Source organism: Enoplosus armatus, chromosome 19 (genome assembly GCF_043641665.1).
Source record: "Enoplosus armatus isolate fEnoArm2 chromosome 19, fEnoArm2.hap1, whole genome shotgun sequence".
Taxonomy (NCBI): Eukaryota; Metazoa; Chordata; class Actinopteri; order Centrarchiformes; family Enoplosidae; genus Enoplosus; species Enoplosus armatus.
The window spans coordinates 12353248-12586779 of record NC_092198.1 but is presented as its reverse complement, the minus strand read 5'-3'; the positions used below and the strand labels follow the sequence as shown (position 1 = coordinate 12586779).

Here is a 233532-nt window from a genome sequence, read left to right as displayed (position 1 = left end):
CTCTTTTACATTCCTACAGCTGGCAGCAGTCCTCGTGCCTCTCTTATACCGTCGCGGTGCCTTTGAGCAAGGCACTTAACTCACACACGGCTGATGAGCGGGCAGTACAGTGGCTGAACAGGACTGCTGTCCACTGGGAGCTGCCCAAGCCGAGCATTAGGTTAGCTGTGAAGGGAGCAGCCAGGCACTTATTATTAACATTTCTCTAACGGTCGTGTTTTCATCACCAGGAGAGGCTCAAAGTACTGTGCTCGCTGTCCATTGAGAGAATCAGGCAGAAACCAGATTTCAGCACCGTGGACAGCGCGCTTTCCAAACACGTTACAAGGACGTCTCCGGGACTGTTGCCTGGGCTCGTCATCCTCTCACAGACACATTGTTCACGATTTGACTCAGCTAGTTTCTAATAAAGCCGAGAAACTACAATCCTTCCACAGCCGACTCCTATTTAAAATCTACATGAGGATGGACACAAGATATCCTGGGCTGTTTGTTTTAAACATACCTACATCCTTCATCTTATCTGTCGTGCAGCATAAGGTAGCCTCAGCTGATAATACTAATACTAATACTACTACTAATAATAATAATGGTAATACACGATAATACTCATGCAGGAAGAAGCATAACATGAATTGTCTGCTCTCAATAGCCTATATTACCATACATCTATCTTTTTCACTGTCCTATTTACATCGTACATATTTTAAACTGCTTTTTCTGTCTATTGCATCAAAACTTACCTGAATCCTTGAGACATGTCGCGTGCCTTCGTCCGTCTTCTGTAGCGCGTGGTCCTCGGCTGTATCAACTTGAGTCTCTCTCTCTCTCTCTCTCTCTCTCTCTCTCCCTCTCTCTCCCTCTCTCTCTCTCTCTCTCTCTCCCTCTCTCCATCTCTCTCTCTCTCTCTCTCCCTCTCTCTCTCTCTCTCCCTCTCTCTCTCCATCTCTCTCTCTCTCTCTCTCCATCCCTCTCTCTCTCTCTCTCCCTCTCTCTCTCTCTCCCCCTCTCTCTCTCTCTCCCCCTCTCTCTCTCTCTCTCTCCCTCTCTCTCTCCATCTCTCTCTCTCTCTCCCTCTCTCTCTCTCTCTCTCTCTCTCCCTCTCTCCCTCTCTCTCTCCCTCTCTCTCTCTCTCTCTCTCTCTCTCTCTCTCCCTCTCTCTCGTGAACGTGAAGATTCCCCGCAACCATCGCCTTTTCTACAGTATTTACATTTTTTGCCTGCACGCCTTTAAATGATGAGAATAAAACCTGCTATGTTTTTATCAGAGCTAAGACGACAGTAAAGAAAAATCGAAATCTGCTACATTATACAAAAAAATCACACCAGTGCAGCATTTAAGCTGCTGAGCAAGAGAGTTTATTACATTGCCACTGGTATTATCTCATGCACCGTATTTCTCTACTTCATATGAGCAGGCTTGTAAATGAGTGGTGGAAAAGTATAGACTACTATCAGAGTAGGGTGTGCCATTATTACAGCTCACTATAACTGAAGGGAGTTTATAGGAAGTGCTAACAACAAAGCAGACAGAACCGTCACAGCTCCTTCATGACTTATATACCTCATATGTTCACTCCTTGAGTTTACTTGAGGCCTCTGGCTTCTGATAGACAACACACAATGATGTGCTTTCAGCACCACGGACAGCAGTCAACAGTTTGCATCGCGCCATCTAGCGACTGGTTGAAGGTCACTGATGACATTTCAGTGATTAGGTCAACGGAGGCCAATCATAGGTCTCAGTTTTGCCGCTCTTTAATCTGCTGAATAGAGCTTTACTCACTACTGTATGCTGAGAGATGAACATTTATGCCATAAGGTCCTGGTGTGCATTATGGTATTCTAAGTAACCTGGTGTAGGCCTGAGGCAAACATGTTTTCATAGGAAAACAAATAAAGGCATGTGTTCTGTTCATATCAGTGATTGTTTCTCTTGCGGTGATCACTGTAAGCCATCACTGAATACAACTTCCGAAACAACTCCGCCCCTCAGCGGTGAAGACAGTGACTGAGTCTTAATGGTTTAACTTCACCCCGCGAGTTATGCCCCGCAAAGATACTACCCACTCCCGGGGGGGGGGGTTGTGTATGCAGTTTACTCGGTAGGGTCCCAGTCGTGACTCACGGTAAAAATCACAAATAAACTTATAAAGGAGCCGCTGTGACACGACCACTGCTGGTGCCCGAGGCTGCGGGAGCGAGCATCGGATATTGAACCTGAATAAAAGTGACATGTTTGGAAGGAGAGACTTCTTGGATGCTGCAGCCACACTTCAGGGCAAAGGGCGACGGCGGTACTCGGTTTATTCGAGGACTGCAGTCTGCGTGGGTTTACCGCGAGGCTTTCCAGTAATAACTTAAGCAGTATTGTTATTGGTCAAGAGAGACCGATCAATTATATAATTACCAATTAAAGAAATGGTATGAAATAGTTATATTGTAATTTTTTATCACATGTATCAGTGTTTCCCCCTTTCACTGATGCCACCGTCGCTGCTTACGGTTGTGAAAAAAATGGACGATCCAAAAGATAAACATGCATCTCTGTTTTACTTCCTGAAAACATAAATCCCATCAGTCAATCTTTTGGCAAGCCTATTATTCATGTTGCTTTGCGCAACTCAGGGGAATCTGGGAAGTTGGCACTTATGCAGCAACATTTGTCCTTTCCATCAAAGTTTGATTGATAGCCTATTAAAAATGCGACAGTTTACAGACAACAACACAAATCTTACATAAATACTTGTTGTCTAAAATGCCACATTAAATCACCTGAAAACAGCTCCATCCACTTCTCCACCCATCCTTCATTCTCTTTACCTATTCATTATCTGTCTGGTTGGTAGTTGACTAGGCATCTGCACAGTGCACGGTCAAAGAAATACTGTGTGTGTGTGTGTGTGTGTGTGTGTGTGTGTGTGTGTGAGAGAGAGAGAGAGAGAGAGAGAGAGAGAGAGAGATCTGGAGTCTGGTCTCGTCATGGCAGACCTTTCGGTGGTCTCTTATTCTTTCAGTCTTTCAGTGCTGGCCATAACAGCAGGACTTTAGAGTCAGATTTCTTATGGTTGCCTTGCTCTGGTGGTGAACCTCAGTTTAACCACGTGAACCACTGAATCACAAACGTGTGCATGACGTCATTCTTGGATTCATAAACTGCATATTGGATTTACAAACGTACAAATTGAAAACAGTCTGAAAATCCAAGCAAATGCTATGATTGCATGCTGTTCTTATGCAAAATCCCCTGAACATAGGTTTTAATACAGCATACAACTTACAATAACTCAGTCTATGTATGTAACCGTTAGAAGCTTATGCATGTACAGTATTAAGCATTTAGAAATTTGAGTTTGGATTGTATACAGTAGTTGAGATATAAATACAACTGCGATTTTTTTTTTCATTTGCTTGCTTAGCTTACTTAGTATAAAGCTTTCTGACTCTTTTTAATAGAATAATTATTTTACATTTAATATCATGTAAATTATGATGGTCCCATTGACTGCATGGGTTTGTTTCAACACCTCATGACAAGCGTCAGCTCCTCCAGCTCCAGGGGTGCTGTTTTGTAGGTGACCCTGACCTCGAAACGTGGCGTCTCCTTCAGTTAACAACAATGAACTGAGGCAGAGTCGAACAATTACCAGCTGGGAGGCCGAAAAAATAATGCGACAGTGACCTCTCCTGTTTGTTACTGCTTACTGCGTGTTATTGAAAAAAGATTGACTGCAGTGATTTGCGAGGGAGGACAAGTGAGTTTTGTGTCTGTTTTATTTATTGAAATGAACTCCCATGCCATTAATATATCATAACTTCCCTGTCACCTTTACAAAATCTGCGTCTATTTGCAAAGGTATTTTGAATGGTCTCATTTAATTTATAGGAAGTATACATGTTACTGATTATAAATATATTGACATAGATACTTGTTGTGTAAAATGCAACATTAAATCACCTGAACACTTAGTTTTCAGCATCGGACAGCTCCATCCACTTCTCCACCCATCCTTCATTCTCTTTACCTATTCATTATCTGTCTGGTTGGTAGTTGACAAGGCATCTGCACAGTGCATGGTCAAAGAAATACTGTGTGTGTGTGTGTGTGTGTGTGTGTGTGTGTGTGTGTGTGTGCGTGCGTGTGCGCGTGTGTGTGTGCGTGCGTGTGTGAGACAGAGAGAGAGAGAGGGAGGACAAGTGAGTTTTGTGTCTGGTTCATTTATTGATAATGGACACATATGCGCTTAAAATAAAATGCCATGCCATTAATATATCATAACTTCCCTGTCACCTTTACAAAATCTGCGTCTATTTGCAAAACTATTTTGAATGGTCTCATTTAATTTATAGGAAGTATACATATTACTGATTCTAAATATATTGACATAAATAGTCAGTAATAAGTAATAAGCATATTGGAAATGGATACAAAAACCACCGATCACTTTTACTTTTTTTTGTTTTACAAATTTGTATGTCTAATTAGCTATCATAATAATAATTCAAACTGTTTGTTTAACATGTGTATTTAAATGAAAGGACACGAAGATTCATTTCAGTGTAAATTATTAATCTTGAGGATAAATTCTTTATTTACACATTTATTGTATTTTCTTTTTTAAACGTTCCTTCTGGATTTAACATTTTAGCTAAATTCTTTAAAATTACAAAGGAACATCTCTCTACACAATTACATTTTTTCCTTTACTGTTCTTGTCGTTTTTTCATGTCCATATGAGTCCATGTGAACACTTATAATGTTAAATGAAATGATGTACACTTTGATCAATAAAGTTTTGACCAGGAAAAAAAGGAGGCTGAGTGAGGAGAATTGTTGCTAGCTATCATTAGCAGTTTCTCTCCACAGAGAAACTACAGTAACAGCTAATTGTATTAATATATAACAACCAAACTTGACATACGTTTTCCTGCCAACACAACGATAAGGTGAGAAGCTACTTGCATGCTAACCCAACATTGCCTCGCTAAGTTAGCTTGTTGTGAACTTCGGAGCTGGCTGGCTAGCTGTTGTTAGCCAACATTAGCCGGGCCAGTGTAAGCTAGCTTGCCATTGTTACAAAAACAAGTTGGTTTAATAGCGAAAGAACAGTTGACAACTAACTGGCTTGCAGTAGGGGGGTTTATACAAACTACTGTAACTACACAGTAGCAAAGATTCTCTTGTTATCGTCGGTTCTTTTGCTACAGTGCTGCTTGTTGTAAGTGAACTAACTGACAGGAACTAGCTAGCTACAGTAACGTTAGTGTCTATTCCTGGGAGGAAGCTGCAAGTTGTTATCGGTGTATGCGCCTTATTTGGAGCATGTGTTAAAGTCAAGTAAGCCAGCCTGATTAACTGCTGGCTCAAAATGAATTTAACCAAAGCTGGCGGGTAGATATTCGGCTCAGTTAACGATTTAGTTATGATAAAATGTATGATTATATGGCTCAGTGACTAGTTAACGTTAGGTGATGTACGGTTATTGATGTCCATGCAAGCCATCATTTATTATCCTAGCCAAAGACTTTGAAGTGGCAGGATAGCTATTCCTTTTCAAATGTACATTTAGGTATATTCATACAGTGTTTAATAAAGTTGTTATGGAAACCGACAGACAGGTGCTGTGTATCATAGATGAGCATCTCACTTGCAGAACATAGTAACTTTCTCAGCAGTCTACGTATGAAATTTATAAAACTAAGAAACAATACTGAGAGGAATACACAAGTACAATACTGTCACCAACTGTGTTTCAATTCCATTCTTAACTTAATTGCACATAGTATGTGCTCTATACTAATATTTATAGTATACTGGTTTTGCAGTTAGTTTATATGAAATCATCATACTTTGCCATTTTATACAACAGGAAATTATAAAATGTGTGCACAATCAGACGCCAAACTTTAACATTAGAATGATCACACTGCCTATTTAAGTCCACAAAGAGAACGCTAAATGTTTTTTTGTTGTTTTTTCAAAGATTTAATACTGAATTGTTTTGTTTTATAAAGTCTTTCTGGCGGTGTCTCATGACTTGTCCCAAATGTAAGAATGGAAAGGTTTTGACCTTCTTGTTATAAAGCTTCCTAATAAGGTACTTGTGTGAGACAGCCTTGTAAGTGCATCACGTGACTGCAGTTAATTTCCACATAGGGTGGAGTGGGGGCACTGTTTCACAGTCATGCATGGCAAGACAGAACACCAGTGCCTCAGACAATTTAGGTTTGCTTAGTCATTCAGCTTGTTTGTTAGTCCCGTTTAATTGACTTTGTTAATGACGTATATGTATATATGAGGAGGCTGTTATGTCTGTATGTCAGTGTTGATTTTTAAATCACTTTTACAACAAATGACAAAAGGTTACATCCATTCTACCATGTAAATATTTAAGTGTTAAATACAAATCACTATGTTAAGGTCTGTGTCACTTGGCCAAGTATGATGCCATTGGTCTTTCACAGCGACATTTGAAATGAAAATATGAAGGTTAGTCTTTTTCTGTTACCCATTAGCATAAATCTGTGCTCTGTTTTTATAAATGCATTGGTTTCTCTGCAACCTAGATTTCTAATTCAGCAATCTATCCTATTTGCACCTCAACAATCGACAATAAATGCTTTCTTGTATTTTGGACTTGATTTACTATTATTGCATTGTTCTTTGTTTGCTTACTTTGCTCAGGAATATGAGGAAGGTAGGTTAAAATCTGTTTCGTGCAACATTTACTACATCAATGCACTTAAAAAAAACATCATGTACACTTTTCTTGGGTACTGTATTGTATAAAGCCCCTTCTACTTATTATTTACCCCCCTCTGCTTACTGTATTTGTGTCTGTATTTAGCTTTCCAGTTTGATTTATGGTGTAGTTTTACAGATTTATTTCCCCCTTAACTCCCTTAGCTCTGTCCTTTTTGCATTTTTATCCGGTCTGCTCTTTGGTTGGACAAGGTCTTAGAAGTTTTGGAGCTTTCTTCCTGTTTGTGCTGAAAATAGATTTGAAGCTTTGGGGCATAGATCTCAGCAAGCACAGTGACATCTGGTGGTTTGCAGTAATTATAGCAGCCACCACACTTACTATTTTTTTATCTATAATAATCTTGGTCAGAAAGGCTGCAGTAGATGCACATATTGTGCAATATGCTGCAATAAAATAATCCTGAAATGCCCCCCCCACACACACACACACACACACACACACACCTGTATTGTTTTGCCTTATTTTATGTTTTGTAAGCTGACATTATTTTCTCTGTCCACTTATTTGGCAGGACAGTGGATTTCGCCCTCAGACACTTTCCACCCTCCAGCTCTGAAAATGGAGGAGGACCATGTTCACTGTATGTCCTGTGTTAACCAGAGATGCATGGTCAGACCTCAGCCAGGCATTTCTTGTGATCTTATCACCTGTCCTCTGGTGTGTGGGGCTGTATTTCACTCCTGCAAAGTTGACGAGCACCACCTGATGTGCCCACTGGTGAGGGTCCCCTGCCTAAACAGTGGCTATGGCTGCCCCACCACCCTGGTGCGCAACCAAATGTATGCACACCTCGAAGTGTGTCCCGCTGGAGTGGTGTGCTGCACCATGGAGTGGAACAGATGGCCCATTAGCTGCCTGGACTATACTTCCTATGAGAGCCTGAGCCGTGGTGTGGATGAGGTGGAGCAGCTGGACATGGCGCTTGCCCTTCAAGACCAGCGTACACTACTAGAGTCCCTCAAGGTGATTGCCATGGCACCTACAGCAGAGAAAGAGCCACTTGTCCCTGTTGGTAAGGAGAACAAGGCAACAGACTCAGCTTTGTTTACATCTGCCCCTGAGGCCTCCACCTTTATTGAGTCACCTTCACAGTCATCATCCTCACATCAGCCACAACCTCCCCCACCAGGCTCGTCTAAGGAGAAAATTGTCAGTGGAATTAATGGTTTGAATGAGGAGCACTTCAGTAAACTCTATGAAGCCACAGTTGAGACTGCAAGAAGCTTAGCTGCTGCTTTAGAATTTGTTAGCAGTACCAACTCTGACAGCAGCACAGAGTGTGTGAACAGAGGAGCTGCAATGGAGAAGAATAGATTGAGCAACAATAGAGACCGTCAGAATGGACTAGAAGACAAAACACCTGTAGCGACTGAAGGTTTGAATAAAAGAGAGATGGAGGAGCAAAGCCTTTGTTCTAGCTGTTTGAGAGGAAATGGAGGTCAGAAAGAAACAGATCTAAGGATTTTAAACACAACGAATGGACCACTGTCAGGAGCAATGGAGGCCAGTCTGGACACAGCCTGTCGTGTTGCGGCGCAAGATGACAGGAATGCTGGGATTTCTCAGGAGCCAGTCACCCCTCCAATGGCATCTCCAGTGCATGTCAGCCAGGGTGTAGCACAGAGGGCTGGTCATGTGGTCCTGGAAGATAGGGGGCTAGTTCTTTTAGAAAACCATGGGCCTGAGCGCAAGTTCCACAGCAACCAGTTTTTTAGGGGCCAATGCTCATTACCGAATGGACGGATAGGTTTCGTCCCAGACAGGTCACTGTATAGATTGCGACCCAAAATGGAGGACAAGGCAGTGGATACCTCGGACCTGGAGCAGGATGACGACCCCATGGGTCTGGGAGAGATTGATCTGATCACAGCAGCCCTGCTCTTCTGTTTGGAGGAGTCCAGAGAGTGTAGAAGGATCTCTGATACAGTCTATGTTGACGGCTACCATGTTGACTTTGGCACACAGACTTTCACTTTCCCTGCAGCAATCTTGGTAACCAACACTAGAGTGGGTGACATGGCCTCTGCGTCTGCCTGTGACCATGCTGCCCCCCAGCTCTCCTACCCCAGCCCTTTCCGCACTCTCCGCCTCGGCCTTGTCCTGGAGGCTCTGGAGGTGGAGGCGGTCCCACACAACCGCTACCTCCCTCCTAACCCCCGCTACCAGCACATGTTCCCCTTCGTCTGTGGTCAGTCATTCCGCCGGGACCACTTTTCTTCCCATTTCACAAATGTCCATGGTGACATTCACGCTGGTCTCAATGGATGGATGGAGCACCGTTGCCCCCTGGCATATTATGGCTGCACATTTTCCCAGCGGAGGTTTTACCCATCCACCCAGGGGGCCAAGGTGGTTCATGACAGGAACCTCAGGTCCTTTGGGGTCCAGCCTTGCCCAAGGGCAAAACTTCCAAGTGACTCCCAGTCTGACCAATTTAGTGGGCTTCCCATTGAGATACTGTGGCACATAGCTGGGTTCCTGGACAGTTTCAGCCTGTGCCAGCTGTCATTGGTGTCACGGATTATGAGGGAGGTGTGTGCCAGTCTCCTCCAGACCAGGGGCATAGTGGAGCTGCAGTGGGAGCGTAGACAGTGCCCTGGTGCTCCTGGCACTGTGTCATGGCAGATCAAGAATAGAGTGAGTAGAAAACCTGTATTATAAACCTACTGGATGTCATTGTTTTTGATGGATTTTTAAAATAACTCTAAATTAATTATCAAAACATTTACAAAGATACATGTACTTTTGTAGGAGACAACATTCCAAGTAGCTGATATGCCACTGTAGCTCTACAGTAAATACTACTAAGTTCAAGGTTTTTAACAACATGGAATGAAAAATAATTATTACAAAGCTCTTTCAAAGATAAAGATTGATTTTGTGGAGTCCTTAAAAAAAACAGTTTTGGGAAATGCCCCTATTCACTTTCTTGCCGAGAGCTACATGAGAAGATTAATACCACTCTCCAGTCTGTTTGGTAGCTGGAGCCAGCTGCCACTTAGCTTAGCCTAGCACAAAGACTGGAAAGCAGGGGGATGCAGCTAGCCTGACTCTGTCCAAAGGTAACAAAATCCACCTACCAGCACATTTTTAAAGCTCTCTAATTAACAAGTTATATCTATATCTTGTTTGTTTGATCCGTACAAAAAACAAACAGTAAAAACAATTTGACTATTTCTTGGCTGGGAGCAGTAACTCTGCTCATTGTCAGGCAACTGGTCCCGTCCAAGACATAGTGTGGCACATAACTACCCAAAAAACAGCAGAAGAAAAAGAGAAAGCAACTAAGTGTATTTCCCAAAGCGTTGAACTGAAGCTTTATTCTAGGATTGTATGGAAATTGCATGTAACAAATCAACAGGAGCCCTACTAACATTTCTGACACGCAGTGCCCTCTTCGTTCCAACATCTTTTTTTTAATTTACTGCTGCAGGTGTGGAGATTCAGCACTGCCTTCAGCCCGGTGTCGTCATGGGGTTTCACTGATCTCCCCAGCATGTCGGATCATCTTAAGAAGTGCCACTACAACATAGTGGAGCACAAGACAGAGCCAGTACCCCTTCCTGCCATGTGTACAGCACGAGATGGACACTCACTGCGTCGCGTCCTGCGTCACGTTAACACCTGACCAAACAAGGCTGACCTCTCGTAGCTGCACGAGAGTCACTGTGGTGTTACGAGGATGTTGCAATTAAAGATTTTCTGTCTTGAAAACATTAACTCTTCCTGTATTACACTAGATTATGAAGAAGCCTTAATGAAATAACACCTTACTTACTCACAGTGAAGGTCTGTTGTTGTGGATGATCTCTATGTGGAGAAAAAAAACATTAAGCATTTAGCTTTGCATGGATTTATGTTGAAAATGCGCCCTTATTCTGGTAAGATAAAGTTTATTTTCTTGAAGATAAATATGCACAATAGATTTATATTATTCTATATGATATAGTGGAATTTAAATGTTTTCACTGTTTTGCCTTTCAGTAGTAGCCATGGGGAAAAAGCTGATTGTTGGTTATATTGCACTATTTCTGTGTGACAGAAGTTATGCCAGCACTTTACACAATATTTGCTAATACCTTCTTTGTTGATATGTGACCCTAAATGATCTAGTCTTTCTGATCCTCATAGAGGGTGTCAACCCAATGCAAGTCTGTTGTCTGGGTTTGTGGGATGTCAGGAGTCAAAACAGATGGATATTAATATGAGGACAGCCCGATAATGCATGTGATTTGCTACCATTTAATAAAGTCTTTACAGCCTTTTATATAATTGTTTGTCTTTAAAGCTCTCCTTAATCATTCAATATAAAATTCCATTGTCGCTATCATCTACTGTATAGGTGCTTGGATAAAAAGAAAATATCTTAACTTTAACTACAAATGTCTGCAGCATTGAACAGGACTGAGTCAAATGTCTTCACAATAGTATTTCCCCAGTTTGTGTAGCCATTCACGTATAAAATACTGTAAAAACTTAAATCACAAGTAATATACATTTGATGACCAGGTAGAAGGATTAACTGTTCATTTCACTCAGCTCAAACAATCAAAAAAAAAGTTGATTTGATTCCAAAATTGCAAAAAAAACAAATAAAAAAACAAGTGATCTTGGACTTTATAGAGTTTCGTGACATTTGACTGTGCTGTCGGCCTCCCAGAAAGCTGTAGCTGCCAGGTAGAGGACAGTATGTTAGCATCTCTGTAGACTGGAAGGTATGATTTGCATGTGCAAATGTATTGATTTGCACATGTATTCTGTTATTTTCAGAGAGGAGGAAGGACTTAACTGAACTTTGGGTTACTCAAGGTAATCCCCAGTTCTTTGATAACAGGGTAAGCTGTTTCACTATGGGAATTGCCTCTATGTCACCAATTACGCTCCAATTGACACAACATCTGCCTGTGACAGGCTGGTCGAAGCTCTCACTCTAGATGTATGTATGTTTTATCATATTATTATCTTACATTTCCACGAATCTTAACACTTATGAATGGCACTTATTCTAAATTGTGAGAATGAAAGCAAAATTACTTACGTAAAATTACATCATTGCTTAGAATTTTGACGCATTTAAGACCAAAGTTTCCTCTTTGATGGACTGATCATCTCCCAGAAAACTCTGAGGTTTCTTGTAATTAGGGAATGACCAACACCTGTGACTGCTGTTAAATTGCTCGGGTGGGGTTGGGATTCCTGCTAAACACTTTTAGTGGTTCAAATTAAAAGATGTGTTCTCTCCATGGAGCTTCATATGTTTACCAAGAATAGAAACGTAATGATGTTTAAGCATGTTTGATGCCATCACAGTTGACAGTTTTGGGGTGGAACAAAGCTATTTACGTAATCAGTGTTGGGTTTTTTGCTTTTATACGTCTCAGTTGTAGCTAACCAGCCATTATGGCGGAGTACACTCTGGAAGTGACCACAGGAAGCATGCTGCATGCAGGCACATTTGATAACTTGTCACCCTATGTCACCCTGATCGGCACTGAGAGGCAATCTGAGCGCACTCGGCTGAGTTTTACTGAAAAGGTAATTTGTGAAAACTACATTAAATGTATTTGTTCATATTTGTTTTTATTTATTATCTAACCTTCATTTTTTAATGTTAGATTATGACATTCATCATTCATTAGTAGCATTTAATTTGACTGCTTGATGGGAATTCAGTACAAAACTTCCATGGGGGAATGTTTTTCTTTGGTTTTGGAAGAAACATATGCCCATGTATTAATACTGAGCCATTTGAGCAATGTTCAAGTTCCTGATTTGCGTAATCCTCTCCATCCACAGGTGGGGTTGTATTCTGTGACTACGCTTTTTTCTTTAGGATGTCTTCTGCTGCTCAAATTGGAGAAAGATCCTTTCCATGAATCCCTGGAAAAGGATTGGTTTTGCTCCAAGATAGTGGTGAGGACACCTGAGGAGGATGAAATTCTTTTCCCCTGTCACAGTTGGCTGTCCAGGGGGGAAGCTGTATTGTTGAGAGGGGGGAGAGGTGAGTGAAGTATTCTCCCACTTGTAAGGAGCATTTATTGTGTCACAGGGGCTATGTGAAGGCTAAAATTATGTGATGTTCCTTTGATCATCTTTATATGAAATATTACTTAATTGATTCTGTTTAGAAATGTATTTTTAAATCAATCCGTGGGCTGTAAACCACACAGCTACAAAAGCTTCTGAAGATCTCCATCCTCGGCTAGCAGAGCAACGGAAAAAAGAATTGATCTACAAGTGAGTGAATTAACAGTTTAACAATGTGCACCTCAATGAGTGTTGACTGGGATTCTTATTCATAACTTTTGGATGTCTTTTATTTCCTGTTTTCCTCCGCAGATGGGATGAGTATGCAGATAGAATGTCATACATTTTAAACATCAATGATCCAAACGCTGTTCCTGCAGAAATCAGCTTCTCATTCTCCAAAGCATTTCAATTTAGATACAATAAAGAAGCAGGGTAAGTGCTACAACCTACCATCATTCTAAAAAACTAATCCTGGACAATCGGACACAAATAACTAGTGCAATAAACAAAAGTGAAATACTTTTTGTTTTATCCAGATCAGCTGAGCTCAAACTGAAAGGTCTGACCAATTCTACTGAGCACTGGGAAAGCTTCGAGGCCATAAAGGGGATCTCCTGGTTCCAAAATTCCCCCTTGTCAGGTAGGATCTTAGTATAGCATGTTTTTACTCCTCTGTGAAACCTCTCTATGAAAATAAATTATGTCCCAGAGTATGTGTCACAGCACTGGCAGGACGATGACTTTTTTGGATACCAGTTTATTAATGGACTCAACCCCTTTATGATCCAACGCTGCTCAAAGCTTCCGTCCAACTTCCCTGTCACGGAGGAAATGAAACCTTTCCTCGCCAACGGAAGCTCTTTGACTGCAGAGATGAAGGTACGAAAGTGCATTCCCTATGATTTTAAACATTGTTTTTCCTTACCACTCACCCTTTGTTTATAATGCCTCACATTAGTAATTTATATTTTACAGAGGGGCAATATATTCATTATTGATTACAAGATTATGGAAGGTCTCCCTACAAGAGTTATTGATGGTCAACCGGTATCTCTGACTGCTGCTCTCTGCCTGCTGTACCTAAATCCAGAGAAGAAACTACTGCCCATAGCAATTCAGGTCTCGTATATGTAGTGAATTTCTCTGACTTCTTCCATTCTTGTTTTTGATCACCTGCTGCAAACTTAAATATGCCTCCTCCCTCAGCTCGGTCAGCAGCCTTCAGAGGAGAACCCGATTTTTCTACCCAGCGACTCGGAGTCTGACTGGCTGCTGGCCAAGTTATCTGTGAAGCATGCAGATTCCCTCTACGCTGTTGTGATCATTCATTTGCACAACACTCATCTACTGGCAGAAGTTTTTACAATGGCGACACTTCGCAACCTCCCAATGATTCACCCCTTGCACAAAGTAGGCTGTTTTTTGGTTGGTTTGTTTTTTCTATATTGGAGTGCAGTGTTGCAGGCAAAATGAGGATTGTGTGTATGATAACTCAACTTTATGTTCTTATTTAGTTCATGACTGTCACCAGTGACCCCTCTCTTTCCCCGCTTCACAGCTGCTGATCCCCCATCATCGACATACCCTCCATATAAACATCCTTGCTCGTGCTCTACTTTATGGTCCTGGTAGAAGTCTTGTACGCGCTCTTTCTGTGGCATACTTTCAGTTGAAAATCTTAACCACATTTGCATGTTTCAAAGATTGTAGTCTCCTTTTTTTTCTAAAATAAACTTACATTTTAATTAAATAACACATTGACATCAAATTCTACTGATTTGAAATGTTTTTACGATTATCATGACCAGTAACATATAGTATTACATGTCATTTGAGTTGCTGTGTATGTAGTTTGGAAATGTTTTATGTAGAGAGAGAGAGACTGGTATTTTACATGACTATTTTATACTGAATGTGTTTTGGAAACCATAAAAAAAATATGCCCGTTTTATTTTTCAGACTTCATTTGGAGTAGACGGAGTAACGAAACTAATGAGGAGGCGGCTCTCCCAAACAACCTACACCTCCCTCTGCCTGCCTGAAAACATTGCAGCTAGAGGACTGGTGCCATCCCAACTTTTATTACAGAGATGATGCACTGAGGCTGTGGGGCATCATCAACAGGTGATCAACCCCACTTGTATGAACTGAGGATTAAATATATGGCACATTATATAAATGAATTGGGGAACAAATGCTAAAACTAGATCGGAGTTAACATTGTGCTTTCATTAGCTATTATAAATCCTAATTCAACATAGAAATATATTCAACATTCTGATATTGGTACCCTTTTATTGTTGTCCTCAGCTTTGTCAAGGCCATGGTGGTATATTATTATCCATCTGACAGTGAAGTGTCTGCAGATTCTGAGCTCCAGGAATGGCTCAATGAGATCTTCTACTATGGATTTCTGGGAAATGGTGACTCAGGTATCTCATATGTGGCTATTAGCTATTGGTCTGTTATATTCTCCTCTTCCAAAATGCTTGCATAAATATTTAGTATGTAAATTGTTCTTGGCTCTAAAATGATCTTAAGTTATGAAGGGAGGGGAAAGACTGAAGAGATATCAAAGGACTCTTTTCACATGTTTGCCCATTTACCACAAATCATGTATATAGCTTTTGGTTTACTCCATTTCAGTATGTTATGAAACTCAACTTGCACAGATTTGAAACTTGCTTAAAATGGGTAATCCATTTCTAAAGTGTTTATCTTGATCAGGGTGGGAGAAGTACACATTGGCTGGGTGGCCATTCTATCACAGGGCTAAGACATTTTGACAAACACATTCACGCCTAATAAGTAAAGGAGGAATGCGTTAAAACATTCAAACAAAGCATCACATTCTGGGAAATTGACAGCAGTAAGTAAAGGATGAAAAAATACAACTGGTCTTTACACTTTCAGATAAAAATTGTACAAAAGGGGGTGAGACGCTTTGAGAATTAGCTCTGTGTTGTAGTAGATTATATTAATAAGAACATTCCTGACAGGAATCCCTTCAAGCTTTCGAACTGTGGAGGAACTTATCAAGTTTGTCACTATGGTGACCTTCACGTCATCAGTTCAGCATGCTGCAGCGCAAGGTGGACAGGTAATGCTAAGAATTAACACCTGTTGTATAATTACTGACAAGAACACATGATCATAGAAGGGGGGGAAAAAATTATGCAATAATTGTAAATTGTCCTCAATGGTAAACTTGCCTTTTACAAAATTATAATACATTTACTTTAAACGGTAGATTAAAATTAAAAAATAGACTTCAAGGAATAGTTTGACATTTTGGGAAGATACACTTATTTGCGTTCTTGCCGAGCATTGGAATAGAACATTGATACCACTCTTGTGTTTGTAAATAAGAAGCTGCAGCCAGTTAGCTCAGCATAGCGTTACGACTAGACACTGCTACCTCTGTCCAAAGGTAACAAAAAGACAATTTATAAATTAAACAAACTGGCTGCTGGCTCCAGCTACCAATGTTGGGCAGTCATGCATTACTTGGTAACATGTTACAGTAACGAGTAGGGTGAGGCATTGCAATTTGAAATTCAATGATTGCATTACAGTTAAACTCCACTGTCTTACCGAGAGTTAAGAGGGTTGATGACAGTTTGGTCTCTGTGCTCAGTGGATAGACGGCGTGTAATTAAGACTCCTACGTTGTCTTAATTACATGTTGTGTGTTCTTGGCTGTCTTGCTAACATTAGCCACTGGTAAGCCTGCAAATAGGCTCAGTTTGAGTTTGACTGTGAACTGTGAAGTCGGGCCTTCCACAGTGTCGAGGACTAAGATTAAGCCAAGTGTTGATGGTCAGTAAATACTTAGAAACTGGAAATATATATAAGCTGACTGCTTGATAAACCACTGTCTTTTTTTTACTATGTCTGCATGTGTTAAATAGAGAAGATGAACTACATGGGTGTGGTGGCTTTGGAGTTTTTGCTGGGTAAAATGTAAGCAGTACTTTTTTTGATCCAATTACACTACGAGATACATCCGTACTTACCATGGTGAGCGTGGTATCAATCTTCTGATCGAACTCTGCAAGGAAAGCAAATAAGAGTAGATATAGTAGAACAGTTTCTCAATGTCTGAGCTATTTCTGTAATTGTACAGCTCAAGGTCAATAGTGCTTGTGTTAATGGCTGCATGTCTTCTGAAGTTTGATTTTCTAGGTTGGATTCCCAATGGGCCACTGTTGCTGCACCAAGCTCCACCAACAACAAAGGGACAATCAAGCATGGAGGCCATCTTGGCGACTCTGCCAAATAAATCACTTACAGGAGTTATGCTGTCAGTTTTGTGGCATGGCAGCAGGAAGTATGATGATTTTGTAAGTCTGACATGTAGTTTTTCCTGTTCTTCCAATCAAAACTGCTGGAGTTGTTACTAGCAGCTCTCCCTTTTGTAGATAGCCCATTCCCCAACATGACATTTTGGTTTTGTCTTTGTCAGGTACCTCTGGGTACTTAGGTGTGTTATGTTTTTTTAATTTACCCCCCGGTCAATAGTAAAATAGCTGTGCAGTAAACAATTCAATTAGACTAGCATGTTTGGATGAGAGGTGTTACATTTCTTAGGCCATATTAACTAAATATCACTTTGTCTCTCACTTGTTGCCATCATGACTTCGATGCCCTCTCCATTAACGATCACACACACTCAGCTGTGGAGTGTACGATGTGTTAACAGTCCAAAATAATGTTTCTTGATTTGCCCAGCATTTATGTAAATGGCAAGAAAAACCACATACAGTTCAATATACTTTTCCTCCTAATGTTTGTATGCAGTGTAGCAAAGGCTGCATTTCAATGGCACTTGACCAAAGTGTATGAGCAGTTTTTTTGAATCCAGGTACACATGCAAAAATATGTTTTGCATTCTTGGAGCTGGACTACAGTTATCGTTTGGACCCAGGGTGTAACTAGAGTACAAGAGCTCAGTCCACCATTGCTGCCTATAGGGCAAAATGGAAGGTTTTTCAAAAGTGGAATAGAAAATCATATACCAGTGGAGTGGATGGTGTTCATTTATTATTTACCAAAATGATTTCTGCAGGGAGTGACGGACAGGACACACTATTCAACTGCTAGCTCCTGTGCGGAGATCAAAGCTCTCTTCAGTTAAGTGTTTCTGGACATTGAGAACAATTCCTTGGCTGAGCAAATATGTTGAGTGATTTGTTTGCTGTACTAGCTCACCCAAGTTGCCTGTTAATTTAAAGGGGTGATAAACTGAACTGATGTTCTTTTAAGTCCAGGATAGTGCAACTTTTCCCCATTCCTTTCGGGGAAGAAACAGAAGAAACTGTGGTGTTTGTGTCAAATGTATGTTTTAACTTGAGCCTTCACTGACGGTAACCACTAGATCTCCACTGAGAGCATTGCACATCTGTTATGGTGGTAGGGCTTGTGGCAAACCCCTCTTCCAACAGACATTGTTCACTGGCTGTGTGAAGGCATTTTGGACAGCTAAAAGGAATAGGATCTTCCTGGAGCAGTTATAATTTACATATCTGAACTCTAATATGCAAAAACTTCTGCATAACTGGATCTGGGCCACTATACACTCCAGCTAGATCATAGTTCTTTAGAGAAAAAACTAATAACTATCTATCAACAACTTCTGAATAGCTGAATCTTTATGTAAACAACTTCCTCTTAAATAAGTTCAACCCGTGAGTATATATTTTTTTCTTGTTTTTAAAATGATTGGACTGTTTAAATCCTGTTTTGTCTATCTTTACTGTATGTTATGCTTTCTTAATAAAGATTAGAATTATTAGAAAATATATCTGTAAACAGGACTAAGAGTCTACAGTCATGTTAACAGCTAGTGAGGCTGTACTTTGAGCTGAATGCTTACTTCAGCATGCAAACATGCTCACACTGTCAGTTTTAACATGCTGATGTTTAGCAGCTATAATGTTTACCATGATCACCATCTTTCTTTAGCATTCTAACATTAGCTAATTAGCACTAAAGACAACGTACAGCTGAGGCTGGAAGGTATGATTTTCATGTGAATTTGGACTTAAGTAAACCTTCTCTAATAGTTTGAATTTTAACAAATCATAACTAAATGACCAGTTATTGTTAAACTAAAAGTGGGAGGAGCATGAGATGTGGAGACATAAAAAAGGAGTTGAGAATAGCTGAGAAAACTGAACAGAAAGAGCCGAATAAAGCCAAAAGGTAGGTGATGCAGGCATTTTACTTGGAAAATATTAACATGTGCCATTGACTTTAGATATTCTTTATTACAATCCACGCAGACTTGCTACTGATTGACCATGGCTGAGTACAAGCTGGAAGTGACAACAGGTAACATGACAAATGCAGGAACGTTTGACAACATACATGTCACCTTATTTGGAACTGGAGGGGAGAGTGGGCGAACTGAGTTGAACAACTTTGGAGTAGGTTTCAAAACTGGGATGGTAAGTTGAATTGATGTTACCATGCAGAGACATATTTGAGTGCAATTACATTTGACTGAGAAAGCCAGTATGTCTGTCTTAGTATTAGTATGTACTGATGAAAGCATCAGCAAAAAGTGGTTATTTGAATCAGTCCTTCCTATTTGTTGATCTAACTTGATGTAATTCATACTTTGGTACTTTGTCACAGACACAAGATTTAATGTACTTGAACTTTTTCCCAGACGGGGATATACACTGTGAGAACCAGTTTGTCTCTGGGGAAACTTCTGCTGGTCAGAGTGGAGAAAGAGCCTTTTTTTGCTTTCCCAGAAGATGAGTGGTACTGCTCCAAAATAGTGGTGACGACTCCAGAAGGAGATGTTGTTCTTTTCCCCTGTTACAGATGGATCTCCAGGGGAAAACTGGTGGAGCTGAGAGGAGGGAGAGGTCTGCTTCAAATTCCCCAACTCATTAGAAAAATATGTCATATTTGTTAGTTATGTCACTTCAAATTTGACTAATGCTATGTTCTTTTTATGTCTCAGCCATGAAGGTTTTTGAGGAGGACCATCCCCTGCTGATTGACCATCGGGAAAAAGAGCTGATACTTAAAAAGAGCTTGTACCAGTAAGTTTTCGTGTGCACAATATGCACCTACAGCTGCAGTTTCTCAGAAACTTATCGAGGCAAATCTTTATTTGATTTTTGCTTCTCCTTTTTTAGATGGCAGATTTCTGATCAAAGGCTACCGCACAGGAGTCCTTTCAAACATGTAACTGAGATCCCAGCTGAAATCTGCTTCTCTACGTCCAAATCAATGGAAATTATTTTGGCAAAAATAATAATGTGAGTCACTGATTCCAAAATAATATATGACTGATTTGTAAGGCTAAAAGCTATTACGAAGCATTAATGTCAGTATATTGTTTAATTTTCTGCATTTACCTTGCCTTTTTTTTTTTTACTCTTATTTCAGCGGTGCTGAGCTCATGTTTAAGGGGCTGGTTGGATCTACTGAACGATGGGAAAGCATTGAACACATGAAAAACATCTTCTGGTTCAAAAAGACAACAATGTCAGGTAGAGTCCTGTTCTTCAACTCACCTCAATACTGTCATTCTTATAGTTTCATAGTAACAGGTGACTATGCATACAAGCATACATGTATGAGTGGCAATAAGTTATCTTAACGAAACCGGAACCCGGCCCTCAGTAAAAAGAAAACACAAATATTTATATGCTACAAGTTGGGTTCAATTCATGAGGGTTGGCTCAGTCTTAATGGAACGTTTTGATATGTTTTCAGTAGTTTTCAGAGTTCTGAGAGACAGCCACAACATGAAAGGTGACTGACAGAAATCGCAGAGCTAAGCACTGTGCCTACTGCATGGACCATGGCTTACTGCTGGCCTCAAAGCTATTGCTATTCTTCCAGAGTACGTTACAGAACACTGGAAGGAAGATGACTTTTATGGATCCCAGTTTCTGAACGCAATGAACCCCAATGTGATCAAGCGTTGCTCAGAGCTTCCCCCAAACCTTCCAGTCACAGAGGACATGGTGAAGCCGTTCCTGGAAGAGGGAAGCTCTCTGCAGAAGGAAATGGAGGTATGAAAGATGAGTGGCTTTAAATGGGAAATTTTCTTTGCTTTGGGAGACCATTTGTACTTTTAAACAGTGTACATGTATCACAGTGGAAAGTCCCTGAATCCCATTGCCTCCATTTATTACAAATCAGTGATACCCCTTGATGACTTAAACACTTGTTTCTTCTGTCTTTCCTTCACATACAGAAAGGCAATATATTCCTTTCTGACCAGAAGAGGATAGATGGAATACCGACTAGAGCCCATAACGGTGAACCTCTGCACGTGACTGCTGGTCTCTGTTTGTTGTACTTGAACCCAGAACACAAACTGATGCCAATTGCAATACAGGTACTGATACAGATACAGCAAGTCAGTGACAGTATTTATACTGTATGAACTTAAGTAAAATCCCTGTTCTAGTCACATAATCATGTTACGTTCCATAGTACATTAGTATGTTTTCTGAAGTCCTGTTTCACTATTTTATATAGAAATTAAATGTGTTTTTATCACATTCCAGTTGCATCAACAACCTTCTGAGCAGAACCCCATCTTTCTGCCCAGTGACCCAGAGACGGACTGGCTGCTAGCCAAGATGTTTATTAAAAATGCAGATTTCATAGATCATCAAGCAGTCCACCACCTCATGAACACTCACTTTCTGACAGAAGTCTACACTGTTGCCACTCTCCGCAGCTTCCCAGTGATTCATCCCCTCTACAAGGTACAATTACACAGCAGAGGTCATAGGTCTATTCCCTTGATCTGAACTGATGATCTGACGTTTGATTGATTGATTTTTCAGGTATTTTTTGGGGCGTTTTGTGTTTTCATTAGAGAGTCAATAGTAGAGAAGAGACAGGAAATGAGGGGAAAGAGAGAGAAGGAATGCATGCAATAAAAGTAGAACTAGAAAGAACTGTCAGCACCTTAAACCTCTAGGCCACCAGGGCACCCCATAACTTAACTTAACGTATCTTAACTTATATTTCATGGTGATCTCAGTATATTATACAGTACAAAACAATTTAACATTGTAACATGGCCATTTTCAAAGAAAGCAAAGAAATTACATTAAATAATATTAGGAACAAGCAATAAAAAACAAGATGGCTGAATCATGAACATGATCATGAACTTTGTATCCATCAGGGTTTACTCTGGCACTTGAAGAGAACCAGTTTTCAGTTGTGTTACAGCTTCCTTTGGTGATCAACACACTGGGTGGTGCTGCCTGTTTGCTGAAATGAGCATCTTACTTATGAAGGTCCCATGTTGTAGAAAGTGAGATTTCCATGTCTTTTTTCATTGTAAAGCAGGTCTAGGTGCTGTATAAATACTGTGAAAGTATCAAAACACTCACTCCACAGAGAACTACATACAGCCTGTGTTCAGAAACTGTGCCTTTAAATGAGTTGTCGGGACTTCCGTCAGGTTGTGATGAACTATACAGACACAGCACACACAACAAGTACAGGGACGCTCATCCACCTGCTCAGTCTGTCTGAGTTATTGGACTGCTCTGCTCAGGACTACTCTTCAAGTTTTTGGAGGTTGTTCAGTTTGTTTAAAACGGCTCATTTCAGACAGAAGGTGAACTGAAGGGCTGCATAAAAAGACTAGTATAAAATAAATAAAGACTTTTTTGAAGTGTGAATAATGCAAAGCTACTCTAGTCGAATCCCAGAATAAAAATAAAGAGCTGAAATGAGCATAATATTGGACCTTTAATATTCTTCCCTTTGTCTGTACAGCTGCTGTTTCCACACTTCCGGTACACTCTCCACATAAACACTACAGGCCGCAAATCTCTATTTGGACCTGATGGGGCTTTTAAAATAGTATGGCTCTTTAACATATTTCTGAATTTTCTAATCATATTGCACCATATGAAATCTGAGTTTCAGCCTTTGATTATTTAACAACTTTTTTTAACTCAAGAAAAATGTCTGATGGTTAATATTTGTGTATTATTGATTATTAGAGTTCACTCGGATACGATGGGATGACAGAGCTCATGAGAAGGGCTCTCTCTGAAATTACCTACAGCTCCTGCTGTCTGCCAGAGAACATCACTGCACGAGGACTGGAGTCCATTCCCAACTTCTACTACAGAGATGACGGCCTGAAGCTGTGGAGCATCATCAGCAGGTTACCTGTTGATGATGCAACTGGATACTGATCTATTTTACAAGCAACAGCTTACAGGCATAATTGTAGAGAGGGGGGAGAGATGTTGGTTCAACAGTCTTGAACCAACAGCTCTCGTTTGAGCACTGTCTTTCCGGGGGTTTGTTTCACATACAAATATAATAATTTGAAATTTAAAATCTAACTGTTTTGTGTTTACCAGCTTTGTGAAGGCAGTAGTGGAGTACTATTATCCCTCAGACGGTGACGTCCGTAAAGACACTGAGCTGCAGGAATGGATCAGTGAGATATTCACACATGGCCTCTTAGGAAACAAAGGCTCAGGTATTTAACCTATGTAGACAGATAGAGAAACTCTATAGTAGCCTGTAGTATATTGAACATTTCCAAGCAGGCAATGAATGCCAATAATTAACTGATAATGATTGTGCTGCCAACAGGGTTTCCGGCAGACTTTAAGACTGTTGAGGAAGTAATCAAGTTCATCACCATGGTGATGTTCACAGTGACGGCTCAACATGCTGCAGTCAATAATGGACAGGTAATAGTAACTTGTTCAAGTTTGTTTTAACACTTCAAATGTCTGGAACAAGAGGCAGATCTGGAATTTGGTGTCTCCATTACAATTTGTCTTTTAAGAATTCCCTTTAGCAGGGCTTTAGATGAACTGGTGCAAAGGTTGCATTTCCTATGTTAACATCCTTTATTCTATAATGTTTAATATTACATTGTTTTTTTATTATTACTATTATTAACTAGTTTTCCATCAAAGTCGGGCCCACAATATATAATAAAATAAAATATAAAGAACTTAAGTGACACATATTGATGCTTCTTTCATAATTTAGTTTGACTACCAATCCTGGATGCCCAACGGCTCGCTCCTGCTGCACAAACCTCCTCCAACCACTAAGGGGCACTCAAGCATGAAGACGATTTTGGAGACCCTCCCAGATGCTGGAGAGACAGTCAACTTTGTAACATTGGTGTGGATACTTTCCAACACATACACTGATGTTGTAAGTTTGGTGTTAATGAACACTTACAGTATGATCATTATGGCCTATCCACTTTTAGAAAATGCTTTTTTGTACCATGAAATGCTGTATCAGTCTAAGTTTCTGTCTTGTTTTTGTCGTTCTGTTAGGTTCTCTTGGGTACATACCCTGAAGAACGGTTCGACGAGGCTCCCCCAAAGCAGATGATTAAGGAATTTCAAGCAGAGTTGTCCTATCTCAGTGAAGCAATTACAAAAAGAAACCTGAAGCTTGAAGTACCCTACACATATCTGAACCCTAATCAGATAGAGAACAGTATAAGTATTTGAGAAAGACTCAGCAAGCCATTCTGCATTAGATGATTGTATCTATGCATTATTCAACACTTGTATGTGTGTGTTATACCTTGAATTCAGTACATAAAATAGGTGAGGTGTTACAGTTAGTGAGGTGTTATATGCTGGGACAAGAGGACTATACTTAGCTGTATCACTACGAGTTATATGGTAACATATGAACCTGCTGTATGTTACTTGACTGATTAACACAGGAAGTAATAGCTTAAACATTACTCAGGCACCTATTTATCAATTAGGCTATAGCCCAAAATAGGCCAAAACATTTGGTGAATCATTACAATTTGTTCTGTGTATTTTTCTGCAACTGCTTTTGTTGTTTCAGACTTGTACAAGTGCACAGCATTCATTTTTACATCATATCTATTCTGAGAGCAGAACTACTGTGTGTTTAACACCAGTCACATAGACTCATATCAGAGATCTGGCTCTGAGAGTTCCTCTTTATGTTTTGATTTCCGGTTCTCTGTATTTCTTCCTTTCCTATTATACATTAAGAGCATGATGACAGAGATGAATTAGATAAAGTGGTATAGTATTCATAAATGTGTGTAATCACAGGGTTTTATTATATTATATTATTATGTATGATGGAAATGCATGAATTTTTCCGTCTTCAATCCTAAAATATCAAGCTAAATGTGGTCTAATGTGTGTAAATACCTCTGTGTCGCCTGTCTCTTACTGGGATTTTTAAAGAGCAATTTAACACTTAATCCACTTATGCGTACAGTCCCTTTATTATGTTATCAGTTGATCCTGGGCCCGCTCATTACGGCAGAAGTCATTTTTATTGTAATAAAAAAATTTAAAAAACATATTATAGATATCCCTAATAGCGTCTTAAATTGAATTTTGACTAGGAGAAACAAAGTTTTAGATAATTTGGAATACAATTTCTACTAGTAAGAATGTCATTGAAAATATCTCTAATTGCCATCCTGACTAATAAGAATATCATTTTGACTAAGAGAAATGCTATCAAGGATATCTAAAATACAAAATACAAATAAATTGTGGATAGTCAATGAACCCTTTTTGTTACTCGTCATTCAATATCCACAATTCATTTATGGATATCTGAAATTGTATTTTTACTGGTCATAATACCAATTATAGATATCCATAATGCCATTTTTACTAGTCTCAATGTATTTTGGATATCTAAAATAACTATGGATATCTGGAATAGTTTTTCATTTTGGATATCTGAGATAAAAATTATGACTAGTAATAAGTGGATAGTAGTTTTTCCTATTAAGAATTCTACTGCAGATATCCAGAATGTTCATTCTGGATATCAAACATGTCATTGTGGATATCTGAAATGTCTTTTCTGACTAGGAAGAATAATATTATAGATATATGCTATATGTTTCCAGTCAAGCTATTGAATGTGAAAACGGCTTGCCATTGGAGGAAACTCTGAAACTTGCATGTGCACTGGGGTGGGATACTCTAGTGCTCCAGGAAATACATTAGTAAAAGTATTAACAGAATTTTAAGTTACACCAGTAGTAGAGCGCACTGTGAGGTGGCTGATTTATTGTCCCCGGTAATTCTGACAGAGTGGGACCTCATTGTTCCTACCTCGTCTTTGCTGCAAACTACACCATCCAAAACACGATCCGAGTATTTTTAGACTACAGCATACAGTCTGTGGGCCACACGGACTGGACGTCAGAGCTAAAATACATAACAACCCAAACCCGATTACTAAACGATTGTGGACATATGATTCAGTCATGGCTGCGACCATGTTATTCAGATTCGGTGTCATTCTCACTCCGGAGTCCGCGGACGTAGAGGTCTTTGTTTTGGGTTCGCGTGCGGAAATGGGCCGCTGGGACCCGAGCGGAGCAGTCCAGATGAAAGCCTCACAGAAGCTCCTGTCACCGCTTGAACCGTGTCTGTGGATCGGCGACGTGCAGCTGGCAGAGCCGTTCAAAGACACTCTGTGGTTCAAGTTCGTCAAAAGAGACCGAGGCTCTTATATCTGGGAAGGTATACGTCAGTACTGTGACCGACGTCACAAAGATTTCATGTAATTCCCATCGAGGATAACGTTTCAGGCGAACTAAGACAATAACTCCGCCATGTTTGGCTCATATTGTGTAATATATCCTTACCGCCACATGATGGCGGTAATGTGACACTGGTCATTTACTAAACGGCTCATGATTTCAGTGCACCTGTGTACTTCAATAGAATTATGTTTTTATCAATGGTAGAAGTACTGAGACTTTCTATTTTCTAAATTCTACATTGTAAAAATATTACATTACAAGTAAAATCTTGCCATCAAAAGTATACATAATAATTTATTAATAACAGTACAACAGTATTATCTGCAAAATGTAGTTAAAATATCAACAGCAAAATGGCCCCTTTCAGTGTTACATTATTATTCACATTATATTACTGGGGATAATTGTTTTTGCCTCAATTACTATTATTGATGCATTAACATGTAAGCAGCATTTTAATGTTGTAGCTGGTTGAGGTGAAGCTTATTTTAACTACTTTATATACTGTTGGGTTGTTTATAACAATGCATAATTTTTTATTAACTGATCATATGATTTCTATTTAATTATAGGCAACCTTTAAAAAGTACAACATTTCCCTCAGAATTTTTGTGGAGTAAAAGTATTAAGTAGCAGAAAGTTGAAACAAATACCTCAAAAGTAAATGTACTTTGTTTCTCTCCACCACTGGTTGTTATTATGAGAGTCCTTTTGTATTTGATGCTTAAACAGTTGTTTTCCTGTTTAATGCAACACAGTATATTTTGTCTCTCAAAGAAAAATACAGGCAAAAAAAAAGCATCTTTATACTAAAATAGTACTCCAAATGTGTCCCAAATCCTCCTAAAATGGGTATTTGGTCACTAACCTGCAGAAAGGTTGTCTTCCTTGTCACCAGGTAGTGGTCCAAGCCACGACAGGTGCTGTTCATATGACGAGAGGAACATGGTGGATGGAGTGTACTGCCATCCGATTGGTCACTGGATAGAGGAAACAGGACACACAGACGAGATGAAACACACCACCAACTTTTATTTTGGTGTGGCTGGTCATCAGGCCATACATTTCTCCAGGTAATGCAGTCGTCTGCATGATGTTGTATGCAAATACTGTGAGTGTCTGCATTGCATGAAGCAAGTACAATATGTCACAGTTTCGGCTAAAACATTTTTAGAAATCATAGCGTGGGTAAGTTAGTTAATTAGTATGCTTTCGAGGTGCCTGTAGGTGGTCTTTTGTTACCCATGGACAGAGCCAGGCTAGCTGCTTACCCCTCTATGTCTTTATGCTAAGCTAACTGTGTACTGATGTTTACTGTAGACATGAGAGTGGTGTAGATCTTCTTAACTAACTCTCGACAAGTAAGCAAATAAAACACATTTTCCTATTCCGTACTATGACTATTCCGTTGAGGGTTTTCCGTTGTGATTTTCAGCCATTTTGACATCATTTCCAATGACAAATAAGACCTGAACCTGCAAACTGTCAAAGTACTCCTCTTGTAGCCTGTCGTAAATACAAAGAGACCCATCACTCTCCTCTACTTCAACGAAATGTGATGCTTGTTGGAAGTTTTCTGCCTTTGTGAAATCCAATGTGGGCACTGTACCATATTTAATAATACTAAAAATTAATGAGGACCCATGGGGCCAATAAATTTCCATGCTGAAGTGTGACTGTTTCTTGAACGATACTGCGGATCGCATCAGTTCCTCTTCTCTTATCTTCCTTACAGTTTTCAAACATAGCCAATCTTCTTCAGTAAGGCTTGTGTATTCATCTATATTCTCAATGCAAGTGTGAACTCTGCTCCGTCCTGATATTACATCTGTCACAGAAAATTCTTCTTCAGTACTTCAGTGTTCTGCAAGTAGGGCAGGGCACACTGCCCTTTCTTGATGGAAGCTGTAAGAGTTTAAAAGTCTTACCTCCCTCTCTTAAAGGGCAGACAAAGCCTCAGTCACCCTCTTAAGCCTGCTCACTCCTTTGTTTTTCAACCTTGCTCTCTCCCATTTAGTTATAGCTGCTGTCTGTCACTTGAGAATGATTGTCCTTTCAAAAAGTAGACCACTACCAGTTGTATTATCACCTCCTCAACCTTGTTGGTGATCTCAGGGGAGAGAGGAGAGGGCATTGGTCAGAATTCACTTTTATTTTATAAGCAGTTCAGGCAGTAAGTGACAGTTACTCTGTCAGTTGAAGCGCTCTTCATTGTCCTCCTTGGCATTGTTTTTTTCACAAGTCTATTAAAAAGAGATAGTGAGTTATTTGTGTTTGCTCATAACAGCTCAATGACGGGTTTGACTAAATTCAGTCATTTTCAGCATTCCAGGCTGAATAGTAGTTGTTTTATTATTTATCACAAATAAATGTAAATAAATCTGTCAAAGAAATTGCTGAAAGGCATTAGTTTGCACCATTACCCTTAACACCCTTAATACGTTTTTCGGTGGGTCAGAATGGTCACTTTGGTTCAGAATGAAATATCTCAACAACTGTTTCATGCAACTCCATCAAATTTTGTTTAAACATTCATAGTGCCCAGAGGACGAATCCAACTGACTTTGGTGATCCTTGATCTTTCCTCTAAAGCCACAATGACAATGACATTTGTGTTTTAGTGAAATTTATCTACAACTATCGGGTGGATTGCCATGAAATTTGGTCAGTCATCCACTGGGTAAAAAAGCAACAGTCCACCACCACGTTTGACTGTTTTATGCCCCGTTACACTACCCTCTGATGTGCCTGCCTCACACACACACTCGTGACATAACCTTTAGGAACACCAAATGTAATTTGCTTAATATCTGGAGTTGATGGTTTGGAGGATGCATGTTCATATTTGACTGAATCTGTATATTGGGCTTAAATTGATGAGCAAACACACACACTTAACATCCAGCACACAGTCGATCAACCTACCCATGCATGCCTTCCTTGTGTAAGGCACATACTCAGTGTCATGGTATACCAGGCACAGCAGAAATTAGCCCGGGACCCCTGAGGCAGTGAGCACATAACTTGCATAAGAATGAGCAGGCTTGGCTGGTGCCATCAGGTTTTAATTTGTGTCCGAAGACCTTACAAGGCTTATGTCAAGGACCTGTGTTCAGTAGGAAGCACTGTGCCCTTGTATCTTGCCTATTAATAGCTTTTTAAATTAGTCTCTCAGACCTTGCATCCGTGTAGCCCAAAGTATCATACACACTCACCTCTGCAGTAACTCATTATATGATTCAAAGAGACTTTAACTCACTGCCAGCAGGTGCCTCGTCTCTCATGCTTATATTCAGAGGAGAAGTGGCCTAAGGGTTATATAGCCATTTTTGTAATGAATTTTTATTACCGTTGGACTGAATAAGTGTGCTATTTCAACATGTTGAAATGTTTGTTTTGTTCATTTTTAAAATCAACTTAGAAGAACTAAACGCTAGAGACAAAAGACTAAAACTAAATGAAAACAATGTGAAACAAGAAAACCATCTCCCAGAGTCTTCCAACATTTCTCAAACTTTCATTTTACTGTAATAGATTGAAATAGTCAAAGGGCTAATCATACAGATAATAAGATAATTGCTTTGACACAACTTGTACAGTTCACTTTTTCAGTTCAGAAGAAAAAACAGGTGTATAATTCTTCAGTGGCAGAAAGAAAGACAGTTGACTCACTGATGACGAAGCCAGTTCGCTGGGATTTGTATGTAAAAAAACAGATTTCGTCTGATAACAGCAAGTCGAGACCAGAGACTTTCACTGCAGTGCCACTCTGGGACATCACAGATTAACAGCGTCCTTCCATCCTTTTACGTGTCACCTCCCCTGGCTGTTGACTTTATGCATGCTAATGAGCACTAAATGGAGTCTGCCTCTGACCATAGAGGTCAGGCAGAAAATTGGAGGGACAAGAGGTCAATAAAACATCGCTGCTATGAGAGAAGAGAGGGAGGAAGGTAGGAGAGAGAAACACAGGGAGATGAGTATGTTTAGCATGTAATCATGACTTAAACATACAAATAAATGATTAATTCCTTCCTGTTTATTGCCCCCCTAGGGTGCTGCCACGCGTTTGGCTGGGCAGCTGCCCTCGACAGGTGGAACATGTGACTATAAAGATGAAGCATGAATTGGGCATTACTGCAGTGATGAACTTCCAGACAGAGTGGGATGTGGTGAACAACTCTAACGGCTGCAGGCGTGACGCTGGGGAAGCCATGACCCCGGAGACCATGATGCATTTGTACAAAGACTGTGGCCTGTTGTATGTGTGGATACCCACACCTGACATGAGCACTGAGGGTAAGGAGAATTTTGTGGACATACAAGAACAAATTCAGTAATAATAATAGTATTTAGTCAAGTTGGAGTGAGAGGACAGCTTCCTCATGGCAGTGCATATACAGTACAGTACAGTCATCCAGCTGAAAAGCTCTAAACGTACTCACTATGCCAACCTTCACAGCGCTTAGAACACTAATTCATTTAGTTTAGTTTCTAAAACTCGACAGGTAGTTTATTCCTGACAGCAGGATATTTTGCTGTTGAATCCGGAAACCTACAGAAGGATTGTCATAAATGTACATTTTAAGTATTTATGAGTCTGCCTTGAGGCAAACAACTGCAGACAGTCCTTTAGGTTATATTTAAGTTTCTTAGGTGATGCAAAGTAGTAAATATTCAAGTAAATCAATACAAGTCACAGTATGTGGAAGAATAAGTCTGGTGATGTCCTATATTTTTCTTATTGTGAACAAATACCCAGGAAAACGCCTAAATAAACGTATACACACGAGTTGTTTATAAAGATTGAATTCAGTAGGAATGAATGGGCTTAGGGCTGAGTGCCACAGTAGGGAAGTATTGAAACAAACTAGCACACTGTTGGTTTTGGTGTTTTCGTGGGATTTATTGAGATAAGAAACACACAGAATATTGCCAGCCTTCTCCTGTAAGTGTGTTATTGTGTTCTTCTGCAGGTCGAACCAGGATGCTTCCACAGGCTGTATTCTTGCTTCATGGTCTCTTGGGAAATGGTCACACGGTCTATGTTCACTGTAACGCTGGAGTCGGCAGGTCGACGGCAGCCGTCTGTGGCCTGCTCATGTACGTCCTCGGCTGGAGCCTGAGGAAGGTGCAGTACTTTGTTGCAGCCAGGAGGCCGGCAGTGTACATAGATGAGGAGGCTTTAGTCCAGGCTCAAGCAGACTTCATCCAGAAGTTTGGACAACTGCAATCATCTACCTCCTACCCAGAGACATGAGAGTTGAGTGTCTTTATACTGAAGTCTCCAAATTTGAAGCAGAAGTTACAGTTATGGAAAGCTTCACTGGACTGGACTTTAAGAAATGATTCCTGACGTTGTGTTAAAAAACACATACTGTATAGTCAGCGTGAAAGGGGTCAGAAGGTGAAATAACCTATAGCACGGGAAATTAACTAAATCTTAAGTACATAAGTGACCCACTTCAGCTGAGTGGCTTTCCAAATCTAGTTGATCTCCAAGTACCTGGAAAGAGTTATTCTGGCTGCCAGCATAGATGTTGCAAGCAATTCATCATCAATAATTAATTGATGTGTTAGCTTTTAACTTTACTCTCCGTCATGTGGCACATACAGTTGTGCACTTGGACAGCTGAGGACACTGTTAGTAGTTTTCATTAAATGTCCACAGGGGTGATAGGAAAGACCTTTTCTTTTAGCCTTTTTTGTAATAATCAATCAATAGAGTTGACATTTTGAGATGGCAACTTTTAGCTGATGTGTTGAACAGCAATGAATGAGAGGAACACGGCAAAACAAACAAATATCAGTATATAATATAGTGACATTTGTTTGTTCCCTCTCCATACTGAGAGGGGTCAAAGATTTAGAGAAATATAGCCAGTGTTTCTCTTTTTGCTGTTTGCTCTCCTCTAACATGCCGTGCTCCTCTGGTTATTCTGCAGTTGATACTGCATGACTGTGTATCAATTTTATTTCAGAAGGGAAAATTATCTTTTTTTCGGAGGGAGGTCTTAATGCTGCATGATAATGGCATTCCTTGCCAAAGCAACAAATCAATTCCTAAAACGAAAATAACAACAATTCCTCTCCCTTTTGGTCAGAGAGGTATTCAGCTCCCAGACATCGAAGAATGCAGCTCCGCCCCATCTCTCTCGGAGAGCCGGATAGCATTTCATCTTTATTTATTTATCTGACAGATGCTATTCCGGCCCATCTCCTAAATAACGAAAACATCCCTGCCAGACCGTTTTAATGCATACATAATAAGACATTATTGGAATACTGTTTGTTGTCAATTTTGAACTCCTGTCTAGACTCCTATTGAAGATATATTGCTTTCTTAAGATGCAGTGTTTTTGTTACCTGTCCCCAATTTAAGAGAGTTAGTGGATTAGAATGGAGGAAAGATTTTTTTCCTCAAGCACAAGTCAAATACCTTCTCATTACTTTTCACTGAGTCTCTTCAGAAAACAGCACCTTATGAGGTTGTCAGTGGGGATGGGTGGGTGGTTTGAACCATGCACATGTGCTAGCAGAAGCAAATCATCGTGGATTTCCAAACATTCTAAAAATATTCACAAAACTGAATATGAAATGAGTGAAATGCTTCTCTTTTTCTGAAGAAGCAGAGTCTGTACTAGTTTAAGGAAAATTAATGAACGTCTGTGTATACGGTACTGTATGTGTGTGGGTTGGGTTTTGTCACCAATGAATGCCAATGTAATTGGTAAACATGTTGAATTTATTCCACTCGGTTATTGTTAGTGATTGACGTTACAAAGTATTTGTAGTCCACATGATTTCCAGAATGTGCCCATCACCTACACCGGTTCCCCCAGATCCTTGTATTCAAACTAGAGTCAGCATTAGAGAGCATTTGCAACTGCTTTCTTTGGTGCAGGAGATTTATTCCATGACGAATCCAGAAATATCCAGAAAGTTTAATCCAGAATGTGCCGAGAGGATACACTGTGTACCTGTGTTACGCCTTGCAATGTCCCTGCAAGCCATCAGCTTGCATTTATTCCCTCTGCTTCTTCTTTTACAGACATTCCTTCTGCGTCACAGACCCATTCTATATATTTGCAGTACACCTCCTCTTTTATCCATATATGGATCCATCAAACGATCCATCTCCTGTAAAATGAAAAAAACAGAAACACATGAAATAGACTGACCTGCTAAACTGAGATTTAAGATACAGCTAAATAGCCATTAAAACAGCTTCAGTGATGTTGTATCGTGTGTATGAATCTTAGATCCTTGCTGGGCTGTTAAGGATACCTACACAGCCAGAGCAGGGCAGGCAGGTGGGTGGAGGGGCTTAATTGGATATTTTAACAAGCAGTATTGATTTTTTCCACACATGCTATGTTGTTTCAAATGCTCTGTGTGAGTGTCTGTTTCAGGTGGTGGATTCAAATCAGTACAAGTTCATGATATCAGCACAGAGACGCCAGCCAAGATGAAAACAAAATACCAGAGCTATTCAAAGGATTTACTGCCAAGCTTCCTAAATAACGTCTACACAATGTCTGAAATGGCAAATCTCGCCAGCTGTGAAGATTGTATCCTGTCGTCGTTAGCAGTGGGAATAATGCCTGTCGGTGTATCAAAGACAGTACCCCGGACAGCCCCTGCCTCCCTGGTGGCCTCAGGATCAGCACTTTGGACAGCGGCCGTGACAAACAGGTGCAGAATGTTATAAAGGATCCACCTGAGCCATACAGACAACCAGGAGGATGCTATAGACCGACTGTCTCATTAACCTGAGTCATGACACTGCTGGAAAATAAAACCACAAGGGTAAAGAGTGGGTCCATGTCATCATAAAAATATGTACTCTCCATCGGCTTCTGCATTAGAAAGGACTATTGTATATGATAACTATACTTGGGTTTACTTCCCTAACTATAAAAGTAGCCTGCTCCATGGACACATTTTATTCTGGTCAGAAGTACATTACTGCCGACTGCTATCAAATTCTGCGTAATTCAACCACATGAGCATGTATTATAGTTACACTACATACCTATTAAAGAGCATAAAGCAAGCTGAGTGGGTGCACCATGGATTTGCAATACGGTCCGGCATCCTTGTGACATTTGCGTATGCAAGCAGGCAACACAAGTCAAACTGAGTGCAGGAGAGTATAGCACTCTCCATTCAAAGACAAATATTTTGTATTCTATGGCTATACTTAAAGCAGCTTTCATTAACAAGCCAGACAGTCCACATCTTGCAAAGCCTCATTAAACGTCCCTCTGCTTTACTTTGCATATCTGTGACATCGATAAGCAGAGGAGACATTGTTTGTTTACTTTCTGTATTAAATATTATCATCAAAACATAGCCAGCCAGTCCATTTCAGCTTTGGAAAGTATTTTGTGTTTTGTCCAATAAGCCTTTGGTCCTCTAAGACACGTGATATTTTCAACACGAACTCTGCCCTTTGACATGTTTACCATTGGTCTTCCATGCAGTTCCATTAGCTTGACCAGTCAGCACTGGGCATTCATTCAGCATAGCGAGGTAAAGCTTTTTCACCTGCACAGAAGTCACCCATACAAAGAGTCACAAATGATTTATATTCATCACATCAGTCTGGGTACCCCTGGTCAATTTACCTAATAGATTCCAAGTCCAGCCATACCATTTGCATGGTCTTGGCTCACTGTGTGCTTCAGAAAAACCCAGCAAAGAAGACACTGCTCTTGACTTTGCTGCAGAACTGACAGCCTGGCAGGTACTGACTGTAGAAGGCAAAGAGATCCAATAGCTCCAGATATACAGGTTTATTCTACCATGTATGTTTCAGTAGCTTGCACCAGCAGCCAGAGGACAAGGGGGAGTTTATCTATGCAGTTCAAAAACATCTAACATAGAGGCATTCTGCGCAACATACACAGGCATGAGTAATGTCAGACAGTTGGAAATAGAGAGGTGCAGTGTAATATCGTTAAATAATAAATCGTGCCGTAAGTTTCAATTTCAATTTCTGTAGAATTAAGCACAAAGTCAAAACTTGTCTTTCTTGTAGGTTTAATTCAGCATCTGCAGATGGACTCACAGTCAAATGAGTGAGCTGAGCGAGTGAGCCCAGAGCACAGCAGAAGTTAGTTTTTATACACATTGTTACTGCAAGGTCAGGGAAAGATAGCGAGTCAATCATTATCTTTTAGCTGGTACAGAACAGCATCTTAAAAGACAGCAGAACGATTAAGGCCATCTTATCTGGCCTGTCCCCCGACATTGAGTAAAGCCGGGCTCAGACTACAGGAATGTGAAATCGGGTTGCATCACGCACATAAGGAGAAACTTCACAATGTTCTTCTCTCTGATCTCAAACATGCACACACTACAGGATATTATTACGATTATCTGGCAGAGGGAGCAATGCAGCATCTTGTACTTTCACGTGATCTCATGGGGAAGTAGATGTAAACAAAGCGGAGACTGATGTAGTGCAACAACTTGCTGTAGTAATGCTTTGCAGTGAGAAAAAACAAAAGCCGAAGGCAAAACGAGTCTGGATGAGAAAATGGTTGAGGAGACGCGGTCAACACCGGTGGTCTATTCTTCAGCGAGAACTGGAGGTGAGATTTTAACTGTCAGTAGTATGCTAACCAATGTTAGTCTCAAGGACACGGCAACCGGGTCCGCTGCTCCGGGACTAACGTTTGCTTGTAACGCTGACGTTTAGCTTCCGTCTCCTTGTAGACTGGCCCCTTTCATTGGCTATAGAGGTCGCGCTCGGGAATAACTGACGTAATCATCCAGATTTTAATGCGTAAATATCAAACATTTTTAAAATGATCGAAGTGGCTCCGATGAGTCTGCGAGCATGTTGGGGGGGGGGGGGTTAAGACTGGATCTGCGAACTCCTCAGAGTACCAAAAGGGTCCCAGACCAGATTTCTCCTCCAAGAGGGGTGAATCTGGGATAAATCGGCCCAAAACTCCTGTAGTCTGAGCCCGGCTTAAGACACTGGCAATTTGTTATATGCAGTAGAGTAAAACACAAGGTTTTTCTGCTTTTTCGCCGTATCAAGTACAAGGCAGGACATGTGAGTTGACAGGTTTCTACAAGTATATGGTCATCTTTATAGTTTATACCTGGGGACTGGAAATTTCCATTACATGTTCCTCCAGATACACCAGAGACAGACTTGATAGACATGAATTCTGTGTAGACACTGACAGCAGCATTTTCCAACAGGGTTTGCTTTCACTTCACCTCCACTGTAGTAGTTCAGAAGAATGGTCTTACAGAGGCCATTTTTCATGGATAAAGAGATACAGTGAGGTTTGTTGGAGTGTCAAGCAACTTCATTTTATCGGTGTAATCCAAGCTGAGCCCATGATGCGGTGACAGCAACTGATCAAAAGGTCTGGTGGAAATGTTATAAATTATGAGAGTCCCTTTGAGCTATAAGAGACCTCAATCAAATGTCTTGCAGTTTTCCATCATAGACTTGCAAGCATTTAGTTAGCTGGGTACTTTCACTTCTGTTGATACATAAAGATTTGAAAGCAGTAATGAAGTGGAGTCAAAGAGAGGGAGCCGTCAAAACATCCACCAGCGCCAGTTGGGGGGATTATCCACGCAGCCAACATCTGCTAAGCTGGTCTATTGGCCAACTGAACTTTAAAGCACTATTTGCAGTCTGAGTCATTCCACAAGCAGCTCGTGGCAGTGCTCTACTGATATTCAATAATATCCAGCCTTTGTCCCTGGGGGGACCATAACAATGACTGGACTGATATATGCAGACTTGATATTTCTCATGCAGACTGTGTGAATACAATCTGAAAATTGTTTATTGCTGTAACACATATACTCTGCACCCTATTCATTTCCAAATCAGTTGGTGGGCTTTTGCCTTTACTCGGGGTGCACTTTATTTCCTTTTTATCAAGAATCTTTTATAAAGGACACTATGCCACCCTTTTCATTATGCATTTCTTTTTTTTACAAATATATTATACCACCAACGTCTTGTTTGAATAGTAAGTGTCACATATTACCTATTCTAATTCATCTGAACTTTTACTTATCAGTGATCTACTTAGCATAGGTATATAGGTGTTTGAGTTTCATGCTACAAAAGCAAACAGCAACATAAAAGAAAAGGACATTACTGTCTTATTTTTTTGTTTGTTTATATTTTTCTTTATTAGTTATTGATTCTACCGTATATGCATATCCTGTGTTTGTCAGACTGTGAAAAGTGGTCTTAACCCAAATGATAATCTAATAATAATCAACTTGACAATTTGTTTCCTTAATGGTCTAGTTTTCAAACAGCTCGAGTAGGCAGTCTCTTCCAGATTTCTCTTAATGCCATTAATTGGTCTGAAAATAAAAAACATTCAGGAGTCAAAAATATTCTCTGTGGATGGAGGTTTGCTGGATAAGCCTTGGCTGATAAATGTAGCCAAGAGTCAACATCGACAAGACTGATCTTGATTCTCATTACATGTGTGTCTGAAGTTATTTAAAGTAATGGCATCAGACTGTTGTTCACTGTTGCTAGACGGCAAAGAGATCTTTTAAATTCAAGACACAATACATGCAATATAGATGATTGTTGGTGGCTGAAATGATTACCTCCATTTATGATACTCAAGCACTGCACTCAATTTAAGCACATTACTGTTCATCACAGAGAAAGGAAGAGTGGTGGGTGAGGGAAAATGAGAAATGGATAAAGTAAGTCATTTGCTTTGACAACCCCCCACCACAGCAGTCACTGTGCAGCTGTACTGACTGGCTTCCTGTAAAATCCATCCTTGCTGTCAATACCTCTGTTGTTCTCTCCACCTTCCACATTGCGACTGGCATTGATTAGTGTCAGCGGGACAGATTGTGATATGAACAAGGGAGGGGGATACAATGCTGTTGTGCCATGGTGAATAACATGTAAAACATGAGTGTGTACGGGTTGTGTGTTGTGCACAATCCCTGACCAAAACACTGATCGATCTTTATGTGTACTCTGTCATGACTTGGTACTACAGTCTACCAAAATCTGCCTATATGGTCTATATGGATAGGATGTCCTTTATCATGCTCAGCACAGACTGACACTTCACAGGTAGATGCTAGGTTCAATGACCTTGGACTTGGGTAATAGAGATATATCCTAAATCAATAAATTCCATCTGTTACCTGGGGCTGTGCTCTGGGTCTGTGTGCACAGTTCTGTCTGGGCTCTGAATTTCATTCTCCTTCTATGTCTCATTTCTCACATAAGAAATTAAGCAAAGATCTTGAGTCACAGAGAGGATGAAGGAAACTTTTGAGGAGCCGCTGAACAACTTATTTTTGGTTAGTTAAGATCACTGTCACTGGAACTGGAAAATTAACTTACTAAACTGTAATTCATGAAATCTATATTTGTTAACAATATTAGTTCCCCACAAAAAGCTAAAGAGGAATTCCCTAAGTCTATTGAATTCTGTTCAAGACGATCAAAGGTTTAATAGCCCTGTTTTTCACTAATGGTAAACACAAAAGGACAAATGGAGCATTATTAAAGGACCATAACAGTGGATTTGTATGTTTTGGCCCATTAACTACAAACTTGCTGCCCATGACAACCAACATGTGGATGGTTTAATACTGTTGATACTGTTGAAAAAGTTAAAAGAAGTAGTGCATTGAAGCACACTCCAAAAATAAGTTGTACGGCAGCTTTTTGAACATTACCCTTTCTTTCTTTGTAATTACCGTCCTCTGGCTGACAATGGAATCGCTCCTGCATGAAAATAAATTATGCTTTGACAATAAGAATCCAAATCAGAATGATTAAATTTGCTTAATGCAGTATATGCACAGGGAGTTGTCATGGTTTTTCTATCTTTATGTACCTCACTCACATCTTCCCTAACGTTTGTCGTTGTATCAACAACTTGGTCAGTGCAATATAACAGTACATACCAACAGTTGGTTGATAAGCTAAAAGGCTTTTGATTAGAATATTAATCAAACTTGGGACCACTGACAATGTTTTGCCTAGATGATTTATGATGCAAGCAGTTTTTTTTTGTGCTGCACTGCAGATTTACAACATAATAAATCTGAGCTTCAGATCGCCTAAAATAGTATCATTAAACCACTGTTGGTGGTCACTGTCAAAACTGTTTGTCACTACGTCTGATTCTGTTCGTATGGTATGGCTTAACAGCGGTTACGTGAAGAAAGAAATGAGATCTCTCCATCTGAAATGTATGTGTGCTGTTTGTGAGTGGCTATACAAACTATTCATATTTGTCATCCTGAACTAAACAGGACTGGACAGGTATACATTACTTTGTGAAAGGAGCTCGTTTGAAGACGTTTTTAGCATGTAATTAAGCCAGCTAGCCTTCAGAGAAAGACGATAGAGATTGTGTGGCCATGCATGATAAGTGGGCCTGCCTCCCTAGTTTCTTTCCCCCTGCCTGAATCAGTGATGCCAGATGCCAAAGCTGACAGCTCAGTTAACATGGTAATCATGAGATCAACGAGCGCTAAATGATCCAATGAAAGGCACGTCCGTCATTTTAGCATGACTCTGCAGGGAAAAGGCTACCATGTAATATGTATCAGTGGTTTACTCTGAATTTTTGAACATTACCCTTTCTTTCTTTATAATTACCGTCCTCTGGCTGACAATGGAATCGCTCCTGCATGAAGATGAATTATGCTTTGACAATAAGAATCCAAATCAGAATGATTAAATTTGCTTCATGCAGTATATGCACAGGGAGTTGTCATGGTTTTTCTATCTTTATGTACCTCACTCACATCTTCCCTAACATTTGTCGTTGTATCAACAACTTGGTCAGTGCAATATAACAGTACATACCAACAGTTGGTACAACAAGGACAACAAGATCATTACCTTTGATTTCAGCCACAACTCTTCATTTTATCTTTAGAATGCAATCGACTTAATCTCTGTGCAGACTTCTTCTGACATCTTATGTGCAAGGAAACTGTAGGCTTTCCCAGATGACAGCTCTCACGAAATCATGCTCCTGAATGTCCTTGTCCAGTTACTGATCCCAGAAGGGGCCGCTAGTCCACTTAGGAAAACAGATCCAGCATGGCTGCCCTGATCCCATCTGATGTACCAGTATGCCTGAGCTGTCCATGATCACAGAGACCCAGCAGGCCACTAAGGGAAGGACAGAGACCTGAAGTGGGTTGACAAGGGACAGAGTGTGACTCTAACCCGCTTCGTCACCCTCACACTATTTGACATGGACTCCCTGCCATAGCAGATAACATTAACCACAGAGCAGGGAACAGCCCAGCACAGATGGACCAGGGTCCAACACACACTGCCACTGACCTCTTTTCACCACTGTGGATATTCATATGTGTTCACATGGAGAAGTTGCTGAAAAAAGTATTAGACCTCTCTAATTATTTAAGGAAGGGCTCTCGACTGACCAGGACTGGGCTGCACCAGATATGTGTAAATTCAAACGTAGCCTAGTAACGTAATTTCGTATCATTTAGTGTTGACTCTGCACCCTAACCCTAATGCGCCCTAGCGTATAGCTAATGCAACGGGATGGAGACCATCAAGATAAACATTTACAAGGTTACATGCAAGTATATTACATATAGCTGGGGTATTCACTGTGCTGAAAGCTGATGATGTGCATCTTATCATTTACATGGTATTGGGGCACTAACCATATCATGAGTCACTCAACACAGTGGAGAGCAAATTTAGATTACCCACCAGCTAATGGACATCTTTGAACCTAATGTGATTATCTCTCTTTAGGCTTAATACCACACTGGCTGACAAGTGGAATAGGGTAATTTCTCTGTCTGTATTTGGCAACAACACCCTCCATTGGAATGCAAAATTGCTTTGCAGAGCTTCTTCTTTCCCAAATCGAAGTCTTTCTGTTATGTTTGTTCAGCAGAGTTGAAAAGAAGAAAAGCTCCAGTGCCGTCGATACATTAAAAGTTCATTCGGTGTGTTTATTGTCTTTGGATGATGAATCCAAACATCATTAATGGGACGGTCCTGTGTGTGTAGGGATGAGCAGACATATGGCTGCCAGTACCCTGGACCGCCGGACTCATAAATCACCAGTGACAACAGATAATGAATGCAGGCCTATCAGAGAAGATTGGTTTGCCCATCTTTATATCAGCTCTGTGAAGTGATGGTAGAATTGATATTTACAAGAAAATGTGTGTTCAACAAGAACTACATGGGCAAGTGTCTAAGTATGAATAAGTTAAGACCAGGAAGAAAAAAATATTTTAACGCAGTATACGACATGTGGCCCCAAACCAACTATGGATTAAAACTTGCTTGTTTAAAATGTTCTCAGAAACTTAATTTTTATATAAATGCAGCTATGAGAGGTTTAGCTTGTACACCACTCAGTGCATTTTGCTCACTCTTATTGAATGTCCTGAATTTCTGCTCTGTCTACCTTGCCTTCATTACTGTTCCTCATCAGCACATCTGGGCCCCACAGTCGGACAGATGGAAAGTAGATGAGGCCTGTCTTTAGGCTAGGGACTAAGCCAGGTGTTCAAAACTTACTTCAGAAATATATTGGTACGATCAAGTCCCCATAGACATTAGTAAAGGCATTTGGTAGAGCCTTAGAGGCTTCTGTGTCTGGTTGGTGAACCTGAATATGATTGCAAAGCCTTGAGGCAATATTCAAAGGCAAATTAGTCTTGCAAAGCAGACTAATATTATACCACAAGTTGTCATATACTGTTAAGACAGCTGACACATTACGGGAGGAATGTTAGTGAAGTTCATATACTAGTTAATGAGGCTCTAGAAGAGTTTACCCTCACTGTCAAATCACTTGCACTAAGACTGGTCTATAATGACTTTGCAAATGAAGCAGTAACAGGAGGAAGTTTGTGCTGTTGGACTTCACCTATCTGTCTTTATCTTCAGAAAGAAAGTTCCATTCCATTCAATGTCAATCTTTCAACCTGAGTATACGATATCTCTTTCTCATTCCTTCTAACACACACACACACACACACACACACACACTCGCATGCAGATGCACACACAAGCACACACAATTTCACTTGAAATCCCTACCTAAATTATCCTGTAACTCTGGGGGGCTGTGAAACTGCCAAGTTGATGGGAGGGCAGAAGGGGATTGTGGGTAATTTCATGTCACATTTCCAGCAGACTGATGTCTCTTTGGACAGATAATAGCCTACAGCTCACAGTGACAGAAAAGGGAAAGTCATAGCGCACCCTGTCTTCAAACGCTCTACTTTTCTCCACATTTCCCAGAAATGGTTCTATGTATTATTTCTGAGGGGTATTTGCAATGTTTCCACATTTATTAATTTGCATAGGCATATGGAAATTGTTTGTTCCTCTGAATATTGGCATTGTTGACTCCCTAGTCTCATTGCCTCCGCTAATAATACTCTGCCATTACCAAGTGAGTAGCATGGATAACTTAGACAACGCACTCATCCTTGCACTTGTTTTGATGGGACAGAATGAATTTTACGTCCGCCCGTCAACCTCTGTTAACTCTTTGTGTCACCTTGAAGAGACAGTGATGGAGAGACATTTTTTCTGTCAACATTGTGTCTTTTTTTTTTTTACTCTTTTTTATGTATTGATGGTATTTGTAACTCAAATATGCATATTTGAGTTACAAAGTGGATTAAATGCTTTCATGCATAGACAATGTTAGCTGACTGACAGTTGGAGCACCACCAAGGCTTGGATGGACATTTGCGGTTGAATCTACAGTACAAAAGTCAAACAACAAATTAAAAAATGTCTGGTTCTTTGACAAAAAAATCAAAAGGTGCAAGCCTGTGTGTATAAAAATGTAAGAGAAGAAGTTAACTCTGACTTCCAATGTGCATTTTGGTAAGATACATTTAATCCATAAGCTATAAACTCTGTTACACTGCTAACAAAAGGCAGAAGCTAAATATTAGGCTTTTAAGAAAACTGCTAATACAATCTCCAATTCAAATCACTTCACTTTCAAATTATGGGTAAATTTTGGATGAATTTCGCAACTGTTGTTTGTGTTTTGTTCTCATCTGCAAAAAAGTTTTTTGAATTCTGTAACCTTTGATTTGCACCTCTGACCGGCTTCTTCTACTTCTTAGCCAAACCTGGACATACAGTAAAACAACAACAACACCAAAGCCAGCACAATGGAAAACAACTCACAGGGCCCAATCAAAGCAAGGAGAAGTTTCAAAGCAGTGGTGGACAGCGGTATGTGCAGTGCAGTGTTAATGTGAAAAGCCAACAGTAACAATCCTGAAAAGTTGGAGCTAATTAAAAATAATGATCTCCGTGGATTATCCCCTCTACAAGCCATCTCAGCTACTGATGTCATGAACCTCATCACAGTTTAACATCCCTTTATTTGAGATGTGTAAAATCTCAGTTCACCACTGAGACCCATTAGCCTGCAGGCAAAAAAAAATCATATTTACCTGCAAATCTGAGGGGGAACACTGAGCACACCATTGTAAAAACAAGGAAATGTGTCCACTAGGCCATCTAAATTTTTCTTAGTGGCTTATTCAACCAATTCCAACTCCTTGTGCATAAACGTAAGCTGCTTAAAAGTGACATTTATTATTGACTATGCCTAATTCCTTCTGTTTCATGAAGGCAGCAGCAGGTGTGTTACATTATTCAGCGCTGGATGAAAGACGAAAGCTGTATGAAATATATGACTACTAGTGTGAGGTACAAAATGAATTCTTTAGAACAGCTGCATAAAAATGTCATACGTAGGAAACAGGGTTGCACCGTCTTTACCTACTTTCTCAACTCCCGTTTTGGCCTTTGGTCTCCGCATAAAACTCATTATTTTTAGTTTCCACCACCCCCCTACACATCCCTCTTCCTATTGTTATTCTCAGTGTCTTTCTCTGTTTTTTTTGTAAATTGTTCAGGTAAAACAGTAGAGTTTGTGATCTAATCTGGGCCCTCTACTGCCTGACAATGAACTTCATTCTCTATTCTACCACACTCACGCACCTTCTCATCCTGCGCCTTTACCCATCCTTTACTCTTACACTACTCTCTTCACCTAGTCTTTTCCCTCATCTGGTATACTTCCAGTTTTTTCTCACACGTTTCATGCTTTCCCATCAGCCACTTCTGTTCTTGTTTTCCTCTATCTTTAGTAGACATTACACCACTGCATTGCCTGGCTGATAACATGTCCTTCTATTTTTTTTTCTGAATAAACAGATGATTTATAATGTCTATTAGTGAGAGGACAGTAAGACTCAAGGAAGAACACAAGACCAGTGGGTGCTTCATTGACTGCCAGGGCTGTCTCATTGTTCTGTGCCTGCTGTTAATTTAGTTTGGCATCTTCACGGAGAGAAAATTGGAAAATGTTTGGGTCTGTGCTTCAGTGGACACAACAAATGGTGCATCCTCACACACAAGCAGATGCAGTCAAACGTGAACTTCACCACCCCTTCCTTCAAACCCCCACCACTATCCGACACACACACCCACACAATGATTGGCGCACAACATTCAAGCAATGTACTCTTTGGCATAAATGTGGCACTGGCATTCACAATCTCATTTTGCCAAGAAAGATGGAAATGTTTTTCACTGGCTCACTGGTGTGGAGGACAAGAAAATGTTTAAAGTGTGCCAAAATTAATAAGGACGAGGTTAAATGTCTTCAAAACAATGGCTTCCACCTACATGGCTATATCCCCATGCCAATGAATCCTTGGGTTCCTCCGGTGCGTGTTGAAATGTGATATCAATACGCAATGGAGTCAGAAAAAATTATTACACAGCAAATAATACTGAGTGAACACCAGATTTATGGGTACATTTTCCTTCTCTCAACAAAAGCCTGGCCTGTGTTTCAGAAACCAACCATCATTTTGATGCTCCTTGACAAGCAAAAACAAATAGACATTATTCATTTTAGGCAGGGTTGTCTTCTCTCAGAAGATTTGTCATGCATCAAGGTTTTTTGGTATACTGTATTTCAAACTTTCGAGGCATAAACAAAACCTCCCCCCAAAGCGCTTGTCTTTCAACAGTTATGCTCACCGTACACTTCCATTTGCACACAACAGAAGAAAACATCCTCAGCCTTATTTTTATGATGTATCCCTCCCTGAAAAAAAACTGCAGGTGTGAATTCTAGACAACTACCAGTGCTGATGAAATCTAACTGGCTACTGAGCATCTATCACTGTGAGGACCCCAGAGCATCATGTTCGGTGGGTCGACTTTAAAAGCCCACAATAAACTCCAGCCCACGAGCTGAGCTGTCAGGACTCTTGGCCCTTGCACTCACTCTCACTAACAGCCATCTCCGTGGTCCACTGTGAAGGGTGACTTTGCTACTACAGCACTCATGCTGCTCTGTCATGTCTGCCTCTCCACTTGCTTGTCACCCACTGCCATGCCAAATATTCCCCCCACTTCAACAGCTGCCCTTCTGTCTTCAGGAAGGAAGATCTTTGGCTGAAAAGAATGAGAGAGAGATAAGGTAGTGGAGAGAGCTGTTTATATATGGGCTTTACGCTCATGTCATGAAGCTATAACTTGTCCTGAGTTACAACTCTGTGTGTGTGTGACTGTCCTTCCTGCATTTGTATTCGTGTGCAAGTCCATGCTGTAAGGACCAGGAGGCAGCACAAGTGACATATTTGCAGGACAATGTCACAATCACAACACTATATGATGCTAAAGTTTCACCACCATGGGCATGTAAACAACAGCTCCAGAGCTACGAGGTCTTATGTAACAATTCTCAACAGCCATGTGCTTCATTTCATAAACAGTCTTGTGTGGCAGTGCTGAAAATATCCTGCAGGCAACATAGTAGGTTGAATGAATTTCCCTAAGTAGTTGTAGTTCTCGTATTCTCAAAGAACAACAGAGAGCTGTTTTAGGCAGTGAGGGTGGTCATTAATCAGAACACATCCTTTTGCGCTTCAAGAAAACCAGAGTGGAATGGATTAAGATGTTGCATGAATCTAAATTAATTCACACAGTGTCTGGACATTTCTGTACTTGCTGGGGGAGGAGGGTTTTCATACAGTATATACGGTGTGTATATAATCCCACTTGCGAGCTGCCCACCACAACCTCAGTCATCAAATACTTATTCTAGAGCCCTTTCCTGTATATATCACAGTATCTGATGGGTACCCCCACCCCCACGTGTTATTGGTATTGCTAGTGTTAGAACAAACTAGGGTGTACATTTCAATAACCTCTTTTGCTTCCTGTTGCATAGAGGATGTTGCTGTGGATCCACCCATTCACTAGTTTTGCCTTTTTTGCTACTCGTGAAAATGTTTCCCTTTACTAAAGAACATAAACATGTTTTTTTGGTTGGTTGTTTTCTTGTTTCACCATAAATAACTGTGGGGTTCTGTTGTGTCTGTACTGAAAGAACAATAGCCCTTTAAGGACTCTATTTTGAGTGCCTACTGGAATTTGAAAGAGGTGATTAATGGTTAACTAATTCTAATTATTTGAGTGTGTGGAGAAACTAATTGCCACAGGAAAACTGCATGCATATTCCAAAGTTTTTGAGAAAAATTGTTACTAGATAAAATTACAACTTTGAGGTTGATCATGTGCTCCAAATATTCCCTCTGCTGGAGCAAGATGGAGGACATGAAAAGACAAAAAAAAAACCTGCAGCCAAAGTTGGCGGAGGAAAAGAGATGCAGATAGATCTGATCTCAGAAGAGGAGGACAAATACCCGACAGTTTTCATCAACACAATACACTTCCAAGAGTGATTAGTAAATGATAATCACTACATAGATGAAACGGAGAATCAACAGCGTTGTACCACGGTGATGAGAGTGAGATTGGTTTTATCCATTTGCGTGGTGCTCGAAAAGAGAGATCCACCCAGGAGTTCACCAGAAAAGTGCCACTGATTGAGTTCTGTAATTTGGGGGCAGAGATGATGTTGGGCTCTGATTGCCAGGAGGCATGGAGACAAAAGAGCGAGGGGAGGAAATGTAGAGATGGAAGAACGAGAAGAGAGGGCTGATTTTGTACAAGTGATTGGGCTGGGTCCTGGGGCTGTCGGCCAATTTCATTTTAAGTGAAGATACTGATGACTGACTGATGAGCAGCAAGTTTCAAAACGAAAAGAAGGGAAATACATTTGGGTAGCAAAGGCTAAGAGTGCGGAAACAATGATAGAAACCATTGAATGCAATGGCAGTGATATTCAAAGTGATTTAAGTGATCTGACAAAGGAGTTATTTACATAATATGTGCTATGAAAAAGACCAGAAATCCTTTCCTGCTACTGCACAACAAAGAAGACGATGGTCATTTTTGGCATGATTGATGCAGCTTTTTTGTGCCACTGTATTGATGTCAAGTCAATTTTATTTATATTTATATATTTCTCAGAGGGCTTTACAATCTGTACAATGTATTTGTTTTTTTTTATATAGTTACACTTCTTGTCCAAGCTCCATGTGACACCAATGTACAAAACCGTCACCTTAAACAGGAGCTCAGAAACAGCAACTTAAGTCTGTTGCACTTTTGATGATGCCAAACAATAAACACATTCAGTGCAGTAACCAGTGTTTTAATATCTGGTCACTATAAGCAAATCCATCTTTGTTTAGTGCTGCAATTTTTCATAACACAGTCAACAAGATTTTTCATTTAACAGTGAAGGAATTTCTTCACAGCATATTCCTATTGAAATTACTTTCTAACAAAGAGGCCTGGCGATAATTCTGGAGAAATGACATGCTGATTTACCAGAAACAGGTGAAACTATCATTTTTTTGTTGTTGTTTTAAGTAAATATGATTTGAAACAAAATAATAAACTCACTCTATGTAATGGGGATGGGGATGTTGGTCCCACACTGCCCACATGCAAACACAGATATGATGCATCGACAGAAAGGGCCTATTTTCTCTTTCACTGACAAACAAGCCAATCCCAGAAAGCTTGATCAGTAACAACTGCTCAGCTTTCATGTTGCTCTTTTTTTTGCCAGTATTTTATTATCCTTTCCATCTGTGTCATTCTGTTTTCAGCTTTGCGAGGGTGTGATGGCTGAGGCTCTTTGTGATTGCATCAGGTTTTAATATCTGTCTGGTGGTTGTTTTCATGGACACAACACAAAGGGTGAGAGAAGGAGGATATTGAATGTGCCGAGAAGGGAAGCATCTGTCCCATTTGCCACCCACATATCAGCACCCAGTTCTCGTAACTAACGCAGCACATTGGACACACACGCTCAAAGAATTCCCCAAATTCCCCTATTGAATGTAAGTGAGCCTTATCTGTGTGTGTGTGTCTGTGAGCAGAAGGGACATTATTTTAGAGTTTAGTAGAGAAATGAGCTGACAGGCACCAGAGCTGATGCTATGTGTATCTGGAAACACAATGGCACAGTAATACTGGTGATACATCACAGTCAGTGTGTGTAGCAGAGCAGCTGGTGATCCGTGGAGTGTTGTAATATCAATGACTTCTCACAGAAACACCCACAATGCTGCATGCCCATATATTAAGGTGGTTGCAGTTGTACAGGACCTGAACTGTATTTATGAGTTGCATGTGCAATTATAACTGCTTTGTTTCCTCACACCATTCAAAGACATTTTGGACATTACCTCAGACTATGAAGTGACTAATCAGTTGATCAGTTAACTTCATGACGTCTGCTTGAGTATTATATTTTTAGAGTGGTTACATCAGAGCAGCAATAGTAAAATATTCTGCTGGATAATGTGTTCATTAGACAAGAACCAAATAAAGTCTTTTAGTATGGACAAAGGGGAATTGGTGTTGGTTTTATCTTAAATCTCAATATTTCAAAATTGCAAAAGATGATATAATATCCAGCTGGAGCAAACACTGTAGAATAAAGTAAAATGTATATTTATATTACTACTACATTACAGTGTTTTGAAATGAAAGTAAGAAAGACTAACTGCCCGCGGGTCCAAACTACTGATATACTATATGAGGAAATAGCTACAGTACAGACTGAGGTTGTTCAGTCCCTCAGTGCAGCCTGAAACCAATTTTCAATACTCCCTCCACGGTCTACCAATTCTATTGTAGCTTGGTCCTGCAGCAGCAGTGGTATTTTAGGTATCTGGGTAGTCTCCAGAGCCAGTAGCAGTGTGTGTGTGTGTGTGTGTGTGTGTGTGTGTACGCAACAAAATGTAAATGTACTACCAAAGAGAGCCATATCACTATTACTTCTTAAGTTCTGCATGTAAACTAAGATCTCCGTTTTGACCCACTTAATATCCCATTCAATTTCACTGTCAGTGCAGATGACTTCAAAAAGTGAACACAGAAAACAGAGGTGGTCCCCTAAACTAAATTCCATTTCAGCTGAATTGCATAATTAAACTAATGATGCAGTAATTAAATAAAAATATACATTGGAACAAGATTCAAAGACGTAATTTCACACTAAATTACAGACAGGAGAGAACAGGGAATTGTTGTTGTTTGGTACTGCATATATACACGCTGTGTAACAAATATATAAAGCTTGAAGCTCATTATTCTGAATGAGATTTTAAAATGGGGGTTGCTTTGGGCAATGCTTGTTATAATAATTTCCCTAAGTGCCTTCAAACCAGGAGAGAAAGCAGAGGAAAAGTAGAAATCCATTTCTATAATCCTTCACCTTTTCCGTTGCTTTGAGGAAGGTCACCGTCATACTGCACACCTTCTGCACAGGTTCAGATAGAGATGGATACAGCTTGTGAGTGTGTGTGTGTTTTTGTTTAAGCAAGAATATAGTCAATTACTCAACTTCTCTTCCTCTCAAGATCACACATTTTCATTCACAGTACACAGACACAAAGACACACGCAAGATGATAAATCATGGCTACTAAACAGGCCGTGGAGAGAGACCCAAAAAAACCCTTATCAGCAGAAAGAAGGACAATCTGCTTATTACTAGAGTGACCACAAACACACACACATAGACAGGCAAGCTGATATATATGCACACAAACCAACAGTCATCAGAGTTGGTGATTTCCACTAAGAAACACATAAATAGGACGGTGAATAGTGTTAGCATAGTCTATTTTGTTAAGGATGCTTCTACTTTTATTTTTTCTCAATAGATCACCTTACCCCCATAGACTCTGAAGCAGCAAAGTCCAAAAGCATATCCAACTAAATATTGTAGAAATAACAGAACAAATAAGGGCTGCGATTATGGCCAAAATGATTATCACGATTATTTTGATCAATATTGAGATCACGATTATTCATTGATTTTAGGGACAAAATATTTTATTGCACTTTCACATTCAAATAAACAGAGCACTGCTTTCACTTCGCTGGTGTGCTACATTCCTGCTAATGTACAAATCTTTGCATCAAAATAAGACATTATTCACAGTGCATCTCCTGGAAACAAAATATAAATAAAACTGTACCAGAACTTTTTACAGTGATGCGCTCTACAGCGTGGATGGATGTCTGAATTCATGCTGGACAAGGTCGGGGACACAGTGAGGTAACGTTAGCGACGTTATTCTTCTTGGCCTTCATGCATTCATCGTACTGCAGTTTGTGTGTTTTGCACTGTTTGCATATAATTTGTTTTTAACATCACTTAATAAAAAACACAGAATATGATCTGTTTTGAGGGACTAGCTCTTCGCCTTCTGCTCCAGACATTTGACTTTCGTTTTGCCCGTCTGCTCTTTTGTTTTATTTTACACTTCTACTTTGGACTGCAGCCGCAACTTCCAGGACATTTTTGCACAGGCTGCCGTTGCAGAGCACGCACACAGTGGCATGACAACACTCCAAAAGCAAAGCCTGTACTTTGGTACAGCGCTAAAACAAAGTGTGGAGGTGGAGATGGGTCTGGCTATGCGAGCTACCACAAAAATGAAACCAAAACATCTCGATCGCTCCATGGTAGCTGGCTGTTAGTTGATTTGACATGCAGTGGAGTTTTCTGTGAGGGGAGCATGCATTCTAAACGTCAATCATGTTCATTTAATTGTGGGAAGCCAAAATTGTAATCGCAATTAATATTCGATTAATTGTGCAGCCCTAAAACAAATAACGTGATTTGGAAAAACAGAGCTGTCTTAGTATGACAGAGATGTCACTAATGTTTCTCCTCCTATTTTTGACAAAGTCACAGTCACAATGTGGATATCATGAATGGCAGGGAGGATGAGGTCAGGCCTTGGTGGGTGAACAATAATTGAGTCTACAAAAAACCTTTAATCTCTGTCAAGTAATATTTGGTAAAATTCTTCAAAAAAGAATTTCACCTCATAATTAACAATTTCACATTTTACGCAGTGTCAGATGGAGATCTTGTGTTGACCAAAAGATAGGTAGCTGCAAAAAAAATGTTAATTTATGCAGCCAACTTTTTTTTACATTTACATTGTATTAAAACATACAACAAAGAAATTTGCTTTGGCACAAAATCCTAATCTTGGGATCCACAACAAATCATCCCCCTGGTGCATCCTATCACACTGCAGCAATGCACATTCCTGATGTCTTTGTGAAGCCCGTTGTTTATCCCCAGGCTCCTTAAATACTCAATCATGTTCTGCAACAACCAGGGTGGGAGAGAAAAAATAGATATGGGAAATCATATTTTATGGTTTCCGGGGAGGAAATCAGTCCCAATTCTGAATATGTTCCACGAATTGATGTTGGGTGGTGCTGAATAATAGATGGCCCTATTGGCAGTAGACACAGCACATCTCTCCTTTTAATAAGAGGACACCAGCTCGTGTTCCACACTGCATGCAAAACAATTACTGTATAACACCACGAATCTGATGCCAAGACACCATTGATTTGTGTACAATTGCGAAGCTTAAGTAATGGCGGATCATCATTACTGTCCAGGCTAATTTATGAAGCCATATTTATCTCATAACATCACTGAGTCAATACAGAGTTTATCATTTTCAGAGATGTACAAAATGAGCCCATGCTATCTGTGCTACCGCTCTCGATTGTAAACTTTAATTAAAACCTAAATCAGCCAGCCTGGGAAACTCTTGTACCAATTCACTTACATGGAGAGATTTTTCAGAAACATCTTATCCAATATTTCACAACTATCAAGCAGAAATCCAAATTGCGTGGAACCCAGTATTCTTGCTGGAGTAATTGCCGACATTGAAGTGGGACGTTTAGTGTCAAGGACACCGGGTTTGAGAGTTGATGCTTTGTTTCCCACTCTGTATTTTGGAGATATTCCTGAGGTTGTATATGTGATATCTACAACCTGAAGATCTTCATGGCTGCAAGTAAAAAAAAAACTATAACCAAATGCGGGCTTTGCTGTTAAATTCTTTTCGCCATCTATCTTTATTTTACACCTGATGAACCTTTGCACATTTTGTACTAAGGTTCAGCATGCTGTTGATGTCACTGCTCTATGGCTAAATTGACACAAGATGAGGTTGAGTAGCACATCAGATTACTTTTAAATCCCTGACTCAGTGGAAAACTGATGCTTATATTAAGGTGGGTATGAAAAATTAAATGGTCAACAAACTAATTTAGTGACTTTAATGCTTAATGACTCACAGTAAATAAAGGAATAGTAAAAGAGCAGGGTTGCACTTAGTGGTAGTGGGAAGCTCAGAATAAGTAAGCAATTTTCTCCAAAAGGTTCTCCAAAACACACAACCATTGCTCCACTCATTATTGGGCATTAGTTTGAAAGAAACGTATGATCATAAAAAAATGATAGGAGAAACTGCTGCCTAATTGGTGCCTACTCTTTAGCATCAGTTGGAAGTGTGGAAGCTGATTTTCTGCAGTTTGGGCCTGAAGGAGGAGAATGGAAAAAAAGACATCTGGGGTACAGTGAGTGCAGGCCAGTGGAGACGGTAATATTAAAAGCAGAGTGAAGGATGCTTTTAATAGTCCCATAGGTGTCTGCATGTCCATGTGCACCGACCCCTCTTTCCACCCATTGAGTAATGAAAGCAGAAGTCAGTGTGTCAGTGTCCTGATAGTGCCCCTCTGTTCCAGGATAGTGGCTCTGCTCTCGCCCTCAGGCCCTGAGCAAGGATCTCTTTATTCTGCTTGGATCCTCTTCTCTTTGCAGCCAGCTGCTGCCCTACTTGGGTTTCTCATTCTGTGCCTATGATTGCCCCCTCTGCTTAAAGCCTGTGCCACTTTCCTCAGAGGGCTAATTGAATCCATTCCATCATGAATAATTGTGCAGGTCAAAGCTGTGTGGAGGCGCACAGTTTGAAAATGGTTCGACTTGCAGGTTTGACTTCAGTTTCAAGCATTTGAGTAAATTGGTTCATTTAGAAATGCTGCATACAGCAGATAGGGTCTCTGTCTGGATATAAATGACATACATTGATTTTTCCTTCTTGCAAAGTATTTCTCACTCTGCTGGTGAATAAGCTGTCTTTTTAGTATTCAGTTTGGTCACCTCATGCAGTAATTGTACCTGTAACATCAGCATGGACCATTTAACATTACTCAAGCAGGCATGCTACTCATTATACTCGGCAGAGGAGAGAATGTTGGAAAAGGCATCACATGAAGAAGCGCATTGTTTTTTATCATAAATACAATCGATAGGAACAGAGAAAGTGTCTAGCTGAAACATGAGCCTTGTTATGAATTCTGCACCAGACAGTAGATTCAGCAGAACATTCTGTAAGAAGCCAAGACGACCCTCATTAAAGCTTTCTTCCCATTATCATTAGCTAGGTGAATATATGTAGCTGGTAATAGATGTGGCTTTGTGCTCGTTAGGCGACCTAGTGTCCATTCGTCAGGATTTAACAGGTAGCCGTGTTCATTAAGAGCAGATAAGCTCCGGAAAGAAGGTTAACCGAGTGCAGAGGTTATCGCCTTCACGCATCTGTATGAGGCATTGAGTGGGTGGCAAATCTGAGACGTGTGTGTGTGTCTTGTTTCTTTTCTGTTTCACTCATTGTTAACATTTGGAACATGTTTATGAGCATTTTCTGAGACATACACAAAGATTTACTGTGACAGGACAAGCGGTGAGTCAGACTTACATTGTAGTACAAAGACCGAGGACAGACAGGGACAGACAGGAAGTGCAGTCATGAAGAAACACAGTCATTCTTTGTCCCTTTAGCCCTTTACTGTCCAACCATGATGCAGTGATAGAGACATAAAGCTTCTCTCTCCTGTATAAACAGCACCTCCAGACACTTTCTGTCCAAAATTTCTCATTTTGTGCTTGTCAGTACCTCCTATAACTGACATTTTCCTCACAGACTTCAACGTGAAAATAAGTTCCAGATGTGACGCAATGGATACGATGTGTCTACGTTTTTCAGTTTGAGGAATGTGTGTGCATTTTGTTGTGGGAGTGGAAAAGGAAAAGGGCATGGTTCAGCAAAATTCAATAGCGATGCTGGTAGTAAATGACCTTTACAATAAAAACATTCCTTTTTTCAGGCCAGAGAGGGATAAGCAATTCATCCAGTCAGCCACAATGAAGCAAACTTAAACTTTAAGTTAAACTTCAAGTCTACTTTTACCCTGCAGGTAAACATGAACTCTGGGCACCGGAAACAATTTCTGTGCAGCCAGGCCTGAACACAACGTGCATGCACGCACACACACATAAACAAAGCTACTCTGAGGGCAAAAATAATGTAAAATCTTGCATATCTTGGGCTGGTAAGCTGTAGGCCTGGTTTATACCATGCCCTGTTCAGGAAATTACCTGGTTGCCTGAGTTAAGTTTTAGATTGGGAATCATGATAGATAAGAAGCGAGGTTTAGTATTTAGGAGGGTGGCGGAGTTCAGAAAACAGAGCAGTTATTTGGAGAGTGGTAAAATGAAATCCTACAGTGTCAAAATCATCAAAACCTTAGAACCTGGTACCTACAATTATTATCGTTCGTAGCAAATAAATAATTTTCAAAATGTAGTAAAAGTGAAAGTAGTCTAAGCTATACGTTCTTAAGTAAAGTCTAAATTCCTCAAAAAAACCCAACATATATACAATGTTACCTTTGGTTGCAAGCAATATCTAAAATGCCACTTGGCTAGGCACAGGTTATCCAGGATGCCAACAAGCAAAACGTGAAATATTTTTTAGAAAGACAAGCAAGAGTCATGCAGGAGCCTCCAGATATATTGGGGTGAGAGAATTAGATACCTTTATTGGCCAAAATAATTGATTTTGTTAACTGAAACATGACTGGGTTTTAAGTTTTTTCTCAGTTTTGCCAGAGAGCAGAACATATTGAATTGAACAAATCAATTAGCACAATTGTACCCACCACCCTGTACACTAAACTAGTAATAAATTGCCTTGATATATTCAGAGAAAATTCAGTGCCAGAAGCCCAGTGGGATAGTGTCTAAAATACTTAGGTTCCAACCCGTGGATGAGAGAAATGGTGGATCGCAAAATAACTGTCACTCTCACATAATTTCTATCACTTGCTTTAGTCTCTAAGCTGATGTTTGATCTACTTTTCCAAAAGTTACTAAGAACAACTTGATAACAACAAAAAAAGCATAGTTTCACAGTTGTTTCAGCCACTTTGGTGAACTGCACCGACCACTTGCTGGCAGTTTGTGTTCCTCTGGCGTCATTTCTAAGGAGACTGTTTCAGCACGATATGGATCAGCGAGTGTGAAAGCACCCCTAAAATGATTCACACCGTGGGTGGAGTGACTTTATTTAGAGATGGAGGGAGAAGAGGACATCTGTGAGGATGAGAGTACTTTATTAGAGCAGAGTTTGGCATTGTAATTTAGTCCTGCTCTTGCCAATGGCTCCAGTTTGCTGTGAAAATGTTTCATTCTATTTGTGAAACCTTTACCAGCCATTATTTCCCTGCCTCGCTTCATCTCAGCACAGACACCAAGTGAAGTGGGGTGGAATGGTTGTGGTTGGCCATCTTTGGGCCATCTTAGAAAACTCATTACATTGTCTAAAAAGTGGCATTAGGAAGCTATTTCTGGCTGTTAATGGGGTGGATGCTGGCTGGCCTTTGCATCCAGCCCACAGAACGGCTGTTAGGGGTTTGAGGAACGCAGTTATTGGTCTGAAGTGAGTACACTAAAGTCGTTGTCATTATTACCTCCACCCTGCCTTCACAGGGAGGTGTTGGACAGAGACAAGAGACCTATCACATCATATTATTAGCTGGCCTGTCATGGCCCAGGGGGAGTTGGATGACTCACATAATAGATGCAATTAAAAATGTGTGTGTGTGTGTGTGTGTGTGTGTGTGTGTGTGTGTTTTCATGTGTGCCACTCGTATAAATTCAATTTCCTCATAATTTCCCTGTCACGACAGCAGGGATTCCAATTACTTATTCATGACATTTAATGGAAGCAATCTATCTATCTCTTAAGTGGGTAAAAAATGGCTGTTGAGGATTCTTACAGGAATTAATAAAACAGATCTGTACAAGCTTTTTATAAACCCATCTTGTTATGTTTACTTAGAGGTCTGATTTCTGATTGATTGAGTTTTATGCTGTGTTGTTTTTTTTTTTTTAAACACTTCAAACTTTTAAGTAGGTAGCAAAGCTTTATGCAATTTGTTTGCGTGTACACAATTCTTGGTGGCTTTTTGTTCCCAATTACCTACAACCAGTTTTTATCACAGGCAGTGGCATTTTCAACGGAAATGACAGGAAAACAACAACTGCAGCTATTTTGGATGCTTAACAGCCTTTTACACTGAATGATCACAAAAAATACAGAAATAGGTTTTTCTTGTTTTAGAGGTTGAAAATGTCACAAGAAGAATGAATGTGCACAGTGCAAATTGCACAGTGCATTACTGAGCTGCAATAAAATGTAGTGCCTTTGTCCCATTAATAGCAACGAATTTGTGCGGTATGGCCTATACCCACTATACTCTGTGAAAGAGCCATATAAACCATTAACAGAATGGTTTGCAGTGATATATATAGGGAGTCTTTGTGGATGTGGGTTGGCAGCAATATCAACTCCTCTTAAAGAGGTTGCTTTTACAGCATTTACCCTCACAAACACATTGTGATCAACATTACAACACTTTTACATTAAAGGTGGCGAGCAACAGAGCAAAAGCAGCAGATAAAGAAATTAAATGGGTATTAAGTAATCACTGACTTTTACCGACCTCTGTCCAAAAACATTAAGGTGTCTAGCACAGCTTATATGGAAGTTTGTTCTGATTGAAATAATTCATGCACATTTTCAATATAAAGAGAGGGGATTAGAGCAGAGATCAAACAAAAAAGGACAAAGAGCTATGCCCAGCCACTGATGGGCTCTACAGGTCTGCATAGGAAATGCACGGAGTCCAGCAGTGATTTGGCAGTCAATAAGGGCACATCTTCGGCCAGCTATCTGCAAAGAGCCAGGCTAAATTAGCTTAAAACCAGAGGTTTCATGACTGCTGTTCAGAGGCACAATTCTAGAAAGGCAACAGGGCAAAAGCCACTCAAAAATGAAAAATCATTAATAGAAAATACCACAAGATACCAAAACTGTAAGCTATAACTCATTGAACAACTCTCCTGTTCAACCCTGATGACATATATAACTTTATTTCCCTAAATGATGTGGCTTAGTGCAATTATTCTTGTACACCCTAAAGCATCTAACACTTTCTGCCTGGTGACACATTGAGACAGTTTATAACAGGGGTATTCAACTAAAATTCAAAGAGGTCCAGTTAGAGAAAATGTCCTCAAGCAAAGGTCCGGAACATCATAATGTCTAACTTGCGTTGTGATTTAGTGTGATATATATTGAAGTAGCCTAGTAGTTGTATCAACCTCTGCATGTCATCAACAACTGACTGTCAAATCAAATGAAGAAAGTACAATTCAAAAACATTTTGACAATATTTGTCACTTAACATTGAACTATACAGATATATAATACTGTAAATATGTATAATGTTCTTCTCTCATTAAGTAAAAGGGCTGCATTTGAAAATGAAATAGAAAAAATAAATAAAATAGCTTTTGAAAAATTGTGCATCTTAAAATAAAGTGCTTAATTTTAGAAAAACAAAATAAAGTGTAGCAGCAGCTTGAGTTTCCCTTTTTCTTTGTTAACTGTTTCACATCTTGACTGAACAGTCTCTCCCCCTGTATCGTTCACTCGTCTTATCATCGCTCACTCGCCTCTCTCGTCTGTCTGTATTCAGAGTCACAGTGTTTAGCGCCTGGAATGCACAGATTTGATTGGCTGAGTAGCATCACGTGGGCTGGCGTAACTCGTACGCAATTGGTCTATGAGTTTCCTGAGCTGCTAAACCAGTGCCATAAAGACTAGAAAAGCTGCGCTGGTTAAAATAAAAGCGCCTCATCAAAATTTTAAATCCCTTAAAGGTGAGTGCACACACATATGCACTCATCTGTTGACATATTACTGTTTTATTTTGTCTGCCATTAGCCATAAATAGAAGTTCACTACTCAAATACAATTATAAATCTCTATAAAGCTCTATAAATCATTGGTATTTAACAAAGCTGTCAAGTTGCCACACACCAGTGAAATCTGCATTTTGCACCTTCAGTTATCACAAAATAGTTGAACCTCCCTTTTGAGTAAAGAACATTTATTTAAATGATGTTGATTAAGGCCACTCTTCTCCTGGCCTACTGTCATTGACACTGCATGCCAACTAAGAGGAAAATATCTAGTAAGTAAATAAAGGATCATTGCAATGATGTCTGCAAAGAAGAATGCAATTTGAATTGATTTTTTTTGTATATGAAATCGGAGCCCAGCATCAACAAAGCCTGAAACTGCTACCTTGCAGATAAATTGTTCATTAAGTTAAAGAGCTGGGGGAATCCAAAAAAAGATACATACAGAAAAGGCAGTAAGTGGCAATGATGTACTTTGGCCCTCTTCCACGGAAGTAAATTGGATTGTGAAGGCAAGCCAGTGCCTTGGGCTCTCTCTCCAATCTACACAGCTGCCACCACCGTCCACACTTGTATTAAGGCTATCAAAAATTGGCGATTTGTTATATCATGGCGATCCAGACAATAGTTGGGAAACACTACCAACTAAAAATCTTGATCTCTTGTTTTCCTATAAAATTGGTGTGAAACAGAATTCCTCCTCAGATAGGAAAGAGAAAAAAGTTCTCTCCAGATAAATGTACCATTATAGTTGCTTCTTATCCTGTCCTTTGTTTAACCATCACATTTATTCAATAGGAAATGCAAAACGGTCAAGTGCTTTTGTCTTGCTCCCTCTTGACTAGTGTGCTTCGGCGTGAGTAAATAAGTGCCTCAGGAAACTGAAACCGGTATGCTACTAAAGCCATCACGTCTGTTCTTCATGCAGAATATTTAACCCTCCTCTGTTTAAGTGGGTTGGCTTGTTCCATATGCATTGAAGAATGAGATAGACAGAGTCTGGTTTCAGGGATAAACAACAGCAGAATACCATCATTTATACAGCCCACTAGGCTCAAGAGATCTCTGTTGCTGTGCAATGTTACAAGGCTAGGACTTAGTGTGGTAGGATCTAATCGTGGTCTGTAACCAAGAGAGCTCCAAGGTACTCTGAAGATGTAGATAAAGAATGTCACCTAGCCATGATTGCTGAGGCAACAGCACACACACATACGCACACACACCACATTCAAAGAAAGAATTGAAACAATGTTCACATCAGCCAACCATGACAGGCCTGACAGGTAATCTTGGGAGAGCAAAGAAAAGGGCATTCAATATGTCTATGCCTTGAGTCTTTGTGTGTGTAAATATGAAGATGAGAAATGGATTTGGTCACGTTGGTGTGTGGAAGACACAAAGGCCTTGCTCAGTGTGGAGACCCGGCAGGGAAGAGAAAGATTTACACATTAAAAATTTGTTTTTAAGGAATCTTATGATGCATGTTTCAATTGCAACAATTCAACTCAATACTCACAATCACATCGGTAATAATACTCATAATACTTTTCATATAAACATTTGTACTGTATGTTCAATTTTAAATGTTTATTTTACTAATCTCTAGCCCGGACTTATGAGGCACCTTTTCAAAACCATCAATAGCAAATTTCATGAAAGCTTTGATCTCTTTCTTGGAAAAAATTAAGAGAAGCAATACTGCAAGCTCAAAGCAAAAAACACTTGGCACCACATGTAAAGACAACATTTTACGGTGTTCTTATGTTTTTATGCATTTTCAGAAATATGCTTGCTCCCAGACAATCAAAATATCAATATCAAATATGCAATGAGAGGGCACTCAATTATACTGTCTCCATTTCTCACATCCAAACATAATGCCAAAATGTGACACATTTGATCAATTTACTCTTCCAAATCAAAAACAAACACTACAAATAATGTTCTTGAGCAGGCAGAGGATGCTGGTGTTAATTCAGCTGAGGCCCATCTTCTACATGATTAAACAGTCACAATGGGATATTATTATGAAGAATAGACCGCAGTGTGCAGTATATTTGCTCCCACACAAACAAGAACACTAATTTACATGGTTAGAAAATTAAGTGAGTGGAAAAACATCACTCTATTATCTTCCATGGCCCTCAGCACTTCATGCACACATGACCAGACACACACATATGCACGTATAACCTTACAATCTAGCATGCATCCACCCACTTATGTGGTGTATACCCACACCCACACTCACAGTGAAAGCAACACTCAACTACAACTAATTAGTTTACAGACATCGTTCTGCTGGAGAGGAATGAGGCATGTGGGGGGAGCAGAGGAGTGTGTAACATCAATTCATCTTTTCCCACTGAAAAAACCCCCAGCAACATAAAGGAGCGGGTCTCCAGCCTCCCAGCACACACCACACACTGGGATTAGACCCATTCTACTCCACAACTTGGCTGGAAAACAAAACAATGCACACTTTAACAACACAGGGGTGTGCAGGTTTTCACCCTGCAGTGTCCACCAACGCTCCACACAATGCACCATGCAAACACACAGCAAAGACAGCACCTGAAGTGTACTTCACTCAGGAGTGGATCAGAGGAAAAAGACAATTTGTCATTTAGTGGTGGCTGGCAAGAGGGAAACTGGAGAGGTACTATGTAAGCAAAAAGAAATATGTGTACTGTATGAATGTGTGTCTACGGTGCCTGTCTGTATTTGTGTTTGGGTTTTTTTCTGTATGTGTTATGCACAACCACAAGAATTTGTATGTGTTTATACATAAAGTTCATTGGTTTTCTCTAAGGCTTTTCCTACTCTCAGTTCTTTATTGTTTTGCAGAAAAATGTAATTTTTTTTCAGTACAGCCCAGAAAATGATCAGTAGAATACCACACAGAATACTAAAAAAGCCTAAATCATTATCTTTACAAAGCCGGTCATTCAACAAAAGCTATCCTTTCCATCCCACAACGTCAGGTGTCACCATGACAACCTGCTCTTACAGACCCTGTCATTGGCCGGATTAGCACAGATCAGTGTTAGCTGCTGGTCTGAGTGAATTCATTTGGGCTTTCTGATACATTCTGTTGTCTTTGGTAAACAGTGGTTTGTACAGTCTCAAACAGAGATAATCCTGTACATTTGGGTGGGGGGTTTAGCCTAAATCAATAATGACCCTACACTGTGAGCACATTATGGCAACCTTAGAGAGCGGTTCCGGTGCGTTTACACAGGTTTTGTTTCGAAATCAAGGGGAAGAGCTTTCAGGGTGCTGAGGTAAATCTGTGGATTATAGTGGAAGAAATGAGGAGGTTACCCAACAGAAGAGCTCACACACTGTCTCACAGATTCAAGCACTCAACCTAATGTATAGTTTTACTTGTCTTCATTCATGAGTATAATTAATTGAGCTATAATTAGGCTTTGAATGTGCCAGTAAAAAAATCCAGCTCCTGCATGCGGTCCAGCTTTTTGTCTGGCATCCAGTGAAACAAAATATTCCTTTCATTTACTCAACACTACAGCCCCGTCAGCAAGTCAGCATGCTCACAAGTCAAGCCAACTAATCAATGAACATGTCAATCAAGACTACTACTCTTGCATGGGCAGAGTAGTAGTCCATATATGGAGGCTTTTTCACATATGATACAGCATCACCAGACTGCTCTCACTCACCCTTTGGCACAAGAAAGATCAAGAAAAATAACATAAAGGAAGACTAGGGAAAATAGAATAATTTCTTGGACCTGATGGCAAGAACACCCACAAATAACACCTAGAGTAGATAACTGCAAATTCAAGAAGTCTTTCACTTTTTATGGTACTCAGTAGTGCCCATATTGGATTGTGTTTGTATTATGTGAGGACAAAGCGAAATGTATAAGCTTAATCTTAGTAGGTTGTTTTTTATTGTGTGATTGTGTGATGCACATTCAAAGCCTTTTTGTAGCTTTTGGCCAGAGCACTTTGATTGGTTTGGTTTTGTGTTTATAGTCGCAGAAATTGAGCATCATTTCAGGAAATGAGTACTGTAAGCAGTTGTGAAGACATTTACGGGACACACATTTACTGTAATAGCTAGAGCACACTATCATGGAAACATTACAATTTCCTTTACTCCACTGAATAAATGTACTAGTTGTTCATTTTCTACCTCAATCGTGGAAAGCAACACGTACTTTATATGTACTTTAGGGATGGCCTTTAACAAATACAATGAGATTGTCTCTTCAGCATTTTGTTCATGCATGGAAGAGCAAAATGAAGGCACGAAAAGAGGAGCGAGTGAGAGCAAGAGAGAGAAGCAGAATGAGAGAGAAAGTGGTGCAATGACAGAAAAGGGGGGAAAGCAAAGCCATCTGCAAGAGAATGAGAGAAATGTGGGAGAGGGATTAACACAATTTCAACTGAAGATATGTGAGTCTGGAAGGTGGTGGAGGGAAGTGAAAAGGGAAGAGAAAAGGAGAGTGATTCGTTAATGCAGGGGATGGATATGGACCATTAGGTGATTGCTGCAATGTTTCCCAATAAGACTCCCAGGGCTGGCTAATTCACCTGCAATCATTTACCCTACAGTACACAGACACAAAGGCCGCATGGCACTCAGTATGCAGAGGAAATAAGACTGTCTCCGCAGAATACATGCAGAAACACATGAGTGCACTCGAGTTGGGCGATGGTTTTTATTCTAATATCGCCCAATCGTGGTTACTCGAGATTGCCAAAAGGCGATCCAATCGCCATGGGGTGGCAGGAGTAGGGGGGGGGGGGGGGGGGGTTACATCACAGCACAGCAGTGAAATGCCAGCATGGATGTAACGTAACGTAACATCTTGTATTTTTTGGATATTATGGGTTTTACCCAGATGCCAAAGGTGAGACATTCTAAGTTTAAGTATGTTTTGGATTTCTAAGAGTAAGTAATAAAGTTACTTGTTATCCAAATTTGATTATTGTGAACTGTTTATGGGTGAATAAACATATTTGTACAGTTAAAATATTGGTTTTTATTAAATACTTTATTCTCTGTTATTATTATTGACATTAGAATTTAATATGGATTAAAGATTTTGAATAATCATCTTGAGCGTGGCTCAGCGTCTGATGGAGCTTTGAAATAATTAAACCTTTAAGCTTTCTGCTGGCAATAAAGTTAAAGTTATAAGAATAAACATATATAAAAGAGTCTGAATATTTTATTTAAAATACTTACATTAAAAATCACATTATTATCTTATCTTTAGTACTACAATTCAGATCATATCCATAACATTAACTACTCTTGCGGAGTGCAGAGCAAAGTTTTGGAGAGCAAGCATATGGAGAACGGAGATGCGGGGTGTCAGATCCATTGAACAGAGACGGCAAACTGGTTTGTAATAAAGGATTTAAAATTCTCAACTCGTCACTTGTGCTGATTAACGGGGCTCAGCGGGCGGACATGCTGCTCCAGCAGGGCACATACTCTAGAGATTCTAGACTGACTGATTGTAAGTTAGTTAGAATCGCCTTAATATTGGCATAGGACAAAATAATCATCGATCATCCCTTCAGTCATTGATATATGATCTGATCGCCAATCGGCACAAGCCCAGTGAGCACACACATAGTGCAGAAATGGCATATTCTCTCAGTCTCTCAGGCTGTCTCAAAGTCATTAACAATTTTTGTTTCCTTCCTGCTGTGTTATTGGTGTTTCTTCCACGCATTGTGGTAGTTAACAATTAACCTTTAATCGACAATGCTTGTCAGAGCTCACACTTAACATGTCCATTAGTTTCATGTCAGCGCACAGCTGATAATAGCAGTCTGCACACTTAATATCTCACATAATCCAAAGTACACAAAGTCTGACCTTCTAGCTATTGAACAGATGATTAACCTTTATGCTCATTTAGCCTCTGGTTCGCTTCATTACTTGATGAAATTTTAATTACAAAGCTGAAATCATGTTCCGAGAGCCCTCCCAAGAAATCCATATCTAAGCTCTCCCTTGAAGACTATCAGCTAATGTGCAAATTGAATCCATCCACACGTTTTGTCTTAGTTTGCTACAAGGAACAAAAAAACTTTAGCTGGAGTTAAAAGGGGGTTTAGGAATTTGTCAATTCACACTTTTGTCTGAAGAATCTCCTGGCCCCAAAAAACATGTCAAGAAAACCTCTTGGCCGTCAGTATTTGTCATTTTTTTATATTCCCACAGCCAAAAGTTGTGCATTGTGACTGTTCAGTCGCAGCAGGAGCCTATATTAAATGGTTCTTTCAACCTCTTTGCTAGATTCAGAGCTTGACAAGGAATTCTCTAAAGCAGATGTTGTTTTCAATAGTTAATGGAAAGACAGAAGACATATATCCCAGAGAAGAACTCATAAAACCCCAGAGCTATAGACTTGTAATGCACCCAAACAATATTCAGACCCACAACTGCACACAGCTAAACAAAGCACTGCATCGCATCAGAGCACATAACATATAAGTCAATGCAACTGCATTCAAGTTTGTATTAATTAAAGTAAAAATACAAACATGCACCCACTCGCAGCCAGGCATACTGTAAATGCATTCACACGGGCACATTGCTGATCATGTGGCAGTAAACAGGTTTTTGTTATATTTAGCTGTGTGCTCCACTTTTGCTCTTTGGCTTGTCCCTCATCAGCAGAGAACCGAGTGTGCAGAGAAGACAAGGCTGGCAGCTGAGCGCACAGGGCTTCTATCGTTCACCTGCGGATTTGGGAACAAAAACAAGGTGTTGTGTCGTGTCATCCCAGGCCTCTTCCCGTGAAAGGATAACCTGCTTTCCAACTGCAATCTGTATCACACACAGAAACCCGATTCCTAGCTAATTCTCGCTAAGTCTACAGCAATGGAAAGGGGCTACGAGGAAACACAGAGAGGGCCTTAAGCCGGATTGGTTTCAGCTTTACTTCTACATATTTTGAGAGGGGGGAAAGGGAAAAGTGGGGCAACACTTTCCCTGGCAACTCTAGTCACCCATGAATAATGGAATACAGACATGTAGAGGGAGCAAGGGGGTGAAATCAGGAAACTGAGATTCCAGCCATGAGATTTTCATTCTGTTTTGAAGGCTGAACCCTTGCTTCAGATTAGAATGAAAAACAAAAAAACATACTTGTAGTAGAGTAAAAGGAAGTGCTAGTTCATTGCCATAACCACACCATAGCACAGAAGTAATAGTGTACAATATTGATTTGCTAAGGTCATGGACTTATACACTGTCCATTCAAACAAAATCAATGTATGTAAAGGCTACTTTGAATCGGAAAATGTACCCTAATCCTAGTCAGCCATCAGTACTTCCAAATCCCAAATTTTGCATAATCTTGCTAAAAGGGACATTATTGTGTTTCAGAGTCCACCTGATGGACAAAACTTTATTAAATACAGCTGAATTCTGCTGATTCTCTACAAGGGAACTACAGTATAGTGAATTGATAAGATGTGATGACGGCCATCAACCTAATCAAGACGTGATATTGGGAAACTTAGAGTGAAAGAGAAAGAGACATATAGAATATGAGAGGAATCTCAAGCGGGACAGCGTGGGCATGAAAAATAATTTTCAGTGGGATGTGAAAAAGCAAATACTATAGTACAATATTGACATGTCACTACTTTGTTAAATATTACATTAGTGTGGTCCCATTATTACAAGTTGCTAAATTAGGTTTCTGATTAAACAGATTAAACCAGCATGATGAATTATTTCCCCTGCCATTATACGGCTCAGGTGCAGCAAGTGTTTTGCGTTCCATCTAAGCTGTATGAATGTAAAGACAATGTGCAGATGGTCCGTCTGATCCCTGTCACTGTGGGCTGGAACCGCTTAAGATAAATTTTGGTGAGTAGCGAAACGTAACAAACATTGTCATCTACGCTATCTTCCTCCCTATCTCACATTTTCCCAGACAAAGGGCATACTTATCCAACATTTTAAAGATTGTGACTGTTAGCTATCACAATAGCTATCTAGAATAATAACAGTGAAGCAGCCGGGCCCTCTCGATAAGTGACACAACTCTATCATAATTATAAACAAGGTCAAACTTCAAATAATGGTGTGACTAACTATCAGTGCATAAATTGAATATAAATGACATGTGTTTTAACAAACGACACTGGCACACCGGTCCAGATGACCGTGATCTAGATGCTAAATGTAAGATGCAAGTTGCAAATTTCACTATGAACAATACAGAAAGCTTGGAAACATCAATCATCAAAGTAGGTTGGAGAAGAGGAAAAAAGAAGAGAGGAAGAACACGAAATACAGAATAGTACACTACACACAAGAAGACAGGATCACTTCTAACCAGCAACAACTGGAAATGCCAATTAGAGAAAATGAAAACAACGAAGGCCGATGATGGATAGCTCCTGTACCCACCAGAAGATAATTGAAAGAATCACTCCTTCAGTTATTATCAAAAACTCTAGCAGAAGACTGTCTTCAGCTCACAAACTGTATTTCGAAGCCAAGACTATGAATCACAAGTGATTCAGTATTCAGTTATTCACAATAGGACTGATTAAGATGGGCTGAATCTGAAGTGGCTGCCACCAGCTGTCAACTTGATTCTCTACTTACCTTCCCTTTCTCTTTGGCTTCGGCTACTTTATTATTTCTGCTTCTACTGTAAGATCATTGCTACTTCCTTTCCTGTTTACTTCAGTTTTGCAGTTTTCTTTCTTTGCTGTAGCCGTCAAGTGAAAAGTTGTATCTCAACCTTGTTTTTAGAAGGACACACAATACATTTTCAAGTTTAGTCAGAGGAGCTCACTGAGAAGCCTTTCAGATGATGTTGAAACAAGAAAAAACAAATTGCAGCTTTGAGGTTTTCAAAAATGCACACACACTGATAGGCACAAACCGACACACACACTCTTTAGTGATGAGTCAAATGAGCATATCAAACCACTCCTACCTACATTATTCACTGACATCTTCTCCCTTGTTTCTCTAGTGGTAGCGTAGTTACCTGTTCCTTTGACACATGACAACTCCCCTTCCTCCCATCAACCTGCCTGCTGGATTTGACAGGCTCTTTAGAGGCCTCTGTGAGTTGTGTTTTGATCATTAGCACCCCATTTGTCAAAAAGAATATGCATATGCTAAAAAGAACTTGAGGAGAAGTTGTATCCCATGCAGCCTCTTCTCTGTGGAGCAAGTTTCCAGCTCTTGTTGGGGAACCAGATACAGTACTCTATACTCAGAGTGTGTTGGTGTTGCCCATTAACTTTCAGACCTACTGCAAATGTGTATGCAAAGACTCGCATCCTTGTTTCTTAAGGTCAACTCTTTTGGGCTTTTGCAGATTCATAATCGCATCAACTATCAAAGATTGAAGAGACGATCAAAATGTATTTATCCTAATCAGTCTTCTATGGAAATCCGCTGGTAACATCCTAATTATGTGTATTACATTTATAACTAGAATATAATATAATTACTTACAATAGAATAAAAAACAGCCTGTGGCTCGATTGCAAACATCCGATTCTTAAAAAAAAGTTTGATTCCGTTTTTATTATGTTATTATTTTTTATTTATATGTGTAGCTGAAACAAAGAGTGTAAATTGTTGTCTTATTTTAGCCAAGTCCAAGGTGGCATTACTGTTTCCTGTAAGTGCTGCATAAAGAAGACAAAGAGTTGATTAATTTTATATATTTTGTTTTTACAAAAAGATGATAAAAAGATTATCTGACATCTCTGTCAGATGTGTACCTTCACACATCTGAGAGAGAGCTCCTCCAGCACCTGCTGTCTGCTCTCTACAAACTGCTGTAAAGTCACAGTTTGGGACTATTAACTAGACAAGAATGACATTATTATCAGCATGAGAAACTGCACTTGGCTTAGTATAGTTAAATTAATTAAAGGCGGCATGCATTCTGATTTCCTGACAAAAGCTTCGCACTGTGCACTGTGTGAAAAGTTAATGTTATGGAAATGTTTAAATGTTGATAATTAAATATTAAGCATCTATTGTAGATGATCTCACGCTGGGCTGACAGACTGAGCCTATCCAGATCAGAACACTGTTTTTTGTCCCACAGTCAGCCTCCTTTGGCCTTTTTCACAGCAGACATTTTGACTTAGGCGTTACTGATAACATTAATGATGGCTATGTTCTATTCAAGTGTCCCAGTAGGTCATGACAATGTGACAGTGAGCCAGCATGCGTATTACCAGGGCCCTGAAACCAAAGCAGCTAAATGGGATTCAGACATCATTAATTTCATTATTTACACCTGTGCTAATCTGACTAATTTCTCAAGACGTCTTCTGTAAAAAAAAGGGTCGGCTGGTAGTGTTGTCTATGACCCATGGCCTGATCTGAAAATACAGATGATCACCCCAGCCTAACCTGAGACCTCTTGTCTCAGTATGTATAGTTGGTTCATGAATAGACTGGCTAACATTGGCTTATTACAGAGAACCATTACAAATACAGACAAGATGTCATTTCATATACACATCCTCAGGCTAATTTGGAGCATGTAACTCAACCTGTCTAGCATAGAGGTGTAACCATCATTGGATTTGCTACTGGCAGGCACATTTTGCTTTATAAACATGAAAAACATTGTGTACAGCCAGGGTTTCAGTCACTCTTGTTTGGGGCATTCTATGAAAGTGACAATGAGCAAAACACCTGCAAGCACATTTAGCATGCCAGAAGTTCAGCCTCATTTCAACATCAGAGCATCATCTGCATACCAATCATTACTATTATGCAAAAGTGATTAAAAATCATAGCGCCTGCGGTACCAGAAACATTTTTTTTCGTATTTTCAGAGTACCCTCTCCTCTCTCATTTCAAAATATGGACCACATAACTCTTTCAGTGACTCATCTCAAACTCAACCAATTCTACTATAATTTGATGGATAGTTTTATATTATATTACACTCATCAACATGCTGATGTTATGGCACATGGACTGGGCTCTGAGCACCATGACCAAGAGCAATCTTTTAATAATTCAGAATGCTTCTCATTCACAATCTGCAGGCAAAGTGTTGTGGTGCCTCAACCACAACCTGTCAGCCACAGAGGTGTGATGAGCATTAGATTTGATTCTGGCAGATGGTTTGTTACAAAAGTAAAGGGTGTGAGGAAAAACACAACTTTCCAACTCACACATAGAGGGAAATATGCAAATCAAACTGCAATTGTTCTGCACAAAATGGACGTGGGTGCTGTTGTTATTATCTTTTTTACTATTCACAACACAACAAAGGTCAGAGAATTTCGGCAGCCCCTCTACAGCCAATACAAAATGCCCATCAAATTTCATTAGAGCCTGTGTTCTGTGTTTACAAGTGGCCTGATTGGTTCATACTGGCGTTGTGGCAGCAAGGCTCTAAACATTGTGAGCAGGAATGTCAATGACCAGCCTGCAGCTAATGGTCCATGCTGTAATGAAACTGGGAAGATACTGACTGATTCCCTGCACACCTCCCACTGCTCTAATTTCAGACACACCGATTTCAGTTTGTCTCCCTTCATTAGTCCTTGGCCCCCACCAGGCACCATGAATGAGCCTGTTACAAAGAGGTTGGACATAGTCTTAGAAAGCTTGTTACAGTAATCTTGGCTTTGGAGAGAAAGGCAGGTGAAATAGGGGTCCTGCAAGTGCATGTGTATTGTGTTATATCTGTTATAGCCATATAATATATGTTAACAAATGCTTAGGTGCTAGTGACTGCCTTTAAATATGAGTATAAAGAAGGCAGGCAACTGATAACATAAGGATGACATTGCTCTCCAGAAAAGAGGGAAGCAATGAGAAATGACTAAAAATGAATATAAGGACATACTTTTGAAAGAAGAATCTGACAATTATAAAAAGTTAAAGGAAAGCCGGATAACAGTAGAGATAACTTGAAAAGTTATGCGTGCACTGTGCCATACTATGGCTGGCTCTTAATGAAGTACATGAAAGTGATATAAGAAAGTATACTTGATATATTAGGTCATGCTCTCTATTTTTTTAAAGCCCACAGAAGAAAACGCTGATATGGGACAAATGCTCAGAATATTCCCTCAAGCATCCAAAATTTAAAACCCTTGGTCGATGCCCTGCCAGAAGAAGGTCCAGTGCAGTTAGCTACTTAAAATTAATTGTCAAAGAGAGAGCTAATATGGTGCTAATCCTAACTCACCATGTGCACTCAGCATATTCTGGAGATCTGAATTGCATTGAGGACAATAAACTTGAGCAGGTAAGTACTGCAAGGGAACTGTTAAAGCTGTGGGGTTCATTAGGATACAACTTTAACTCAAGTTTGTGTAAGCTGGAACATTTACAGAGAGAAGCACTGTGTAAGCATAACAGAGATTCAACTGCTGACATAATAGCAACAATGAAAACAGAAACTGGCAATTCTCCTGATCTGTTTTTGCTTCTCCCCTCTAGGTTGCTTGCCTTGTACTCATCCTTTCCTCTCTTTCTGACTCCATCTCTCTGGGGTCTAGTCTGTATCCCATATCCCACACAGGTCCTGCAATGTCCTGCCTCCCCGTCCCTCCTCAACATCTGTTCCCTGTCCTTGCGTTGTGCCAGGGGCAACTACCCGCCAAGACACCCATACCACCAGCTCTGCCGCTGCCAAGCATCTGATCAAAGGGAACAGCTGTCGAACGGATCTGCATGCCAGCCAGCATTGCTGCATAAATGAGAAATGGGCTGCGGAAGGGAAAAAATAAACATCCAGCACCATCAGCACCACTGTCCCATCTGGCAAAATAGGCTGGTTGGTGGACAGCTGAGGCCATACGGCCAAAGCCTGGAGGAATCGTCGTAGTCCGCTTTTACCCACAGCAGAGAGAATTAGCCGATCACAGATGGTGATGCTCAGAGGAGTATAATGACAAGACGACAAGGATATTAAATAGATTAGATATTGTCTGTTATCCTGTGAGAGGCTCATGTACACGGGATAAGAGAGAACCTGCAGTGCAGTACTGATAAGGTCAGGGTAAAGGTTTGATTGCCAATTAGTCACCTATTCTAAAAAGGAGGCACCAGGGGCAACTGTGGAACAGGGGGAACCCTGGATGATTCAGGGTGTTAAAATGGACAGAGAATAGAGGAGTTTAATATATTCACTGCATCAGATGTTTTGTTGAGCTTTTCGTAGGGGCCCCACATTTTCTAGATGTGCCCCTTACAGACACCCATGAGGTTATTTGCTTAGTTACTTACGTGTGCATGCATGTGTAGTTGGTCTGGTCTTAAACACCGTTCAGCAAAATCTGCGTTGTTTGAAGTCTGGAGTTGAAAGAAATGAGGGTCACTGCTGTCTTGCCAACTGGTCGGGTTTAATCTAAATTAAATTAAATTACCAGAGCAGTTTCAGACACTGGGCTTCTACATTCTTACCTCTTCTCAAAGCTTCTAGCTTTCATGGGCTGTACACAATTTTATATATCATATTCAGCTGTCAATAAATCTATCAAACGAAATCAATGACAATTACAGATAAATAATGACTTATATGACATCAACATGTCTGAAAAGTAATCATTTCACCATGTACAAGTGGATTTGGATTTCGTAATAAAACTGAATTTCAAAAATGTAAAAACATGAAATGAGTCGAAGGAGACAAAAATGAAACTGCAAAACAAAAGAGTGGAGGGGGCTTATACACACATATAGTATATGGACTTCTGGGCGGGCACACCTTTGAATAAAAAAAAAATGAGGATGCTACCAAATTAGCTTATCTTCAAACTAGCCTTAGCATGTTATAAAAAAAATGCTACACTAAACAAAAAAGCTTTTACATTACACAACATGACAACACTGGACCACACTGGGAAGCCAAGACAAAACAAGATTTGCAACACCTTTACCTTCAGAAAAACTTCCAACGACCCGGGAGGATGGCGCGAAGTCAAGGTGCCTCCTCCCCTGTAAAGGGTGGTCGCTACCTCGAAAATTTCGTTTACTAAGGCATTCATAAACTTACGGGAACAATTTAAAAATACAAATTCTCCAAATGGTAGTAAATCTTCTTTAGCAATGTATTAGGCTGAAAAATAACGTCTGGCAGGAGTACAGAAACAAAAACCACTTTTAATCCAACTTGAGTGGTACCTCCATGTAGGATCAATTTAAAATCCAAGATGGCGCAGGATCCTTGATTACTGACTGGCCGGTGGTTGGGCATCACTGCGCTCAATGCTTCCATCGGTGGTCGGAAGATGTATCGCAACAATACCAAACTTAGTCTTGTATACTATACACCAATTAAACATCTTATTGATTGATTATTTTACTCTCAATTTAAGCTAACATTATGAAAGCAAGGACAAGAAGTCCTTACAGAGCTCAGAGGAAAGGACATTTGAACATTAACTGGGCAGCTCCACAGCAACTGAGTGGACCTTGTGATGTGATTCTTTTGTCAACTGCTGTTTCCAAGGTCAAGAATAAAGTTTCGGTCTCAACTTTGAGCCGACATGTATGACGAAAAGCCCTCAGATGAATGCGCAATCCATGACAACTTCACAGCTCCATCTGCTGAGGATTGTGTGACACAATTAAAACTCCAGTTTCTAAATGGACCTTGAGTTAAGATTTCTTTGTAAACTTTTTGATTTAGGTTACAGCATACTGCGCCCATAAGCCAAACGTCACATTTTTCGCCTGAGTTAAGTTGTCTAATCACTCTTCATCCGTTCAACAATCTTGTTTATTGGTGTGTAATGAGCATTACAGCCACAAGAGGCTGCCATGGCAGTAGGCCTTGAGTCTTGCTGTCTGATTTAGATTGAGGACATGGCTTACAGGATGCCGTTGATTAGAGTTCCCCATGGTTGAATCTTCCATGTCAGCAAGCATCTATCAGTTCCTACCAGCTCCAAGGCTGCACTGTTCTGTAGCTGAGCCTGACCTTTGACCTACATTTGGAGGGCCAGAGAATTGTTGTCATGTAATTATTAAAACATCCACTAAAAAAGTTGTGTTTTTTTGAACTGCAGAATATTGATCTTTGTTCAGTCTAGCAAGCAGACTGCACCTCAGTGGAGCTTGACAGTCTAATGTGCTAAGTCACAGAGAGCTGCGTCTGAGCAGGAACAAAATATTTTGCTGATAACTCAATATTGTTTTGACAAAGTTTCATCGGAGCACATTAGATTGTTAGTTATTAAACCAAATCCACCTTCACATATAGCTTTATTGTCACATTAATATTAATAACAATACCAGCCTTTTTGTAATGGGATCCAGGAAGGAATAAGTAAAACCTCTCCCTTGTGTATGCTAGTTTGTTCCTGACAAACTTCTTTGCCTTTATAAACAAGCTGATTCCTGCAGTGCATTACAGAAATGCGAGTGGTAGACTAATTAAAGCACCTCAGGGAGCCCAGAGGATGTGAGCACACTGTCTATAAGGAGTCAGAATATGTACAGTAGGCCCAGATCCAATTAGGGTGCACTACCACCTGGCTACTGTTGCATTATTGAAGCGTGCTATGGAAACGGCTGGACCATAGATGATAGGGAGTGCTATTAAGACAAAACTTGTCCAGCATGGAAAAGTGATTACTATCATTTGTGTTGATTTGCACTGGTGTCTCAACAAAAAACAATGGAAATGATCCGGGGATTGATAGGTCAGTAATCACTTTTTCTTCTGCGATAGGAGGGAGCTCTTGAAGGAAGAAAACAAACCATTTGAATTTGGTCTGGTCTAATGTCTGCAGCAGTAAGGGCACAGATAATTTCCTGTTGGGACATAATTTAATCTGACAGGTTGCTAAAATGAGCCGATTTTACACCATGAAGTGACTTGTGTGGTCAGATTTGATTTATAGCCAGCAACTGCAGGGCAAAGCAAGACCAAGGTAAATATCTTTAATGGAACATCACACAATCTTTAAGAATAACCAGTGCATGCGGCCACAAGTGATTAATGCTGCTCAAATGAAAAGACTGAGTTTAAAGGGCTGGAGTAAAAAGGCGAAGGGGCTAATTACCTTTCAGCATTCATTTGGAGTTCTCAGTTACAGCTCAGCATGCTCACTGCAAACATGTAATAATGATACAACCTCTCACTGCGTGATCAATTCCTTCCATGAATAATAATGCGGCCGGTCTGGCTGGATGGCACTGATGAGTTGGCAGTAATGAGGCCTATATTCCTTGAACAAGGTGTGGGTGTATAAGATGCTTTTAAATACAGGGCAAGGACGGTATATGAAAACACTTTAAGGCAGTGGGATGAATTTCTGATGAGTGAAATTCAGTGAAGTGATTAATCTATATCACCTTTAAATATTTATAGCCTCAATCTACCATTGCAGTCTTACCAATTGAATTAAAAGAGCAGACACTAAATAAAAAAATAATAGCAGCAGGGATGCGTACTTGTTATAAAAAATTTATTTAGAATAAAACAACGTAGCCATATTACACGTAGTGTGGTCAATCTATTTTACATACCTCAGGAGAAGCGACACAGTTCTGCCATGGTACGGTTCATCATGACTGGAATCATTTAAATCATCACCAACATCATCATTAGTCTACAGTCAGAGGAGGTTATAGTAGTGTTGTTCAGTCTCACAAGTTTTACAGGATAGCATATAGCACAACAACACAACGCAGTGAGGGACCAGTGCTAGAAGGCCAGTGGAAAAACCAACAACAGATAAAGTAATACTCGTCATAACGGGCGGCTAGCTTCAGCAGGCACAGACCCATTGTGGTACAGTAATACAAACTTTTTTTTTACTTGGTATCTCCTCGTTGCAGTGTACACCAATACAGTAAGCTAAAGCTTAGAATGCTAAACCAGGTTGTTCTTTTTCTGTAAATGATCACAACTGTTTTAAACAAGTTTACAAACCACAAAAACAAAACTGTGTCTATGAGTCTGAGGTAGCAAGGCAATCATGGCTTTCCTCTGATTTCTGAACATATATCTTTTAAAAAAAACTATTCTACATAATGATGGCGGGCCTCTTACAAACCCAAATTCAGAACAACTTTAGATTTAAATCTTTATTTTTCAAAACGTCTCTCTTTATACACAGTCCCACCTGAATTCATCTACTCTTATCTCTGTCTTCCACACGTGGAATGACAAACTGTATAGGCACAGAAGGGGTAAAGTTTACATTAACAAATCGCAGCCGACGCAAAGTCTGCCGGCATATCAATGCTTTAAAGGGGAACTTGACATCAAGCATGCTACGAGATAGATCTTCAAAACAAAACAGACGCTTTGAGAAGTGACAGTTTACATCTTCAAAATGATCCTTTTACCCACTAGATGTTATTACTCAGGAACTGTGCATGCTCCCAAACATGGAACAAATGCTGTGGCTACTTCCATTGACAGGTAACTTGGGGGCTGGAGGGTACAAAGCAGTGGAATGACATAAGAAATGTAACAGTTTGATTCCCAGTGAAAGCAGAACTTAACAAGAACAAAACACAAATCTCAAACCACCCTCTGAAAAACAAAAAAAGCATATTTTACTATACAAAGCCCCGTGTCCATATACTCATCTGCATATCTAAACAAATCACTGACAAATGTTGAACCAAGTTCAGGTACAATCTACAGTTCATAAAATGTACAGTTTGCATAGTACAAGACAAGGTGGTAAAAGTAGTTAAGTTGTCTGGTCCTGTGCGTCTTTGGGATTTAGGGTCGGGGGGATTGTTTGTTTGGGAATGGTCCTGTCTCTTCCAACGCTTACTGAGCACACAACCGCACACACGCCATCCTCTGTGGTGACCGTCCTCACATCACCTGCAAAACAGAGAACACAAACACAAAATCATCAGACAACAAAATTACACCTTTTCAAACACAATGTGTGTTTCTGGGTTTGAGCAGGCACGCTAAAAATTAGTACTCCAGTCTTTTGTGATTGTCACAAGTGCAGCAGGTAAACCCGCCTCATTTCTCTTCATCAAGACATCACTGTGTGGAAACATCAGAGGTTCGATATAAAAAGTAATCGGGTCTGAAAGCTGGTAAATGGACTGCAGTCCCTCAAGCCAGTTACAGTCCATTAGGAGCTCGGTGTGGAAGAAAGGGAGTTGGTGGGCGTGGATGACGGAGGGGAGATTTTACAAAACATAGCTGTCTTCTTAGAAATGGAATTAAGCACTCAAACCTATTCACCCATGCCTTTACGTGAAAACTAACAGAAAGTGTATAGAACGGTGTTTTCCAAGGACAATGAGAGAAAGGAAGGAGTGAAAGGATGGCTCAAATAAATACCAGTAAAAGGAGACTGAGGAGATGTAAGAAGTGTGGTTCACTTCTGAAGTCTACTGAATGCGTAAGTGTGTATTACAGGCGTTATAGAGAGAGTCATGATAAACTTGATCTGATGGAGAGGTGTAAAATGATGAAAGCGATAAGTTGAAGTGCAATGGTCAGAACTCAAAGGGAAAGTATGTGTCTGTTTTGCAGCAGCCACCAAAAATGGATTCATAGCAAAAAAGCAGTTTAACCGGCGTGTAAAGGCATTAGCTGTGTGTGAAGAGACAAGCCGAGCAGTTTGAAAAGACAGTGAGAGAAAGAGAATAGACTGACTGGAGCTGGGTAAGAAATTATAGCTGGGATGAGGTCAGTGGAAACAGCTTTTCACGACACCTCTGTCCCAAAATGCACCTTGGCATCAGACCGGGGGAATGAGGTGAGCAGCTAATGGCACTCCCCAGAGATCCATTAGCCGTCTCTTTCTCACAGGCCACCGAATATGGAGGGCTGAGGCAGGTGAAGGCTACATGGAGAGGACTACTTTTGTGGCAGCAGCTGTAATTACCTCTAAAATATTGCTCTACTCAAACTTCTCTCACCTTTGCCAATTACTAAAACAGTGACCCGCAGACAGGGAGGAAAAACAGGAGCTACCATACAAGCTGCAAATACACAGACTGATTTATAGGACTGCTGTGTATGTAAAAGTGTGGCCTTACCTGTGGCCTTGAGGAGACGCTCGAGGCTATAGGAGACAAAGGAAAGAGACAACAGAGTAGTTTAACACTTGAAGTCCCCTGTTCGTCTCTATTTCTATAGTCTACACTTAATTATCAGCCTCTGGGTCCCTCCCACATATTCACCCACGCACTCAGCTCTGTGCTGTTCGGTCCCGGTGCCATGGAGCTATGCAGTAACCAAATGCTAATAACTCTGGAGCGTCTGCCAGATTAGAATGGATTTTTAACAAAAGCCCTCGCAGGAGTTTTGACTCTAAAATTCGAATGCAATTTAAAGTCAGTGAGCTCTAACTCGCTGTTCGAACATTTTTATTTATTTTTCTATTTGATTAATATCCCGAGAGGTGGGTATCCTTTCAAATTCTGCTATAAAGAGTAATGAGGGTCTAAGGTTTTTCCTGATCATATCAAATTCCACATTTAAATGATAATCAAAAAATCCTCAAGGCTGTATTTAAAATCTATGTGTTTGAGAAAGCATTTCATCAGAATCAAAACCACAAAGAACCTGCATGCACTACACAAACAATGATTACTTCTTAAAAACTCTTCATTGAAATACAGCACTAGACCTTCGGAATTCATGACTATAGACAAGTGTACAGCTGCTCGAGCTGCTATCATTTATACATCACACACACACACACACACACACACACACACACCACGCACAAACAAAGCCTAATGTCAGTATGAGGTAAAAAAAGAGAAAAGACAGCTGCAGAGCAGGAGAGAGTGAGGTGGCGAAAGAGGAAGGAGAAGACAGAAGGCAGCGAGAGGAAGGAAAGGAGACAGTTAGAAGCTGGACGATGAGTCTAGTTGAAATTGTAGATGAAGTTGATTGTATCAGGAAAACACCACAGTTTCTCCCCTGCCTCAATTTTCTGTTTCTATTTCATCTATTGTTGCTACGTCATACAGCCTTGGCATAGTGAGCATTGTAGATGTTGTCATAGATGTAAAAAGTACTTACGGATAATGTATGAATTGAATTAATCGAAAACTAAAATAATAACAATAGGAAAATTAATGTGAAAAAGTACCTCTGAAACTTTTGCAGTTTGATATGTGTTGGACTCAAACTGTGGGTTTTTGTGAAGATTTTCATTGCAGCCCACTAATGTTTTACTTAAGTCTGACGAATTGCATTCTGTACAAACTTGCCTAGTTCACACATCTGGTACGCTACACGTGAATTCTCCCCCTGTGAGGGATGAAGTATGAACAGTTAAACGGAGTGACATGCACTATTTTTCTGCTGACCAGCGTCCTTGTAGCGAAACACAAATCTGCCTTCAGAGGCTGGGGAGACACAGTGGGAGGACGAAGAGGAGGAGGAGGAGGAGGAGGAGGAGGAGGAGTGGGAAACTTACGACTGCATGCAGGGAAGGAGTTGTTAATCTGCTCCATTACATCCGCCAGGTCAGAGCTGCTGTTGTGGGGGTCCAGCAGCTCATCTGAACACACACACACACACACACACACACACACACACACACACACACACACACACACACACACACACATTTTAATATGGTACCATACCAGAGTGAGCAACAAGTTTCTACATGCAGAGAAACAGTGTGAGATCCCTTTCTGTGTTGTGAGCAATGTTATAACTTTCAGTGTGCCTGCTAAAAGCTGCAAAATGTAACTTCTGCCAATGGTAGCGTGAGTGTTTGTGTGTGTTTTTGAGTTTGAGTGTCTCACCTGAGTTTTCGGTGAGTGGCCCTCGATCTTGCACAGTGGGAGAGGACACTCCATTTACCCTTGAGTCCACCTCCGGCTGAGAGAGAGAGAGAAAGAAATCTCTATTATTATAACATAATTATTCCGCTTGGCATCCGCTTGACAACTTCAAAATTAGCCGTGCTTCACAGCGGCAGGCGGAGAGAGGGGAATACCAGAGGGCGGCACAATGAGGCTGTTGTTATTTGTACAAAAACATTTCTCACAAACATCTCTGCCAATGTCCCGACTTGAGTTTAACATGCCACAGTATCAATCACATTTAAAGACCTCAAAGGACATTTGCATAGTTCGATTTTTAGTGTTCTAGCTAATTGTCGTCTATGGAGTAATTCTATTGAGTGGACCAGTAGAAATATTTACACTGCCAATATGAACGATTGAAATTAAAAGCCAGCCATGAAACCCAGCCAAAACATCTAACGGATATTCCCATGTACCATAATAACACACAATACATGCTGTGTCCACATTTAAAGTAACAATATGAAAGTTACAGTATTTGTCTTTCCTTTCTATCCACAGGTGTCTGCTCACGCTTGTATCTGAGCCGCTCATTTGAAAATCCATCTCACCCGAGGCTGATGTGACTGACAATAACGCAGCCGTCACAGGTGCTGAAGAATAATCTAGCAATGTTTATATTTACTATGTTTTTGACAGATTGCCTCACTGTTATTTTGGTTGATACTGTCATCCGCTGCCGTCTGCACTGTGACTCTGCTGTGCCCTAAGATGTCCCGAGTATCATTGAAAAGACCATTTCAGAAAAAGGATTCACAGATAAAATGATAATGTGTAATCCCATTTTTCTAATTTCTATTTATTAAAATAAACGTTAATATCTCAAGTCACGGCTGATAAGAAAAGTCTGATGAAACAAGCAATTTACCAACAAAACGAGAGCACAATGAGAGTGAACACAATGTGAAAAATCCCAGTTGCTCCAAAAAAAACACAACAAAACCGCATCTTAATCGATCAATTAGAGATCAGGATTGTATAACTTTAAAAGTGTGGACAGTTGATCAATTGGTGAAAATATGCTCTGCTGCACAGAAGCACTTGATGTCTGGTGACAATTACGGGCAGAATCCCACATTCCCTTTAGCTTTTCAACTGCAACAAACCAAATCAATGTTGCCTCCCTCATCACCCCTCTTCTTCATCTCCTGGTGCCCCCGGCGCTAGTAAAGGTTAACATGTTGAAAACGTCTCTGGAGCACAGCCAGTGTCTCGAGGCTCATCTTAGAATAGCTAAGGTCGGGGACTTGGTCAGCCTTCAGGAGTGTGAATTAAATGCGTGCCATCAAGCTGGCTGCGTTTATTATTCTGCAGCCTGGTAGTAACGCTGTGTTTGATGGAAAGACATGTTGACATATCGCCAGGTCTCCGGGGGCTTAAGTGTCAGAAAACAGAAGTTCTTATTTAGTGTGGGGATATTTGTGTCTGCGCAGGTAGCTGTACCTGCCATCGCATTTGCTTTGTTTTGTCTTTCAGAATCAGCATCAGAATCACTACACTACTGCAGCTACAACAATAAAATGTTGCTTAAATGTTAATATATCAGTAATAATAGTCCAATAATATTATATATGCTCATATAACACTGACAAGGGCTGTTCTGCTGCCTAATGAGTACTTTCAAGGAGTATTTCTAAACTGTGGTATTGATACTTCCTCTGTCCAAAATATTAAGTTGCATACTGTATATTCAAACCAGTGTGTTAACAACTATACATCTACTGTCTCAAAATGGAGGGAAATCTCCAATATGGTGAAGGATGAAAGTTTTTTCTGTTAAAATGTTAATCTTCATCCATTAAAAATCTGCAGAGTCACGTCAGCTGCCTTCCCCGGGCCATATTTGTTGTTGTGAGTTATTACTGTGTTTCCAGCTCCACAGCTTCCAGAGAGCCAATACCTGCCCCTGTGTTTGCTCAGTCTGATTTGTCGGGATTGCTGTTTGTTCGGCTTGAGGGTTTCTGCATTTCTCACTTGGCACAAACAATCCAACCTCAGTGAGCAATTAGGCCAGGCATAAACAAATCTGGAAGTTATTGATAGAGGGACTGGAGACGAATGCTGGCCTCCTGGATGGAATGGTAATGATGTGATTAGGATCTGATCTGAGCATTGATGAGCAGGTTTTGTTATTCAACAGGCACAACAAAGTAGGATTAAAAACTGAATGGGTTCGCACGTTTACATACAGTGTGGGGGTGAAGGTGAAGGCGCACAAGTACATATTTATGTTGACGATTTATTTGAATGACTTAGACAGAATCCTTTTATTGAAAGCATTCTGTATCAGCGTTGCACTTTTTAAATGAGTTTTTTTATTTTACGAGTTGCACAGAAACAGCCCTGTCAGCTGGTGTGTGTGTGTGTGTGTGTGTGTGTGTGTGAACTGTGATTACTGCCCTGCTGCTCCCCAACAGCAAGCCTAATGAACTAAAAGAAAAGACAACTTATGGAAGAAATAAACTTCATATCACAGTTGTGTATGTGCTATGCTCAAAAGAGACTTTCTCTGGAATTAAAATGTTAATTTCGTTTATTTTTTAAGAACAACTAAATCACTCGGCAACAAAGATGGTTCATATAAGGTTGGCATTAAGCAGAAATAGTCAACTCCCTATTTGCTGCATATATTTGCTGTATTAATGTATATTGGTGGAAAAAAATGTTAGCTGTCTCATATTACTTTCAAGCTCACATACCGACTTTTTAAAGCTGAGAAATGCGTCTGACTTTGCAATTTATCACGTAATTGTGATTAAGCTACTTCAGGTTTGAAGTCCTTTTCCATTAGTGGACAACTTACAGCATCTATGTTGTTTTCTGTTAAGCACCAAAAGTACGGCCGTTCTTTCTGCAAATGGCCTCTTCACAGCAGCAGTTTGAATCTAGTCCACTTTTCAGTTGTCAGGGAGTCCACAACAACAAGAAACAACCCAGAGGAATTACTATTTTTGTAATGTATGTGCCTATGAATATTTATCTCTGTCTCCTCTCAGCCATAACCTGTGGCTTCTTGGGATAAAACAAGCCCAACAAATTGTGTTATGTCACCTGGTGCAGTAGCTGTCGGAGGCGATGGAGTTGAGACTCCAGCTGTTTGTTGTGTTCCTCCAGGATGTGCATGCGAGCCTCCAGTCGGCCCTTGTGTTGTCGTAGCAGCTTAGCCTCAGCTAGAAGATCGGCCTCATCAGGATGGGAAAAACTACCCTCCGACTCCCAGGGGCTTCCAGCAGGGGCCCCTCGCTGGCCATGCTGCTCCTTCAGCTGCTCATACTCCCTCTGCAGGGTCCTGGGTAAGAAGGGTTACGAACACAACATGTATCTGTCACACCCAGTGCCGGAAGAAGTATTCAGATCATTAGTTGAAGTAGCAATACCGCGATGCAAAAATAAAATATATTACAAGTATTTTCAGGGAGTATTATCTGCAAAATGTACTTAAAATATCAAAAGTAAAAGCATGAAAATTTCAAAAGTAACGTTGCCAAAGCATCAAAATACAATTTGTCCAAATACTATATAGCTCTTGCATTCATATTTTGGATTTTGTAGCTCTTCTTCTCTGCCATGGTTAAAGGAAGAAATGAGGAATTTCTGAGGAATAAAAAGACAATGCAGGAAGGCAGACCATAAATGGAAGAAGGATAAACACAGTGTCTCCCTTGCTTCTCTTAAAGATCTGAGGTCAACTTATCAATTTGCAATCAATGAAACAAGGAACTCCTATTTTTTCACAACTGACCATTTAACGTGGTTATAATCCCAGAATCCTCTTTAAAACCATAAACTCTGTGATTAGTCCCCCGCTCAGCCAGCCAGTTGACTCCTCCTCAGAGAGACGTGAAGAATTTCTTCATTACTTTTATGACAAAATACTGGAGATTCGGCAGCACAATGACACAGAATTCAGAGGGCTTGACTCGTGCACCTTCAACATTAACTCACTTCAGTGAAATCTCTCTGTCACACTTTCAAAATCATCCACCTGCCCTTCAGACTGCAATCCCACTTGGTTTTTAAAAGCAGTATTTCAGACGGTTGATCCGGATATTTTAGCCATTATTAACTGCTCTTTTCCGCTCCAATGTTAAACATGCCACTGTTCACCCCCTCTTAGAGAAGCCCCCTTTGGATTCCTCTGTTTTAAGTAATTTAAAGACCTGGTCAAGGTCACCAATGACTTATTGCTTGCCACCATCACAGGCTTGTACTAAATTTTAATTTTCCTTTGTGAATTCAAAGTATGCCTGTATATGTATCTTACATCATTTTCTTTTTTATAATACTATGTAAGGGTCCTGTAATAACGTTATATATTTTATATACTCTTTCAGGAGTTGTATTCCTGGGAGCCTTGTATAAATAGATCAGAGGACAGAGGTGTTCCTGAGAGCTGGCCTTTATTGTGATTATTACATATCTGTACCATGTTCAATATATATCGATGATATCAATTGTCATGCTGCAACTGCTAGCCCTAGAGGGGGCTTCTCTCTTGCGTGATACAATGGCTAAATATTTATTATTACAAACAAACAATTATGGTTAAATATTATTATTATTATCACTGAAAGACTCTCAAACAGAGCATTCAAAAGCTCCTTCCTGAACCCTCACTGTGGGGTGCCACACAGAAATACCACAGTCATGTTTACCTCCGCTTTCTGCTTTCTCAGTGAAATCCTATTTGAAGTGGATTGACAAACATAAAGGCCCCCCCGCCAAATCTCTCGCCTCACCCTCTCTCTCAGTGCAGAACCATAAGCTGCCGTGCTTTACTTAAGTTGGCATTTATGAGCCTGGCAGTAAAGCTCTCTCTCTCCTCCTTGCTCTCCCGGAGCCCCAGTGTATGTGTGTAATCAGTGTTAAATCACTCCAGTCGAGCCACTGGCTGTGCAAAAGCACCTCTACAACAATAGATCCTACAGTGGCGCTGTCTCTGAGCCATCTCCATTTACTAATCAACACGGGGAAGGACTTGCCGTGTGAGACAGACTGGGGGAACGGGAGGTGTTTGTGTTTATTCATTGTGCGCTGGAGTGTGACAATGAGCACATGTACTCGAATGACACCAAGGAGCTGTGAGTAAACATAAGAGCGACTCAGAAAAGAAAATTGTCCATCTTTAGAAGATTGTCCAAACATAAGTGACATTTTCCCTATATTTTGGATCTCAACCAACCTCTTTCCACACTGAATTCTCTCAAGTTTCTTTAATGGACATTTCTAATTCCTTACCCCTGCTCCTCCTCCAGACGAGCTATGATCCGCTCCAGCTCGCCGCGCTCCTCCCTCTCTACGGCCTGTAGGATCTGGGCAGGACTCTGAGGCTGACTGCAGGGGGAGCCCTCCCCTCCCAGCGTCTGGCAGTACTGTAGGATCAGGGCATGCTCGTCGTCCCTGTGGAGGTGGAGTCATGTGATGAGTGAGGAGCCCAAACGTCTTGTTCCTGTTAGTCAGTTCATTTCACCTTCTGCTCAGTTAGGGAGGGAGGATGTACAAATGTTTTGCAGTCTGAAAGAATTATGGTAACTACTTACAAAGCAAACCACACATTACAGTACCGCTCTACAAATCCAGAGAGCAGTGAAAGTGATAAAAGTTTAATGAATGTTTTTATACCTGTATAACTGCCACAGAAACTACATATGACCTACAGTATAAAATGCAGATACTGAGAAATCTGTTCTCTCAACATTCTTGAGAGAACAAAACTAGTTGTACTTATTAGTTGTAAAACAGAGCTGAAGATGAACTGCAACCCTGTTGATCACCAATGAAGTGCAAGGTTGGCACAATATCACTGGACCAGTAAAGTAGCGGAACTGATGCGGCTACAGCGTTTCATTTTTGTCTTTCATGAATCATTGTCAGAGGACATCAAATAGCCTAAGCTAGTAAGAAAAAATGCAATTACTGTCAATATAAATAAAAACTGCAGCTTCCAAGCACCTAATCTAAACAAAGATTGTGGTGGCTGCCATGATATATATAAGAGCTTCAGCTATTGTAGGTCTGCTACGCTGTAAGCCCCACAATCCCTGGTGGAACACAGATGTGTCAGTCTCGACTATCTGATAACTGGGATACAGGAGGGCTGTGAGGAGATGGAGCCTGGCAGATAGATGGAAAGATATGGCGGGAAAAAAGGAGAAATGGGCTGCTGGTGTCTGCGGTTGTGTAGCTGTGTGTGTGTGTGTGTGTGTGTGTGTGTGTGTGTGTGTGTGTGTGTACGTGTCCGTCTCTTTATGTGCTATCTCAGTGATCTGAAAGGGGGTGGCAGGTCTTGCCAAAGCCCAGCTGTCACCTTCCTACTGAAACCCAACCTGAGCCTTGAAGACTAAGACCTGACAACAACACACGCACACAAAAAAAAAAATGATGGCAGACGGTTATATAAAAGTCCTTTCCATTGCTAAAGTGACTGTCATTTCCAGAGCCAGTTTGATAGCTTGAAATGGAGTTTGGCTGAGAAAACTTAGTGGCATGGTGGCTCCACGTGTGGCTTTCTATCCACTACAGACTATATTTTGACTTTTTTTTTCATGGAGCAGCAGTGCCGAGGCTGTCACCTGTGACGTTCATATCCTGCAGTTATGTAAGGATTCCCTTTTAGATAAAATAATATATCTGGCCTACGAGAACAAATGGTCTTCTACTACTTATAATAATATATGCTACAGATGGATAGAAAGTTTGATTTTATTACAATTATTATTTTTGCAGCTTTGGTGACATTTTATTCACATAGTAAGTGCTGAAACCAACAGGGAAAGAAACACAGGTGTGCAGGCAATCAGACAGGTTGTAAACAAACCAACAACATGGCCAGATCATCAAAACTACTTAATTTGAAGTAAAAGCAAAAGTGAGCGAACCTGAAATGTCATTTTTAATCCATCATTGCACTGGAAAACTGTGTGTGGGCACAATTATGGTAACTGCGGTGAGTTGGTTTGGACCAAAAAGTCGATCTGTAAACTATGGAGGACATTTACAACAAACAGTTTGGGTAACAGTTTTACAAGTTTACAAGTTCAACTAACCTGGAGTCTTGTTTAAATCCTGATCACTGACTTCTTGTGTCTCTAGCCCCGTTGGACACATAGCAATTAACTCAATGAGCACTATGGTGCTATCACCAAAAGGAATGGTATAAAAATAAGTTGTAATACAATGGAATCCTTTGATTGATAGATACAGTGTTTACATCTGCCTAAAAAGCCATTAGACAAATCAAAAGGCATTTAGTTTTGGTAGGTGCAACTTCCTTTACACTAGTACACATCACCAATAGCAACGACCAAACATGACAATCAAGAATCAGCAGTCGTTTGAGCTTTTTGAGCTGTTCTTTATCGGCTTTACGTGTCGTGACAGAACACTGTATTGACCTCTATGTGCTTTGAGCCACACCTCAGTCAGCGATATCCGGGCAGGCACTCTTGGCACCTTTTAAAATACACGGTGGCTTGCTATAAACTTGGTTCACACACTCTTATCAGGGCCAGACCATAACTGAGTGCATAACACTCGGCTATAATGACTTAAGTTAATCAAATACGCTCTGGAGAGCAAGCTGAAACATCTCACCAAAGGAGACAATCAATGAGTATTCAGAAAATATTCAGAATGCCATTATTACCACATGCATAATAAGAGAGGTTACGAACAGGGAGCTTTTTCTTTCACAGAGATAACATGAATTATACCATTTCATGACCAGGGACTGGGGCGAGTGGAGGCTTTCACCTCTTTTCACATGAAAGGAACAATCTGCAAAGCCAGTAGCCTTCCATGAACGCTGAGGAGAAAAAGGTTTTTATCATTAACCAGCCTGAGCTCCTTGTGTGATGTGAAGCATAAGTTTGGAGTGTTTAAGAAATAAGAAGAAATGGATTTGCGTCAAGTTCAACCATTTCATACATTTTTCTAAAAAGAAAGGCTCCAATTTTAAAAGAGACATAAACTTTTGAAGCAGGAATCTAATAAGAAAACATAATAAAAAATGTTTATTCCACTGCTCCTGTCCCCAGTAGCTCTTCTTTGTCCTTTTCTTTTCAGTTCCTTCTCAATGTATTTTATGCAATCTTTACTTTTTTTACACAAATCTAACTGTTCTAGCCTTTTGTCATCTGCATGCAGACACACACATAGTTATTCATCAATTTCACTCTAGCGTGGAGACTAAAGCCATGCTGAAACTGCTGAGTTACTGATGAATGACAGAGAAAGCTGGCAGAGACCGGAAGACGAATTTAACACTGCCACTGCTGCAACATGCTGCAATGTACCAACACACACACACACACACACACACACACACGTTTCTCTTTTAAATATGGGAATGCTGTGACAAGGGAGACTGGGATGATGAAGAAAAGCTTAGTTCCTGTAGATAAACAAAAGAGAAAATTGGTGAGGAGGACGGGGGTTCAGCACAAACTGAGAGTGGCCAATTAGCCAGGTCCCTGGCAAAAGGAAGCTGCAGCAGGACATTATAGCAGTCGGGAGGGGGGGGGCAGAGGACAGCAGGAAGGGGATCATTACGTGTGGAAATGGGGACTACAGGGGGTAGGAGCTGGCTCACAAACCACCTGCTCTGGAATATCGGGAGAAAGAGGAAGTGCAGTGAAAGACTGGAGGCTCAGGCAAGGTGGTTGCTGTTTGAAGAGGAAGGGACATAAAAGAAAGAGATGGTAGAGGAAGAGAGCAGCAGTGCGGGAGAAGAATTAAATGTGAATAATGGCGGTGAATGCAGAGGCTATTTGCTGCAGCGCATTGTGAATATGAGTGCCGTGCTAGGTGAGGGTGAGCGGAGACACGGCTGAAGGGACTTTTACAGTCTTTAACCAACAACAATAGTCTCCTGGGGCCTGATGCCGAGCCAACATATCACAAAGCAAGCGGCTCCTCTCAAGCTGAATAGCACTATCAGCTGCCTAGACTGAGCTCAGAGAGAAACAGTGAGTGATAAAGGCGAGGGGAAACAGGGGAAAGTGAAACAAGGAAATCAGAAATACAAGAGAAAATGAATGGAGAGGTTGAAGGAGGGGAAGAGGCTACAAGTCTTTCTTTCTTTCCTTCCCTCAGGTGAGATGTTAAAACCTCGCTTTCTGTGGGACCTGCATTTGGGGACTGATCAAAGTAAAGTCTAGCAACTTCATTTACTGGAGGTGAATTGTTTATGATGCAGGGCTTAAAAAAAGGATTTCAATGTTTACCTCTGTGCTTAGGGTTCAATCTGAAGGTTGCCTGGGCCCAAAGGTAAAACATGATTAGACTACAACTAAAAATGATGAAAGGCGGAGAAGAGAAAGAGGGGAGGACAGGGTTTAATGAAAGGAGGTTCAAAAAGAAAAGGGCTGGAGGAATTAAAGGGAGACAGACAGGAATAAAGGGCAAAATATGAAAAGACAAGAAAAAGGGAAAGCACTGGGGGAAAGACTGGAAAGCGAGAGATAACCAAAAAAAGCCAGGCGGAAAAAGGCAAGGGTGGAGTCTGCTCCTTTGTGACGTACCGAGGCATCGATGACAACATTGTGCTTTGGCTGGAGGTCGGAGAAAACAGGCAACACCGACTTCCTAATTAAGGATTCCCTTTGAGATAAAAGCAATGCAGGACTAAAAAAATGACACAAGCACTGAAGCTACATAGATGCGCACACACACACACACACACACACACACACACACACACACACACACACACACACACACACACACACACACACACACACACACACACACACACACACACTTTATCTTGAGAGTTCTCTCTCTCTCACACACACACACACACACAAATTATTGATATCACTGCACAGCTGGCAGCGAGTCGAAATCAGTGTTTGCAAGCTTTGAACGATCAGAAAATACAAGCCAAAAGCCAAACATGCATGTAATTGGCAAACGCAGTCATCCATGTTACACTCTGCATGTTTTCATAAGCTCAAACGCTGCCAAGAAGGCACCTTCTACTATCGTGTCAAGCATGGGGATCATTTCTGTGTGTGTGTGTGTGTGTGTGTGTGTGAGTGTGTGTGTCCTCACAAACAACCAGATGGAGCAGCTGTAGGCGGGAAAGAATAAATCTTCACAAAACGAGTGGAAAGACAATCAACCAGTCCACACCAAAGGCATAAAAAAGGAAGAGGAAGGAGAGTTAATTCGTAGCTGAGAAGTCTGACAACACAATGTACAGCTTCCTCTTTTGAGGGGAGATATGGTTGAGTGGGCTGTTTTACTTTAGTGGTGTCTATAAAGCACAATGCTGCTAGTTTTACACAGGATTTCAAAGTTACTTTCTCCTTAAAAGGTAGGACTTGATGGACACATTGGCGTATTAAAACAGGGCTACTGGCTGATTCTGGCCTTTTAAAAAAGCCTGTATTTCATTCACAACTAATGTGAATGACATTTTATAGTACAGTAACATTGAAATGAACGTCATCACATTCATGGCACAGTAGACTTGCTAAAAAATAAAAGGAAAAAAAAAGAAAACATTCCCTGTAAAGACCTTGTATGTGCATTACTGTATTTTAGAAGTATTTTTAGGAAATTAAGCTGGCTGTAATGATGACTGTTTTCCCAAGTACCAATCTTCATCACAGAGATCTCAACATTATTTAGCTCTTAGTCAAAATGAAGAGCTGATAAGGGGGGAAGTACATTTAAATAAGTTAATTATCCTCCACAAAAATCGGCAATAATAATCTACAACAGCAGACAAATTGGATGTAGTTCATTTGTATTCCTAATTAGTGGTATTGTTCAGACTGCAATAAATAAAAGTTTATTTATGTTCCCTATTGAGAGCTTGGTTGTTTATTTCATTTAGAATAATAGCCACATTTAGCGTTGCATTACAAAAAATGTACATTAGATCAAAAAGGTTTTCTTGAAATTTAAAGGATGCAGTGTGCACATGGGTGTACATATTGCTCTCCATGTTGATCAGTACAGAGCCATTCTTGTCAAAGATGTGTACTGGAAAAGTGCACTAGTTCTGTGGTATTTAAATGTCCTTTTTCTTGTAGGGTTGTGCACTTTTCATCTTCACAGTTACATTGTTGTTTTGCAGCAAAGCCGAATGCAAATCTTAGAAATGACACTGATGTAAAAGTGAGTGAAGGCGCAAGAACTATGATTATGTTCTAAATGTGCCCTGGTGGGTGTTTTTTCCCTCTGCTGTTAAACCCATTAGCCTTCACCAACCATCATCTTCCTCACCTCATTAGTGCTCTACACACTTCTGTGTACAAGCGTCAGTGTTGTTTCAGAGCTGGCAAAGATAATGGCTTCTTCTCTTAAACAAGCCCGAGTACAGAGCACAAAAGAGAGCGAGGAGGAGGAGTGGGGATAATGTGTTTGTCCCGCATAACGAAAGCTCTGAGAGGAAAATAAATCCACCTCTGTCTCCACCTTCTCCTGCCTTCACCAACTCTTTCTGTCTTTCTGTTCTTCTATTGATCAGCTGAAAAGCAAAAAGAGCTTTTGGGCGTCTTCAATCGAAACACCTTCTGTTTCTAAAACTCGGCAAGGTCGGATGAAGGTGAGGTGTGGGAGCAGTGGTCCACACGATGCACGCACATCAGCAGGGGATGCAACCTACAACAGAATGAAGTTTGATGCTTCACTTCATCTTCACTCAGGATTCTCAACGGTTTTAAGCGTCTTCCCATGTGCCTTTTCACTGTTGTAAACTTGTTTATCCTTTATTGTCTGCCACACAGGGAATCTCTTTCCTTTCCACATGGGTTTTGGCTTTGTACTACTTGAAATTGTTGTTGAGATAAAAAAAAAAAAAAACATTCTCATGCACAAATTCATTACACACATGCATTCACACACATATTGCTAATTTCCAAATCTATGATGACGGTCTATGATCTGGGAAATCTTGAGATCTACAACTGTCTTATCAAAAACAGGTGAACAGAACAAAAAGTAATTCCCTCCAAAGACAAGAACACAGTGTGTGTTTCTGTTTGAACACACATGTTTGTGTGTCCATGAGCTCAGAGGACGTTTGAACCTCAAGAGCTCATTCTGCCGATTAGGATCTCAGCTGGGAAAAGGGACAAATACGCCCTTCAACTCGAACGGCCTGCAGAAGACATACACAAGCCTTCACACACACACACTATCAGCACTCGTGCTCCCCATCAGCACCCCCCCTTTGTGATTTTTCCTTTTTCAAGTTTGCCACGTTCTCATCTCCTCTGATCAAACGTAACTGGTCGTTATCAGAGATCCTGAAACCAATCACTCTCACTTCTCTTTGTTGGCACTCCAATCCATTACACTTCTCCTCTCCTTCCCGCTGTATTCAACCACATCCCATTGTCTTTTTCACCCTCACTCTACACTTCTTTTGCTCTCTCTCAAAATCATTCTCAATTCTCACACACTCTCTCTTGGTCTCTTTTCAGGAATGTGGAAAGCCATCTTGTTATTTCATTGGTTGGTTTTGATACAGTGAAAGTAGAGAAGGCAGGTTTTTGGGCAACATGACAGGTAAACAGTGAATGGGAAGATGAATATGAATGAATATGTACAGTAACTGGAAAAAAATATTTTTTTGACAGAAACGTGTAGTCATGTTGTAGTAAATGTAAATGTAGAAAATGTGTAAAAATATTGGAAATGACCAGTGGTGACTTACATGCTTCCTGTGGCTGAGCTGCTGTCTGTGGGCAGAGAGCCGTTGGAGCGCTCCATCTGGGCCAACCTGAGAAAGAAACCCTCATCAGTGTCTGAAACTTAAACTACCAGTTCAAACTGACGCATTGAAACGCAGTCCTCATCTCATAAAAATACACAACACCGATGTCAATATATGAGGACGTCAACGCCACAGTGGCACACCAATTAAAATTCAAAGAATGTAGTGAAGTCCCCAAGCAGGTTAAATGACAAATACAACTTTGTGCATGCACAGACTACAGTATCGTTGAGTGTGTGTGTGTGTGTGTGTGTGTGTGCACAGCCATCTTTGTTGAGAGAACTGAGAGATGTACAGCAGAGATGTGTGTAGGCGCATGTGGCTGTGGGGAAAACATTTGAATTTTTTTCTGGTCATAAATTCAGACAAAGCAGCCATGCTAATGAGACTGGTTCCCCAGATCAAAGCCTGGATTTACTGAACTCTGTAACAGAGGCGGCGGGGTTGTCCAGCAGATTAAGAGCATGAACGGTGAAATTGAGCGATGGCAGAATATTCATGGAGGGAGATATTTAAAGTTATAAATCCGCTGGTGAAATCTCATCATTTTCCTATGCAAATCTATAAGCTACACTATAATCTACAATGTCAGCGTTTATATTTCAGTTAAAATTGTAATTCACGAGGCTCATGTCTGTGTCATTGCTGATAAAACAATGCAGCCAGAGACACTGAGCGAAGGTTAATGGTGTGTGACCAATGGAAGGCTACAGGCTAGACGGAGCACCGCAGCATCAGAAGAGCCTTCATGATTAAAGCTTTATGTGGAAGGACACGCTGGGTTCTGTTCTGACACATGTAACCCTTGTCCGTTTTAGAGAAGATAAGCTTCTGGGCTGATTAGAGATTCAATCAAGGCGCAGGATGGGATTTGTGCAAGTGGAGGATCTTAATATTCAGACTTATCTTGAAATCAAACATGACAGGTTTTCAGTCTCAATGCAGCAGCAACATTAGTTTGGTGATGTTGGTGATGATTAACTGCGGATCACACGCTGTGCACATGGGTGCGTTGATGTATGCAGCAGGATCATTGGAAGTGGGCGGCTGAAAACAGCTATCGGGCCGGTCTGTTGCTACTCTGATCTCAGCAGCAAATCCACACTGTCACCAGCTGAAGAGGTGGGTGGCCGCATGTTGACTTGCCGAGCAGACTTTGATAGTCATTTTGACATTTAATATATGCGAACGCCACAAAATAAAGAGCAGATAGACGAAAAGTTGTTCGAAAGTGTATTTTATGATTGTTGTTGTTTATACCTTCCCTGACACCAAACAATAAAAAAATGTAATAGTCTACTAAAAGATAATGACAGTTTTCCACTGCACTCAAGGTTTATAAAATATCTAAAGATGCAGATCCACTATGTATACATGTATACATTAAAACGTTCAGACTGACATTAATGATTCCATATTTAAAGTTATGCTTGTGTGGAGCATTCATTTACACAGATTTCTGGCCATAACAGAAATCCAGATATTGTTGATTGTGTTTGTCAGTTGTTCTGGTGCTGTCTGAGGGGAAACTGGAGAATATAACATTTTTGTCTCTAATTGCATGGTGAAACGCTTTTCAAAATGACAGAACATAAATTAAGGCAAAATGCTTATTTTCTTTCTCACATTTAGCGGTAAACATGCTGTTTCCTTCTTTCTGTCTTTGTAATGTCCCCGCTCAAAAGAGCAAGTTCATATTCCCAAAATAAGAAACAGGATTCTTTTGATAGATATTGGAGAACTTGTTTTGTTTGATTCTGACCTAAAACTGTCAATTTGAGACCGGTTTCATAGAGTAATGAGAATAAATAGCTAAAGAAATAAAAAGGCTGTTTTCCACAAGAAGCTTCTCCTCTTCCAGAGACACAGGAACAGCTCATCAAGACAATCAACATATTTCGGATTAATAGGATTTCCTGGAAACTTTACTGTACAGTCTGAGGTATTACAACAATTTAGCAATTCTTTAAATGCTTCCTTAAAACATATTCCAGACTGCAACAGGTTTAAATTTATCTCTTAAAATCATTGTATAAAGATTTGATTTGGTTGAGAATCAAAATTGTATCTGCATTTATTGTGTCCATCCAAAGGAAGATTATTGTTACGTAGTGATGCATTGTAAATACAGACTGAAGGCAAGAGCTCCGTGGAAAAATGTAAAAGGATATGTGATTTTCAATAAATAAGCAAAAACACTGGTAAGGTCCTTTCAAAGTGGATTTCTCATTCTATAACGAAGCTTTTTAAATGTGCCACATTTAAATGCAGTAAGCAGTTCTTAATCTGTGCGCTCTGTGGCACCTGAGATGATGAGATGATGATTGGAGAATGCGATGCGTACCTGCTGGCATACTGCTCTATCCTGGAGTGGGTGTCATCATGAGAGAGCTGAGGTGACTGGGACAGCCTGGAAATGAATGGGGTAATGGAGATGAATGAGATTCAGCATGCTCACACAACCTCATTAACACGCAGAGATTCACGGGCACATGCACACACAAACACTCGCTCACACACACAGGCATACACAGAACCTAATGGCCCTTCACAACATCATCCAGAAAACAAATCTGATGATCCTAGAAAGAGAAATAGGAGAGCAGGATGATCTACGGAGCGGTTGGATGGTTTCTGACAGCCGCTGCTGGGATGAGCAACTGAATGCTAGTTGGGTGCTTTAGAGAGGAGAAGAAGGTGACGGTGAGGAGACAGTGGGTGAGTTTTTTGGTTGCATGTTCAGCCAGTGGATCAGGCAGGTAGACAGGCAGGCCAGCAGGCAACATGCAGTGCAGTCATGGTTTAGGTGGAGGGAGGACTTAAGGGGAGGTGAGTGAGGAGAGAAGGCAGTAAAGGAGGTGTCGTTAAAAGGCATTCCAGTCTGGAGACGAGGTGCTGTTGCTGGTGGCGTAGATACTCACTCGTACTGCTCCGGACACATGCTGATGAGGGTGACGGGACTGTAAGAGAATGGGAGGGAGGGAGGGAAGGAGGGAGGGGGAGTTAAGGTACCACAAAACATTTCAGGGTCAAAACCACTCAGTGAGGTCAGAAACAAAAACACAGCAGGTGGAGGAAGAAGTGGAAGGAAAAGGCTGTCCAGCAGCTGAGAGGCATGTAAAACAGTCGGCAACATATACACCACATGTGGTTGTGATTATCCCCCGTGACATTACCTAAAACCTGCTGCAAAATAGACTTGTGACACAGAAAACGTGTAGGTTGACATTCAGTTTTGAAAGGGTCACAATGGGTAAGTGGACCTGGCAGCACACTGTAATATACCCAGGTTGTGTGCATGAAAGCTCGCACAGAAAAGGGTTAATTATGTCAGTTGACTTTGCCGCTGTCACACATATTTTTATTTAATTGGTTTTTACAAATCCTCCTGCGTACAGAATGATATGGCCCAAATTCATTCCTTTTTCTCATTTATTTCCAGCAGGATTTACTGAAATAGTATTCCTGCAAAAACATATATAGAGCACATTTTCTAGTTAATCTCCTTTTGAGTACATTATGTTATAAAGATACATTTGGTGTATAAGAACTCAGCAAATGACGCTTCTGGTCAGTAGAGGAAAATTTAACAAACCAGGATGCTAGAGGCACGTGTCTTGATGTCATGAAGCCTTTTAACGTTTCTGGTTTCTAGTGGATGATAATTGCAGCTATTCTTAGAGACGCAGAGCATAAATTGTTATTTGTAAACAAATGGGACACCCTCTAATCTCAAAAACACAAAGAAAGGCTGGCTAGAAATTGGTAAGATAACAGTTGAGGGTGACATTCTTTCGCTTCGCACTTTTGTTCCCACATTAAAGACGGGAAATTCAGAGGGAGACGTGCCGCACGGTGGTTATAATTCTCACAGCAGGGCAGCAAGCGTTGTCACACTTCTGAGGTTGCGAGGAGAATGTGAAATGTAGCAGCGGTTTCAGGCGAAGAAGAGAGAAAAAGGGAGACAGTCAGAGAAAAAGAGATCGGGGTCGACAGGGCACACTGAGCTAACTATTCAGAGCCGCCAGTGCGGCATTTTATGTGCCCTCACCGACATCTTTGCCAGAAGGAAACAGTCAGTCTGCTCATTTTGTTTTTCAGGAGAGAGGTGTCAGTTTTCATCTTTGCCAAAAACTCACAGCCGTGTAGATGGTTTTCCTTTTAACCTAATTTGTCTTATACACATGCAATGACATCACTTTAACCTTCAGATGGATGAATTTGTAGTGATGACAAACACAAGTCACTGTAACAGAGAGGGAGGGAGAAGAAATTGGAAATGAAGCGTGAGGAAGAAAATGACTGAAAGAGAAAGAGGGGAGAAATCACAGCAGCAGAGACCTTGGGAGTATTTGGGGTCTGACAAATGTGGCTGTTGTAATGAGTGTGTTTAGATGGAAGGCTTGTTGCAGAGCAGAGCCTTTTCACATTTCACTTCCACTGGTAAAAGTCTGAACAGGCTGAGCTGTGGTCAGAACTCGTGGGTACAGTGGAGCTAAAACTATCATCTGTCAATCTTAATTTTTACTGCCTCAATTCAAAAAATGTTGCTTTTCAGTGAGAACATGGCCTATTCCATTCTATCTGAGTGCATGTTCAAAATACTACAAAGCCAGGTTAAAAATGAGACACTTCTGCATCCCCGCCTTTTGATTTGGCACTGATCTGTATGAGCTCACACCGGGTCAAACTCACTGAGACAGACAACTTACCATCAGTATAAAGATGGTGACATTATAACAAAGTCAATGTCTTGCCAGTAGGCTGAATGTCAAGCCTTGGGTAAACAAATGGCAGTAGACCTTGGTTAAACAATAAACACAGTCACGAGCTGTAAAAGCTGTGTAGAAGGGCATGTTTTTTGAAGAAGCTGGCTCAAATAAAGTTACCAAACTTAAGACTCAAAGCGCTGTGCTTCCAAATGGCTACTTTAGAGAGCGGCTGACTGAGAAAAAACTGAAGAAACTGCCAAAAGAGCTATTGTCTTTTGCCATCTCTTTCCATATTTGTAAAAATCATGCAGTAAGTGTTTCACTGTGTTTGTTTGTTTTTTGTGCCTTAAAAGGTTTCTAAAAATCTATTTAGTCCATCATGCTGTGGTAGTCACTCTGTCACATTTAGCACTGCTTCTCTCGGCTCTCCCTGTCCTCTGTTTACTCTGTCAGGGGTAAGAGACCATCTGCGCATGCTGACACCTCTACCTGTCCATCAGGAAGACAGCTAGAGGGCTGGAAAGAGAAACTTGTGCGTGCGTGCGTGCGTGCGTGCATGCGTGTGCGTGTGAGTGAGTGAGTGAGTGAGTGAGTGAGTGAGTGAGTGAGTGAGTGAGTGAGTGAGTGAGTGAGTGAGTGAGTGTAAGATACAGATAGAGATTGAGAGAGATACAGTTTTCACCTTTTGCATGGATATTAAAATAAATGAATAAGAGAGTTTTGTGTAGATGTTTATGTTTGTACATATATAGCATATATATATGAATTCTGCATATGATTGGATGTTTAAGTGCACGATTTGAAGGCGAAGATTCATGCAACAAGTAATCTTACATGTAATGTTCTTGGCCCGCCTGGACTATAAATCCAGCTTGAGACAGTGCTCGGACACCTACAGCGAGTCTGAGCAGTTTTATTCACATTAAACTTATTTAGTGGGCACAATAAAACTATTTTGTTAAGGCTGGATTCTTTTCAAATCCACATTCAAACCCATTAACCTCTCTGCAAGGCCTAATGCAGCAGATATTCATCTACTCTATGTGGGTATGTAGGGCAAAAAGCAAAAACCAACACTGAGTGGGAAACCATTAGAATGGTTCTGTCACATTATCAAATATAACTGTGACGAATCAAAAATCCTATCTGCTGTGAAATGAAGCAAAGATATCAGTGGGAGGTGAGAGTAGGTGGTGTTTTGCTCTCTCAAGGTGGAGAGAACCAGAGTGGGTGGAATTAAAAAAGAGAAATGATGATACAAGAGTGGAAAGGAGAGAGACAGCGAGTGAGTGCATTAGGGAGGGCAATTATACGCAGAGCAGACAATCTAATTTTCTCTTCGGCTGCTATAGTACTTTAAAAATTACAACTTCTGAGGAGTTTGCTTTGTTAAGACGACCAACGGAGCCTGACAACACGTTAAAAAGGTTTGGGGGCAAATTATTTAAGAATTAAATCTTAATGTTGTTTGAGAAACTGGAATACTTTAAATCTTTATGTATGATAGTCAGTTTACTGAATTATCAGAATTGTATCAGACACAAATAACAATATTGTACATATACCATATTTTGAAGTAGAAAAATTGGGACCAATCATATTTTTATTACAACAAACATGGCTGCAAATGTTCTGATGTTTACCTAATCTGTATAATTCCTCTCTTTCAGCTGGGACCTAGACCTTGTTCCAATTACAGAAAAAATCAATTTTAATTTAGGTCACAGTATTCATTTCAGTGACATGGAGATGGCAAAAGCCACTGAACTGTGACAATAAAGGTCTAAAATTAATGTGGTATGCTGAGCATTTCTTAACACTGATCACAGTTTGAGTCAGGTCTTATAGAAAGCGATAAACGCTCAGGCTTATTCCTGCATATAAAGCTGTTTATAGTGTACTCAAGCCTGTGGCAACATGTGGATAGCCCACAGCTCACAGGAGAGACCTAATGCAGTAAAAGAGACGGGAAAATGATGACCATGAAGTAGTCCTAAAGTCTCCATTCCCTACTGCCATATTTTGAAAAGATCTCCGCATTTCGCCACAATTCCTCTTCCTTTCAGAGGCATTTATCAGGCAGGCATCTCTGCAGGAGTCATTTTTCAGAGAAGAAGGGAAGTGAGAATGGAGCGAGGCGGGTGGTGAGGAGGAGGATGGGCAAGGATGGGAGGGATGAAAGTGGGAGCGCAATCCATCTGAGAGGTGACTGTGTGCAACTGGATGTCGGGGAAAATCTATCACGAGCGAACAGGTGAGTCACTGCGAGTGCACGCAGGAACATCTTTGAGAGTTTTTGGTGCCTACAGGATGCAAAACTACACACTTGTTCAAAAGTAAGACAGCATGAGCGGGGAAATGTCAGAAAGTAACATTAAGAGTGACGGCTTATTCCACAAAATATTTTGAGACAAAAGCTAGCTGGATGGATAATGTAGAGAAGCTAGGAGTGACAGGTTCGGAGCACATGGAGGGCAAGTGGGCTGGTATTCGAAAAGGGCCACAACTCAGACACACACTCCAGTCTAGAGGATGAGGAGCCCGCCCAGGGCGTCCGCAAAATGTGGACTTAGTTAAATGGCTCTCCAGGCGAATTTACGGCTGGCGGGAGCAGGGACATAAATCACACGTAGTCACTGGGGCAGGTGCTGCAGACAGAAGATCTACAGCACAGCCACGGCACATGGTAAAGACTGGACCGACACATAAATAATCAACACATAAACTGAGTGGGAAATTAACACTCCATAGACACACTGTGCCTGAGTGTCAGGCATGAGACTTTTAATAACCTGTGACCTGAGGATATTCATGACAGAGTGAGAGATTTGACCGTAAGATACATTTAAAAGGGGCACTCCATCAATTTTACATGTCAAAGTCAGTCATGGAGAGTACTACTCAGCCTGTGGAAGCTGCTGTGAAGTGTCTTATGTGGCTCTTGAGAAGAAAATTTATATATATCACTCGAATAATCTTGGCCCGGAGACTTAAAAGTAGCACATGAAAGCCTGAGTTATAAACTGGGAGTACAGAGTTTGAGAGACCTGACTTAACCTGAGCAGGGAGGTTCTAACGAAAGGCGCTATCAAGTTGCATTTTGGGAAGTGTAGGATCAGAGGTTTTTGGAGCTTGAGTCAGGACTATTCTTATTTGAATCAGTCTCTCGCAAGTCTCCGAATGTTATGGACGATTGTGCAATTGTTGCTAAACCCCTCTCTTCTCTCTTCCTGTAAAAAGTCAGCATTTATTTGATGACTCTTCTTGAACTAGGGGCGTGTACACAAGTTCATCCAATCAAATGTGATTTGGGGTAATTAGCTAACCCGCTAGTAATATATACCCGTACGTTACCGTTTGCGGTTCGTAGCAGCTGGTAGAGCATCAGGAGATGTGTGTTTGGATGTCAGTTGGCAAAAACTTTGTTAACATTTCCAAAAGAGGGTGATTATGCTCCAATTCATTAATTTCTCCCTCATCCTCTTCCCCTTGATCTAACAAAATCTAACGTGATCTGGGTGGAGCCGAACAGTCCTCTATAGCTCACTAGAGCTTCGTATCACGCTGTTTTTTCAAGCGATCCAATCAAATTTTATTTGATTTAAATCCCTCTCGTCCATCCATTTCATTCACAAAGCTAAATACGCTCTAACTTCCCTTTTACTGTGACTTTAAGTGACTTTCAGACAGCTGAAAGGCGTTATGATGCATGATAGACATAAAACTGAACCAAGTGCAGTCTGTTCCGGGTTCGGACGTTAAACTGTAAATGAAGAGTTTTTAATATACCTCAGCAAATCAGACTTGAGCACTGTTCTGTTTCATAAAGACACTAAAGTATTACTTACGTTTCCATGTTGTCGCCCTCGAGAACTGTCTGTACTGGCAGGTAACCAAGCCGAGGATGTTTGGCAAAGTACTTCTTCGATCGGAACTTGTTCTTCAGCACTTTGGTGAAATCACGCATGTCCTCACCTGATGTCGTCTACGAGAGAGAGAAAGACAAAGTTTGTGTGTTATTTAATGCAGTGTTTTTGTGTGTGTGCGTGAGTGTGTTTATGCATTTCCACTGGCTCTTGTGTAGAAGAGAATGTGTTTTGTTAATTAGATACTTAGCGAAGGTGTTCCTCCTGCAGAAGCGGTTTCTGCCTTGCAAGCAAACAAGAAATTACCAAAACAGTCTGACCAGAGGGGGAGAAAATCCCTTTGCAGAGGATTCAGACAACCACCGCTGAACACACACACACACACACACACACACACACAAACAGATACACAACTCCCACAATTGACAGATATGCGTAAATGAACAGACTATTAGTTTACTTGGCTTACTGAGTAATCCATACAATTTAAGATGGTAGCTTGAGCAAACCGAAAGCAATTACAGAACAATTATACCAAAGCTGGAGGAGAATTTGGGCAAGATTATACGTGTGTGTGTGTGTATTTATGTAAACTCCTTCCTGTGTGGCTTAACAGACCTTTATCTTTTAAAGATTTTTTTATTTACCTTTATTAGATAGTGACAATGTGGATATAGACAGGAAACAATGGGAGAGAGAGAAAATGGTCCCCAGCTGGAATTGAATTGTTGAAGTTATAGGGTGTGTGTCAATAACGTCGAGGCCTCCAGGATGCCCCCTGACGTATTGTGACAACAAAATGGCACTAGAGGCACCAGTCACAGTCGAACAGCATCTCCACTTAGGAAAGGTAAAAACTTTGAAATTACAGTAATCAATACAGCACAGCACCAAATTTGGCTTCTTCAATATCACCGACAAAACCCACTGGAACTATGAAAATGCCACTCCCATATAAATGAAAACCTAATAAAAAAAAAGCAATATTGTGGCCATAAAATAAACAGTCCGACAAAGATGAAAGAACAAATCTTATTAAATGGCCGCACTGAGTCTCACAAAAAACACCATCAATCTCTGCAAAATCTGCTTTTTGTAGCGTCATTATTCAATATAGACTTGATATTTTCAAAGGTGTAAAACTGAAACAAAGTTTGGTTTGAGCATGGGGAGAACGGTAAATATAATTATGTATAATACTGACGTTTTTAGAGGAAAGAGAAACGATAAAAAAAAATCTTCAAAGGTGTCGAATAAAGTTGAGTTGAGCTGCAGGATTTAAAATGAGACAATAAGTTGATTCAGATGAGTTTTCATTTGATTTCCCTCCAGCAGGAATTATAGATTTGGGTCTTGGATACATCGAACAGCGAGGTCATTTGCTGCCAGTCTGCTGTACCTTGTTCAATAAAGCTCTGTTAAGTTGAATATGCAGTGTTTATGAACAGCAAGTCTTATGTGATATCACAGCTTTTCAAGCATTTCAAGGTTTTTCTTACTTTTGTTCTTCAGACTTTCCAGTATTGATCTCACTATACTGTGTGCTTAAGGTCACTGTTTGAGCTGAACATAAGCCGCTGCACCAGTCTGAGGTGTTTGGCATACGCGGTCCCTGATAATTTGCCTGTATTTGGCTCCGCACACTGTTCCCTTTATTCTCACCTGTCTTCCAGTTGTTTGTGCTGAAAAGCCTGCGGACAGTATGCTGCTGTCAGCCATTCTTCAAAGTAGTGATGGTGATAAGTTGTGACTGCTCTCTGGCAGGAACAGAGCTTAACATTATGGCTGATAAGTTCAAATATTCATTTAATCAGAGCATACAATCTTTTGTCTTTTGTTCTCAGTCTTTCACAGGACATTTAGCAGCTTCCAGGCTGCTGTCATGACATGTCAAAAATCCTAATAAAATCCACTTTGATTAAAAGATGTGACAACACAAAATGTGGAAAAAAAGTCAAGAGGAAATGTTAAATCCTCTCTGAACTCACTGTGTATTTCTTCCTCTCCGATAAGGTCGACGATCAGTAAACCCTTGAGTGATTAATGTACCCTATAGCTGCGTAATAATCTTTAACGAACATTTTAAGTGTTTGTCGCTGCTGCAAAGCTGAAAATCAGATAATGTTTTTTCAAAGTCGAGGCAGGCAGCTGCTGGGCATCTTAACTTAGGGAAGAATGATCACTACTCCCTGCGAGTGCCCCTCCAAAGTCAATATCTATCCCATTTGCAAAATTGAAAAAGCAAATTAAAAGACAGAAATGAGATACGTTTCCACTCGAGTCAAAGTTTGACGTTAAGCAATACTGAAATGAGTTGGCCCACAAGTGTGCGATCCTAATTGAGAAAGAGAGCCATGTTCAATTTCGCCAGGCTCCCCCTTTTCTAATATTCTTCTCTCTGCGTAGTAGTAAAGTGAAATATTGCTTTCAGGCAGAAATTATAAAGAAGACCTCAGAGAGCCATGAGTATTTTACCATTTGTTCATGTAAATTCAAATTAAGGCAGAGGCCTGTCGGGGGGGTTGATTGTGGAACAAGTCGGAGCAGTCAACTGCATGGGAAGTGGGACATAGAGGCCAGGGGCAGGGGTAATGTCAAATTGTATTAATCACAGTGAGGGATAAAAAATCTGTTTACGCAGTCACATTATGGGGCTCACTTCCGAGCTGTGGGCAAAAAGCAATCCCCAACAGGGTAAACCATTAAATATTAGAGCTAGGATTTGATTTTTGGTTAAGGTAAAACATGAATTGGTGTCGGGGTTGTAATAGTCTGCTTTCACTCATGCACACTTGCAGTACTGTATATGAACACCTTAACTCCACTGTAAGGCCGAACGTACATAGACATCCCTGTCCACATACTTCTGTGTACTTTTGGTCTGTTTTTCATGGTTTGGATTTGGAGCCTTAATTCAAATTAAGGAAAATCTTAATGCTACAGCATACAACAATATTTTCAACAGTAATGTGCTTCTAAACTTGTGACACCAGTTGGAAAGGGTCCACTCTAGAAAGAAAGGTCCATAAAGAAGGTTTTCTGAGTTTGGTGTGGAAGAATTTGACTCAACCCCATCTGACCTCAGAGCCCCGACTTCAACCTTTAGGATAAATTGTAACGCAGACTGCGAGGCCGGCTTTAGTGGGTGTTCAGACCAAAAATAGTCCGGTATTACAAAAATGTGTTATGTATGGGGGCGTGCTGGTTCAGGTAGTGGCGAGACGATCTAATACAATTCAAAAAGTCCAGTTTGAGTAATAGATCTTAAATTGAAAATCAGTACAAATGTGTTGCTGTAAATAACCAAAGTCTGTTAAGTGTGAATGAGTGTGCTTTCATTAAATGGACGAGCGGAGAGAGCGAGCACGTGGAAAAGAGATATGAGATGAGCTGCTGAACAGCGTGTGTGTGTGTGTGTGTGTGTGTTAATCCCTCACCGGTGTGCAGTACTCCACCATGGGGTAGTTGAGCTTGTGGCCCTTGGCGGTGCGCCCAGAAAAGAAGCAGCTCTGACACACATCGTAGTTGAAATGCTTCAGACTGCGATACCTAGAGAGAGGGAAAGAGAGAGAGAGAGAGAGAGAGAGAGAGAGAGAGAGAGAGAGAGGGAGAGAGAGAGAGAGAGAGAGGGAGGTGAAAAGTGAGATAAGTTGAGTTGGGAAGCAGAGTGTGTAGATGTCACTTTCATGTCCTCAGGGTGTTTGTGTGTGTGTGTGTGTGTGCATGCAAGTGAGCACATATGACTTTTATAACCCAACTCATCTCCAGGCTACACTGGGACCTCGTGGAGAGCTGTCGATTTCCACCATCACTGTCACACAATTCCCCACATGCACATATCCATGTAAACACACACACACACACACACACACACACACACACACACACACACACACACACACATTCAAACCCTTCTCAATATGCTAACAGTGTGACAGACAGTTGGGTTTCCACCAAAACACAACAACGTGACAACCACCATCGAGGATGTTGTCCTCAGCAGCAGCTGTAGCCAGAAGGCCATTTAAGAGCTAAATTGAGACAGGAGCCATTCAGACATAATAGCTTAAGTCTTTTATCTTTCTCTCCTCTTCAGCTCTCCCAAGGTTAGCTGACTGATGAGCTACGGGGGAGTGCCATATATCAAAGGATGCAACGGCACACTTGACACCACCAAGTCAAATGTGCCATTATGTGCTGACACGCAGCATATTACTACGAGGAGGGGGCGTTAATTCACCTTCAAAGCAGGAGGGGCTGACCCTTAATTAATGGGTTTTTCCACTAACAACTTTGGTTAATTAGGGAACCTGTATTGTCTGGTCTTCTTAGGTGACATCCTCTTCTCTGTAGTACATATGTTTTCAAGAAGAGACTAAAATAGGAATACCAATTTGGAGGGTTATTTTCCACCTAAACACAAATATGTACCCACTAGGGTACAAGTAACCCTGGTTGGGAATCAAATAAGATGACCAAAAATATATTAAAACAAAAGTAGAGAAAGGAAGGTGCATTAAAAATGAATGGTCAACATCCAATTTTACATTATTACTCCTATAATTTATCATATTAAAAAACACCATGAAGGTCTTTTGTCTCACTGGCATTTTGTAGCAGAAGCTATTAAGTTTAAATTACTGCTGGCAGGTCCGACATTGCAAGTAAATATGTAAATGTAACGCATGCTCAGGAACCGGAGCATGTTGAATGTGGCTTGTTAATGATCCCACTAATTTGATGCGGTTGACATTTATCAAACATATCTGCTGATATCCTTTAAATTCTGTTGGAGCTTTTGGATGATCCCATGTACCACACACAGCTACTCCCAAGAAAAAAAAATTGAAATCTAAAAAAATGCCAGCTGTGCGTTTCCCTTCCTCTTTCTCTCTGCCTTTCCCTCCCTCCATCGCTCCCTCTCATCGATCAATGACAGAACTTGGGAGACATGTGCTTCATCAAATGTCTGACTGTATTTCTCTTTCTGCTGGCAAAGCAAGGGATCTGAACGGGACAATCCTGCCACCATACTTCACTTAGCATGGTGTTACACATATCTCCAGCCACAGAAAAAGCTTTTCCCTGCAACACTGTCAGTGAAAAACTGAATTTTATGATAAATTGACTACAGCTGTTGAACAGCAATGCATATCTTTGTTTGCCTGTTGTAACTGTGTAAGTGGAAGATAAGATAAGATCAGAAACCAACTGAAACAGAGGCAGCTATGGGTGAGTGTTATTGTCCGTCCTGTACAGTATCAGAGGGTGGTCTGTTATGGATTGTTTGCCAGCCAATCGGCTCTCTGTGAACTTTGTGAATACGGCCGAGCACTGTATGTTTGTGTGTATGAGCGTGTTGTTGCGTTTATGAGTATGTTTCATTGCAAACCTCCGGATGGTATTTAGTCAGTGTTGTATCAGCTGTTGACATTTAGATAAATGCCTGCCCTCCAGAGCAGATCTGCCCTTTATGCTCAACCAGGAGAGAACAACAACAGAATGCTGCCACATTTGCTGTTTGTGTGTGTGGTCTGTTACATGTTGCAGACTTTTTTTTATGCGTGCTTCACAAATCCTGAATTAAACACTGAAGTTGAGCATGTGTGTGTGTGTGTGTGTGTGTGTGTGTTTTACCTGAAGCCAACAATAGGACACTCCTTGCAGATGTTACACTTGGCCTGATGTTTCGCCGTCTCTGCAGCAGCCACTCTGTGCAGGACAGGAAGCCAAACCATAGATTGGGGCTCCAGACGCATCCAATCAACAAACTGCCTGGGCTCAAGCTCCACCTTATTGGTCACCTGGGCATAAAAGAGTTTGATAGGCTGATAAACTGAACATGATAGAGATGCATGCACAACTTCATTTGCAGAAATGAATAGCCGGATGTAACTCTCTGCTTGTTACTGAAAGACTAATAAAGATGCAGACAAATTTAAGATGGCCATACATTAACATTAAAGCGACAATTCTCTCAGGCGCATTATAGCCTTGAATTGTGGACCAAGACTAAATAACTTTTACGAGCTCCTTATTCATGTCTATTGGTTGAAATATCCAACAATAAACATTGATTGATTTTAACACCCTCACTGCCCCTGTCCTACACACCCATAGCTTTGCTGTTAGCTAACAGCCATATTGCTCCGTGCAAGTAGCTATGAAAAACACCCACAAACTCCTATTCTTAACTGCTGCTTTAAACTTTTGGAGGTGTAATTGTTATGTAACCTGTGTTTACAGTGCTAGGTGTATGGTTTTAAATATGTATAAGTGAAACAATTTCTAGGGTTCTCCAAGAACAACAAACTAAATAGTGTCCACTTTCCAACATTTGTCCCTTTTAAAACCAACCTGTCAGCAAGAAGAAACATTACAGGACACAAAAAAAAGTTCACAAAATATATTTAAGGGAATCTTTGTTGAACTGCAGATTATAATAAGCCCATTGGAAAAGCCAACACAGGCTGAGAAGCTTTGACATGGCTGTTGTTACTGCTAAACAAATCAAAGACGACCTTTCCATCATCCCTGACACACAAAAAGGGCAGCAAAGGGATGAATACATTTGAAATAGGAGAGAAAAATCAAAAGAAATAGAGTAAGTGTGTGTGTGTGTGAGTGTGTGTGTGTGTGTGTGTGTGTGTGTGTGTGTGTGTGTTCCCCTGATCCCCTCCCAAGGCTTATTGTGTGCCTGTAGAGACTGTAGAGTGCCTCAATTTCTATTAGCATATCCTTCTGAAAATAAATGTAAAAGTAAAAAGAAGCACATTCCAACCTGGAAATTGGACTCATTGAGTGGCAATTTTAATTAATATTTGCAGTTGGTTCTCAAAAACAACATTCAGCTTTGGTGTGTGATAAGATTAAACTTTAAATGTCTTCATAGCACCAAATATCGAAAAAAAGGTCAGGTACCAAAAACTGGCATCATCATTTACACAGATTTGTACTCTTTTTCACTCATTAAAAGTTTCTCATTTAGATCAGTTATAGAATAACATGAAATATCCAATCAAATGCTGCCCAGCCCTAAAGATCACCTCAGTAAATGCATTACAGGCAAATAGCAATCACTGATTATGTTAAATGTTAAGTGAATTATATGCCCATTTTGAAAACTTGAAAAACGTAAAATGTTAATGAGGTGCATAATAAGGCTTCTTTCTGGTTACTGGTCGACAAGTGAGAACACTGCCAATGAGACTTTCACCCTGATGACATCTCAAATCATCTTTAATTCCTTCACCCTTCCATTTGACCTTCCCCTGAACAATCAGAGCACCTCTCTGTCTCTCCTTTCTCATATGCCAGTCTCATCTTTGCCTTCCCTCCCTCCTCCGTGCCATCTAGCGTCAGATTTATTGCACTTACAGATTAATTACTGCAGAGGAGAGATGGCTGTAAGGATGACTAGATAGACGGATGGATGGATAAATGAAGGAGAGTGACAAAGGAACAGTGAAAGAGGCCATATTTATGGCGGCGCAACTCCTTCATCACAGACCCATTAAACTAAATGGACTGGATGACTGCACTGTCACTGGCAGGGCAGACAGACACACAGGTGGCACAGGGCTTTACTTGTGTGTGTGTGTGTATCAGCCTGGTTTCTACCTGCCAACTGTGTTTGATGATTGAATGATTAATGAGCAACTGGACTACAGCTGGCACAGCAATTCATGGTCAAGTCTGTGAGCAATTTGTGGGTGTACTTGTGCGTGCTCAGCTGTCCGTGTGCATGTGTGTGTTAATATGTCATCTAGAGAGTGAGTTGTAGGCAAGGAGGCAAGGTGTTTGCCTTTTGCCATTATTTTGAGAAGAAAAAAGAAAGCGAGATAAGGTTTAAAACTGCCTCACTCTGCTATTTTGAGAGGCGCAGCACAGGAAATCAGTGAAATTTATAGCTTCCTAATTTTAATGTTTGGCTCCCATTTATGACTGCCGGAGCATGAGCCACGGGAAAAAGAGAGAGAAAAATGAAACAGTGATCCTGGGGGATGAAGACATCATTAAATGCCAGTAACGTCCAGAGATAAACCCGGGGAAAGTGGTTAGCTGGCCGCAGTAAAACACTAGAGGACAGCCAGCAGATGACTGGAGGCCATTTGAGGCTTCATGGTTGGTCAGCAGAGCTCAAATATTGAAGCAATTTTACAGGATTGAGAGAGGCAGGTGTTAGATAGCTGGGAAACGTGGAGGAGACAGAGGTGCTTCATGACAATTAGCTTCGGGAAGATGCATCGAAACCTTATCCCTTACAATACTGATTACTGGCCAGAAACTATTATCAGTTACGTCACTAAGTATAAATATACCATTTGGACCAACCTTTGGTAACTCTGACTCTAAAACCTTTACATGTATATAAAGCTAGACAAACACAGCATGGTGAATTTAGATGCCAATGCAGAGATTTTGGCAGAGACAGTTCCAGCTCTGTTACAATGCAGTGGAGCAGCCCAACAATAAATGTAATCTTTTTGAGGCTCATAATGTTAAGCTTTTTGAACACTGTATCAGAGAGGTGTTGATTCATGTCACAAACTGGCTCAGAGAGGGTGACAAAAAGGAGTCCATGCAAGGAATCTTCTTTGGATAAAGGTAGAATATCAGCCATTTTTTGTACAAGTAACAGATGCAACTGATGGCAGTAACCAGTTTTGTTTGTAGCAGATAAAAAATGTCTCTGACCCTGACTGAAATAAACATGATGGGTTAGGTTAGGGTCTAAGGATAGTTATGAGGTATGAGGAATGGGTTATATAATAATATTATATTAGTTTTGTCCTAGTGTTCTAAGTTGTTCTGGCTCGGGCCAACTTTGTAAGCCATAACTAGCCACCGACTAAATTGGGGCTGCAACTTCTACTTTCATTAGCAATTAATCTGCCCTTTATTTTCTCGATTAAGCAGTTTGGTCTATAAAATGTCATAAAATAGTGACTTTATTAAATTAAACACGGATTTCGATGTGCGTTGTTATGCTTTACACAACTAGTGGTAACACACGGCCAAAATAGATTTCTTCCCCACGTCTGTAATCCATCTGGTATTAAGAACATTATGTGGTTACTCAGTCCCTAGCTTATGTGCTTATACAGTGCATTCTTTAGATGTGTGTGAGTGCACTGACATGTATGTTTTCAGTACACATCTACATGCTTGAGTGTGAACATACGCTCTGGAAGCAGCTGCGGACACTGGGTTCGATGTTGGAGCCTCCGAAGGCGGCCACCTCCCCTAGCTGCCTCGGGATCTGGATAGCTTCATGAAGCAGCAGACCAAGCTGCCTCTGGTCACATGTGTCACCTGCCGACGCTACCTGGCTGAAGAGGTCTGAGCGGGAGAGGGTGGGGTGGAGGTGGATGAGGAAAGAGAAAAAAAGAGAAAGAGTCAAAGTATGTGGGTGACATTTACAATAGAAGATATAGGCATAAATAGATGTAGGGGGACAAAGTGTGACAGTATAGCACGGAGTGGGAGGGAAAGTGTTAGTGTGTGTATATGTGGGTGGGAGGTGGTAGGGAGGTGGTAGGGAGGACACAGAGGAAATCAGGGAAAAGATGCATTTTTAATCTTTCTGTCTCACTTCTCACATGCCAGACTCTTTCTCCTCTAATCTCCCTCTCCCTGCCTCCAACTCTCCAACCACATTCTCCCAGAGATTGACAGAGCTGTGCTGGATATGGATGCCTGCCCAGTGACACGCAGGCTCTGCCAGTTAACACATTGTCAGCGTTATATTTTAGATGAAGGTATGAAACATCTCCAGAGCTCATGCACAAACTGAGCAGAGAGAGCAGAGAGGGTAATCTGGAGAAAAGAGAGGAGGGGAGAGAGAGAAACGAAGGGCATGACAGGTCTTTCTGCTCCGCTTGCAGTTGACTTTGATCTCTGTGTGTGGCCTGGCCCTGATGCCAGCTCCTGTTATGTATGTGTGTGTGTGTGTGCTCGTGTGGTATATGCAAACACCAGCAATGATGTGTGCGTTCGTGACCCCATTCCAGCACACACCTCTCGTCTCATCTGACTGATCAACACCCACATCTCCAACACACTACTTTCTGCCGCAAGATTACATTTGACATACACGACTGCCACAAAAAAAGAGTGTAAAATGGCAGCATGCCTGGTTAGGTGTGTGTGTTGCAGTGTAGCTATATGCATGGGACTGACAGCCAAAGAGACACTAAAAGAGTAAAGGGGGAAGGACGCAATCAAGCGTGCTTGATACCCTTCTCAGCCTAATAGAAACTGCCAGTGGAACGAATAGGCTCAGGGATGCCATGGCAAGAGAAAGGGATGAGAAAGAGGAAGAGGGGAGGGCGGATGGGGAGAAGAAGGGAAACAAGAGTAAGTAAGATATAACAGAAGACAAAGTGGCACTGTTGGATGGATTAACAGTGGTGAGAGCAGTGACAGCGGAGGACGATAGACAGAGAGAGATAAAGCAGCAGAAACAAAAAGCAGGAAGCCAAAATGACAGTCTCCTCCCAGTGCAGCAAGCCTGTATTCACGCTCCCTAATCCACAAAAATAAATCAGAATAGAAAATTAAATAAAGAACAGGGGAAACGCGTAGGAGGTCTCTCATCCAATTAGGCGACCTGTTCTCCAGCTCCTCTTTCTTTCTTTCTGTGCATTTGATTAATACTGCTGGGTTTACAGGCATGCTGGAGCAGCATGGGATGGACTCGCCACACACTGGCCCGTACAGTGAGGGGGGGGGGGCGGGACAGGGGTGTGTTTAAGTGCATGTGTGCATCAGCAGATATGTTACCGAATTGTTAGCACTTACATTTGTATTTCTCCTCCAGGTGTCCCTTGGAGAGCGAGAGCAAACCAATCTTCATGGACAAGACACGGATCTTCCCACTGCGACCACTGCAGGGACCACACACACACACACACACACACACACACACACACACACACACACACACACACACACACACACACACACACACACACACACACACACACACACACACACACACACACAAATCAGACAGTGGCAATGAGTCAGTTATATTTATTGTGGGTGAATGGTTGTGTATGAACAGTATGTTTATGTGAATTCAGTTCAGATCTGAATTATATGAAACAACAGTGACTTCAAATCATTATGTGCTTGGAAAGAGAAGAATCTTCAAGTGTGTGCAAGTGTGCTCTTGTACTTCTTTCATTGTGGGAGAGAGCTGATGAGATTATTAATACATTTTTCTGTGCACCCACAACCAGTGCTTAGACCAGTAAGTGTGTTGGTTTACAGCATGTGAACACACATATGCAACCAGTGCAACAAACAAACAAACACAGTGTGTAACAGCCGTTCGCATGCCAACTAAGGCACTTGCTGGTGCATATAGCATGTGGACAATGCCAGAATATGTAGAGTAAAAGCATGAGCGTGTAAATATGTATAACATAATCATTATGCACAGACGACACCAATGAAGATGGATTTGAAAATGCAAGAGCAGAGTGATGAGACAAATCAGTTCTGCCACTTTCATCCAATCTGATTTAAGAAATTAGACACACACGTTTAAATATGTAAACAAGCAACTGCATGAAGATACAAACTTTATAGGAGGCAGGCGGCAACATGCACGATTCCCAGGTTTTGTCAAAATCTGTGACAAATTCAGAAAAAGAAAGGAGGCCAATTCATAATCCTAAACAGATGGCACACGTACGTGTCGTAAACGTTGAGCAGCCAGTTGAGACACATGTCAACGCAGAGCGGCACGTTGACCAGGTCTTTGTGCTCCTGCTCCAGGCCGTCGTAGATGGATGTCAGGCAGTTGATGACGTCGGGAACGGACAGCAGCTGATTGTTGTTGGTGAGCTTGTGCTGCTCGAAGGTGTTCTGGGCCACGCTGAGGTCCAACAGGTCCACTGCAGATGAAGAGGTGGGGGATGGAGGGTAATAGTGGTAGAAGAGTGGGCAGGATGAGAGGAGATAGATGGAATAGAAAAATAGAGGACAGAGTGGGAGGGAAACAACGAGACAGAAACAAAGAGGATTGGGTGAACGAAGTGAAAGTGATGAGCAGAGTGGAGGAAGGTTAACAAGAACAGACAGAAGGAACAAAGAAATAAGTTATAAAAGAAATCACATGAGGGGTGACGGGACGCAAAGAAAAAAAGAGTGAGTCAGAACCATTAGTAACCTTTCAGACTTGGCTTTCAGAAGTGACTCAGGTTTTCTAAAAATGCCAACAAATCTGAACAGGCTGAGGAGCTGAAAATGACACAGACTATTCATAGAGGCACTTCAAAACTGCCGACTTGACTGATATTTTGTCCAAAATAGTTCAAAACAACTAACTGCGAGAGTCTGCCGGGAGTACAGACAGAGAACAGATGGATCGTTGTGGTGAAATATTAATATGAGGCAGAAATCTGAACAGAAAAAGACAAACGAGGAAAAAATGTATGAGAGTCAAACTCAGAGCAGACTAGTTTCTTCTAATTGAATTTGTTGGCTACATCTTCAAAGACAAAAGCAAAAAAAGGAATATTGTATTTATATCAATGTCTCAAATATACTTCCATCGTCTTCTATACTGTAGCTATCACTTGTGTTTCTTGAAAGTAACAGAGTAGGGAAAACACCCTACGTCGCATGTATTGTATAATTTCCTGTTAGTATAAAATGGTATGTTGATATTTTTGGATACTTACTGCTAAAACAGTACACTGTCACGATGAGTATGTAGTACATACAGTAGTATAGAATTAGCATGTAGTGGGGATTTGAGACACAGCTGAAGTGTTCATTGTTCTTCCTTTTTCTATCTTGTATCACGTTACTGACACTCACTGTGAATATTTACGCTTATTCACTTTGTTGCTGAGAGTTAGATGAGAAGATCAATACCACTCTCATATCTGTCTGTTTAATATGAGGCTGGACTTAGCAGCCAGTTAGCTTACCTTTGCAAAAAGACTGGGAACAGGGGGAAACAGCTAGCCTGGCTCTGACCAAAGGTAAACTAATCTGCCTCCCAGCACATCTAAAGATCACTAATTAACATCTTAGGTCTCATTTGTTTGTGTGGGCAAGAAAGCAGATCAGCATATTTCCCAAAATGTTGAACTATTCCTTTAAGAAGACTGTTTTTTTTGTTTTGCAGTGAATATACTGCTTACTCAAAGCATGGGTAGAATTAGTACCTAGTACTCATTTGGGATGTTTTTGCATGAATTAACAGACGTACTAAGGGCCAGCTCAGATCCTGATGGGACTTTCAATTAGTGCTTTATTCAAGGTCCACTGAAAAGGTCAACCAGTTAACCCCATCTCTGTTCAAAACATGTAGACATTGCTAAGTGGTAAAAACAACACAGTGTGTTGTCTGCTACAGGTGGTTAATTAGCATGACCAAAATGAAGACCATTACAGTGTAGATACAGATCATTACCACTAAAATAAACGTCACATAGTTCTCAACTTATTCAGACCTAAAATACAGGAGGTTCAAAACCTTTTTACAGATATATCGGAGAGTGAAACACTGGACAAAAGTTTTCATGAGGCACTCTGTAGTTCTGTCTCTCCCTCTGACCCACTAGCACTTTTCCACAAACCATTTAAACTCTGACCCCTGTCCTACAGCCCTCATCCCCTTCGCCTCTTTTCCTCACTTAAGTCTCCTCATTTCCCCCGTCGCTCGCTCCTTGTCAACCCCTCCGCAGCTCCCTTTGCCTTATGTTACCCCCTGTTCCCCAGACAGCACTAATTATTGGGGTGTATCCACGTGGAGCGGGCACAGCAGGGCAGCCATGCTGTCAGACAGCAAAACTTTTACTTCTGTCGAGTTTTCTCACTCCACACGCAGATATGAAGCTGAGAGACTGTGGCACGTTAGCGGGATACCACGCAAGCTCATTTGTGCTTCTCAGCCCCCTGGCACAGACTTAACCCAATTAGCCATATTATAGTATCCCTGTCATGTGTGTTTGTGTGCGTGTGTGTGAGTGTGAGTGTGTGTGTGTGTGTGTGTGTGTGTGTTTGTGTTTGTGTGTGCCAATCTCTCACGCACAGGCATATATATACACACACACACACACACACATTTACAAATATTCATAGAGGCATACACAGGTCTCCAAGCACAGATTCCAAATGAATCCAGGCTAATAACTAATAACTACTGATCCTTCTGCAGTGTGTGTGTGTGTGTGTGTGTGTGTGTGTGTGTGTTTGTATGTGCGTGCTTTGCGCTGTGACTATTCTAATCTAATGGGTGAAATTGAATTGCGGTGCCCCAAGTCGAAATCACTCAGGCTAATGCATTCCCATCACAAACACACGCATGCGATCAGAGAGGCAATATGAGATAGCACACGAAAAACGCCTGAATCATTGACACTCATTAACAACCAACAAACACAATAACACACTTTGATACCCACTATTATTCAGGTACACAGGCCTTAGCTGCTCACACACCTACATGAGGCATTTGTTTCACACATACACATGGAGCAAACTTCCTACTGTACAAACAGCAGGATGTACATGAGCAGTGTGGGCTCTCAGTGTATGTTGCTATAATAATGTCAACAGCTGGATAATAGTTATCATTTGTCACCATTACTATTACACTAGCTGTAGCTAGTTGCTGCTGCCATGCTGGTTGAAACCTCACACAAGGGAGGGTCTGCATGCACCTGCAGTGTGTGTGAGTATGTGTGAAGATGGGGTTGGTAGCCACCTGAGACTGCAGATAATAGCCGCCTTTATAAAAGCTTCCATCATAAACAGGAAAACAGCAGCTCTCATATTGAGAAAAATGTTTTTAAAAAAGCACAGCCTGAAAAAAAACCCCCAGCTGTGCACACAAAATGAGGCTGTGCTCAACAGGCTTAACACAAGCACCAGCTGTGACTGTGCATGGACAAAACCACGCACATGTACACACACACACACACTGACAAAGTGTGTGTAATTTCAAAGCCAAAATATCCTTTGGCTCCTGCGCTGTTCTGGCACAGCGTCTGGCAAAGCTTCAAATCATTACTGCATCCCCTCGTTGCACCCGGACTTCAAAAGAAGCAGACCGCGACTGTTGCTATCAAGGTGTGTTTGAGTGTGTCTGCGTCTTACTTACAGCATAGCGCTTTCTGTAGTCTGCGGATCTTCATGGCTGTTCGGTATGCTGAGAATCTCACATTGTTCAAGTCCGCTACAGGCAGGGATAGAAACAGAGACAGAGAGATGAAAGGTAGACATACAAAAAGAAAACGGAGGCAGAAAATCAGAAAACAAAGTGCAACAGAAATCTGCCTATTGGGCAACATAAGCCGGACCTCTGTCTTCAATGAAAGCCGACTTTTTGTTAGTTATTGTCTATGGAGATGACCGAGGGGAGGGGTGGCTAATGTGGGCTGTGTAATTAGGTTAGTGAGTTCTGTCTCAGTGGGGGCTGCTGCTATTTGTTGAGCTGCTGGCCTACAGCAAACGCTCCCAAAGTTTCACAGCTTATTACTTATCAGGCTGCTAATTAAAGAGCGGTCATTCTGACCACCCCACAGGGACAGAGGCATGCATATGGATATTAACAGGGAGCAGGAGAGACAGAGAAAAAAGATCAGGGTGCAATTTCCATCAAGTTAAAGAGTAAACTAACTGGATAAGAGAGAAATGGGTCGACAAGATTTTGTTGATCCCTCAGCAGAAAACAGCCTCCTAAAGATCAACACGCAAGCTGCAATTTGCAACATGAGATCATTTCCTCTCGTGTTCATTTTGACACGCTTCACGAATCAAAACAAATAATTTGTGAAACGTGACAAACATGTATGTGGTGTTACCAAATCGCTTTTGTGAAACGGGCCTAAAGTCCTTTAAAAGACCAGTACACTGCCATAAAACAGGCTTTATTTATTTTATTAAAGGGTCAGTTCAACAAAATTACAGAATGAATTAATTATGACTTACCTTTATTTAGTTTGTGGTGCTCACAGCATTGACAGATTTAAAAAATTCAACAGAAACATCTCTTTTCAGAATTAGCAGCTCACAGATAACGCACAGAGAACACCGTGAAAAGTTTTCTTTGGAACTTAAGAAATGCTATAAAACAGTTCACAGTGAATTCTGTGGATTATCCAGAGTGACAGGAACAATGTTTCTGGATAGAAATGTTGCTGTGGAATTTTTTAAATTACATTTTTGAATACTTGGAGCACCACAAATGAGATTCACCTCCATTATTTTGGGGTGGAAGCAGAAATCTCAGAGATGTGCAATAGCTTAAAACCTGGGCAAATTTAACCAAAGCTATCTGCATGACCTGATATCAACAGAGGTAACTGATAAATGGATTAACTGACTGATTTTTCTAAATTCATTTTTTTGAGGCTTGAAGACACTGTGTGATTGTGTGTGTTTCTTACCTAGTGACTGGTAGAGCTCTGTCATCTTTGGATGGTCCCAGCAGGTCGTCTGTGTCTGGTGACTGAAAACCACAACAACAGAGGAGAACCATTAGACTACTGACGTCAGAACACACACATACAGATGCTGAAAAACACTTTCAAGGCTTATTACAAAAGACAAAATACTTAGAAAGCAAAGGTTCACAAAAAAATACACACAAAATAGCACAGGCCTGGCAAAGGAACACACACACAAGCTAACATCACTATTTTTATCATAATTTGGCACGTGCAAACACTGTCGATGGCTTTATTGCCAACTCTTTTGATATTGCACACAAATTGGAGACAGAGGATATAGATATTTTCACAAATCATAAATCACACAGAGAAACCAAAAAATCTCCTCTGAATGAATAAGCAAGCAAACACACGCACAAATAGACATATGCTGTGAATCCCACATCATCGCCACAGGATACTCCATGGGACAGAAATATAAGGGGACCAAGTCTTAACTCCCTGTTTACATTTCTGCTTCAGACAGAAGCCTCACAAATACACACATATACACACACACACACACACACACAAAAAAGACATGAACAAACCAAACCTACTGGAAAAAACCAACACTACCAAAATAAATAAAATAAGACCCAAGCTAAAACTGATCAAACATGGTTGCCTTCACAAACAGGACAGCAAAGACTCTTCTCAAGCTGCGGCTGCCAATCAGTGCATCTATTTTAGCTCTGCTGGCTGTGTGTTTGCGTGTGTGTGTATATATAAGGCACCTTACTGTCAGAAGCCACACTCAGATCTGTGTGCAATGTCTGAGAAGATTTCTGGAAGACGGTTTTTGAAATAAAAGTCTGTTTTTGAATGCAGAGTCTCCCCTGCTGTTTCAGCGATGGCTGGAAGTGAAATCGAGCGCTGACAGTGAACTGAGGTGGCAGAGTGGACGACAGGAGCCCTCCACGTACACAGATGTTCATCACTATTCAATGGCCGTACAGACTGGTGACCCCTTTCACACCTGCACAGGCAACGCTACTGCCTGGACCTTGCCGTGCTAAGGACAGGCTCATGTTGTATTTAGACGGACTACAAAGAGCTTGCCTGAACTGAGAAAGGGTTTCAATGAATCCAAGTCAGGAGGTTTGATGATATTTGCTGCACACAAACACACAACTAGGAGGACGAACGCTGGCTATCAAAGCCACAATTCTCAGTTATTGTCATTAAACATTTTTGTCATTGAAGTGTAGAAGGGTACATCGGAGACGAGATAGAGCTAGCACAATAATGGGATGCACAAAAAAATCTGTATCGTATTTATGTACACACACATACACAACAAAAAGGCAGGCAGCATTTCCATCAACAAAAAGATTAGGAAGCTTGTGCTTATATCCACAGCTCATGAATGCCATAATGAAGAAAAACTGAGTTGTCAGGTTCAACTGTCCTCAATGCTTTCCCTTCAAAACACTCCCTCTGTAATGCCTAAGCAATCTTTTTGTTGTCCTGTAGGAGGGAGGAAAAGAAAAAGCAAACCGGTGACACATTTACTACAAAGCTGCTACAGTTTAGATAACACAGCGGGAAACCTTCATAGGCAAGAGGAGAGGCATCAGAGAATACTAAAGAGCAGAGGACAAAAACAGAGATTCTGGCAGAGAATGGAAAGCTTCTTGGAGATTCATACAGGAGTACATCCTCGGTGAACCTCAACCCAGTGTGAGGTCTTCCCACCCTAAGGTTGCTTTTACACTTGTAATTTGGTTTGTGTTCATACTGGCTTTTTACACACGAACCAAGTGCTGAAAGCTTGAAGTCACAAGGATTTATATCATATTAATGTATATACATCACCACAAACGAACTGCACCAGAAATAGCTTGGAAGCAGACTGAGACCCAGGAGCCTAAACAAACTGAGTTCCCTTGAACTGAACCAAACAGGTTGGTTGCGTGAGCACCCTATAAAACCTCAGTTGAGGGACACAAACAATTATTTGATTAGTCAATCAACAGAAAATAATCAACAACAAGTTAAGTGATTACTTTTAGGTTTAAGCCATATTTACATTGTATGTTTGCAGCTTTTTAAACGTAATGATTTGCTGCTTTTCTGTTTTACATGATTGTAATTGAATAAGTCAGAAGTCCTGTACTGCTGATCAAACAAAACAAACCATGTGTAGAGCTGCTCTGGGTTCTGGGAACTTGTCATAGGGATTTTACACGTTTTTTACATTTTGTGGACAAAACAATTAAACAAAAAATGAATCGACAAAGAAAATAATTGTTAATTTCACGCGTAGACGGGACACCGCTTCTTTATCCATACACTATCTGACAAGGTAAGCGACAATGAGCACTCATTCCTACTTTTCTATGGCATGTACTTCCCAAATAGGAAATTACTTCTTGTCTTCTGCAAATCCAAAGCCAATTCAAATGGAAGCATGGCGGTTTAAAGTGGCCTGTAATCAGAAATGACGGTTTTCCTGATTTTTCAGGAGGTGGCTAACTGTGAGCAAGAGTGTCTGGGGATGAAGCCGCTTGGGTTTTGTGCAATGCATGTGACATTTTCCTTCATAAACATCATTAAATGACATCTCAGAGTAAGCATCAACCAATCAAATGGGGTCACGGAAGGGGACACTGCAGCAGGCGGAGGAAGGATGAAACTTATGTAGTCACCAGGGTACTGTGAGGGGGAAAATAACCTTCTAAAAGAGGTTCTCATGAGATTTCTGTCTCAGCGAGCGAGCAAAGTAGGCTGCTGAAACCATCCAACAGAAGCGCACAATCCGACCCTCTCAGACTAACAGATCACCACGATAACAATTAAGCTTATCAAAAATAATTGCTGTTTCCTTTGACTTTTTCTGTGTAGCTTTGGCATTTCCTGTGGCTACAGAGTCCAACAGAAGGTTAAAGTGGTTTTGCTAATTATTCTTCTCTGCTGCTCCAGAATTCCCCACTACTAGTGAAAATGTCTGTCTTTCCAACAAAAGGACATGAAAACATCAGAAATACATAACAAACCCCGATGGTCCATCCTCGACCATGGGGCAAGGTGTGGACGTATCCCATCAAACCGCTGGCTGCAGACCAGCCAACACTTCTGCACAACACTTCTCTTTGCTGCTGGGAGTTTGTCACTTTCACACACTGGGAGGGAGCCATGAATAATCATGAGTGTGTTGATGAATGATGATTTGCGTATCTGGATATCCAAAGAGACAGAATTAGTCAAATATCTGAGCAAGAGGAAGATTTCAGAAACTTTCTCTTTCTTTTTTTCTCGGTGACAGCAGCCTGCCAGACTTATCACGAAGTGTCTGTGACAGGTGATAAGTGCCTGCATTCACCACCTGACATCTTCTGTCTTCTTCTGGCTTTCGCATCTCCTCCTCTAGCCCCTTTTTTCTCTCTTAAAACATTAACCCCCTCCCTACCAAATCTATCAGTATTCTGCTTTAGAAATACAGTTCGAGCAGCTTTGGATTCTTCTTAAAACTTTTTTCAACTCAATTTTGCCTACATAACAAAGACACCCTGAGAAGGGGATGCATTAAGTCCACTCATGTATATAAAGGTTCTGTTAGGGACAACCAAACCCACCAAATGTTTCCTGACAAAAATACAGACAGACAGTACATCCAGAAAAGCCTTGGAAAGTAGAGGAGACTTTCTCTAATCTTTGCAGAGAGGCAGTCGCGCTATATTTCCTCTCAAAAAGCCTACAAGGCATGTGAGCCCCCCCAGAAGTGCCAGAATGGGTGAAATGGGACAGCATGTGAGGTTGCCAACATGAGGCGGCAGGCACGGCACTTGTGTGAAGCCATTTGATTTTCCATCCCAATATGTCGCTTGAACTCCTCACTACAGGGGGTGGACAAGGCGCAGTTTTAATCAGGGGCCCTTTGTCAGCTCAAAGAAAAGAGGAGATGGAAGAGGAGACGAGGAGGGGTTTGGGGAAATGAATGTGTCAAAGACTGATGCGGGTGTCCCAAGGATGTCACGGCACTGAAAGCGACCTGTGATTAGTCCTGGAGATGGATTTAGAGTTCAGTTTTCAAGCTGCAAATTAAGTGGGTATGTATGAGTGTGAGCCAGTCTGCATGTATATTTGTGTGTGAGGGAGGATCAGAGAGGGTGGTGTACAGCAGGCTATCTTCATTTTAACATGAAAGAAGAGCCACACACTGAGGTTAAAGTTGAGAGAGGAGTGATTCTTCTTTCTCTGTTTCTGAAAGGCAATAAAGGGTTAATGTGAAAGCCACCATGGAGAAGAAAAACCTGGTCCAACCAACACGGAGGCATTCACAGAACATATGGTGTGTATGCTGACAATGGTCTGTGTGTGTGTGTTTGGTTAGCGAGTTTGGTTCCAGTTGGAGTTCATACACATACGCTCTTTGGGTGTGTGTAAGCGTTTCCTAGCCATCGTGAGGATGTGCATCTCTATTTGTGTGTCTAAATGCATTTGTGCGTATTGTTTTGTGCGAATGCCCTTGTGCACATGTGTTTTGTTTGTGTGAGTGGGCGGATGCAGGTTCATTGGCTGGGCACATCTGTGATCATAGGCTGTTGTTGAAGTTATAAGCCTGTCCTCCGAGTCATTGCCTGTCTCTGGCTTTCATCTCTGATCCCCCTCTAGTGGCAAGCTGCATGCCCAGACACAGCACAGGTGTCCCTCCCCCTCTGTCTTTGTCTACATCATATTTTTCTCCATCTCTGTCTTTATCGTCCGTCTGAAAACGTTTCATCTTGACCTCCTCCCAAGTTAACTGGGGGAGTTTTTTTAGTTTCAACTGTCACTAAGACAAGACTAGACCTGTAAATCTTCATAGCTGGAGCTTTTATTGAGGGTTGTTCTGTGGACAGTGGCGCAAAGGGATTTTTTTTTTTTAAATGGCTGTTTTAAAATTTTACTGAGACAGTGACATTTTCGACTCCAGGCACAAGGCGATTTTAGGGGGCAGCCCTAGAACTTACATCCATTTAATCATCCTAAATCACAAAGTAAGGCTGAGACAATGTCCCAACAGAAACCAGAGAGAAAACCAAAGAAAGCAGGATTGATAAATGAAAGCTGAAACTGCAACCCAAAGATTTTTCTCTCCACCAGCCAAAAATGAGGGGAATTCAGGTTTGGTTAGTCAGCACTTTACTGACATATGGTTACATGATTTATGGATAATGAGGTCCGTCACACTTTGAGAACTGACATTTCCTGAACAGTCGAGGAGCTGATCTCCACTCTGCCTGTTTCAATAAACCTGCTGTTTGGCCTGATTTAGTAAATAATTAGAATGGGAAGAAAGACTAAAGTTCTTATCGTCACAATTAGAACAGTGTGGTAAGCTGTCCTGGGATTCAGCCAGGGATCATCTATTCAAAAGGAGGTGCTAATGTTGGACTGAATGAGAAATGTGCAGGTGAAACAGCTTGAATTTTAATATACACACGCAGGAGCAAATCCGCAGAATAAAGCTCCTAATTGGGAGTGAAATAAATGATTTACGTGCACAGAATACACATGGAACAATAGCTACGTGATTATCCGTGGGTTTGTATGCCAGAGGTCACTACAGGTCAGAGCTTTAATGTGAAAAGGTTGAGAAGACTTAAATGTCAACTGTGATCACTCAAAATCAAAAACAAATTCAACTGCACTACACTGCCCACATTTGGGTCTGCCTTTAGGAGGATATAGCAGTTTGGAAATATACATACCGATCCATTTTCTTTCCAAAGACTCCAGTTAAAGTTGTCAAAGACCATACGACTTATATTTTGGCTTGGTCTGATTTCATTAACCTGCATGACCTATAGGTCATGACCCAAAAATGACTTAAGTCTTTCGCCGATACCTTTACAAACTTGCACAACCTACAGGTCTGCAGTGGACTGAATCTCTGTTCTAGGACAGTGGTTCCCAACCTGGGGATCAAGACCCCCACAGTGGTCACAAAATTAATCCAAGGGGTTGAAAAATGAGCACTGGGGTAACAACTCTGCAACAAAACTCCATTATTTGTTCATTTTTCAGACTTTTCTGAAATAAAACAGTCTAAGACAGGAAAATTACTCTTCACTTCAAGTGCTCACAACTCGCAGACATGCAGCTTGTGACGACAAATAGACAATGCATTGTAATAAGGGCTCACACAAAAACAAATTGGAAACTGTTAATAAAGAAGAAGGGAGGGATACACACCCAAAAAACAAAGAAAATGTTTTTTAAAGCAACAGCATTTTTACTCTGCCTACCAGTGTACAATAATCATTGACACACACACGCACACACAAATGCATACAATTTATACAGACACAAAGATGGCTATCAGTGCAATTTCTCGCTACTTACTTGATGTAATATGGAACCTTATTCTGAGAAACTGCACGTTGCCAGGGGAGCTGTACTGAAGCTGCAGACAGAGAGAGAGAGAGAGAGAGAGAGAGCGAGAGAGAGAGAGAGAGAGAGAGAGAGAGAGAGAGAGAGAGACAAAGACATAAGCAGTCAAAATCGAAACACCATCTTAATAAACATTGCACAATTTAACCATGAAGTACAGTAATCCATTTAGTGTTTGGGACTTGACTTGAAATAATTCTCACATCTAACACTTCCATAATAACATAGTCTAGCTATGTAAGGAAGGCTCTTACTGTGCATGAAATTGAGAGAAAAAAAAGTAAATGGGTAATGTTTTCTCGGCAGAAACGGGGAGGAGGGAGACAATAGGGCATGAAAGGAAAAATAAATAAAAAAACAGAAAAAAAACTGTGCCACATGCCCAGGTTTATGTTAATGTGGATACGAAAGACGACAATAAATACTGACAGACCAAGAAAATCTTGAGAATGACTGATACAGTGTTAAAGCCAGCCAAATATAAGAGTCGAGAAGCTCTCAAGAGCAATACGGAGCATAAATGTTGCTCGATTTATCGCCCTCCCACTTTCCCTCCTCCTTGACACAGCTCTACTCTCAGATAGAGAGATGAAAAGACAGTAAGAGAAAGAGATTAAGCGAGATTGGGAGATATACGAGATGGATAGGGCAAGATAAGGACGCAGTACTTTATTGATCCCTGAGGGAATATTAAGCTACTAGTGTAATGAGAGCGAATGTGTGATGGAGTAGATAGTGTCATAGTGCCAGAAAGATGAAAGAAGAGACTGTGAAGTGCTGTTTTGTCTGGTGCAGTTGCTGAGCTCTCAGTGGGGCTTACTTGGTAAATTCATGTCTATTGGTGACACAGCATGGCGGCCGAGCTTACCACCTGCTCTGAATCACACACCGTCCATTTTGTCTCTGTGTCTGACAGCCAGCAAAGCAAATCAGGTGGAGCAGAAAGAACGCTAATGGCTGTATGATTATAGAAAATGACAACAGAGAGAGAGAGAGAGAGAGAGAGAGAGAGAGAGAGAGAGAGAGAGAGAGAGAGAGAGAGAGAGAGAGAGAGAGACCGGCTGCTTTGTTTAATGTTCACACTCCTGCATTTGTCTATTTCTCTCTAGCTTTGTCTCTAACTCTCTCTGTTCCTCTCTCTCTGCTAATGACCACTCAAAAGAGGGTGAAAGAAGAGGGAGTCAGTGGAGAGCTGTAATTAAGCCTTGCATTATTCAAGAGTAAAGTGCCTCGTCTGCAAACTGTGTGTGCGTGAGTATGCGCACGCACCCACATGCATGTGACTGTGAAGCGTGTGGCTGAAAATTGGAAGATGGGACAAGAAAAAATTAGGGGTTGTGAAACACTGTAACTGAGTGGAAACAAACCAAGCCCCCCCACCAAAATGTTCTAATTCCCTCGGAGAGGTAAATGGCTCTGTACTCACTGGAGAGGAAATGTTGGGAGGAGGGGCCGAAGTCTCGGTGGGCTTCCTGAAGCAGCTTCAGTCTGTCCTCCACCGCCACCTGCACGATGACCAGACACACAGACGGGAGAGGAAACAGTCAGCCGTGGGCCTGAAAGCTGCACTCAACAAAACAGAGCTTTACAGTGGCTGGAGTTGGCGTCATGGTTGGAATGAATTCAATTTCAGTGCAATTAAGTTGGAAGTGGATTTGCTGTAAGACCCCGAGCTCAAGAAACTTTTTTTCTTTTAGAGGTATGAATATATCCTGAATGAGTATACAGTTAATATACATATATGCTATGTCACTGACCACTGTAAAGCAGCTCACCTTTATGTATTGCATCGTATAGAAATTATACAGCTGAGGAGAATTTGTCCCAATCCAAGTTTGAGAAATCCAAATTGGGATAGAAACTGGGATACTGTGGGATGCAAACACCTTATCCAGATTCCTGATCAGTGTTTGCTATATAATTTAGGAGTGGGTGATATGAATAATATCCTTTATCACATACTGTAGCAAACTTTTTTTTTGATAAACCAGACAAATCAAGAGAACTTAATCACCACAATGATCTAATACAACAACTAAAAATATAGCTATATGGTATAAATGGAATAGCAAAATCTGTTGGTGGACACAAAAAGACGATGATGATACATGACGTCATTACCTTCACACTGAACTGCAAATGAAAGTCTGACATTGAGAATGCAGGGGGAAAAAAAATGGTATTGCTGCTTCTGTCTTCCATTACTAATGATCAGATAGAGAAGCTGAATCCAGCACAGTGGAAAATACAGCAGCAAGAAACCAAACCGGGTTCATCCTCTGCTGTTAAAGTAGCTCAAGCGGTACAGAAAAGACAGAGCGAGATATGGAGGAATCAAAAACGACACACAGATCAAAAACCTGAATAATATCAGAATCATGTGGTGTCTCGTGTAAACATCATATCCTCAGTATGATCAAAACCACGACAAGACTCCTGTGAACCATCCTGTGCAAAGATACCATAGATTTCTTATATTTCCTTTATTATTACAAAACTGATTCCAAAAACAAAAGGATAGCTTGCTTATAAATAATGCTAGATCACGCTAGATATGAAGGTGAAGCTTCATACAGCTTCAAGTTATCACACAAACATTCACTCCCGCCTTGCTGTGTATTGACCTCACGGGCAGTGCACCTGTGCCCGACGCGGCTGTGGGGGTTGTTTTGCTCCATCGGGTCGACTAGCAGGACAGTATTGGCAGTCTGTAATATTGAGACTCACACAAACACACCTCAGGCGCTGTGGCAGCCAGATCACAGCTGTCCACACAGGGATCTTGGAAATGGGCATTGAAAGGCCAATAGCTCAGTTTCTTCCAGGCCACTAATGGCTATTATGGTCACTGTCCCACCGAGAGGGAGATGGGAGCCGTCTGCATATGAAAACCAAATCATCAAACTACACAGTCAGACCGGGCTTATTAGTGAAGCTGTCGCCTTCCTGCAGGCTGAAAGAAATAAAAAATTGCGGACAACAGAGAGATAAAGTGTGCAGTCCCCTGAAACTCTGCCCTCCTCTGACTCAGTATTTGAGTTATGGTCATTCTCCAGGCAGAAAGACTATTAGTGGGTGTCTGTACAGTACATGGGAAGTGACACAAGGCTACAAATTAGCCCAACTACCCAGTTTCCCTCTGCAGCAGTGCCACGATTAAAAAAGGATGACTTTAGGTTCCAAGATTAAATTTTTTTTCTCAACACATAACTCCCCTTTCTGCTTTTTTCTGCCCACATTCCCAAATCATTTATCCACAGTGACGATCCCGTGTGGCTGTACACAAGAAAAACTTCTTGAGAAAAAGTCTGCAAAAATATAAGTTTCCATGACTGTGTCTTTGAAATATGTGGCTGTCTGATGTCCTCAAATTGATGCCGTCACAGCTGAGCGGTATGACCTGTATTCTGTCCTCCTACAACTCACCGCAGGCATCGCCAGCCAGCTTGGTCAAGGATCCGTCATTAAGGAGGATCACATTTCTCTGGACAAATACGTAGATATGGATGTAGAAAAGATGAGATAAATTGTCAAGCACTGAAAGAAAAACAGAGCTCGATAGTCTAAAAGCTCAACAGGGTAAAAAAAAATGAAGAAATAGGACAATCGACCTTGATAAGGAGAATGTGTCTTGAAGAACCAGCACAGCTAACAAGCGCTCGCTGAGTTGTACACTGGTATGCTCTTGTGCTCATTCAAAAACTTAACATAGAGGATTTCACGTCCTAAGTCACAACCAACATCACTTCTCGTTTCTTTCCTTCTGATAACTTGTGAAGAGACTTCTCCACGACTTTCCCTCTCGGGGTGAGACACGCTCCGCTCTCAGAAACACTCAGCGAGTCCCTCAGCGGATCAGAGTCCAAGTCATTCAAGTGCGTAGCGAGCCAAGAATGTGACTGGTGTTGTGTGAGAATAGTGTCCATTGATGTGTTGTGACAAAGCGTTGCAGTGAGAACAGAGCTGTGTTCAAATAAAACAGGTACACAGGTAGAGGGACAACTCTCAGTCCCCTGTGTGTTGGGCTGACACAAAGTGAAATCAGCTTGCACACGGGGAGAGAAACTGAGGGAGACGAAGACAGACAGAAGAGATAAAAACACACAGGCAGGCAAGTAGGAGGATGAGGGAACAGGAAGAAAGAGGATCAAGATATGTTGAAGACAGCATTAATGTAGGCACGTTTGGACAAAATGCTGTGGGAAGAAGAGAAAGCAAGAAAAAGCAGGTGTGGAAAACCACCTCTGCTCGAACATCTGCGGACGATTCAGGAGGATTTAAACTACCTGTAGTAGTTTCCATCTCATGTTGAGCTGGTCCAGTTGTCTGGAGGCGGTGGAGGACAGCTGGATGTCCAATGGCGTCAGCTCTGCAGAAAGCTCGTTGACGATTCGTACATCCTGACGCAATGGGGCGATCTCCTCTCTGAAGGCCTGAACAGAAGGTTTTATGTTTTTGCAGGGTGAAAAAATTATATTGTAACTGTATTATAATTATAAACTCAGGCTAACTAATTACTATCATGAAGTTTGTGCTTTGACAAACAATAACTGTTGCACAGAATGTCTGTTATCCTCTATTTCACCTTAATTGCTGTTTCTCTTTTTCTTGTTTGTAGTGTTGACCTCATAATCTCTTACTATTATTATATCTTGTTTGTATCTAAAGTGTCTCCTGTGGCTGTCAATATAAACAGAAAGCCTACGTAATTTGTTTGTGTCACATACCAGAGAGGAGTGTTTCTACCGTTGTAACAAAATCTATTAATAGACACATGACATTGATATTAAGGGACATTGTCAAATGAATGAATGCAACAGTGAAGGAGTTGCCTTTGCTCATGCAACCTGTGACTATTTTAGGTGCCACTGTTTCTCCTCTGTCCTCTATTTCTCCTTTGTCACTTTTTCATTTAGTGTTTTACTGTTTATTAGGAAGTGCTGTCATCTTTCCGCTTGTTAACTAAATGTGTTGCTTGTTTCTTGGCCAGGTCTCCCTGAGAAAAGACATCCTCAAATTTGATGAGTAGCATTCGCAAACAAACAAGACAGAATCATCTAGCCGAGTACATGATCGAATCAAGTAGCATTTTGTTCTGAAAGGGAGAAGAGAGAGGAGTGTGGAAATTGTGTGAGAATTCACAGCTAAGTCTCACTCACATTAATGCACGCACTTATTTCATGGATGCGTTTCGGCAACTGAGTCAAATCACAATTTACACCACAGACTTTGCTGTTAAATCAGTGATTTACAAGTTAAACAGAGAGTTCACGGTTAAATTTTCAAGAGTCTTATATAAGATCCTGCAAGTGAAAGAAAAGATGAGATTTGTTCAAGTTGATTCAGTGCTGCATGCACATACAGAGGGGTAGGGTGTCTAATTCCTGACTTGATGGGGCGATGACCACGGTACTCACCATGGTCTTGTCGATGTGGTCCTGCAGAGAGTCGATCAGCAGGTCCCCCACAGGCTGCCAGGTAGCTTTGGCCTCCTCCGCCTGAGTCAGCCGCAGGTCGAGCTGGTCCATGGAGCTCTGCAGCTCCTGGAGGCGCTCCAAGGCTCGCTCCACCTGACTCTGCCAGCCCCCCATGTGTCCTTTCAGACGCTCCCACCGCTCCCTCACCTCACCCGTCTGCTTGCGGATGGCCCGGGCCAAACCTCGGGCCTTCTCCTCTGGGCTGAGGTCTGGAGGAAGAGAAGGAAGGGAAGTAAGTTATTTTGTTGACAAAGACAGATTTCATGCCCTTTACTCCTGTTTAATATATACATATTACATGATATCAGCTGTGTGGTTTTCCAAATATGCACTTCTGTGTAGAATGTACAATTCTGAGAAGAGAGAAATACATTGTCCAGAAAATTTCATGTCAGATTCTCTTATTCAACTAGAAAGTCATTTTTATTTTCCCAAATGTTATGGAGCTCTGTCATCTTATTAAAATTACATTTTCCATAAAATCATACAGAACATAATCAAAAAAGGCTTTAACCTGTGCTTTATAATTCTGTCTTTACCTACATACATTCATGACACTGTAAATATGGTTTCGTATCATTTAGGTTAACATACTGAATAAGGTAGGCAGGTAAGATAATAGTGACATATCAGAGGATTCAGACAGAGAGGAAAGAAAAAAGTGGGCAGAAGGGAAAACTGCTCCCCAAATACGCATTTTAACTACAAAGAAAGATGAGCAGCTTTTATGAGTTCTCAGGTCTCGTCTCCAGGGAAGTGACTGGATTACCATCTTCACCTGTTGCAACTCTGCAGTCTCTCTTTTTTTCCCTCTCTCCCTCCCTCACACACACACACACACACACACACACACATCTGTGTGACGTACTACAAGTAGCGCCTCATGCAGATGCACTCAATGTGACGCTGTCTGTTTTTTGTAATGAAGAATGTGGGGTACAAACAAAACAATACAAGTCAACCTGATGGCACAGACAAACCAAAATCACTGAGAGAGAATGTAAGACAATTGACGTTGTTAAGACTTTACAACAGTGTCACTGAGAAATCCCATCTCTTCTGATTAAACAACGAGCGCAGCCTCTGATCTTAAATCAGCTTTTATCTATTTATACAATGAGGCGACGCTTTGATATCCGTATCAAAGATCACAGTCAACAAGCCTATGAATGCGCTCTGAAGTCTCGCCACACCCCTACACAGCCCCTTGGGTTGGTTTAATTATTTACACAGTAGGGTTTTAGTTTGAAGGGAAATGTGCTGACTTAACCAAGACTTCCCTGCCGCATCCAACGGAGACAGAGAGGGAATGCTGAATGAGTTGGTGCATATCTTGAGTGCTCTGTTAGATATTGGTATTACCACCAGCTCAGACGTTAGTGAATGGTGTTTCAAGGGAACTTAGTTTAAAACTGGGCAAACTGAGTCCTTAACTTTGGTTTAAAGACAACCAGACAGGCTTGTGGAGTGCTTTTTGGTGCAGAATGTACAGAATGAGACAAGCTGGTTAAAAAGGAGTTCTTGAGACCTCGAGGGTGTAAGACACTGAACATGTAGTTGGTTTAGACGTACCAGTCTTTGGCTGTAGGTTCTTGCGTGGCTCTCCGGGACCCTCGATGGGCTGATCAGCAAGAAACATCCGGGCTTGATCCAAAGTACTGACCACCAAGTGTTCACGCTCCTTCAGTTCTGACCTAATCACCTGCAGGAGAAACGCAAAGCAGTGGGTTAAAGGGGCTTCAGTCTGTAATACATGATATCATGTGCTGCTCTCTTAGAAAGCAGTCATTAGAATTCAATTGACCTCTGTGATGATCCCAATGGATGCACGATAACTTTAAACCAGGAACAAGATGTCTTAACGAGAAAGAGAGCGCATTTGAAAGCAGTTTAACTTTAACAGAACATTTGAGAAAGGGGTAATTAATGCATTTCCTCTGCAGGTATGTGCATGTTTGACTCTTGTCTCTTGATCTCGTCTGCTCCACTGAACTCCAAATGAACCTGGTGTATTATGAACGAGGTGTTGTATCCAGATTGCTGCTTCCCCCCACAGAAACGTCTACTAATCAACCAGCTCTGCTTAAATCAGCTCAGACTTTCATTGTACGAAATATTACGAAAGAGGCACTTTCGATTAACTCACACTCACGCGTGCACAAATAGGACCACAGAACAAGAGCAGATGCTCGCGTTCAGCTTATGGACAAGAGAAACAACCCTCTCAACGGCCAATTAGGTGACTGCTGCACAACAAAACTCTGTCTCTGCCCAGTCTTCCCTTATTAAGAGGAAAAGCAAGAGGTAAGAGCGAGACAGCAGCTATGGAGTGTCAGCGGGAGTGAGAGCTCTGGGAACAGAGCAGCGATTGAAGGCGAGAGGACGGGGTCAAACCGGTCATTTCCTTGAGGTCGGTGTGAAATTAACTGAGTGATCCGCGGAACAAAGTGTGTTGCTGCGCGCTATAACCCTGCAGGAATTATCATTACAGAGCCAGCTAGCAATACCACATACCCTGCTCATCTTCTTACACAGCAGCTCACACTGCGATAGACAGATTAGCACACAAGTATATGGCCGTCCACAAACACTCCAGGTCCTAAAGTACAGAAAAACAGATATTAACAGTCCACACACAAATTAGATGGCCGCTTTTCTTAACCTCATGTAGCCTCAGCCGGCCATACAAACTAGATAGAGGGAGTGAGCATGTAACAGTATAATTATTCTTGTTTTAATATAAGTGTGACCCCAGGGGACTTCATTGCCTATCGGAGTGTGTGATTGCTTTGTGAGGAGGCGATGTAGTTTAAGATGCTATGAGGCAAGTTGATTAGATGGGACGACTCGCTTTGATATAGTCTCACACTTATCAGACTTATCAAACAGACAAGTGCAGCGAAAATGAGACGCCAAAAAATTCTGTTTTCTATTCGTGCCCACAACACTGACTGAGTGGCAGATGACAACACGCTGGGTTCAGTGGGACCGTATATACTGTGCCATCTGAAGAGATAAAAAGAGAAGGAGGGAAAGAAAAACAGGGTAGGAGGATGGGAAGTAACAGTCTGCTCGCAGGCCTTGAGATGTACACACTCCTTTTTTTTTGTTGTAGTTTCAAAACATAAAATAGCTCATTTCAGGGAGTAAGTTTCTATTAAAGTTAAGTTTAGCCCACTGCAATGACAATTTCACACTGCCTCCTGCCGACAAATGTAGCCTCATGCTGAAATTGAGCATCCTGCTGACCACAAATTAAATCACCCCTGCTAATAAATGGTTTGCTCCGTTCCAATGATTTCCTCCCAGCTCACATGGAGGAAACATAATAGGCATGTAGCTCAGAGAGAGGACCTTGAGAGATAGAAACTAAATGAGAGGTGATTGAGGAAGAGGAAAAGGGGTGTGTATGGGGAGCAGAGATAAGAAAAGGAAGGTGGAGAGCTAAGCTGCAAGGACAACTACCAGTGGAAACCAAGTTCTTGCTTTTTCATCCGCTTTTTGTTTTGCACTCACAGATTTGTTAGTGGCTTAAGTCAGGCTTTAGAAGGGACTGCATTTAGTGTGAAGAGGCTGTTTCTTCACAAATATTCTAGCATGTTGCTTAGAGCTCAGCAAGTAAAATATTCTGATATCAGTTCAGTTTAGTCAAGTCAAAAAGTCACTACATGGACCGTGATCAGATAATTTTGTCGTGCCGGTTCTAAGGTCAAGAACACTGAAGCTCTATATTAATACCATGTGTCTTGCGTAATATAACTGTATTACTTGTCGAGTACAGTGTTCCTTCAGGGTTAACTGGCTCCAAAATAGACACAGACAAAGCCACAGAAGGTTGTACCAATGGCAACACAAGTAGTGCCAAGTAATTCCCTCCGTTAGAAACCGACAGCTCTCTGTCTGTCATCCAGCCATTGGGTACCCTTGCAGTTCAGACAGACAACAACACCAAAGACCTTTCCCCAACACTCAAACGAGCCTTTTTAGTGAAACTTCAACACGTCCACATTATCAGAGTGTCACACAGGGACACACTTTTCTGAGGGAGCATGAGCGGTAAATATCAAACACATGTACAGCTTTCAGGTTAAGAAAAAAGCTTTTTTTCCCCTAGCAAATCCCAGCTGGCCTATGAGTGATAAGACATGGCTGTCTATGTCAAAGATAAAAAGGGGGCAAGTCTTCACTTTGCGCTTCTTCTTTTTAATAGTTTTTAGCAGCGATGGTACATTAGAATATGGTCTGGGCTCCTGTGATTTGTGAAGACCAGAGGAAGAAAGGGCTCTTGTCAGTCCCACAATACTTATGACATCTATCTTGCAGCTATGCGTGACCTTGGTTATGTCTGTGTGGGGGTGTTTGTGTCCACATCTGTGTATGTGTGTGGTATGTGGCTGCAGTAGCACAGCAAACTCTTATCACCGTGTGCCCTGTGCTGTGGTAGCGATAAGATAACATCACAACACAGCTACTTTCAGAGCTCTGCCAAGCATCCCTCTTGCTGCTCTCAAAACCCTGCTATCTCTGCCACTCTGCAATATTACCGGACCCCTCATCTTCTTCCAGGAAAAAAATAAGCCTCCTGAAAGGACCACTACAATATACCAGCTCTCAACATCAGAAAACCCCTGACAGGGACTCAAGGAGCCTTAACAACAGGGGCTCACTCATATCCAGAGAAATTACGAATTCAAGAAACTGATGGCTTCTTATTTTTCTCTAGCATAAGAATAAATAGAAGAATAAAAAGTATTTTTAGGTATTTGTAGTGAACGCGCATTGTTGAACTTCTGTTGTCTGAAATTATATTTTGCAACTGCATACAGTTACACATCTCATGAAGAAGCCTCAGAGCGACTCAGCTTGAAAATTTAATTGCTCCTTTGCCCTTAACATCCACTGTTATCTTGAAATAGCCAACAGCTACTGATAGGTGGTGGTTGTTTGAAATCATACTCTCTGACATGCTTTACTAATCTACTGCTTCCAGCCATGGCCATTTTTAAATAAGTAAAATGCCCACACACCCGCCTGTGTCAGAAACCACCCAGTGACTGCTTTGCAGCTAATAAAATAGTAAGGCACGGTTAAATAATAATGCGCACACACGTTTCTTCAGTGAGAGTTATTGACACAACATAGTTATTTTATTATTTTCTTTCAAATATGTATTGAATCTGTTTATTTTATAATGTTGTGATTATAGACCACTGAAGATTAATATTTCCACATTTTAAACATGAAATCATAGTATTTTTTGTCCCTTTTCTTGTCACTGATCACAACTACTACCGAACACACAGTTATTCATTCATGTCTTTGTTGATGTTGTTATTTTACGTGTTGTCTTAAACCTGCATTCACCCTTTAAGCTGCTATGTTAGCAACCAGCTGTGCATTGATGGTTAGGGTTAGGGTTAGGGTTAGGTGTAGTGTAGGTGTAGTGTAGGCATCCACTTAAATCCACTAAAACAAAATTGTAGTCAGCCAGCAGGACTACAGACTGTAAAGACACAAGTCCAACAGTGCCATGAAACTGCTGCCTAGAAATGCAAAGGAAGCAGACAAAAACAATTAAGTTACGGAAAGCGAGGCAATTGTGAGTTTAAAAAAACTCCCTCCTTTTCCTAAGAGATAAGGTAAAGTCCAGCACAGCAGTTTAATCAATTTCATTCTCCTTTACGACCTGTCCGTTCAGGTGCAAATGGTGCTAATCAATCATGCAGGCACAATGATTGAGATGGGTTCTGTAGTGGATTATTAGACCCTCTTCACTTTGGACAGGGTAATTGTACACTGCTTAAGCATATTGAGACTTATTTAACTGCAAAGTTAATGGAATTCAAATTTAAACAGAATCACATTTTGTCTTCATATTTATTCCCTCTGAAATACTTGCAGGAGTGTTTGAAAAGACCAGCCTGGAGTGTCCTGACAATGTAGACAAAAAGCCAACTGTTGCTGAAAGATAAGAGTTGTTAAAAATGCCCACAAGCACTTGCTCCCTTGTTCCCACTCCTTGATCTAAACGCTGCTAATTTAATAGAGCAGATTGATGAGTTTAATCAGCTGGATGCTGACGAAGGCCTTTTATTGGATAATTTAATGTACGATTAATAAATGCTATTATGGCCATTTTAGCTGTGAAAAAAACACAGACACAGATCAATACACAGAGGAGGGAGCAAAGAGTCACTCAAGTAAGTCAGGCCGATACCCCTCCCTCTCTCTCTCACACTGTTTAAATTCCTCCTGCGGGTTGCCAAATGAACAGCTGCTTGTAGGCAGAATCTAATGCAAAACTAACAGGTGAAAGTGCAACACATGTTCTGCCTCTACGAACCTCCCTTCTTCTCCATATAAACCTCTTTCCTTCCTCTTTCTTCTCACTCTTGATGTAATTTTGCCTCTGTTTGCCGATTCCTGTCCATCACTTTCTTCTCTGTCTGTTCGGACCACTGCTCTCTCATATTTTTCTTCCCTCTGATTCTTTAATAACAGTAATATCCGTTGCTCTCTGTTGGGCTAAGTGGCTTAGCTTTCCTCTTTTATCTTTCCCAGTCTCCAAGAAAAAAAAACAGGGTGGAAAAAAAGACAGGTTTTTCCACTTAGCTCTTCTAAGCCCTCCCTACCTCATAGATACCAATTTCCATATATCTATACACATTTCTCCAATCACACTGACAGAGCAGCTGGTGTGTGTGTTATCACTGAGTGACTGAAGTGTGTGTGTATGCATGCGTGAGCACAGGAGACGTGTGTGCGAGTGTGTGTGTATGTATGTAAGCAAGTAATAGAGCGTGACGTGTTCAAAGCCCCAGCTTTTTGTGCTGCTCAGCCCCCTCATCCCTCTCAGGGTCGGCAAGACCTCCGGGCCAATCTATTAAGAATACAGAGGAGAAGGAAATGAAGGGAGAAATATATGGTAGTCAAAATGAAAAGTGAGCCTTCAACTCCCCTGTTCCATTATTTCCTATTTCAGCATCTCTCGCTGAAGACGAAGAGAGGATGGAGTGAGAAATGCTGTGTGGAGGCAAAGAGAAAGAAAGACTGTAAAGAAAGGAGACCAACAGCAGGACGGACACCACAGAGAAGAGAAGGAGATGGAAGAGCTGAGAGACGGTAATGAGAAAAGGAAGGTGAAAGTGGAGATGCAGGAAGATTGTATTCTCCGGCGGTTATTGTGTGCTCTCAGTCCCATTCCTTATCTAATGGAGCTTGTCTGATCTGCTGGGTTGAGGCCTGTCTCTGTTCTCTGTCAGACACAGAGAGCTCCTCAACATCATCTCAAACCTCAGCGGACAAATTTTGATTAACCCGGACAGTTGTTCATCGTGTAATGGCTCAAAACGCAGACAAAGCAGAAACTCTTTAATTCCAGGTCTTAACTGGCAAACAATGTGGCAGAATATCTCTCTTTCTTCCCATAATCCTGATCATTAACACATTCTTTTTAAACGCATACATCTCTTTCCTTCACATTCATATCATGAGGGCCAGATCATCTCCAAATAGTAGTTTCTGCTCCCTGGATACCGTATATTCATATGGTCTGGCTTTATTACGTTTTTTAGCCATGATCTTTCTCGTAATTTGTTCTGCTTTTAATTGATGATTCTTCATAAAATCATTAAAAGACTATACTTAGCAGGCATTTCAGCAGCCAAGAAATTGATTGCCGATACGAACAGCACCACTGTCTCTACAGTAGATCAGTTATCTGCCTTTCTCAATATTTTGTCTTTGAAAATACTGGCCGCAAGAATGCATCGAGCACACTGTTTTAATATTGAAGCCTTAGTTCCCCGTTTCTTTTTTGGGGGGGGGTTAGGATGGGGTTTAGAATCCCTATAGTTTATAGACTTTTATTAAACATAGAAAAAAAAGTTTTCTTCGTTTAGCTTCCCATCTCAAAACTTTTCTTTTCCTTTTTCATTTTTTTCTTTATTCCTTATCCTTCCCTGTATTAGTTATGAGGTGGGCTTGATTAACCTCCTTATAATTGAAGACAAATCTCATTTCATTCTAATTTTTTGGCAACTGATTGTGTCTCTGTGTGCATGACTGCTTGATTATTATTGTATCTACCAAAATCTAATAAGAAAATGTAATGTAATATATAATTACATAATAAACTGTAATAAAACCTTACACATCCTTGTAGATGCACAGGGATACGAACTGTATGCACACACAGACACAAATGTAAGTAATGTAATGTAAATGTCTCATATATACCCTAACACACATGTAATGAATGTGTGTGTGTCTGTTGTGTGTGTATGTGTGTCAGAGGGTGTCTGTTGATCTGTCTCAGTGCGTCTGTGATCCTGCGCCCACGCATGACAGCACATGTGTTTACTCTCAAGGCGTTTTGGGGAACATAACAGAGTGGTGAACGAGATGCGGAGAAACGCATTACGATGTCAAGAGCAGCATCAACAGTTGTGGCGGCCAGAGAACTGAGAGTAAACAGCAGCCACAGGGTGAGTCATCTATCTGAAAGCAATTACACGCCAATGCACTATCACAATAACCAGTGGTTACAATAAATAATACAGTGGGGAACACGGATGACAAATAGCAGTGATGACAAAGGTGTGAATGGGTTGGCACAATGAAGGTATTGATCGCTTGTTAGGATAAATGATACAGTGTGGTATATGGGTGATAAATAACAATAATCCTAAGAATGAGATAGAAGGAACAATAGCACTTATTGTGTAGTGGTAATTTTGATATTGGCCTTTAACTCTGCGCTGATACACATTTTGTGCATGGAGACTGCTGAGTGACCATGGAGACATAAAACAGCATGGTGTGGTTATGCTTGACGGCTGCAATTTGTAGTTAAGCCAAACTTACTGTAGCCACCGTGCTGACCAGCCTGATGCTTCAAAATGTCAGGGTGATTGCTGCTACTGCTTCACAATCACACTATCTTGCTGTGGTTTCAGTCCTGACTGCTCAGCAGATGTGTGGAAACTAAATGCAGGAACTGAATGTATAAAGAACATCAGCCTGACAGAGTACAGGTAGAGCGTGCAAGATTTCTTTCTATTGTAAGGTACTTTGTCCAGTTAGTTATTATAGCCCGATATTATTTTACTACAGAGAGACACATGCTGAGCACAATGTTCAATCAGTGTTTCGCGCTTGGCTTGGTCAGGCATACCATTGACCATTCCATCACCATTTACCACCATTTACCATTGTATACCATCGTTAATTTTGGAGCCTAGGCTTAGGCTTTGGAGCTGAGACTTTCCATATGCAGATGAAGGAACAAGTATATATAGACTATAGTCAGCTGCAAACAAAAAGTATTTAAAGTATGTGATAAACCACATAAATGACTCGCTAGATTACTGAGAAAGTCACAGGCCTCCCAAGCCATACTTGCAGTTAAGAGCAAAAATGGAAAGTTAGCTACTGACCCACAGGAAATAAATAAATGTTTTGAAGAATTTTATTGTGAACTTTACAGCTCAAATAGTTCTGCCAGCCAGACTACAATCGAGTTCTTAGAGGACAGTAAACTGACTCAATTGGATAAAGAAGCAGATTTAGAAGCAGATTTTATATTAGTTGAGGTCAAGGAAGCAATTCAGCAGTTTTCAAATAACAAGGCCCCTGGGCCAGATGGGTTTGGGGTGGAATTTTCTAAAGCATATAGCTCATTGCTGGCTCCCCCTTATCATTGGTATGTTAAATCATTCTAGAGAGGTGGGCTCTTTACCAGGTTCGTTATATCATGGCAACATTTCTCTAATACTGCAAAAAGACCACAACTCCAGTCTTGTCTCCTCATATAGACCGGTCTCTCTCTCCTTCCTGTTTTTAAAATTACCAAGCAAAATTCAATCAAATCATTTAAACCTGGCAGTAACCCAGAAGACATGCCTGCATGGCTTGAGATGGATTGAGCACCTTTTTTGCAAATGTTCATGTCTCCCAGCACCCCTTAACAGTCCAAGAAATGCAAAAAATGACATATAACCAAATTGTCCAAAACTCCTCATCAGTTTGGTCTCAGGTGTTACCAAGACTGGGTTAGGCGTTACCATTAAAAAGCTGCTCCAACCATGCATTCAGACCAGGTCAGGAGGACCCGGTTTTCACAACTTTGTTTGAGAAGGGTATCATCTCTGTAAGAGATTTCTACATTAATGATCCCCTCGTCTCTTTTCAGCAACTGCAGCTGACATTTCAGCTCCCAACTTCACATTTCTTCCGTTTTTTTACAATTGCAACACTTTTTAGGGGCTCATGTCCCACTGTACGAGCAGAAACCTCATTATGCTGCTTTGGATAGTCTCTTGACTATTAAACCATATAATAAAGGCGCTGTGTCTCATCTTTACAATATTCTACAAATTTTAATAGTCCATTGTCCAATTCATTTAAGGAAGACTGGCGGAAAGAATTGGGTACTGAAGAGTTTCCCCCTGCCTCTCTAACCACGCTATTTGGGGTGGTTGAGCCAGGTAGAGCGAAGGATAGGCATGAAGCCTATATGTGGCTGAAGGAATTAGGAAACGTGCTACATCTAGAGAAAATTAGATCCACTATGTCAAACAGAGAGGGACTCTATCAGAAAATCTGGCAACCTGTCGTTAGCACATTTAAGTACAATCATTAAAACTTTTACTGTAAATAACATGCTTAACACTTAATGAATAAAGCTTATAGTATGGTTAGAAAATGCTTAAACATACACATTAGAAACATATTCTTCTGTGGAAGAATCAAAAAGTAAACTTTTTGGAAACTTGAATAAAACAACAAGGGACAAGGTATGATAAATCTTGTACAGTATGGCGGGAACATTGCCTGTGGCGACAGTTCGTACCGTGCAGTGGTTCTGCTGTTGCAGCAGGGTGGGGACATCTCCTCCGATGGGCATCTGCTTGGCCAGCTCCTCATCCTTCATGCAGATCCACCTCCACAGCTCCTCCAGGAGGCCCAGCAGACGAGACCAGCGCTCAGCACTCGCCTCCAGATGGGCTCTGCCAACAACACCATTCCCTTAAATTATTATTATACTGTATGTATTTTAAATTCTCATATACTCATATACTGAAGCACATACAGGCTTGCACTGACAAATCCAATTGTCTATTCAAGAGACAAACATGTGCTTCCTTTATATAATACAGTCTCTCCATGCAGGTTTGCAGTAACATAAAAGTAGAATTTGCATCTATGAAAGGCTGATACCATTTATACAGAAGTAAAACCACATACTGTATATTCTTTGATTTTTAGGTAATTGATTATGTATAAGGTTTATAAAAACATAAAAGATGAAATCAACTAAAAAAGCCTTTATTACTGTGTGACAAAAACCTATAACAACCTGATGGCTGACCTCTCTCTGAGAGAGAGAGAGGCTGCTGACCTTCTGGAGTAGATGTCGTTCGTAAAAGGGAACACAGTTGGCTGCTAATTGTGTGGGCGGTAGCATGCATGCAATATGTGTTAATAAGCACTTTTGTTTTCCTCCTCTCCTCTAGGCATAATGTTTCTGAACACTGTGTGCAGAGACCTCCCATCGCCGCTTGCCAAGTTAGTCATAATTACACATGTACTACAATTAAGGCATAATGGGCTGTATACAATCAACACACACCCACATACGCACACACAGACACAGACACAGACACACAGACACAGACACACAGACTGCTCCCTCGCTGTCTATCTGCCTATTCTTCTCTTGCTTGTCTTCCTGTGGAACAAGTCCAGCCTATTATGTCTGCACTGCTTGACCTTGACTCACTCCCATTTATTCTTTTCCACTCAAAACAAACTCTTTACACCGCAGAATCTTTTTTTTATGTCCCCCAGTCGCTCTTTGGCCTCTCTAACCTTTCCGCTCTGCCGCTGGAGCTTTGTTGTGTTTCTGTGCTGCTTCTCTCCATCCTCTCTCCTCCTCTTTGAACATCTCCATCTGGCCCTGTCAATTTCACTTCCACCTTCACTTTCTTCACGCTCTACATCCCTACCCATCGCCAATCTTATTTATTTATGCCAAGGTTGTGGCTGATGTGGCACTGTCTCTGTCCTCAGAAGTTTATGTGCCACTGTGGTGGTTCTCAGGTCCTTTTGGAGCTGTATTTCACCCCTGTGCTCCATGGCAGGCATGTGGAACACAGGAGCTACTGTATCCGTGCAGCTGGTAGGAAAGACAACAACCCACATGAATACTCTACGTGCTGTACGCCACATAGTGGCATTGGACTAAGCCTAACTATTTGATTTGAGCTTTATGTACTTTTGCAGAGGGGAGAGAAAATATGTCCTTAGAAATAGTTTACTTCTTGGGAAACTTCTTCAGCAATGTGCGAATCACTGGTTGATTATAATCGTAAACTGAGGCAGAAGACTACTTGAACCACTGCCATGATCGAGACCTTCTGCCAAGATGTTTTTTACAGAGTTGAGAGCAACAAGGGAAGAATACTGCAGTCTGAGCTGCATGACCATAAATAACTGCAGAGAGGACAAAAACATTTCTATTTGTAAGTATTGGATAAAGTTTTACTGACCGGATGTTGGCTGATTTGGCCTTCAGGTCACTCCAGCGTTGGTTCATGTCGTCCAGTCTGTGTTGGAGGAACACAGCTTCCTCTGAGCTGCCCAGAGCCTTGACCATCTTCGACTTGTTCCCGTCCACACTCTTGTAGATGTCATTGTGGGCATCTATCTCAGCCTGGATGTCCTACAAATACACAGACACAAGAAGAATTGTCACAAGTGACCATTTCTTCAGGGAAACTAAAGTCTCAGAGCAAATGTAAAGTCAAGAATGGCAGGAAAGCAAGTTCACATCAAAATCACTCAAAATTGGACGTCACGGTCTTCTGGGCTGTCACAGCTGATTATTCAGGCACCCAAAATAACGTTGGATTTTGTCACAAGGACCAGTCTTGAGGGAGTTCACAGCATACTGCACACAACATTTCCAGAAGGCAGATAAGTTAATATTTTCATGGAATGTCCTGGGGGTACTTTTTGACTGTTTGACTAAAAAGATTTTAACTTCTACCCTTTCAGTGACTTCAAGGCCCACCCCACTCAGGAGCAAGTCCCTAAGCAATGTCTGCCTCCATGCTAATGCTGCATTAGGTTGTGCCAGGCCTACAGCAAAGCAGGCTTTGCTAATATAATGCTGGGATACAGTATGATATACTAATGTATTGCAGTGCTATTCCAAAATGCTGTGTTTATGTGTGTGCGTGGCTGCAAGAGGCCACTACATTCAATACTGTGACGAAGCACGATTTCTCCAAGTGCATGTGTGTGTGAATGTCCTTAACAAGGCAGCACTATTACACAACCATATCTCAAAGGGTATGTGTGAGTGTGTGTGTGTGAGGGTTGAACGACAACGGGGGCTGACGCAAGCAGAGGATCCTGTCAAATGTTGTATTTTTAGATGTGTAGAACTGCTCCATCTTCTCTCTCTCTCTCTCTCTGGGACTCCCCTGAGTTCAACCCATTTGAACTGCAGATTAAAAAAAAATACTCCAACACCATATGGATGAGTGTAACACTGCCTGCAGCACAGAGAGATTTGCAAATGGAGCAAAATGAGTGTAGATAAGAGAAGTGTAATGAGACCTATAGCCTACAACAGTATAGTAAGAAAAAACATATTTTGGTCATTGTGTGTGAAATGACCCATCTTCAGTGCCTGAGGTTGTTACTTGTGTATCTTTCTCATTGGGGCATAACAGATTGGAAATTATGCAATTATGAAACTAAGTTTCATTTTACAATTACTGTGAAACCACCTTATCTAGGAAAATGCAATTAATGTTGCGGCACTGTTTTATTGTAGTCTCTGCATTATTAAAATAAATTAACTATTTCAAAAAGAGGTTATTAAGAGTTAGCAAAAGAGTGTTCTCAGTTTTCACAAATTTGTAAATTAAGCAAAAGTATTCCAAGTTAAAAATGTTCATATATTGGATACAGTACACCCAATATGCCTGGAAAAAGTGACCAGCCAAATCACACACATAAGTACGTGCTACATGTAAGCTACACACTTAAGTAGACAATATACCATAGAGGGAGCATCCTATAAAGGAGCCCCTATTATCACACATACTGTATACACACACACAAACATACACAGCAGCAAGGGATTGAAGATGTGGGACAGTGCATGGGAGACACAGTGGTTATATGTTAGGTGCGCATGGCAACATATGGCACAGTAAGTGGGACATGTAAGCACAGCTCAGCTACTCTGGAAACTGTGTGGACAAAATCCAGTCCAGCTACAGTAGAACCAGACTACACACAAAATAACTATCAATTACCACGGTCATCCGTGGCACAGTGCTGCAATTTACTGAATGCCAATAGACATTTCACAAAGGCTGAAGCAAATCCCTCCACTGTGATCAGCAAGGATAATCACCCGCTGGCTTTTTGACACAAATCAAATGCCTCTTAAAGGTCACAGAAGAGAGAGAGAGAGAGAGAGAGAGAGAGAGAGAGAGACAGGCAGAAAGAGAAAGAGATAGAAAGACAGACAGACAGACAGACAGACAGACAGAAAAAGAAAGACAGAAGGACAGACAAAGAGTGAAAGACAGAGAGTCATTCTGTCACTGAGCCAGCTGGCCATGTTTCAAGTCATTACCCAAGTGCTTCCTTTTTTCCTTTTCTTTAGCACTTCTACTTCCACTGAAAGTAACACTGACTGCACACACAGCACAGAAGGCATATATATTCATTTACAAAGCTCCCTTTAAATGTTCATTTCACCCACTGAAAGACGACTTTGAGCCAGTGGTTTATGAATGTCAATGTGTATCCTGAGGTGCTTAAGTGTAGTGACAGATCACTTTCTTTCTCTCTTAACGCACACACAAACACACACACACACACACACACACACACACGGTCACCATGTTAGCTACAGAAATGTCAGTGTTTGCCACTAGTCCATGTTTTATTTATGAGTTACTGATAGAACTCAATATGGGTTTTGTTTTTTTTAGCTTTTTAACTTCCATATACCTACATGCTCCCACTCAAACACACAAACGAGCAAGTCTTTAGCTGTAGGCTAATTGTGAAGATACTGAAGACAGTGTCTGCATTGATGGAAGCAAGTGACACACATTTCTGAGCGTAACAGATATACAAACATACAAAACAATCACACATACATACATAACACAAACCGACAGCTACTGACTCAACTGAACCACAATTTCTCTGACCTGCTAACACACACACAAACACACACAGATATGTGCGTGTGGGTAGAAAGGCAGCAAAAAGGTTAATGGGCTCTGGATCTCATGCACACTGTAATGAGTGATAGAGATGTGTTGGCTGTGGGCTGGTTGGAGCGCTGATAGGATGCGACAGAGTCTCCCATGGAAACTGAAGTTACAACTTCTACTTAGAACTTTATGAAGGATAAAAGCATTAAACACACAGTTAAGCTGGGGCTGAATTAAAATACACACAAGCACACTGTCCTTTTGAAGATAATTTTGCCCAAAATAAGTATTTCCAATTGACAAACAACAATGGCCCTTGCTGGGCTAAGCCATGTTTGTCTTTAGCCCTTCATAACACAATTACTGTAAAGGTTTGCTTTGACAAATTAGGCCCGATCGAAAGGCTCTGGGTCTCATTCTATACTAATTCTCTCTCTGCATGGTAGCGCTCCCTAATAACTAGCAAAGCAGGCCAGAACCGATTATTCCATTTTAATGAGTCCAATAATGACTGCTCAGACCTCATAAAGCGGACCAAATTAGGTCCACAACTACAAACACAAGGGGAGACGGAGAATGAATGGTGACTGTGTTTGTATTCCTAGTGTTCAAAAGACTGCATTCAAAAGCCACTGTGAGACCAAGACCAAGTGAGTAGATATACCTGTTCAAGCTTTCTGAGCAGCTCCTGCAAGCTGAAATTCAAGCCAATCATATTGGAGTGTGCACGCTGACTCCTCCCACTCCCTAAAGAGCCTACATCGTCTCTACTGTCATACAGGTGGAAGGTCGGCTAGGAGTCAGCACAGGTAGAGAAGTCCTCCCGTGGTTACGGTCAAAATGGATACCTTCAAGGTCAGGTCTCAGATCAATAGTAAATCCAAAGTATGAACAATCTTGAATCCAACCACAGAGAAACCCAGCTCTGGTAAAGAATTCAAACACAAGAGGGTCAAATCCCGGTCGGAGCGCCAAAACAGGCAATTTACACACTTCACACACCCCTTGGCAGCACTTGTGTGTGCTCGCCCAATCCCACCACATGTTCGTAGCATCCTCTTGGGAAAGGCAGCCAAGCCAAATGGTGGGGGGGGGGTGACAGCTACCCTGCAGTCATGCTTCAGAGCTGGGACTGGGATTAGCAGGACGATTGGTGCCACTGGAGGTTTGACAAAGCAGAGGCTGGAGGCTGACAGCGGAGTTCCTCTGGCCAGGAATGGGGCACTGAAACTGGTGGGGAAATCCAACAAATCTTGGGTGGAGGTCTGCGGAGTGGAGATAACGGTTTGTGTCTTTTAGAGACGGGTAGGCTGATGTAAACCTCCGAGGACAGGTCTGGCTTTCTCCTTCAACTTTGCTATGCTTCCCTCCCTCCACTTCCCCTCTGGGCATGAAGGAAGCTGTTTACACGATGTCCGGCAGTCCAACCCAGGGCAGGGCTGGGGCATTTGTTCTCAATTACTCTGATAAAAAGCACTCTATCCCTGCCAGTCACACAAACCCACACACTTCAAGGAGGATAGACGGCGGCACAAAGAGGCATATGGTTTGCCCTCTCGTTCCCCTGAGTAAAGGTAACGGGCTCAAAGAGACAGAGTCACCTCAGTGTCTGCTTTACCACCCGCCCCTCAGGTCTCCAACCCCGGGCTGGTCTCGCTCTATCACACCCTCCTAATCACTGCCATGACCGGGCCACTTAGTCAAAGAATGCCTTCTTCTTTTTCTGGAGCCACGTGTTCGCAGGAAGCGGCCTCAAGACTCAGCGTCTCGATCCCGGGCAGGGAGACTGACTCGCCGGCCTCTTAGAGTCGAAGCTCTGCCGATCATCTCTTTGCCACTTGAGGAGGAGGAGAGGTCGATCCGTCTGTCATCCTGTTCTTGCCCCCCCCCCCTCGTGGGACGAGTAAACTTCAGAAAAAGTTGCGTTTCCTCTTTGGCTTTTTGTTCCCTCAGGGCTCACACAAACACCCAGACTGGTGTCCACATCCCTCTCTCTTCTTCCTCTGTTGCTCTCGCTCTCTCTGGCCACTAGCCCCACTCTTTCACACAGCTGTTTATTATTTTGATCAGTATCCTCCCTTTCCCCTCCTCTCTCTAAATCTCCCTCCCTCTCCCTCTCTCTCTCTCTACCCCCCTGAACTAACTCGGCACACTACACACCCACTTCCTGAGGCCTGTATGGGCAGAGAGGATGGTGGAGAGAGGAGAGTTTCAGAGAAAAGTAAGGAATCCCAGTGACATTTTGTAGTAAAATAAGGATCAGTATTCAAAAGTTAGAATGGCTAAAATATGAAAGTGAGAAAGCGGCAGAAACAGGAATAAAAAGGAAAGGGATTTCTGGGAGAGCTGAAAGAAAGAAAGTGAGGGCACAGGGCCAAGTAAGCAGAGCTCCACGAGTGGAACTTTCTACCTGTCTAGCTCAGGAGTGATGAAAACATGAAAAAAAGAAAGAGCTGGAGCTTGGGATGGTGGGGTGGCTGGGTGTCAGGACAGGGTAGATATAATCTTCTGCACAGGGAACATTATTCATGCACTTTAATCTATGAACAACACCTTTCCATGACAGCCTGTATTTAAATTTCAACTACTAGAACTACTGAACCACTGAACGACTGAAGCCTGTTACAGTTCAGATGCCACAATTTTAATACAATCAGCCTGCAGAGGACTGCATTATGCAAGCCCTGTGATTCCTACTATGAAACAAAGGCTAAATGCTTTAAATAGGTTTATGAAGGGGGATAATAACATGTTTGAAGAGGCTTTGGTAGAGGCTGTGGTCTATAGGGCTATGTTACAGAGAGGCAAGTATTAAATATAAATGTCTTCCATATATTAAACCTGTATGTGGAAGTGTTTGTGTGTGAGTGTGTGTTGGCATTTTGAACAGCAGGGTAGACATGTGGCGTGCATCAAAGACACGCAGACAGATGGCTGTCAAGAAAAAAATACAATACAACGTTGCATATTCATAAGAGAAAGACTTTGAAGTGCGCTTAGCTAATTAAAAATATTTGCATACTCGAGGCCCTTAAACAGCATTTTTGATGTATGCCGAAAAATATATACTATTTGAGGGCTTTCCAGTGAAGGATATAAAATCAACTGGTGGGAATTAGCACATTTGACAAGCATAACTAATTCAACAATGAGTGGATGCTGAGATTAAAGAGGGAAAAAAGAGATGAAACAACCTTTTTCTGAAACATGTTCGACAATTTTGGCTCACCAAGGGTTTTGATACTTTAACTTTGTGCAAGCAACTACCAGACTTCACAAAAACAAACACTTATTAAGGATGCAAACACACATATATGGAGCTTAGGGGAGGAGATGTGGGGGTTAATGTTGGGCTACATTACTACGCTAAGCGGATTAGGACCATTACAGGGGTAAGAATGTAACGCTTCCAATCCCTCAGGCAAAAACAGGAGAGGAGAGAGAAGTTGACTGATTGAGAAGAGAGAGACAGCGACGACAAGAACTGAGGAGTAGCGCTACCAGGAGGAGGACAGGGAAAAAAACTTTATTTATATAATAATAAATAATAAAAGTCATCAGAGCAGAGAAGAGAAAGAGTGTGAGGAAGAAAGAAAGAAAGAAGGAAATGAATATTATTGGAGGTACCGCTGTCTATATTTTCACTTCAATTCAAACTTTACTTCAGACTCACAATAAAAAAGATATACAAGATAAAACCACAACAATTCATCATTTAATTCGAAAAACAGTATGTAGACTATCTCGCCAGTGTTTTCTGAGCCTGGATCAGTACCAAGAGCAGCTCTTCCCAGGGCTGGTTAAAGCCTCTTGATGCTCTTCTCTGACGCATCCAAATGACACATAAAATTGTTTTCAAATCAGATGTCTTAGAAGTGCCTCACATATAGGAACACCAGAAAACACAAACAGTTGATTGGCCATCTGGGAACCTGAAGCAGCAGCTTCATTGCATCAGTGTGAGCCACTATGAGCCTCCGTATACTACTTTTCCTGTAGCTACACCAGGGATGAGCTGCATACATAGGTGTGCAGAAAGCTCTAAATATCTCTGTCATCATTCACATCAGTGAGAAAATATTTGATTTCCTTGGATGTCATGAGAGGAACATCGCACAAGTGAAACATAGGACAGCTAATAACTAATTTCCTATCATGTCATTACTCTTTTTGGCATTAAATTTAATGTCATAATCTTTGCCGTACTGTGAGCACACCATTATTTACATGAAACGTTGCCCCATTTAACCCGCATTGTCTGATGGGCAGACCAGATATTCCCACTATAATTCCCAGTAAGGATTGAAGCCAATAAGAAATGAAGCAAAAGAAAGAAAAGGTTGAGGCAATTTATTGGAAACTTAAAGATTTATACAGTGTAAAATCAGGATAGCACAGAGTGAAGGGAAATTCAAGTGAAACATCGGAGCGTAACATTGTGTGTCAATTGAGTCAAAAATCTGTTATTTCTGTCCTCTCCATCCACACAGCAAGTTAGCGACTAGCTGGTGAACATAGTGGTGCCACATACTTCCCTCAGGAATTGGTGGAGACAAAAACAGAGTTAAAAGGAAAGTGAATACTGGACTTATTCACCAGATGGCCAGAAACAGGACTCAAAATGAATGCCAATGTTGCTCTGTGTCTTCTGGTTGGGTAAACAGGCAAGTCTTTGCTAAGACAGTGACCACAACAACTTTATAGGGTTCACAATTTGATTTGCTACCCCTAATGATTTTTATTTATCATTTTTCTACTTTCTCACTCATCCTGGCCAATTGCATATGACAAGGAGCATTTTATTCTTCCGCAAAAAGAATAAAAAATAGAAGAGACACGACAGAAAGAGAACACTTTGGACAGAAGAAAGAACCAAAAGACAAGCAGGAATACGAAATCAATCTAAAATATATTTAGTCAAATCCTCAAACGAATGCAGCTAACCATGTCTCGTGTCTTTGGCTTTTAAAAAAATAAATAGAGAGAAGACTGCCAAAAGGGAAAATGTGAAAGAGTCAAAGAGCATCAGCTGAAAGAGAGGAGGCAGAAGCAGAACAGTTTTGCTGTCTCAAATGATGTCAAGAGGGAGCAGAGGCCACACCGGCCACAAATAAAGTTGGGCAACCATATCGCAGGATCACAAACAGAGCAAATGAACACCGGAGTGAACAAACACAAACACGGCCACATAAACACTAATACACCCAGAGCCAAATTTCTCTAGCAGACTTATCTACCATAGTATAGCTCTGTAGCTATTCCCCAGGCGGATCACTTAAGATTCATCCAATCCCATCTAATCCAGACTTTCTGCCTCTACAATGTACAGTGTCAGACAAAAATCAATAAGTCCATTAGAATTCTCAGCCTCACACATAGGCCACATCCAATGAAGTCACTTCCTGTGTCCCAGGTTATCACTGACACTCCTCTTCCTGTTAGGAGGGCAGCACCCTTCTGGGGAGATTAGGGCCCTGATTTTGTGTGCGTGTGTGTGTGTGTGTGTGTGTGTGTGTGTGTGTGTGTGTGAGACTGGCAGACAGAGTAGTTAGAGTAGTTCTTCTTTGCTGCTCATTTGGCAGTGCAACAAACCTGTCAAACTGAGGAACACATTGTAGTGGGTGTTCAGAGATGAAAGAGCACTTCCTCTAAGTTACAGGGCTCTGGTGGTCAGCATTCAAATGTATATACAGTACACTACTATTTAACTAAACATGCAATTGTGCTGTGGTAGTAGCTCTTTATACTTCAAGGTCATTATGTGGAGCTTTAGTCAAACGCTCAGTAACGTAAGCCTTTATTTTCTTTGAGAATACGATCACAGAGCAAAGAGTAGCTTTGGCCGTCACATCCTGCACATGCTTTGCTCTCGTCAACACAAGGTTAGTGCAGCTCCCAGTTTGGTTGTTGGGTAGGAGGATGAATGGAGAGAAATTGTTATTGCTGGTCGATGAATAGAACAGCATTGACAAAATGGGGCAGTTCAATAGCATGTTTGCGTCATCTGCACTTCTTTCACATCTCAAGAATTGTGTAACATACCTGTTCTGGACCACGTACACACAAGTTATGTATATAGTATATATACCAGCGCGCAGGACAGAAGTATTGACCAAAGCTAGCAATTGTGTTCATGTTGCCATCTCAGAGCTCACACTGCCCAGATGATGTGCTTATATCGGACAAAGCCTGTCCACATGACTCTATAGTGAAGGCCTCACTCATCTAGTTTCTGTCTAAATCTTAACTTATGTATGTCCTCCATGTCAAAATCAAGTTAACGCCATAAAAAAAAAAACAAGACAGAGTAGCGTGAAATGGCAGAACATGAACAGCACAGTCAAAGCAATAAACGTCCCTGAATCTGTGAACTGTTAATGTGCACATTAGAAAGCCACTGTCCTCTACTCAATTGACAGCTGACCTCTGCTGATGTGACAGAGCTGCCATAAGAGAAGACAACTAGAGTCAAAGGTCATGCGAATCACTAATAACTTATTCCAGGTTTCCAATAATGGAACACGAGTGACATCCCTGTAATCATAAGCAAGAAAAAGGCCATCCTGGAATTCATATGTAAGCTCCTAAACAGGGAGATTGAAATTGATTAGGAGCGCTGTATGCTGTTGCCCGATAATCAGCTATTGATTCTGGTGGGCCTTTTGTGTTTCTGCGTGTCTACAAAACAGTTAGGAGATGACCTTAAGATTGAGGTAAAATGCAGCTGTTCTTGGATGCTAATTCTTGTGCTTGAGATGAACACAGTGGCTTTGTGGTTGTGTGTATGCGTGTGTGAGTGTGTACCACATCAGCATTACAAATACATTGTGTTTCCTGTGACTGCTTAACAATAAAAGCCATCCTGTGTTTTGCCAGTTTAATGATTTTAATGTGAACTAGCAGCAGAAGAAAATGTTAATTTTGCCTTGTAGGCAATTTAAGTCCCACCCGGGAGTGGCGGACCCTGCTACGAACAATGAAATCTACTATATAGAGAAGTAATTACAGTGTGTAAATCCACTAAATACCTATTGCTGGACAAATGCTGGCCAACAGTATAAAAAACTTCATTTCATTTCATTAAAACTTTAACACAGTTCAACACTGAAGCTGAGGTCTCCAATACAACAGGAAATAATTAACTATTGAGGCAAAAATATTTCCAGTTATTGAATTTTGAGGAAAATCAACTTTAGTGAATTGACTGGATTTTAAAACCAGAGGCCTGCTGAGGGTCCTCTACGTTCTTATCCACCTGCTCTTCACGGGTGCTCAAAGACTTCTGCCCCTCCCTCTTTCCTTTTATCACTGCTTTCCTCCAGCGGGGTATCTCTCTCACTTTCTCTCCACTCCTCACAACTATTTGAAGTGCTCTACCTCCTGGGAACTGAAGATCTCGACCGTGGTGGGTGGTCTGTCAGCACGTAGCCACAGTAGGAAAAAAAAAAGTCACTGTGACGTGATTGCTTCTGAAGCTGCTGTTGCCCCCCCCACCACCACGGCCCAAGATAGGAGCACAATTAGCGCATGAGCCCGCTAACCTGCTGTGTTTGATGGGGAGGAACAGGGCCTCGAAAGGTTAGGTGACTGCACCAATTAGAGTGGGGCGCTAACAAAGTGTTGTTTCCTGCTGTAGAAGACCAAAACTCAAGAGGATGGTCCTGTGGAGTTATGGAGCTGATGACAAAATAATGGGCCGTCACAAATCATAACTAAGACCTCCCAGTTGGAGGGGGGGGGGAGATGAGTGATGATAGAAAAGCTAAAACAATAACAATATGCTGTGCAACACACTCTCTCTCTCAACACACACACGAAGACAGTCACACACAAAATGAAGAAAATGACGGGTATTGACATCATACTATAAAAACAGCAGACGGCCGTGGTTTATAGGCTGGCCTGGAGCGATGGGAGACAAGATGGGACAAACTGATGGATAGAAGGAGATGATGATGAATTAGTGCATGCTTAAGTGAATGAAGTAGAAAAAGTAACGAAGAAAAATTACAAAAATGTCAAAAGACAGCAATAATGTCAGTAAACACAACAGATGGCTTCATCGGAATACCCTCAAGAAAGCAACAGTAAAAGACAAATGTGCAGAAAGTGAAGCCTTTAATTACGAAGGCATGACGGGATTACCTTGGGTTATTTTTCAATCATTTCAATTGTTTGTTTCGGGAGAGAAAAGAGATAGATGAATAACAGGTAGCGTGGGAAAGGGTGTATACAAATCCTCCTCTGCCCCCACCTCCACCCCAAAAAAAACATTCCATTGAAGTTTCTGATAGCAGCCGCAAAATCCACCTGGTAATCGTATACTTTCCAGTGAAGTCACATATGCATCAACATCACCACTACCACCCACACATCCTCTTTAATATACTCCCTATATCAACTCAATATGGATTTAAAAGAAAAAAGATGACTCTTTGCTGATACATTTGCTTCATAAATATTCATTCTGCCCTGCATTTCACCCTCAACTTCATACATTATCTTTGCCTTCAAGCTGCAAACTTGAAAAACAAAAACACCAGTCAGAGGTACAAAAGGATGACCTTACAATCCCTGGACACTGGACTCGTAAAAACTGACCCGCTCTTCACATACTGTTTACAATTGCCTTTTATTGAAGTGTGAGACCTGCTGTTCAACGCTGGTGTGACATTTACTCTCCCTCCATCTCTGAGACAATTTATGGAGAGTTCACATCGTTCAATGGAGGGGAAGAGTTTGCCAGTCAGAGTGGCCCTGCTGGTTGGGGCTCAGAGCTTTGAGCGTGAAGAGATGAAATAATCTGACGGTTTCTGTGCACCCTCAAAGAACTGCTCTATCGATCTTACAGATAGCTCAGCTGGGATTTTGAGATGATGTCTGGATGAGAATTAGAGCTTCATTACAGTTAAAAATCTATATATAACATGGTTCCCGTTGATTGAGCATTCTTTCGATCGATAACCACAGCCCACATTCCAATCCGCACTGTCAGTCTCAATTTAATGAAAAATACAACGTCACTGTAACTCAAACAGCACACAGAGAACAAGCAGCACTGATTTGCTGATAGATGAAGCATATTTCCATGAACCAAAACTGACTGACTGCCTACATGCTGCAGACAGAGTTCCTGTCCGGTCCCTCAGGGACGAACCACTGGGTGGGACTCACAACAGCTCTGCAGTTCAGAGGGAAGATAAAACCCCGGAGTTTCCAAACACCAACCCCTATGCTGTTACAGTAAAACACAGCTATGACATTTCTAGAGACCAAAAGCAACACCACACAATCAGATTATTTAAGTCAAAGAATACGGCTATGGAACTGATGACTATTAGAGAACAGTTTCAGAATTGCTTAAACAAAGGACTTTTGGGAAGCCCTGGTGGCCTGAGGGTTTACGGCACTGACCATGAACTGCAACATCCATAGTTTGAGTCTGACTAGGGACTTTTGTTGCATGTCGTTCCCCCTCTTGAGTCTATAAATGTCCAAATAATAGTTTTAAAAAGATTAAAAGGACACACAAAGGACATTGAAGAGGGATTGAACAAGAAAACAAGACACTTCAAGTTTTGATGAAATGAGAAACAGCTAACACATCCCTGTTGGGCTCAGAGGTGATGGATGAGATACCTGAGTATGTGTGCTGTATATCATACAAAATATGCCACACCTTTTCTTCCCTTCTCTTCATAGGATTTTCATAGGCAGACATAAGTCAAATCTTGGGGAGAATCAAACAAACACGAAGAATTCTTTGCCAAACACTATTAGACCCATGCCAAGGTGCCAAACAAAAACAAAGCCGGCAGTGTTCAGTGAATAGACAATAAGACAGAGTCTGGCATACCTGTGTTGAGGATAGGAGACAGTGAGGGGGAAGCGATGACACTGACATAGTAGGAGCGTAAGTGTATGATGAATTCTTTTTATTGCAGTGCAGTTCTTTGGTTATACAGCCTATGTGCTCCCTCCACACCCCTGCTTCTCCATCCTACCCCTCATATAAACTTTTCATCCCTTCTCTTAGTCATATTTGTCTTCCTCCACTGCTCCTGTTAACTCCAACTCCTCTTTCTTCCCCTCTCCCTCCTCTACTTCCACCTCTCCTATCTCTCACTTTCAGCACCTCTATTTCATCCTACTCATCTTTTTTTCTCTCTCTCTCTCTCTCTCTCGTCTCCTCCTCCCAGTTAGTTTATTGCTCAGGGAAGGTGAGTGAGATATCTAACCTCCACAGGTCGCCCTCCCTCTGAGCTCACCCACCTCGCATCACTACAACAACTGGCTGACGGTTGGCTTATTACTGCCTGGAATGTTTACTGTAGCCGAGCTGCCTATAGCATCACAGTATTTTCTGTTGTGCCGAGCTAAATTACTTCACCCATCACTCACATACAACTCTGGTTGGAGTTTCTGTCTCATTTGTCCTCCTCCCTTTTCCTATCCACTGCTTCCCTCAATTTCCCTCTTCATATATCTCACTCTGCTTATGTTACTGTTTTAACATACACTGCATGCTGCTATTTCAGACCACAAGCTAGAAACCATTCAAAATTACTCATTTTATGGTGTGCAATCTACAGCACATTGATATCCAGTACCATCAGATTTAGAATAGATTTGACTCAGTGTTGTCTCATCAAGAGCGCATTTTACCCTGGTCTAAACTGCTTCATTTCTTATATACATGCCTGGAGTTTCAAATTCAGTCTCCCACTGTGACTCCATTACAAGTTTTGATGAATGTCATCAGCGTACAGCACCACTCTACTCCCCGAAGATGGTTTGCACTGTACAACTTAGTGCACGATGTGGACTCCCTCGCTCAATTTTCTTCCTGTGGACGAGCACTGAGATGCTTTTTTCACTCCACTGGGCATACGGTGAAAATAAGAAAATTGAAAGGAGAGAGTGTTTCCTGTGGTCCTTATGGTTTCTCTCTCAAAGCTCCAGAGATACATGTCTCTTTTTCATCAGTGACAAAAGCAATGTTCTCTCGTCGTCACCATACAAATCCTATTCTTATATGAATCACCTTTGCTCATTTTTCTCCCTTCTCACTAACACAGATCTTGGTTGTTCCCTGTTGACTTTCACACAGACAGAACATAGGGGAATAACATCAGCTTAGGTAATATTCTGTGCCGTCTTGGCCTAACAAGGTTTCTCTCCTGGGATCAGATCCAGATTTATAATTGTAATCCCTTAAGTCAGGACAGCAAACTCCTCCAAACTTGCCTGCACTACTCCTCCCTCCAGAGGGGGAGTCAGGACCACTTGAAAGAACTTTTTTCACTTTTCAGCATGCACACCTACGCTGGAGTCTGAAAGGAGTCAACCGCCAACACCAACTGCCTAAGGGCTCTGCTGCCACTAGCAGCACTCAGCAGTTTTCCTGAGCTCTCAACACAGATAACTACCAACAAGCAAAAACATTTTTCAGCCAATACGCCAGCCAATACATTAAAAAAAAGTATGAGTAAGGACCTTGAAAGCTGTTAGTTATACTGGTTGGCCAGTTACTGAGGTATGTTTCATTAAGTACATGTTATAGTGCCTCAGCACTCCTTAACAGATCTGAGTACACTTAGCTGTACAGCTTCCTTTGTCTAACTGAGATACAGGGTGATGCAGACAAATGTAGATTTCATGTAGATATCCGTTGATATGCTTTACCACTTCACACAACCCTTAACATTCAATTCCAGCAATTATTCATCACACTAATTAGCTACACACTTGACTCCATACACAACTTGTTCCTGCTGCTAATGAGACATATTCTGTCAGACGTTAACTGAGGCGCAAATTGAGTTCTGAAGATTCATTGGACCAGAACAACTCCCAACATTAGTTTGGTGTCCTGCCTGATGAATTGAAAGTCATGTATGTCCGCAGCTCTTCGAACTCAAGATACAGAATATACAGGAGTCACACATTATTGTGTGCACTGCCATCATTCCTTTCAATGACATAACACCTCCAACACAAACACTCACACAACACACAGTTCATTATGTCTGGCAGTGATGGGACAGTGGGTGAGTGGGTGTTATCAGCTTTTATGATAAAACTCAATCATTCTCTTTCCTGAGGAGACAGGGTCAATCTAGGACAAGCGAGGGTACAGATACACAAATAATAGATGTCTGATCAATATGGGAGCATGAATATATTCAACAACCCAGTACATTCTGAATAGCTGTGATGCAAAATGCATCTATTCTGGAACAATGTCATCTGTCATCTGTTCAATGGATGTCTTCACAGCCATTTTTCAACTGTAATCCTGAGGAAATGGCAATTTATAGGGTTTCCAGAATTCTGTTCATTTCCACTTGAAACAAAATGCTTGTGGCAGGAGCGCAAGGTTCAAAAATACTTCTTTAAAAATATATTCTTTAAAAATATTTTATAACTTTGAAAGAAGTGAAGTTGTATGTGCATTATTATAATGTCTATTGGCTTACTATAGTGGTTACCCATTTTCACATTACGAGATGCGCACATCTACATTTTTGCAACAGCACATGGCCAATCAGCACATATTTGTTCCATCACTGTAAGGGCTGTTTTGAAGCAGAGTACAGTATCAAATTTTAAAAAAACTGGCAGGCTGTAAATGAGATCTCTAGGGGCCACACTTTGTTTGACAGGGCCAATTATAGAGGATTTGCCTCTTCTGTGTATAAGCACACAAAGATTGATGGTGTTACATAAATCTGTTCTTAAGTTACATACCTTTTACTCAGAAGTCACACACCCCTTTGATCAATCAATAGAAAATGTTCACCCCTTCCTTGTCCTCACAAAGTTTGCATGAATCATAACAATGTAATATCACCCGACAAACAAACAGACTGGAAGAGATGAAAACACAACCCCGTCCAACTTTGTTTCTGTATACATTACACTAACATAACCTCACAGCGGAAATCAGGGCAAATGCAATCCGCTTTCAATCAAATGTATGAGGAGAGGACATGGTGACGCAGCTTTGAACTTGCACTTACAAGTACACCAGAGGGTAATTCAAATGAATCTGCGAGAGGGACAGGGAAGGTGGGGAGAGAGACGTAAAGATCAGAGAGACAGAGTGTGTGTGGCCTGAAAAGACTGACATTTACGTTTTTGCCTTGATTCGCAAAGAAGGAAATCATTTTGAGCCTGTACAAAAATATACACATCCCCCAGTTTGATCTGTCTGCGTCTTTTCTATCTGACTAATGAAACAAAAGCCACACTCTCAAGAGTGGTGTCGTTAGACGAGTTCGACGCTTCAGAGCAAAGAAAACTCAATTAGTCTAATTAGACGGATAGACACAAACAATGAGTGTGCAAAAGTAAGACTGAAAGAGAGGTGTGCTGAGAGGAAAACAAGGCGCTTGTGTTTATGTACATGTGGCAGTGTCTGTGTGTGAGCTTGGAGTGTGTGATTGCACAAGCGCACCACTTAAACACTGTGGGATACGTGTGCTACCTAAAAGAAGTTAATGAACAAACAACAGCTGCTTCCATCACTGAGGAGCAGGAGCATGAGGAGTGGGAGGAAAATGAGAGACATGAGGAAAAAAGGAAAGGAGCACTGTTTGCGCACATCTGGGCCTCTGTGGTGTCTGAGATGGCTCAGCACCTCAGACGAAGACGAGAAAGGGTAGGTAGGGTGAGTGGCAAACACACACAGACTGGGCCAGCCCCGTGGAGGCTACGCAGCACACTTCTCAAACAGCACAGAAGGAGACACAAATGTTACATAAGTATGCCTTGTGACTTCAAAGCCACAGATGGATGCAAATATAAATGTTAAACATCGTTCTGCATGCTTGGCAGATCTGTGTGAGTCACGCTGGGTCATAAGATGAGCCAATGACATTACGAAGTGAGACTGGCTATTTGAATTGATGGGAGAACAGTGAGTTAGTCAGCAACTGTCACAAATGTACAAAATCAGTAAATCTAAGTGTAGTGGGAAAATACAACACATCCCTATCACACCCTAGAGATAAAATGATTATAAGATTAAGTTAGAAAAAGGAGAGACAGGTTTTAATGAGTGGAGGTACATCATTAATGTGCTGTTGAACATCCTCATTATTATGTGTTTTATGCACCCACATCTTTATAAAAAATACATGTCTTTGTTCCTTGATGAAACATTATAAAAGGCAATTGTATTTATCTTTGATACAAAAGTTGTATAATCCTACAAAACCCAATTAAAAAAGGGTTATTTAAAAAAAAAAAAAAAAAAAAGAGATGATGCATCTAATGAGTCCAAAATAACATCTGACTTACTGCCCATCCAAAGTCTTCAAATTTATTTTTCTTGAAAAATATAATATTAACATATCCACACTTCTGACCATTACTTACCACTTTGGGCCAATGTTCTTGGTCAATTTCCCTGAAGCAATGTACAATCCATTAATAGATACAGCAGCAGGAACTTTCAGATCCTTATTGCATCTGAACTAAATATTGATTTTCTGTTATTGCTGGCTTGTCAAACATCTTGTGAGTCTTGGCAAAAAGCACTTTTACCGGTCACCACTGGAATCAGACAAAAGGACTAGACATTTGGAATTAAGAGCAATCATTAAGTTTTATTAATCTTATAAAATGTCCTAAATCCCTTGAAATGGTCACCATATATAAAATGTCAACCAATGTTTATGCGGACATCTCACCTTAGAAGCTATTTTTTCTAACCTTTTTCTCGCATTGGGTTTACCTGTATTTGCAAACTGGCTTCACATTTATGCAGCCACGTCTCATCATTAACAAGTGGGAACAAATTGTCCAGCTCTGTTACCGAGCAACCCAACTCGCATCAAGAGTTTCCACTCAGTTTCCTTCCTTACACTAACCTGGTCATTCATCATTACCCATTACTCTGAAAGGTCCATACTTTTTACAAGGTTACAAACTCTATATTGCAGTGGATGTTTTTCTAATACAAATTAAATTACAAAAAAGAAAGCTGGTTAGCTCTTACGAAATGACAAACATCTGAGAAGCCAAAGAGACGCAGTTATTCTTCTTGGAGATGGAGAACCAAAACAGGGTTAAAATGTTGGACTTGCACTCCTCAAGCAGCAAAAAAAAAAAAAAAAAAAGACTCCAAGGGAAATCTGGGTTGCTCTGGTACTGCTGCATTATTAGTACTGTTGGGTAAGCGTTTACTAACATATTAAGAACTTTACAAGTTAATACAGTATATCAGGGAATATTGCTATGAGTTAGCTTTGGAGTCTTCTTTCTGAACCCTAGGGGTCAAAATCACTTCCTGCAGGTTTAAAGACCCAGCAGCCAAAGTTGGATTTTCTACCCCACTATTAAAAGAGTGTTTCAGATACGTCATAATGTGAGCTGGTTGCTGTGCAGTTAAGTTAGATAAGGATTAAGACAATCAGATAAAAAGTGATAAACACAGAAAAGAGGGGGCTGATATCAGTGTTTCCTCAGATGTTCTTCTTATGATGAGTATTCACTGACACACATGCATGGATGCATCCACACACACACACACACACACACACACACACACACACATTAATACTGCCTTCTTCATAATCTGCAAGTGGTGCCTTTGATCTGCCTCGATGAGGAAACGCATATTCAAAAGCAGCAAGAGCGAGAGATGAAAGGCCTGTCCAATTATGGTGAACTAAAGCGATCTCTAAAATATGCAGTTGTTCATAAACACTTGTACACATTAGTTTGATACGCTGCGAAAAGCCCATACGCCAACGCATTTACAGCAACGCAGAGGTTAGAAATCGTTATGAACACATAAATTAATCCTGTTAATCATTCAAATAGAGAAGGCATAGTCTGACACATCATTAATACAGAACATTTTGACTGCAAAGAAAAGCAACACACATAGACAGAACTGTTGCAAGAATCCAAATAAGGTACTTTAATAATAAACTAGGAGACATGATAACTAACTGAAGCTTTCCAAAATGTATTGACACCAGTTTAGACGGACTTTCTACTGTGGTATTGTATAAGACTATAGCATGAGCTGTCCAATATGTATCTGTGTATCTGACATAATTGTCAGATAAACTTCTCATCGTCATGGCAACTATAAGCCTCTCCTTACTCTCTCATCTAATCTTACATTGACCCCCCCCCCCCAGACACAAACACAAGTTACACGTTATATTAACGTACATCACCCCTGTCCCCCCTGCATTACATTAACGCACCCACCCCCTACTGGACACTTATCTGGACACTTTACTTTATTTTGGTCACTGCACTGTTTGTTATTTATCTTATCTTATCTTATTTTTATTTTTATTCTTATTTTAGCTTTTATATTCTACATATTTGTTGTCAAAACAATACCACCTTCAGACCACGGCAAATTCCTTGTAATGTATGTTGCTTGGCAATAAACAGTTTCTGATTCTGATTCTGATCTCCTTGGTTTTGCTCAACCATACCATTCCACCATACGATAAATTACCAGCACACAATTAGTGATATGAACACACATCCTCAGAGCTTCTTACAAATACTGAATAAAAGAAAGACAATAAGCTACTTTTTATTGTAGTACAGTAAATAGTTAACTTTCTATTGTTGGCATGGCATCACTTTTATGCTTAATTTCAATGGATTGTTCTTCGTTTAAATGGATTCTGTGGATTACTTGTTAGCTTGTCATCAATTTCATGGTTTGTTTCAAAGGCTTGTCTAATCATTGAGGCTTCTGCTATTACAGCTGTAACGTGGAGAGGCTTTAAATAGAGCAAAAAGCTGACTTGACAATGACAACCGAAACAGCCATGTTTTCAAAGGACATTTTGTATTTTGTCATTCCTAAGTGATATAAAAATGACCAAAGCAGCACATGTAACATATAACAATTTATTTACTGGAAGTAATTTTACTTTTTTGCTATAAATGGCATATAAACTGCATTTGTCATGTCACAAGAGTTTAAGAGAGAGTAAAATGATAACAATAACAATGTTAACATGCCGATGTTTGGCAGGCATAATTATTATCATGTTCATAATCTTAGTTTAGCATATTAGCATGGTAACATTTGGTAGTTAGCACCATACACAAATTACAAATACAGCTGAGGGTGATGGGAATGTCATTAGTTTTGCAGGTATTTGGATATAAAGCAAAGCAGAGGACATATCAAAATTTTGACTCGATGATGGCGCTAAATGAAAAGTCAGGGGATCACCAAAGTTATTGCAATTCATCCCGAGGGGCACATGAATGTGTATACCAAATTTCATGGAAATCTATCCAATAGTTATTGAGATATTTCAGTCTGGACTTAAGTAATGGACAGACAGATATTGCCATGCCTTGAGCAATGCCACTAGCATGGCTAAAATAAAAAATATACAATAAAATTGAACTGTTCGACGAATGGTTAGTGGTTACACTCAAGGAATGAGCTCATCTCCTGAGTGTTCATTCCAATGGGGAAAAACACCACAAATTATATAACCTTTCATGTCATATCATCACCTTTCAAGTCATACGTCATTTTTAACAGCGATGATAAGCTCTTTAATGTCGAACATACGAAGAAATGCATCAGAATATTAATGCAGATCTTTTAAGTGGATGTAATATCTGTCTGGGGTAAGTGCAAGATGACCGCTAAGATCCATTTTCATGCCTATGATTTGCATCTATTTAGTGCTTGCTTGAGTGGTGTCAGCAGCTGCTCACCTTTTGATACCCAATTAACCCTCCTCTAACCCACCATACCTTTAGCATCTGTATTAAGGAGAAGACAAGAGAATAGCAGGACTGATTGAAACTGAAAAAAACTGCTTTTGTTTGTTGACTTGACAGGTTCAGCAGACTGCAACAGAGGGTTGGAGAAAACAGAAGCCAGTCGAAGGCACGATGGGAACTAATAACTTTATAGTGCCAACACACATACTGTTAAACAGAGTGAAAACAAAGTAAAAGTATTAAGCACCGAGGCTGCAGTGGCTGCAACAAGAGACCTTTGAAATTCATTTTACCACTCACATAACCAGTGAGGTGGAAGGTAGAGAGAATGAGAAAGGCAGAAATGCCTCAAGTCCAAAAATACTGAGTAATATGAGGTGATTAGTCATCTGTTGGAGGTCTGTTAGAATACCACAATCTACTATTACTGAGCAAATTAAAGTGTTTAAATCCACTTCACATGGAATGGATTCATAACATGGCATGTAAATTACAACTCAAGACATTCGGGTTCTGTAGTCCCTGTCATTGCAATTATAGAAGCTTCCATATTGTTCAGCAGTGGACACTGTCCTCAGCATACTGTAAAAACTATAAAGGCCAGCACACAGTTTCTTGCAGTTGAAACAGCAGCACAGATCTTTGTGCAACTGTGTACTGTATATTAGCATATGCATGTTTCTGACTGGCAGTGCTTAAAAAGAAAAAATAATACAGTTCCCCTTCTTTAATGAAGCCTGAACTGCTGAGCCGTCCTCCCTGATGATAGCAGCCTCTGTAATTGAACCTAGTATGTGGCTGAGATCCTATTTTTCCGGGCTAAAAATAATAAAATAATAACATGCTTTGAAGAATCCAGGACATCCTGGTGATAGATGTTTACCATCACGATTCTTCCAAACACACACTTTTTAAAAATTGTATTCACTGTGTGATGGCCTTACACTGAGGCGGCTTAACGCAGAAAGAACAGAGAGCACAAAATAAAAGTCTGAGTGAAAAGAAAAACAAAAACAAAAAACAACTGAGTTACCATTGACGTTGAAGCTATCTGCACTCAACAATCTGATTGAGTGAAACTTCAAAAAAGAACATTACTGGATGATATTTTTATAACCAAATTTAAGGTTCCAACTCTGCACTTATTTTTTCCATTATTCTTCCCCCCACCACCATGACTGTCATCAGACCCACTTGGAGTCAGACGGCGGGATGTGATTTACGCCTCATGCCTCTCTGTTAGTCCACTTAACCCTGACTGGGAGAGTCGTGATGCAATAATTGGCTTGACTTAAAGCACAATCTCTAAATCATGTTGCAAGCAAACTCACAGCCACACACACACACACACACACACACACACACACACACAGTCTTCACATACAGCATTTAACATGTTACTCCACTCCACTGTTTCCTCCCTGAGACAGCACTCTTTAGACACATAATGATGCCCCAAGATTTCAAAACTGGCACAACACTAACAGCAGCCCACACGGAGAGCTCTTTCTCTATCACACACAAACAACAAACATACGAGCACCTTTCAGAGTAAATGTACTAAATGCAATGGTCCAGAGTAATGGTCAGCATTACAGAGCTTCTCTTCCAGGGCAGCCAGTATTGATTCAAACTCAAAAGAGGTGCTCTAAAAGCTTTAGGAAAAGTGCTGTGAGGCTCGCCTCTCTCCACTTGTTTACTTGGTTTTTACCATTTTACATATTGTGGTCTTGCAGAGGCAAAGATTCAGCACTGCAGCACAGTGGGGCAAATTACAAGCTCCCATCTCTACCTGTAGATACACTTTAGGAAGAAAAAATATAGTGACAGGGTACATACTGTTCGGCCTTAAAATGTTAGGTCAATGTCTATTGTGTGGGATTCAATCATTAGTCTGACTGGTGCTGGCTAAGTTGACTTTTAGACATTTAGGAGTCTCTACCATCAATTTAAGAAAATAAAGCAACAACTGATGACTCAGTAATGTTGACAGGCATATGGGAAAAAGAGACTATTAGCAATGCATGCTAATTAGCTATGACCTCTAAAAAGCCTGGCTCAAGAGACAGGGACATGGCACAAGAGAAAAGTAAAATATGAAAGGCAAATAAGAGGAAAGAGCTGCACAAGCGAAAGGCCAAGAGAGAGATGATCTAATATGACCCACTACTTTCTATGAGTGATTTTCTTCTGCTGATCTGTCCGAAAAGCACAAAAACTATTTTTTTGTGCAAACTTAATTTATGTGGAGCAGAGTGAGGGGAAGGGAGACAAAAATAATATGTCCCAATTACAGCACTGGCTGAAAAGCAAATTAAAGGTGACTCTTTTGATGGATATAGCGAGGAAGACGAACAGTGGAGTGGAAAAGTACAGTGTGTTATATTGTACTTACTGCATTGACAAAATAAAAAAAAAGATACAGCTCAGGATGTTTGTTGCCTTGGCTCTGGGAGCACAATGTCAGTTCAGTTCATCTGAATAGGACATTTCTCCTCGTCCTCTGTAGTACGTTTTACTCTGAAGACCTCCTCATCGTGTCTCCTCTGTGATTGGCCCAGCTGTGGCTCTCAAACATGGGCACATACTTAGGGTCAATGGTCAAGGCTGTATTTCGTATCACAGCACTGTGGTGCAGACGCAAGGCATATGGCAGTCTCATGTCTGAAGGCATAACATTTATGCCAGTTATATGAATGGCTTGAGGCGCTGCTTTATAAAAACCCCAGAGAGCGATAGAAACTAGAGATTGTATATATTTCTTAGAAAACATGTTGAGTAATTGTCATTGTTGATTGGTTCTGATCTGATAACGTACTGTGTGAGAAATTCAAGGCATAGTATTTCTAATATTATCCAATCAGCATAGAAAGAGTTTCATGATTAAAAGATCAGATAATTCTCAATGCACAGAAGAGCAAGCAGTTGATCCTTCAACTGATCTGAAAATATGAAAATCACCAAGTTAGCAAGTCACCTGCCAACAGAAAATATGCAGCACATAATACTATCATAAAGGTCATCCCATAAAACCAGACTGCATCAATAAAACTAAATGCCACAGAAAGGCAGCATGACAAACAACCTCATCCAACTCAACCTTCAACATCAATAAAAAATGTGAAATGAAAAATATTATCAAATCAATTTGGGTTTTTTCTCATTGGCACGATAATTACAACAACAATCCTCTCCTGAGAAAGGGGCATGACGAGGAGCTGGAAGGTGAGTCCTTAAATAAGAGCAGGACAGTCTTTTCATGTACTGTAGGTCTATATACAGTCTATAAATGTGCCTTGTACATTCTGTCGTAGGCGTGGACAACAATGAGCAACAGTGAGTCACCCTATTTTATTGGCAGAATGAAGTAGTGAGACATCCCATCCCTAGCACACTAAAATTAGCTAAACTCTAAAACAAAATAAAGTTTTCCTAAACAGTGATTTTCTTTCACAAACATATTACAACAAATTGATCTATTTTGAGCGATCAAAGCAGTACTGGACCATGAAAATCTGGGCTAAATATACAAAAACAGCTTTCCTCAGGCAAAGTTTCTTTTTTTGAAAGTTGCTGGCAGCGTTGCTGTGGGTGTTTCTTTCTTTCCAAATAGTTTTTTTTTTTTTTTTTTTTTTAAATATAACGCAATGTGCAATTTTCAGATACATGCACCCATGAAGAGGAAAACATCTGAGATGCTGCTGACAGCATTTAAATCACACTTAAGTCAAACTTAATCTTCCAAAGAACACGCTTTATATCACTGAGACACAGCCCTCGTGGATAGAACATAAACGCAAAAAAAACCTATTAATATGCATGTGTTAGCTTCTTTGACAAACTACAAGCATGTGTATTTTTTAAAATATAAAATATTACAAAAATTTACTTTCCTTCCTCAGTATCTCATTAAAATAAGAAAAATAAGAAAAAGAAACTGTAGACAGCCATTAAAGCGACTCATGTCCACAATATAAATGCAGTTTCAGTGATTCCAGTACATCGTGGCCTGGAACAACTTAATCATTATAAAGGAAGCAGCCACTTATAAATGTCAGTCGAGCATTAACGAGGCACTCAGTACACTCAGTACAGAGAGGGAGGTGGAGGCAGGACAGAGAAAAACGATGGAAATGGAGAGTTAGAGACAGAGTGTATCTGACGTCTTAACTGTGCAGCCAATCAGAGTCAGATTAACAAACACCAGTCAGCACCTCCGGTGTTAAAGCCATTTATCAATCTAGTCTGATCTGTGACAATCTAGGAAGAGCGGCACAGCTGCTGTGTGCACACGCTTGATTGTATGTGTGTGCGTGTGTTGGTTAATTAAGTATACTAGTGAACTGAGCAATTAGGTGATGAGTGACACGTCTACGGAAAGGTTGGAGCCCTAAATTGATTTATCACCTGCTTAGGGCCCAGGCCTGTTACTGCAAGTGTATAAACAGAAATAACTGGACTGAGACAGGAGAAAAAGTGTAATCTCATACCACCAATGTTTAAGTCACTGGGGCACATCAGGCCATTCACAAAAAGACTTCTAAGAAAAGTAGAGAAAACCTGCACTACCGCCTATGACTGCTCTGTACTCGAGAATAGAAGTGAATAAAACCCACAATAGCCTGAGTTATATCACAGACATAGTCTAAGGCCATCTTCCATTACAGTGACTATTTGTCCCCTACAATTCAGTACCCTTATACATCCAGAAGCAATTCAGCAACACAGCACATCAGCCCAATATCCTTCATACTACTGGCAATATACAATTTGGGAGCCATCCGATCAGACTTACAACTGTTTCTTTTGATGAAATGGCACCGTGGCAGCGATATAGCCTGCAATGCCCAAGAGAGCTTCGGCTGGACATTACGATTCAGTGTGAATTCACATCCGAGTACTAAGTGCATTACATCATTACATTTTTCTTTCTATTATTGTATTTTTATAACAGCAGCACAGAGCTGCCTCATTAATTTCCATCAAAGATGAACTCTGGGCAGTGTTTGAGTATTCATCTTGCAAATCACAGTCAAACTGTCATCTGCTTAGACTGGACACCAGCGGTAAGCGTTTTTGTGATTTGAAACTCATTGTCTTGTTTCTAATAAGTAACCAAGGATCATACCGACAGACAGGGTAAGCAGGTGAGTTTTTAAGAACAACTACTGAAGCCAGATACAGTTACTCTAATCCATTTAGTGCAAGCCAGTTTTATCATAATGGATGCCATTCAAATCTCCGGTACAGAGATCTCTGCGACAGAGATTTAAATGGCTGAGGATGAACAATGAACATCCTCTTGAAGGAAGACTAAAAATGTGCATGAATGCCATCTCCTCTATCTAAAGCACTTTATTGGCAGTCTGGCCCTTTTTTAGATTGACTGACATTTGCCATAAAAAGGAAACTTTCCTATAATTGTTGGGCTCGTAAATACTTAACTTTGATTGATTTCACTCGTTTCCTGAGCTTTCTAGGCCTTGTCTCCTGGCAGATATTTCTGATTAGCCTCTGTCTCTGCTACTCAGGACCAGTCGTCATTGTAATTATAGCTAAGAAAAAAAGAAAAAAGTAAGGCATTGTAATTTTGCATTATTTTAAGGTAAAGTGACCAAAATATAATAGACAAACATTAATAAAAACCTGTTTTAGTTGTCTTACTTCAAATTGACCTCAAGCTGGTTGTGCTTTGTCCAAGCATAGGTGTTATGTCATAGAAACAGTTAAATAACAATCTGCTGAGGAACATGAGGCCTGACAGGACGGATAGAAGGGGTTAGCATAGTTCATGTAGCAGTGGTGAGGAGGCAAGGGGTACAACTTGTGTCAGGACTGGTTTGTGTGGTCAGCCTTCATCCGCGTTTGCTGTCATAAAAGTGCAACCTTTACGCAAACTGACTCTGGCACTTCTTTAGCTGTGACCAAACTACCAAAGTATATCTCCGCTTCATGTGTAAGGTTGGATGACATTTCTTGTTCCTTCATTATTTTTCCTTTTCATTTCCTCTCCGCACGCTCGCAAGTCCTTTTCCTCTTTCAACGGGCTGACACTGTCATGGCAACCAGCTATATAGTATTGTAGCCCATACACAATGAAGCCCACGCCTTGTTAATGCTGTCTGTCAAAGGCACGCACACCTGTTTGGAGTGAGTTGCCATCTCACGTGATGGTATGTGGATTTTGTTCTCAAGTCAAATCAGATGGAGCATGAGGTCGACAAGAGGATTCTTACACAGGTCTTTCTAATATATTGAAGACAAAAGATTTGAGAGCACAAAACAAATATATGCACCACTCAGTCTGTGAGTCAACCTTTGCGACTGCCATGGCGACGATAAGGGGATCAGTTGGATCGCCAGATTTGGCTACAGCGCAGATCCATGCCCACAATAACTGAAATTGCAGTCTAAACGATAAGGCATATAGGCATAAAATATGTAAATCACAAGTTGTCCTAAATAGTCATATGGTTCCTCCTTACAGAGGAGCCATAAATTCAAAGGCTGACTTTTTGTCCTTGTGCGACCTTGCCCCTAATGGCTGGATGAGTGTGTGTCCTTTCACAGCTTGCTGGTCAAAAATGGTTGGCAAGCGACCTGTCGCGATCTCGAGGGCTCAGAAGCGGCCAGAACAGCTGGGGAAAGTATCACAGATACAAGTAGCCGAAATCAGTTTCCTTCACAACTGATTACGATGCCTCCCATACACCTGCAGGTATTTCAGCGGGCACATCTGACTGAGAGGAGACCGAAGGCAGACCCAGAACATGTTGGAAGGATAACATAAAGTATCCCATCTGGCCTTGGAACAGCTCAGGATCTCCCAGGAGGAGGTGGAGGACATGGAGAAAGGCACTGGGGCCACTCTACTTTGTTTGCTGCCATGGGTGGATGAACTTATAGATGGATGTCTTTGCATGATAAACAGTATCAACAGTAGGGGAGTCAGTAAAGCCCTAAAATGGAGCTAGTGGATGAGATGGAGAGAAAGAATGATAATGCTTCAATTGATAGGCACATAGAGGCACAAAATATCAGCTAGATTCCCAAAATATGTACTTTCAGATAGTCATGATGCCAAATTTAAATTTGTCACCCTGTCAGTATGCTACTTATGTTGATCTTGAGACAGTAAGCTCCCCATGCTGCCAACAAACATTATAAAGTTAAGAATTAATATCTTTGTAGTGCTAACAGGAGACTGAGTGGTACCATTGCTGAAGAGTTAGTGGTGAGTGTAGATACTCTGGGACACTAATGCATCTTCCTGCCAAACACAGAGGAGGACAGACAGAAAGGGAGATAGTGTGAAAGTGAAGTCACAGTGACGACAAAAAGGGCCAAACAGTAGACTTTGACCTGGTTTTAGCATTTGGTCTGTTTTTTCTGTACCATGGCAGCATGTGTGGAGTGGTTCAATCAAACTTGGAGTGGAGTTCCGTTGGTGTGAGTGATTTAATACTGATACTATATGAAAATACAAGTCTCAGTCCACTTGAAAGGAGGTTTTGGCTTCTTCTTTTTTTTTTTACATTTTATTTTGTTTGTTTATTTTACACACTACCTGCCAGTGCCAGTATTTTTCGTTGTTTGTTTGCACTGCACTACTCGAATATGGCTTGCAAATCGTGCAATCATGTTTTTTTTTCTTGGAGATCTGATACAACATGTTTTTGTAAGTGGTGCTCTTTTCTTTGAAACTGTGGCTATCGCTGCTCATTTTACCATTATTCCTATATTCTTTTTTTTATTATGAACAAAACACTGTGGCTGCTGTTGCGAATGTAACACCACATGTGTACACCTCCTGTGTGCAGACACTGCGGGTTAAGAACCGCTAAGCTTTTCTTGACAATCTAGGAGGATTAAAAAGCAAAATTTATTTCTAGCATATTGCTTGTTAGAAATATATCTGTCACTTTTTCAAAAAAATCTACTTCAAACGAATTTGAACACAGACAAATTCATTTAAATTAATTTGGACGTTGGCTAATCGCAAACTTTGTTGTATAATAGTGTTTTTCATTTGTGGTGCTGCCGTTGCCTCACTCGAGTGAGAACCTAACATTACTGCAAGACATTTTACAATGTCAGCAAACGGCCTTACCTTTAGCCATAATTTTTGCATCTGAGGTGTTGAATCCAAAATGCTTCCTCACATTACTTCTCCATTGAGAGCAACAAGGCATGCAATGGGTCGTACGGACAGCGCCTTTTAGAAACGCCCCCAAGCTGGAGTACAAGGCCCAGCCTGTACTGTTTGAGAAGTTTGAACTTGAACAGATGATAACAGATTGAATACTTGATTTTTTTTCCCACACGTTCAAAAACGTGATAAAAAGTGATAGCCAAGCTAATATATAGGCAGAAAGGTTGGGGTTAAAGGGTAAGTAATTAATGTAGTCAAGTACAGTAAAGGTAGTGTGTGTGCATGAGTGTGTGTTTTCTGACCCACATCCCCTCTGGGAGCTGGGTACTCCTCTGTGTGAGAGGGGGCGTTTAGCAGAGGGGTGTAAGGCCATCCAAACTGAGTAATGATCACACACAGAGACAGTACGGAGTGAAACTAGACAGACAGACACTGGTGATGTCAGAGGGAAGGTCTACAGGAGGAAGGAGAGCGCCAGATGGATCGAGAGTGCTCGTCCATTGCCCTGTCAATCATTTGGTTGCCATGGCACCGTCTGGCAGGGCAGGGCCTAGAATGGGCTATAAATAGAGCAAGGCAGGATGGAAAGAGGACAGAGGACAATTATGATACATCAGCAAGGGGTAGAGGTGTGTTCCTGTGTGTTCCTGTGTGTTCCTGTGTGTGTGTGTAAGTGTATGTGTGTGTGTTTACTTTTTCCCAGAGTGGTTAGTGGTAATTAACGGTCTCTCTCCAGGATGGAAAACATCAATCCTAAATTAAATCTTGATGAACTACCACAAATCGACGAACCTGAGGGCAAACAGAATACACACACACACACACACACACACACACACAAAATTGTAACTCTGTCTTTGTGAGGACTGAAAAAAACATCATTTCCACTAAAATCCTATTTTTCTAAACACAAACCCTAGAATTAACCCTAACCTTGACCCACTTGTTAAATGTGACCCCAAACCCAGAAATAATCACACTTCATCTCAAATGATGTCAATTTGGAGGCTTACCTTGATTTGACGAACATTGAGTCCTCACAAAAGCACAGAATACATACACACAGACACACACTGACTGACCACAGACCACCATCAGAGTTCAGTTTTGTTGCATAAAGCATCAGGCTTGGGTTGTATCTATTTATGTAACTTAATAAGAAAATTCTCTCTCTTTCGCTCTCTGACTCTGCCAATCATGTGCGTCGATGCGTCATGTGTTGCAAGTAGATAAGCAATGCCCACCGGGAACTTATAAACCTATGGCTTATCAGCTTGTAGAGGTTGTGTATGTTTTGTTCAGGTGGGCTGTCGTGCCATATAATGTGTTGGTCTCTTGCCACTGTCAGATAAGTTATTTTCTATTTGTGAGAAAGCCTTTCCAAAGCAAGCATATAATTCAAATATAATTCAAATATAATCTCGGGTTGGGTGTCAAATTCGGCGTACCAGGCAGGTTCAGTCAGGTCGGGTCTGAAAGGCGTGGGTACAGGTTTGGGTCTCGGTTTTAGGCCCCATGCAGAACTCTAGCTTAGAGTGACTTATATTTCCTATCCTTTAGCTTCAACCAACATGTAACGTAACCCCTGCACTCTTTACCCAAACTTCACCCGAGGCCAAATTCTCAAAACCCTCATACATAAATCTTCAGTTTTACAAGCGAACACAGAACATCCTTTGTATTCAGAAAGACCTGTCAGTGTTCCAGTAAAGGAAATGACCCACATACACACACACATTTTTTGGCAGATTCCTCTCTACTGTCTTAAGCATACAGGGTTTTTCAAGGACACTTCACAGTGAGTCTCAGAGAGATGATCTAATTACTGTCATTAGCAACATCTAATTGGAGCTTTAAAATTAAAAGATTAGCTCCGGCGCTAACTGTGCTAACCTATTTTAGGGTTTCAGAGAGCAAGAGAGAACGAAAGCAAAAATGAAAGAGCAAGAGAGAGTTAGACAAACAGAGAGAAAGAGAGAGAGCATGCTTACTAGCCCATAACAAAAAAATGAATTTGGTTCTGGGTGTATCATTTGCCCCTTTAACCTCATAAATAAACACACGGAGGCTATGAGAGGCAGAGGGGAATGCAGTGTGTCTGGCCCTACAGCTCCTTCTCTACCCTTTCAGCCTCCACCCCTCTTCACTAATTAACAATTGTTTTAATCCTCCTTTAATTCTGCAGACAATTGCACAACTTACGTGCATGTTTGTGTGTGTGTGGGCTGCACACTGAGGGTCCCTCACACCATTCACCAGATTAGTCGAACTACTCTCCGCCAAGCGTTGCCCACAGCGACCAAAGGTAATTGCTTTTTAATTAAGCCCCCGGCGCTAATCCCAATGATATTTAGCAGGCACGAACTGGCACATACACACACATTGACACACACAGATACTGAAGACGGGACAGAGACTAAAAAAGGGAGACACTCAACAAGACCTACCCGGCTGTAAACTGGACAAATGTGTAATAGGCTTTGTTGGTATTTCTCTTTTGTCCACAGTGGGAAGCAAGGCAAGCGGTGAAAATGAAGTCATTCATGTACTGAAGCAATAAATGAATTTTCACCTCATGCCCAATTAGAGAATATCCTTTAGACTGAGAATGAGCACTTGGATCAATTCTGGACAGTGTGTGTGTGTGTGTGTGTGTGTGTGTGATTGTCTCTACATGACCCTCAAATAATCCCTGCAAACCTCAAAGATGGAAAAAGCATTCATCTGCCATTTCTTCCTCAAGCTTTTCTTCTCTTTTCTTCCTCCATCAGGCTCTCGTCTCTTCAGCGCTTCATTCTTCTTTCTTCCCATTTTTTCTGCCCTTCCTCCATGTCCCACTTATTCTTGTCACAACATTTCTCTTTCTTCATTTTCTGTCCCTCCACAATGTCTATCTGTTTCTATTTCTCTTTACTCACCTCAGTTTTTTCCTTTAAAAAAAAAACACACACACACACACCTGGTAGCCATTTTCCTTTCCTTTCCTCTGAGGTGATGAGTGGAAATGTTCCTCTTTTCAGACATTTGGGTGATAACTATGAAATATGCTGAACCAATGAACACCCGCACTTGCAGCACTGTGGTAAATCTAATTTGATTCCTCGTCACGTCTAACAGCTATGAATTTCCTTTGATGTCTTTGGTTCGATGTGTGAAGGTACCACTCCAGCAGAGTTAAAGCTTGTGTTGGACCGTCTTTCACAAACACTTTCATTGCTCACACTGATCCTCTCCTGTCATCTCTGATCCCTCTCTCAACTTTCTTGAATATCACACATTTGATGGAGCTGTCCCATGGCTAATCTTTTAACCCCGTAGTGTGAAAAGGACTTTCATGTGTCTTTTTAGTTTTACCAAGATCTGCTCAGCACACAAACTACATGTTAACAGCAAGAGCCCCTCTGGGAAAAATTTGAATTTTTAAACAAACTCTTTATTTCTGTGGAGTGAGTCTGACTACCCATCGTACTGATCAAACTCTTTTTCCACACCGTTTTACTCAGTTGTATTTCTACTGTGGCATTTGACTCAGGCTCCTCTTACAGGCTGTACCCTCCCGCAGATTACAGACTATATATAGCACGATTTATCTTTAATCTCCCTGTGATATAACAGAGGAAACCATTTTCAGTTGCTCTTTGTTTTTGCCGCACCACAATATTTACCTCTGAGGGCATGCTCATCCTCATCCTTTAACCAATGCACACTTCTGTTTCCTTCATCCCTGTACCTTCTCCTTGGTATCATTTCAACAGAGTTGTACTTCTTCTCCTTCTTTGCTGCTCATTTGATCGCCCAAGTCAGGAGTCTGCCCATCACAGAAAACATGCAAGCTGGAAGTGTAACTGAATTTCCAATGATCTGATCAACTAGGTATTCGGATGATTCCCTAATTAAGGTCTTCTACGACATATTTAATCATAGGAAACATTTCCCAAAAGAGGCTGCTAGGCAGGGAACATGCACATTGTAGTTACAGTAAAAGATGTAGTCTCACAAAAAAGCTCTAAAGAATTCAAACATAGACACACAAACTGGCACCCAACCATGACCTGTAAAGGCAAATCACATACGAGTGTGCGAGTGGGGCGTAGTTTGATGGAAACTGGCCCTCCAAGGATCGGACCCTGCGTAATTAGATGTTCCCGTGTCAGAAAAAGCATTTAATCAATGTTTTAGCAGCATGTAATGATCTGCTTTATAAGCATGGCATCAAGGCGGGCTCAAGTAGCATGTAAGCCATCTGTGTGAGGCTTGGGGAAAAGATGGGCAGAAGGTTTTAGGAGGATGGGAGGAAAAGAGGGAAAGCATGAATGATTTAAGAGTGGCATGCGAAGAGCAGATGACGGCATAAATAGAAAGAGAAGGATATGAGCCAGAGCATATGCTAACTTACTGGCTTACTGAGGGGTGGTATTAGGGAGATTGGTACCGAGAGGAGCGGTAATAACAGAGGAGGAAGAAGACAGGTACAGTAAGAGAGGAGAGTGGCTTCATATTTCTCAGCTAAAAAAAGGCCTGCTTAGTTCAATTAAAGTTTTTTTCATTTTGTGTGATTGTACAAAGAGTCAACAAGATTGGTTAACTGATCAAAAAAATGCTTGTCTCTACAGAAAGGGCAGCATTCAGAAACAGAATGACACCAAAACAAAGACATTCGCTCAGATGTGAACAAGAGATTTTGATGAGTGATAAATCACTGAATATGTGTGCTGTGTCTTCCACAAAACAAAATCATTTGGGCTCAGTGCACCACAGAAATTAAAACACCAAACCAGTGAGATGTAGAAGGAGCAGACGTTATCTTCCAGCAAATGTGCCAATTCTTTTTAAAGAATTAATTACCCTTGACAAGAGAGGAAAAATGGCCAAAAGGCAGATGATCACAAAGGAGAAGGAATGAGTGTTAAAGTCAAGGTGGGTACACAGAGGGGCGAGATGAATGAAGGAGACAAGAAGAGAAAAGTGACAGGAAGTAACGGCGAGAAGAGGAACAACCAATATGATTTCTAGATAAAACCTGCATTATAATAATTGGGTCAACCCTCTCCTGATCATTTTTCTGGCCTAATGCTATAGATTGTGTGCGTAGGCCTGATCTGAAAACGGGATATTTGTCAGCACCACAGAGGTACAGACGCTGACATACACACAGAGAAACCACAATACGGACTGTGAGTCAGCACTGGGTTTGTGTGCTTACCATAGATATTGGCAGGGTGGGACACTGGCGGGGTGCAGAGCTCAGGCCCTGCGCCCCCGTAGATTGATTGTCAGGCTATGAATAGAAGGAACAGCAAAGGAAAAATGATTGCACCCCTCATTTTATTTCCCCCCACTTACATCGCCCCCCTGGATAGCACCCTGACTCGGTGTGGCAAACAGTGAAGGGAGGGTGAGAGGGAGCTGGAAGGTCAGAGAGACGTCAAGCTGGCAACAAAAATCACTGCCTCCTGCCTCTCACTGCCTCCAGGTCAATGTGTCCCCTTTTCTCTCACTTTCTATGTCAGTCTGTCGAAATCATTCAGTACTTTTAACATGTATTTTTTACAGTAATTCTGCTGTGGAGGGAGAGATGATCATGCCATTATGGAGAGAAAAGAAATGAGGGCAAAAAGCTTGAGCTGAATGCATAACTATGTGACATGTGCCTTTTGTCCACTGAGCCTGCAGGACATCGTAATCTCTATCCTGTCTCAACTTGGTGTGGACTGGCACTGGAAGTCTGGGCCAGCCATAGATCATGATGTCAGGTGAGTCAGAGAGTTCTGGCCGAGTCTGCAGAGGGAAAACAAACAAGTCTCCCAGTACAGCTGGATATTGAACCTCAGTACCTTTTGAGGACCACCTGAAATGTGTCTGTAGCATCAAGTATAACATCAAGTGCTGTACTGAAAGTTAGCATTAATAGTTTTGTCTCATCTTGTTTACATATTCATATTCTGCTTTGAACTGTGATTGTCATTTAAGCTATATTAATGCATCCATAATATAAATACACATGTAATTCTCCATGGAAAGCTTTGTGTCTGTCTCCCCCTCCTTTTCCCTCTTCCTTGCTGGCTACAAACTGTTGTTTACTGTTGACCATCACATGTTGAGAGGCTGGGTGCTTACAGAGCTTTCCAGCACCATAAAGTCTATCTGATGATAAACCACACAGGCATTAGCAGGTTTAGCTTGCTGTTGGACCTGCCTGAAAGCCACTAATGGAAGCATGCGCAGAAAATCCATCGACATAGTGCACAAAAACCCAAACCCAACACACACGCATTACTTACTCAATAAATGGGTTTACTGTATGTGGATGTGGGTGAGACAAAGTGGAGAGAGAGAGAGGAAGGGAGGTTGAAGGACTTTGCTTCCATTCATATTTGCATCTAATAATATGAAATGTAGTTTATTACATATTCCATCTAATCCCGGGATGGCATTTGTCAATCACGTGGCGAGTTTCTCCTCATTTCCTCCTAATCGAACGGTCACTTGCTGTAGGAACTGCAATTGAGAACAGGAGAGCAGCTTAACTCTGTGCAGTATCAGTGATTTAAGTGCTATTTCAAATCACCACTGCTGCCAATAGGAAGTCCATCTGCGGTGATTTGCATGTAATGTTGATTGGGAGCGCAATCCTGTCTTCATTTCCTTTCATTGTCCCTGCTCTCTCCCAATACCATCTTGATGAATTTAAATGATCTGCATTTATGAATCTGTTTCCACATAATTCTCCCGCCTGTGACTCATCACTCAGGCTAGCTGCGGAGTAAGTGAGTGTGTGTGTGTGTGTGTGTGTGTGTGTGTGTGTGTGTGTGTGTGTGTGAGTGAGTGTGTGTATACTTGTGCTTGAGTGAGTAAATGAGTGCATGCATGTGTGTTGTGTTTAAGTGTGGGAGAGAAAAGAATGCATTGTGGGCATGTGTGTCTGTAAACTAAATGTGTCTCAGCATGCGTGAAAGAAAATATCTGTGATTTGAGCGTGAGCCAGGTTACAGAGGGGGAAGTGGGGGGTTGTGTGCCTGCACCTGAGCCTCTAACTGCTAATGCTAACACTTGCTAATAACCCAGAGGACCCTGGTGGAGCTCAAGGACGGGGAGGTCAGACAGCTGGGCTCCATGCCCATGCCTGAGTCACCTGTCCTGGGGCAGCAGTGAGCTGCAGGCAAAGGTAGATGGAGTGTGGAGCCCAAAGGCCAAAGTATTTGCCAGACAAAACATAGGAAAGACAAGGCATGACTCCACATTGTCAGTGCTTTAGGGCTGTTTCTAAAGTGGGTTTTGGCTGGACACACACACACACACACACACACTCACACAGTAGGAGCCAATGCCACAGTAATGAGAGTAGGAGGACACTACTCAGGAGAGAGGTGGGCCCTTCAGCCAATTCTCAGCTAGTGATTACACACACACACACACACACACACACACACACACACACACACACACACACACACACACACACACACACACACACACACACACACAGAGACAGAGCAAAAGTGAAGAGATGAAATGAGCTGCCGGGGCCCTCTGTATGCCTCAGTACAAACTAACCAGGCATGCTACTCAGAACCACTCTTTACCAGTAAAATACTCATGTCACAAGCATGCAAGCAAAGAAGAAGTGAGAACACTAGAGAGCAAGGTCGCAAGGCTAGAGGGAAGTGAAAAGAAACGTTACAAGGATACAGGGACCCTCACATTTACATTTAAGACATTTGTCTTGGGAGTGAGTTGGATTCTGTGTGGGATAACTATACTATACGACCGTACACATAAACAAAGCCTTAGGGAACACTGTATAGATGTAAAAATTCTCTAATAGTCTACAACCTCATTAAACATTATTGCTTTGAATTGGGAAAGTGAGAGAAGAAAACAATCTAAGCACCATATAATAGATGCAATTCTTAAAACTGTTCAAGTTAAATAGCTTCTGCTTGCAAAGACTGCAAAGCTCAGTATTATACATCAACATAATGAGTGCCGTTAAAGGGGGCACACATACACAAATACACTCAAAAACTACCAGCAAAGCACGATTCATAGAAAAAGACGACTAGAAGGTTATGACTCAGTAGATTTTATAAACTTCCCATCATTCATAGCTTGGTGAGCAGGCACGGCGGTCACCCTGCTCTGTCCTGCCACTGTTAAGACATAGTGAGGACCAAAAATGATGGAGGTCGATATGTTTTAGAAGATAAGCTTGGCTTTGCAGCTTAATTGGGCTGCCAAGAATAAAATACAGCCTGATGACAAGAAGAGTGTTGACTTGGTCGATCAGATCAGCTGGATATTATTTATATGTCGATTTGTTTTTTTTTTCAGCTACAGCATTGGTATGAACAGCATGTTCCCTGGGAAAATATATAAAATATTAAACTTTTCATAACTTCTCTCAAGTTATTTCCCTCACTTACAGTAATTAGTGGTTACATTTAGTATCAATCAATATAAATCTGCTTAAAGAAAGGCCACTAGTTTATTCAAGTACTTATTATTCTGAATCAGACAATAGCCAGGTGGGCTGTTTTAGGACCAGCACTGTCCTGGGGCAGAAACAATGGCCGGACCCCAGAGGGTGAGCCCCAAGCAAATCCATCATCAAGAAGTCACTGTTCCAGTCTGGCAGCGAGTGAGCGCACCCCAGGGAGGCAGGACAAGCCCGGCATCACTGATTCCCCCAAGGGAAGGCCAAACGAAACTGCAATGACTTATGCAACCCAGGGGAGGGTAAGAGTATGGTATGACTGATGTCTCCTACCAGTAAGAAGGTCTGGCCTCTAAGGACGCTGAACGGAGCCAAATGAGCGATTCAACTCCAGAGTTGAGCAAGTTTACCAATAAAGAAAGAGCAAGTGGTGATTTTGCAGATGCTGTACACATGCAGGCATGCAGGAAGGCTCTGATTTCACTTGTTTTGCCCAGAATTGGTCAAACAAGCATCACCATGCACAGCATCCGCAAGATAAATATTTATCTGCTCTTTCTTAGAAGATTTTTAATGTCTAATGCTCTGTTTATCGCTCTCTCTTGAGCTCCATTTTTCATTAAGTCTCATCCTTGTGCCATCTTTCTATTCCTTTCTGCATTTTCTTCAGTGACTCGAGAGGTAAGCAAACCCTGTAAAATATAGCAAACAGGCTTTAATCGTAATCACGCTTTGGCAAAAATACAAAGAGAGACTGACAAACAACCAAACGCAGGCAGTAGAAAAAAGGGCGGAGCTCTAAAGAGAGATGGATTTATGGATTAAGGATGGATTAAGTCAAACCACCGCATGTATGTTGAGGCATGATTGAAGCTGGCAAGCAATCAGTAACTGGTCTCGTCTCTCACACTGTCAAATCTCAACAGCTGGTCCCTCCTGCCCTCTGACTGAGAGCGGGTCAATGTTGTGCAACGCAAGAGAAACAGCAATGAAGATCAGCCATCAATAATGATCAACAGTGGTACAAAATGATACCACACACCAGTAGTCGTTTCCTCTAAGGTGAAATCGATAGAGCTGACAAGCTGCTCTAACAGGTTACAGAGTGATACAACCGACCTCATTTTTTCATTAAACATCAAGAACACAGTCCGTTAAACTCTTTTCAAATGAATCTGTGTGGCAGCAACATGTGCAGCTGTGTGTGATTTCAGCATCTAAATGACTTCACCAACACAAACTCAGTTACAACTTTAATTAAGAGACTTAATTGTTCATTACGGCCATTGTAGAGCAAACTCTCCCATCAATCCTTTCACAACTGAGGAATTCAGTTCCTTTCACTAACACAATACATCCAGTTGAGATAACTCTCACAAGCATAAAACGCAAAAATACAGGATACTTACTCACTCAAACACAACACATACTCCTCTCTACCTTGTTAGTTTGTTTATGCCTGCACCACTAAAAAGTCAAAACTCACTTCAAAGCGGACAGTATACAGGCAAAAATATAAAGCGTGCACAAACACATGGCACACCGCAACAGGGATGCACAGTTGGAATCATTATTTGTTATGCAGAAAAAGTGTCAAAAGTCCTAAAGTAAGTGAGGTATATATATATTTAAGACGACATACTGTGGAGGTGACAGAGTCCCCAAAACAACATTGGCTGGAACAGAATGTCTTGACAACCAAATGACTCATGAATAAAAATACCAAAAATAGAGGAGAAACAATGGATGAGGCAAAGATAGACTACTTGGTGAGCCACTCCTCATTTTTGAAAAGAAAGGACATTTATATTAAAAAAAAAAAACATACCCAGTAAAAACTTTGTGTCTATATGCTGACAGGCACACACAGCCTTTACATTAGTAAAAATAGTCTCAAAAACAAATCCAAAACATGCAAGGCGACGAAAGTTTTGAGAGTGAAAGTGAAATCATTTTAAAAAATATCAACTGCACACATGTCTAAGTTTAAAACAAATTTCCATCAAATTTAGTAAAGTAAAAAGAAGAAAAGACAAAAACAAAAACTCTCTGTCCTCCAGCCCGCCAGCTCTCTCTCCTCGAGTCCACGTACCTTGCAGAGTTTCTGGTAGCGCGGCGAGGAGATGGCCATCCTCTGGAGCCTGTGTAGGAAGACCACCACTTTCTGGAGGGAGGTCCGGACCATGGCCATCATCTTAAGACTGCTACAAGTCTGTAGCAGCCTGCTCCTGGTCCGCATGCTAGCACTGCCCTACCCCGCTCATATTGTTCTCCCTCACCCACTCCCTCTCCCTAGCCAGCCGACCAGACCCCAGCCAAGCTGACGTGATGCGCACACACACACACATGCACACACAGAGATAGGAAAAAACACACACAAACACACACTCGCAAGCGTACTCAGCTCAGCATGCCCCCATGTTTCGTCACATGTACACACACAAACACGCTACACACAGTGAGTGCAGCCTCTCTCTCTCTCTCTCTCTCTCTCTCTCTTTATAAACAGTCACTCTCACACAGCTTTCAGCATGCACACACACACTCTCACACACGATGATGCAGGCGAGCAGGACAAGACGAGACACTCACTTTCTCCTCCACGCGGACATTCACACGCGCACTCCGACTGCAGAGCCAGAAGAGAATCAAACAAATCACTTGTGACGGCACCCTGCAGAGTCAGAGGAGGGTAACGAAGAAAAGGGAAATGAAGAAGAAGAAGGAGGAGGAGAAGGAAAAAATCAACAGTGGAGAGTGGAGAGGAAGAGCGGAAAGTGCCGGCAAGCAAGGAGGAAAGGAGAAAGGAAGGCACGAGTTGCACTGGACGAGAAGAGAAGCTGGTTGTTACGCGGTTCACTTTTTACTGACTACTACTGATCCGGAGAGAGAAAGAGAGGCAATGAGTGAGAGGAGGACAGCGAGCGAGAGAGAGAGAGAGAGAGAGAGAGAGAGAGAGAGAGAGAGAGAGAGAGAGAGAGAGAGAGAGAGAGAGATGGCACTCCTTTCAGACCACAGAAAGAGAGCGTGAGAGACAGAAAGTGGAGAAAAAAGGAAGGAGACGGATCAAAAGCAGCAGTGTGAAAGGACGACAAACACTGGCTCTGCTGTGAGGGGAGAATGACATTACGCGAGGCGACCAACAGATCAATGAGCGAGAGACAGGCAAGGAGAGTAAGTGTGTGTGTGTGTGTGTGTGTGGGGGGGGGGGGGGGGGGGGGGGGGGGGGGGGGGGGGGGGGGTTGGGGCAGAGGCAGACAGAGAGAAAACTGCACAAATGAGATGCACACACACAATACAGTTACGAAGAGGGAGGAGTTATTTCAGGCGCCCAGGGTTCCTGGAAGTAAATGTCCCATTCATTTTCTGCCTTGGCAATGGTAGCGACTGAAAGTTGGAGCACTTCCACGGCTTGGATAGACATGAAACTCATCTGGTTGAATCATGAGAACAAAAGTAACTGTATTAGCAAATATCTGTTTCTCTCTGACAAAAGTCACTGTTTACTTGCGAAGACGAGTTAACGAGGAGTATTTCAGTAAGGAACATCCAATCACAGAAATGATTTCTGATGTGTGTGCCACTAATGCCGAGCTAAAACAAAAAATTATGCTCTGATTCGCGCCTCTGACTGGCTGCCTCTCCTGGGGCTTTCATTCACATCTCACCGTCTTCTTCACCAAATGGAGTTTGACATAGTTGTTGTCTCAGTCTCAGACACCTGAGCAGGTGTGTTTGTAATGAGTTGTATTTGTAGCTTTCAAACAAGAAGAGAAGAGAGAGGCCTTACTGGAAAACTGCAGATAAAAGATAGCGAAATGGAAAAGTGGGAGGAAAGGTAGGAGGGCAAGGTCAAGAGAAGATAAAAGACTTTTAAGCATCTTTTATCGATGCAGAAAACAGCTAAATCTTTGGAGAATAAATCTGTTGGAAGTACACAAGTGCTGGAGAGATGACATCAAGAGACAAACAGGCAGGAGAAGAAAAAGAGAGCCACATCAAAAGCAGCTGCTCAGCTCCTGCTGAGCTACTGACCACACAGTATTACGCACAGGTTGGTATTTTAAACCTATTCAGGTTGCCTGTGACTCCTTCTCTTGACTTTATTTGAAGTGCTGCAAAAAAACACTCGCTTTCTCCCGACCGCAATACAAGAGGCGTTTATTTGAAGTGAGGATGAAAACCTCTGTATCGCCCAAGAGCAGCACGCTTCACACCAACGGTTCCCCCGTAACTATGACTCATGCATTTAAAATGAGCACAAACTGACACACATACACAAATGGTGCATTCAGCGTAGCACTACAGGATGCATTACAGCACTTGGTCCCTGCTTGCCTCGTCTCTTTATACAAATGAAGGGAGACTCCAAGGCAGAGAGGACAAATGAACACAAACAAATTCCTTTAAACCAACATGCAGCTTACCTACGCAGCCAGCTAGAGTAATCATCATTTACCGGCAGGCTCGTGCACAGACAGACACACACACAGTCACTAGGAGAGGGGATCATGATGAGCTTACTGAAGAGCTCTGTTTAGACAAGGTTTAACTGGCTACAGCGTCCATTTCAGTCATTCCACTCTGTATCGACTCTGCTTCACAGGGAATTACAACGGAGACTGAGTGTTTCGTTGGCTCAGTCTTAATGGCACTGACAGTACCAGGTCTCAACTAAGAGGTTGCAGGAGGCATGTATGTCTCTGCTGCTCACATTGTTTTGGTCAAAACACACACACACACACACACACACAAACCTAATGCCCACAGCCAAACAAGTTGATAAAAGCAGCTCCTCCAGCTGTGTGCACCTTTGCACTTTTGTACTCGCCATTATTGCTATACCATGTACCACATAACAGCTCCAATAAGAGTTAGGCAATATGACATATTATATAACCATGAGATGATACCATTCACACCAAGGTAATTGGTGTGCTAAGCTTATCACCTCCTGGCTCTAGCTTCCATACTTTTTGGACAGACAAAAGGGTGGTATGAGTCTTCTCATCTATAGAGATACAGGTGTTTAATAGTGAGCTTTAGAGGTGCTTGTAGGTGTAATTTTGAACGTTGGACAGAGCCAGGCTAGCGGTTTCCCCCTTTTCCAGTCTTTATGCTAAGCTAATTACCTTCTGACGGTACTTTCATATCTAACAGACATGAGCAAATAATTGTATTTCCCACAATGTCTAACTATTCTTTTGACACATCACAGTGTTTTTATTTTTTAACAAAACTCATCATTAGTGCATCATGTGTTGAGTTTGGTTCATAATCCATTCAGTGTTTTCATTTTCCGGAAATTTCAGTTAATGCGCCACATTTATATTTGTCACTGCTCCTAATCACTCACCAACTGTGGGCGTAATATGAAAACAGCAGTAAGAATGACAATGGCCTGTGGCCAGAAAATGTGATTAAAGTAACCAGACACTCAACAGTGGCAGAACACAACATCACTGTGAGTTCATAAAGGAGTTGGGGAGAGACAACTCTCTATGTCAACTCTGTTTCATTATCCCACTTTCTGGACATGAGTGCCATCCATCAATCTCAACTCCAACTGAGACAGAGATTGAAAAAAGAGAAAAAAAGAGAATATAAATACAGACAGTGGGCGATGACCAATTCAGAAAAATCCATCGATAAGTTGGTACACCAGTATTTCTTGAGATATTAGCCTTTGACTAATGCATAAATTAAATTTCAACTCAGTTACTTTTTTTTAACCACATTTAACACACACTTGACCTTTGAGATGACTTTGACAGACTTTTCCAGAATCATATCCAGTAGTATACAATATGTCCTTTGAAATTTTGAAAGGGCTCACAATGATGGATTATGTTTGATATAACAAATATATCACTGTAACGGGCAGATAAACCTAATAATAACATTTCTCTCCAACAATCTGAATTATATTAGACCAAGGACCAAATCCAGCCAGGCCTCAACAATGAGCTGCAAAACTCTCTCAGCCTCACGTCCACACCAAGCAAATGAATCCCCAGAAATCTTTGTGGCCATTCATGCAGTGATCAGTGTCATTTTTCTCTATAACCTTGGCCTGTTTTTAAATAATTGGACACTGGAAATGGGAGTGATAGCACTGTTGCATTCAAGACAAAGAAACCAAGAATGTTATTATTGGACTGAAGTTTTCAGTTCTAAAAGATGTACGACCCTGCAGCGTTTTCTCAGGGACACAGAGTTCATCTGAGAAAACAGAAAACTTGGATACACACACATACGTCAAATCATTGACCATTTCTGAAAAAAAAAGAAAGTTGAGCAAATGAAAGACCGACAGGGTCAGCATTTTTAAAGAAGACTAAAAAAGAAGATTAATGCCTATTTTGTCTGCTGAAAGGGTGAGGTGAAGTGATATTGGGATTAAAACGTTACATAAAGCATAAGATGGCGCGTGTCAACAGATCCCTGAGGGAAGGTCTGGGTAAATGACAAGCTAGTGAGAGGAAGCACAAACACACAAACGCAACACACACACACACACACACACACACACACACACACACAGAATTCCTAAACAGCATAGGACAAGAGGATCAATGAGTTGCACTCACTGCATACAAGCACTCACACGCCCTCTGTATGCCCTCTCATTCACACACTTTAAACCAGCAGCTTACACATGGATGCACCCATACACACCCCTGCCTCAGTTCCATTGGTGAAGGATGCGTTAATTAAGGATGACACTGAGATAATAGGCTAGCACCTGTGCATAGAATCCACACACACACACACACACACACACACACACACACACACACACACACACACACGGAGTATCTCTACAGCCCTACCTCCAGTTGTCGCCTCAGCTCCTTCACATGGGCAGAGTCCTGTGACAGGTCTTCCCTCTCGGAGGCGTCGGCCAAAACGTTGACTGTAGTCTCTGCCTCCTGGAGCCATTTGAGGAAGGACTCCAGCTCCCTGAGAGACATCTGCAGGCCCTTCAGTTCACTGTCCAGCTGGGCATGACGGTCACTTGCTCTGCCAATCAATAACGATGAGTCAAATAAGAGACTATACATGAACGTGAATTACTCCCCCGCGGTTGTTTGCTTCCGCCAACCAGTCAAGTTGCAGTTTACATCCATGTCTGTCCAGACTTATAATATATGTAGTGAATACTTGGAAGGAATTGAATTACTTACCACTATAATGATGATACATATGTATAATTTCCAGTGAACATACATTGTTGAACTGATAAGTAAAGGGTTATCATACATGTATTGGCTAAACAGGTACACTTGTGCCTGATTACTATGTAAAGATGGATTCTTATAGACTACAGCTACACAAAATATGGTGCTTTTGTTTTCTCCTGGCATTTTTAGATGCAAAGTCTCTTTATGAGCTGTAGGTGAAACTCACTCACGGCTATCACCGGCTCAGAGGCATAGAAACACCACTTATGAGTTGAACTACTGTAGCAGTTAGCACATGATGATATCAGCCCGCCATGTGATGCAATCAAACTGAATGTACAGGTAAACAGGGGAGTTTGTGTGCACCTGTTGTTGATGCTGTTCCAGGCAGCGTTGTGTTTATCTGTGACCTCTTTGATCCTCCTGGTGTCGTCAGTAGAATACTCTTGCAGAAGATGATTGGACAGCTCGTTGAAGGCTGCAACTGCAGCTTGGCCTCGGCCCAGGTCTTGGAGGAACGCCTGTAAAACAATCAACACCGGAGGCATTAGGATCACCATGAAAATGTGACAGATGTGACTCAAGTGTCACTGTGCGGGGCCCCTGTTGGCACTACTTTTTTAATAAAATTTTTTTGCATGCACTGTTTTCTATTTATTGTCACGGCTTGGTTTCTGCTTGTGACAAATTGCTATGCAAGAATTTTAATTACCTATTATCTAAACTTAATAAAAATTAAATTAAAATTCAGGCACTAAAAACACAAAGACATTTGTTATTCTACGGCTCAGCCATCTGACATTGTTATTTTAACCTCTACTTAATCAAGCAGGTTACATAAGACCCAACTGTTATTCATGAGGCCAGATTATTATTTTAAATTTAGCATTAGCAAATAAGTCATCCATATATGACCCCAAGGCTCCTGTTCTTTTAACAAAAAGGTACACTTCACTATTTTGAATGGACAATTACTCATCATTACAAGGCCACACAAACCAGGAGCAGATAGCTGTGTATCTAACGAGCTGGATTCTGTTAAACTCAGTTGCCCTCTAGTGTTTGGTACCTGTAATGCATCAGACACACTCATGAGACAGAATTTGTTTCCAGAAACTCTCGGCAGAGACATCATCTCAAATTAAAATGATGGATGATGTGGGTGTGCGAATGTTATTAAGGTTCAAAGTGATACTGCAGGAGGTGATTTATTCATTCCTACCTTGTACAGACTTATACAGCTGTATAAAGGACTTCTAATATTTTATAAAGTAAAGTTTGGTTTGCTCTAAGAGTTTTCTCTCTATTAAGAAAGTGAGCAGCCTAATTCCCTTGAGTACATTTCTAGTCTACCGTAATGACAGGGATACAGAATCACAGTAAATGACCTCGGGAAGGACGGGCATCAGACACCCAGAGGACATGGAGAGAAAGTTTAGCAGTGAAACTTTTCCCTAACCTTGTTGTCAGCAAGCTGTTTAGTCAGGGGATCTCTGGACTGCTGAAGAAGGTTGTGGAAACGTCCTTCGTTGTGTCCAATGAGAGCTTTCACCTCCTTCCTCTGCTCCTCCCACTGGTTGCTGTGGCCAATCATGTTGTCCAGCTGCTGGAGCCGTGCCTCAACACCATACTGAGTGCTGTCCCACTGGCTGCGTACCCTCTCCACTAGGGACAGAGACAGATACATATCAATATATCAAAAATCCTCAAAAGAAATCTCTGAAATGTTTCTGATGTCTGTCTTTATCTTTTTTTTCAAACTATTCAGAAGCTTTCTAGTGTGATCTTCCTGCTTTGTACGTACGTTTCTCAGTAATGGATGTGCGAACATCCAGATTAGAGGTCTTGTTTTTGATGTTCTGTGCCAGGGTGAAAATGTCCTCTAGCTGGGGGTGACGCTGTTCCAGGTCACTCTTCGTCACCTGCCAGGACAAGGCGAAAATACACACAGACACAGTCAGATGGAGAGTATAGCTCATAGGATTGTATTTGGCAGTTCAATTGTACAAAAAAACATGTACTACTCCATTAAAAAATGTTCATACAAACATATCCACAACTCCTCTCCGTCTGTCCTCTCTGCTCCCCATTTCTCACCTGAAGACGTCCCATAGTGGTCCTGATCTCCTCCGTGTCCCCCACAGTTACAATATTTGACTTGAGCATCTGTGTGATGAGCAGAAGCCAGTCCGCCAGTTCGGTGGCTGTCTCGTTGAGGTCGGTGGGCGCCACGGTGTCTGGTGTGTGCGGGGTTTGGTGGTGGGGGTCCTCGCTCACCAGGCTGGCCATCTGCACGGCTGAGGGAACCGAAGACACTGGAGCAGGGGCGAAAAAAGGCAGGGAATTCAAGGCAAGTAATGTTGACATATAGAGCTTCTTTAAAAGGAAATGATGCAATGAACATTAAAGATGTTAAAGTGAGAGAGGAGGTGCTGTCAAATAGCTCTCAGAGGATAGTGGCATCACACTAAATCATGATGAATGAGGCACCGGGGCTTGTTTTAGTGTTACACAACCAGGACTTTGTTGCTCACCTCTTATTTGTTATTTCATCATGCATTTTCATGCTCCAGATCAAGCCAAGTCAATAAGGAATTTCAAATCAGCCACCTGAGTACTTATTACCTCTAATACGAGTACATCTCATTTTCTCTGTCTCATTGCAGGCTTAACACTTCATTGAAACCATGTTAAGACTTTTCATCCCTACATCATTGGTGTATTATAAAGATGGAGCTTGTGATACAGAAATGAGACAAATCCTGATATTAAACAAGTGCATAACTAGACATGTTTACCAAGCTGCTGGTGCTGGACCACATGTTGGTGCTGTGTCCATGGAGAGACAGGTGGCTGGAGAGATTCCCTCAGTCGACCATCCAGAGCTTTCCAATCAGCTGCAAGCTCCTCTACCTTACTCTATACACAGGGAGCATGTATATAATTAATGACTGACAACAGGAAACAGAGTGGATACACTCCATTTTAATAAAACAGCCAATTAATTTTGCATAAAACTACCTAAGGTGGGGTCGTGGCACTTTAACAGTGCAATACGGTATAATTACATGCTATAAGCATACAAGCATACAAGCTACAAACATGCTACAGTACAATTTCCCCCCGGGGATCAATAAAGTATTTCTGATTCTGATTCTGATACAATTAGCAGTATTTCTTTATTTAACCATGTCACTACGGAAACTGGGACCTTTTCCTGAGGCAACAGTTGCTGTCGTCTCTGTAACTCTATAGAATGAGCCAACAGGTCCTCCAGGTCCTTCTTCCTGTCCTTCATGGAGGCCTCCAGAGCCTGCAACAGGTGAGAACTCATTTTAGGTACAACATTTGTGTCTGTGACAAATGGATTTTTAGTGAGGTTAGGTGTGTTGGTTCCTATGATGTATTCAGATGATCTACCTGCGCCTGGCCAGGGCTGAGGCCTCTGGTCATGATTGTCTGGTGTGTGACGACGACCCAGTCAGTAAGTCTGTTCATCCGGTCCTGGAACTGGGCATGACTTTGCAGGTTGGTTTCCACCTCCCCCACTTTGTCCAACAACTCATGGGTCACCTGCAGAGGAAAGGGGGCGTATAAAATGAGCGATGAAGAGAGAGACAGCAGAGAAGGAAAATAACAAACTAATAAAAATCAATGTTAAAAGTTAGAATATATATATAATAGCTTGGATGTAGTGTTGGTACGACTCTCACCTTGCTCCAGTTGAGGTTGATGGCTCTCAGTTTGCCGACATGCTGGTCTCTGCTCTGAAGGCTCACACTTGGACTGGCCAGGATCTGAGGGGCGTGCTTGTTAAGCCATCCGAGACGTTCATTCTGTGCATCCATTTCCTCGGCAAGGGCCTGCAAGGAAAAGAAAGCACTGACCCTTAAATCCACGAAGATGGATTGATTCGATGAAGTCAAACAAAACGAGAGTAAAATAAGTAAAAGGAAATTAAGACGTGATACTGTGAAGGTCAGAAGAAGAACATAGAGTTGTTCCATATTGCCGCATAACATCATTCATTGTACTTTTCACAATGTGTCTCCACAGAAGAAAAGTCTGAGGTTGTTGTCAGGAAAGAATGAAGACAGAAAACATTGAGTTATTGTATTTCCTTCAACAAAATAGCATTTTTGAAAACAAGATATGTGAGAGTTCTTTCTGTGAATGTTTGGGTTTGACAGGTTTTGCTTGTGATTGAGACACAGAGAGCAACTTGTGTCTACAGTGAAGCAAACAGGGAAAAGAAACAAATGAAAACACAAGATGGTCAGAGCTGACCATAAAAGTGAAAGCTGAATCTACCAGGCTCTGGAGCAGAAATAGAAATCTCTGCACGCCCATGAATCACACAACTTGAGCATGTTTGGGGACTTGCTGTACCTTAAGTTCTTTGAGGTTCTTGTCCGTGGCAGTGACAGGCAAAGAGCTGACAGCGTTTTCTGCCTGCTCCAACCATACAGCCAGCTCCTCACGTCTCCTCACCAGGTCTGACAGGGCCGGGTCCCCTCCAGCCAGCCTGTACACACACAAACACACACACACATACATTATCTACTCAGATTAGGATCTCCATAAACCGCATGTTGCAGGCATAATCCTAAAAATTTACATTTAAATGAATGATTGACCACACTGATAAAAAAATGAAGACTGTCAGTGATGGAGGGGGAGCGCTCACCTCTGTGCTACATTATACTGTAAAACCAAATGTTGTAAAGTCAAGACACAGCAATGATATGTATCATATGAGTCGAAATCCACGTTTGACCACGTGCCCTTAATCTTTTCAACCCATATGTGACGTAACATCCTGTGTGTTTCCGAGGAAACATTACCTGCGCTGCCTCTCAAGGACCTGGCGGTTGACAGCTCTCCAACGCTGACCAAGGGTGTCTAGCTTCTCTTCAAGCAGGGATCCGTCAGGGGATGACAGCTGCCCAATTATCTGCTCCCCAGTGCGGGTCAGTACAGCCAGGACAGGCTGGTGGCTGGAAAGACCTTCCTCTAGCTCCTAAAATATGTATAAAGGAATGAAAGAGAGCATGAGGGATAGTGACAGAGGAAAAAACACACAAAAAAAGGTGGAATCAGGGATCAATCAAACAGCATAAGCCGATTCACTCAGGGCCAAATCCCCTGCTCAAGACCATCTCTCCAAGCAAATCTGTGATTGACATGTTGGCATGATTTGTGGCACATCAAGATTTAAGCTGCCAAATCTCTACTTCCACTAAGAGAGATTTAACTTGCCGAGACCTGTAAAGTAGGGTGAGTGATTGTTAAGTCCGCTAAAGGGTGAATCAGCTAATTGATCTCTCAATTCCCATCCACTTGATCCCTCATCTCATTCTCAGCAACTGTAGAAACATGTAAAGGAGCTAGACAGATGGAGTATAGCTCCAGCTTTGCAAATCACACTGATAAAGGTGTTAATGGTGGTGGTGCTGTCAATGATAATGCAGCGGCTTCAGAGAATTTAATTCCCCTTGGAAATGAAATTGCTGCTTTAGTAATCAAACAAAGCAAAATCAGAGCCCCCTTCTCATCTTACTCTTCAGTTCACTTGCTCCATTTCTCGCTCTGCATAATGAACAGTTAGATGTGCAGTGTGTTTGTTTATTCAGTACAGTACAGCACCGATTTCTTTCCCCTTGGCGAACAAAATGCAATTATTTCCTGTCTAACATTTCCAACCATCTAGCTGCTTATATTTCAAACATATAAATACTGCATCCTGGGAAGGTAATAATCTTGCTTTGAGCTTGTGAACATATGGGATATTGTGGGTCTATATTTAAATAATTCGAGTTTATAAAGATAAAGGTGGAATGCATGAAGGTTTTCTATAATGTCATAAAAATATGTAAAAATACAAATCAATATTCTGCACTTGGTGTGACCAAATGCACATGTAAAAATCATGTGAAATACTGCAGCCTACATGTAAATTCCGGCAGTCACACATATTCAGACCTCCAAGTGCTCCTTCACCCTCCACTGACCTCTTGGTGTTGTCGTGCAGAGTCTAGATCCAGCTGTCCATCAGGGCCAACACTCTCGGACAGCAGAGTCTCTGTATCGGTCAGCCACTGGCTCAGGTCATTGGTGTCACAGTGGAACTGCCTCCACTCCTCTATGGCGCGGTCAAAACTCCTGCAGCAGATCAAAGAAACACACACGTCACACTATTGCCATCGATCTACAGGCAGCGGCAACACAGCCAAGGTGTGCAGCAATGCACTAACAAAGGCGGGGAAGAAGAAGGCCGCTAGCAAGTAAACATGGGTGTAAATAATGCAATGTTTTATGAGGAAGGAAAGGCATTCAACATGTTTGTTAGACCTCAAGGACACACACACACACACACACACACACTTTTACTGAGTAACACTGAATGTAAACATAACTTTGGTTTGTTTACAAGAATACTCCACAGGGCTCCTTTAACGCAGACAGCTGAAGCCTCATATAAGCTTCAGAAAAAAACTTTGAATATATTTTTGCACAAAAGGAGGACTGTGGATTTTGTCCGCTCACTTATCAGGAAGGGGTCTTTTCTGGCCAGTATGAACAAGGACCTGACTATTGATTTAAGACAGAAAATTGCAAACCTGTCCTTTAAGTACAAAGTTGTATGTGCAGGTGTATGTATAACACCTGCAGAAGGGAGGTAGTGTATGCACATCTGAAAACTGGGCTTGGTCCAAAAGTGCATGCTGGTTTGTGTGTGTGTGTCACACAGTACCTATGATTAATGATCCTGATGTTTGTGTGTGGATATTTTTTTTTTTTTTTTTAACAACACACAAATGCAAATCTCCACACTGTGGAAGTCCACTCACTTTCCTTAATAAAAGGCAGAGATACAATTACCAACAATAATCTTTTTAAGAATCTTTTTCATTTTTCTTCTTTAACTTAAAGCTCAGTCGATTTCATAGCGTTCTTGATTTGAATGATGACAGTGGATTCTGGCTTTGATTGCTACTTAATAACTAATTACAAATATTTTCTTTACCACTTTGCTCTTGTTTAAGTCTGAGTGGGCTTAATATAGAAAGGAATGAGAAATGGAGGAATTCTGGTCTCTTACAGTACAATGGTGTTTACCCACTGAGAAATTCTACAGTTTGTGATAAGGAAAAATGGCACAGTTGACCTCTATTAAACACCAGAAAATGTCATAACAATCAGGAACACCTGACAACACTGGAAAGTTCACATAGACGCTACTGAATAAATCAGCATAGACCGAGAGCCTGATTACTTAAAACGCCTAATACAAAAAACAGATCTTTATCGCGTTGATGGTCGGCATGAGGGCTATTTCCTCTTACAGCGACGCTCGGAGCACAACAAATCTGATCAGAGAGACAAGGTGAGGAAATTAGTTTTGGATGAACAATTTTACAAAATATACTCCATTCTTCCGATTTTTAATGACCCCCAGAGGTTATTGTGATTACAGATGGAGTGCTTCAGCATTTGTGTGCAATCTTCAAAATTAGCTTACTAGTTTATTCTAGCACGTGCACTTACTGTGCTCAGCAATTGTAGACTGTTTATGCCCTAGGAATTATGTTGATGTTAGTCAAGGTCACCCAGTGTGTGTGTGTGTGTGTGTGGGTGCATGTGTGTCAGTAAGTGAATGAGTGAGTGAATATGTGAATAGGCATGAGACTGTTTATGCCCAAGGAATTGTTTTGATAGTAATCAAGGTCAATGTATGTGTGTGTGTGTGTGTGTGTGTGTGTGTGTGTGTGTGTGTGTAGGGTGCTTGATTGTCCTGGTCTATCTCTCTATCGTTTCCTGCTGTCTCCTGACTTGCAGACAGCTGGCATTTAATGTCCCTGCAGCTCCGACCACATATCAAGATACACACATTCACATCTGAAAATAGCAGCTAGTTCGCTTACTCTCTTCTACTTCCTGTGAAAGACTTGTTCAAGTTTGATTCTGACGTCTAGTCGATCAGTGCATATACAATGTGGTCTGTTGTGCTGGTTGTGTGTGAAGTTGGTGCACGCACCCCTTGCGGTGGCTGTACATGCGGTTGAGGCGGTCCCACTCTGCGTTGAGCTGTGTGAGGGAGTCTCCAATCTGGGCGACCTCAGCCGGCGAAGCATCCCGAATGGCATCAGGCTGGCGCTCATGGATGCCTGTGACCTGCTCACTAAGACGCTCTAGATTCTCTTTGATATTCTGTGAAAAGAAAAAAGGAGGATGAAGGAAAAGAGACAGATTAAAGCCCTATGAAGTTCACACAGCAAATGAGATGTTAAGTGGCGCTAGCAGAAGAAAATCGCATCACTTCAATTGTGACAGCTGATTATTTGAGACAGTCGGACATTAATATTCTGCTGATCACTTCTAAAGAAAAGACACATTTGGCCCCCGGTCTTATTCCAGAGCTTAATCCTTTATGGCACTGTGTTCTTCTTGTTTAACTTTGGAATACTACAATACAAAAAGCAAACACAGTGCAATATCACAGATAATTTTTGGGACATGTTTACAATGACAATCTTTTAAACTTAGCAGGTTGGGTTATACGAGTGACGACCCACCCTCAGTGTGTCCTCCTGGCTAGAAAAGTTTTCGTAGAGCCCCCCGCTGAGCTCAGAGGAGTTCAGAAGCAACTCGTTGTCTGCCATGGCGAGGAGCACTTTGTTGATGTCCAACAGGTAGTCGGAGGGACTCAGTGAAGGAGCTCTGCTACGCTCCACTGAAGACATCTCCTACACCACACAGGAGCAGGAGAAAAACACAGGGCAGAGGGAAGTGAGAGAGGAAAAGTGTATAATATTAACATATAGTGCCACATGATAATACAACATGTCACACTATACTGAACTAACACTACAGTCAACCCAATCAAGCACTTACAGTGAAAGACACAATTCCATGATTAAAGTGACATCCTAGTCAGTGTCTGTGTACAGAACACGTGCTTACGCATGTGTGAATCCCTCACCTCGACTGAAAACTCTCTTATCTGCTCTGTGAAGGTGTAAGTAGACGACGACTCCTCCACCTGCCTGATTCGTAGCACCCTCAACTCCTAAAACAGGCAAACACACACACATTAAGCAAACTGCAAACACAATATGACAGATAGCTACATTTTCTTAGATAAAAAAAAACATTCCCATATAAACCCTGCTTACGAAAGACACAGCATATTTTTTGATGCATCTCACCCTGTGAGCAGAATATTGGCTCTGCAGCCGGAGCAGCAGAAGTCTCAACTCCTCCCTCTGGCCCTCGTCTGAAGTATGTTGCAGCAGTTCTTCTCCTCTTCTCAGCAAGTCCTCCACGCTGGCTTTCTCCTCATCCATCTGATGCAGAGAGACAGATCAAATGAGTTCAAGTTCAAGAGGCTTCGAGTCAGGTCCAACTTATTTGGAGATTGTTTTCTTTTCAAAACTACAGCAATCTTCAACTCATCTTGAATCTATCAATTCAGTTAGCATAGAAAATAAAAACCTACACACCAGAAACTGTCATTAGCTGCAAGTTGCTCCTTTGCTAAACAAGCAACAAGTTGCTCAGACGCTGTAGACGCTTCTCGGGAAAATACCGTTTAAAACACAAGAGCTTCCTGACTGAAACACTGACCTTGCTTTGGACTGGTCAGGTTTGTTTAACGTCATAAACCTTGATAACACAGCTTGAATTCCAAACTTGCTAGGCCTTGAAATGCCCAATCAAAGCTAGTCTTATCAGGTGGCAGCTTTATATAGCCTGTGGCTCATAGAAAATCTCATTCTCAGAACGAGAATAATAAGCAACCTGGGGCATTTTTTTCCTGTGTGTTTTCAAATTTCTCTGGGAAATTGCTGGAAGGCTAACCTTAACAGAAACCAAACAATGGACAGAGCACTTATTTCCCTTTCTGTAATACTACAACATGTGGGGATCTATTTGATATATCTCATAATATTAGCATAATTATCAATCATCATCATTGTGAGTACGGTTTCTTTGAAAGAAAACAAAACAAAAATGCCACAAAAGGATGAAAATGAGAGGTGACCTTGTGTACCTTCTCATCATCCAAGACGATTGCTGGGTCCTGCTGCTGCTGGAGGGCCCTCAGTGTGTCCTGGAGCTCTGCCTCGAGCTCCTTCACCTCACTGAGGACCAGAGCATCAGCGGGACGACTGCGACTCTGACTCTCTGCTCGAATCTCCGGGCTGTGGATGACCTGATGAGACAGAGCAAAAACACACCTCAGGTCAAACAGGTAGAATAACTGCAATTATATGACTGCCCGAGTGTTCAGTTGTGGTAGCATTTGTGATAATACACTGACTCCAAATGCAGTATTTTCTCTAAAAAGTCTATTTGAATGTAGTTTGGATGACAATGAAAGAAAAAGTTTCTTGTACCTGCTGAGAGACGTGCTGGTTCAACTCCACACCACCAGACTCCAGACTGGTCATCATCTGAAAGCCAAAAGACAAGGAACAGACAGAGTGACTTTACAGACTATACCACATGCTTCGTTGTAACCTGTTTTGTGCGTACAGCAGGTTTAAATTCCACAATGAATCCACATTAGTAAAAGGTGATAATAGATGTTGGTTTACATACAGTTTGCGCTTTCATACCTTGGCAGTTTTAATGTGTTGGGAAACTTTGTCGAAGTTGCAGTTGAGCTCAGCCAGTTTGGGCTCCACCACATCTCGGCAGGCGGGCCCCCTGCTGGTCATCAGGATGATAGCCTGGTCCTTCACGTTGTCCACACGCAGACTGATGTCCTCCAGCTCCTCTAGCATATGCTGAGGACAGACCACAGTGTAGCTGGTCATATATTTATATATTTATTCATCAGTTTATGCTATCAGTCATCCTCTCTCAGACTGGATGGCAGTGTAGCCTTGTTTCGGACCAAAGAGCTTAGCACAGCATGTACTGATGTACTGTGAAGGTTAACAGGCCCAGCCACCAGCTGATATTTAGTGGAGACCTTCAGTTGTCATGGTGGGAAAAGGGGAAGGGTTAAGAATTTAATATAACTGCAAGATAAATTATTTGACACTCCCATAAAAAGGCTCAACTTCTCCTCTTTCCTCATTTAGCCTAAAAGAATAGACAAAATCCAAATAGTGTCCAAATATGTGTCCTTCTAGAAAATTCCCATCTTAGCAACAGTGGACAATCCAAAATGAGGGCATTTAGCATTAAAATCTCTCTATAACACAAGGTAACAGGAAGGGGATTTCCTTGATGGATTCCAGCAGAATGCATTTCCTTGCCAAAGGAAGTGATTTCCATAATGCAGTTCTAAATGACGCATGTCATGGTATAAGCTCTGCCAGTTTTTTACATATTTTCAGACTTTATAGTCAATGAAAAATAGTATAAACTAATGACTTTGTAATGATAATATGGAAAAAGACTGGTAACTTCACAAGTTTTAGCTATCCTTTATGTGCCAGGTGTACCGTATCCACTCTCACTTTATTCATACTGATGTTTTCTCTCTCACAATGTGATGACTCCATCTGCTTTACCTTCACCACATTTTCCCTCTCTGTCGGGGCGAGCCGCTCGGCCTCGTCCAGGTGGATCTGGGTCTGGTAGAGCCAGGTGCTGATGTGAGCCAAGTTCTCATCAAAAATTTCCACTTCATTCTGGTGACTCTGCAGACATGCAATTAAAAAAACAAAGGCTCAGTGTTTCCATTAGGAGACAAAACATGAATTACTGTTAAAGGTCCTCCTGTGTTTTCCTCATTTTCTACTTAATCTAAAACAAAGAGAATTTCTGAGCTTTCATAACCTTTAAATGACTTGCTGCAGTGCACAATTACAGGAAGAAACACTTCTTGGTCTTTTGTTCAAATGGTAAATATGTTTTTTACTGAAGAGGTGATTTGCGTGTCCTTGTTTTGTTCTTGATTTTTAGTTTCTTTGCCACTACTACTGCAATCATTTGACTTACACAGAATAATGAGGAAATGTTTTATTGGTGTTGTAATTCCTTCAAAGAAATAATTTTTTTTATCTTTCAAAGGTTGGGAAAAACAACTTTAAATTCAATGAACTTTAGAATTTCAAAACATATCACTTAAATTATTCCAGCACATTTGATATGTCTTATAAATGCAGTAGTAATTGGAAGAATTCTCATTACCCAGAATAATTGCATGCTAAAGGGTACAACTAAGACAAAATACATTTATTCACCTCTGTGCCTTTGTTCACTTGTTCACAAGTAAGTCTTGTTTAAGCATATAACTATAAAACTTAAAGCAGGTGGGAGAATCTACTTACTCAGAAAACCTAAATAAACAACACAGCAACTCTTTATTTATTAAGCCTTACTGTGTAAAATATCTGCACTCACCAGCACAGCACTAAGCCAGTCCTCGGTCCAGGTGCGGACGCGGCCCCAGCCTTCATTGAGGCCACAGAGTTTGTCCTCCAACTGAGCCTCGCTGCCCTCCACCAGAGTCTGCAGACCAGCGCTGGTCTCCGTCAGGCTGGACAGCTCCACCTTACGACGCTCCGACTCCTTCAGCAGGCCCTGGTGGACGGACACACACACACACACACAATATACAGTATATTAAACGGGTTCATGTTTCAACAATTTATTGCCATATCAGCTAGCTGTTGATATGAGTTATTGCACAACACACATGCTGTTAAAGACTGTGACTAAAATTCATACTGTTTCAGTTTTAATACTGTCGCTGCTTCTTTTGAGTCAAGGGGTCAAAAAGGGGGTCGGTTTAGTTTGTGGGATCATATAAAAGTTTCAGTCTCTCAGAGAGAGGAGAGTGCCACTGAAAAGACAAAAACAGTGATACAACTCTGAAGACTTCTTCTCCTTTTAAAGGGTGGATATGGATTCATTCAGCGCATTTTAACACTGAAGCATTCCCAATAGTCCCGCAGTTGTCCTCTTTTCATAAATCATATCCAGACAGAGAGCGATTGGTGTCTCCATCATACTGTACTTCTGCTCCACCTGCTGGCCAGAAGCAGAAGCACTTCTTTGCTCCTGCTGAGGAGATGTGATAAAAGGTTTGGACAGTTACTCACATTAGCCCATGCAATCTCAGCATCAATGTCAGCTGGCATGTCTTCACAGCTGTTCTTCTGCTGGAGCTGAGCCTCATTGGCTGTCAGCCACTCCTGCAGGGCGGCGCTCTCCTTCTGGAACTTTTGAGATAGAGACAAAGCTTTTTCCAGGTCCTGCTTGCCCTCCGTCACCTGTAAAGAGAAGGGAAATTAAGGTGCCTTTAAGAGATACTTATAATCCAACATGAGCTGCGTTTCGTTTAACAAGAATTAATTTGCTTTAAAAGTTCCCTAAAAAGTTACCTGTGCCCCCAGGTCATTGTAAAGCAGTTTGAGAGCAGTGAGCTGTTCGTCCATGGCCTTGGGGTTCTCCGTCTGCTGTTTCTGCACAATCTGTCGACCTGTTTTTATCACCGTCTCCACCTCCAGCTTCACCTCACTCAGCAACTTGTATAGTTTCTATAAATAAAAAAAGGAAAATGAGCTTATAACTGAGGGTGAAATACTTTTCATGTTTGTGTCTACATGAATAGGTAGCTAGGCTGGCAGATGTTTATGTATCCTTAAACAATTGTATACCCTGTTACATTTGTGCTGTGAACACAGAGCAGTTCACGCAATCAGCAACAAATTAACCATTTGTGTTTGTGTAAAAGAGAGATCAAGAATGTTGTAGCTCTCACCATGCAACCACTGAGGTGGGACTGTATTTTTTCGGGGTCCACATCCCCAACATCCAGAATGTGCAGCTCAGCCTTGGCACCATCCAGGACCCTCTTACAGTCCAACATGCGTTGCTCAAAGTTAGCTGGCTTCTGGAACAGCTGATACTTTGTGGAAATCTCCCGCAGTTTCCTCTGCAGTGGGTGAAGGGAGAGGTTAGTAAAGTTACACATCTGTGTTACAACACAGATAACACACACACTTCTCTTACCATGCTGCCATGATTCTGTATATTTTGTTTATTTTCCACTGCTTGTGAAAAATAATAATAATGTCTAAACAACATAATGGCAATATAAGAATAATAAGTGTTAAATGACAACCTTGGAAACTATTAATCAACTAGATAAACCTTAACCAATATGAAACAAATCATCCATCAGTAAAATGAGTCTGACGCCTCTTATCAATGCTCCACAGAAGAAAGATCTGTATTGCTAGTATTAATTTAATGTCATGATTATGGTACCAGGAGGAGAAACCAGTCTGACATCAGTTTCCTGCAGTTCTTGATGTTCTCCAGTAGGAGTCAGTGTTACCTGTAGCTGGTCCAGCATGGTCCCACCTCGAGCAGCTTTGCCATCAGCGGTGGGGGGAGGCAGGTTGGCCACGTTCCTCCTCCTCATCTCCTCCACTGTCACCTCGTGGGCTGCGATCTCTGCCCCGATGGTCTGAAGGAAAAGTGGATATGAACACATGAGTATATGTACACTCATACAGACAGACCCTCTTACACCTACTGTGTTATGCAAGTGTTGATGTACATTTAACACACTTAGGAGTTGAGGCATGAAGGTGGAAGGAGCCTACAGACAAGTGAGATGATACTTCATGAAGTAAAATCCATCAAGTTTTGGTTCCTCCCCAAGTGTCGCATCTTGTCTGGTAACTCCTCTGGATGTGAGAGTGTGTGTTGTGCACATGCAGTACTGTACCTGTGCCTCCTGTGGGAGCTGGAAAGCGTCGATGCGGTCAGTGAGGTAGGAGGTGAGAGTGTGGTCCAGCTGGCTCAGAGACTCCTGCAGTGTTTGGAGCGCCTGTTCGTTCTCCTTCAGGGTCTGCAGCTGCTGCTCAAGGCTGATCTGCCTGTTCACCGCCTGGAAGACATCAAATCAAGGGTTTGAATATTTCACAGTCAGGGATGTCAATATTCTGATATTCCAGATGAAAGCAACAAAGGGGAAGTTTATAACCTAAAACTGTGGAGAAGACTGAATATAATAGCTGGTATATTTAATATTAACAGCTATACTCAAGAAAGTAATCACCCATCGGAAATACAGGTTTTTCCTATTGTACTTCACTTGATGTGATAATGCAAAGAGAAACCAAATGCTTAAAGACGCTCATAAATATACCGTGTACCAAGCGCAAAATAATCAAATAAGCTTTGTGCTGATATAGTGTAACCTATAATGAAAATGCAAATATTTTTAATATGAAACATCATAAATGTGGTATCATTATCAATTTCAATTTTAATACATTAACTGGTATGGATATGTTTTGGGAAACAAATTTCTACAGTTAAAGCAAATGCATAGGTCTGAAAAAGAAATCCAAACATAGCACATAATGGATGCCTTTTTTCTAACGTAACAAACACACATGCACATCCCACATTTGCTTACACACAAAGACAAGGTCCTGACCTGGTGGTTGAGCTGCTCGTAACGGGAATTGAAGGCCTCTAGTTTTTCGCTAATGAGTTCGTCCAGTATGCCCCCGTCTATCAGCGTCTGACCCAGCTCTCTGATTTGCGTCCGGTTGTCCCCAGGGTGGCGAAGCGCACTCTCCAAAGACTGGTGGTGAATGGAGAAAAGAGTAAATGTATGGGCAAAGAATCAGAAAAATCAAGCAAAAAGGGGAGGAAATTAAGTGAGCATGAGGAAGTGAAATTCCCAGACAACAATAAAATAGTCCTTTGATGAAGCCACAACAAAGATCAAGAAAGGTAAACTGCTTCACAGCTTACAAAAACTAGCTGCAGACACTAGAAAAAAATAGCAAGATTGAAATAGCTAGAAACCACCAGAGAGAAGTGAATTAGTGAAAAACCTAAAGTGTGTGTGTGTATGTGTATGTGTGTGATAGACTGAGAAAGAGCCAAAAGCTGAGCAGACAGATGGAGAGCAGATGCAGGAATTGCTACGTTGGGTGTGTCAGATGGAGGCAAACCGAAAAAAGATGATAACTGAACGAGAAATGAGAGACAAGTGAGAGAGAGAAGCTTGTCGAGTGACGGCACTCGTTTGGATCCAACAGTCATTGTTTACGTGGGGGTCATTAAATGTGCTTTTCCTTCCCGGAGGTAATGGACAGACAGACACAGAGAGAGAGAGAGAGAGAGAGAGAGAACACCCCCACCAAAGGGGTGAGTCTGATTAGGAAACTGGGAGAATGGGAAGGGTGAGGGGTGAGAAGGGGAGGTTTAGAAGAACAGACAGGGAGAGAGAGAGAAAGAGGGTGGGGGAGAGAAAAAACAGCCAAAAACACATAAGGACAAAGAGGAGAGGGGTTGTCTTCAAGGGTCTTCAATTTCTTTCACCACTATGCAATGTTACAGAAGCAGCACTTTGATTAAAGCGAGTTTGACAGTCACGCTGCAGGCAGTCTACAGATATAGTAACAGAGCAAGACAAACCAGAAGAAATTTGGGAGACAAAGTCAAAGACAAAGAGGTCATTAACAGAGTTAGAATATTAAATGGATGGTTTGGTTAATGAAATTTACAATTACAGTTTTCACTTCTTATCCTGTCTCAGACCAATGACTAGACACCATGTTGACTGGTGAGGTGATTCCTGCGTATCTATTGGATCATGCAGCAGCTCCTCTCAAATACAAGGTACAAGAATAAGTACAGAATAAATACAATTCTAAACATGGTCAAAGTTGACTGGTCTAATTAAAAAAATTATTATTTATGAAGTATCTAATTTCCACAATAAGTAAGAACAAAGATTATATGAGGCTTCTTATTCACTTTCTGCGGCCATGGAGGATGAACATGTGCATTTTCATAAAAGCTTTTAAAAGTAAACTATTTTCTATGTTCGTACACACATAATTTTGCACATAAACATGTTGTTACTGAAATTATCTCGATGTACATAAAATGTTTTTGATTTTTTGATCTTGTTTATGTGTTACCAGAAGATGTCTCGAAATATTTGTGATGTTTGATATTTAGAAGGGCCTTGTAATCACATGTGGGATGGGAGAAATGTTTGGCATGACATGTATATAAAAACTAACGATTGTACAATGTAAAGAAAATATGTTAACATTAATTGAGAGCGACAACCGTTCCATGTGAAAGGATGGTGAATCTCCTGTACTTTTGATGCTACTAATTACACAGACATCCAGAAAATGAAGCTCAGCTAAGCTGGTCTCACCCTTAAACATGTTCAAACTGCACGCATAGTAAGGCATCCATGATAATTGTGTCTGTGGGTAAGTAAGAAAAATATAAATATTCCAAAAACCCTTAATGTTCCCTTTAAAAGACTGAGAGAATTAACTGGAGACAAAAGGAAGAAGAAAAACAGTTAACAATAGGATGACAGATGAATTAAATGATATTACAGTAAGTGTGTCTGCATTTGTACCTCAAGAGCTTCATTGACGGCCTCAGTGCTCTCTGGTAGGTTGTCAGTAGCTTGGACCTTCTCCCCCAGAGTGTTGAGCCAACTCTGCTCCATATCCAGATACTGAAGCAGCTCCATCCAACAGGACCAAACCTCCTACAGGGTACACCCCAACACACACATAAACACACACTCAAAAACATTTAAATACAGTTGTGCACAACCAGAGTAACATAAATTACATCACTCTAAAGTGACAGCTCTATTAACTATGCCTTCACTTACAATCTTACAATATGAAAAAAACACTTCACTGTGAGGCATTTTTACAAAAATACTCATTTTAAACTGCAAAACTCTGCAGACAAAGAGGAGATGGTGACTAATGGTCTTCAGGCAAAGAGGATACATGAGCATAAGCACAACTCAGTGACATGTCTGACCTTTACCCTGCAGAGTCTGTTGGATGTAATCAAAAACAGTGCCCCAAACTACAATTTTACACTCACAGATTAGCTCTGAAAACCAGAATTACCACTGCCCTTCCAGCTTCTCTTGTTCCGCGCATGAAAATGAACAAAAGGAGCCCACGAAATGACACATCGCATAAACCTTCATGTCATTCCAATTCTGAACCGTGGGAGTTGCAAGTTGACGGACAAATTGGGCCATTCATGCATAAAATTCAGATTTTTTTATAGGTGAATATGTATCACAACAGCTTTTTATACCCGAAAAAGCTTTTAACCTGAAACTCAAAGCCAACTTAAAGTCCGTATGACCAGGAGCTTCTTCCTTTTCTCTAAAGCTGTGGTGCAACTTGTTTTACAACAATAAAAGCATAGGTGGCCATCATTTTCAACTGAAGCCAGTCCAGTCCTTCATCTTTTAACCTTCTCCGACACAGAGGGACCTCACATCCACACACATTACCTCCAGAGTGTGGCACTTGCTCTTGAAGCGGTCACAGAGCTTGTGGTAATTGGCTAGTACCCCCTCAAGCTCTGAGGTCAGCTCCTGTGCACTGCCTCCACCAGGGGGCGATGTTCTGGAAACCAGCATGTTGATGCTGTCTTTCAGGATCTTTACTTTCACCTCCTTCTGTAGCACATCCTCTTTAGCCCTCTGTGACAGATGAGGACAGGAAAAGAGGACGACAGCAACAGAGGAAGACAGTTACACACAAATAAAGCAGACAACAGTCAAAACCACTTTGTTTATCAGAGGATCCCCATACTTCCCCAAAGTTCCCAAATGTTCCTATTAGCTTATATCCACGCCTCCACTCCCACCTTCATCTCCTCCAGTGACGCCTCCAGCTCCTCAGGACTCTTGTATTCAAAGTCCCTCATGAGAAACTCCTCATCCACCTGGGTCATCCACTCCTGCATCTCCGCCAAGTCCTTCCTCAGATTCACCTGCCTCTCCCGACTCTCTGCCACATGCTCCTGGTGGCTCAGCAGCTGCAGGGAAGCATATGACATCAGGTGTGTAAGTGAAAACAAACAGTTACGTGGCCTCAAATCAATCTCTTCAAAGACCCTATGAGACGTTGAACTACGGAAGAGGTCTTATCTGCTCGTTAGTGCCACTAAAATGTCACTGTGATTATATGAATGAATGCAGGCATACATACACACAACAGAAGAAGCCACATCTTTTTCATACATGAATTGCAGGACATAACAGCACACAATGCTAACAGAGAAAAGTTTTTCCTCACCTGTTTGCTGAGCGCCTCCCATCTGCCCCGGCACTCATCCAACTTATCCTGCCCCCACTTGGCTAGTCCTGGGACTGCAGTCGCCTGTACGGCACTCACATTCTCTCCCATCTGCTTCAATGAACCTTCCACTGACTCCATCTCATTCACATACTCCTTGTTAGCAGAAAGAGAAAATACTTTATTAAAATCCAATTCAGGTATGTGTGAAAGTGAAAAATGCTAAATCTATATTGTCAAATGACTGCAGTCTTCACATAAACAACTTTATTTTAGTAAAGCCATGGTGTCTTTACCATTAGAATGTCAAAATCTGTTGGATAAATTTTTTTTTTTGCATTTTTTGTATTGTCCTCTTACCTTGCACTGGCTAAGCTCTTCCTGTAGACGCTCCTTGTCACCCAACCCCCCGCCATCACGACACAACAGTTCCTCAACAGCATCCAACCAACGTTCCACTTCCACCAAACGCACCTAACATCAGCATTAAACATTAAACATTCAATTAACAACATTCATATTTTAAAAAGTAAAAGACAAAAAAACTTCTATGTGACACGTGTGTGGGGCTTTCTATATCTCTATATCTCTAATTACAGCTACTCTACCTGATTGTCCTTCATGCTACCCACGATGCACTGCAGTGTGCCCAGCTCCTCACGGGCTCTGGAGGAGAGTTGACTCCATCTTTGTAGTTCTGCAGGATCAGAGGCTTGCTGTGTTTGCTCAATCTCTAGACACAGGCCCTGAGGTGAACAAGAGTTCAGGCTTAACATGACATGTCCGAACTGTGCGTGTATAAGTAATGAGCAACCATGGAAACTCTTATTGCCTGTAGAGGAATTTGCCATGAGAAAATGATGCCTTAACATTAACAATAACAATGTTAACCGTGAGTTATCCCCATGGTGAGAAGATGATTCGAGGTCCCCAAACGCTTTGATTGACTGAGAAGTTCTGTAAACGTGTGTGGCTGGATGGCCATATGAGTAGGATAGTTAAGATGGGAAAGTGTCTATGACTTGTGAGTTTATGTCACAGGCTAACCCGAGACGGTCGTTCTGTGCATTGATACACTATACCCATTACATTTGGGATTCTTTATCTTGAACAACGGGCTTTGGCAGATATGAGGCATCCATATTTGATTTTCAGCCATGTCAAATGTATTGAACCTTTAAAAAAAATTGAGTTTCAGGGCACCCTGGTAGCTCACTGGGTGGAGCGTGTACCATATAGACTGAGTCCTTACTGCAGCGGCCCGGGTTTGATTCCAGCCCAGGCCCTTTGCTGCATGTCATCCCCCCTCTCTCTCTCTCTTCTGTATTTCCTGTCACATTCCAAGCGGTCACTATCCAATAATTACAACTTAGATGTTGACGTGAATGCCACTTACAACTTGGAAACTGGTTGTTACAATAACTCAGATAAGACAAATTTGTTTGTTTTGCCACTGTCAATCAGTGAAATAGTGTCAACAGGAATGGGCATCATATCACTGGTGTGCTTTGGGACCTGCTCCTCAAAACATTCCTACGTAGCACTACTACTCCTAAAAACCCATACATAAAGTACATGATATGCAGGGATGTGACAACAATGTAGCACAAATAAAAGTGTTTTTACGAAGGCAGCAATGTGCTGTTACAACCTTCCAATTACATTAACTTCCTTGAACGCAGGTTAATACACACTGGTGATTACATTGCTACTACAGTTTTTTAGATTAATTCATCATTTCATAAGTAATTCACATTTGTGTATAGTGAAAGATGAATCCATTTAAACATGAAGAAACAATACTAAGCCAATCAGGTGACTAACACCTTCTATCATTAAGCTAATTGCTAGCAGGACTCAGAGATGCTGTCATGGGATTGTATGTGGTGGTCTTCAGGCTGACTGACTGGTTGAGAGGCTCCACACTGAGCTGTTAGGAGCTCCATGCTGCACACATGGGCACGCGGCCCAGAATGTACCAAGTCCACCCCACCCCACCCCGGCACCATGCCCTATCTGACACGATAACAAGAGCACGGACTGAACCACATTCCACCGAAGGATGGAGGAGGAGCGAAACACACACACACACACACACACACACACACACACACAAAACACAACAACACATCTATCACAAAACTACATACCAAAACACACACACCCTTTTCCTCCTACACAGAGGTTTGATACAGTGCAGAGGGAAGTGACTGGCTGATAAAGGGGCCTATTGTGTGCTGGAAAAGAAAATCTGACAGCAGACAGAGATTAACACTCTGATATACTGTACGTACAAGCGCACAGACACAAACAAAGCGACCTTTTAGCTTAGAGGTCAGAGGGCACATGTGTTATCAGCGTTTATCTACAGTCTGTAGATAAACCACAACAATTTTTCATTCTTCCAACATATGCAGTTGTGTTTTCACTTTATTGTATTTATTTTAATCTTTATATAACTAGGAATGCCTTATTCTGAAGGAAAATGATAAAACCATAAAATAGAAAAAGATTTTTGTAATACTGTCAAAAAATTATTAATGAGACTTTAATACTAAAGTACTTGTGTGTATGGTGGAAACTTGGTTTTCACTCATGGTTTGATGCACTTCTCACCTGTGCCCGCTCCACTGCCCCCTCAGCAGTAGGGATGTCTGCTATTCCTTCTCTCAGAGTGGCCAGCCTGACCTCTAGACCCTCCACTGGGCTTGGTACCATCTGGTTAGCCTCAAGACTGGCCAAAGCTGGAATAAGACCAGGGAGGTGTGGGGGGGGGGGGGATGAGGAGAATGGGGGAGAAAAAAACAGTACATAAAGTTAAGGTATCAAAACTTGCATCAGGACTAGGTTTGTAACCACAAGGGGGCAGTGAGCTGGTTTGGGATTTCTCTATCTGTGTATGTGTGTTTTACATGCTGCAAGAGGATCCCAGATGTTTGACAGTGTGTTTCTCAAGATTACATACACACTATAAAATCACAGGTAACCTGCCCTCCCCCCCTGTTGCAAAGGTGATTAAATGAGTAACAAAAGTTAAGTAGTGACCATTTGTCACTACTTCAACCTCATTTATATTGAATGGTAAAATTTATTTCTGCTCCACTTCCTCTCCTCAGCTGTCTCTCTTCTCCTCCTTCTCTGTCAGCGTTTTAATTACCAGGTGATTTCATGCTAACATAATCTGGCTATGTTTATATACACAAAGAGCAGAGATAGAGAGTAACTGGGAGAGGGGGGGCGAGAAATAGAGGGAGGCCCCAGCGAGAGGCAAACTGCCCTCAAGCAGAAACAAAATGGTTTTCCTTGGCTCTCATCCAAAACCTCGCAGTCATAAAAGCCCAACACACACACACACACACATAAACACACACACACCTATGGTCAGGAGAGGAGAAGAGCATTCAAGTCTCCCTTTACAGACTCGTTTTTGGCAGAGAGGAGTGAAAGTAAATTCCAGAGGTAAAACGGTGAGTGATTTTCAGGACTGCTCCAGGTCCAAGGCATGTCCTCAGGTAGAGATGGAGCTGGCACAGAGGTATGATCTTACACTCAATCGCTCACGTAAACATTCACGCATCTGTGAGCATTTGGAGGCCATATAAGGGCATCATCTATTACTTGTGGCTGGCCAAGGATTCATATAAAAACTGATCAAATTTACACAACTCCTGTGGGACTGAACTCTGCTGATCTTAGCTATCACTCTTTCAGTCTCCCTATAAACCTCAAAGCTTTGAGCTGAGAGCAAGGAGAGAAAAATGGGTCTATGTTTTAAGGAAGGCTTAAATCTTCCGTCCTGCAGCACTGTGAAACAGGTGGATGCCTCAAGGCTGTCAGTTCCCTTGAAAAGCATATGGTTCTGTTAATACCAAGGGTATCTGCAGGTTTCCCCTGCATAGATTTAACAAATGATTCTGGTATAGTTCAGCTAAAGTACCTTTGTTAACCTCCTGCTCTCTGCTCTGTAGCCGCTGCAGTGTGGAGGCGTGATGTGCTGATACCACCACCATGTTGTCTTTCAGAGAGGGCATGGCTCCCAGTGACCCCGCCTCAGCAGAAAGCTGCTCCAATTGTGGACTCAAGGCAGTGACCTGGACAAGTCGGGACTAAAGAACAACAAGAGGAAAAAGAAAGTTCATTAATTTGGGAAAATGTTTGCTGTTTCTGTGCATCTTTCTGTATCTACACAGAAAGGGGCATTTTATAAACTTTGTTAGAAATAAGCCAGCAACACTATGATCATTGATGGGAAACCTGCATCAATAAGTTAGTCTGGAGAGAAATTCACAGATTACTGGATATAGTAATGCTTTACACTGACAGGCTCTCCCTCCCCGCTCAGTTAGTCTCAAATTCTAAACTCCACACTTCAGGAAACACCAGGAAGGGTTTTATCCGTCTTACTCTGCACACCTTTCACTGACTTTACAAGCATTTCAGGCACCTTGTAACTTATTTTCTATTTACTACTTCTCTATTTTGCCCTAATGGTTGGTTTGATCTATGACTGTCTTTTAAAGTGTTTCACCTCTGCTGTGAAAACTGAAATATTTATGAAATGCATGAGCTGAATTTAAGAGGACTGACGAAAGGGTTAGAGGTGAAATTCAGATCAGGGTGAATGTGGACAGAGGCAATGACTCTCACCTGACATTCTCCACCCAGGCTTCTGAGCTCGACCTCGTCACACTTTGCTATAGCCGAGGCAGAGTCCAGCCAACGGTCCTGTTCCTCCAAGGCTTGGTCCAGGTCTGCCAGCTCTGCAGACACCGCTCTGACCCGGCTTTGAGTGTGAACTCGCTCACTGGCTGCCTGCAACTCCCTTGCACAAACTTCCCACTCGGTTTGCATCAGGTCTATGTCTGCCCTCACCGAGTCCACACACACTCCCTCTACACACACAGACACACAGAAGCCAACATAAAGGCTCACATCAAATGCCCTTAACAAATAATCAATTAGACTCAAGTAGATTTTTGCATCATTCAGTCTGAATGTGTTACAGCCTGTGTGAGTTTTTTGGAGAAAGAGACCCTACTGAGGGTAAAAACACTAGTGGGTAAAAAATTGGAAAACACACAAAACGGATGAGAGAACAGCAGATATGAGGGAATAAAACAAGTTGATTTCAATGGAAAGTTTGGTGTTTAACAAATCTACTCCAATTTAGCAGTGCTGCTCTACTACCCCTCACTGCCTCCAGAACAGTGTAAACACATAAAAATCCTGAGTGCCTCTTCATTTCAGCAGTTATATGAAGTCAGCAACCCTGCAGGCTGACAGATTTTTACCACTCTGTCTACAAACACACATACACACACAAACACACGTTCCGATTACTGGCATCTAAAACCGAATGACAATAAAAAATTTAGGCTTGTAAATACCCAGAAAATACCAAGCAGCTGTGGAAAAGTAGTAAAAGCTTACAAGACGAACACAATTTAACAGGGAAATGGAAGATTTCTGCTCGAGCCAGTGGTCGTGAGCCTCTGAGAAACGATAAATATGAGCCACTATCTTAGCGCACTTTAGAAGAACATATTTGACAAAACTTGGATGGATTTGTTTAAAACTTATTATTTGGTTCATTATGTACAACAATGTACCATTTCAGTGTCAATGAGCAAGGACAATCTCCTGTTTCCTTCATACCTCTCTCCAGCTGGTCCATCAAGCCCCGTCCCTCCTGGATCACTTGACTAACTGTGGCTTCTTTTGCTGTGAGGTCCAACTCCAAACCCTACAGTGATTGGTCACATATTTAATATTCAAGATTTTCAAAACATATGCTCCAATTTTAAGTTGAAGTTTGTTCTTAAATCGTATCATTGGTTTACCTTTAATTTCTCCTGAAGGTCGGGTGTGTCAGGTGTGGTCTCAGGGTGTGTGGAGGCCAGCGCCTGAGCAGATGTCTTCCATGTTTTAATCCATTCCAGGAGGTCAGAAAGCCTATTTTCAAACCTGCAGAACACATAACACAGTGTGTGTATTGGTGTGTGTTTTTATTCTTACACTTTTCCGGCAAGGGAGGTACAGTCTGGCCGTGCGTGTCCCAGTTCTTACATTCGTCTGACTTCTGCATCCGTCTCCAACAGTCGTTTCTTAGGAGGAGCAGGTGGGGCCAACTCCTGATCAGCGTTCGAAGCAGCCGCAGCTACAGAAACTGCATCCACGATGACCTGCCCGTCCACCTGAGTCATCCCAGAGTCCGCCACAGCTTCCATTACCTTAGCAGTGAGTTAGAGCATCAGTGAGAATGGGACAGAATCAACCACACTCACCAAGTCACAACTAACAAAGTCGTGACCAGAGCATTTTCCTATAAAACTACAGATTAAAATAGAGTGATTTGTACCCTACTAACCCTAATACACATTAACATTGCAGAGCTTCCCCAACAGTGACACCTGCATGTTTAAATTAAACTATATTCTGATTTTTCTGGCTAAGCATAATTCCTACGCTTGTTTCCTTGTATCTCTATGAGCTCAGGTGTGCTAACTGTGAGCTTTGTAGAGAAGTACAGTAAGCAGGAAGCAAATATAAAGCAAAAATACACACACACACACACACACACACACACACACCTGGAAGGAGCAGTCTTCCAGCTTCTGTACCAGGTTGTCCCATCTATGTGCCAGCTCCTCTGTGTCTGCCTCGATCTTGGCTCCCGCCTCGGGGCTCCGCAGTACCGATATCACATCCTGTCCCGCATCAGACAGTTGGTCGAGAGTCCTCCTCTTCTTCTCCATGTCTTCCTTTAAAATCTACAGGATTGAATGACAAAAAAAAAAGAATCAAAGGCTACACTAAACATGGGAACCTTATTTAAAAAAGTTCACAAATTAAAGGTAGTTCATTGTTAAAGTATCTGCTGTGGCGGCAGGCCAACTACAAAGACTTGGCAGACTACTTACTGCTAATTGGCGCACATTAGTATTCATTTCACTCAGGTCCTTAAAGTTGCTGGTTTGTACTTCACTCAAGGCTTCCTCTTTCTCTGCCAACCACGCTCTAAACAAACTCTACAAGAGGGGTGGGGAAAAAGCATAAACTTAAATTACTTAGCAAACAGAGTCTCGGTGTCCTGGAGCCTTGTTAACATGTGCAAAACATTTTAGGTTCTGAATTCAACAACCAGGTCAATGCCTAAATTCAAAGCCGGACACATTTCCAACTCAAACAATGTGTGTTCAGGGTTACAAGAGAATTGCAGGATGAAGAATATAAAGTTTTGATGTAAAAGTTTCTGTTAAATTAAAAATAGTGGATCTGAAAGACTGAAAGATTCACTGTGCACTGACAGGACTTAAGTTAGCTTCATGGAGTGAATACTCGTGGCATTCGCTTGCAAAACTGAGCTGTTCTGAAGGTTTAAATGACATTGTGAGGCTTTCTGTGCATCTCAATGTAGCTCAGTGGGTGAGGAGAGAGTGTTGAAGTGGTCCATTATAATTGATTATTTAATTAGCAGAGGGAAGTGTGCATGTATATGCCTGCGCACGTACGTGTAAGAGAGAGAGCACGCTAAATGTCCTACCTGGTCCGATAGAAGCTGTTGCCACACCATGAAGACTTCCTGCAGCTTGTGCCACCTCTCCTCAGTCCAGCGACACACAGCCGCCCAGCGCTCACCCAAAGACTTGAATGCAGGATAAAGACATTAATACAAACATGGATGTTCTCAGAAACACTATGTAAAGCAGAGGAAAATTTTGAAGACAACGCTACAGCACACTGCGAGCTTACATAAATTGTATACATATACGGAAGATAGTGGTACGGCAACAATGTGCCAAATTGGAATGTTGTTATTCCTGAACCATGGACAAAGGATATTAGCAAAACAAATTCAAAAAGACTATCAGACTGATAACTTACTTGTAGTTGGTCCTCCAGGGCAGCGGTGGCGCTCTCACCACTGTTTTCATCTACCACGACCACCATGTGTGTTAAAGAGTTGACCTTCACCTGCTCCGCCTCCAGGTCGTTCTGAAGCTCCTGAAACGACACGCAAATAGTGAATTCAGCATGGTCGCATATTACCCATTAACAGAGCTGGCAGAGAAGCCAACACGGAGACTGGGCATGAAAGGGCAGGATCAAGCATGTGACAGCACAATCACAAGACTTTTAACAAGATTTTTTTTTTTTTTATATTCTACTTGATCCTGTCCATATTAAATCAATTATGCGTTCTACCAGTTCGTTTATTGACTAAATTCATGCAAGATAAAACATTTGAATGGGAAACTTTACTTTGTGCTGCTCTATCTGTTCTTTGTAGATCTCCACGTCTTTAGCTGCCGTTTCTGTCTCTATCTTTCTGATTCGCTCCTCTGTCTGCGTAAGCCAATTAGAAAGCTGCTGTAGCTGCTGCTGCTGAAGATCCATCAGGACTTCATGGAGCCTGAAGAGAGAGAGAGGGAGAGAGTAAAGACAGAGAGACAGTGAGGTGGGCTTGTAGAGGTAGAAAGGACATGAAAGCCATCAGTTTAATAAACTTTCAGGTGAAACTGCCCGTTCAGCTGGTTATTTAACTGCCTCACAGTAGCACAAACACTAGAATGAGTGACAATGCTCTATACGGACTCCACGGACACACACAAGCACACATACTTTAAAATCAGGGTCAACAAATGCTCTGGCAGACGTCATGAATATGATTTATGAGCAACTGTGTTGTTGTGTATATGCATGTATGTGTGTCTGTGTGTCTAAAGCATCATAAACCTTGATAACACCGATTGAGCGTCAGACTTGTTAGGCCTTGGAGGGCTCAAGGCTGATCAGGTGTCACCTTCACACCGCTTGCAACCTTGTACATTCTTCACAGGAAAAACTCATAAAGATCTGAGGTCAAAAGTGACACTGAGAGAAAAATGACCACTGAGCTATTTGTGGCTCATGATATGATGACACTGCACACGTTACTGTAAAAAAATAAATAAACTAAAATGATGTGATATGTGCCATTTGCAAATAAACAACAGCAAAATGTATGGCAATACCGCTACAGGACTAAACCAGGTGTGTATGTATGTGTATCTACCTGGCCTGGCGGTCCATGCTGGCCACTCGGAGACTCTCCCAGCGGGAGTTGAGGAGGCTCATCTGCTCCCGGATTTCCTCTTCTTCCTCCTCTGTCAGGTTGCCCTGGGCAATCAGTTGGTTACCCGCTTGGAGCACATTACCAACACTGCTCTGGTGTGCTGTCAGCTCCATCATGAAGGCCTTTTGGGGCAGGAGGGGAAAACAGTTATGATAACAAATGTACTGCAAATCTCTGACTCTGAAACGGTTACAATTTGAAATGTTGGTCTTCCAGACAAGCTGTGTGCTAGAAACAAACCAGCCAAATTACAGAATAATAAACTTAAAGAAAGATATAGTGGGTGTCTGTCATCTCCATGTACACTATGTGAAGTTAAAATGATCCAGATTCAGTCTAACATGGAGGCCTAACATTGCTTATACAATCTGAGGCTCTATGCTGGCACTTGACACCCACATACTAACATCTGGATATGTTTCGATCCCCACCCTCAAACTTCACTTGGTACAACACTTAATAACGCCCTGCAGAAGCACTGGGCATCACCTCTGCACCACTGTATTCACGAGTGTTGCTGTAGCAACAGTCAGACAAGCCAGTGAGCACAAACTGAAGACCAGACTCTGTCAAGTAGCCAACTGAGGCCAATTGCTAAACAGAAGAGGAAGGAGAAAATGCTTCAAGGAGAATACAAGAGAACTGTGAAGGAGTTTGGTTGCTTCCTAACTCTTTAGAGGAGCCGCTTTTTGCTGGTTCTTCATGAGCACCATGAAGACCAATGAATTGAGTTATTGTCTGTTTTCTGTGAGCTCTCTGGATGAGTAAGCATTTTTGTCTGCACCTCTGAGCACATTGTTTTTGGTAAGGCTTTGCTGGAGAAGCTGGAGTAAGTACGTGAACAACAGGGCCGAAACAAACTGGATTGTTTTTTTTAGACCTCCTGAAAAGCCTGGCTGTTAAAGAGGCTTTGGACCTTGTTGCTCTGAGTCTCACTACCAGCTTTCTGCTTTGACCTGGATTCCAGACATTAGACTTCACAGATATTCACATTTCAGCCAAGGGAATCCTGCCAAAGCCCCTTTACACACATGCACAGACACAAACCCTGCAACTACGCCTTCTCAAGCAAGCAAGTAAGCTCTGGGCCAAGGCACCATTGGGTGCTGTGCGCCACTGTTCTCAACAGAATTCCTGGCATTCCCAACATGTACAGAGCATGTACTGTTGGCTGTGGGAGGCCTCTATCTCTGGGACACTATCTTCAGTCTAAACAAAAGAGTGACAGTTCTTACACAAAAAACTGGTGTGCAAGTCAGACAAATCATATGTGTGTCATATAAGTGTGTCATCATTTGTCTCTCAATATGATGTCTCATGCCAAACTGATATATATATCCATTTAGGAAAAGGCTAACTGAGCATCTAGTTTTAAGTTTTTAGACAGTTATGGACTTTTCATCTTCTAACCCCTGAGAAGCCCTCACAATTTATCATTTTGTCACCTTTTTACAGTGTTAGAAATCTCAAGATACATAAACATAACTAAATAAATAACACAGTTGTTGCATAGTGCATGTTTACATCTCTGCAAGCCTTAAGCCGGCCTGCAGGTCTCCTCCTACCTCATGTGTGTGAAACTGCTCTTTCACTTCTTCCACATCCTCTGACACCTCGTCCTGAATCTGCAGGGCATCCTCAGCCGACAGCAACCAGGTCAGTACCTCCTCCAATGTGGTCTGGTAGCTGTCCAGGTCCACTTCCAGCACGCTGCCCTCCATCTGCCCCTCTGTCTCCGTCAGGGGGGTCTCAGGCCGGGGGCTGCTGCCCGCTTCTTCCATCTGCACATTCTGACAAACATGAAGCAAAGGATAAAGGCACAGGATGACCAAATTATAGACAATGTGTTTACATAAGGGGTTATCATTATTGTATTAATAGTAGAATATTACAGTACTAGGCCTCTGACAGATAGCATGAAACAGGAGGAATGTAGTCTTTTATTTCTAATGTCGTTATACAGGGTAAGTTTTTGCTTCCCTGACATTTAAACTCAAAAGCTCTCAGGACAACGATGTCTACGAAATACAGCCATGCCCAAATCCTTTACTCTGATTTTCATTTGCACATCAGGTGGTGAGCTTTAAAATAGAACCAGACATCTAGGAGGGGCCTGTGCTGCTCTGGGGCATGTAGAGTGACCAGTCTTGCTCAGCTAAGAAAAAAACAAACACAACTGTAGGCCTATTATGGGATGCTGGGAGGTGCCCATGGCACGCTGGGCAGGTCAATCCTCATTCTAGAAAAAGTAGTACATTTGAAACACAGAGGTATCCTGGGTAAAGTTGGGTGTACAGTCAGAGAGATGGATGATGCAGCCTCAAAGAAAAAATAGCGTGAAAATTGCTTTAAGGAGAAGGGGAAACCATGTTTGAATGTTGCACACTTTATGCAATTTAAAATGAAACAACACTGTAGATGTAAGTGGAAAGATGACTTTGTTGTGTAGTGACAGTAGTCTTCAGTCTGCGGTGTTCTTCAACAAAAGAGGCAGTTCATTTATATTTTTAACACAGTCTCAACTATGAATTCCCCAAAATAAAGGGTTGTTACATACTATGTAAAGACGCCCTTTGTAGACAACAGCATTAACTAATTATTCCAGGTTTCCCTTTTTCTGAAGGAAATGTTGGAAAAGGCTCAGATCTGTCCGGAGCTAAAATGAAAAGGAGATCAAATCTTTGCAGCGGCAGCCATGCCAAGTGAAAGATGACAGAAATGCTAATGGTGAGTAGGGTCTGGTACTGTAACAAGTCAAATGGACCTTTGTTTTCCAGGCTGAAATTACACAGCAGCAATGTCTGTGTAGCAAACTCAGGAAAAGGTCACCTGCTGAAAATATTCAATGACCTTTTGGATATTTTGGAGTAAATCACAAAAACACTGTAAGCCCTTATGTTAGACCAGTGTAGGCTGGCAGAGACAAAGCAGCAAGGAGAGAAGGAAAGACATGGGAGAGGAAGAGTGAGAGTGAAAATGCAGCCTTGGTCTATTTATTGACTTGAATGGCTGTAAAATAGCTGTGGTCTGGCTCAACAGAACACTTTATTATCACCAGATGATTTGCTCAACTCAATCCCTGCATTCATCACTTTTGCAGTTGTGATTTTGAAGCATGTAATGCATCATCACGCATACGTCAGTCAGTGATATTCCAACTTTAAAGACAGTTCATGCAATAACATTTAATTAGATCTCAAGCCAAAGTTTTCATCGATATTGGAAACAATCATTGTCTAAAATAAACATTAAGTACTACACAACAATATCGTGCACCAATATTATGAATCTAAAACTGAGGGGGGAACCAAATACAGCCATCTAAAACAAAGAGCCTTTATTTTTCCTCCTCTCACTACCAGCAGCATTACGCATCACTTCCTATGAGGAAGGGAAGGGTGCCAGGAAAGTAAACCCCTTGTTGGACCAATCAGAGCTCTATTTAAAAAGACTTTTCCAGCACTCGTTCCAGGACGTGTGAAGTATGTGCCCATGGGCAATAAAAACTTAAGAGATGGTTTTTGGATTTTCTGACTTCTGACTAAAACCTCTAAAACGAGCTGTGGATGTATGTGATTGAAAGAAAAAATTTAACAAATTATATATTTTTTTAGGGGGGGGGGGTCCAGCTTCATCTGTGGTAGTTGCTATGGAATATATGTTAAGATTATGAATCACAATCAAAAGTTAGTGAAAGAGCAGGAAAGTCTAATTGAATCAAGGTGTTCAAATAAGACACCCTGAAGTGCTCACAGATGTTAACCATTGAACAGCATCAGTATGTGCATGTCAGCCACCTGCCCACCAGCACACACAGACGTCTTTAATGATCAAATAACCTTCCCTGTCAACTCTCTACACACACTCCCATTCTCACCAATTTATTCCCTCATTTCCCTTCCATCCCTTTACAGCTCTGTGTTTCCAGCAGCATGCAGCTCGGTCTGTTGGCCAATGTCAGAGGGGTGAGTCATGGCTCTCCTCCCTATTTGCCTGCGCCTGCTGTGCTTTTCATGAGCAATGCTGGAGAGAATGAAGGAGATGGCTTTTTGAGAGTGGGAGTGACTCATTCTATCTGGCAACACACAATGAGACACTCCACAATATTCCTTATGCTTGCACATAACAGAGTTGGTGGCCTTCAAACTGAATGTTATCAGAAACACAACACAGCAGCAAAAGGTTGAAACAGTTATGGGTCCAAATTTTTTGGCGACTCCAGTTTTTCAGTTGTTGAAGCTGTCGTCTCTACGTTCACAGAAAGAGATAACGGTTTGTCTACACCCGCACAGGCAGAGGGCTTCAGACTGGCAGCCACAGGGGGACACATATCTGCTGGTCTGAAGCACTGTGTCACTACTAAAATAACTGAACCATGGGGATTAAGGAGGAATGTATCAAACTGTTTAGTTGTTTTTTTAGGGGTGTATTCATCATGAACAGTTTGGTGTAGGACACTCACTAAGCTTCTTTCGGGAGGTGCCTGAGGTGAAGTCCTTCTTCTCTGCAGATGCTTTTCCTCACTGTGTCAAAAACATACTGAACTGTGACCTAGGTTTGGGTATTGAGAACCAGATCTGGATTGCATCTGGTTCCAAATGCATTAGAACCAGCTATTTGTTAAGAAACAAGCTTTTTCATTCCAGTTATAAATTCCTGAAGTTTGGACTCACTGTGCTTCTGCCGACATTGCTGGTTACCAGCTGTGGATTTTTAAAGTTTGCACATAAAAGAGCACCTTGGATTCCTTGAAAAACAGATGTAGCCAAAGAGTCCAGTGAGCACCTTTTGTGTGAGCAGTTTAAAAGGTTGTGAGAATAGTACAGTGACTCTCCCCTTAGTCTAGTACCCTTGTGTACTTACCACTTTGAAGTACAAACTGTAACCTACTGTGTTGTACATTTTACCTGAGCACTGAGGCCTGGACCCACGTCCCCAGACTCCACTTTGTATTTGCGTGGCAGGGTCTCCACTTCTCTGATAGCCTCCATGCTCACGTCTTTGGGCAGCACAGCGAACAGTGATGTTACGTACATGAGAATGGACTTCTTATCTGGCAACTGCACCGCCACGTCTGCGGGGGTGGGGGTGTGGGGCAGAAAGATCAGAGATACAATTAAGCAAGAGGGAGAGAGCGGGGGATAAAGAGGTGAAAATTGCATGAGGAGAAAAGCAGCATGGAAGATGGAGTAAGACAGCAGTTAAGGATGACAGGAGGAGATTAGACGGGGAGGAAGGTGAGAGGGGAGAGAAAAAGGCCGGTTGAGGCAAGTTGTACTGATTAAAGCTGGCTTTGACACAGGTCAGGTGTGACTGCCCCTGGGTCATGATATAACAAGAAGTGTCTCACTATAGACAGCTCAAGTACATGCATACTGAGCATCTACAGGTACTACATTAGAAACTAGAAAAACATTCTGAGCAAACACAGCTTCTTACAAATCTTCAGCCAAAGACAACACCAAGGTATTTGCTCCACCGTGAGTTTATCCAACTGCTGGCAGGACATGAAGGCAGGCTTCGTGAACGCAGACTACGTTTTAATATGTGGGAATTTTAGTCATTTCATATCCAACTTTCATATTTTACTACTATAAAAGGTAGTTGATACAGTTATTCTTGTACAAATACATACAGCTGACCTACATGTTTAATGTAGGAAAGTGTTTAAGATGGCCTCAGAGTGCCGGTACCTTCGGGATCCAGTAGCCTCTCAATAGCCAGCTGGTCTTTGGCTACAGTGAAGGCATGGTCCAGTCTCTCCACAGGGCTCAGTCTGACCACCTGATCCCAGCTGAATGCATTCGGCCTGAAGACACACAGAACGGTGGCAATGAGATCAGCAACATGGGGACAGAAACATTCAGGATTTCCTGTATTAAGGTTACAGTCGCAGATAATTCAGAATCCACATATTTTCCTACGAGTATGCATTTCTCAAAGTGCTGGTGCTGTTGTAGTGAAGGTAAATCTTAAACACTAATAAAAGAGTCAACTTTTTACCTGAATTGAGCACAATTTATCTCATTGGTTTTTAAAAACACAGCTTCTGTTTTACATACCCTTATGTAAAAAGTATTTGTGCATGCTAACAATGTGATAACTCGGGGGGGGTGGAGGTTTCTAGACTAATTTATGGGCAATAAATGACCTTTTCCTGAGCACATTCCTTGCGTAGAAAAATAGAATCAATATTTGAAACCTATATGTCCCCTCTGTACAGAAAAGACTCTTCCCTTAGTGGTGCAGGGGAGACTTGTGTTGAGGCCAGTTGGGTGTGGAATGTGTGTGTTCAGTGATCCACCTAAACCCTGGCCCAGGTCTAAACCAACACTGGCCTTTCTCACAGCTCACAGGCTTGTGTGTGTGTGTGTGTGTGTGTGTGTGTGTGTGTGTGTGTGTGTGTGTGTGTGTGTGTGTGTGTGTGCATGTCGCTAGTAAGGACAAGAGGTTACAGAAGGGGGGCGGGGGGCACCCCTGATGCTTCTCTTGCTCTCCTTCTTTCACACACAACAGCGTACACACATACACACACACCAAGCGTGTGCAAACAGTGACATGGCAGGCATAAACAGAGCAAGTGAAGCAGTGTACACACACCCGGCAGGTGCTGACCTGTCAACCTGACCTCTCATCACTTACACAGCCTGGGTATCCTTTCAATTTCACACACACACACACACACACACACACACACACACACACACACACACACACACACACACACACACACACACACACACACACAGAAAGGTTCATACACATCTGCCATTTCTAAATTCCAGGCCTTGGTTTCTTGACAGCATTTGAAGGTCTTGGTCTGAGTTACATTCAGAGTCAAAGGGCATATGTCAAATATGCAATGTCAACTTGGCACACAAGAGAGGGCTTTCAAGTATGGGAAGTGCAGTCCCACAAAAAATGGTATGCAACAACCTGAATACAATTCAAACTAAGTATGTACCAAAAGACAAAAAATTACAAAAAACACACAGTTTCATCAGATCATGGCAGTAAAAACGTTTGTTACCATGATTTGTGCTTTAGCAAAAGAGTCTACATGTATGATCCCTCCTCACCTGAAGTGGTGTAGGATGCTGTTGAGAGCTAGACCGTCAGCCCAGCTGGTGGTGAAGTTCAGCACATTGACTTCTGGGTACGAGCGGGTGCACTGGCGTACCCAACTCAGTAAGATCTTCTCACTGTTGGTCTGCTGCAGGTTGGACATGATATCCTTCATGATGTCTTTCACCTATGTGACCATGGAAAAACACATATTAAAAACACGCACTTCGATTCCACTGCTTTACTAGGATTCACATAGTTGCTCATAAACGTTAGTTGCTTTATTCTGGTTGCGTATGCTTTTTGTTGATATGGAAAGTGATAATTATTTTAATGATCGTCTTATTACCATGGGGCCATGGCAGATAAGAGCATCAGCCATTCAAATTTATTCCATCAACACCAGGCTGCTAAGAAATATACAAATATTCTGTGTTTCTTCACAGTGATTCAAAATCAGGTATTTTCCTAGTTTATGCATTAAATTGGCCATTTTCTTCATGCCCACTGTGATTCTGTGATTGGCTCAAATGTCCAAAATGCGTAGGAAATGATAAGAGAAAATGAGAGAATATCACAATTAAACACCATCACTTCAATGCACTGTGGTTATATGAAATAATAGCAGGTTGTGCTATGATAATGACATGCTAGCATGCACAACAAACACAGCGTAAAGTTCACAGAGCATACAGTGACAGGAGAGAGATTAAACTAATAATAATGAAAGAGTAATGAAAAACAAATATTGAAAGAACTGGCAATGCCCAAACCCTTTTAATAAAATCTCTTGATAAACGATTTTCCTTAAAATGGCTGCCTACACAAAGCAATGGGTGATCAGCATGTTTGCATGCATGAATGCATGTGTGATTTTCCATCATCTGTATTTTTGATCCCTCTGGAACACAGCAAACACCAATGGGTCTTTGTGTGTGTGTGTGTGTGTGTGTGTGTGTGTGTGTGTGTGTGTGTGTGTGTGTCTGTGTGTGTGTGTGTGTGTGTGTGTGTGTGGGATGTGGGTGTAAAAAACAGGACATGCATGTTCATATGTGTGCTCACCTGCCAGTGAAGGATAATACTCCAGATGAGGCCCAAGGTCAGCTTGCGGTTCCCATCTACAATATCTGTCCCTCCTATGTTTACCAGATCAACCTGAAAGAGACGACAGACAATAAATAATTAACAATACAAGAAATGGTTCAAAGTTGTGTATTAGTCATAAGGCAGAAATGATTCCTGTTTTGAGTAGATTAATTGGAAAGCCAACCCAGTTGCACTCAATATAAAATCTTCTCAGTGAAAATCTCTTTTGTTTGCTGTAATCATAAAATCCTTTCAAAATTAAGCTGCTAATAATTCATGTTACAACACTTCCGCATCCTTAAAATAACAACTGAGTTTCTTTATGCAGTGCAGTAAATAATATTGCTTCAAATGTTAATGAGTGTCCACACAGCTAAATATACCACCCTCATTACACCCTTCCAATGCTACCTATAAAGTGGGTCTGTGGCCTCGTCAGACATCATATGAGGTGAAGCAGAGTGCGGACTGATTACATATAAATATTTTGGAGAGGATCAAGGCACATAGTGGAACATGAGGTCAAGTGTCTGGTCAAACTAAAAAGTGGTCTCTCTGTCTACTGCAGAGCTGACCTCTGACCCATCTCTAGTCCCAATTAGCTCCATCCTGCCACACCATCACTTCTCTCTCTCTTTCTTTCTGCTGCCCTGTCTCTCGCACACAGAAGCTCATATATACAGTACATCATACTTCTGCATCTGTGTGCATATTTCCATCACCAACTTCTAAACTAGGACATACTGCCCTGTGAACTTTTGAGGCAAGAAGAATCGTACAGCAGCTCTCCCACACTCACTGTGTTTTTTTACCACTTAAGCCAAGTTAGAGCCAAAACCTTAACTTGCTTTTTGCACTTCAACATTGTAAGTTACACACTTTTCAATGCTGTGGCCGCCCCTGCTCTTTAGATACAGCTTTAGATGTTAAACATGCACAGTAAAGTCAAGTTTTTCCATGGCTCGAGCATGACATCAAAGTCAAGCATATTTCAATGATAAATGTGCTTTCTATACTTTAATTAGAAACATCAAGTATTTATAAATATCTATTTATTATCAACTTCTAAGGCCTTATTTCAATTTCTCCAGTCAGCAGACTTTAAAGGCTCGTGGGAACTGTGGCCTTCACTGCCAGCTGACAGTCTCTGCTACTTCCCATGAGCATGCCCTGCCCATTATCTCCCTCTGTTAAGGTCAAGACATTAAGATCAACTATTGTACACACCGAGGAGGAGGGATGAGAGAATGAAGGAGGCAGACAGACAAAGAAAAATACAAAACACAGTGTAGACAAAATGACATTCGGATAAAAAGGCCACAGGAGAACATGTATAGTTACAGGAAGTGTTACTGGTTTAAATCAAGCAAGTGCCACCTTGCTCTGGTAGCTTAAGACAATGTCAAATGTATCATAGCCAAAGAGTTTTTACTTTGACAAAACACAACAGCAGCTAATTGTACTATTCATTACGGTTCTCTCTTCGTGGCTGTGCTAAGCTGTACTGTGTGGCTAAAATGAAACCCTGCAGACTCTTTGGCCTTAATGGCATCTAGGCGGGAACCACTGGTATATGTGATTTGGCTAAAAGCATGCACAGAAATGCAGCTGTTGGGACAATAGCACCAAAAAACAACAGATACTCACATTATTTTGATGCAGGACTTGAAGTACTTTGTTGACATTGTTGAGAGCGTGTACCCTGGTGGAGCCTCTCTCTTTGGTCTGAGGAACAGGAAACACAGCACAAATCAGGTGATAGCATGCTCACTGTTCACTAGCCAATCATACTGTAAGGCTGCTGGGATCTAAACATGATGTTAATAGTCTGAGCTCTTGTTCCCTTTGACAGTTCATAAAAGCAGCAAAGATAAATTGGGTTTCAATGGATGGAGAATGGAGTGTATGACATGTTCATATACAAGCATTCACACTAATGACAGTAAGAATAACTTCCAGTCCCAGGTCAAACTATGGAGTAAAATGTACAATGTGAGGCATTGCTACACGAAGATATGCCATCACTCAGAGTGTTTCTCACCATACATTCATCACAGCCATTACCCTATCAGCACTGTCCACAGGCCAACTTATGGAAAGAATGGCAGGATGAATAGCTGCCAACTGCAAATCCTTTTTAAGTCTTCACATACCTCAACCACTCATTAGCACCCAATTATAGCATTAGTATTCTGGTATCACAGAGAGAGTGTGTGTGTGTATGTGTGTGTCTGCATGTATGGCATAGAGACAGTTGGCACTTAGTGCGGCTGCAGGTGCTAGAAAGCAGATACGCTGCAGCAAGGTGACACTGATAAAAAAGGAATAACCGAAAAATGTGTGCTCGTGAGTACATGGTTAGTCACTGAAGACGTACTTATAGTGGGATGGACTACATGGGATGGGGATCAGCTTATCAATAAAATGTTTTATCTATTTCTTTACCAGCTGTTTTTTGAGAGTGTTTGTGGGGCAACATATCAACTGAGAAAAATCTTTGTGGAGGAAAAAGCTAAATGTCTCAAAAAGTTCAAATGATATAAGAATATCTACTCATCTACACTTGATGAAATGGGAGATAAAATGTGTTTGCAAATCATCTGTTCTTAATTTAGCTCCTTCTACTCCAGGATGTAAAATACATCTGCTGTCCCCTGTGTGGCTCTAATGTTGACATTACATTTAATGTTTGACTTTACATGAGGTGATGCATGTGCTTGTATTAGTCACATCTCAGCTAAAAAAACATTACACTCCTGTAATATTTGAGTGCATGCTTTGCCAAAATGCACTCACACAGCATGTTATGACTTTAGTTCCAAATGAAGTCAAACTGTGGCGAGCATGCACTGATAAATATTACATATTGATAGATTGAAGATAAAGCCATAGTAGTGAATTTAAACCAATCTCAGGAATTTTAGGTCCAGATGGCTAATTTCTAAATAATTTGTTAGTTATCATGTGACAAACGATCTGCAAACGTTAATACACACATACACAAACTCACCAGGACAGTGCCAGTGAGACCCTCCAGCAGGTCCAACAGCTTCCTCCCATCCCTCAGGTCAGAGAACATATCCTTGATGGGTGTCTTCTCCGTCTGATGAGACAAAACAGCACAACTGGTAGGTTTCGTCTACAATTTGTAGTCTACACCAAGAATGAGAGCTGCAGAGTGTGGCTGCAGCCCAGAAACAATAATCCAGATTTTGCTGCAAGCCAATCAACTAACACGCTCAGATGTTTGTATTTCAGGGTTAAGATATTAAGCGACTGTGACTGTCAAAGTGGACTTAGATCCCTCAAGAAGGCGTACAATGTTTGATAAAAAGGACTGAAATGGGACGTTCAACAACACAATACAGGTCTATGTAACCCAGGACATCCAACAATTTGAAACCATCAAAAGCACAGAGAAGAAAGGGTCGACTAATCATCTTAGGACTGAAATAACATTTATTTAGTCCCACCAGGTTTTCCATTTCAACTTCAGGCAGATGGAGCTTTTTAATTTTAAAATCATTAACTCGGTTTCTTGGGCTTTCCGAATACATTTCCATCTTCAAGTGTGTTTTAATTAGTACAGTATAAGTCTTTCACATTACCTTGGAGAACTGTGCATTTATCCATTTGGTGAATGTTTTCTTCTGTACTGCATCATGCTCATCTGCGGAACAGAAAGAAGACGGGTTGTTAGAAAGGTGAACAGGTGTATCAGAAATTGGGCATCAGCAGTAGGTACATCAGTCTTGTGATGACGGCAAAAAAACATGATTAACACTCAAAGTCCATTACCACTGGTCTACTTCAGGAACCAATTGTCCAAATTCACTCTTACGCTGACATGCTGGTAAATGGTAATTATAGCTGGAGGCGTCACGACTTAAAAGCATCGAGATCAATGTGGCTGGAACATCAGAAAATTACGGGGAAAAATGTAGGCAAGAGGGGTATTTGGATAATGTGTACAAAATGTCAAAAGGTGTGCTGTGTCTGAAGCAAGGGTAACATACCGCGTTGTCCAAAAAAAGCCTATTTGCATGTGTGCACATGCCCTTACCCATTTATAATGTTCCTCTGGTCTCTGAATACAATTGTACAAATATTTCACATTCTCTTCCCCCTTGACTCCCTCCCTCCCTGCTCCTTCTTTATTCTCTCCAACATGGCTCTCTAATAAGGCCTCATTGTGTGTCAGGCAGAGGGTCAGCTGCTTTGATGTGCCTGGCAGATGGCTGGCTCCTGTAATGGATCAGAGTTGTTCATACAAAGCCTTGGACCGGACTTAGAAAATTATTTTTCCTACTTTGTCCCACATTTAAACAATATGGAGGAAAACAATCCATTTCAAATATTATGACTATATTCATTTCTTTAACATTTATTTTGTGAATCTTATTTTTAAATTGTGAAAATAATCATTATTTCCAGTCATATAAAATAAAACAGGACACATCTTTAGAGGCCTTGGAAAGACTTCATCTTGCATATAAGGAGACGCAGTTATGTAATCAAACAATCACAGGATGTCGAGTGGTAGATCATTAAACTCCAGACCAGTACATCAAATTATTGCCGACACATAATGACATCCCTAAACAAAGCTCAGTAGCAGTATGAACTTCCACAGCCAGAACAACAGAATTGTACACCTGAGGGAATGGGTGTTATCAGTGTTTATATCAGTGAACCTCCACCTCAGCTACATCAGTACTTCAGTAAAGTGATGTGAGGAGCCTGTCATGTTCTGCAAGTTTAGTTTAAGTTTCTTTCTATCTCAGGTGCCCTTCCTGTAACAGCCTCCTAAATAACCCACTTCATTAAGTTGTCAGCCTGTCTCAGAATTGTACACCCGAGGGAATGGGTCAAAAAAAGAAATGCATTCACATCTGCTTCTAAGAACCGTGACTGAGGTCGAAGACTGTAATGTAGGGGTGAAGTGGTGCACAAGTGCATGCGTGTATGAGCGTTAAACTCTCACTGTCATTCAACTAGCCACTGTGTAAAGCACCAAAAGGGCAAAGGTTATGATCACCAGCCCCAGCAGTCGTCAGCTTCTTTGTTTGGGGTGTGTGGAGTGTATGTTGTGACTGTGTGTGTGTGCAGCCGCTGGCTGGGTGAGAAGGGGCATAAAAACAAGAATGTACTGCAAGGGGAGGCCAGAGGTGGGAGTGAGAGAGGTGAAGAGGTGAGAGGATGACATAAATGATGGTGAAAGAGAGGGGGTTCTTTTAGGACTAAGTGTAAGTGTAGAGGCTATTGTATGCTACACATAATGTAAAGCACTTTGAGGGAAAGTTGTGATTTTGGGCTATGCATAACATTTTCCATTTTATCTTGAAACTTCATACTTTGGGTAGACATTTACTTCACTGACACTTGAAAACTTTTTAGTTGTCAAACATGTTAGATGCAGCAAAGCTGCTTACATAGCTGTCATGTATTCTTATTATCCAGTGACATAGTGTTCATGAATGTGTATAAATATGTGGCAATGTGTGCGAGTGCTAAATAATCTTACATTTTTCTAGTTTCTGCGTGTGATTCACTGTAGGGCAACATAGGCAAACATCATTTTTATGTCTCATCTAAATGCTCCAGAAATGGCATGAAGACCAAAGGAGAAGAGGAAAGGGGATGAGACAACAAATGGGCAGGGTTATTTCTGTGGAAAGAGACAACTGGAAGGGCGAGATTTTGAAGGGGGGGGACAAAAGCAAGAAAGGCTAGTTGCCAAGACTGATATATACTTGCACTGTGTCCTCTTCCCTGTGCCATTGTCTTTAAAGTGCTTTGAACCGTAACACTGTTAAAGGCCCTCCTGAGAGTATGTTGACCCACTTTTTCACATAAATCTCAGGCAGCAACAAAAGTACCTAAAGGATTCTTTCTTAAGAGGTGATGGCTGAAGGAGGTGATGAGTGATGAAGATGATGGAGAAAATCATGATTGAGAAAGGGTAGGTGCTATAAAAGGGTGCTCAACAACTGACGGCAATCAATCCCAGTGGATAACTTACAGGTGGACAGACAAAGAGAGAGAAATAGAGCCACACCACAACAACAACAACAACAACAACAAAAACGGAAAGAACAAGGGCCAAAAAGATTCAGAGAGGCAGCCAGGGGGAGAGGAAAATGCTGGCAAGAACATTTAGAAAACAACTCACAAGGAGCACAAGGAGCAGGACTGGTATAGTACAGGTATGCTTTCAACACAATATCAATTTTCCTTTTATGAAAACCCCTACGTGGAGGCCTCCTGTCCTTACAGCCTTATCGGCACCCTGTGTAGGGCCTCTGAGGCCCCTGAGGAGAGGGTCCCTGTGGGCTCCGGTCTCCTGGGCTCTCCACCTTACCACCTTGACAGGACAATACACTCGATTCATACACGCTGCTCCCCCTCAATCTGTCTGCTGCTCCTACTCACCACAGCACAGGAATGTCTTACTGCTGGACGGATCAAAGCAGCAGCGGGGCTGTGTGTGCACGTGTGTGAGTGTGTGTGTGTTTGAGCAAAAGAGAAAAAATACCTTTATCAAGGGGAGTCTGTATATACAACATTTATTGCTATTTACAACTGCCCACACGAGTACCTCAGCCATGGATGTAATACATACCACTTATAGGCTGACATTTATATGATGGGGGGGAAAAAACACACACACACACGCTTACAGTTAGTTGTAAACAAACTGTCAAATCAGCTGTGGTCCTAAATTTATGTCTGTGTGACTGGCAAGTGGTATGTGTGCTTGTGCTGTTCAGTGGGACCTGACCTGAGGCACTTCCAGCTTCACATTCATCTTCACCTGAGTGTTAAGGCTTCAAGCATGACACAAACATTAATTCAGTGTCCAATACCTGTAAGTAAAGGACTACTTAGTCTAATTGGCTATGCTGGGACCATGAAATACCCATTATTAGAGTCAATATTCATTTCAAAACTAGTCAATCCCTGTCAAAAATTCATTCATTATATTTCACTTAAATGAGCCGCACACCCTCACACACATTAGAGTAAACAGAGGGATGTCACAGATACACACTTTGTGCAGACAGTGCAGAGTCATGTACAGTCAGTGTGCTGAGAAACAAATGTTTCTCTTCCTCAACAGCCAAACAGGAAGTAGTGATTACATCAGGAAGAGAAATCCCACTGCTGCCTTCTCACAGCTCACTGAGCGCACACACGCTCTCAATATATTATGTACACACATGCACACTCAGATCACAGCATGAAGACTACAGTGTTCAAGTTATGTGCAGGGCTCCCTTCCTCACAAACTTATGTTCACAGTCTGTTTGCAGAACTTTCTGTTAACACGAAGGTTTCAGTTAAAAAGATGTATGAATGAAAAAAAGGCAATAAATTCAGCAAAACCAAAAAAATAAAGCATTCTGATACAAGTTTATTTTTCTGAGATGTGACCATGATCTATCAAATTGCTGGGCTGATCCCACTTCCTTGACCCAGTGCTGACCAATATTACATAAGCAAAACTTGACAGTGATGAGAAGATTTCGTAAAAATGAACTGCAAACAAACCTCAACACATGACATAACGGGGCGAGAAAATAATTCACAGAAACACACATGTTCCTCAAAGTAGCCAGCTGGGAACACAGAGCAGACACGTAACATATACAGTCCCGCTCTATTAGTAGATTCCCCCCCTCTCACAGGTGGAGAGAGCCTGTGACCACACAGCAGGGTGAAGGGGGAAACGGTGGGAGGCACAGCGGTGAAAATCAAACAAACCATCAGGGTTTCCACGGCAGCATCACACAGTAAACATGAGAGCTCTGAGCTTAGACAAATAGAGATATTTACAAAGTTTAGCCGCACCAGTGAGCAGCAATTACCTTTAGCCAAGTTATACATAACAGCTAAAACTTAAATTTTCCCAGTCATTGTTTCAGTAAAGCTTTAAAATGCATGTGTGGCCAATGAATGAACACCGTTAACTGCCTAGCCATACATTTAGGCCCAGTGTCAGCTGAAGCAACTGAAATTTAATTGGCAGAAAACCAACTGGGATGTTTGTTTGAAAGCTGTCACAGTGTTCAAAGTCACTGGTCCAAAAGTTCACTTTTTTTAGTGAAATGGGATGCAAAGTGCTTTATTTGGGTCATTGGTGATGAAAAATGAAGGAAAGCTTATGCCTCGACTATGAAACAACTCTTAAGCAGAGGCTGCACTCATAAAAAAAAGTTTCCCAGGGTGAACTTCACCTTGATGGGAGTCTGGAAGGAGACTCAGCTGTTGGCTGTCTTGTCTTTCAGCACAGCACCACCCACACATATTGGAGGGCACTAATCCTTACACAGGACACACACAGTCCTACAACAATCACACTATTAGGCTTTCACATCAACCATTGTCCAGCACTTAACTTAAAAGCCCTCCGACAACTTTCCTCCTTTCCTCACATATGTGCACATAAACCTCAATCATATTAGCCGTTTGATCGCAGAGATATGTTTTATTTTGACTCTATAGGTTTGAGAGGAATGCATAGAATTCCTGTAATTTCCCCTGCATTCCTCCCTCCTCCCTCCAGTGGTCACTTGTCTAAGCTTGTCCCAGCCGGCACAGCCTTGTTGACACTCTTCCCTCGCCAAGATTTGGGAATTTGTAAAGGAAAACACTCAAAACGTCCGGAAAAATTAGCCCATATCCCCACTTAGAAGCTAGAAAAACACCTCTGTGGTGTGCATAGGCGAATGCATTGGTGTAATTAGGGATGAACAAGAATGGTGAGGTGGAATTTAGTGAAGTCCAAACAGGCTGATGAACTGTGAGCAGTCAGAGATAAAACAAACGGTAAATAACTGCAGCAGCTTGTAAAATGAGTGGGAAATAAGCAAAGAGAAGGGCTTTAGTGTCCAATATGGTATTATTGATGCCACTAACTGAAACACTGCTATTTCTCTATTGGCTTTACTTACTGATAGAGAAATGTGTTTTTGGTTTTGATATATAGACAGAGCTTGCATCTTTGTATACCTTTCCTTAAAAGACTGAATGTGTGAATGTGTGCTCCATTAAGATAGCATCTTTAAGAACTTACTGAATATCTAAACAGTGGTAAAAACCTGTAGCATCTTTAGTGCGTTCATCGAAAAGCAGGAGAAAGCACATATAATAGTAAATACGAAAATACACTTGAAAAACTAATATCTTGATTACATAGCAAGCCTCCGATTTGATCCAACTGGTTCAAAAATGGCATACACCTTGATCAGAAAGCAGGAAAGCACTAAAAATACACCGCATTTGTCACTTATGTCTGCAGTCTGAGTCTACCACACCTAACTGCCACCAAGCCATGTGTCATACACCTGGCAAAAGGTCCTACCTCTGAGTTTGAGCCCATGCTCTGCCATCTTTTACCGTAAGCCGCCACAATGCTGAAGCAGCAAAAGCAAAAAAGAAATAGAGTAGGAAGAGATAGTCCAAGAGTATCAGCGCAAGACAGAGTTTGACATTCCTGCCTCCCTCTTCTCCTGCCTCTGTCGCTCCTTGACCAGCAAGGGAGGAAAATAGAAGAATCAGAAGAATGCTGCCGCAAACAGAGAGGGGAGGGAAAAAGGGACACTGTCAATGCAAGGGAAACAGATTGGGGGCAGAACAGAACAGGACAGGGCAAGCCATGGGTGGGGAGTCATAAGGCATCGTGGGATAGGGGATAAACACAGAAACACTGTTCTGCACCATCTCTGCGTGCAGCAGGACAGAATGCAAGTGCCGTGACAAGTTGGGAAATACAGACAAAGCAGTGCATATCAGCCAGAGATCATCGCACAAATACAGACACAACACAGGACTGTAGTGGAGGCGATGTGGTGGGGCAGAGGCATCAACCTTCTGATCTGCAATTGCTGGAAATATACCTAACTCAAAGTTTACACAACGTAGCTCTAACACCCAGGAGTCGAAATGTGAGCAATAAACTATTTGGTCACAAAATAACTGCAGTGATTTTACAAGTCTGCCAAAGTGAGATGAAGTCAATGATGTGGAAAGGTTTACGCTCTTGACTCCAGGCTTACCAATCAGAATCAGAATCAGAAATACTTTATTGATCCCTAGGGGGAAATTATACAAGAGGTGGTGTCAGGGGTGTGTGGCCCAGGTAAACAGTCCAGTCATGTAGAAAAAGGCCTGCCCTTTAACTAAAAAACTAGAAAAGGCTCTGCAGATGCAAAAAGTGTCCAATTGATTTCAAATACAAACATGATGCAGTGTGAGAAAATGTGAAATAGGACCATAGTCTTATGACCGAAACATTCACCTTTGTTTCACTTTCACACATCTTTCTGCAATCAAAACACCTCTTCTGGGTGTAAAAAAAGTACAAGCCTTCTTTCTCTTTGATGAAAGGGAGAAATCCATCTGTCTGTACATTTCACGTCAAAGACATAACCTGATGCCAGCACTGGTCCACAAAAAGAGTAGCTGGATGTTGACGGTTGAGCTATATACAGATGCTAAAAATACGGGCCAGCACATCATTAGAAACTTTCAAATATAAGTAGATTGAGAGGTGAACACACACACACAAACACACACACACACACTACATAATACGTTCTTGCATAAAGCAAAAAGAACAAAAAAAAAGATGTTAAAATGTTAAATCTGGATTTAACTGCTGTGGGTATTAAAACTGGGACTACCGCTGCTGGTATTTTGAGTAAGCAAACTCAACCAGTTCAACATTGGGCATTCAGTTTTCTTTAATAGCCCTTTCAGCTAGTAAAACAGATAAGGTGGCTGTTCACTTTATAAGTCAAGTGGATAAACAGCTTAGTTTCCTTTAATGCTCCTTTGAATTCGCTGTTCAACTCCTGATGGACAGAAGTACAGATGTGTTCATCTACTTACCTAAATCAGGACTATTTTCAGGCTTCCCTTTCCTCCTGAAAAAGTTACGCTTTCTCCACGACATCCACTTACTCAAATTCATGATGGAAAGCAAGTCTTTTTACAACAAAAAAAGAGAGAAAAGGAGGAGGAAAGAAACAAAAACAGATGCGGAACAGGAAGACAAGGTGGTGGTGGTGGTGGTGGTGGAGGGTGTAGAGTGAGAGAGAAAAGAGAAAGAGGAAGTAGAGGTGTGAGAGCTTTTATCGAGTACGCTGGGTCTGTTTATTTGGGGTGCTGGGCCAGGTTGTCAGATGTGACATCACACACATGCTCTCACACACACACACACACACACACACACACACTCGACAGGAGGCTGAGAAAAGTGAGTGACA

General features: G+C 41.4%; 4 protein-coding genes and 1 pseudogene across 9 annotated transcripts; 4 read left to right on the top strand and 1 right to left on the bottom strand.

Moving 5' to 3' along the window:
- Positions 1-4825: 4825 nt before the first annotated feature.
- LOC139302487 (F-box only protein 30-like) lies at positions 4826-11019 on the top strand. Its single transcript, XM_070926191.1, has 3 exons — positions 4826-4947; positions 7276-9401; positions 10198-11019. Exons 2-3 carry the CDS (start codon positions 7323-7325, stop codon positions 10390-10392), a joined length of 2274 nt encoding a protein of 757 aa, XP_070782292.1. The 5' UTR covers positions 4826-4947; positions 7276-7322; the 3' UTR covers positions 10393-11019.
- Positions 11020-12164: 1145 nt separating this feature from the next.
- On the top strand, positions 12165-17277 carry LOC139302402 (polyunsaturated fatty acid lipoxygenase ALOX15B-like; annotated as a pseudogene).
- Positions 17278-18412: 1135 nt separating this feature from the next.
- Positions 18413-25035, top strand: LOC139301976 (hydroperoxide isomerase ALOXE3-like). The gene is made up of 15 exons (XM_070925515.1): positions 18413-18481; positions 19079-19243; positions 19468-19672; positions 19771-19852; positions 19949-20071; positions 20202-20305; positions 20661-20833; positions 21019-21162; positions 21335-21538; positions 22569-22655; positions 22799-22965; positions 23168-23289; positions 23406-23506; positions 23814-23984; positions 24113-25035. Exons 2-15 carry the CDS (start codon positions 19097-19099, stop codon positions 24290-24292), a joined length of 2010 nt encoding a protein of 669 aa, XP_070781616.1. The 5' UTR covers positions 18413-18481; positions 19079-19096; the 3' UTR covers positions 24293-25035.
- A 1029-nt stretch (positions 25036-26064) lies between these two features.
- On the top strand, positions 26065-31606 carry epm2a (EPM2A glucan phosphatase, laforin). The gene is made up of 4 exons (XM_070926259.1): positions 26065-26323; positions 27245-27419; positions 30401-30645; positions 31323-31606. The coding sequence occupies exons 1-4, from the start codon at positions 26065-26067 to the stop codon at positions 31604-31606; spliced, it is 963 nt and encodes a 320-aa protein (XP_070782360.1).
- Positions 31607-75172: 43566 nt separating this feature from the next.
- On the bottom strand, positions 75173-233237 carry utrn (utrophin). 6 transcript variants are annotated; one of them, XM_070926098.1, is made up of 78 exons: positions 231627-231728; positions 225871-225932; positions 225273-225365; positions 223910-223987; positions 222239-222331; positions 221191-221363; positions 219805-219920; positions 219019-219185; positions 215677-215901; positions 214052-214233; positions 213259-213409; positions 212881-213000; positions 212540-212641; positions 211917-212024; positions 211587-211766; positions 211063-211226; positions 210837-210960; positions 210652-210739; positions 209644-209888; positions 208934-209102; positions 207613-207740; positions 205605-205742; positions 205357-205470; positions 204997-205152; positions 204566-204736; positions 204207-204398; positions 203295-203429; positions 201333-201482; positions 200616-200777; positions 200220-200351; positions 199641-199814; positions 199261-199416; positions 198979-199149; positions 198278-198457; positions 197443-197571; positions 196537-196707; positions 196327-196371; positions 195969-196130; positions 195124-195261; positions 194898-194984; positions 194491-194661; positions 193953-194125; positions 191926-192076; positions 190759-190934; positions 190304-190439; positions 189628-189777; positions 189335-189487; positions 189126-189227; positions 188713-188833; positions 188012-188229; positions 187719-187836; positions 187374-187579; positions 186281-186435; positions 185564-185753; positions 141712-141884; positions 140013-140169; positions 130733-130862; positions 129101-129369; positions 127970-128116; positions 125110-125188; positions 123636-123696; positions 117264-117325; positions 115976-116050; positions 112553-112754; positions 111652-111737; positions 110033-110190; positions 106486-106652; positions 104286-104397; positions 100831-100967; positions 95192-95230; positions 94615-94680; positions 92211-92276; positions 84779-84940; positions 82592-82829; positions 79478-79553; positions 79141-79224; positions 77747-77772; positions 76431-76565 (listed from the first exon to the last, which is right to left on the bottom strand). In XM_070926098.1, the coding sequence occupies exons 1-78, from the start codon at positions 231652-231654 to the stop codon at positions 76557-76559; spliced, it is 10560 nt and encodes a 3519-aa protein (XP_070782199.1). In that variant the 5' UTR covers positions 231655-231728; the 3' UTR covers positions 76431-76556. The 6 variants fall into 6 exon arrangements, with proteins under 6 accessions (XP_070782198.1, XP_070782201.1, XP_070782204.1 ...); XM_070926097.1 differs by lacking the exons at positions 77747-77772; positions 231627-231728 and adding an exon at positions 233156-233237 and having other exon boundaries at positions 75173-76565; positions 196315-196371; XM_070926101.1 differs by lacking the exons at positions 79141-79224; positions 208934-209102; positions 209644-209888; ... (16 more) ...; positions 225871-225932; positions 231627-231728 and having other exon boundaries at positions 196315-196371; positions 207613-207729.
- Positions 233238-233532: the final 295 nt, after the last annotated feature.

Coding starts and splice junctions, on each gene's coding strand:
- epm2a (XM_070926259.1), top strand. CDS start 26,065: ATGGCTGCGACCATGTTATTCAGATTCGGTGTCATTCTCACTCCGGAG. Junction 26,324..27,244: donor AGGCTCTTATATCTGGGAAG/GTATACGTCAGT, acceptor CCTTGTCACCAG/GTAGTGGTCCAAGCCACGAC. Junction 27,420..30,400: donor CAGGCCATACATTTCTCCAG/GTAATGCAGTCG, acceptor TTGCCCCCCTAG/GGTGCTGCCACGCGTTTGGC.
- LOC139301976 (XM_070925515.1), top strand. CDS start 19,097: ATGGCTGAGTACAAGCTGGAAGTGACAACAGGTAACATGACAAATGCA. Junction 20,306..20,660: donor CAAAAAGACAACAATGTCAG/GTAGAGTCCTGT, acceptor CTATTCTTCCAG/AGTACGTTACAGAACACTGG. Junction 23,985..24,112: donor CCAACACATACACTGATGTT/GTAAGTTTGGTG, acceptor TCGTTCTGTTAG/GTTCTCTTGGGTACATACCC.
- utrn (XM_070926097.1), bottom strand. CDS start 233,237: ATGAATTTGAGTAAGTGGATGTCGTGGAGAAAGCGTAACTTTTTCAGG. Junction 221,364..222,238: donor GTATTATCCTTCACTGGCAG/GTGAGCACACAT, acceptor ATGGTCACATAG/GTGAAAGACATCATGAAGGA. Junction 82,830..84,778: donor CGTCTGGAGGAGGAGCAGGG/GTAAGGAATTAG, acceptor CTTCTTACCCAG/GACCCTGCAGAGGGAGTATG.
- LOC139302487 (XM_070926191.1), top strand. CDS start 7,323: ATGGAGGAGGACCATGTTCACTGTATGTCCTGTGTTAACCAGAGATGC. Junction 9,402..10,197: donor CATGGCAGATCAAGAATAGA/GTGAGTAGAAAA, acceptor TTACTGCTGCAG/GTGTGGAGATTCAGCACTGC.